This window comes from Macaca fascicularis, chromosome 20 (assembly GCF_037993035.2).
Source record: "Macaca fascicularis isolate 582-1 chromosome 20, T2T-MFA8v1.1".
Taxonomy (NCBI): Eukaryota; Metazoa; Chordata; class Mammalia; order Primates; family Cercopithecidae; genus Macaca; species Macaca fascicularis.
The window spans coordinates 29,367,567-29,596,998 of record NC_088394.1 but is presented as its reverse complement, the minus strand read 5'-3'; the positions used below and the strand labels follow the sequence as shown (position 1 = coordinate 29,596,998).

General features: G+C 47.1%; 6 protein-coding genes and 2 pseudogenes across 28 annotated transcripts; 3 read left to right on the top strand and 5 right to left on the bottom strand.

Annotated features, from left to right (window-relative positions):
- Window positions 1–5,737: 5,737 nt before the first annotated feature.
- Window positions 5,738–35,100, bottom strand: ITGAX (integrin subunit alpha X). Of its 12 annotated transcripts, none has more exons than XR_012428812.1 (31): window positions 34,981–35,100; window positions 34,302–34,407; window positions 33,569–33,672; window positions 33,198–33,268; window positions 32,941–33,052; window positions 30,444–30,574; window positions 30,208–30,353; window positions 29,810–29,963; window positions 29,055–29,205; window positions 28,379–28,452; window positions 28,083–28,212; window positions 27,634–27,776; window positions 27,313–27,453; window positions 27,013–27,222; window positions 19,972–20,102; window positions 19,678–19,841; window positions 19,387–19,541; window positions 18,648–18,779; window positions 18,485–18,558; window positions 17,780–17,921; window positions 14,093–14,209; window positions 13,929–14,008; window positions 13,735–13,826; window positions 9,049–9,127; window positions 8,831–8,938; window positions 8,631–8,714; window positions 8,317–8,430; window positions 8,072–8,173; window positions 7,690–7,800; window positions 6,746–6,839; window positions 5,738–6,400 (listed from the first exon to the last, which is right to left on the bottom strand). XR_012428812.1 is itself a non-coding variant. In XM_065537579.2 (31 exons), the coding sequence occupies exons 4-30, from the start codon at window positions 33,246–33,248 to the stop codon at window positions 6,762–6,764; spliced, it is 3,198 nt and encodes a 1,065-aa protein (XP_065393651.1). In that variant the 5' UTR covers window positions 33,249–33,268; window positions 33,569–33,672; window positions 34,063–34,407; window positions 34,981–35,100; the 3' UTR covers window positions 5,738–6,400; window positions 6,746–6,761. The 12 variants fall into 12 exon arrangements, 6 of the variants coding, with proteins under 6 accessions (XP_065393651.1, XP_015298151.3, XP_015298152.3 ...); XR_012428813.1 differs by having other exon boundaries at window positions 5,738–6,380; XM_065537579.2 differs by having other exon boundaries at window positions 13,743–13,826; window positions 34,063–34,407.
- Window positions 35,101–51,657: 16,557 nt separating this feature from the next.
- On the bottom strand, window positions 51,658–145,147 carry ITGAM (integrin subunit alpha M). 6 transcript variants are annotated; one of them, XM_045381518.3, is made up of 31 exons: window positions 144,966–145,147; window positions 130,350–130,455; window positions 126,609–126,712; window positions 126,225–126,295; window positions 125,959–126,076; window positions 120,766–120,890; window positions 119,858–120,003; window positions 118,366–118,519; window positions 116,173–116,323; window positions 115,139–115,212; window positions 114,831–114,960; window positions 113,801–113,943; window positions 82,849–82,989; window positions 82,549–82,761; window positions 67,369–67,389; window positions 65,595–65,725; window positions 65,339–65,502; window positions 59,931–60,085; window positions 59,702–59,833; window positions 59,452–59,525; window positions 59,081–59,222; window positions 58,863–58,985; window positions 57,245–57,324; window positions 55,957–56,040; window positions 54,900–54,975; window positions 54,303–54,410; window positions 54,040–54,126; window positions 53,783–53,896; window positions 53,599–53,700; window positions 52,961–53,071; window positions 51,658–52,543 (listed from the first exon to the last, which is right to left on the bottom strand). In XM_045381518.3, exons 2-31 carry the CDS (start codon window positions 130,409–130,411, stop codon window positions 52,472–52,474), a joined length of 3,408 nt encoding a protein of 1,135 aa, XP_045237453.2. In that variant the 5' UTR covers window positions 130,412–130,455; window positions 144,966–145,147; the 3' UTR covers window positions 51,658–52,471. The 6 variants fall into 6 exon arrangements, 5 of the variants coding, with proteins under 5 accessions (XP_045237453.2, XP_045237448.2, XP_045237449.2 ...); XM_045381513.3 differs by lacking the exon at window positions 144,966–145,147 and adding an exon at window positions 132,125–132,242; XM_045381514.3 differs by lacking the exon at window positions 144,966–145,147 and adding an exon at window positions 132,125–132,242 and having other exon boundaries at window positions 82,549–82,758.
- On the bottom strand, window positions 61,349–64,747 carry LOC102146287 (la-related protein 1B-like; annotated as a pseudogene).
- Window positions 124,601–124,658, top strand: LOC135969004 (U7 small nuclear RNA; annotated as a pseudogene).
- A 36,757-nt stretch (window positions 145,148–181,904) lies between the features above and the next one.
- On the bottom strand, window positions 181,905–193,233 carry TRIM72 (tripartite motif containing 72). 2 transcript variants are annotated; one of them, XM_005591737.5, is made up of 7 exons: window positions 193,030–193,233; window positions 192,212–192,608; window positions 187,835–187,930; window positions 187,505–187,735; window positions 186,399–186,421; window positions 184,003–184,121; window positions 181,905–182,770 (listed from the first exon to the last, which is right to left on the bottom strand). In XM_005591737.5, the coding sequence occupies exons 2-7, from the start codon at window positions 192,599–192,601 to the stop codon at window positions 182,196–182,198; spliced, it is 1,434 nt and encodes a 477-aa protein (XP_005591794.3). In that variant the 5' UTR covers window positions 192,602–192,608; window positions 193,030–193,233; the 3' UTR covers window positions 181,905–182,195. The 2 variants fall into 2 exon arrangements, with proteins under 2 accessions (XP_005591794.3, XP_073883089.1); XM_074026988.1 differs by lacking the exon at window positions 186,399–186,421.
- Window positions 189,678–190,646, top strand: PYDC1 (pyrin domain containing 1). The gene is made up of 3 exons (XM_065537666.1): window positions 189,678–189,711; window positions 189,864–189,965; window positions 190,429–190,646. The coding sequence occupies exons 1-3, from the start codon at window positions 189,678–189,680 to the stop codon at window positions 190,644–190,646; spliced, it is 354 nt and encodes a 117-aa protein (XP_065393738.1).
- An 11,562-nt stretch (window positions 193,234–204,795) lies between the features above and the next one.
- PYCARD (PYD and CARD domain containing) lies at window positions 204,796–206,062 on the top strand. Its single transcript, XM_015442582.3, has 3 exons — window positions 204,796–205,139; window positions 205,346–205,402; window positions 205,706–206,062. Exons 1-3 carry the CDS (start codon window positions 204,866–204,868, stop codon window positions 205,960–205,962), a joined length of 588 nt encoding a protein of 195 aa, XP_015298068.3. The 5' UTR covers window positions 204,796–204,865; the 3' UTR covers window positions 205,963–206,062.
- Window positions 206,063–217,086: 11,024 nt separating this feature from the next.
- FUS (FUS RNA binding protein) lies at window positions 217,087–228,496 on the bottom strand. Of its 6 annotated transcripts, none has more exons than XM_005591731.4 (15): window positions 228,408–228,496; window positions 226,220–226,244; window positions 225,960–226,129; window positions 224,680–224,821; window positions 224,297–224,475; window positions 223,834–224,104; window positions 222,181–222,215; window positions 220,659–220,691; window positions 219,790–219,893; window positions 218,894–219,023; window positions 218,551–218,652; window positions 218,295–218,418; window positions 217,854–217,954; window positions 217,586–217,733; window positions 217,087–217,293 (listed from the first exon to the last, which is right to left on the bottom strand). In XM_005591731.4, the coding sequence occupies exons 1-15, from the start codon at window positions 228,418–228,420 to the stop codon at window positions 217,254–217,256; spliced, it is 1,617 nt and encodes a 538-aa protein (XP_005591788.2). In that variant the 5' UTR covers window positions 228,421–228,496; the 3' UTR covers window positions 217,087–217,253. The 6 variants fall into 6 exon arrangements, with proteins under 6 accessions (XP_005591788.2, XP_045238361.1, XP_005591790.2 ...); XM_045382426.2 differs by having other exon boundaries at window positions 224,680–224,824; window positions 225,978–226,129; XM_005591733.4 differs by having other exon boundaries at window positions 225,978–226,129.
- Window positions 228,497–229,432: the final 936 nt, after the last annotated feature.

The following is a 229,432-nucleotide window of genomic DNA, read 5'->3' as shown; positions in this document are numbered from 1 at the left end:
CCACCAGCTCTCAGTAAATTTTTAATTAATTAATTAATTAATTAATTTTTATTTTGAGATGGAGTCCTGCTCTATCACCCAGGCTGGAGAGCAGTAGCGCAATCTCGTTTCACTGCAACCTCCGCCTCCCGGGTTCAAGCGATTCTCCTGTCTCAGCCTGTGGAGTAGCTGGGATTACAGGCACACACCACCACGCCCAGCTAATTTTTGTATTTTTAATAGAGACGGGGTTTTGCCATATTGGCCAGGCTGGTCTCGAACTCCTGACCATACGTGATCCACCTGCCTTGACCTCCCAAAGTACTGGATTACAGGAGTGAGACACCGTGCCCGTCTTCTCTCAGTACGTTTTTAAAAGTTACACTTAGATAAATAAGAAAACAACAAATTTATGTAATTGTTTTCAAATCAGTGTGAAGGAGAATATTTTTGCAGCCTTTCTCCAGAATGAACTGTGTCTGCTGGAGAGCACAACTCCATGTCCCCATGCCTTAGAGGCCACAGCCAGGGTTTGGCTTTGTTTCTCCTGGTCTTCCCCTCCTCCCGGGAAATTTGGCTTTATTCTTCACATGCATTCATAATTCTCTCTCTCCAAATCACTTTTTCCCCCCTGCATGAGAAAAATACATCCATAGTAATGTATTCAAGTTGCCTGCTTCCAATTCTCCCCTTTTCCGTTTGGGGTATGGATTAGATTCCCTGGAATATTTGCATTGAATTTTACCTATTCATCTACTTTCATCATCACAATGATCGCTGAGGGAAGCCAGGCTGTCAGTAGACACATCTAAAATACAAAGTTGATAAGAAGGGTAGAGTTTGCAAATGAAAGTAATTAAATGAATTAGTCTAAAGCAGAGAAAAAGAAAACCTAGCCAATAGTTCATCAGATAGAAAAGGTTTTTCTTGATGGAAAGATATCATGAAACTGACAGTTAAAGTAGAATTAATTTTTGTTGTTGTTGTTGTTGTTTCGAGACAGAGTCTCGCACTGTTGCCCAAGCTAGAGAGGGCAGTGACATGACCATAGCTCACTGCGGCCTCGAACTCCTGGCCTCAAGTGATCCTCCCACCTCTGGTTTTTTGTTGTTGTTTGTTTGTTTGTTTTCTACAGATGGAGTCTCACTATGTTGCTCAGGCTGATCTCGAATTCTTGGGTTCAAGCAATCCTCTGGCCTCCCAAAGTACTGGAATTACAGGTATGAACCACCACACCTGCAGCCACTGCATCTGGCCTCGAAATTATTATTATTATTATTTTTTGAGATGGCGTCTCACTCTGTCACCCAGGCTGGAGTGCAGTGGTGCAATCTCAGCTCACTGCAACCTCCAGGTTCAAGCAGTTCTCTTGCCTCAGCCTCCTGCGTAGCTGGGATTACAGGTGCATGCCACCCACGTCTGGCTAATTTTTTTTGTATTATTAGTTGATATAGGTTGGTCTGCAACTCCTGATGTCAGGTGATTCACCCTCCTCAGCCTCCCAAAGTGCTGGGATTACAGGCATGGGCCACCACGCCCGACCCGGAATTAATTTTTATATCATCAGGTATAAAACCCTTGTCCAGAGGGCACAAATACAGACGTTGACTTCAAATTCTTGGTCATGTCACACTATATACTATCCTGAAGATTTTCAGTAGATCCTTTTACTTATCTGTTCACACTTGTTTTGTGCATTTCTTCATCATGCTGAATTCCTGACAGGTTTGTATAAACCATGTTGTGTGGAGACAGCTTTTTCCCTCTGAGCTGATAAAGTTTATAAAATGTACACATTCACTCAGGCTAGAAACGAAATCATGACTAACTTGGATTCTGTATGTATGCCTCTCTTGAGAATCAGTTTGGCCACTTTGCCCCACTCACCCATGGGTGGGCTAACAGGCACAGATGAACAGGGGCCAGCAGAGAACACCCACGACCAGCAGGCACTAGGCATCCAATCTAGTTAATGTATTTCTTTCTTTTCACTCAGTTATCCTAAAACCACCAGCCCATGTTCCTTGCTGCAAAAATTGCCAGGTCATGAGTTAAGTCATAAAAAGTTGGATGCTCAACTTTTTTCTGGCTTTATAGATGTGCATTTTGCAGACATGCAACATTAAAGACAATTTAGCTAGGCCGGGCATGGTGGCTCATGCCTGTAATCCCAGCACTTGGGGAGGCAGAAGCAGGAGGATCACTTTAGGGCAGGAGTTCAAGACCAGCCTGGGCAACACAGCGAGACACTATCTCTACAATTTTTTTTTTTGAGACAGAGTCTCACTCTGTCACTCAGGCTGGAGTGCAGTGGTGCAATCTTGGCTCACTGCAGCCTCTGCCACCCGGGTTCCAGCAATTCTTCTGCCTGTAGCTGGAACTACAGGCACATGCCACCATGCCCAGTTAATTTTTATATTTTTAGTACAGACAGGACTTCACCATGTTGGCAAGGCTGGTTTCAAACTCCTGACCTCAGGTGATCCACCTGCCTCAACCTCCCAAAGTGCTAGGATTACAAGCATGAGCCACCGTGCTTGGCAAAATCTTTTAAAAATTAGCCAAGCATGGTGGCACACACCTTTAGTCCCAGAAGCTCGGAAGGCTGAAGCAAGAGGATCACTTGAGCCCAGAAAATCAAGGCTGCAGTGAGCTCTGATTGTGCCACTGCACTCCAGCCTGGCAACAGAGCAAGATTCTGTCTCAAAAAAAAATTACCACGTGATTTATCAATTCCACTTCTGGGTGTATACCCAAGAGAATTGAAAGCATGGTCTCGAAGAGATATTTGTGCACCCATGTTCACAGTGCATCATTCACAAGAGCCAAAAAAAGCAACCCAAATGCTCATTGATGGGCAAATGGATAAACAAAATGCGGTATACACACAATGGAATATTATTCAGCCTTCAAAAGGAGGGGAATTCTGACACATGCTACCACGTGGGTGAACCTTAAGGACATTATGCTAAGCGAAATATGCCCATCGCAAAAAGACAAACACTGTATGAGTCTATTTCTATGACATGCCAAAGCAGTCAGATTCACAGAGATAGAAAGAATTGTGGTTGCCAGGAGTTAGGGAGAGAGCAGAATTGGGAGTTGTTTAATGGGTATAGGGTTTCAGTTTTACAAGACAGAAAGAGCTCTTGAGATTGGCTACACTTAAAAATGGTTAAGATGGTAAATTTTATGTTATGTATATTTTATCACAATTAAATTTTAAGTTCCAAGTAACGATCTTTCTCTTTGACACTAATGTGAAAAGCAATCTCCTACTTGCCTATTTCTCCATACAACACTGAAAAGATGAATAGGCAATGGCCATGATTTGATCCTGTTCACCATTTTCTCTCCTTTCTTAAGCAGTGAGTCAAGGGCGAGAGGCATCCTGTGAACTGCCGTGTGCTCTGTGAATACCGCCCTGCAAGCATCAGCCTCTTTAGCCTGAGTGCACCATAAGTAGTTAGCCCATCCTACTGATGCAGGGCAGGCAAGCTCCAAAATTGGGGCTTAGCCAGGGAGGGTTCTTAGCTTTACTCAGGAAAGAACTGAAGAGTGAGCCTGTGGTGGAAGAAAGCATGTTTATTGAAGCAGCAGTGGCAGCAAGGTGGCTGTTCCTTGCAGAGCAGGATGACCCACAGGCAGTGAGCCCACAGTAGCAGCCAGTGGGCTGCTGGCTAACTGTACTTCTACTGACTTTTAATTACGTGCAAATTAAGGGGTGGGCTATTCAGAACTTTCTGAAAAAAGAGTGGGGAGTTTCCAGAACCACAGGAGGTAACTTGCTGACCGTTGCTATGGGGTGTTACAATGGCATTTGTAAACTGTCATGGCACCAGTGGGAGTGTCTTTATGCTAATGCAACACAATAGCCAACCCTGAAAATGCAAACGTAATAAATGTACACAATAACATACAAAGGAAGAATATCAGAAAATAACATCTCGTCGGCCAAGTGCAGTGGCTCCCACCTCTAATCCCAGAACTTTCAGAGGCCGAGGCGGGCGGATCATGAGATCAGGAGTTCGAGACCAGCCTGGCCAACATGGTGAAACTCATCTCTATTGAAAATACAAAAATCAGCTGGGCGTGGTGGTGCATGCCTGTAATCCCAGCTATTCCAGAGGCTGAGGCAGGAGAATCGCTTGAACTTGAACCTGGGAGGCGGAGGTTGCAGTGAGCCAAGATCATGCCACTATACTCCAGCCTGGGTGACAGAGCGAGACTTTGTCTCAAGAATAAATAAATAAATAAAAATGGGCATGGTGGTGCACCCCTGTACTCCCAGCTACTTGGGAGGCTGAGGCAGGGGGATCACTTGAACCCGGGAGACAGAAGTTGCAGTGAGCCGAGATCGTACCACTGCACTCCAGCCTGGGCGACAGAGTGAGACTGTCTCAAAAAATAATAATAATAAAATAAAATAGAAAACAACAACTTGTTGCCTGAACTTAGACAAGAGCCCACTGGAGTCCCTGGAGTCCATGTGCCACACAATTATTAAGGCTGCAACACTATTTCTGTGCAAATCACCAGTTTCAAATGTTTGAAATGTATGGGTTTCTTGCTCTTTTTATCTAAAACCTATCACTTAGAAGACCGTCACTGACCACCAGTGGTTCGTGGAACACATTTTGAGAAACACCACTCTAGGGTCAATTTTTTTTTTTTTTTTTTTTTTTTTTTTTTTTTTTTTGAGACACGATCTTGCTCTGTTGCCCGGGCTGGAGTGTGGTGGTCCAATCACAGCTCACTGTATCCTCAACCTCCCAGGCTCAAGTGATCCTCCTGCTTCAACCTACAAAGTAGCTGGGACTACAGGCACATGCCACCATGCCTGGGTAATTTTTAAATTTTTTTGTAGAGACAAGATTTCAATATGTTGCCCAGGGTGGTCTCAAATTTCTGAGCACAATCCTCCTGCCTCGGCCTCCCAAAGTGCTGGGATTACAGGCATGAACCGCTATGCCCAGCCACTAGGGCTGAATTCTTACAAAGTCTCATCATCTGACTCCCTATCTGGGGAAACTGCATAATAGTCGTCCTGCGGACTCAAAAGCTACAAAATCCACAGGGATTTTGGACCCTCTGCTGATGTACAGGAGAGAGATTTTTGGCTGGAGGTAAAGGGCCACTTTCCACCTTCCCTTCAAATCACTCAACCGCCTCCCTTCTGTTTTTCTAATTGAAATATCCACACAGCCCGGGTCCCTTGCTGGTGACAGGTGCAAGTGGCATCACTCCAAGGACAGGAATAGCTTGTCCTGTGTGCCCCCAGCTCAGTGCCAAGAACCATGATGAACTTTATGCCAGGATGGTGACATAATAGCCAGAATGACCTTACTGTGGGCAGCAGCTCTCAATGTGGGACCCCAAAGTGCTCTTCAACCACTCACAGACAGTGTGCCCTTCAACATATCCTAGGACTTGTAGGAAACGCTTGTGAGTATTGGTCACTCCAGAGACCTTTCCAGGTGGAAGAGTAGCCACTGGGGGGTTGTCCCTTCTCTATTCTATGCCCCTCCACCCGACAGCTCCACCAGCACCAGCCCTGAGAGTGGAATGAGCAGATTAAGAGGTCAGGTTACTCCCAAGAGGGATATTCACAACCCTACTCCGGTTAACTTCTTGTCCTGGCCCGCTGGTCAGGGTCCACCATGGTAAAGGGACCCCATAGGTCATCCTTCAGGACTCATATCCACAGAAGCCTTTTTTTTAGACCTTTGACATACATCCCAAGAGTGGTAGATGCGTCTTTTTGTGTATGTTTTAATTTATTAACACAAACATTTAAAGTACACTTAAAAAAAATCATGTCGTGGCATTTCTTCAGTTACTATATTCGTAACCTCAAAAAATAGAAGTGGTTGGGTCTCTTCTGCCCCTGGGGCTGGGTGAGCTGCAGCTGCACCGGGGCCATGTCCCTCCCTCGAGGGCGCTCCTCACTCCCAGCCAGCCATGCTGCCCCACGCGGGAGGCCAGCTCTGCAGAACCCAGCGTGCAGGCATCTCACTCCCAATTCAGTCTGGGAAATCGGAACTGAGAGCTCCACGATGAAGCCATGAGCTGATGCTGACATGACACTAATTCACTGGAAATTAGGGTGATAGGGGACGCAGAGCCTCTCATGCTGCGTGCCCTGAAGCCCACCCTCTGGGATGGAAGGGGACTTCTCCCACGAAGCTGGAGAGTTCAGACACTGTCCTGAGGGTAATGGGGAGCCGTTGAAGACAGGTGGGGATGAGCAGCGGGTTCAGAACTGTATTTTAGAAAGATGAGGCCGGGCGAGGTGGCGGGCGCCTGTAGTCCCAGCTACTCAGGAGGCTGAGACAACAGAATTACTTGAACCCGGGAGGCGGAGGTTGCAGTGAGCTGAGATCACGCCATTGCACTCCAGCCTGGGCGACAGAAAGAGACTCTGTCTCAAAAAAAAAAAAAAGAAAGAAAGAAAGAAAAGAAAAGAAAGATCATTCGTGCCAGGCCTGGGGTATTGTCCATGTATTTCTAGGTAGAAATTGCAAGTCAAACCCTTTGGGGAACACAGCAGGGACCCTGTCCAAAGGGTTTCCATTTGGAACCTTGACAAGACAAAGGCCCATTCCCAAGCAAGATGCTTTCTCCCAAACACAGGAAGCAGGCTGATCCCAGCCTCTCTCCGAGGTGGGATGGTTCTTCCCCCTCAGGCCTGACAGGTGAGAGTAAGCAAGTGGGGAAACCTCACAGGGGAGAGGAAGTCCAAGGCAAAGAGGAGATGATTTCTCACTGGGTGGGCTGGGGGTCTATGTCCCGTTTTCTGGAGCAATTTGTCCATTTGCCTCCTCCATCATTTGCTTGTACTGACGCCTGAAGAAGCCAACCTGGGGGGAGGACGGAGAAGAAACTCAGGAAGTCCATTCAGTGGAAGACAGGAAAATTGATGACTGAGGGAGAGGGGTCACTATTTCTGGAATCCTTGCTAGGTTCAAAGCACTGCACTAGGAACTTTACATGCATCGTGTCATCTAGATTTTGCCAAAATTCTTTTCTTTTTGAGGTGGAGTCTCACTCTGTTGCCCAGGCTGGAGTGCGGTGGCGTGATCTCGGTTCATTGCAACCTCCACCTCCTGGGTTCAAGCAATTCTCCTGCCTCAGCCTCCTCAGTACCTGGGATTACAGCCACCTGCCACCATGCCCAACTAATTTTTGTATTTTTAGTAGAGACGGGGTTTCACCAGATAGGCCAGGCTGGTCTCTAACTCCTGACCTCAAGTGATCCACCTGCCTCGGTCTCCCAAACTACTGTGATTACAGCCATGAACCACCACACCCGGCCTAGATGTAGCCCAAATTCTATGAGCTGGGTAGAATCACTTTCACACTGAGAAATCAAGGCCCAGAGTGGAGCAGACACTGGCCTATGGTCAAAGACAAAAAGAACCCGTGGTGATGTCGACATTCAAACCCAGGTCTGTGCTTTTATATGATAGTCTGCTGTCAAGGAAAACATGTAGAATGATGGAGAAGAGCGGGAAAGAAAGGGAGAAAGATTAGAGGAAACCTGGGAATCACAAAGTGGGGGGCCATTGGGGACAGGTGACATTGCAGGTGGGAGGCAGTTTCTCATATGAAGTGACCCAGTAAGAAAGTGCCTTCAGTGGACTCCTTCTCACTCTGCGAAAAGAGCGGGACCAGATGCTGGTGGTGTCAGGAGTGGCATAAAACACTCACTTTGTACAGTGCTGCTGTGATGAGCGCCAGCAGCAGCAGACCCCCAATGGAGCTGCCTACGATGAGGGGGGTGGGGTTGTGGACCTCGTACTTCTCCAGCACCGTTGTCGTCTGAAGTGGAGGTGACCCCGTCAGAGCACTCCCGTCCTCCTGCTATCCCAGACTCCTCCCATGCTCCCCAACTTTTAACTCCCTCTCCTCCTTCCCCAGGCCCTGCTCCAAGAGGTGAGATGCAGCAGCACCCGTGCCCTGAGGGACAGCTGTCTTGCCCAGAGACCTTCACCCTCCTCCCCCAAGGCTTGCAAACCCCCACCCAGCACCGCGGATGTAGCCCTAGGGGCCCTCTGTCCAGCCTGGTCGCTGCCCCCGACACGGTCTCTACCTGAGCTCTCATAAATGCCTCCTGTCCTGGAAGCTGGGAGTACACGGATGTGTCGAACGTAATTTCAGCCACACTCACAACCGACACCTTCTTCTGTGATGTCTGCAAAGGGGTTGGGGGAAACCTGTGGAACTGGCTCTGGGGGAGGCTCAGAGCTCCAGGGATGCCCTGGCTTGCAGATGGGCACAGACACGCCAGGTCCCGCCTGAGTCTGGGGCATGGGCTCTGTCGTTGCGCCCACACACCTGGCGGACCCAGCCAAAACTGAGGTTGCCCTTCAGGGTGAAATCCAGCTCCTCCTGGACGCTGAAGGAGGGGATGTCACAGCGGAACCGCAGGCAGCCAGCAATGGAGCAGTCCTGGGGGCAGATACATAGCATGGGGCTGAGAAAGATGAGTGTGAAGGTGGGAGGCAGCATTACACAGTGTGATTTGAGGGCAGTGGCCACATCCGAATGCAAGAGGGTACTTCAGCAGGATGGATGTGGAATATGAACGCCTGGGTCAAATTCCTCTGATGTGTGGCCTACAGTGAGGGCCGGCCCAGAGCCCTCCTCACCAGCACGGGATTCTTCTGAATGTGTGCCAGGAAGTCAGACGCTGGGGATGCAATTTTCTCTGAGGAGCACCGAAGGGATGGGTTCTGGGGAAAATGCAGAGAACAAGTATCTCAGCTTGGACATCAGAGACTCACATGGGGCACAAGGAATCCAGGTAGAAAGGGCATTCGTGGAGGAGCCACATGCAGTCCTTGGGTACCTGGGGGTGGGAGACCTCCACCTCCATCCACACAGCCTCCTGGTTCAGCTCCACAGGCACCCAGAAGTTGATGCTGACAGGCAGGTCCCTCTGTCCCAGGTTATTAACCTGCACAGAGGGCGCTGAGGGCAGAGCCCACGCCAAAGCCCACATCCCTCCCCAGTCTCCGGCTCCCAGCCTCCCACCCCAGCCCAGGCTCCTGCGTCTCCACCACCTGCCTGGTATCGGTGCACGGCCACATGGTTCTCCTTCTCCTCAGAGTCTGAGAAGTTGAGGTACTTGGTGGATTGTTCGTGGCTGGAGAGAGAAGAGGCATAGGTGGATGTGAACTACCACAGGGCATCTGCAGAAGGCGTTGGCTAGACCATGAGAGGACAGGTGGTCGGTGGGGCCTTGGCGTGTCCTGGAATGAGGGCTGTGGCTGAGTTCGGTTAAAAGAGAGTTTAGAGGCCAAGCGCGGTGGCTCATGCCTGTAATCCCAGCACTTGGAGATGCTGAAATGGGGGGGATCACCTGAGATCAGGAGTTCGAGATCACCCTGGCCAACATGGCGAAACCCTGTCTCTATTAAAAATACAAAAATTAGCCGGGCATGGTGGTGTGCGCCTGTATTCCCAGCTACTCGGGAGGCTGAGGCAAGAGAATTGTTTGAGCCCGGGAGACAGAGGTTGCAGTGAGCTGAGATCATGCCACTGCATGACACAGCAAGACTCTTTCTCAAAAAAAATAAAGAGAGAGAGAGAGAGTTTAGAGGCCAGGCACGGTGGCTCACGCCTATAATCCCAGCACTTTGACAGGCTGAGACAGGCGGATCACCTGAGGTCAGAAGTTCAAGATCAGCCTGGCCAACATGGAGAAACCCCATCTCTACTAAAAATACGAAAATTAGCCAGGTGTGGTGGCGGGTGCTTGTAATCCCAGCTACTTGGGAGACTGAGGCACAAGAATTGCTTGCAGCCAGGAGGCAGAGGTTACAGTGAGCAGAGATGGTGCCACTGCACTTCACACAAGTGCTAATTGGCTGAGTACAGTGGCTCACACCTGCAATCCCAGTACTTTGGGAGGTCGAGGTGGGAGGATCACTTGAGGCCAGGGTTCAGGATCAACCTGGGCAACATAGTGAGACCCTGTCTCTACAAAACAATTTTTTAAATTAGCCAGGCATGGTGGCACACATCTTTAGTTTCAACTACTTGGGAGGCTGAGGTGGGAGGCTCGCTTGAGCCCAAGAGCAGTTCAAGGCTGCTGTGAGCTGTGATCACATCACTGTGCTCCAGACTGGGCAACAGAGCAAGACCCTGGCTCTTAAAAAAAAATGAGTGCAAAGAGCTCATAGCTGCCTGCAGAAGAGGCTGCCAGTGGGGCTGGGTAGTCGGTGCAATGAATGGAGCAGACAGCTCTGCCACTGACCACAGGAGAGCAGGGGCCAGGGCCTGCCCCTCTGCTTTCCTTCTAGCCCTTTGTGGGGATGTAGGATCCCAGGGCTCTGTGGGACACAGCACAGGGTTGGGGTGACCCAGGCTGACACTGTTGACGAAATGCTACTGAGCATTGCCCCTTCCCACTCCCCCACATGCCTCCCTGGGGGCCCTTTTCTCCCATTTCCTTGGTTTTTCCAGGCCTGGGGCTCGGAGGTGAGGGAGGGGCCACAGCAGACTCTTTATGAAGTCTCAGTTTAACACCTCCTGAGCCCGTTTTGGGCACAAGCCTGGAGACCCAGTGGGCAGCTGGGACCCCCAACGGGTGGCCGGTCTCACCACTGCCTCACTGCTTCACTCTTCCGGCACCTGTATAGTCCAAATGCCAGCCCACTACGCCTACTCTGAAACCTCATTCCTCCTCTGCCAATTTTTTGTAGAGATGGGGTCTCACTATGTTGCTCAGGCTGATCCTGAACTCCCAGCCTCAAGCGATCCTCTCACCTCGGCCTCCCCGCAAAATGCCCCAACCTGGCACTCCCTGTGCCCCAACCCACAGAGTCACATCTGCTGTGTGTGGCCGAGCTGTGGACCACACATGCCTAGAGGAGGTGGGGCCTGCCTGTGGGTCCCCCGCTAAGGGGTATGAGAGCCTGGGGCACACCCCAGCACACCAGCTCAGAGCATGCACCTGGCTGGGAGCCTCCACGCGTGCAGGTGCAGGTGAGAGTGGGAAACACCAGGCACAGGAGAACATCCAGCAAGGCACACCCCACAAGGGCGAGGGTTCGTGTCTGGTTTTGATCACAGGTAATGGGGGCTCAGTAAATCATCGATGAATGTCAAATGAATGTGTGGAAAATAACCGCAGCACCATGCCTGGCACATAGCAAATTTGAGGAAGGCATTGGCTGAAGGAAGGTGTCTGCTGAAACACTTGACCTTTTAGTTTCAAACACCTTATCTCATCTTCTCTGGCAGCATTTCAAGGCCTTTTTTTTTTTTTTTTTTTTTTGAGATGGAGTTTCACTCTTGTCGCCCGGGCTGGAGTGCAATGGTGCAATCTCGGCTCACTGCAACTTCCACCTCCCAGGTTCAAGCGATTCTCATGCCTCAGCCTCCCAAGTAGCTGGGATTACAAGTGCCTGCCACCACTCCCGGCCAATTTTGTATTTTAGCAGAGATGGGGTTTCTCCATGTTGGCCATAGCCAGGCTAGTCTCAAACTCCTGACCTCAGATGATCCACCCGCCTCAGCCTCCCAAAGTGCTGGGATTACAGGTGTGAGCCACCACACCCAGCCAGCCCTATATTTTTATCCAGCTTCTCCCTGACATACAACCTCTGTGGCAGGCAGGTCATCTGTCCCTATCCTTCCCCAAGGGTACTGGGAAGAGGAAGAGGGGCTTCTAAAAGCCCTGCAGGATACAAGTGTATTCCCAGAACAAGAAGAAATGTCCAGTCCAGATGCCAAGGGCCCCTCGATGCTGTGGACGCTTCCGTGTTAACTGAGGCCTCTCCTTACAAGGGGTCCTAGCCCCATCTCGGAAACGCACATCCCCTGCGCCCCTGCAATACAGAACCACAGTGGCCCTAGATGGAATTCGGGCTTGGACCAGGATAACTTTGCTCCCCAGTGAGGCTTAGAAGAACATCAAAGGTAGGGACATGTCTCGTATCTCCTGGGGAAGCCAAGAGAATCTTGGTGCTTTTGAGAAAGGCTTCAGTAACCTCTATTAAAAATGGGATATAATGATAATAACATTACAATTATTATCATAACTAGCCCACAATAAACACTTGATATGTTAGCTCATGCCCATAATCCCAGCACCTTGGGAGGCCGGAGTGGATGGATCACTTGAGGTCAGGAGTTTGAAACCAGCCTGGCCAACATGATGAAACCCTGTCTCCACTAAAAATACAAAAATTAGCTGAGCGTGGTGGTGCATGCCTGTAATCCCAGCTACTCCAGAGGCTGAGGCAGAAGAATCACTTGAACTTGAACTTGGGAGGCAGAGGTTGCAGTGACCCAAGATCACGCCACTGCACTCCAGCCTGGGTAACAGAGCAAGACTCTGTCTCAAAAAAAAAAAAAAAAAAAAAAAAAATGGGCAAAGGATACCAATAGACACTTCTCAAAAGAATATATATGGTGTTTCAGTAATAAAACATTAACAAAAAAGTAAAAAAACAGAACATTATACATGGCCAAAAAATGTATGAAAAAATGCTCAGCATCACTAATCATCAGAGAAATGCAAATCAACCAAAATGAGAAACCATCTCACACCAGTCAGAGTGAATATTATTAAAAAGTCAAAAACAGCAGATGCTGATGAGGCTGCAGAGAAAAAGGAACCCTTACACACTGTTGGTGGGAAATTAGTTCAGCTACTGTGGAAAGTAGTTTGGACATTTCTCAACAAACTTAAACACAGAGCTACCATTTGACCGAGCAATCTCATTAGTGGATATATCCCCCCTTTCCCAAAATAAATCATTCTACCAAAAAGAGACATGCACTCATATGTTCACTGCTGTGCTATTCACAATAGCGAAGACATGGAATCAGCCTAGATGCCTATCCATGGGATAAGGAAAATGTACATATACATGGGGCATATACACCCACGGAATACTATGCAGCCACGAAGAGAATGAAATCATGTCCCCTGCAGTAACATGGATGGAGCTGGAGTCCATAATCCTAAGCAAATTAGCACAGGAACAGAAAAGTAAATACTGCATGTTCTCACTTACACGTGGGAGGTAAGCACTGAGCAAACATGGACACAAAGATGGAAACAATAGACACTGTGGACTGGAGGGTGCAGGGAGGGGCATGGGTTGAAAAACTACCTATCGGGTTCCATGTTCACTACCAGAGTGGTGGGATTTGTATCCCAAACCTCAGCATCATGCTATATTCCCATGTAACAAATCTGTACAGGTACCCCCCAATTTAACATCAAAGTTGAAATAAAAATTTAGAAAATAGGCTGGGTATAGTGGCTCATGCCTGTAATCCCATCACTTTGGGAGACCGAGGCAGGTGGATCACCTGAGGTCAGGTGTTGGAGACCATTCTAGCCAACATGGTGAAACCCCGTCTCTACTAAAAATTCAAAAATTAACTGGGTGTGGTGGCGTGCACCTGTAATCCCAGCTACTCAGGAGGCGGAGGCAGAAGAATCACTTGAACCCGGGAGGCAGAGTTTGCAGTGAGCCGAGATCGTGCCATTGCACTCCAGCCTGGGAAACAAGAGAAAACTCTGTCTCTAAAAACAATAATAATAATAAAAATTGAATCAAAGATAAAAGGAAACAAAAACCAAAACAAAACAAATGTGTTGACTGGTAAGTGCTGCTGGCAGTATTATCCACCACACAAAACCTACCACATCTCATGTTCAGTTGCTGCAGGGGGCAAGAATCACCCCCATCCGGGTCAGAGAGAAGAACCCTTTTTCCTGCGGTGGGGTACCTGCTGACCTGCTAGCCACAGTGTAGACAGCATACTTCAGCGGGAGCGCCAGCTGGAAGGTGGTCTTGTTCGTCCTGGGGGTGTTGTTCTCACTGGAGAAAGAGGAGAGACCCAGTTGCCAAAGGCCCCAGAGGAGGAGAATGGGGTGTGAGGCTGGAGATGAGGGGCACTGCCCCTGGCCTGGCCAGGCTCACCTGCTTACATTGGCTGTCAGAAGCAGCCGGTCTCCCAGGACAGCCTTGGGGGAGACGTCAAAGGTAGCCAAGAAGGTGATCTGAGGAAAAGGAACTGAGAGGTCACAGAGCAGTAAAGACAGGGTGGGGCAGGGGAGCGGCAAGGGGACAGAAGCCAGGCTGACCTGGGCGCCACCACGGAAGATGAGGTGGTTGATTCTGCAGCTGGTAGTCCAGGTGCCCTGGCTTCCAACTGGGGCGCTGTCACATGTCAGGCGCAGGGAACGCAGCTGCCCCTGTTTCTAGGCATGAGAAAAAGTAGGCGAATATTAGTTGAAACTGAAAGCAATGGCAAAAACCACAATTACTTTTGCACCAACCTAATATAACAACATTCCAAAGACACACCATGAAGTAGTGATGAAGCTTCCTGGAGCCCGCCTTAAGCTTATGTTTTTTTTTGTTTGTTTGTTTTTTGAGACCAGGTCTCACTGTGTCACCTAGGCTAGAGAGCAGTGATGCAATCACAGCTCACTGCAGCCTCAAACTCCTGACCTCAAGCCATCCTCTCGCCTCAGCCTCCTGAGTAGCTGAGTACAGGCACACACCACCATGCCTGGGTAATTTTTTTAACATTTTTTTTATAGATGGGATCTCACTACGTTGCCGAGGCTGGTCTTGAACTCCTGGCCTCAAGCCATTCTCCCACCTTGGCCCCCAAAACACTAGGATTACAGGTATGAGCCACCATGTCCAGCCAAGGTTATGTTTTTAAAAGCTCCCCCATAGCTATCTGGTCAAACTTTCTTCCAAAGTAGAAATCTCAACTGTATTAAAATGTTCACCTTTTTATTGTTATTTTAAAGGCCTCTTATTATGGAAATTTTGAAACACATTCAAAAATAGAGAGACTGGAAAATCAATTCCCATACAGGCATCACTAATTTTAAGTAACCAACATTTTTCTACTCTTGTTTCTAGTATGTTCTCTTTCTGAACACTTTAAAGCACATTCCGAACATCATATTGTTTCATCTGGAAATACTTCAGTGTATACCACCAACAGATGAGGGTATTTTAAACATAACCACAAGATCCAACAAATCACCAAATGCCAACAAAATTAACAATTACTCCTTAATATACCAATATTGGTTATGTTCTATTTTCTTAGATTGTCTCCAAAAATGTTATTTTACAGCTCATTTGTTAAAAGCAATATTCAACAAAGGTCCACACATTACATTTGGTTGATATGTCTAGGAGCACTTTCATTGACAGGGATCACCCCTCACATGCAAGAGATGGCCCTTCCTGGTGCGTTCTTTTATACATTAATCAAAATGCACTTCCGTTAGGAATATTAGACTAAGAGAGACAGCAGAAATAACAACCAAACATCATATGTGGACCTAGGTTGAATTTTGGTTCAAATAGACCAGAAGTAAAAAGATATTTTTGAGACAATTACAGAATTTTGACTATGATCTTAATACCAAGGAATCACTTATTTCACTGGGTGTGATAATGGTGTTGAGGTCATATAAGATGTCCTCATTGTTCAGAACTATAGAGTGTGTCTTTGTCTGTTCCCTGCTGCTGTAACAGATTACCACAAACTAGTTAGTGTATCAATAGAAGCTTTGTGGTTCTGGAGGCTGGGAAGTCCAAGAACATGGCACCAGTATCTGGTGAGGGTCTTTGTGTTGCATCGTCTCACAGCAGAAGGCAGAAGAGCAAGACAGTACATGTGAGAGTGAGAGGGAAAGGGGGCCAAACTTATCCTTTAATTAGAAACTCACTCCTGAGCCAGGCTCCACGGCTCACGCCTGTAATCCTAGTACTTTGGGAGGCCAAGGCAGGTGGATCACTTGAGGTCAGGAGTTCAAGACCAGACTGCCCAACATGGTGAAACCCCATCCCTAGTAAAAATGCAAAACTTAGCTGGGTGTGGGGGTGGGCACCTGTAATCCCAGCTACTCGGGAGGCTGAGACACAAGAATTGCTTGAACTCGGGAGGCAGAGGCTGCAGTGAGCCAAGATCATGCCATTGCACCCCAGCCTGGACAACAGAGCAAGACCCCATCAAAAAAAGAAAGAAGAAAGAAAGAAAAAGAAAGAAAGAAAGAAAGAAAGAAAGAAAGAAAGAAAGAAAGAAAGAAAGAAAGAAAGAAAGACCAACCCACTCCTGAAATGACTAATCTACTCTGGAGATAATAGTACTCATCCATTCATGAGGGCAAAGCCCTCATAACCTAATCACCTTTTAAAGGTTTCACCTTTCAACACTCTTGTATTGGGAATTAAGTGTCTAACACGTGAACTTTGGGTGATGCACACAAACCATAGCAGAGTGAATAAGGAGGAGTACAATGACCCCCATGTCTGAGATTTGTTTTAAAATACTTTAGCCTGTCAGGCACAGTGGCTCATGTCTGTAACTCCAACACTTTGGGAGGCTGAGATGGGAGGATTGCTTGAACCCAGGAGTTAAAGAGACCAGCTTGGACAGCATGGTAAGATCCCAACTCTACAAAAAATTAAAAAATTAGCTAGGTATGGTGTGTGTGCATGTGGTTGTAGCTACTCAGGAGGCTGAGATGGGATTTTTGCTTGAGCCCAGGACGTTGAGGCTACAGTGAGCTGAAATTGTGCCACTGCACTCCAGCCTGTGTGACAGAGCAAGACCCTATCTCAAAAAGAAAGAAGGAAGGAAGGAAGGAAGGAAGGAAGGAAGGAAGGAAGGAAGGAAGGAAGGAAGGAAGGAAGGAAGGAAGGAAGGAAGGAAGGAAAGAAAGAAAGAAAATACCTTAGCAAAGGGGAACAATTGATGAAACAAATGTGGCAAAATGTTGCTAATTATTGAATCTAGGTGACAAGTTTTGGGGAGGTTTGTTGAACTACTTTCTACTTTTGTAAATGTTTTAAATTATTCATAATAACATTTTTCTTTTCTTTTTCTTTTTTTTTTTTTTTTGAGACAGAGTCTTGCTTTGTCGCCCAGGCTGGAGTGCGGTGGCACAATCTCGGCGCACTGCAACCTCCACCTCCCGGGTTCAAGCAATTCTCCCGCCTGGGCCTCCCCAGTAGCTGGGATTACAGGCGCCCGCCACCACGCCCGGCTAATTTTTGTATTTTTCGTGGAGATGGAGTTTCACCATGTTGGCCAGGCTGGTCAAACTCCTGACCTCAGGTGATCTGCCTGCCTCAGCCTCCCAAAGTCCTGGGATTACCAGCGTGAGCCACCGTCCTGGCCATAATATTTTTGTTTAAAAAATCTGGTTCTCTTTGACTCCCTGTGGTCCCAGTTCTCCATTCTAAAACAGAGATTGGCCAACAACAGCCACTACTTATTTTTATACATAAAGTTTTACTGCATCGCAGGTATTTTCATTCATAAACTCATTCATGTCAATGGCTGCTTTCATTCCACAACAGCAGAGGTTAGCAGCTGTGACACAGACCACGTGGACCACAAAGTTGAAATATTTACTATCTAACCCTTTATAGAAAAAGGTTGCCAAGCCTTAATGTACAGCGACCAATAAATTCAACCCCTTGCTTCTACAGAACAGTGTTTTAAAATATTTGAAGGCTGAGATATGTTTTCCTTCAAAAGAGGAGTATTGATATAACAAGGAATAGAAAGACATTTGGGCAGGGTCCCCTCTGTCTCCACATTAGTGGCCTCTCAGGAAATCATTCCTGATAGTCAGTGTCCTTAAACTGCGATGCCCAAAGTTGAACACCACACGAGTGGAGGCGTGCCCCAGATGGCACTACCACCTCCAAGCCCAGCCCAGGCTCTGAACCGCACAGGAATCTACACTAGTGCCCAGCCCAACCTCCTCCTCCTTTCCCAGAGGGAGCACCTGGCCCTCTGCCACGTGGCGGTAGGACAGTCCTGCCGGGTGGGAGAAGGTGATGGTGGTTCCGTAGGAGTCTTCCCCGTCATTCCACACCATCACTTCTGCGTTCAACTCCAGGTTACTCCCCACCAGCAGGGTCTTCAGGCTGGGTATCAGGGGTGTGGAAGGAGAAGATAATTCTGTGACTGAGGCTAGAAATGGTCTGGGATAAAATGGGGTGGGTGGGGATGTGGGAGATAGACAGGGGACAGGACACCTGGGTTCTTCTTCTTCTCTTTTTTTTTTTTTTTAAAGAGACGCAGTCCTGATCTTTCACCCAGGCTAGAGTGCAGTGGTGTGATCATGGCTCACTATAACCTCCAACTCCAGAGTTCAAACAATCCTTAAGCTTCAGCCTTCTAAGTAACTGGGACTATAGACATGCTCTACTCAGCTGATCTTTTGTTGTTGCTGTTGTTTTGTTTTGTTTTTGTAGAAATGGGATCTCACTCTGTTGCCCAGGCTGATCCCTAACTCCTGGCCTCAAAAGATCTTCCCGCCTTGGCCTCCCAAAGTGCTGGGATTATAGGCGTGAACCACTGTGCCCAGCCAGGACACCTGGGTTTTGAGTATAGGATGACACAATGTTAGGGATAGCCAGAGACAGGAGTTCCAGATTCCAGGAAGGAGGCTGGGGCAGTAGGGCAGGTCTAAGGTGGGGGCGCTCACCCTGGGAAGCTGAAGGAGATGCCGAGATCGTCCTGGCAGATATGGTCGGCTCCACAGTTCTTCTCAAAGGGGAGCTGCGTGGGAAGGCAACGGGGGGGTTTTCTCCGAGATCCAGGCCCCACGCTGTGCGCCCTCTCTGGGAGACCCCAGCGCCAGGACTCACGGAGGCCATGAAGTATCTCTGAGCATCGGCGGCCAGCATAGGCCGCAGGTTTCTGAAGGCAGGGAGGGGCTCGCCCACCAGCGTGAAGTTCAGACGCAAGGTGATGGGGGTCACAGAGTCCTCCACGCAGGTCTGGGGGATGGGCGTGGGGAAGAGCGGAGGGTGAGGGGAGCGCTGTGCAGAGCTGCGCTCGGCCCCACCCGCAGTTCTCATCCTGTCCCTGCCCCTGCCCAGCTCCCACGCGGCTTCCGCTTCCTTCAGGGCCTGCTTAGCATCACCGCCTTCAGGAGGCCTCCCTGACACCCTCTCTGTTCTCTCCCCTGCTTTGTCTTTGTTTTTTTTTTCTCCTCCCCACAGACCTCCCGATCAGCAATGACTGTTTTGGCCACCGCTATGCGCCTGGCCCCCAGGGCAGGGCCTATCTCCCAGGAGCAGCTCGATAAATGCGTGTCCAGTGAGTGCCTGAAAAAAAGCCCAGCCGGAAGCCGCAGAGCTCTCTCAGGCTGCCGGATTCTCTTTCCTGAAATCCAACCGTGTGGCCCCTGGCAGTTGCAGCCGATCTCATCACTTGTTCGCTCGCTCACTCACTCACTGGCTATGCAGTAAGTAAGCACCTCCTTCATGCCTGGTCCTGCGCTGGGCTGAGCCACAGAGAGGCTGGAACGCAGCCTGTTCTCTCCCTGCCCTGCCTTCTGCCAGCCCCAGCGCGGCCGCCACCCATGTTCGTGCCCAGACGCACCGGGAGCAGCAGGGTGAAGGTTTCACAGTATGTCTCCAGCCCGAGGACTTGGACTCGGCTCAGACTCCGGTTCTTTGTTTCCTGGAAGGTGGCACGGGGACTCAGGCGGCCAGGGTCGAGAGCCAGGTCCACGGTCAGAGAGCTTTGGAGGTCATCTGTAGGCGGTCACAGAAACGGCGTTGAGAGAGACAGGAACTCCTTGGGTGGACAACGGGCAGGGTGGGAGAAAGGCGTCTGGGGCTGGGGGACCCCAGAGGTCAGGGTGTCCTGGGTTGGAGGGGAGGGACTCACGGCTCCCAAGCAGGTTCTTGGAACGTTTGTCAATGTAAAGGCAGATGCTGGACTGTCCCAGGATCTGGTCAGAGACCATCTGCTCGCGACACTCAAATGCAGACCTGGGGATCTCCGCAGGTTTGAACTGAATGCTCACCTGCACCCAGAGCACAGGTCTCGTCCTGCGGGCAGAGCACCGAGCTGAGGACAGGCCCTTGGCTCCTGGGAGCACCATGTGGGGTGGGGTGGGGGTGGGCACCCCCATCTGGACCTAGGACCACCCGGGGAGCGTCCGAGAAAGGCTGCTCTCACCTGAGCAGGAGCGCCTGGCCCCGGGCCCCCACAGCTAGGTCCACCAGTCCATCCTGGGTGAGGTCTTGACCCCCGCTGAGTGCCTGCCCAAAATACTGCAGCCTGGGGGAGAGCTGGGAGCCGGCGATCCGCTGGCCAGAAGAGAAAAGGGTGAATCAAGCTGGAAGGTGGGGGAAGAAGTTGGAAATAAGTAACAAGGGGAATATGGAGGTAGGACCGTGGGAAAGGGAGAGAAGGGGTGAGTTGTGAACAGATGTCACCAAGAAGAACCTGAAAAGAGGAGGTAGGAGTTGGGAGATGATTGCTAAGAAACAGATGTAGGAGTGGAGATCGGAAGGGTGTCCTGGTGACCCAAGTGTCATTCATTCAATCAGTCTCTAGTTCCAATTCTGACTCCTCCACCTATGAGCCATGAGGCTGTGGGCAAGGACTCAATCTTTATGTGCCTCTGTTTCCTCATCTTTCACATAATGATACTATTAGCTCAGAGTTTAGCCGTGCGCAGGAGAGGAATTCCTACAGTTCTTAGAACAGCACCCAGAATACGGCCAGCAGTCAATAATGTATCACAATGAGTATTAAGGCTGAAAGGGACCTTGGAGCTCATCCAGCCTCACCTCCCTGGTTGCAAAGATGCAGGAGAGAGGTTGGGGACCGTGCCAACTCCATGTAGCCTTTAAGAGGCCGACTCCAGACCTAACACCAGACGCTCCGACCCCAGGCCCAAGTCCCCTTTTTGTTTCTTGCTGTCACTCTGTCTCTTCAAAGGACAGAAAAAGCTGGGGTGGAGTAGGGAGTGGTCGCAGCCACACGCAGATCCACCCTCCCGGGCACTTCCTCCCCTGTAGAACCTATCACCTTCATTCCCAGTGCTCATGTTATGCCCGCTCCCTGGAAGAATCTGCCCTTTAAATCTCTGTGCACCAATGGAACTGGCAGGCATTAAAAGTAATAATAATGGGTGGACGCGGTGGCTCACGCCTGTAATCCCAACACTGGGAGGCCGAGGCGGGTGGATCACCTGAGGTCAGGAGTTCCAGACCAGCCTGGCCAGCATGATGATACCCCGTTTCTACTAAATATACAAAAATTAGCCAGACATGATGGCACACACCTGCAATCCAAGCTTCTCAGGAGGCTGAGGCAGGAGAATCACTTGAACCCGGGAGGAGGAGGTTGCAGTGAGTGGAGATGGTGCCACTGCACTCCAGCCTTGGTGACAGAGCAAGACTCTGTCTCGAAAAAAAAAAAAAAGTAATAATAATGAGCCCGGCACACTGGCTTGTGCCTGTGGTCCCAGCTACTCAGGAGGCTTTGGCAGGAGGATCTCTTGAGCCCAGGAGTTCGAGGCTGCAGTCAGCTGTGATTGCGCCACTGCACTCCAGCCTGAGGGACACGATGAGACTCTGTCTCTAAAAAATAAAAACTTAAAAAAGAAAAAGAAAAGAAAAAAGAATAATAACAAAATAAAAAGAGAAATTTACCAGTTACTGAGGGAGTCTAGAAAGGGTAGGTGTACCCCCTCTAAATCTAAAATAAAAGTTCAAAAATAAAAAATTAGATTGGTAAAAAATGCTAACGATCATTTAAGCCTTTAGCAAGGCATAATCTTTTTGCCTATGGAGGGTCTTGCTGATGGTGACACGGTGACACGGTTGACTGATCACAGTGGCAACTCCTGGAGGTTGGGGAGGTTATGGCAATTTCCTAAAATAAGAAAGTGAGGAAGTTTGCTGCCCGGATGGACTCTTCCTTTCATGAAATTTCTCTGGAGCATGGGTTGCTGGTTGATAACATTTTACCCACAGTAGAGCTTCTTTGAAAGTTGGAGTCAATCCTCTCAAATTCTGTGCTCATTTATCGACTACGTTTATATAATATTCTTTTTTTTTTTTTTTTTGAGACACACTTTCACTCTGTTGCTGGAGTGCAGTGGCGTGATCTCGGCTCACTGCAACCTTCGCCTCCCAGGTTCAAGTGATTCTCCTGCCTCAGCCTCCTGAGTAGCTGGGATTACAGACAACCGCCACCACACCCAGCTAATTTTTTTAGTAGAGATGAGGTTTCCCTATGTTGGCCAGGCTGGTCTCAAATTCCCGACCTCAGGTGATCTGCCCACCTCTGCTTCCCAAAGTGCTCGGATTACAGAGGTGAGCCACTGTGCCCGGCCTGTTTATGTAATATTCTTAATCTTGTGTTGTCATTTCAACAATTTTCATAGCATCTTCACCAGGAATAGATTCCATGTGAAAAAAAAAAAAAAAACTACTTTATTTCCTCATCCGTAAGAAGCAGGTCCTCATCTGTGCAAGTTTCATCATGAAACTGCAGCAATTTAGGCTCCATCTTCTAAGTCTGGTTCTCTATTTCCACCACATCCGCAGTCACTTCCTCCCCTGAAGTCTAGAACCACTCAAAGTCATCCACGAGAATCGGAATCAGCTTCTCCCAAACTCTTGTTAATGTTGATATTTTGACCCCCTCTCGTGAATCATGAATGTTCTTAATGGCATCTAAAGTGGTGAATTTTTTCCAGAAGGTTTTCAATTGACTTTGCCCAGATCCGTCAGAAGAATCACTATGTATGGCAGCTATAGCCTTATGAAATGTATTTCTGAAATAATGAGACTTGAAAGTCAAAATTACTCCTTGGTCCATGGACTGCAGAATGGATGTTGGGTTTGCAGGCATGGAAACAACACTAATCTCCATGAACATCTCCATCAGAGCTCTTGGGTGACCAGGTGTATTGTCAATAAGTAGCAAACTTTGGAAAGAAATCTATTTTTCTGAGCAGCAGGTCTCCAGAATGGGTTTAAAACACTTACTCAACCATGCTGTAAACAGATGTGCTGTCTCCCTGGCTTTGCTCCATTTCTAGAGCACAGAAGGGTGGATTTAGCATCATTCTTTGGGGCCCTGGAATTTTCCAAATGGTAAATGAGCACTGACTACAACTTGAAGTCCTACCAGCGGCATTAGCCTCTAACAAGAGTCAGCCTGTCCTTTGAAGCTTTGAAGCCAGACATTGACTTCTCTGAAAGTTCTAGATGGCATCTTCTTCCATCGAAGGTCGTCTCATCTACATTGAAAACCTGTTGTTGAGTGTAGCCACCTTCATCAGAGATCTTCTGGAGAACTTGTTGCACCTTCTCCATCTGTACTTGCTGCTTCACCTCGTACTTTTATGTTATGGAGATTGCTTCTTTCCTTAAACCTCATGAACCCTGCTGACTTCCACCTCTGCTGACTTCCAGCTTTTCTTCTGTAGCTTCCTCACCTCTCTCAGCCTTCATAGAACTGAAGAGCATTTGGACCTTGCTCCGGATTTGGCTTTGGCTTAAGGGAATATTGTGGCTGGTTTGATCTTCTATCCAGAGCACTCAAAACTTCCTTCGTAATAGCAATTAGGCTGTTTCACTTTCTTATCATTCCTATGTTCACTGGAGTAGCACTCTTAATTTCCTTCAATAACTTTTGTTTTGCATTCAGAATTTGGCTGTTTGGTGCAAAAGGCCTTCACTCCGTCTTGGCTTTTGACATGGCTTCTTCACCAAGCTTAATCATTTCTAGGTTTTGATCTAACATGTGAAATAGGTGGCCAGACATGGTGGCTCACGTCTGTGATCCCAGTGCTTTGGGAGGGCAAGGCAGGCAGATCACTTAAACTCAGGAGTTTGAGACTAGCCAGGCCAACATGGCGAAACCCCATCTCTACTAAAAATACAAAAATTAGCCAGGCAGGGTGGCACGCACCTGTAATGCCAGCTACTCAAGAGGCTGAGGCAGGAGAATCACTTGAACCCCAGAGGGGGAAGTTTCAGTGAGCCGAGATCACACCAGTGTACTCCAGCCTGGGTGACAGAGCGAGACCCTGCCTCAGTAAATAAATAGTGAGAGACATGTGACTCTTCCTTTCACTTGAACACTTAAAGACCATTGTCGAGTTATTATTTGGCTTAATTTCAATATTGTTGCACTGCAGGGAATGGGAATAGGGAGGCCAGAGGAGAGGGAGAGAGAGACAGGGGAGCTATCGGTGGTGGAGCAGTCAGAACACACACATTCATGAAGTTTGCCTTCGTATATGGACATGGTTCATGGTGCCCCAAAACAAGGACAATAGTAACATCGAAGATCACTGATCACAGCTCACCATCACGGACATGATCATTTCAAAAAGTTTGAGACATCGTGAGAATTACCAGACGTAACAGAGACACAAAGTGAGTGCGTGCAGCTGGGAAAACAGCACCGATAGACTTGCTCAGCGCAGGGTCGCTGCACACCTTCAACGTGTAACGAATGCAGTATCTGCAAAGCGCATAAAACAAGGTATGCCTGTGTGTGATGGGTCATGGGAGTTGGTATGAACTGTTCGTGGTTTCATGACAACATGTGGGCCCTTGTGATTCTCAACCGTCTTTCACCCTCTTCTTTAGATTCCCCTTCAGTTGTTAAACTATGTCTTTTTTGTTTATTTGTTTTGAGATGGAGTCTCACTCTGGCACCCAGCCTGGAGTGCAGTGGCGTAATCTCAGCTTACTGCAACCTCCGACTCCTGGGTTCGAGCCATTTTCTTGCCTCAGCCTCCCGAGTAGCTGGGATTACAGGCATGCGCCACCACGCACAGCTAATTTTTGTATTTTGGGTAGGGATGGGGTTTCCCCACATTGGCCAGGCTGGTCTGGAACTCCTGACCTCAAGTGATCTGCCTGCCTCGACCTCCCAAAGTGCTGGGATTACAGGTGGGAGCCACTGCGCCTGGCCAGTTGTTAAACTATCTTAATGATAATTAAAACAGATTATAAGAACATGACACCTATTGTGTGCCAGGCACTGTGATAAGCACTTCATGCATACTAACTCATTTAATCCTCACAGCAGCAGCCCAGTAAGGTTAGTTCTATTAGTATCACCATTTTACCAACGAGAAAACTGAGCACAAAGACAGTGTGTGAGCTCCTGTCAAAGATCACACAGCTGGTGTGTGACAGAACTGCAGGGACCTTCCCTGCCACTTTTTTCTTTTTGGTAACAACTTTTTTGAGCTATAGACCACATAGCACAAAACTCACCCCTTTAAAGTACATGACTTAGTGGTTTTTGGTATGTTTACAGAGTTGTGAAACCACTACCACAATCAATTTTAGAACATTTCCACTACCCCAAAAAGAGACTCCATACCCATTCGCAGTCACCCCCATGCCCCTGACTTCCCCCCACACCCAGCCCTGTGAAACTGCTCATCTACTTTCTGTTTCTACAGATTTGCCTGTTCTGGACATTTGGCCTGAATACATGTGGCCTTCTGTGTCTGGCTTCCCTCACTTAGCATGTTTTATAGGTGGAATTGCCAGATCACATGGCAACTCTACGTTTAACTTTTTGTTTGTTTGTTTGAGACGGAGTTTTGTTCTTGTTGCCCAGGCTGGAGTGCAGTGCCGCAATCTCGGCTCACCACAACCTCCACCTCCCAGCTTCAATCAAGTCTCCTGTCTCAGCCTCCCGAGTAGCTGGGATTACAGGCACCCACCACCATGCCCAGGTAATTTTTTTTTTTTTTGTATTTTTAATAGAGATGGGGTTTCACTGTGTTGGCCAGGCTGGTCTTGAACTCCTGGCCTCAGGCGATCCACCTGCCTCGGCCTCCCAAAGTGCTGGGATTACAGGTGTGAGCCACTGTGCCCAGCCTATGTTTAATGTTTTGAGGATCTGCTAGACTGATTTCCAAAGCAGCTGCGTGGATTTACATCATCCCTAGCAGTGCCGGAGGATGTTCGGTTCTCCCAATCCTCACCAACACCTGTCATTATCCGTCTTTGTTTCTAGTCATTCTAGTAGGTGAGAAGTGGCATTTCATTATAGTTTTGATTTCTGATGACCAATGATGTTGAGAATCATTTTATGCACTCATTGGCCCCTTGTACCTCTTCTTTGGAGAAATATCTATTCCTATTCAAATCTTTTTTTTTTTTTTTTTTTTTTTGACACAGGGTTTTGCTCTTTCATCTGGGCTAAAGTGAAGTGACACAATCATAGCTCACTGCAGCCTCAACCTCCTGGGCTCAAGTGATCATCCCACCTCAGCCTCCCGAGTAATTGGGACTACAGTTACTACAGCACCACGATGCCTGCCTAATTTTTAAAATATTTTCTAGAGATGAGATCTCCCTATGTTGCCCAGGCTGGCCTGAAACTCCTGGCCTCAAGTGATCCTCCTGCCTCAGCCTCCCAAAGTGTTGGAATTACAGATGTGAGCCACCTGGAGCGGCCCCTTTGCCTATTTTTTAACAGGGCTTTCTTGACTTTTGCCAAGGAAAGCAGCCCTTGTTCTCAGGGAACCCTGCTCCCTTGGGTGGAGGGCGGCTGCAGGGATGGGTATATGGTGGGACCTTGATGGCAGGAAGGGAATAAAATCATGTAGCATCCAGGGAGGCGAGGAGCGAGTGGAAGGGTAGGTTGAAATGACTGGACCTAAGTGGTGAGCAGCAAGGAGCCCGGAGACTGCACGCCGGGTTAGAGGTCAAGAGGCCGGAGCACCCTTCACCATCCCGGACCCACTCTGAACCTCTGGCAAACCAAGGCTCTTGTCTTCCCAGTGTCCCACATTCCATCTGTAAAATGGGTTTTCTGTGCCTCACCTGTGTGCCTTGTAAAACTGGCAAGGGGCTGGGCGTGGTGGCTCACGCCTATAATCCCAGCACTTTGGGAGGCTGAGACAGGTGGATCACCTGAGGTCAGGAGTTCAAGACCAGCCTAGCCAACATGACAAAAGCCTATCTCTACTAAAATACAAAAAATTCACCGGACATGGTGGTGCATGCCTATAATTCCAGCTACTCCGGAGGCTGAGGCAGAGAATCACTTGAACCTGGGAGGCGGAGGTTGCAGTGAGCTGAGACTGTACTACTGCTACAAGGTGCTCAGAGCTGGGCAAGGGAGGTAGGAAAAGGTAAAAAGGGACAGTTTTCCTGTATGACAGAGCGGGAGAGGCAAGGAGGAGGCTGCTCTAATGACAGAAGCGGGACACGGCCTCACCTGGCTGTGGGAGGGGCTGATGCTAGGTCCCAAGGCTCCATGAAACAGGTAGACAGCACCCTGGTTCTCTTCCTCTCCTGGGGCCCCGATGACCACGTCCGTCAGCTTGTCCCCATTCACATCCCCCAGCACTGTCAGAGCCGCCCCAAAGCGACCCCAGGGGTGGCCCTGCTCCCCGTGGAGAACAGCATCACACCACCACCTTCTCCACTGCAAAATGAAAGCAGTGCCAGGCCCAACCCAGGCAACCCCTCCACCCACACCGGACCCCACCCAGCCCAGGTCCCATCGGCCACTCACCCCCCTGGGCAAGGGACACACGGACACCTGGCCCCCTCGGGTCTGCTCATAGTAATGGGGGGCCCCGATGAGGATCAGGTCAGTGCTGCCATCGCCGTCCACATCCACAGAGCAGAGGGAGGCCCCGAAGTAGGAACCAATCTGGAGGGCAGAGCCTGGGTCATGCTGCCTGTCCCCGCCAGAGGCAGCCCTGTGGGCAGGTCCCACCTCTCCTCAGGTACCAGGACCTCCCCCAAGCCCCCCAAAGCCCCTCCATCCTCTCCCCGGCCCCGGCCACTGCCCCCACCCTCATCTTCCCCTCTGGCTCCTGTCACGCCCAACCTGCGTCCCCGTGACTTCGGCCTTCAGCCTCCACTGCCCGGACACCTGGGTGAAGATGGCAGCCTTCCCGGTGTGCTGGTAGCGGGGGGCCCCCAGGACCAGGTTCTGCACCCCTTTCCAGAGAGCCAGCTCGGTGGAGTAACCTGAGGGGCCCGGGTCTCAGCACAAAGGCCCCCATTCCCCCCCAGAACCCTGGACCCCCACCTCAGGCAGCGCAGCCCCCTTCTCCCCTCCCCAGAACCCTGGACCCCACCCCAGGCAGCGCAGCCCCCATCTCCCCTCCTCAGAACCCTGGACCCCACCCCAGGCAGCGCAGCCCCCATCTCCCCTCCTCAGAACCCTGGACCCCACCCCAGGCAGCGCAGCCCCCATCTCCCCTCCTCAGAACCCTGGACCCCACCCCAGGCAGCTCATCTCCCACCTGTCCCCAACCCCTGGTTGTTTCTCACCCAGGTAAGAATCCCTCATGTCCACATTCTCCTGAGACATGTTGATGAAGGTGGGGTTCATATTTGGGGGGTACAGGAAGGCACCTCCAGACCAGGTGAAGCTCCCCACAGCCCCCAGAATGGGGCCATCCTGGGAGGAAAGAATTCCAGGGCTGGGCAGAGGCCGGAGCAGGAAGACAGCGTGTACAAGAGACACGCCTGCCGCCCGCGCCCCTTACCCACCTGACACCCGCCCTGGCCTTCCGTGCTCCCGCCTCCCCTCACCGCACATCATCGGCCTAAGGGGCTCCACTCACAGGCGTGAACACAGCGCTGAAGCCCTCCTGCGCCATCTCCAATTCGAAGGAGCTGCTGCTTGTGGTCTCCGTACCTGGGGGAAGGTGTGACACTCGAGTGCCAGGGAGGGAGACAGGCTTTGCCAGGTCCAAGAACACTTCAGCCTTAGGAGAAGCTAAGACTGGAGGCCCAGGGAGGGCTGATGCCTATGACAGGGAACAGGCTCTGCCCTCCAGATCAGCTCCAACTTCAGGGCCCCCCCTCTGCTCCATGGATGTGAACAGCGATGGCAGCACAGATCTGGTCCTCATCAGGGCCCCCACGGGTCTACGAGCAGACCCGAGGGGGCCAGGAGTCCGCGTGCCCCTTGCCCAGGGGAGTGAGTGGCTGGTGGGACATGGGTTGGGTAGGTCCCAGTGTGGGTCGAAGGGTCTCCTGGGCTGGGCCTGCAGTGGAGCCGGTGGTGGTGTGAGATCATTTTCTGTGGGGGGCAGGGCCATCCCTGGGGCCACTTTGGGGCGGCTCTGACAGTGCTCGGGGACATCAATGGGGACAAGCTGACAGACGTGGCTATCGGGGTCCCGGGAAAGCAGGAGAACTGGGCTGCTGTCTACCTGTTTCGCGGAGCCTTGAGTTCTAAGTGGAAAGGTGTTACAACTGAGGAGTCCCCAAGCTAAGAGCTCCCTTCAGACTCACCTTCAATGGCAAAGATCTTCTCCTTCAGCTGGTTTTGAATATCTTTCAGAGCATCAAAGTCCTCCACTTTAAATATGTGTTCCTGGGAGGGCTTCGATGCAATGTCATTTAATTCTTTCCAAGAGTTTCTGTTTTGAAAAGCTGATCCAACCTGTCTCCAAAAAAGATCAACTCAGTAAAAATAATAAATCGAATGTTCCTGTGTGCACTGGGTGCAACATCCTCCAATAACCCCACAAGATCAACATGATCACACCCGTGGACACAGGAGAAACATGAGGCCCGGACGGCATCAGGGAGTTTAGGAGAAAGGATCATGGTCTCCAGTCTGGGGCAGAGTTTTCATCCTGAAGGCAGTAAGAGCCGAGAGAGCTGATGTTTCTATCCTTGAAAGGCATGTTGTTGGCAGTGGTTCATGCCTGTAATCCCTGAGCTTTGGGAAGCCAAGGTGGTAGAATTGCTTGAGGCCAGGAATTTGAGACCAGCCTGGGCAACATAGCAAGACCCCATCTCAACCAAAAAAATTAAAAAATAGCCAGGTTTGATGGCACACGCCAGTGGTCCCAGCTACTGGGGAGGCTGGGGTGGAAGGATCACTGGAGCCCAGGAGTCTGAGGCTGCAGTGAGCTAGGATTGCACCACTGCCTGAGGGATAGAGCAAGACCCTGTCTCAAAGAGAAAAGAAAATAAATAGAAAGGGAAGTTGCCCTGAGAGGAAGCCGTTGGGAGAAGGGGGAAGCCGTCCCATGCCCTACCCCAATTGCATAGCGGATGATGCCTGCTGCATCAGCCATGGGGATGACATCCTTATAATCCAGGCTGTCGCCTTCTTTCCTCCCATCAGTGATGACAATGAGAATTTTGGTGGCATCCCCACGGGCCCCATGTGAGGCCTGGAACAATTCGCGCCTATCAGGAAAGAAGAGACCTTGGAGGCCTGTGAACAAAACCACACTAGCCCCTGGTGCCCTTGTGAAAATGAGAAGATGCCTTTTCCTTTGGGAGGTCCTAGTCCCACCCAGAGGCCCAAGCTTGGCAAGGGTATCACGGGCTGGATTTCAGTCCCTGCCTGTCCCCTTCTCGTGGAGACAGATGAGGCCCAAGGGAAGACCTGGGTGCTTTGGGACTGTGCCTGGAAGAAGTCAGGACTCACACGACTTTTTGGATGGCAGTGGCCGTGTGTGTGAACCCTGTCAGCTGGTGAACAGAAGCCAACAGGTCGAGGGGGTTTGAGGTGCGCCTGAATTCCTCGAAAGTGAAGTGTATGTCGAATTTACTGGAGAACTGCATCAGGGAAAACTGGAAGAAGCACACAGGGCCGGGGCTGAGGCCATTTCACCAGGATCCAAGCACCTGCCCCCCAGCAGCCTCCCTGCCCCAAAGGCACACCTGGGTGCTGGGTCTCTGGAACTGGTTTATCACAGCTCTCACGAAGTTCATCATCATGGCAAAGTTGCCAGAGGAGATGCTGCCCGAGCCATCAATCAGGAACACAATGTCCAGCTCCTGTCTTGGGCACTCTGGGGAAGGAGGTGGCACCGATCCTCCAAGAGACACTCCCAAAGCCCAGGACTGTGGCCTCTTGGCCACAAGAGCTCACTCTCCCAAAACTCTTCCTCCCCTAAGCCCCTAGTCTGGCAATGGGAGTCAGACTCCATACCCTGGGTCCTTTCCTCATCGGGGGCAGGACTTCCCTAACCCCCTGCCTGGAACAAGGCCCTTCATTCCCTTAAAGTTGCATAAAGAGGCTGTGATATGCCGGGCGCAGTGGCTGACACCTGTAATCCCAGTACTTTGGGAGGCCGAGGTGGGCGGATCATGAGGTCAGGAGATCGAGACCATCCTGGCCAACATGGTGAAACCCCATCTCTACTAAAAATACAAAAATTAGCTGGGTGTGGTGGCATGCACCTGTGGTCCCAACTACATGGGTGGCTGAGGCAGAATTGCTTGAACCCGGGAGGTGGAGGCTGCAGTGAGCCAAGATCGTGCCACAGCACTCCAGCCTGGCAACAGAGTGAGGTTCCACCTCAAAAAAAAAAAAAAAAAAAAAAAAAGTCTGTGATGAAGCTGCTCACCCCTGCGCAGCCAGCCCTATCGATAAAAAAAAGTGAAGGTCAGACCGGGTGCAGTGGCTTACACCTGTAATCCAAGCACTTTGGGAGGCCTAGGCAGGAGAATTGCTTGAGCCCAGGATTTCAAGATCAGCCTGGACAACATAGCGAGATCTCACATCTACTAAACATTGTTAAAAATCAGCTGGGCTTGGTGGCTCTTCTCTGTGGTTCCAGCTACTCTGAAGGCTGAGGTGGGAGGATCACTTGAGCCCAGGAGTTGGAGGCTGCAGTGTGCTGTGATTGTACCACTACACTCCAGCCTCAGTGACAGAGTAAGACTCTCGAAAAAAAAAAGAAGAAAAAAAAAAAAAAACAGGAAGATTTCTCCAATTCAGATGGTAGGAAGCAGAGGGCTTCCCCCTCCACCCTGGATATCTGTGCCCCTCCCTAGACCCATTCCTCCTTCCTCCCTCAATGTCACTCCATCCAGCAATGATACAAACTGGCACCAGTTCCTGTCCAGTGTTTGTCCTCACTGTTCAGTGCTGAATGGTAGTTTTGTTAATTTTTTTTTTTTTAATTGAGACGGAATCTCACTGTCACCCAGGCTGGAGTGCAGTGGTGCGATCATAGCTCCCTACAGCCTCCAACTCCTGAGCTCAAGCGATTCTCCTGCCTCAGCCTCCCCAGTAGTTGGCACTATATGTATGTAACACCATGCCCAGCTACTTTGTATTTTATATTTCTTTCTTGTAGAGATGAAGTCTCACTATGTTGCCCAGGCTGGTCTCAAACTCCAGGCCTCAAACGACCCTCCTGCCTTGATTGTTAATATTTGAAACAAATCATCACAGGCAACAGCCACACACTGGACCTGTTCTGTTCTCAGCTTAAATACAGGCCCCCACGCCCCTCCTGTGTGAAGGCAGCGTCTGTCCTGAGAAGAGGACGCTCTTACAGCACCTGGAGAGGAGACCCCCTTCCATGTGACCTCTCAGCATCCCCTCTGCCCCAGAGGCCTCCACCAGAGAGACAGGTGTCCTGGGCATTCTGATGAGTGCCCAGGCCCCTGTGGATGGAGTCTGGACCCACGGAGGTGCTGGAAGCTGCACCCTATTTGCAACCAGATGTCAGTCTCACCAAGGGCTTGAGAGCAAATGTGAAACCAAGGGGTGGCCTCAGCCTGCCAGGTCTGAAAAGCCCGCTGTTCCGCTTCCTTGTCTTTCTTCCCCATCAGCACCAGGGAAGCCAGGCCCGGCGTCTCAACCTGCATGTGCACACGCACACACACACACACGTGCGCACACATGCATGTACATGTGTGCATGCACACATGTATACACATGCATATGTATACACACATGCGCGCACACACACACACGTTGCTCACACTGCACTTTCACTGACCTTTCCTAAACTACTGCACAAACCAATTGGTCATATCCTAGGACCCACTGGATGAAAATAGATCCTCTTCTCTAAAAATAACAGCAGCTGGCCTTCATGGGGCCGTCGCCTAGTGCTAGCTGCTGTGCTAGCCCCTGGCCATGAATCATCCTATGTTACTTCAGTGCTGGGTGTGTTATTCTCCCCACCCAACAGATGAAGAAACAGATGCTTGGAGAGGTTAAGGTCACAGGAAAGGTCCGGCGGCGTGCCAGGAACAGGCAGGGTGTGCGGGCAGCAGCGTCGGGAACCACTGCAACACGTGGTAACTCTTTTTCCAGATCCTTCTTTCTGATCCAGTCTGGCAAGACTGTCTCTAGCCCACCGCACCCCCAATTGGATGTGCGTGAGCTCCTCAAAGACTTGGTGGTCCCGACACTCACCCTGCCCGGACGCCGGGAGCCTCCGGGTGAGCTGGGTGGGGGCCAGGAGGAAGCAGAGTCCGGTCAGGTACATGTTCCTCCCACACCCGTGGTGCACAGTGGGGCCGCAGGCCTGGGGACACAGCAGGCTGCTGGGGGGCTGCTCCTGCTCCCTCCCACCCTCGCATTCCGGCACCTCCACCCTACAAGAGACTCCCAGCCCCTGTGGCCCCGGCTCCTCCCTCCCTCAGAGGCCTCCTGGGCCCAGGGCCACTCACCAGCAGCTGGGGGGGGCTGGTGGTAGCCGCCAGGGACAGGCCCAGGGACATGTTCACGGCCTCCGGGGGGACTGCGGGGACAGATATGTGCATGGTCACTTTCGGGGGTACAGAGAAGGCTGTGGAAGAGCTGGGCAGGGGTCACCTCCACCTGGGAGACAAGGTCTGATGGTGAAGGGAGCTGTCGGGTTTTGACAGAGCTGCAGGGGTGTGATGAGCAGGGAGGCCTTAAGAGGCCAGGAAGCATGTCTGAGGGTGAGGGTCTCAGACACAGCAAAAGCTGGAAGTGAAACTCCCGTGAGCCCCACGGGCCCCTGGAGCTGGGGAACCTGGTAGCCCTGCCCTGGGTCCCAGGAGGGGCGGCGACTCACCCTGCAGGCCAATGGGCTCACAGGCACCGGTGCTGTAGCCGCACTGGTAGAGGCCGCCCGTTTGGTTGGCAGCTGTTCTCTCTTGTGGGGCTCCAACCACCACCCTGCGAGGAGCCAAAGGACACTTCAGGTGAGAGTATGGACGCTGCGGCACACCTGCCGCTCCGGCGAGTTTGCGTTCCCTCTCTAAACCTCAGCTTCCTCATCTGCAAGATGGATTTTCATCATTTAAATTCCACGTGGAAGGGATTTCTGTCTGTTGGATTCTCTGGCGTATGGAGACAATAAATATTTGTTGAGTCTGGGTGTGGTGGCTCACACCTGGAATCCCAGCACTTTGGGAGGCTGGGGTGGGAGGATCGCTTGAGCCCAGGAGTTTGAGACCAACGCAGGCAACATAGTGAGACCCTGCCTCTCTATATTTTTAAATGTATAGAAAAAAAAAAGAAAGAAGAAACAAGTAAGTGTTTGTTGCACGACTGATTCCTACTCACAGGTTGTCGTGTGGACTCAGTCAGCGTCCACCTGTGATGAGCCTGGCACTGCACTTACTGCTCTGTAAATGTTAGCTGTGAGGCTGCGCCTGCTTTCAGGGCAAATCTTCATTAGCCAGGGCAGTCGCTACACCAGACAGAGAGGAGAGTTTGCAAATAACAGGGCAGGGCCAGGGGCACGCGGTCCTGAGCAGGGAGAGGATGAATGGAGCCGAAGGCCAGCGCCACCTGGGCCTCACCAGGAGTTGGCATACTGGACCACGCTGTCTCCAAACCCAGCGCTGTCCACATGGAAGGCTGTCAGCTCCTCTGTGTCCAAGTTGAAACCCAGAGAAGTTGCTAAGGCTGGGAAAGAGGTGGGAAGAGAGCTTTGGAGAAGGGTCTCCCTCCTGCCTGGCCACCCTCTACCCCTTGCCCCAGCACCCCAATCTCCCCTCTGAGCCTGATGCCCGGGGTGCCTGGGTCTCCTTCCCACGGTCCAGGGAGGCCGCTTGCCCACCATCCGCTATCGAGTTTCAGTTCTCCGTTTCTGCAGAGCAGTACCCAGGCTCTAAAAAGCATCTTTCCCCAACGTGCCCCTCAAGTGCTATGAGAGAGACTCCAGGAAAACCTGGGTACCAGAGCATTCTGTCCACAGAGCACAAGTTTGGCACGTTCTGTCTATTTTGAAAATCTCTGGAGTGTCGAGACAACTGGCGTCTCTTCCAGCATCTCTGGAACTCCCCCAAAATTGGTTCATCAATATCCTCTCCTCCACAAACTCCAAATCTCAAACCCTATGTGCCAGCCTCCCCCTCATGCTTGACTCAGTCTCTCTTCCTACCCAGATCCTAAGGCCCCAGCCTGAGCCCCCAGTTCAGGGCCCTGGCCCCCTTGGGCCTGGGTCCCCAACCCTACTTCACTGGGGCCCAGGCTCACCTGTGAACAGGAGGAGCGCTGCCCTGGTCCTGGTCATGACTAGAAGGTCAGACGAGGAGCTCTGAGCTCTTGGGCCGCTGCAGGAAGAGCTGGACCAGGGTACCGAGGAAGCAAGTGGGCAGAGAGGTGGCCAGGGGCAGGAAGAAAGTTGTCAGCATGAGTCAGAGGGGGCGGGCAGAGAACGCAGCTGATCCGAGGACGGGCCGGCCGCCCACACACCCCCCGCCCCACCGCAGTCTCTCATCAGATGACTTGGCTTGATGCCCTTTGCTTGGGTGGATGCAAATCCCTGCTCTGCCCCTCCCAGGCTCCCCCTTGACTGCCAGAAGGCACCCCTTGACCTTGACATTTCAGCCAGACTGGAGGGGGTTGGGGCAGATGCCAACCCCTCAGGACCCTAAAGGAAACCCTGGTGGGAGCCCTTCACTCTGGCCTGGAAAGTCTGGGCCAAGGAGTGGGGCATCCGAGTCCCTAAGAGGAGCACGGAGCGAGTATTTGTTCATTCATTCGTTCTCTCATTTATTCATCATTTATTCAAGATGCCTAATTTGACCCTGGAGACGCAAGCCCTTTCTAGGTGGGGAAGAAAATACAAACCACAAAGCCCCAGCCCTGGGAGTCAGTGGAGAGGCAAATGTATAAACAGCAAGTTCCCCCCGCTGTGAGGGGGAAGCGCAGAGCCCACAGGGTGCCTCACCCAGGCTGAGAAGGTGTGGCTTTCTGAGAAGGCTTCCTGGAAGAGGTGGCACTTGAGCTGAGCACTGAAAGCAAAAGAAGTCGGGAGATGATAGGTCAGCCAGACATGGATGAGGCAGGGGACAGGAGGGTCTGTGTGTGAAATCAGCAATGGGAACCAGTCAGGTGGGAAGTGGTAAGAGACAAGGTCAGGGTCACTGGGAGGAAAGGAAGGAGAAGCAGGCCCCAGGCCCTGGAAGCCCCCCTAATGTACATCAATTTTTTTTTTTTTTTTTTTTTAATTTCAGAAACAGGGTCTTGCTCTGCCACCCAGGCTGGAATGCAGTGGTGTGATCATAGTTCACTGCTGCTTCGAACTCCTGGGCCCAAGGGATCCTCCTGCCTCAGCCTCCCGAGTAGCCAGGACTATAGGATTGCACCATTGCACCTGAATATATATGTGTGTGCGTGTATACATACCTGTGTGTGTATATATATATGTGTGTGTGTGTGTGTGTATATATATTTTTTTTTAGTAGAGACAGAGTTTCCCCATGTTGGCCAGGCTGGTCTCAAACTCCTGGTCTCAATCAAGCCTCCTGCCTCAGCCTCCCAAAGTGTCGGGATCACAGGTGTGAGCCACCGCACCCGGTGAAGATACATTGCTTTTGTCCTGAGGGTAGAGGGGAGCACTGAAGGGAATTCATGAGGACTGAGATCTTCACATTTTCATTTTAGAAAGTGGGTTTTATGGGCGTGGTTTGTTTGGGAAGCAGCTGGAGACTGATTTGTCAGGAGAGAGATGTTGGGGGTCTGTGGGCTGGGTAGGCTGGTGACTGTGGGGATGGGCTGGAGGCTGATCGATCGCTGCAGGGAGGACAGAGGTGATGGAGGAGGAAGCGTGGGGGTTAGGCCAATCTCAGTTTTGAGGAAAACAGAGTGTAGTGTTTAAGAGCTTGGACTATTTCAACCTCTCTGTGCCTCAGTTTCCTCATCTGCAAAATGGGAGTGATCATGAAAGTCCACACCCCTTGTTGTTGCTGGGAGAGTTGAGTCGTGTGGAGGGCTCGGGAGAGCGGGTGGGAGCCTGGGCGGGCAGCTGTGATCATTGCTGTGCTGTGACAGCCGTCCTGGTGGGAAGAGGGCATCTGTGGAGCCTCCGAGAGAGAGGTCAGGGGTAGTTGGGTGTGTGGGTCTGGACCTCAGGAACAGCCTTGGATTCTGGGCCCATTAGCAGAAGTGCTGGGCGAGGTCCTCGTGAGAGTGTGATGAGGGAGGAGCATGCAGGCCACGGAAACAGCAGTGATGGCTTCGGAGCAGGAGATGCTGAAGACTGAGGCGGCCCCACAGAGAGGCAGGAGGAGGCTGGGAGAGAGACGGGCAGGCCGGACGGGGGACATGAACCATGGCGCAGCCTGCCAAACATCCACTGAGGCAGGAGAGGAGGAGGTCCCCGGCTCTGGTCGAAGAGGCCATCAGAGATCCCAGAGTGGGCCACGCCGGGACGGCAGGAAGGCCAGGCTGGCATGGGCAGAGGAGGGGCCGGCACAAGGAAGGCGGCAGCGCTGTCACCTGGAGTGAGAGCCTCGGACACGCTTCCAAGCAGCATGGCTGGGAGAGGGCCCTGGAGAAAGGGAAAAACAAGGAAAACTGCAGAGAGAGAAGATGGAGGGTTGAACACCAAGAAGGAAGCAGAGACAGAAAATCCCCAAAAAGAGGAAGAAGTAGTGCAGGTTCTGCAGAGGATAAAGGAGGAACTGGCAATTGGGGCTGTACAGGGCTGGGCTTGTGGGCAGGATGAGGGCCAGAGAGCCCTCACCTTTGAGGAGGCCATGATCCCAGCCTTCTCGACACCCCCTTTCCCTGGGTCGAGGTCCACCTCTGGAGGAGGAGGCAGGAGAGGAGGACCCCAGACACATGAAAGACTCGCTGTCCTCCCAAGCTGCCCACCGACTTCTACCATGCCCTGGGCTCAGCCAAGGTGAACTTGAATTGGAAGAAAGCCACGGTGAGATCACTCGCTTTTGGAACAGACAACTCAGGCTCAGCAAAGAGGAAGGCAGGACGTGTCCTTAACTCACCCCACCCCCTTCTTACAGGTGAGAGCCGTGCGGGCTGCAGTCAGGACCTCAGGGTGTCTAAAACTCATAGCCCCACTTCAGTGAATCATGACTGTGATGTTTCCAGAGAAAGGATGGCAGCTGGGGAAATGATATCAGCGAGGAAGGAGGGGGCTGCCCGTCACCCATCTCCTCAGCCCCGTGGGGCTCTGAGTCAGCAGAGCCCAGTTCCCCATCTAGCCTCCTGGGGTGCTCAGAGCCCAGACTGATCTCATGGCAAGAGGTCAACGGCAGAGGGAGGGTCTGGGGGAGTCTGGAGAGCAGCCAGCCTGTCTTGGGCTGATCCTCACCATCCCTGCTCCATCCCTGAACCCAGGGACGCTGGTTGAAAAAGGTTCCAGCAGGGCAGCAGGTCAGGGGGGTGTGGTTCTGACACAAACAGGGGAGGAGGTAGATATGGAGAAGCCAGATCGGATGCTGCTGCCTTAATTCGGATCTGATTTGCCTAAGTGGAACTGAAAAATTTGGGGTCTATCTCCTGTGTCCTTTGTTTTCTGTGGAAAGATGAGAACAGAAACCTGGTGGGCAGAAACCCTCGGATTTCTGGTCCGTTTTTGCCCCATGTTCACCCACGAGGCCCGCGTGGAGTTACCCTAAAGTTTCTGCCCTTCCTCTACCTGCCTGCAGTCGCTCTCACTTCTCTCTTTGAAGGACAATCCCTGCTGCACCCCCACATTTTCTTAAAATACAATTTATTTTAATTCTAAAGTGTAGAAATACACACATACAGAGGTACTCGGGAAGACGCTGTGCTCCAAAAACACCCTGAAGGCCTGGCGTTCTGGTGTGGTGACAGTTTGGAGCACCGTCTGGGAAGCTTGGGAAGCGGAAGGGAGAAGCAGGCATGGGATAACGATGGGGTAACGATATCAGGCGGCCGACACAGGAGCTGCCATGAAGACATTTACAGCACCACGCACTTTATTTATTTTCTTAGTAAAAACAATTTTTTTCTTCTCTCTTTTTTATGTATTAATTTTTTTAGTAGAGATGGGGTTTCTCCATGTTGGCCAGGCTGGTCTTGAACTCCTGGCCTCAGGCGATCCACCTGCCTCAGCCTCCCAAAGTTCTGTGATTACAGGCATAAGCCACCTCACTCAGCTTCTTTTATCAAATTTTAGATTCAGCGGGTACATGTGCAGGTCTATTACACAGGTATATTGCGGGGTGTTGAGGTTTGCACTTCTGTTGATCCTGACACCCAAATAGTGAGCAGAGTACCCGAAAAGTGGTTTTTCAACCCTTGCTCCCCTCCCTCCCTCTCCCCTTCTGGAGACCCCAGTGTCTGTTGTTCCCATCTTTATGTACATGTGTACCCAATGTTCAGCTCCCACTTATAAATGAGAATGTACAGTATTTGGTTTTCTGTTCCTGTGTTAATTCACTTAGGACTATGACCTCTAGCTGCATCCATGTTGCAGCAAAGGACATGATTTCATTCTTTTTCATGGCTGCATAGTATTCCATGGTGTGTGTAGCATGTTTTCTTTAACCAATCCACCATGGATGGGCACCCAGGTTGATTCTACGTCTTTGCTATTGCGCTTTATTTATACTAGCTAATCGAACCCTCACAGCAGTCCTGTGATGGGGACTGCTGTCACCCCTATTTAACAGATGCAAAACTGAGGCCCTGAGAAGTTGGGTCATCTGCCTCAGGTCACCCAGCTAGTGCGGGCTGAGGACAGGACTCAAGGTGCTGGAGTCTTGACTATTTTGCTAATGACTTTACTTCCTCCTCTCTGCCCTAAAGGCTGCTTGTGTCATATTTGTTCCCTCAACCACTCATCCCACACACATGGGCTGCCCACATGACCCAGGCTCTGTGCTGGCCACTGTGAGAAGCAAGACAAACAGGAAAGGGTCTCAGCCCTCACGGAGTCACACCCCAGAAGGAGATTACACCCCAGAAGTTTTACTAGACAGTAGAGTGACCCAAGGAAGGAAGTGATTAGCTCTGCTTGATGAATTGCAGAGGGAGAGGCTTGAGATGAATGAGGCAGTGCCTGATGCGCCAGGGGCTGGGCAGGGACTGCTGCCTTCCACACACTGGGGCTGTGTCCTTCTAACATTTCTTTTATTGTTTTGTTTTTCAGAAACAAAGTCTTACTCTGTCACCCAGGCTGGAGTGCAGTGGTGTGATCAGAGCTCACTGCAGCCTCAACCTCCTGGGCTCAAGTGATCCTCCCAATTCAGCTTCCTGAGTAGGTGGGACTACAGGTGTGCACCACCATGCCTAGATAATTTTTAAATGTTTTGTGAAGTTGGGGGTCTTGCTATGTTGCCCAGGCTGGTCTTGAACTCCTGGCCTTAGACAATCACCCCCACCACCTCAGCCTCCCAAAGTGTTGAGATTACAGGTGTGAGCCACCATGCCCTGCAGTTTTAACCCTTTTATCCCCAGTTCTTCACACAATGCCTGATACATGGGAGGCACACAATCCGTACTTGGCTCATGAATGAAGTGAAAGAATGGCAGAGTGTTATCCAGGCAACACAAGGATCTGATAGTTCCAGTCCCAGTCACTATTGCAGCTCAGTTATGTGCCTGGGAAACAGCATTTGCTGCAATTGTTCTAAGCTAAGGGTGGGGGATGGGAAGTTAATAATCAGTCTTTCTCAGTGAAGAATAAAAGGTGACACTCTCTAGATGAGAGTTCATTGAAGGGAGATACTGCATCTCACTTCTCCTTGTCTCTCCAACAATGGGCATTGGATACCGAGCAGATACAACCAGGGGTCAGTTCCTGTCTGTGGGTGTAGGATGGATGGGTGATGCGAGGGTGAATGGGTTTGTGTGTGGACAGGTGGATGGATGAAAGGATGAGGTGGAGGGTGGACGGGTAAATGGGTGGGTGGGTGGGTGAGTGAACAGGTGGATGGGGGGAAGGATGGGGTGGTGGGTGGATGGGTAGATGGGTGGGTGAACAGGTGGATGGGTGGAAGGGTAGATGGGTGGGTGTGTGGGTGGGTGAACAGGTGGATGGGTGGAAGGATGAGGTGGTGGATGGATGGGTAGATGGGTGGGTGGGTGAACAGGTGGATGGGTGGAGGGATGGGGTGGTGGGTGGATGGGTAGATGGGTAGGTGGGTGGGTGAACAAGTGGATGGATGGAAGGATGGGGTGCTAAGTGGATGGGTAGATGGGTGGGTGGATTAACAGGTAGATGGGTAGGTGAAGGAGAGACTGCACAGGTTTGAAGCGAATGGACAAAATGCTCAGCCCGCTCACCCACAGACCTGCTCAATAATTGCATGAATCAGAAGCCATCTGGAGCAAAGCAGGAGTCGCCTAAGAGGTAAACTAACTTGAATCGGTGCGAATTTAGAATAAAACAAGGATTTAACTTGAGTGACAGGCAACAGGAAACAAGTCAAGCAGGGAAAAGCAATGAGAAGTTGGGGAACGTGGCCAACGCATCCCTGGCGGACAGGGAAATGCTGGGTCACGAGCAAAGGGAAAAAGGAGGAGGGACCTCCTGCTGGCAAAACCCAGGAAGAAATGAGGGCTGTACCTGCTCAGACTCCCACGCTGGCAAGCAATTTCACCAGAATGAGAAGAATATGGATTTAATTTGTACTTAAATTCAGGGAAATAGACATACAGGAGAAAAGGGGAAGTGAAGACAAGTCACTGAGAAACCGAGGAAGAAGGGAGAGAAGAGGAAATATTATAGAAAAGAGGTGGTCACAGAAGGGGGCTTGGGTTTGCAATGTTGGTGACAACACCCATACCTTCCATTTGAAGGCTTCCGTTTGAAGGTGGAGGCTCCCCTACATCCACCCATCCACCTCTTCACCCATCCACCCACCCATCTGCCCATCCACCCACCACCCCATCCTTCCATCCATCCACCTGTCCAAACACAAATCCACCCTCCCGTCACCCATCCGTCCTACACCCACAGACAGGAACTGACGCCTGGTTGTATCTCCTCAGTGTCCAATGCCCATTGTTGGAGAGATGAGGAGAAGAAAGCAGGATGGAGTGGGGAAAGAGGCTAAGTACAGGGAGCTCTCCCCTGACCCTGACTCCAGCCTGGTTCCCGGAAGCTGTGAGCATGAACGGGTCCCTCCTTGAGGCTGAAGTGTGGCCCTTGGTTCTCCCTGGGTGGGTCAGTCATTGACCACCAGCCATTCTTCCCCGCTTCCTCCAGCTTATCCTACTGCCACCCAGGAGAAGTTGCGGCTCCCCTGCAGCCAAGACCATTCCCCAGAGACTGGGGACACTTGTGAACCTTGAGCACCAACACAGCAGCTGAGAAATTGGTGTTAACCCAATGTTAACCCTCCAAGCAAGAGTTTTTAAGGGCAAGGTACATTTCAGGAAAGCAGAAGTTATAGGCAAAATCATAAACCAATACCTGGAGGTTATACATTAGTTTGGCCTAAAAAGCTAGGATATCTTGAAGCAAGGCTTACAAGTCATACATGAGTTCAAAGATTCTTTGATTTGCAATTGGTTAAGGAAGCAAGGCTTTGACTAAAAACTTGGGATCAGCAGGAAGGAATGTTAAGGTCTGGCCTATGGGAGTGACTGTCTCTCCAGGGCCCTCAGGAAGAAATTTAGAGCAAAGAATAGTGATCAGAGTTCAGTCTTCAGTTCCATTATCAGTGGCCTACATACCAGCAGATGGCATTTTCCATTTGGGGGTGATATGGTTTGGATTTGTGTCCCCACTCAAATCTCATGTTGGATTGTAATCTGCAGTGTTGGAGGAGGGGCCTGGTGGGAGGTGATTGGACCATGGGGGCGGATTTCTCCCTTGCTGTTCTCATGATAGTGAGTTATCAAAAGTTCTGGTTGTTTAAAAGTGTGTAGCATCTCGCCCTGCTCTCTCTTCTTTCCTTCTCCAGCCTGTAAGACATGACTCCTTCCTCTTTGCCTTCACCATGACTGTAAGTTTCCTGAGGCCTCCCCAGCCACACTGCCTGTAATGCATGAGGAACCAACCATTAGCCAATTGAATCTCTTTTCTTTATAAATTACTTGCTACCCAGTCTCAGGTAGTTCTCCGTAGCAATGCAAGAACGGACTAATACAGTGGGGGTCCAGGTTTCTGAAAAACAACTCAGGGATGTATGTTAAAACCCTTGGTTTTCTGGGGAACCACACATCTTGTGGCTCTCACTTTCTTGTTTGAAGTGACTACTATCTTCCTGCTTACCAGGCTGCTCATATACTTCTCTGGATTAGCAAGGCATCTAGAATTCTCCTTGAAGAAACTCAAGATTTTTCTTTATTTCCATGTGTTGGGGAACCCAGCAGGCCTCTAAGAGGGGTCCCCGCTCTGTCTCAGGCACGACAACATCTAGTGACCACAGAATGATTTCATCTTAATCCCTTTTTAGGGTAAAAGAAGGTAGCAAGGGAATCCCTAGGAAGGTGGGGTGAGAGAATAGAACAGGGCAGACATCCAGGGTCTCTGCGAGAACTTGAGTCAGTGTGGCCGTGCCTGGGAGGGGCTGGGCTGGAGATGCCTGTGTGAATTAAGAGAGGGAGAATTCCAAAGAGGAGGAGTAAGGCGGGGTCATCCCACTCAGCTTCTCTTTCCTGGCCCTGGCATGGTAGCACGATTGGTCTCAACAGGCAAATGCGTATGTGGCAGAACTTGGCAACCAATGCATCCTGTTCACGTTCACTCAGCCCAGCCTGCAGAGGGATCTTATCCTTTAATGGCAGTGGGGGATGGGGGGCAGATAAAGGGAAGGATTCTAGCACTTGTTCAAGTCTGCGCCAAGATGGGAATGCCCACAGAGGAAGCAGAAAGGAAGTTGCTCTATTGATCTATTTATCACAGTAGCTGGACCAGATGATTGCAGAAAGACACAAAGATCAACCAAACGAGAACAGGCAAAGCCTATTCATTCAGAGCTGGCTCTAGCAAGGGAGTCAGTCGCCATCACTTGCGTTTTGGCAGAGACTCAAAAATGGGCAGCACAGTAGGAAAGCTTTGTAGTGGAAAATGGGAAGGTTTCAGGGATGCCCCAAGTAGAAGCTGCTGGCGTGGGAAGCTGTACGTCGCTCACTGGAAGCAGGCATCCTGTGCAATTGACTGGGGGACATATTTGGCTTTGTCTGGTTGGTCCTAAGTTAGAAGCAGGGACAAAAACTAGGGAAGCTATCAGTAATTGATTAAGTCCTGGACATGGGGCTGATAGTTAGTTATTGATAGGCCTTCTGGGCTGGTTGCGGCAGGCTTTGGGGCAGATGTCTATTTTTATGTCTGGTCTGGCCACTATCCCTTTGTATATTCGGTCTCTTGGGCTCTAGAAAATGTGAAGTGTGCCAGGTGCAGTGGCTCACTCCTGTAATCCCTGCACTTTGGGAGGCAGAAGCAGGAGGATCACTTGAGCTCAGGAGCTCGAGACTGTCCTGGGCAACACAGTGAGACCCTGACTTTAAAAAAATTTAAAAATCAGGCTAGTACTGGCCGGTTACAGTGGCTCACACCTGCAATCCCAGCACTTTGGGAGGCCAAGGTGGGCAAATCACGAGGTCAGGAGCTCGAGACCAGCCTGGCCAACATGGTGAAACCCTGTCTCTCCTAAAAATACAAAAACTAGCCAGGCGTGGTGGTGGGTGCCTGTAATCCCAGCTACTCAGGAACCTGAGGAAGAAGAATTGCTTGAACCCAGGAAGCGGAGGTTGCAGTGAGCTGAGATTGCACCATTACACTCCAGCCTGGATGACAGAGCGAGATTCTGTCTCAAAAAAATAAATAAAAAATTAGACTAGCACAGTAATGTGGGCCTGTAGTCCCAATCACTCAGGAGGCTGAGGCAGGAGGATCCCTTGAGCCTAGGAGATCAAGGGTGCAGTGAGCTGTGATCACACCACTGCACTCAGCCTGGGTGAAAGAGAGAGCTCCTGTCTCAAAAAAAAAAAGAAAGAAAGAAATGAAAATGTGAAATGGCCCCGTTGGGTGCTGTATGGTCGTAAAGACGTGTTAGAATGAAGGGAAACAGATGTCTGAGAGCTGTCTCTCCTCAAAGAGGGCACAGAGGATAGGCAGCTGGGGAAACCCAAGTCTGTTCATTCATTCATTCCCTTTCTCAGCAATTGTTTGTTACATGTTCCAGGTATTGTCCTAGGGTCTAGGGGTGCGATGGGGCTTCCTGTCCCCTCGGAATGTACAGTCTCCAGGGAAAGAAATGCAGGTTGCCATGGCAGCAAGCAAGAGGCAGAATTTCTCCCAGCTAGGGGATCAAGAGGATCTGGAGGAAGATCACTTCCGCTGAGGCAGGGGTCAGGTGAACGAGAAAAGGAAGTGAGTTCTGGGCAGAGGATACAGCATAGGCAAAGGTTGAGAGGTGAGAGGGAGTTAGGGGAACCAGACAGGTCCCGACCTTCCCAGATAGGCCATGCTGAAGCCGGGCTTCTCCGGTAATTACTAATCAGAATGCCTTTCACTTTCAGAAGGGTGTTGGTCACCCGAAGTGTGGCTCACCTCGGAAATGTGAGGTTCAAGATGGGGAGGTGGGCTGGAGCAGAAACTGAGCTACAGAGGAAGCCAGGGTCTCAAAAGTCACCTCAAAAACAACTGCCCAGGCTCAGGGGCCAGAGTGCTATGTGGAGTTGGGGGACCGGAGTGATTGGAGAGCCGTGTCCTGCCTCATAGGGCGGTTCTGTTGTAGCCTCATATTGCCAAACATTTCAGTTTTTCTTTTTCTTTCTTTCTTTTTTTTACCCCCGTTTGAGGCAGGGTATTGTTCTGTTGTCCACGCTGGAGTGCAGTGGTGCCATCATAGCTCACTGCAGCACTGACCTCCTGGGCTCAAGCAATCCTCCCACCTCAGCCTCCAGAGTAGCTGGGACCACAGGTGTGCACCAGCACACCTGGCTAATTTTTGTTTGTTTGTTTTTGAGATGGAGTTTCACTCTTGTTGCCCAGGCTGCAGTGCAATGGTCTGATCTTGGCTCGCTGCAGTCCCCACCTCCTGGGTTCGAGCGATTCTTCTGCTTCAGCCTCCTGAGTAGATGGGATTACAGGCACCTGCCACCACGCCCAGCTAATTTTTTGTGTTTTTAGTAGAGATGGGGTTTTGACATGTTGGCCAGACTGGTCTCAAACTCCTGACCTCAGGTGATCCACCAGCCTCAGCCTCCCAAAGTGCTGGGATTACAGGTGTGAGCCACTGAACCTTGCCCCTTTTTTTTGTTTTGTTTTGTTTTTTTAAGAGACGGATCTTGCTATGTTGCTCAGGCTGATCTGCTCTTGAACTCCTGGCTTAAGCAATGCACCCTCCTTGGCCTCCCAAATGCTGGGATTACAGAACTGCACCACCATGACTGGCCTCCACTTTTTCAAGAAAAGCTATAAATACAGATTCCTTTCAGAAATCCCTCAAGTTTAAAACGTCAACAACTAATCAAAAACCAACAAACAAGACTGTGTGGGTCAAATAAAACCTGAGAACTGGATTTGGCCCAGAGACTGCGAGTTTACAATCTCTTTTCTGAACTGGAAGTGATTACGAGTTAAGCATCTCCAAAAGCAAAGCCCAGGTGTTTTCCCTGGGAAAGGGAAATCCACACCATCCGGGCACACGTCTCTTGGGAATCACTGCAGAGAGGGAGGGAAGCACCTTTCTAGTAGCTTTCTCATGCATCTGCAGGGGGACAGATCATGGCCTATTTCTCTCTGAAGTCATCCTGCCACCAGGTGGGAAGGGATGAAGGTGGGGGACCTACCCCACAGTGCTCTCAGAGGTGGAGGGTAAATCCCTAGAGACCAAGCCACGTGGGCTCATCACAGAAGGTCCTACACAGGGAGAAAACATAACTGCACCTGTGACCATCTTGGGGACTCTCTATTTTGAGTGCTGGCCTTATCGTGAGAGGAAAGGTATTGAAATGCTAGGGGCTGGGGTAGCTGCACCATCAAGAGGCCTTCAGAGGCCGGGAGTGGCAGCTCATGCCTGTCATCGCAGTGCTTTGAGAGGCCAAGGAGGAAGGATCACCTGAGGCCAGGAATTCAAGACCAGTTTGGGCAACATAGCAAGATCCCGTCTCTACAAAAAAATAAAACAATCAGCCAGGCATGGTGGCACATGGAACTACAGAGTTCCACCTACTGCGGAGGCTGAAGTGGGAGATCACTTGAGCCCAGGAGCTCGAGGTTGCAGTGAGCTGTGATCATGCCACTGCACTCCAGCTTTGGCAACAGAGCGAGACACTGTCTAAAAAAAGAAAAAGAAGAACAAGAAGAAGACTTCAGGCTTTACCACAGATAGGAGAACAGAATCTTGGGGAAGGTGGTGATATCAGTTACAACACAGATAAACGCTGTATCAGAGGCTCTGAGTAATAGTGTTTTCAACAAGACCAGTGTTCTCGTCTCTTTCCTATAATGGCATGAGAATATGGAGTCCAGGGCTGACATGGTGCCTCCGCAGAGGCAGGACCCAGCCTCCTCTGTTCCACTCTTGCATTCTTCGATGTCAAACTCATCTTCGAGGTCCAAAATGGTGCACTGTGATGCCGACACTCCAGCCAGTGGGAAGATGGTGAAAAGAAAGGACACTTCTTTTCTCAAAGGACCTGGCTCCAAAGTTGCTCACTTCACTGCTGCTCACATCCCATCAGCCTGAACCTCGCCAGGCAGCCACGCTAGCTGCACAGGAGGCGGGGAGATGTACCCTGTAACTAAGGGGCTAAATGCAATATCCATTGCAGCATAACAAACCACCACGCAGGACCGAGACATCAGCAATCGATTATTTCTCACAATTGCATGAGGTGACAATCCATGCAGTTCTGTGGGACTGTCCAGTGGCTGCAGGTATTGGACAGCTGGATGGAAGGACCACAGTGGCCTCACGCATGCACAGTGGCAGTGGCCTCCGCTGTCTCCTCCATGAGGCCACTCATTCTCCAGTGGGCCATATGGATCACGGCGCGGTGGCCTCAGCATTCCGAGGGGTGCAGGGCAGGAGCTGCTGTGCTCCTAAAGGTCGAGGCTCCAGAACTCACACGATCACACTCCTACTGTATTCTATTAATCAAAGCAAACCACAGGACCAGCCCAGATTCAAGGAGGTAGACAGGCCACACCATGTGGTGTCAGGGGCAGCAATGTCACACTGCAAGGGTGTGGGGCCAGGAAGCACCACTCACTGGGAGTCAGAACTGTAACCATCTCCCATGGTGGCCCAGATTAAGATTCTACTTTAAGTAGGAAAAGGAGGGTGGATACTGAAGGGATTCATTTACTCTGAAGCGAGAAATCCCAAAAAATAAAAGCAGACAGACATTCCTGGACTTGGCCACTTATTACCAGATTTATGGTACTGTGTATTAGTCACTTTGTGGTCATGCTAGGGCAATTTGTCACTTGAAATGATTTACTTTTCTAACCCGTCATAAAGTTCCTATCTGGCTGAATTCAACACAAGCTTCTCATTCGAAGACACCGAGGTGAACTCTGAGCTCATGGGACTTTAACTACCCTGCAAGGACGGGCGGCTACAGGCATGGAGGCTGCAAGGACAGGTGGCTACAGGTATGGAGGCTGCAAGGACAGGCGACTACAGGTGCGGAGGCTGCAAGGACAGGCGACTAGATATGGAGGCTGCAAGGACAGGTGGCTGTAGACATGGAGGCTGCAAGGACAGGCAACTACAGATATGGAGGGTGAAAGGACAGGCGACTGGAGGTACGGAGCTCTCTCGTTCCTAGAGCAATTCAGGACTTCTGGAGATATTGAGGACTTTTATCTTTCAACATAAGGAAAGAGAGAAATTCGTAACAGATTTTATTTAAGTCAGGCGAGGAAATAGGAAAGAACCGTCTAAAGGTGACCATGTATTGTGTCACCCCCACAGATACAAAGGGCCATTGTCTCATCAGCCACCTTTTCAGGGCATCTCACTGCACTTTGAGTGAAATTGAGACTCCTCGCTCCAGCTTGTAAAGCACTTGTGCCCAAGCCCTGCCCACTCTCCCAGCCTCCCCTGCCCTCCCCTCTGCCTGGAGGACTTCTGTCCCTGCTTCAGTCAGGTGTCACCTGCCTTGGGGACCCTTCCTTCACCTCCCTAAGGAGTAAGCCCTCTCTCCTCCTGCCACATGTGGAACAAGTGTCCCTCTAAGTCGTGAGTTTCTTGTATTTCAATGAAGATCATGAAATTACCATTTTTTGGCCGGGCACAGCGACTCACACCTGTAATCCCAGCACTTCGGGAGGCCAAGGCAGGTGGATCACCTGAGGTCAGGAGTTCAAGACCAGTGTGGCCAACATGGCAGAACCCCATCTCTACCAAAAATACAAAAAAAAAAAAAATTAGCCGGGCATTGTGGTGCACACCTGTAATCCCAGCTACTGAGGAGGCTGAGGCAAGATAATCACTTGAACCCGGGAGGGAGAGGTTGCAGTGAGCTGAGATCACGCCACTGCACTCCAGTCTGGGTGAAAGAGTGAGACTCCACCGAAAAGAAAGAAAAGAAAAGAAAAGAAAGAAGGAAGGAAGGAAGGAAGGAAGGAAGGAAGGAAGGAAGGAAGGAAGGAAGGAAGGAAGGAAGGAAGGAAATAAATAAAGAGAAAGAAAGAAAGAGAGAAGAAAGAGAAAGAGAGGAAAGAAAAGAAAGAGAAAGAGAAAGAAAAAGAAAGAAAGAAAAAGAAAGGAAGAAAGAAAGAAAGAAGAAAGAAAAAGAAAGAAAGAACCATTTTAGTCCAAAAACATGTCATCAATTTCATATACTTTAACCTAATATCATAACAGTTAAATAACAGCCACCCTCTCCCCACACTCCCTCATGCCTGCTCTGGGGCCATTCCTCTGAGGCTGTCAGGACAGTAAAAGAGAAAAGCTTTAGAGCTAGGCAGAGCTGGGATCAATTCCTAGCTCCATTCCTTCTCAGCTGTATGAACTCAGGCAATCGGTATGATCTATCTAAGCCTTGGTTTCCTCATAAGTGAAATTCATATAAATACCAAGGACTGGTGTGAGGATTAGAGAGGATGTATGTTCAGCCAGGGTAGTGTTTACTGTGTTTGCAAAGTATGAGAGACAGGCACTGGGCGTCCTCCCTCCGAGGAAGCCGCCACCAAAACGTCACTTGCACACACCTTGGCAGCAAGTGCTGCTGGTGCCCTGACCTGAACCAAAAAGACCGTGCCAGGGGCTGTGTTCACCTGTCAGACATGGAGCCGGCAGCACTGGTATCGCTTTCTCTGGCCAGAAGAGCCTGCTCTGCTCACACTCAGGGCAGGCCAGAAGTGGTATGAAATTAACACTCCCCACCAAGAGCAGCCCTCATCCAATAGCTAAGTGGAATCGGTGTCTATGCACTCCAGTCTTCTCCCTTGGGTGTGGTGATACTGAGGCACGTGTTTGCACTGCCTCCCAGAACTGCCCAGTGGGATGAAGCTCCAGGAACTAACAGCAGCTTCTCTGTGGATGATACACCTGTTATTGGCAGCCTTCCCTTCCTTAGTATTTCCTGGAGCCATCTCTTTATTTTATTTTTATTTATTATTATTTTTTTAAAATGGAGTCCTGCTCTGTCACCCAGGCTGGAGTGCAGTGATGCAATCATATCTCACTGCAACATCTACCTTCCAGGTTCAGGCAATTCTCCTTCCTTGGCCTCCCAAGTAGCTGAGATTACAGGCGCCTGCCACCATGCCTGGCTAATTTTTTTGTATTTTTAGTAGAGATGGGGTTTCACCATGTTCGACAGGTTGGTCTCAAACTCCTGACCTTAGGTGATCCACCTGCCTCAGCCTCCCAAAGTGCTGGAATTACAGGGGCATAAGCCACCGTGCCCGGCCTTTATTTTATTATTTTGTTTATTTTTGAGAAAGGATCTCACTCTGTCACCCAAGCTGGAGTGCAGTGGTGCAATCATGGCTCACTGCAGTCTAGACCTCCTGGGCTCGAGTAATTCTCCTGCCTCAGCCTCCGAAGTAGCTGTGACTACAGGCACGTAACACCAGGCCTGGCTAATTTTTTTTTAATTTTTCAGGAGACAGGGTCTCAATATGTTGCCCAGGCTAGTCTCGAACTCCTGAGCTCAAGCCATCCTCACACCTTCACCTCCCAAAATGCTAGGATTTCAGGTGTGAGCCACCGTGCCTGGCCTGCCACCTCTTAAATATGCTTGTTTCACTCAAATTCTTGGGTTTGCTTCTGGGAGAACCCAAACTTCCAGGAACATATCCTATAAATTATCCTTACATATATGCAAAAATGACATATATTTGATTTATTAACTCAGCATTGATGCAATAACAAGAGATTGAAAATAATATATCAAAAGAAGACTGGTTAAATACACTATGGTACACTCACACAATGGAATACTATGCAGCAGTATAAAAGAATGAAAAAGTAATTTATGTCAATATGAACTGATGTTTGAGAAACATTAGTGAAAAAAGCAAGATACAGACCAATATAAAGTATGCTATCATTTGTATAAAAAAGCTTGTGTGTAGGCCGGGTGCGGTGGCTCACGCCTGTAATCCCAGCACTTTGGGAGGCCGAGACGGGCGGATCACGAGGTCAGGAGATCGAGACCATCCTGACTAACACGGTGAAACCCCGTCTCTACTAAAAATACAAAAATTAGCCGGGCGCGGTGGCGGGCGCCTGTAGTCCCAGCTACTCGGGAGGCTGAGGCAGGAGAATGGCGTAAACCCGGGAAGGCGGAGCTTGCAGTGAGTGGAGATCGCGCCACTGCACTCCAGTCTGGGCGACAGAGCGAGACTCCGTCTCAAAAAAAAAAAAAAAAAGCTTGTGTGTGTGTATGTGTGGTGTATGTGTGTGCACACGTGTGTACATTTGCACACCACCTGGAATCTGAGGGAAACCTCAAAACACAAGCGTGACTACCTTTAAGGAGGTGACTTGAATATCTGGAAAGGGAGAGTTTTCACTGTACGCTCTTGAATGCTTTTTGATTTTTGTACCATAGACAGGCTTATCCATTGAAAAAATGAAAGTCACATTGAAATAATAAATGAATCCATAAAGGGAGATTCATCATTCCTCAGTGGACATCTTTACTGGGCATCAGCGCTGGCGTGGAGTGGATTTGGTGAGGCTCCTGGTTCCACCCACGGCTTCTCACGGAATCTCCATCCAAGCTGCGCTGGCTCCCGTAGGCCGCACAGGCTCTCCGGCGACAGGAAGTCCCACTTCCTTCAGTGGAGAGGAGCTGCTGCGTTTCCCTCTGTGGTTCACCCACAGGATTGACCGTCCCCTCTCCGGGAGGAAAACCCAGCAGCGGCTTCACCCAGGCACAAGGGAGCCCAGGCAGTTCCCTTCTGCGGGAGAGGCTGCGCTGCCACCACCTACCCACACGCCAAGGACATCTGAGTCACACACGTGAGCCATACACCCCTGAGCACACACATGCACTCACACACACGCACACACATATGCATACGCTTACACACATTTGCACACACTTGGACACACGCACACACAGTTGGACACACTCACATACTTGACGCACACGTGGACATGTGAGTGCACATGCACGCACACGTGCACACGCTTGCACACAGACACTTGCACACACTCACACACATGCACATACACACTTGCACACACACAAATGTAAGCCCAAGCTGGTCCTGTCTTGGGGAGACTTCGCCGTCTGGTGTGTCCAGCAGCCTGGGGGCTATGTGTGGTCTGGGCAGAGTCCTGCTGGCCACGGAGAGGCAGCTCGGTTGGTCGGGAAGGAGCCACTACTGGGGTACGGCCCCCGGGGGACCCCCTTCACTCATCATGTCCTTGTACTGCCGCTTGAAGAAGCCGAGCTGTGGGGCAGAGGAGGGCAGTGAGGGTGACAACAGCCAGGGAGAGGGCGACTCCGCAGACCAGGGGGAGGGGGTGGGAGGGCCAGCACGGGTCCCAGAGCGCGTGGCAGAGACAGAAGGGACCCAGGAGGGCGGGGCGGGAGGAGAGTGACATCCGCTTCAGGGCCTGGAGAGAAACAGAAACTACAACAAGGAGGGCGACTCTGCATTTGGTGGAGTCTGCACCTGGGGCGTTCTCAGCGCGCCCTGCGCATGAACCTGGCCACCCTCCCTAAGAGACTGAGGCGCAGAGAGACTCCCGGACTCGCCCCAGTCACAGAGCTGGCAGCCCCGCCGGGGAAACTGAGGCATGGAGCTGCAGCGCGAGGCCCGAGAGGAGGAAGGGAATGGAGTGGGTGGCGGAATGGAGGGGAGCACCTTGTACAGCGCGGCGGTGATGAGGGCCAAGAGCAGCAGCCCCCCCAGAGAGCTGCCCACGATGAGCGGCAAGGGGTTGGGGACCTCGAACAGCTCCACTTTGGTCTCTGTCTGGGGGAGGAAGGAGGGACGTCAGGGGAGACGACTCCGGATATCTGGGGGTTCCCCATTCACACCGTGTGCACCCCTGAATCAAGTGGGGAACCCCTCCTCAAGTCCCCCAGAATCCCAGCCCTCAGTCCTCCTCCCCCACCTCTTCTCCCTCCTCTCCCTCCTCCCTCGGTTTCTCTGTCCTCTATCTTTCTCTCTTTCTGCCTCTCTCTGTCTCTCTATCTCCATCTCTCCCTGCCTCTGTCTCGCTCTGTATCTGTCTCTGTCTCCATCTCTATCTGTCTCTATCTCCATCTCTCACTGTCTCTGTCTCTCTCTCTCTCCTTTGTGTCTGTCTCTGTATCTGTTGCTCCCTCTGTCTCTATCTCTCTGTCTCTGTCTCTTTATGTCTGTCTCTCTCCTTATGTCTCTCTGTTGCTGTGTCTCTCTCTCCCTCTCTCTTTGTGTCTCTCTCTCCCCTCCCCCAGAGATCTCCACAAGCCCAGCCCCTCTCCCTCCAATAGTTCCTCAGCATCCAAGACAGGTACCTGGGCCCTCACAAACGCCCCCTGTCCCGGAAGCAGGGTGAACGTGGAATTGTTAAACATGATCTCAGCTGTGCTCACGACCAGGAGGTGGTTATGCGAGGTCTGTGGAAGAGAGCGGGTGTGCACTGCACCTGGGCCCTGAGCACCACGCCTGTGCCCGGCGAAGCATCAGGACCCCACACACCTTGATGTACCAGTCAAACGAGAGGTTGCCTTTGAGGGTGGCATTGAATTCTTCCTGGATGCCAAAGAACGGGATGTCACACTTGATTCTCTGGCAGACAGCAATGGAGCAGTTCTGGGGAACGCAGGAGGGGAGGGGACGGGTGAGGAAGCAGAAGGCAAAGAACACCCCTCCCCATGTGCTCAGAGACCATACAGGTTGCAGCAGGGAAGCGCGCTGGGTCTCCATATGGCCCTGGGACTGACTTAGCTTCTCACCACCACTGGGTCCTTCCGAAGCTTAGCCAGAAAGTCGATGTGAGGGGTGGGAAGTATTTCCTCGGTGTGGCACGTACTCGAGAGGCTCTGAGGAAAGAGACGCACTGAGAAGGGGCAGAGATGAAGGCGCCAGGGCCCACCTCTCAAGAGGTGAGATGGCTTGGGTCCAGGAGGGAGGGGGAGCAGCTCCAAAACCCAACAGTGGAGACAGAGGTGAGAGGAAGGCCCAGGGCGCTGCAGGAGTCAGGCCGAGCTCCGCTCACCTCGGAGAAAGTGACCTGGGGGCGGTCCCATATGATCGTCTGGTTCAGCCGGACGGGCACCAAGAATACCAGGCTGATGGGGAGGCTCCTCTGCCCCAGGTTTTTGACCTGCACCGGGGAGGGCGGGGTCAGGGCTCTGGCCGTCCTCCCCCACCAGCCTGGAAAATCAGCCTCCCCTCCCTATGGGGCAGGCCACAGGCCGGGGCGTCCTGCCCCTTCCTGTTTGAGAGAGTAGAGTGTACACCTAATATGCATTCCAGTGCCACATGGCCTGGTCTCCAGTCCTAGGTCTCCCACTTACTCGGTGGGAGACCTCGGGCGTGTTCTGTAAACCTCTCTGAGCCTCAGTTTCTTCATCTGTAAACTGGGGATCATGACAGTGCCCCACAGAGTCGTTACGAAGGTAACACAAGATAATTACGTGCGTGCATGTCACATACATACGTGCGTGCATGTGTGCATACTGACAGCAGCGTGGACCAAGTCCGGCACACCACAGGCGCCTTGCGCACATTTCCCATCCCTGTTTCTGCATTGTCTACCATCGATTTTCCTCCCCAGCCTCCTTCTCAGGACGAAGATGCCCCAGGTCCCCACCTGATATTGATGCTGCATGACCCGACTGGTGTTCTCTGAGGCCGTGAAGTTGATATATTTAGTGGAGACCTCATGGCTGAAGGGAGAAAGAAGGGACAGGAGGTGACAAAACATGATGGGTGCCCTGGGAGGGTGTCTCAGGCTAAGTGTGTAAGGAGCGAACAGGCACATGGGTAATGAAGGCCTGGGGGGTGGAGATGTGGTAGGGTGCAGGAGGATGGGGGAAGCAACGTATGCTGGACACACAGTGCGTGTCCATTTGGGCCACTTACACACACATGCACACATGCACACCCATGCACGCATACACGCATGTAGACTCTCAGACACACACACGTGCACAAATACACACCCATGCACACATACATGCACATAGACCCTCAGACACACACATGCACAAATACACACTCATTCACACATACATGCACACATAGATCCTCAGACACACATACATGCACAAATACATACCCATGGACACACACCTATGCACACATACGCAGATGAATCCTCTCACACACGCACAAATACACACCCATGCACACACACATATGCACATAGATCCTCACACACACATGCACAAATACACACCCATGCACACATACATGCACACAGATCCTCAGACACACATGCACAAATACACGCACAAGGATCCTCACACTCACACACATGCATAAATACACACCCATGTACACATACACATGCACATAGATTCTCACACAAATACACACCCATGCACACATACACACATGCACATAGATCCTCAGACACACAAATACACACCCTTGCACACATACACATGCACATAGATCACACTCACATGCACACACGCCCATGCACACATACACACATACAGATAGATCCTCAGACACACACATGCACAAATACACATCCATACACACAAACATGCATAGATCCTCACACTCACACACCCATGCACACATACACATGCACATAGATCCTCAGACTCACACACACACAGACATGCACAGACTCTTGCACACAGATCAGTCATGTCCAGCCCAGAAGGGAGGCTCAGCTAAAGTCCTGAAGCCAGCACCTGGTGACCACCATGTAGACGGCATATTTCACCGGCAGCTCCCGTTGGAATTCGGTTTTGTTGGTTCTGGACATGTTGTTCTCACTGGAGGGAAAGAGAGAGCTCCAGCAAGCTCTTGAGAATGGACAGTCTTTCCTCCTCCCTCTCCCTCACTCCCTGCCTCCAATCAGCCACCAAGTTCTGTTATCTCTGCGTCTGAAACCCCACTCTTCTCCAGCCCCTGCCCCTGCCTAGCCCAGGCCCATCCCTCCCCACCTGGATGTCTACAGCCACCTTCCTCTAACTGGTCCCTGAATTCACACCTGCTCCCACCCCAATCGTCAGCCCTCCTGAAGAGTGATCGTTCTAACATGCCAATATGATTATGTCACTCCCAGAGGCGGAACTGCAAATCCCTAGCAACACCCATCAGCCATTTTGGGACATGGCCTGTATCTAACCACCACCAGCTCCTTCAACCCTGCATTTCATGCTGAGGCCACTCTTAAACACACCCGGATCTTCCCATCCCTGATACCTGCTTCCTGCCTTCTGTCTTCATGCCCGCCCTCAGTTCATGCTTTTGCTTTGTCTAAATATATTTTCTTTTTTTCCCCCTTTCATTTTCTTTTTTTATTTTTATTTTATTTATTTTTTATTTTTTTGAGACTGGGTCTCACTCTGTTGCCCAGGCTGCAGTGCAGTGGCACAATCTCAGCTCACTGCAGCCTCCATCTTCCAGGCTCAAGCAATTCTTGTGCCTCAGCCTCCGGAGTAGCTGGGATTACAGGCATGCACCACCATGCCTGGCTAATTTTTGTATTTTTTGTAGAAACAGGGTATTGATATGTTGTCCAGGCTGATTTTGAACTCCTGGGTTTGAGCCATTGTTTTGCCTCAGTCTCCTAAAGTGCTGAGATTACAGGGCTGAGCCACCACATCCAGCTCCTAAATATATTTTCTTTAGGAATCTTCTCTGAACACCAGACTCCCAAGAACACTGGCCATCCGCCATCTAATCTTGCATCTCATACTGGATTTGAGATGCCAGATTAATGGCTAGTTTTCTTGCCTGTCTTTGCCACTCAATTATCATCTCTGAGAGGGCAGGAACCACCATCGTGTGATCCACCACCGTCCCACCAGCACTCAGCACAAGACCCAGCACATGGTGGGTGCTCAGTGAGTGTTTGCTAAGTGAACAAATGCATTGAAGGGAGAACCAGTGGGCAAAGGGCAAAGGCCCACCCTGGGCCAGGGGCTGGGGCCTCAGAAGGGCAACTGCATGCAGAAGCCTGGCAGAGAGCACCTGGTCACATTGGCCTTGAGGAGCAGTTTGTTTCCAAGGGAAGCCTTAGAGTCCACATCAAATGTGATATTAAAGGTGACCTGGAATGGGAGAAAGGAGAAGCAATGATAGAAATAGGAGAGAAGAAATAACCCAAATGCCCGTCATCTGATTAATGGAGACATGAAATATGGCCCATCCATACAACAGGATATTGTTCACCAAATAAAAAGCAATGAAGGCCGGGCGCGGTGGCTCACACCTGTAATCCTAGCACTTTGGGAAGCTGAGGCAGGTGGATCACCTGAGGTTGGGAGTTCGAGACCAGCCTGGCCAACATGGCGAAACCCTGTATCTACTAAAAATACAAAAATTAACTGGGCGTGGTGGCAGGCGCATGTAACCCCAGCTACTTGGGAGGGTGAGGCACAAGAATCGCTTCAACCTGGGAGGCAGAGGTTGCAGTGAGCCAAGATTGCATCACTGCACTCCAGCCTGGGTGACAAAGTGAGACTCCATCTCAAAAAATATACTAAAAAATTTTTTTAAATGTAAAGCAATGAAGTACTGACACATACAACGATGTGAATGATCCTTGCTAAGTCCTTGCTTAATATTATGCTAGCAAAAGGATCACATACGGTATTATTTCATTTATATGAAATGTCCAGAACAGGCAAATCTATAGACACAAAGTAGATTAGTGGTTGCCCAGAGCTGGGGGAGATGGGAGGGTTGGGGTTGAGGGCCAACAGGAACAGAGGCTTTTTGTGAGGTAATGAAGATGTTCTGAAATGGATCATGATGATGGATGCAAGACCCTGTGAATTCACTCAAAGCCACTGAACTGTATGCTCTATTTTATTTTATTTTATTTTATTTTATTTTTGAGACAGGGTCTCACTCTGTTGCCCAGGCTAGAGTGCAGTGGTGTTATCATAGCTCGCTGCAGCCTCAACCTCCCAGGCTTAGAAGATCCTCCCACCCCAGCCTCCCAAGTAGCTGGGACTACAGGTGTGCACCACCACCCCCAGCTAATTTTTACAGTTTTTGTAGAGACAGGGTCTTGCCATGTCACCTAGGCTGGTTTCAAACTCTTGGACTCAAGCAATCCTCCTGCCTCGACCTCCTAAAGTGCTAGGATTACAAACATGAGCCACTGTGCTGGGTTTGAAATGTATGCTTTAAATAGGTGAATTGGATGGTATGTGAATTATATCTCAATAAAGCTGTTTTGTACAAAAAGGAATCCCTACTAAAGAAGAGAAGAAGAGGCCGGGCGCGGTGGCTCAAGCCTGTAATCCCAGCACTATGGGAGGCCGAGACGGGCGGATCACGAGGTCAGGAGATCGAGACCATCCTGGCTAACACGGTGAAACCCCGTCTCTACTAAAAAATACAAAAAAGTAGCCGGGTGAGGTGGCGGGCGCCTGTAGTCCCAGCTACTCGGGAGGCTGAGGCAGGAGAATGGCGTAAACCTGGGAGGCGGAGCTTGCAGTGAGCTGAGATCCGGCCACTGCACCCCAGCCTGGGCGGCAGAGCAAGACTCCGTCTCAAAAAAAAAAAAGAAGAGAAGAAGAAGAAAAGACTCCCCAAAGAAATCAAAGAAAGAAGGAGGGGAGGAGCCAGGAGTTCTGACCTCTGAGTTTTCTGGGAAGATGGGGTGGTTTATGCTACAGCTGGTGCTCTTCAAGGCCCCAGGCACTTCGGTGGAGGAGGCAGACTCACAGGCCAGGCGCCAGGATCGCTGTGAGCGCTGGTTCTGGAAGGCAAGGGAGGCAAAGGTGGTGATATCCACCTCCAGCCATGAGGACGGTGAAGCAAAGGTCAGATGGAGCCTGAGAAGGATGTGGTTACCTGGAGCCTGGACACCTTCCGGTAGGACAGGCCAAGTGGGAAGAAGAAGGTGACCTGTGTCCTGTAGGAGTCCTCGCCGTCATTTCTCACAGTCACTGTCACGTTGAACTCCCGGGGCCCACCCACCACGAGGCAGTCCAGGCTGTGGGAAGAAGACAGGCCGGGGGTGGGGCGCTGGGGGATTCCCTGTGGCAAAGCCTGCTTCAGCGGAACGGAGACTCAGGCACTGGATGAGAGACAACAGTACAGGGGCAGCCACACGGGACCTCAGAGCCCAGGAACACCCGGCTCCCTTGGGGGCCAGGAGGAGAACACAGCGGGTCATGGTCCGGGTCCTCCTCTGGAGGAGGTGTGGAAGAAAGAAAACTCACCTCATGAAACTGAAGGTGATGCTGAGGTCATCCTGGCAAATGTTGTCATTGCCACAATTCTTCTCAAAGGGAAACTTTTAAAAAAATGAATATGATCAAATGAAAGGAAAGGAAATAACCAAATGTTGTGAAATTAAACAATAAAATAAAATGTTGAAGTAAAAATAGATGCAATCAAATAAAATGAGTTTCAACCACCTTGGCCTCTGGTCTCTTCCACACCCCTGCAGGATCCCAACTCCGGACTCACTAAGGCTATGAAGAGTCTCTGAGCATCCTCAGCCAGCACCGGCCGGAGGTTCCCGAAAGCAGACAAGGGAGTTCCCACCAGAGAGAAGTTCAGGCGCAGCACAATGGGGCTCACTGGGTCCTCGATGCAATCCTAAGAGATAGCCGGGATTTGGGGATCTGCCCTCCTTAGCTCCCCAAGCCCACCCCATGCTTGGAGAACACAGGGTTCTGGCCACTCTCCTGCTCACCGGCAACTGTAGCTTCAGGGTCTCACAAGTCTGGGTCAGCCCCAAGGTCTTCGTCTGCCTGCGCGTGCTGTTCTTTGTCTCACCGAAGACAGCGCGGGAATGTGGGCGGCCGGAGTCCAGAGCCAGGTCGTAAGTCACAACACTCTGGATCTGCCCTGAAGGGACAGGGTGGCACAGCGGGTGAGCGGCCTGCACCTCGGAGCCCGGCAGATGGGAGCTCAAGGCCCAGCTCCTCTGCTTCTCAGCTGTACGACTTGCGGTATGTTGTCTGAACTCTCTGAGTCTCCCTTGCTTGCTTGCTTGCTTCCTTCCTTCCTTCTTTCCTTCCTTCCTTCCTTCCTTTTTCCTTTCTTTCTTTTCTTTTCTTTCTTTCCTTCTTTCTTTCTTTCTCTTTCTTTCTTTTCCTTCCTCCCTTCCTTCCTTTCCTTCCTTCCTTCCTTTTTTCCTTCTTTCCTTTCTTTCCTTCCTTCCTTTTCTTCCTTTCCTTCCTTCCCTTCTTCCTTCCTTCCTTTCTTTTTAGTTTTCATTTTCTTTTTTGAGACAGAATCTTGCTCTGTTGCCCAGGCTGGAGTGCAGGGGTGCAATCTTAGCTCACTGCAACCTCTGCCTCCCAGGTTCAAGCGATTCTCCTGCCTCAGCCTCCCGAGTAGCTGGGATTACAGGCACATGCCACCACGTCCTGCTAATGTTTGTGTTTTTAATACAGATAGGGTTTCACCATGTTGGCCAGGCTGGTCTCGAACTAATCCACCTGCCTCAGCCTCCCAAAGCACTGGGATAAAAGGCGTGAGCCACTGCGCCTGGCCTCCATTCTTTATTTTTAAAGTGAGGATAATAATGATAATAATGACACCCAATGGTAAAAAGGAAGTGAAACAGTGCTTATCAAGCATTTAGCACAGTGCCTTTTATACAATAAGTGCTCAATAAATGGTAGCTATTCTGTTACTCAATAAAAAATATACTGTATTTTTCTGGCTTCTTTAAATTTTTTTTCTCTTTGTCTTTGGTCTTCAGCAGTTTGATTATAACATGCATTGATATAATGTCCTTTATATTTATCCTGCTTTGATTTTGTAAAGAATCTTGATGTCTTTCATCAGTTTGGGGAATTTTTTTTTTTTTAATGGACTTTCACTCTTGTCGCCCTGGCTGGAATGCAATGGGGGGAGCTCAGGTCACTGCAACCTCAGCCTCCCAGTTTCAAGCGATTCTGCTTCAGCCTCCTGAGTAGCTGGGATTACAGATGCGTGCCACCACACCTGCTAATTTTGTACTTTTTGTAGAGATGGGATTTCAGCATGTTGGCCAGGCTGGTCTCAAACTCCTGTCCTCAGGTGATCCACTTGCCTCGGCCTCCCAAAGTGCTGGGATTACAGGTGTGAGCCACCGCGCGACTGGCCAGTTTGGGGAAATTCTTTTTTTATTATTATTCTTATAATTTTATTAGTATGCATAAATGGTTAATGGATGGTTAATGGACAGATTAGTATGCATAAACGGTTACCAACTTGACTGACCTATCTTACCTACCCTGTAGAGAAAGTATATGTTATTTTAGCTAACTTACCCAGTGCCTGTTCACAAGCTGGCTAAAACTGTCATCTTGGACCCAAGTTGATACAATAGATAAATCTAACTTATATAATCACCCATTATATCTTAACAAAAAATAAATTAACAACCATTAGCTAAAATAATGTCACTTTTCTTCAGCTTTTAAAATGCCTGTCCAACTTGCTTACTGGGATTAGAAGCAGAAGCCTGACAAAGAAGCATAAGATAAAAATACTGTGAGACTGTCCATCATCGATGCTTTGTTGATGGGACGTTCTCTCATACTGATGTATCAAAAATACATTTTGAAGAGTAAAGGAAGAAATATCTTCATTCAGTTCTTAAATTCCTTACCCCTTAAGTGTCCACATTAATAAGTCTTATGTCCAAGTGAAACATCATGACAATATCTGAGTTTTGCAATGTACACTACACTGAAAGGCAAATCAAATAGCAAAGTACTTAAGAATCTGGGAAATGCTACTCAATCCCCTTTTTCTGCTTTATTCATCTGGACACAAGTACATAACCCTGGAAACAGAAAACATGCTCTTGTGGTATTTCCAGAATAGTAACAATTAACTTTTCCACCATGAATAAAAGCAGCCCATGCAGCCCAGGCCAATTACACAGAAATAGGCAGCTCCTATAAAAAGAGTAGCAGTCCTCTGGTCTGTCTCTCATTATCGCAAAGGTGGTTATCTCCACTGCAGTGTTGGCCCAACTTCCTCCACCAGGAGGTGGGAATAGACATTCTTGAACAGAAGACAGTCTGATCGCTTTCATTTTTACAGCAGGATTTGTTCCAGTATTTATAATGGCATTTCAATGAGTCACCTATTCCACTGCATATTCTGATCAAATGACATCCAAGAGCTTAAGAAGATCATCACCCTGACTGGATATGAGCAAAAGGCTTGGCCTGGTACAAACTCTGGACAATCAATCAGTTGAGAGAAGTCTGTTGGTGGCACATCGCGTGGAAGAGGGCCTGGAACTGGGCCTGGAACTGGCCACTTTTCTGGTTCTATCTTTTTTCTCATTTTCTCATCCACAATTTCTACTTCTGTGCTATCCTTCAGTGCTTCTAAGATGAGATTAAAGTTTGTAGTGAGAGCCTGAACACGCTGAAAACCAGCAATCAGGGAAATAGGCAAGAAACCTTGTTCATCCATCTTTCCCCGAAGAAAGAAGTCTCGTTCCCAATTTTCTACACTGAAGTAATATTCAATTTGATGCTTAATATACTCTTTAAGCAATGCTTCTTCCACAGGATACACCTGTACACCTGTACCATCATCATAGTAATACATCATGCTGGTATTAAGTCCTGTTTGAAATGGTCAATCAGTCCTTTCACCACGTTCTTGATAACCATATGAATAGTCAAAGTTCAGTCGAGGATTTCCTCTGCCTCGTCCTCTTCCCCATCCTCCGCCTCTTCCTCGACCTCTAAAGGAACCTCGGATATTACCACCCTCACTTCTCACACTGGAAACTTCATCTTGATCATCTCTTTTTTTCTCTGTCTCGCCTCCAATTTCGTGTATCATTTCTCCTATTGTTATGTGTTGGTTTCTTTGCTTCAGGTTGACATCTTCAGGTGTTCCGGGATCCAGGTCTTTCTTGACTCTCTGATCTTACATCATCTAAGTGGAGTGGTACCCACTTGCGCTTATTAGCTCTCTTTCGTTGATTACTTGACTGAGCCTCATCCTCACTGACATTTTCACCGGGACCATTTAACTTTGTTTTCCGATTTTCTTTGCTCTCATTGTTACTTCTCTTTTCAACCTTCTCTTCTTTTTCTTTTCTATTTTGTGGCTTTTTATTTCCTTGGCTGAGGACACTCTGAAATCCAGTGTTCGCTGATTCACTTGGCGTTGGCCAATTCTCCATATCGCTGAAATCACTAGCCTTGTTGGATTTCTTTGTCTTGAGTTTTCCTGCTTTTATCATTTTGAGGAAACCGAACTCGGCTCCTTCCCTCGCCGGGCCACCCGCGGGAGTTGAGGGATTCGACCGCCCGGGTGCCGTCAGGCCCGAAGGCCTGCCCCGCCCCAGCGGCCCTCCAAGTGCGAGGGATGACTAAGGGGACAACTCCCGGCTCACGGGCTGAGGCCGCTCCTACTGCGGGCTCAGGGGCGGGGCGCGCACTAGGCCTCTGTGGCTCGCGGCCTGTCCCCGCGGCGACGGTGGCCAAGGGCCTGAGCGGGCTGCGCACACGGCGCCGGGAGGACCGGGCGCTTGATTTGCCCTTAGGCCCTAAAGCTGGGTCGCGGCTAGGCTAAGGGAGGGGACGCTGTGTCGCCCCCTGGCCTGGGGCGGCTCCCAAGTGAAGTCGGAAATTCTTTAACATCTTTCCTATTCCATCCTATTCCATCTTTCCTATTCTGTCTTTCCTATTCCATCCTTCCTATTTTCTTTCTCTCACTCTCTCTCTCTGTCTCTCTCTCTCTCCTCCCCCACCACCACTTTCTGTAATTCCAATTACATGTTTGTTAGATCTTTCACCATATCCCACACATCTCTTATGATGTTTTTCTGTATTTTTCATTCTTTTTACCTGCATATTTATCCAGATACTTTCAAATGACTTGTCTTCTAGTTCACTAATTCTCTGTTCTGCTTCTAATCTGCTATAAATCTATTTACTGAATTCTTCATTTCAGTCATTGCATTTTTTGGTTCTAGAGTTTCCATTTGACTCTATTTTATGAATTCCAGGTTTTTGATGAAGTTCTCATCCTTTCTCTTTTTTCTTGAAGATATTAATTATAGTTACCTTTTTAAAATTCCTATCCAATCATTCTAATTTCTGAATCACCTGTGGGTCTGTTTCTATTGTATATTGTTTCTCTTGGTTGCTAGTCAGTTGTCTCAATGGAAAGACCAAGGCATTTACCAAGGCCTCTCAAATCTCTGTCTCCCCAGCAGTGGGGAGCTGCTGAATTCTCTGATCAGCTCTTTGGCTTTTCAGTTGCTGTTTTCTACTGGGTTTCTTGGAGTACTGACCTGGGCATTCATGTCTTAGGAGTCAGCCAAAGAGTAGAGGGGGATTTCTATGTAGGTTTGGGAGTAACTCTTCTTCAATTCCCTACTCTCTAACATTTTGCTCTTAATTTCTAGCCATGCTGGCTGCCCTCATATCTGGAATGCTATCTCCTCAGCCTAGGAAAACTGCTCCTAGAAAGGTAATCATTTTTTAGGGATGGGTCTTGCTATGTTGCCCAGGCTGGCCTCAACCTCCTGGGCTCAAATGATCCTCCCACCTCAGCCTCTCAAGTAGCTGAGACTACAAGAAATTGCCATCATGCCCAGCTAATAATTTTACCTTTAAAGAGGATACAATTCTTTCTAGTACTGTCATTACTAGAGACAGTTATTCCTACTACTGTCACTACTAAAGACAGTTATTCTTAGTACTGTCATTACTATTCTCCCACCCCAAACACAATTCTACTCTTTGAGAATAGGAACAAGGGAAGAAGTCACCAGTGATAAAATGTGTATGTGAGTGCTTTGTAAATTTCTGTTTAGCTTCATCAATTCAATCTCCCCAAATAGGTTTTCTCTCCATTCATTAAAAAACAAAAACATGGTTTGTTCACAGGCATGGGGACCTCAGTCCTCCGGAGAACTGAGGGAGTAAGGAAGTGCCACATGCCCACCTCTTTAGGGAGGTCCACTGGACTTCCCCACCCAGCAGGGCAATAGCCTGCTCACTCAGGTAAGTCTTGGAGAAGGTTGTCAGAGCCTGTGAGAACTCAGTTCAGGACAGCCAGAAGGCTGGGCAGAGTGGGTTGCAGCACCCATTCATGTCCTCGGTCATTTAACCTCTTGAGACTCACCTTCTCTTAGCCGATCCCGTGTGCTCTTCTGGACACGGAGGCAGACTCTGACCTCCCCAGCTTCCTTGCCTTTCACCATCTGATCATTACACTCAAATACATTCCTTGCCACTTCCCTGGGATTGAACTCCATAGTTGCCTCGACTCTCAGTACTGGCTGGGACCTGCAGGGACACCAGAAAACCATCAGGGACCTTCAAACAAGAAACATTCCTTCAAGGGAGAATGTCTGGTTGACTCCAAAAGGCATTCTCACCTGACCAACAGCACGTGCCCCTGGGCTCCTACAGTCAGGTCCACCAGTCCATCCATTGTGAGGTCCTGCCCCCCACTCAGTGACTGACCAAAATACTGGAGTCTGGAAGGGAGCTTGGAGCCTGCTATCCGCTGAGGGTAAAAAAGAGGTGGAGAGAGAGGGGGTAGGAAAGACAGGAGATATATAACTCAGTCATCCAGCATGACCCAGACAGAGGTTCTCTAAGCTCTACTCAAGTCTCATCTCTTGCAACTAACCAAGGAACTAGGGCAGCTTAGACCTTACCAAGGAATTATTCACCTTTAGACCACAACCTCAAGAGGATACCCATAATTTCTTTTTAAAAAAAACTTTAAAAATAAAAACGGGGGTCTCACTTTGTGGCCCAGGCCGGTCTTGAACTCCTGGGCTCAAGCAATTCTGCCCTATCAGCCTCTCAAGTGCTAGGATTACAGGTGTGAGCCACCACACCCAACCCCAAGTTTCTATTAATTACCTGCATTTCCCTGGGTACAGGGAAAAGTAAAACTATATTATTCAGCTCAGCTGAATTTCATTTATGTAGTCAGAATAATGCAAATACTGAATGTTGATCTAACCAAAATGATCACATAAACATGAGGAGTGAATGGGGGTAAAAGAGTGCTACTATGTGGCAAAAGGAAAACTGAAAAAGAGATCAATCTCCACCTTCCATGGTGGGAAGTCAGTGCTAAAACAAAAATCAAAAAGTAGCAAAATTATTATTATGTAATTTGAACAGATAGAGAATTGAAAGAGCTGAAAGTGGTTCTGTCAAGAGCAGGGGAAATGAAGCCAAAACCATAGTGTATGTGGAAATTGTTGTTTTTTTAACAGTGAGCTTTTTGGAACTATTTTGACTCTTTAAAGTATGTGCAAGAGTAATATTGAAAAACTGACAGCCAAATAATAAATTTTAAAGAAATTTTAAAAGTGATTTTGTCATGTCCTTAATGCCAGTGAATTGGACACTTTTAATTATGGTATAAAAGTTATAAGACAAAGATATTAAAAATAACTATAGCTAAAATTATGTTACTGGATACACAATATAAATAACTGTAAATTGTGAATCAATAACATAAAACATGTAGTGGGGAATAAAAGTATAGGGTGTATGTGATTTAAGTTCAGTTGTTATCAGCTTAAAATAGACCATGATAATTATAAGATGTTTTGTGGAAAACACAAAAAAATACCTTTAGAAGTTATATACACAAAAAGAAAACAGAATGAAAGCATATTAATACAAAAATTAACAACAATAAAACACAAAGGAAGACAGCAAGGAAGAAAAGAGGGACAAAAGACCTGCATGACAAACAGAAAACAATTAATAAAATTGCAGTAGTAAATCCTTCTCTAACAATAATTACTTTAAATGTAAACAGAAGTAAACTCTCAAAACAGAGTGGCAGAATTAATAAAAATACAAAATCCAATTATATGCTGTCTACAAGATACCCACTTTGTATTTACTGACAATTAGGCTAAAAGTAAAGGAGCAGAAAATGCTATTCCATGAAAATGGCAACCAAAAGAGAGCAGAATGACATGCTAATACAGACAAAATGACTTTAAGTCAAGAAACAAATTATGATATTATATAATGATGAAATGGCCATTTCACCAGGAGTTGTAACAATTAATTATATACACACCCATCAGACATCTAAATATATAAAGCAAATAATGACAGAACTGAAGGGAGAAATAAACAGCAATTCAATAGTAAGAAACTTCAAAATCCTACCTTCAATAGCAAGTAGAACAACTAGGCAAAAAAAAAGAGAGCAAGAGAAATAGTACATTTGAATTACACTATGGACCAAATGGCCTTAACAGACATATACAAAATACACAAGCTAACTACTGCAGAATATACATGCTTCTCAAGCACACATGGACCATTCCCCAGGACAGACCACATGTTAGGTCACAAAACAAGTCTTAACAAATTTAAAATGATTGAAATTATATCAAGAATCTTTTCCAACCACAATGGAACGAAACTAAAATTCAATACCAGAAGAAAAACTGGAAAAAACATACATATGTAAAAATTAAGCAACACACCCTTGAACAACCAATGGATAAAAAAAGAAATTAGAAAATAATTTTTTTATCCATTGAGATAAATGAAAACAAAAACGTAATATACCAAACTTACTGGGAGGCAGCAAAAGCAGTACTAAAGGGAATTTCAGAGTGATAAACACCTAACTTTAAAATAAAAAGAAAGATTTCAATTACAAAACCTAACTTTACACCTTGAGGAATGAGAAATAAAAGAACAAACTAAACCTAAAGTTAGTAGAAGGAAGAAAATAATAAAGATCACAGAAAAATAAATCAAATAGAGAATAGGAAAAAAATCAATGAAATTAAGTTGATTTTTCAACAAGATAGAATTGACAAGCTTTGGCCAGGCACGGTGGCTCATGCCTGCAATCCCAGCACTTTGGGATGTCGAGGCAGGTGGTTCACCTGAGGTGAGGAGTTCAAAACGAGCCTGACCAACATGGTGAAACCCTGTCTCTACTAAAAATATGAAAATCAGTCAGGTGTGGTGGCACATGCCTGTAATGCCAGCTACTCGGGAGCCTGAGGCGGGAGAATCACTTGAATTTGCGAGGTGGAGAATGAAATGAGCTGTGATCATGCCACTGCACTCCAGTCTGGGCAACAGAGCAAGACTCCGTCTCAGAAAAGAGAAAAAGAATTGACAAGCTTTTAGGTAGACCAAGGAAAAAGGGAGAAACAACAGAAACAAAAGATAAGTAAAATTATAAATGAAAGAACATACAACTGATGCCATACAATAAAAAGGATCATAAGAGACTACTGTGAACAATTATATGTTCACAAACTCGATAACCTTGAAGGAATGGATAAATTCCTAGAAATATACAACCTACCAAGCCTGAATCATAAGGCAATAGAAAGTTTAAACAGATCTATAATGAGTAAGGAGATTGAATCAGTAATCAAAGTCCTCCTAACAAAGAAAAGCCCAGGACCTGATGGCTTCTCAGGCAAATTCTACCAAACATTTAAAGAAGAATTAATATCAATTCTTCTCAAACTCATCCAAAAAATTGAAGAGAAGGGAATACTTCCAAACTTATTGTATGAGGCAAGCACTATCCTGACACTAAATCCCAACAAATACACCATGAGAAAAGATCACTACATGCCAATTTCCCTATTGAACATAGATCCAAAATCCTAAATAAAATACTAGCAAACTGAATTCAATAGCACAAAAGGATCATACACCATGACCATGTGGGCTTTATTCCTGGCACACAAGGATGGCTCAACATATGCAAATCAATAAATGTGATGTACCACATTAACAGAATAAGGAATAAAAATAACATGATCATATCAATAAAAAAAAAAGAAAGCATTTAATAAAATTAAACATCTGCCTTAGCTTATTTGGTATAACAAATAACATAGACTGGATGGGTTACAAGCAATAGATATTTATTTCTCAGGGTTCTGAAGACTTGTGACATCCAAAATCAAGGGGCAAGCAGATTCAGTATCTGGTGAAAGCCTATTTTCTGGTTCATAGGCAACCATCATTTTGCTTTGTCTAAGTGCACTAATCCTATTCATGAGGGCCACACTCTTATGACCTAAACACCTTCCAAAGGTCCCATCTACAAATACCATCACACAAGGAATTAGGCTTCAACATAGGAATTCAACTTATGGCTTCAACATATGAATAGCAAGACACAAACATTCAGGCCACAGGAATAGCCACTCATGATTAAAAACCCTCAACAAACTAGAAATACAGGGAAATTACATCAACGTGATGAAGAACATAAATAAAAAGTGTCTGGTTAACATCATACCCAGTGGTGAAAAATTGATTTTACCACTAAAATTAGGAACAAGGCAAGGATGCCCACACTCACCACTTCTATTCAACACAGTACTGAAAGTCCAAGTCAGAGCAATTGAGCAAGAAAAAGATAAGAAACGCATCCAAGTTAGAAATAAAGAAAAAATTGTCCCTGTTTGCAATTGACATGATCTTATACATAAGAAACTTGTTACAAACACTCTACAAAAAAGTTATCAAATTTAATAAACAAATTTAGTAAAGTTATGGAATACAAAATGAACATATAAAAATTAGTTGTATTTCTATACACTAATGACGAACTATCTGAAAAAGAAATTAATCCCATTTACAATGGCATCAAAAAATAAAATACTTACAAGTTAATATAACCAAGAAGGTGAAAAATATGCGCACTAAAACTATAAAACATTGATGAAAGAAAATGAAGATAAAAATCAAGGGAAAGATATCTCATATTATGGATTGAAAGAATATTTTTTAAAGGTCCATACTACTCAAAGTGATCTATAGAGTCAATGTAATTCCTACCAAAATCCCAATGGCATTTCTTACAGAAATAGGAAAAACAATACTAAAATTACGAAGTCACGAAAGACCTCAAATAGCCAAGACAATCTTGAGCATATACAATAAAGGTAGAGGTATCACACTACCTGACATCAAAATACGCTACAAAGGTATAGTCAGCAAAACAGCATGACACTGGCATAAAAACTGAGACATTGACCAATGGAACAGTATAGAGAGCTCAGAAATGACCCCATGCATTTACAATCAACGAATTTTCAACAAAGGTGCCAAGAGCATACAATGGGAAAAGGACAGTCTTTTTAACAAATGGTGTTAAGAACACTGGATATCCACAGGCAGAAGAATAAAACTGAGCCTTTATCTCAAACCAAATACAAAAATCAAAAGCGTTGGGCTGGGAGCAGTGGCTCATGCCTGTAATCCCAGCACTTTGGGAGACTGAGGCGGGTGGATTACCTTAGATCAGGAGTTCGAGACCAGCCTGACCATCATGGTGAAACCCTGTCTCTATTAAAAATACAAAAAATTAGCTGGACGTGGTGGCAGATGCCTGTAATTCCAGCTACTTGGGAAGCTGAGGCAGGAGAATCTCTTGAACCCGGGAGGCAGAGGTTGCAGTAAGCCAAAATTGCACCATTGCACTCCAGCCTGGGCAACAGAGCTAGACTCTGTCTAAAATATAATAAAATTTAAAAATTAAAAAAAATTAAAAAGTGAGTTAAAGGCTTAAATGTAAGATCCAACACTATAAACTATTAGAAGGAAACATAGAGGGAAAGCTTTGTGATATTGGTCTGGGCAATTATTTTTTTATATGATCCTGAAAGCACAAGCAACAAAAACAAAAACAGACAAGTGGAATTGCATCAAACTAAAAAGCTTCTGCACAATGAAGGAATAATTAGCAGAGTGAAGAGACAACCTACAGACTGGAAGAAAATATTTGCAAACCATATAACTGATAAATGGTTAATATCCATAACATATAAACAACTCAATAGCAAGATAATAAATAACCCAATTTAAAAATGGGCAAAGAGGGTCGGGTTGGGTGACTCACGCCTCTAATCCCAGGACTTTGGGAGGCTGAAGCAGGTGAATCACTTGAGGTCAGGAGTTTGAGACCAGCCTGGCCAACATCGTGAAATGCCATTGCTACTAAAATACAAAAATTAGCTGGGTGTGGTGGTGGGCACCTATAATCCTGGCTACTCAGGAGGCTGAGGCAGGAGAATCACCTGAACCCAGAGGCAGAGGTTGCAGTGAGCCGAGTTCACGCCACTGGACTCCAGCCTGGGTGACAGAGTGAGACTGTCTCAAAATAAAAGAAAAAAAACTGCCCCGTACTACCACAGGAGGACCAGCCTAACCATTTGCTGCAAAAGTTGGCTGTAATTGATCTTGTGAAAACTACTATAAATTTCATATGCAACCAAAAAAGAGCCCATATAGCCAAGACAATCCTAAGCAAAAGAACAAAGCTGAAGGCATCACACTATCTGACTTCAAACTATACTACAAGGCTACAGTAACCAAAACAGCATGGTGCTGATACCAAAACAGATATATAGACCAATGGAACAGAACAGAGGCCTCAGAAATAACACCACACATCTACAACCATCTGATCTTCAACAAACCTGACAAAAACAAGCAATGGGGAAACGATTCCCTATTTTATAAATGGTGCTGAGAAAACTGGCTAGCCATATGCAGAAAGCTGAAACTGGGTCCCTTCCTTACACCTTATACAAAAATTTACTCAAGATGGATTGAAGACTTAAATGTAAAACTTAAAACCATAAAAACCCTAGAAGAAAACCTAGGCAATACCATTCAGGACATAGACATCGGCAAGGACTTCATATCTAAAACACCAAAAGCAATGGCAGCAAAAGCCAAAATTGATAAATGGGATCTAATTAAACTAAAGAGCTTCTGCACAGCAAAAGAAACTATCATCAGAGTGAACAGGCAACCTACAGAATGAGAGAAAATTTTTGCAACCTATCCATCTGACAAAGGTCTAATATCCAGAATCTACAAGGAACTTAAATTTACAAGAAAAAAACAAGCAACCCCATCAAAAAGTGGACCAAGGTTATGAACAGACACTTCTCAAAAGAAGACATTTATGCAGCCAACAAACATAAAAAAAAAAAAAAAAAAAGCTCATCATCACTGGCCATTAGAGAAATGCAAATCAAAACCACAATGAGATACCATCTCATGCCAGTTAGAATGGTGATCATTAAAAAGTCAGAAAACAACAAATGCTGGAGAGGATGTGGAGAAATAGGAACGCTTTTACACTGTCAGTGGAAGTGTAAATCAGTTCAACCATAATGGAAGACAGTGTGGTGATTCCTCAAGGATCTAGAACCAGAAATACCATTTGACCCATCAATCCCATTACTGAATATATACCCAAAGGATTATAAATAATTCTGCTATAAAGACACATGCACACATATGTTTATTGAAGCACTATTTACAATAGCAAAGACTTGGAACCAACCCAAATGCCCATCAGTGATAGACTGTATAAAGAAAATGTGGCACATATACACCATGGAATGCTATGCAGTCATAAAAGAGAATGAGTTCATATCCTTTGCAGGGACATAGATGAAATTGGAAACCATCATTCTCAGCAAACTAACACAGGAACAGAAAACCAAACACCACATGCTTTCACTCATAAGTGGGAGCTGAACAATGAGAACACATGGACACAGGGAGGGGAACATCACTGGACCCTGTTGTGGAGTGGGGATCAAGGGGGAGGGAGAGCATTAGGACAAATACCTAATGCATGTGAGGCTTAAAACCTAGATGACGTGTTGATGGGTGCAGCAAACCACCATGGCACTTGTATACGTAGGTAACAAACCTGCACGTTCTGCACATGTATCACAGAGCTTAACGTATAATTTAATTTTTTTTTTTTTTTTTTGAGACAGAGTCTTGCTCTGTTGCCAGGCTGGAGTGCAGTGGCACAGTCTTGGCTCATGGCAACCTCCGCCTCCTGGTTCAAGCAATTCCCCTGCCTCAGCCTCCCAAGTAGCTGGTATTACAGGCACGTGCCACCAAGCCCAGCTAATTTTTGTATTTTTAGTAGAGATGGGGTTTCACCATGTTGGCCAGGCTGGTCTTGAACTCTTGACCTCGTGATCCGACTGCCTAGGCCTCCCAAAGTGCTGGGATTACAGGCATGAGCCACTGTGCCTGGTCCAATGTATAATTTTAAAAACAAATAATAAATAAGTAAAACATGAAGATTTAAAAAAAAAAAAAAAAAGACTGCCCCCTACTACCACAGGAAGACCAGCCTACCCATTCACTGCAAAAGATGGCTATAATCGATCTTGTGAAGGCATTACTGAGCAGATCAAGATCTCTGCAAATGAACACTAAAGATGTTCTGAATAAATTATAGTCCGGCGGAGTGCAGTGGCTCACACCTGGAATCCCAGCACTTTGGGAGGCCAAGGTGGGAAGATCACTTGAGCCCAGGAATTGGAGACCAGCCTGGGAAACATAGAGAGACCCTGTCACTGCAAAAGAAATTTAAAAATTAGCCAAGCATGGCAGCATACACCTGTAGTCACAGTCAGGAGGCTGAGGCAGGAGGATCACACGAGCCTGGGAGGTCAAGGCTGCAGTGAGCCATGATTGCACCACTTCACTCCAGCCTGCGTGACAGACCAAGACCTTGTCTCAAAAAAAATAATAATAATAAATACATTTTAATCCAGTGGCATTTTAGTGTCTTTTTTGAAAACAAAAATTACATGTAATGTTACATTCTTGCCTGTTCTGTTGACAGCATTAATTGATCCATTGAATTTCTTTTCTTTTTTTTTTTCTTTTTGTGACACAACTTTTAGTCTCACTTGCATTTATGTGTGTTTTTCAGACCACAATTAATAATTATATTGAAAATGTAGCAGCAATTGTCTTGAAGTATGTTCATATATTATTGGACACTAACACTACATTGGACTCACTTGTGTGAACTCACTGTTAAACATGATTTAAAAGCCATTAAGAGTACCTTGCAGCCAGGCATGGTGGCTTACACCTGTAATCCCAGCATTTGGGGATGCTGAGACACGCAGATCACAAAGTCAGTAGTTCAAGACCAGACTGGCCAATATGGTGAAACCCCATCTGCACCAAAAATACAAAAATTAGCTGGGCATGGTGGCACATGCCTGTAATCCCAGCTACTCAGGGGGCTGAGGCAAAAGAATCTCTTGCCCAGGAGGCAGAGGTTGCAGTAAGCCAATACCATGCCACTGTACTCCAGTGTGAGCAACAGGGCAAAATTCTCCATCTCAAAAAAAAAGAAAAAAGAGCGCTTACCTTGCATTAGCACTCTTAAAAATGCTAATAGACATCACTATTAGCTGTGAAGGTTTGAGTTTCATATGTCCGCACTGATATTCTTATCAAAAATTTCTACATTAGCTTCAAATATTCAGTTTAAAACTCAAACTTTGAGATTTTTGTAGTTTTTAGTTGGTTCATTTTGAAAATTTAATATGTTGATGGAAGTTTTAAATTATCATCATTATTTTACAAAATGATGGAGGAGGAGCTAAAAATCCTTGTTAGTTAAGGGAATTATGAAGGGTCAAAAAACTTCCTCATTAGGACACAAGGAAAAAGGATGGCCTGCTAAATCATGCAAAAATGCTTTTTGGTACCTTGGATTAGTCATATAATAGCTATAGCAAGAAATAGATACCATGAACAGACCAATAACAAGCAGAGAGATTGAATCAGAAAGAGCCCAGGACCAGAAGGTTTCACAGCTGCATTTTAACAGACATTCAAAGAATTGGTACCAATGCTATTGATGCTATTCCAAAAGACGGAGAAAGAGGGAATCTTCCCTAAATCATTCTATAAAGCCAGTGTCACACTAATACCAAAAACAGAAAAGGACATAACAAAAAAAAGAAAACTACAGAACAATATCCCTGATGAACATAGAAGCAAAAATCCTCAACAAAATACTAGCTAACCAAATCCAACAGTACATCAAAAAGATAATACATCACGATCAAGTCGGTTTCATCCCAAGGATGCAGGAATGGTTTAACATATGCAAGTCAATAAATGTGACATATCACATAAACAGAATTAAAGACAAAAACTATGTGATCATCTCAATAAATGCAGAACAAGCATTTGATAAAATCCCTTTATGATAAAAATAAAGCTTTCAGTAAATTAGACATAGAGGGGACTTATCCCAAAATAATAAAAGCCATATCTGACAAACGCACAGCCAATTTCAGATTGAAGGGGGAAAAGTTGAAAGCATTCCCCCTAAGAACTGGAACAAGACAAGGATGCCCACTTTCAGCACTTCTATTCGACACAGTACTGAAAGTCCCAGCCAAACCAATCAGGCAAGAGAAAGAAACAAAGGGTTCCAAACTGGAAAAGAGGAAGTCAAACTAGAGCTGTTTGTCAATTATATGATCATTTACCTAGAAAATCCTAAAGGCTCATCCAAAAGATTCCTAGATCTGATAAACAATTTCAGTAGTCTCAGGTTACAAAATCAATGTATGCAAATCAGTAGCACTGTTGTACACCAACAATAACAAAGCTGAGAATCAAATCAAGAACTCAATCTCTTTTGTAACAGCTACAAAAATAAAATAAAATACCTAGGAATATAGTTAACCAAGAAGATGAAGCTCCATACAAGGAAAACTACAAAACACAGCTGAAATAAATTATAGATGACACAAACAAATGGACACATGCTCATGGATAGGAAGAATCAATATTGTGAAAATGACCATACTGCCCAATCTACAGATTCAATGCAATTCCCATCAAAATACCAACATCATTTTTCACATAACTAGAATAGAACAATCCTAAAACTCATATGGAACAAAAAAAGAAACCAAATAGCTAAAGCAATACGAAGCAAAAAGAACAAATCTGGAGGCATCACAGTACCAGACTTCAAATTATACTACAAGGTTATAGTTACCAAAACAGCATAGTACTGGTATAAAACTAGGCACTTAGACCCATGGAACAAAATAAAGAACCCAGAAATAAAGCCAAATACTTTCAGCCAACTGATCTTTTACAAAGCATACAAAAACAAATTGGGAAAAGGACACCCTATTCAGTAAATGTTGCTGGGAAAACAGGCAAATCACATGTAGAAGAATGAAACTGGATCCCCTTCTCTCAACTTATACAAAAATCAACTCAACATGGATCAAAGACTGAAATCTAAGACTTGAAATCATAACAATTCTAGAAGATAACATTGGAAAAACTCTTCTGAACATTGGTCTAGGCAAATAATTCATGACTAAGACCCCAAAAGCAAATGCAACAAAACCAAAAATAAATAAATGGGACCTAATTAAACTAAAAAGCTTCTGCACAGCAAAGAAATAATCATCAGAGTAAACAGACAACTCACAGAATGCAAGAAAATATTTGCCAACTACGCATCTGATAAAGGACTACTATCCAGAATCTATAAGAAGCTCAAACAAATCAGCAAGGAAAAACAAATAATCCCATCAAAAAGTGGGCAAAGGATATGAATAGACAATTCTCAAAAGAAGATATACAAACGGCCAACAAACATATGAAAACAATGCTCAACATCACTAATCATCAGGGAAATGCAAATTAAAACTACAATGAAATACCACCTTACTCCTGCAAGAATGGCCACAACTAAAAAGTCAAAAAACAATAGATCTGGCATGGATGTGGTGAAAAGGGGACACTTTTACACTGCCAGTGGGAATGTAAATTAGCACAACCTCTATGGAAAACAGTAAGGAGATTCCTTAAAGAACTAATAGTAGATCTACCATTTGATTCAGTAATCCCACTACTGGGTATCTACCCAAAGGAAAAGAAGTCATTATATGAAAAAGATACATGAACATGCATGTTTATAGCAGCACAATTCACAACTGCAAAGATATGGAACCAACCAACCTGTGGTACCCATCGACCAATGAGTGGATAAAGAAAACATTTTGTATATATATACACACACACATACACACACACACACACACACACACACACACACACCATGGAGTACTACTCAGCCATAAAAAGGAATGAAATAATGTATTTTGCAGCAACTTGGATGGAACTGGAGGCTATTATTGAAGTAACTCAGGAATGGAAAACTAAATATATGTTTTCATTTAAAAATGGGAGCTAAGCTATAAGGATACAAAGACAAGAGTGATACAACGGACTTTGAGGACTTGGAGAAGGGGAGTCTGGGAGGAGGTAAGAGACAAAAGACTATATATTTGGTACAGTGTACACTGCTTTGATGGCAAGTGCACTAAAATCTCAGAGTTCACCACTATAGAATTCATCCATGTAACCAAAAAACACCTGTACTCCAAAAAGCTACTGATTTTTTTTTAAATCATATAATAACTATAGTTCACTCAGTACTTGCTTAAATTTTAGATAATAACTATAGTCCATTCAGTACTTGCTTAAATTTTAGAAAAGCTATATAAATTACTGGTATATAACTTGAAGATTGCTCTGGCTGGGCGCAGTGGCTCACATCTATAATCCTAACACTCTGAGAGGCCGAGGCAGGAGGATGGCTTAAGACCAGAAGACCAGGCTGGCCAACATAGTGAGACTTCATCTCTACAAAAAATTGAAAAATTAGCCAAGCGTGGGGGTGCACACCTATATTCTCAACTACTTGGGTGGCTGAGAAGGGAGAATTGCTTGAGCCCGGGTGTCAAGGCTGCAGTGAGCTGTGATCTCGTCACTGCACTCCAGCCTGGGCAACAGAGGGAGACCCTGTCTCAAAAAAATAAAAAGAAAGCGACAGAGACAGAGAGAAAGAGAGAGAGACAGAGAGAGAGAGAGAGAGAGAGAGAGAGAGAGAGAGAGAGAGAGAGAGACAGAAAGAAAGAAAGAAAGAAAGAAAGAAAGAAAGAAAGAAAGAAAGAAAGAAAGAAAGAAAGAAAGAAAGAAAGAAAGACAGACAGACAGAAAGAAAGAAAGAAAGAGAAAGAAAAAGAGGATTGTTCTTCCTTAAGAAAGAGAGAGAAAGAGAAAAAGAAAGAAAAGATTGTTCTTCCTTAAGAAAGAAAGAGAAAGAGAGAAAGAAAAGATTGTTCTTCCTTTAAGAAAGAAAGAAAAGAAGAAAGGAAAGGAGAAAAGAAAGAAAAGAAAAGAAAAGACTGTTCTTCCTTTGGCTAATTAAGTAATGCCCTCACAGCACTAGATTGCATGGTGCACTTACTGGATAAACTCAATAGTGCCTCTAGTTGGGTTGATTGAGGATGTCTGAAAAGTGCTCACAGAGCCCAATGCCTGCTATTGCACAACAGATGAACATTTTCCTTTCTACACTGAGAATTTTCTTCTGTTTTTAGTGTGGTTTATTTTTGGCTCAGAAATAGTTGCTATGATGAAAATATTCCTTTGTTAGAAAAGACAGTAGCTACAACATCGTTTTGAAAGAACCATGAGCATGAGCTATTTTTAAAAGCCATAAGAAGTGGTTTGTTTATTTGTGAGGGTTAATTCTTGATTATGTTAACACTGTTTTATGATAAGGTGACTTTTTTAGATTCAAGTCAAAGAGGTTCTCTATTTTTATCATTACAGATCACAGTCACAACATAGTGAGTTCTGCATACTGACTCATGTACTGAAACCTTAAATAAGTTAGCAAGAAAAGCAATAGTTTTCTGAAGCCATGATATGGGTGATACACAGTTCATACTCGGATTATAATAAAGCTCTTCATAATTGTGAATTATAGAACACTACTTTTTATAAAACCATATTTTTAGGGATATTTAGGAGTGATATAGAACTGGTAAATTAGTAAAATAAGTTTTACTGGATTTTTGTATATAATCATCTCTAGTACTCTGGAAATTGAGGATTCATTATGCTGTGATCAACTTCAAATACTTTTTAGTTCCAAATATATGAGTTAATAAAACTTGCTTTTACGAGTATGTGCCAAATTGGGCAACATCAATGGATTTTCTAAAACAAATGTAAGTGTCTTTCATTTAATGTTATTTGACTCTAATAAAATGCAGGATTTTGTATATATAAATGACAAAGTTATAGTACTTAAAATAGTATGGTACTAGCATAAAGATAGACATATAGACCAATGGAACAGAATAGAGAGCCCAGAAATAAACCCATCCATATGGGTCCAACTGATTCTCCAAAATAATACCAAGAATATACAATGGGTAAAAGATACTCTCTTAGACAAATGGTACTGGGAAACTGGATATACGAATGCAAGATAATGCAACTTGACTCTTATATCATACACAAAAATCAATTAAAAATGAATTAAAGACTTCAATGAAAATGTAAAACATCTAGAATAAAACTCAGAGGAGAAGCTGTAAAGATGGTGGTTTGAGCAATGAGTTTATGGCTATGATACCAAAAGTACAGGCAACAAAAATAACCAAATCTGACTGCATCAAACCAAGTGAGACTTCTACAGAGCAAAGGCAACAATAAGCAAGGTAAAATATAACCTCCAGAATGGGAGAGAGTATTTGCAAACTATGTATCTGATAAGGGGTTAATCTCCAAAATACATAGTGAACTCATACAACTCAATAGCAAAATATCTAATAACTTTTTTTTTGAGACACGATCTCCCTCTGTCTCCCAGGCTGCAGTGCAGTGGCACAATCTCGGCTCACTGCAACCTCCGCCTCCCGGGTTCAAGTGATTCTGCTGCCTCAGCCTTCCGAGTAGCTGGGATTACAGGCCACCACAGCCCAGCTAATTTTTGTATTTTTAGTGGAGATGAGGTTTCACCATGTTGGCCAGGCTGGTCTCAAACTCCTGACCTCAGGTGATCCGCCCGCCTCGGCTTCCCAAAGTGCTGGGATTACAGGCATAAGCCACCGCGCTTGGCCTTAATAACTTAATTTAAAAATAGGCTTAAGGGCTTGAAGACACATTTTCTTCAGACACAAAAATGCCCAATAGATACGTGAAAAGATGCTCAACATCACTAATCATCAGGGAAATGCAAATCAAAGCCACAGTGAAATATCACTTGCACACCTGCTAGCCTCACTATTGTCAAAAAAAAAAAGACAAGTGTTAGTAAATACATGGAAAAATCGGAACCTTTGCACACTGTTGGTGAGAATGCAAAATGGTGCAGCCCTTAGGGAAAACAGTATGTAAGTTCCTCAAAAAATTAGAAATAGAACTACCATATGATTTAACAATCTTCCTTCTGGTTATTTGTCCAAAGGAATTGGGATTATGATCTCAAAGAGATATGAACATGCCCATGTTCATTGCAGCACTATTCACAATAGCCAGGATGTGAAAACAACCTAAATGACTATCAACAGATGAGGGATTTTTTCTCCCCTCTCTACCAGGAAATGATGGATTTTTTTAATGTGGTATATACACACAGTAGGATACTATTCAGCGTTAAAAAAGAAAGACATCAGCCTGGACAACATAGGAAGACCCCATCTCTACAAAAAAAAATAAAAATAAATTAGACAGGCAGAGTGGCATGGCCCACAGTCCCAGCTACTCAGGAGACTGAGGTGGGAGGGTCGCTTGAGCCCAGGAGGTTGAGGCTTCAGGGAGCCGTGTTTGCACTGCTGCACTCCAACCTGCATGACAGAACAAGACTTTGTCTCAAAAAAAAAAAAAAAAAAAAAAAAAAAGGAGGAGGAGGAGAAGAAAAAGAAGAAAGATATTCTTTCATTTGTGACAACATGGATGAACCTGGAGGACATTATTCTAAGTGAAATAAGCCAGTCACAGAAGGATAAATATGGCATGGTTTCACTTATATGAGTTATCTAAAATAGGCAAACTGGCCGGGTGCAGTGGTTCATGCCTGTAATCCCAACACTTTGGGAGGCCAAGGCAGGTGGATCACTTGAGCCCAGGAGCTCAAGACCAGCCTGGACAACATGGCAAAACCCAGTCTCTACAAAATATACAAAAACTAGCCAGGCATGGTGGTGTATGCTTACAATCCCAGCTACTCGGAAGGCTGAGACAGAAGAATCACTTGAACCCAAGAGGTAGAGGTTGCAGTGAGCCGAGTTGGTGCCACTGCACTCCAACCTGGGCGACAGAGTGAAACTTCGTCTCAAAAAATAAAAAAATAAGATAACCAAACTCATTGAAGCAAAGAATATAATGGTGGCTGCCAGGGGCTGGAGAACAATGAGGAGTTGCTAATCAATGGGTATACATTTTCAGCATGCAAGATGAAGTTCAAGAGATCTGCTGTACAACATTGCACCAATAGATGACAGTATTACATTGTGCATTTTAAAATCTGTTAAGATTTTAAATAAAAAAAAATTTTAAACATAAAGAAAGAAAAACGTGAGGCTGGTAAAAACCCAGAGACCAGAGGCCAGAAGACTAGACGGTCTCAGGTGGCTGTGGTGGGAAAGAGGATGACACAGGGAAGATGGAACCAGACTGTAAGGGTCCCTCTAGACAGTGAGCTCCACCTGGCAGGAGACAGAAAGCCAACTTACAGAGGAAAACAGTTGTCAGGGCCAGAATATAGGGTGACAAGTCATCAGAATGGGCTCCATGCTTTGCAAGACTCAGTGCAAAAATTGTAGGACCCCTTGTTGAAAAATTATTAAGAATTGAAGATGGCAATAGCAGAGCATGAAGCCAAGCACAGGGCCCTTCTGAAAGAGCGGCACGTGTGACTGCACAACTCCACATCTGTGAAGTGTGCAATACTGTAAGGTGGCCAACCTCATAGGTTTCCCAGGATGTGGGATTTCAGTGCTAAATCTGGGACAGAGCTAGGCAAACTAGAGCTCTTGGTCACCTTACCAGGACCAAGATTCAGAAGAAAGGAATGCCTGCATCCCAATACTGCTAGCTTGCCATGTGCCATCGCTGGGCCTTGCTCTACTCATCTACAAAGTGGGAGTGATGAGGCTATCATGTACCTCCTATTGCTGTAGAAATAATCAATCCGGAACTAAGAGTCTTTGAGATTTTTGTGAAGTGTGTGTGTGTGTGTGTGTGCATGCACGTGCAAGTCTGACTCTGTCACTCCAGCTGCTGGAATACAGTGGTGTGACCAGGGCTCACTGCAGCCTCAACCTCCCAGGCTTAAGCAATCCTCCGGCCTCAGCCTCCAGAGTAGCTGAGACCATGGGTGTGTGCTACCACACCTGGCTAATTCTTTTTCTCTTTTTTTTGGAGAGATGGGTTCTCACTATATTGCCCTGACTGGTCTTGAACTCCTGGGCTTAAACAATCCTCCCAACTCAGCCTTCCAAAGTGCTGGGATTACAGGCATGAGCCACCAGGCCCAGTCACATGTTATTATTTTTGAAGGTTCTGAAAGGAGTACTGTGAGAACTTATCTAGCAGCTGTGGGCACACTGAATTAGAAGGAGAAAGATCAACAAAGAGGCTACTGTCATGACAAGGACAGTGATCAGGTCTCACCTGGCTATGAGAGGAGCTGATGCCAAATCCTGAGGTTCCATGAAACAGGTAAACAGCACCCTGGTTGTCCTCCTCTCCTGGGGCCCCAATGGCCACATCCGTCAGCTTGTCTCCATTCACGTCCCCCAGCACTGTTAGGGCTGCCCCAAAGCGGCCCCAGGGTTGGCCCTGCTCCCCGTAGAGAACAGCATCACACTGCCACCGACCCCTCTGCTAAACACAAACAGTATCAGGCCCAAACTCAGGCGACCCCGCCACCCACACCGGGCCCCACCCAGCCCAGGTCCCATCACCACTCACCGCCCTGGGCAAGGGGCACACAGACACCTGGCCCCCTCGGGTCTGCTCATAGTAATAGGGGGCGCCGATGAGGACAAGGTCAGTGCTGCCGTTGCTGTCCACATCCACGGAGCAGAGGGAGGCCCCGAAGTAGGCGCCGATCTGAAAGAGACAGGGCCATAATCACACACCTCTTCCCACCTAAAGCAGATGTGGGGGTTTTCTCTCTGTGAAGAAAAGTTATGTCTGCTGGAGAATCCCTCTGGAGAAGATGTGATCTTCTATATGGTTCATGATAAATTATCATTTGAATGTGCTACCAGCTAAAGGAACCTATATAATAAGCCTGGCAGAGTGGTTTCTGCCTGTAATCCCAGCTACTCAGGAGGCTGAAGTGGGAGGATCCCTTGAGCCAAGGAGTTTAAGGCTGTAGTGAGCTTTGTCACCATTGCACTCCAGCCTGGGCAACAGAGCAAGACCCCAACCTCTAAGTGTGTGTGTATATATATGTATACACATATATATATATATGTTTTTAATAATTTAAAAGATAAAGAATAATTTAAAAGATAAAAACATATATATATATATGTTTTTAATAATTTAAAAGATAAAGAATAAAGAAGCCTATAGTAGAGTCAATGAGCAGTGCGTGAGGATTTACCCCAGATGGTATTCCTGGGAGATTATTAAGGCAGCAAAGAAGGATTTGGGTTGGAAAATACAGATAGAAAATTCTAGAAGAGCAGACAGAATACCACCCTTTCAATATATTAGGAATCTTAGGGGGGGGTAAAAAGTCAAAGTTGGCACTCTAATAAGGCTAATAACTGGCTTAGATTAAAAATAACTATTGCTACCCAGGAATATTTGTTGTGATATTAAGAAATGCTGTTTACCTACAAGTAAAAAGATGTTTCGAATATCTTCAAGGTCGATATGTAGAATTCATCCATAAAATTCACCTATTTAATCACCCATTCATTCATTCATTCATTCATTCATTCACCAAACGTGTTATTGCTAAGCACACAGCTGGGTAATAGAGAAACAGCGCCTTCCAGGGCCTGAGCTCAGTGCAGCCAGGTGGAGGGGAGGAGAGTAATCGATGGATTAACAGGGAGATGTGTACAGCAATTTCAAACTGGGACAAGTTCTAGGAAGGGAATGTGCAGGGGACATCATGCCACGGCTCTGCAAAGTGATTTCTGCCTCATACACCATTGAGGGATGATTCATTGATAATTCAATACAGGCATTTAAGCTTTATCCTAAAGTCAACAGAATTTTTATTGTTTTTTAGGTCAGATTTATTGGGGAAGAGTTTACATACAATAAAATTCAGGCTTTTAGTACATAGTTTTATGAGTTTTGACAAACATACAAAGTCATATAACTGGCCGGATGCCTCCCAGCACTTTGAGAGGCCAGTGGGTGGATCACCTGAGGTCAGGAGTTTGAGACCAGCCTGGAAATCATGGTGAAACCCCATCTCTACTAAAAATACAAAAATTAGCTGGGCATGGTGACTGTAATCCAGCTACTTGGGAGGCTGAGGCAGGAGAATTGCTTGAACCCAGGAGGTGAAGGTTGCACTCCAGCCTGGGCAACAGAGCAAGACTCTGTCTCAAAAACAATAAAGTCATATAACCAACACCACAGTCAAAACAGAAAATAGCTTCTTCATCCCCAAAATATTCCCTTCTGCCCCATCATAGTCAATCTCTCCCCTCCAACTACCAACATCTGGCAACCACTCAACTGTTTTCTGCTCTTATTGGCTTTTCTGGAATGTCATATAAATAGAATTATATTGTATGCGGCCTTTTTAATTTGGCTTCTTTCACCTACAATAATGCATTTAAGATTCATCTGTGTTGTCGCATGTATTAGTAATTTGCTCTCTTTTATTGCTGATTAGTATTCCCATTGTATAGGCGTGCCACAGTTGGTTTATCCATTTCTTAGTTGAAGGACATGTTGGTTTTTTCTAAGGGATGATTATTAATAGAGCGACCAGAAACGTTTGCATACAGGTTTTCATGTGGACATCTGTTTTCATTTCTCTTAAGTAAAGGCTTAGGAGGCTGGGCGCAGTGGCTCACACCGGTAATCCCAGCACTTTGGGAGGCTGATCACGAGGTCAGGAGATCAAGACCATCCAGGCTAATACAGTGAAACTCTGTCTCTACCAAATATAGAAAAATTAGCCAGGCATGGTGGCGGGCGCCTGTAGTCCCAGCTACTTGGAAGGCTGAGGCAGGAGAATGGAGTGAACCCAGGAGGCAGAGCTTGCAGTGAGCCAAGATCATGCCACTGCACTCCAGCCTGGGCAACAGAGTGAGACTCTGTCTCAAAAAAAAAAAAAAAAAGGCCAGGCGCGGTGGCTCAAGCCTGTAATCCCAGCACTTTGGGAGGCCGAGACGGGCGGATCACGAGGTCAGGAGATCGAGACCATCCTGGCTAACACGGTGAAACCCCGTCTCTACTAAAAAATACAAAAAACTAGCCGGGCGAGGTGGCGGGCGCCTGTAGTCCCAGCTATTCGGGAGGCTGAGGCAGGAGAATGGTCTAAACCCGGGAGGCGGAGCTTGCAGTGAGCTGAGATCCGGCCACTGCACCCCAGCCTGGGCGACAGAGCAAGACTCTGTCTCAAAAAAAAAAAAAAAAAAAAAAAAATCCTTAGGAGGGAAGTTGCTGGTATGATAACCATATGTTAAACTTTTAAAGAAATTCCTGGCCGGGCGCGGTGGCTCAAGCCTGTAATCCCAGCACTTTGGGAGGCCGAGACGGGCAGATCACGAGGTTAGGAGATCGAGACCATCCTGGCGAACACGGTGAAACCCCGTCTCTACTAAAAAAAATACAAAAAACTAGCCGGGCATGGTGGCGGCGCCTGTAGTCCCAGCTACTCGGGAGGCTGAGGCAGGAGAATGGCGGGAACCCAGGGGGCGGAGCTTGCAGTGAGCTGAGATCTGGCCACTGCACTCCAGCCTGGGCGACAGAGCCAGACTCCGTCTCAAAAAAAAAAAAAAAAGAAATTCCTTATTTTGAATTAATTTTTATATGGCGTGAGGTATCAATAGAAGTTTATTTTTATTTTTTTACTATGAATGTCCAATTGTTCGAGAACCGTTTGGTGAAAAACTCTTAAACCATCTTTGCACCTTTATTGCAAATTAATTGATAAAGTGTGACATTAATGTAAAATGTGTGGGGAGGAGAAGTTAAAGGGTCGAGTTTTTGTATGTGGTCAAAGTTGTTATTAGCTTGGCATAGACTGTTATAACTAAAAGATGTTTTATGTAAGCCTCATGGTATCCACAAAGAAAAAAAAAAAAACTGTGGTAGATACACCAAACATAGAAAAAGGAATCAAAACATATTAACAACAAAAAAAATCAAATCACAAAGGAAGACAGCAAGAGAAGAAGGAAGAATGGAACAAAGGAACTACAAAGCAGACAGAAAACAATAAACAAAATAGCAATAATAGTCCCTTACCTGCCAATCATTAATTTATATGTAAATGGATTAGATTCTCCAGTCAAAAGACATAGAGTGGCTGAATGGATTTTGTAAAATCCAACTATAAGCTGCCTATAAGAAACTCAATTTAGATTTAAGATCACACATAGGCTGAAAGTGGAAGGATGGCAAAAGATATTCCATGCAAATGATAACCAAGGGAGATCAGGGAGAACTATGCTTATATCAGAAAAAATAGATCTTTCCTTAAAACTGCCACAAGAGACAAAGAAAGTCATCATATAATGATAAATAAGTCAATTAATCAAAAGAATATAACAATTGTGAAGATATATGTACTCAACATCACGGCACCTAAATACATAAAGCTAATATTACTAGAACTGAAGGGAGAAGTAGGCAGCAATACAATAATAGTATTATCATTATTATATTCTAATAATAGTAGGGAACTTCAATATCCCACTTGCAACAATAGTTCAGAGAGACAGAAAATCAATAAGGAAACAACAGACTTGGACAATACTATAGACCAGATAGATCTAACAGACATTTACAGAACATTCCATTCAGTAGCAGCAGAATACACAGTCTTTTCAAGCACATGTGGAACATTTTCTTTTTTTTTTTTTTTTTTTTTTTGAGACGGAGTCTCGCTCTGTCGCCCAGGCTGGAGTGCAGTGGCCGGATCTCGGCTCACTGCAAGCTCCACCTCCCGGGTTCACGCCATTCTCCTGCCTCAGCCTCCCGAGTAGCTGGGACTACAGGTGCCCGCCACCTCGCCCGGCTAGTTTTTTGTATTTTTTTAGTAGAGATGGGGTTTCACCGTGTTAGCCAGGATGGTCTCGATCTCCTGACCTTGTGATCCACCCATCTCGGCCTCCCAAAGTGCTGGGATTACAGGCTTGAGCCACCGCGCCCGGCCTGGAACATTTTCTAAGTAGATCATATGTTAGGCCACAAAACAAGTCTTAAGAAATTCAAGATTTAAATCATATCAAGTATTGGCCAGGCACAGTGGCTCACGCCTATAATCCTAGCACTCTGGGAGGCCAAGGTGGACAGATCACCTGAGGTCAGGCGGTCAAGACCAGCCTGACCAATATGGTGAAACCCCGTCTCTACTAAAAATACGAAAATTAGCCACGCTTGGTGGCGGCCACCTGTAATTCCAGCTATTCAGGAGGCTGAGGCAGGAGAATTGCTTGAACCTGGGAGGTGGAGGTTGCAGTGAGCCAAGATTTTGCCACTGCACCTGGGTGACAGAGCAAGACTCTATCAAAAATAAATTTTAAAAAAATAAATAGATAAACAAATCATATCAAGTATTTTTTCTGACCCAATGGTTATGACACTAGAAATCAACAAGAGGAAAATTTTAAAAGTCAAAAATAGGTGAAAATTAAACAACAAATTGCTGAACAACCAGTGGGTCAAAGAAGAAATCAAAAGAGAAATCAAGAAATATCTTAAGAAAAATGATGATGAAAACACAACATACCAAAACTTACTGGATGCAGAAGAAGCAGATTTAAGAGGGAAGTTCATAGAGTTAAACACCTACATTAAAAATCACCTAAATATTGATTGATCATGTCTGGTGGTATGGAAATTTTTTGTTTTATTCTTATAACATGTTTGTGTTTTCTGATTTCTACATGATGTTGCATTCCATTTATAATAAAAATAAAAAACACAATTTCACTTTAATTTTGATGGAAGGAAGGAAGGAAGGAAAGAAGGAAGGAAACAACTTAACTTTACACATCAAGGAAATAGAAAAAGAAAAAAAACTAAACTCAAAGTCAGCATAAGAAATAAATGATACAGATCAAACCAGAAATAAATCAAATAGCGGCTAGAAAAATAATAGAAAATGTCAATAAAATTGAGAGTTACTTTTTATTTATTTTTTATAAAGGTGGAGTCTCACTATGTTGCCCCAGCTGGTCTCAAACTCCTGGGTTCAAGCGATCCCCTCACCTCAGCCTCCAAAGTGCTGGGATTACAGCTGTCAGCCACCACACCTAGCCAGAGTTGCTTTTTTAAAAAGATAAATGAAATTGACAAACCTTTAGCTAAACTAAAGAAAAAAAAAAACAAAAAACTCAAGTAAGTAAAATCAGAAATGAAAGAGGAGGTGTTACAAAGGATCATGAGAGATAACTATGAACAATTTAATACCAAAAAATTAGATAAACTGGAATAAATGGATAAAATTCTAGAAAAATACAACCTACCAGGACTGAGTCAAGAAGAAATTTAAAAATCTGAAAAGACCAGTAATAAGTGAAGACATTGAACCAGTAATCAAAAACCTCCCAACAAAGAAAAGCCCAGGACCTGATGCTTCATAGGTGAATGCAAACATTTAAAGAATTAATGTTGCCAGGCGCAGTGGCTCATGCCTGTAATCCCAGCACTTTGGGAGGCCAGGGTGGGTGGATAACTTAAGGTCAGGAGTTCAAGATCAGCCTGGCCAACATGGTGAAACCTTGTCTCTACTAAAAATACAAAAATTAATCGGGCATGGTGGTGAGCACCTGTAATACCAGTTACTTGGGAGGCTGAGGCAGGAGAATCACTTGAACCCAGGAGGCAGAGGTTGCAGTAAGCCAAGATTGTGCCATTGCACTCCAGCCTGGGCTACAAGAGCAAAACTCCATCTCAAAAAAAAAAAAAAAAAAAAATGAATTAATGTCAATCCTTTTCAAACTCACGTAAAAAAAAATTGAAGAGCAAGGAACACTTCCAAATTTATTTTATGAGTCCAGCATTACCCTGATACCAAAGCCAGACAAAAATTCTACAAGACGTAATTATAGGTCAATATCCCTGATGAACATAAACGGACAAATCTTCAACAAAATACTAGCAAACTGAATTTGATAGCACATTAAAAAGATAATAACTGGCCAGGCGCGGTAGCTCACGCCTGTAATCCCAGCACTTTGGGAGGGTGAGACGAGCGGATCATGAGGTCAGGAGATCAAGACCATCCTGGCTAACACAGTGAAACCCCGTCTCTACTAAAAATACAAAAAAAAAAAAAAAAAAAAAAATTAGCCGGGCATGGTGGTGGGCGCCTGTAGTCCCAGTTACTCAAGAGGCTGAGGCAGGAGAATTGCGTGAACCCAGGAGGTGGAGCTTGCAGTGAGCCGAGATCACACCACTGCACTCCAGCCTGGGCGACAGAGCGAGACTCTGTTAAAAAAAGATAATAACCATGATCAAGTGTGATTGATCCCTGGGATGCAAGATGCAAGGATGATTCCACATATGCAAATCAATTAATGTGAAATGTCACATTAACAGAATGAAGGACTAAAACCACATGATAATCTCAATATACACACACCAAAAAAAAAAAAAGCATTTGACAAAATTCAACATTCTTTTGTGATACAAACTCTCAATAAGTTCGCTACAGAAGGAATGTACCTCAATATGATAAAGGCCATATATGACAAGCCCACAACAAACATCATACTCAATGGTGAAAAATTGAAAGTTTTACCACTAAAATGAGGAAAAAGGCAAGGATGCCTACTCTCACTACTTCTACGTAACACAGTACTGGAAGTCCTGGTCACAGCAATTAGGCAAGAAAAATAAATGAAAGAGACCCAAATCAAATATTAAAAAGGAAATTTATCTCTGTTTACACTTAAAATGATATACATATAAATATATATGTGTGTGTATATATATATATAAAAAAAACCCTAAAGACTCCACCAAAAAAGAACTACTAGAACTAATGAATAAATTCAGTAAAGTTACAGGTTACAAAATCAATGTCAAAAATCAATAGTGCTTCTATACACTAACAATGAACTGTCTGAAAAAGAAATCAAGAAACAATCTCATTTACAATAGCATCAAAAAAAATACCTAAGAGTAAATTTAACCAGAGAGGTGAAAAACATGTACACTGAAACTATAAAACATTGATGAAGGAAGTTAAACAAGACAAAAATAAATGGAAAGATATCTTATGTTCATGGATTGGAGTATTAATGCAATATTCTGATTCAGTACAATCCGTATCAAAATCCCAATGGCATTTTTTTACAAAAATAGAAAAAAAATTAAAATTTATATAGAACCACAAAAGACCCCAAATACCCAAAGCAATCCTCAGGAAAAAAATACTGGAGGCATCACAATTCCTGATCTCAAAACATACTGTGTCAAGAAAGCTCTAGTAATCATAACAGCAAGGTGGTGGCATAAAAACAGACACATCAACCAACGGAACAGAACAGGGAGGCTAGAAATAAAACTATGCATTTATGGTCAATTGATCCTCAATAATGATGCCAAGAATATGCAAAGGAGAAAGGACAGTCTCTTCAACAAATGGTGTGGGGAGAACTGGATATTCATATTCAAAAGGATTAAACTAGATCTTTATCCCAAACCATATACAAAATCAACTCAAAATGGATTAAAGACTTAAACACAAGACCTGAAACTATAAAACTACTAGAAGAAAACAAAGGGAAAAGCTTCTTGACCATCAAGCTTTTGAGCAATGATATTTTGGATATGACCCCAAAAGCACAGGCAACAAAAGCAAACCAGACAAATGGGGTAGCATCAAACTAAAAAGTGTCAGCTTAACAAAAAAAGAAAATTTCAGGCCAATATTCTTGATGAACACTAATGCAAAAATCCTCAACACAATACCTGCAAACCAAATCCAGCAGCACATCAAAAATCTAATCCACTGTGATCAGGTAGGCTTCATCCCCGGGGTGCAAAGTTGGTTCAACATATGCAAATCAATAAATATGATTCATCACATAAACAGAACTAAAGACAAAAACCACATGATTATCTCAATAGATGAAGAAAAGGCTTTAATAAAATTCAACACCCCTTTATGTTAAAAATTCTCAATAAACCAGGTGTTGAAGGAACATACCTCAAAATAATAAGAGCCATCTACAACAAACCCACAGCCAATATCATACTGGATGGACAAAAGCATTCCCCTTGAAAGCCATCACAAAACAAAGATGCCTTTGCTCACTAGTCCTATTCAACATAGTATTGGAAGTTCTAGCCAGAGCAATCAGGCAAGAGAAAGAAAAAAGGGCATACAAATAGGAAGAAAGGGAGTCAAACTATCCCTGTTTGCAGACAACATGATTCTATATTTAGAAAACCCCATAGTCTTGGCCCAGGAACTCCATCAGCTGACAAATAGCTTCAACAAAGTTTCAGGATACAAAATCGATGTACAACAATCACTAGCACTCCTATACACCAACAAGAGCTGAGAGCCAAATCAGGAAGGCAATTCTATTCACGGTTGCCCAAAAAAGAATAAAATAACTAGGAATACAGCTAACCAGGGAGGTGAAAGATCTGTACAGTGAGAGTTACAAAACACTGTTCAAAGAAATCAGAGATGACACCAAAAAAATGGTAAAACATCTCATGCTCATGGATAGGAAGAATCAATATCATTAAAATGGACACACTTCCCAAAGCAATTTATAGATTCAGTGCTATTACTATTAAGCTACCAATGACATTCTTCACAGAACCAGGAAAAACTATTTTAAAATTCATATGGAATCAAAAAAGAACCTGAATAACCAAGGCAATCCTAAGTAAAAAGAACACAGAAGGAGGCATAACATTACCTGACTTCAAACTATACTACAGGGCTACAGTAACCAAAACAGCATGGTACTGGTACAAAAACAGGCCCATAGACCAATGGAACAGAATAGAGAGCCCAGAAATAAGGCCATACACCTATGACCATCTGATCTTTGACAAAAATAAGCAATGGGGAAAACACTTCCTATTCAACAAATGGTGCTAGGATAACTGGCTAGCCATATGCAGAAGACTGAAGCTGGACCCCTTCCTTACACCATATACAAAAATAAACTCAAGATAGACTAAAGACTTAAATGTAAAACCCAAAACTATAAGAACCCTGGAAGACAACCTAGGCAATACCATCCTAGACACAGGAATAGGAAAAGATTTCCTGACAAAGACACCAAAAGCAATCTCAACAAAAGCAAAAATTGACAAATGGGATCTAATTAAATATAAGAGCTTCTGCACAGCAAAATAAACTATCAACAAAGTAAACAGACAACCTACAGAATGAGAGAAAATATTCACAAACTATGCATCCAACAAAGGTCTAAAATCCAGCATCTAGAGGGAACTTAAACAAATTTACAAGAGAAAAACAACTCCATTAAAACGTGGGAAAAGGAAACGAACAGACACTTTTCTTTTTTTTTTTTTTTTTTTTTTTGAGACGGAGTCTCGCTCTGTCGCCCAGGCTGGAGTGCAGTGGCACGATCTGGGCTCACTGCAACCTCTGTCCCCCGGGTTCATGCCATTCTCCTGCCTCAGCCTCCCGAGTAGCTGGGACTACAGGCGCCCACTGCCTCGCCCGGCTAGTTTTTTGTATTTTTTTAAGTAGAGACAGGGTTTCACCGTGTTAGCCAGGATGGTCTCGATCTCCTGACCCGCCTGTCTCGGCCTCCCAAAGTGCTGGGATTACAGGCTTGAGCCACCGCGCCCGGCAACACTTTTCAAAAGAAGACATACATGCAGCCAACAAGCATATATAAAAAAAGCTCAATATCATTATCATTAGAGAAATGTAAATCAAAACCACAAGGAGATACCATCTCACACCAGTTAGAATGGCTATTAGTAAAAGTAAAAAATTAGATGCTGGTGAGGTTGTGGAGAAAAGGGAACACTTATACTGTTAGTGGGAGTGGTAAATTAGCTCAACCACTTGGGGAAAGCAGTATGGCAACTCCTCAAAGAGCTAAAAGCAGAACTACCATTCTACCCAGCAATCCCATTACTAGGGATATACCCACAGGAATATAAATGATCCTACTATTAAACACACATGCACATGAATATTTATTGCAGTTCTAGTCACAACAGCAAAACATGGAATCAACCTAAATGCCCACCAATGACAAATAGGATTAAAAAATGTGGTACATATACACCATGGAATACTATGCAGCCATAAAGAAATAGCAAGATCATGTCTTTTGTGGGAACATGGATGAAGCTGGAGGCCATTATCCTTAGCAAATTAATACAGGAACAGAAAAACAAATACTGCATGTTCTCACTTATTAGTGGGAGCTAAACAATAAGAACTTATGAACACAAAGAAGGAAACAACAGACACTGGGGTCTACTTGAGGGTGGAAGTTGGGAGGAGGCAGGAGCAGAAAAAATAACCATTGGGTACTAGGCTTAATACCTGAGTGATGAAATACTCTGTACAACAAACTCCCATGACATGCGTTTACCTATATAACAAACTTTCACGTGTACCCTCAAACCTAAAGTAAAAGTTAAAAAATAATAAAATATCGATCTAATTTTTAAAAATTAAATAAATAAAAAGCGACAGCTACTTAATGGTTTGTATCAAGATTCTTTTCAAAATTCTTTTGGATACTCAATTTTTTTATTTTTATATGCATTTTAGAATTGGCTAAATTCTGCAAATTATACTTTCAGGATTTTTACTTTTTCATGTATACATAATAATTGCACATATTTATAGGGAACATGTGATATTTTGATACAAGCATACAGTGTGTGATGATCAAATCAGGGTAACTGGTATATCCATCACCTCAAGCATTTATCATTTCTTTTGCTGGGAACATTCCAATTCCACTCTTGTAGTTATTTTGAAATATACAATAAATTATTGTTAACTATAGTCACCCTACTGTGCTACCAAACACTAGGTCTTATTTTTCCTAACTGTATTTTTGTACCCATTAACCATCCCCTCTTTAACCCATCCTCCTCACTACCCTTCCCAGTCTTTAGTAACCATCATTCTACTCTCTACCTTCATGAGATCCATTTTTTTTTAGTTCCTACACATGAATGAGAACATGCAATATTTGTTTTTCTGTGCCCGGGTTGTTTTACTTAACATAATGTCCTCCAGTTCCAATCCTGTTATGGCAGATCACAAGACATCATTCGTCTTATGGCTGAATAATATTCCTTTGTGTACTAGAAAAATGCAAATGAAAACCACAATGAAATATCATCTCATTCCAGTTAAAAGGGCTTTTATCGAAAAGACAAATAATGATGGATGCTGGCAAAGATGCAGAGAAAGAGGAACCCTCATGCACTGTTGGTGGGAAAGTAAATTAGTAAAGCCACTACAGAGAACAGTATGGAGGCTCCTCAAGAAAACTAAAAATGGAACTACCATATGATCCAGCAATCCTAGTGCTGGGTATATTGCCAAAGGAAAGGAAATCAGCATACTGAAGAGATAAACTGCACTCCCATGTGCACAATGGAATATTATCCAGGATTTTTACTGCATTGAATCTGTAGATCAACACAGGAAGAACTGACACCTTAACAATATTGGAACTCCAATATTCGAATCCATGACCACAGTGTATCTCTCCATTTATTTAGATCTTTTATTTCTCTCATTAGTGTTTTGTAGTTTTCAGCATAAAGTTATCATACATGTTTCATTTGATTTATACCTAAATATTTCATGGTATTTGATGCTATTGTAAATGGTACTTTTTAATTTAAATTTCCAGTTGTTCAATTATATTATAGAAATACAACTGGTTTTTATATGTTGCTCTTATATCCTGAGAACTTACTGAAAAAACCTATTATCATAGCTTTTTTATAGATTCTTTGGCATTTTCCATGCAATTGTAACATCTTTAAATAGAGATGGTTTTATTTCTTCCTTTCCTCTCTGTATTTTTTTTCTTGCTTTATTGCATTGGCTAGGTCTTCCAGTACAATGTTGAATAGGAATTATAAAAGTAGATATTCTTGCCTTGTTTCCAATTTTAGGTGAAAAGCATTCTCTTTCACTTTAAGTATACTGCTTGCTAGAGAATTTTTGTAAATGCTCTTTTTTCAGGTTGAGGCAGTTCCCTTCAGTTCCTAGCTCACTGAGAGTATTTTTAATCATGAAAGGATGTTGTATGTTGTCAAATTCTAGTTCTATATCTGTTCAGGTGGTTACATGTTTTTTCTTCTTTAATCTGCTGTTATGGTGAATCACATTGTTTTCTTCAAAGTAGTTTTTATAATTTAGATTAAATGTACAGACCATAAACTTTACCATTTTAAAGTATAAGGTTCACTGGGTTTTAATACATTCACAATGTTGTGTAATCATCACCACTACCTCCAGAACATTTCCATCTTACCAGAAAGAAATTTTGTATCTGTTTGCAGTACTTCCAATCCCCAATCCAACCCCCAGCCCCTGGAAACCACTAATTTATTTTCTGGCTCTATGGCTTTGTAAGTTTTGAATTGTAAAGTGTGAACCCTCCAACTTTGTTCCCCTTTTCTAAGATTGTTTTCAATACAAGATCAATATGTAAGAATCAGTTGTATCTCTTCTTCTTTTTTTTTTTTTTTAGACGGAGTTTCGCACTTGTTGCCCAGGCTGGAGTGCAATGGCATGATCTCGGCTCACCATAACCTCTGCCTCCCGGGTTCAAGCAATTCTCCTGCCTCAGCCTCCCAAGTAACTGGGATTACAGGCACGTGTCACCACACCCGGCTAATTTTGTATTTTTAGTAGCAACAGGGCTTCTCCATGTTGATCAGGCTGGTCTCAAAATCCCGACCTCAGGTGATCCAGCTGCTTCAGCCTCCCAAAGTGCTGGGATTACAGGTGTGAGTCACTTGGCCCAGCCAGTTGTATTTCTATATCATTGAACAATTGAAAATTTAAATTTAAAAACCAGTACAATTTACAATAGTGGCAAAGGCCATGAAATATTTAGGTATAAGTCTAACATATGGGTCCCTTCTGTTTCCATATGAACTTCAGGATCAGCTTGTCCATTTCTGCAATATTGATATGTGGGATGTTGAACAAGCCCTGCATGTCTGGGATAAACCACACCTACTCTTCTTCCTGTTTTCTCCCACCACTCCTCCCACCTCCATACACCCATATTCTGACCCTCCGTTCCATTCTATCTCCCTCCTCTGGCCCCTTGCTTCCCCACACCCCTTTCACTTTTCTTGTGCTTCTGCCTCAGGCCTTGGCTTAGCTGCCACTTCCTCCAGGAAGACTTCCCTATCGCCTTTCTGTGGGTGCCCCTCCCACTTGTTCTCATAACTCCCAGACTGACCCAGTTTAAGCATCTATTACTCTTAACGGTAATGTGCGTGTACTTGTGTGGGGTGGGGGATTTGACCAGCCAGCCTTCCTCATGTGGTTCTGACCACACACCCAAAACAGAGAAGTGGCGTCCAATCCACACTTGACTTCCCGTAATTCCTCTACACTTTCTTCCCCACCCCATCCCTTATACATATCAGGCATTGACACCATCAATGGCCAATATGTGTTTAGAGAGACCACGTGAAGAATTTGACTATTGGCAAAGAATTATGACAAGCTGTTCAGGTATCAGGACAAACTGGTTTCATCTTCATATAATGCGTTAATTACAGGTCAAAGAGAACCATTGACAAAAATTTTAAAAACACACAGAACTACAGGCAGACACAAAAAATGAAGTACCTGGGAACACAGCTAACCAAGGAGGTGAAAGTTCTCTACAAAGAAAAACACAAAACACCATTGAAAGAAATCAGAGATGACACAAATAAATGGAAAAGTATTCCATGCTCATGGATTGGAAGAATCAATATTGTTAAAATGACCACACTGCTCAAAGCAATTTACAGATTCGATGCTATTTGTATCAAACTACCAATGCCATTGTTCACAGAATTAGAAAAAACTATTCTAAAATTAATATGGAACCAAAAAAAGAGCCTGAATAGCCAAAGCAATCCTAAGCAAAAATAATGAAGCTGGAGGCATCACACCACCCAAATATGAGGCTATAGTAACCAAAACTATAGGTATTTGTATCTATAGTATGAGGCTATAGGTACAAAGACAGACACATAGACCAATGGAATAGAACAGAGAGCCCAGAAATAAAGCCACCCACCTACAACCACCTGATCTTCAATAAAGGCTATGAAGCAAGCAATGAGGAAAGAACTCCCTATTCAATAAATACTGTGGAGATAACTGGTTATCCATATGCAGAAGAATGAAACTGAATCCCTTCCTTACACCTTACACAAAAATCAACTCAAGGTGTACTAAACATTTAAATGTGATTAAAGACTTAAATCACATGGATTAAAGATTTAAATGTGAGCCCTCAAACTATTAAAATCGTAGAAGAAAACCTAGGAAATACTTTCTCAACACCGGTCTTGGCAAAAAACTTTTGGCTAAGTCCTCAAAAGCAACTGCAACAAAAACAAAAGCAACAAGTGGGAACTAATTAAACTAAAGAGTTTCTGTAGAGCAAAAGAAACTATCAACAGAGTAAACAGAAAACTTACAGAATGGGAGAAAATATTTGCAAACCACATCTGATAAAGGTCTGAAATCCAGAATCTATAACGAACGTCAACAAATCAACAAGCAAAAAACAAATAACCCCATTAAAAAGTAGGTAAAGGACATAAACAGACACTTCTCAAAAGAAGACATATAAGTAGCCAAAAAAATTTGAAACAAAAGTTCATTATCACTAATCACCAGAGAAATACAAATCATAAACCACAATGAGATACCATCTCACACCAGTCAGAATGCTATTATTAAAAAGACAGTAACAGATGCCGGTGAGGCTATGCAGAAAAAGGAACGCTTATACACTGTTGGCTGGTGGGAATGTAAATTAGTCCAGCCACTGTGGAAAGCAGTTTGAAGATTTCTCAACGAATATAAAACAGGGCTACTATTCAACCCAGCAATCTCATTACTGGCCATATATCCAAAAGAATATAAGCTGTTCTACCAAAAAGATACATGCTCATATATTCATCACAGCACTATTCACAATAGAAAGACATGGAATCAACCTAGGTGTCCATCAATGGTGGATTGGATAAGAAAATGTGGTACATATACACCATGGAATACTACGCCACCATAAAAAAGAATGAATCACATCCTTTGAGACAACATGGATGCAGCTGGAGGCTATAATCCTAAGTGAATTGACACAGGAACAGAAAATCAAATACTGCATGTTCTCACTTATAAGTGGGAGCTAAACATTGGTTATACATAGACATAAAGATAGGAACGATAGATACTGCAGACTACCAGATGGGGGAGCAGGAGGTGGGTTGAAAAACCACCTATTGGTCCGGGCTCAGTGGCTCACGCCTGTAATCTCAGCATTTTGGGAGGCCAAGGCAGGAGGATTGCTTGAGCTCAGGAGTTCAAAACCAGCCTGGGCAACATTGCTTGAGCTCAGGAGTTCAAAACCAGCCTGGGCAACATAGTGAGACCCTGTCTCTAAAAAAAAAAAAAAAAAAAAAAAAAAAAAAACGAAAGAAAGAAAAGAGAAAGAAAAAAAAAAAACCACCACAGGTACTATGCTCACTACCTGGGTGATGGGATCTGCAGCCCAAACCTCAGCAACATGCAATGCTGCATGTAACAAGCCTGTACGTATACCCCTGAATCTAAACGTTGAAATTATTTTTTTTTAATTGAGACAAAGTCTTGCCCTGTCGCCCAGGCTGGAGTGCAGTGGCATGATCCCAGTTCACTGCAACCTCTGCCTCCTGGGTTCAAGCGATTCTCCTGCCTCAGCCTCCCGAATAGCTGGGATTACAGGCGCACACCACTACGCTTGGCTAATTTTTTTTATTTTTTATTTTTAGTAGAGACGGAGTTTCACCATATTGGCCAGGCTGGTCTCAAACTCCTGACCTCAGGTGATCCACCTGCCTCAGCCTTCCAAAGTGCTGGTAAGGGAGTAGACCACCCCTCATGTTGTCTTATGCCCAATTTCTGCCTCCAAAGAAAGAAGTAAAAACTAAAAGGCAGAAATGAAATCCACAGGCAGACAGCCCTGGACCACGCCCTGGGTCTGGTTAAAGATTGACCCCTGACCTAACTGGTTATGTTACCTATAGACTCCAGATATGGTATGGAAAAGCACTGTGAAAATCCCTGTCCTGTTCTGTTCTGTTCTCATTACCGGTGCATGCAACCCCCAGTCACGTACCCCCTGCTTGCTCAATTGATCATGACATCCTCAAGTGGACCCCCTTAGAGTTGTGAGCCCTTAAAAGGGACAGGAATTGCTCACTCTGGGAGCTCGGTTTTTGGAGACCTGAGTGTTGCTGAAGCCCCCGGCCGAATAAAGCCCTTCCTTCTTTGACTCAGTGTCTGAGGGGTTTTGTCTACGGCTTGTCCTGCTACATTTCTTGGTTCCCTGACCATGAAGTGAGGTGATTAGTGGACAGTCAAGGCAGCCCCTTAGGCCTGCCCTGTGGAGCATCCCTGCAGGGACTCTGGCCAGCTTGAGCAATGCAGATGCTGACAGCACTCCTGGGTAGGCAATTGCCCTGGTGGAATGCCTTGCCAGAGCAGTGTGTGGCAGGCCCCCACAGAGGATCAACGCAGTGGCTGAACACCAGGAAGGAACTGGCACTTGGAGTCCAGACATCTGAAACTTGGTAAGACTGGTCTTTGGAACTTGCCCACTCCGTTTGAGTGGAAGTGTGGCCTGATCACCCATGATGTGCCTGTACTGGCATTTTGGTTTTTGTTTTTGACTTGACTTGGATTGCTTGATACTTTGGTTTTGGTTTTGACCTGACTTGGATTCCTTGATACTCTGATTTTGATTTTGATTCTGGTTTGGTGTAAACTTTAAAAGTGTGTGTGTGCCCTTTTTACCCGTTCTTTGTTTTGTGGTGTGTGTGTGGTGTGAGCATGGTGTTTTGTCTCAAGGAAGCAAGGGTCAGGCACAAAGTAAGCCCACTCCACTAGGAACTATGTTGAAAAATTTCAAGAAAGGATTTAAGGGAGACTATGGAGTACTATGACACCAGGAAAACTTAAAACTTTGTGTGAGACAGACTGGCCAGCATTAGAGGTGGGTTGGCCATCAGAAGGAAGCCTGGACAGGTCCCTTGTTTCAAAGGTATGGCACAAGATAACCTGTAAACCAGGGCATCCAGACCAGTTCCCATACATAGACACTTGGTTACAGCTAGTTTTAGACCTCCCCCCATCTCCCACCACACTGGTTGAGAGAACAGCAGCATAAGCAGCTGAAAGAGGCAAGGAAAGACCAGCAGAGAACAGAAAGGAAAGAGACAGAGGAAAAGAGGCAAAGAGAGAGAGGAAGAGATAGAAAGGAAGAGACAGAGAGACAAAGAGGGAGTCAAGGGGAGAGAGAGAGAAAGACAGAGGCAGAGAGAGAAAGGAAGAGACAGAGGCAAAAGGAAAGTCAAAGAGAGAGAGACAGAAAGTCAAAGAGAGAAAGGAAGAGAGAAAGAGAGAGATATGCAAGTAGTTAAGAAAAAAACAGTGTACCCTATTCCTTTAAAAGCTAAGGTAAATTTAAAACCTATAATTGATAATTAAAGGTATTCTCCGTAACCCTATAACATGCCACACCACTTTGTTGTCAGTGTAAACAAGGGCATATCCTGAAAGCACTGAGGCCTTCATATCAAAAATCCTTAACCCAGTAACCCACGGATGGCCCACATGCATTCAATCTATAGCAGCAACTGCTTTGCTAACAGAAGAAAGTAAAAAAATAACTTTTAGAGGAAACCTCATTGTGAGCACAGCTCACAGGTTCAGAAGTATCCTAAGGAAAAAAAAAAAAAAAAAAAAAGATGATTTGACATTAACCACTGAAAATTCCCTTAACCCAGCAGGTTTCCTAACAGGGGATCTCAATCTTAATTACCATATAAAGTTCCAACCAGACCTAGGAGGAACTCCCTTCAGGACAGAACTGTAGATGGTTCCTCCCGGGTAACTGAAGGAAAAAAAAAAAAAAAGCCATCTATACCAATTCTAAGTTAATTTGAACTAAACAAGGTCTTATTAATAGCAAAGGATAATTGAAATCCCAAACTTACAAGGTTTTCAACAAAAGCAAAGTTTGCTAAAAGTTAAAGTTTAACGTGTATTATAGTAACTTCTAATCTTGTGGCCCTAGACAGTCTAGTCCACAGGCATAAAAGAAGTTCGCTTCGGAAAAGAATGGTTATCTTTGAAAAACAAAAGGGGGGGAACTGGGGGAGGGGGCAGAATTTATGTAAAAAGAATGTTATATGGTAAATTCTTGTCCTGAAATAAATTAACTGGTTGTTTAAAGAAAGAAATGTTTGTGATAAGTCTGAAAGTTGAAGCAGGTCGAAGAATTATCTGTGAAAGTCATGAAAGAGAAAAAAAAGTTATAAAAAAATTTATGCAAGAAATGTTGTATAATTTAAACAGTACTCCTGAGTACTATTTTAAAAACAGTTTACGTCCAAAGTGTATAAGGAAAGTAAAATATACCTTTGGTAAAAAGATTACAAGGAGGCATAAGAATGTAAATTTTTGCCTACATTAAAAGGTTAAAAAAAATTTTTGTTTTGAAGGTTTAAGCAAGTTTTAAAACGTTAATTGTAAAGAAAATGCTGTGTGTAAACGTATTAGCTAAAGTTAAAGGGGTATCATCCAGTTTTTCTGTGAACTGAATATTAAAATAAAAACACAATGGGTTTTTCTTAAAGCACTAACCTGCTCTGTAACAAAGATTATAAAAGGTTAAAAAAATGTCTACAAAAATCTTACCTTATGGTCTGACTTTAAAAATTGAATAAATACGTCTACAAAGTTTTATTAAAACTAAGTTTAACATTAAAAACATACTAATATGAAGGTGAAATTTAGCTTATCTAGTATAAAAATCATATAGGAAGCATTGTCAAATATAAAATGGTGTTTGGCTTCTTTGGTCTAAAAACTAATAAAAATAGGTGCTAAAGGAAATTTCTCAGTAGAAAGGCACTGAGGACTATGAAGTCCACTGCTGATGTCCCCATATTTAAAACAAAAGGTCAATTTCTTAAAAATTATATACTTGGTTTATCTTCCACTTTCCTTTCCCTCAAAACCGAAAAAGTCTTTTAGCACATGTAGCACCCCTAGAATTTCTGGTAAACCAGCACCAGCCTGAAGATCACGTTCTCATCAAAAGGTAAAAAAAAAGGAAACTCGAGCCACTCTAGGAAAGACTCTACCTTGTGCTGCTAACCACCAAGACTGCTGTTCGTACAGCGAAGAAAGGATGGACTCATCACACCCGAGTCAAGAAAGCGCCACCCTCTCCAGAGTTGGGGGCCATAGTCCCAGGGGAAAACCCTACCAAACTAAAGCTAAGAAAAATTTAACTCTTTCATCTATTCTATTACTCTTTCTTCTTTCCTTGCTCTATTGCTCACCCTCTAGTTGTTAACATAACCAAGCCAATTTTACCTCAAACTACTGCAATTAATGCTTGCCTTGTTATACCCTGTAGGGAGGTGCCAAGTCAAAGACAGCTCTCTACTTCAGAAAAGTACCTCTGTCGCTCCTGACTCTCCTCAGACTGGGCATTAGTAAATTAGGACCATTTAATCTGGGGAAATTTTGGTAAAGTCTCCAGTGTCAACCAGGAGTCTTGCCCCGCAATGTAGAGCTTTTATGCTGTAGTTGGTCCAAAGTTCTGTGGACCACGAAAGAGCAAGGATGGACTGCCCCAACTGGTTTTTGTAATTTCCTAAAATCATACATTCATTTTTACTAAAGAATCATAGAAATTAAAGACTTAAACTTTGGCAATTAAGACAGGATACCAAGATGCAAATGCCTGGTTGGAATCGATCAAATATTCCATTGGCACGTTAAACAAAAGCAACTGTTATGCTTGTGCACATGGCAGGCCAGAGGCCCAGATTGTCCTCTTTCCACTAAGGTGGTCCTCCAGTCGACCAGGTGTGGGCTGCATGGTAGCTCTTTTCCAGGATTCTACAACCTGGAGCAATAAGTTGTGTCAAGCTCTCTTGGCTATATCCCAAAGTCCAGCACACTGCGGGTCAGCCCCTGAGAGGCATCCAGCTTCCATCTCCCAACACTAAGTTCATTTCGTGTCTCTCACGACAGGGAGGAAACAGCATTCCTTGGAGACCTGAAGGGATGCAGTGAGCTTAAGTATTTTCAAGAGCTTATCAATTAGTCAGCCCTTGTTCATCCCTGAGCAGATGTGTGGTGGTATTGTGGTGGACCTTTACTGGGCACTCTGCCAAATAACTGGAGTGGCACTTGTACCTTAGTCCAATTGGCTATTCCTTTCACCCTGGCATTTCATCAACCAGAGGGAGGAAAAATAAGCCATCGTAAAGTGAGAGAAGCCCCTTATGGGTCTTTCGACTCTCACGTCCATTTAGACACAATTGGAGTCCCAAGGGGAACACCAGATCAATTTAAAGCTTGAAATCAAATAGTTGCAGGATTTGAGTCAATATTTTGGTGGGTGACAGTTAATAAAAATGTAGATTGGATAAATTACATCTATTACAACCAACAGCATCAAGCTTTTCATGAGTTAAAACAAAAACTCATGTCAGCCCCATCCCTGGGGCTACCTGATCTGACAAAACCCTTTACACTCTATGTGTCAGACAGAGAAAAAATGGTAGTTGGAGTTTTAACCCAGACTGTGGGGCCCTGGCCAAGGCTCGGGGCCTATCTCTCAAAACAACTAGACAGGGTTTCCAAAGGCTGGCCCCCAAGTCTAAGGGCCTTGGCAGCAATGGCCCTGTTAGCACAAGAAGCAGATAAAATAACCCTTGGGCAAAACCTGAATATAAAGGCCCCCCATGCTGTGGTAACTTTGATGAATGCCAAAGGACATCATTGGCTAACAAATGCTAGATTAACCAAGTACCAAAGCTTGTTATGTGAAAATTCCCACATAATCATTGAAGTTTGCAACATCCTAAACCCCACCACCTTGCTCCCAGTATCAGAGAGCCCAGTTGAACATAACTGTGTAGAGGTATTGGACTCAGTTTATTCCAGTGGGCCCAACCTCCGAGACCATCCTTGAACATCAGTAGACTGTGAGTTGTATGTGGACGGGAACAGCTTCACCAACTCCTGCAAAGTGATTCTGAAAAAGACGACAAGCCCTACTCCAGTCACACCCGAAAGCTGACTGGTCCACACACGGCCGAAGCATGAGGAAACTCATCACAGGACTCGTTTTCCTTAAAATTTGGACTTTTACAGTAAGGACTTCAACTGACCTTCCTCAGACTGAGCACTGTTCCCAGCATATACATCAAGTCACTGAGGTAGGACAAAAGTTGCTACGGTCCTATTATTTTATGGTTATTGTAAGTGTACCAGGACTCTAAAAAGAACTTGTTTGTATAATGCTATTCTATACAAGGTGTGTAGCCCAGGAAATGACCAACCTGATGTGTGTTATGACCCATCTGAACCTCCCATGACCACAATTTTTAAAATGAGATTAAGGACTGAGGACTGGTGGGGGCTCATAAATGACACGAGTAAAGTGTTAGCTAAAACAGAAGAAAAAGGGGTGCCCAAACAAGTGACCTTGAAATTTGATGCCTGCACTGTCATTAATAGTAATAAGTTGGGAATAGGATGTGGTTCTCTTAATTAAGAAAGAGGCTATATGGCAGGAAATAAGTATATTTGTCACAAATTAGGACGGTGTGGAAATAAATGTGGATACTGGTCTTGTGTCATTTAGGCTACTTGGATAAAAAAATAAAAAGAATCATGTCTACCTTCAGAAAGGGAAAAAGTGGCCCTTCCTGTACCAGTGATCAGTGTAACCCCTTATAACTAGTAATAACCAATCCCCTTGATCCTCACTGGAAAAAAGGGGAGCATGTAACCCTAGGAATCTATGGGGCTGGACTGAATCCTCGAGTAAGTATCGTGGTTTAAGGAGAAGTTTATAAACACTCTCCTGAGCCAGTATTTCAAACCTTCTATTATGAACTGAATGTGCCAGTACCAGAAATTCCAGGAAAAACAAGAAATTTGTTTTTGCAATTAGCTGAGCATGTAGCCAAGTCTCTCAATGTCACTTCATGTTATGTATGTAGAGGAACTGTAATGGGAGATCAATGGCCATGGGAAGCCCGAGAATTAGTACCTAAAGATCCAGTTCCTGACAAATTCCCAGCTCAAAAGAATCACCCTGATAACTTCTGGGTCCTAAAAGCCTCAGTCATTACACAATACTCTATAGCAAGAGTGGGGAAGGACTTCACCCTTCCTGTGGGAAGACTCAGCTGCCTTGGGCAAAAACCGTGTAATAGTATGACAAAAACAGCCACCTAGTGGAGTTCAAACCACACTAAGAAAAATCCATTTATTAAATTCCTAAAGTTGCAAACCATGTGGATCCACCCAGAGTCCCACTGGGACTGGACAGCCCCCACTGGATTATACAGGATATGTGGGCATAGAGTTTATACCAAATTACCTGACCAGTGGGCAGGTAATTGTTACTGGCACTATTAAACCATCTTTCTTTCTACTGCCCATAGGAGAACTCCTGGGCTTCCCTGTCTATGCTTCCCATGAAAAGAAAAGCATAGCTATAGGAAATTGGAAAAATAATGAATGGCCCCCCTAATCATACAATATTATGGGCCTGCTACTCAGGCACAAGACGGCTCATGGGGATACCAAACCCCCATTTACATGCTCAACCGAATCATACAGTTACAAGCTCTCTTAAAAATAATCACTAATAAGACTGGCAGAGCCTTGACTATTCTGGCCTGGCAAGAAACTCAGATGAGAAATGTTATCTATCAAAATAGATTGGCTCTCGACTACTTGCTAGCAGCTGAAGGAGGGGTCTGTAGGAAATTTAACCTTACTAATTGCTGTCTACACATAGATGATCGAGGGCAAGTAGTTGAAGACGTAGTTAGAAATATGACAAAACTGGCACATGTGCCCGCGCAAGTGTGGCATGGATTTGATCCTGGGGCCATGTTTAGAAAATTGCTCCCAGTGCTAAGAAGATTTAAAACTCTTATAATAGGAGTTATAATAGTAATAGAAACCTGCTTACTGCTCCCTTGTTTGCTACCTGTACTTCTTCAAATGATAAAAAGCTTCATCACTACCTTAGTTCACCAAAATGCTTCAGCACAAGTGTACTATATAAATCACTATCGATCTGTCTTGCAAGAAGACATGGGTAGTGAGAATAAAAGTGAGAACTCCCACTATTGAGTGAGAGTCTCAACGCAGGGGAATAAGGGAGGAGACCACCCCTCATATTGTCTTATGCCCAATTTCTGCCTCCAAAGAAAGAAGAAGTAAAAACTAAAAGGCAGAAATGAAATCCACAGGTGGACAGCCCAGCACTGGGTCCTGGGTCTGGTTAAAGTTCGACCCCTGACCTAACCAGTTATGTTATCTATAGATTCCAGACATGGTATGGAAAAGCATTGTGAAAATCCCTGTCCTGTTCTGTTCCATTTTGATTACTGGTACCTGCAGCCCCCAGTCACATACCCCCTGCTTGCTCAATTGATCACAACCCCCTCACGTGGACCCCCTTAGAGTTGTGAGCCCTTAAAAGAAACAGAAATTGCTCACTCAGGGAGCTCAGTTTTTGGAGACATGAGTCTTGATGAAGCTCCCAGCTGAATAAAGCCCTTCCTTCTTTAACTTGGTGTCTGAGGGGTTTTGTCTATGGCTTGTCCTGCTACACTAGGATTACAGGCATAAGCCACCATGCCCTGCCTGAAATTTTTTTTTTAAAGAACTACAGGCAGAGGAGTTTCCAAGATGGCTGAACAGGAACAGCTCCAGTCTACAGCTGACAGCATGAGTGACACAGAAGATGGGTGATTTCTGCATTTCCAACTGAGGTACTGGGTTCATCTCACTGGGGCTTGTCAGACAGTAGGTGCAACCCATGGAGCATAAGCCAAAGCAAGGCAGGGCATCACCTCACCCGGGAAGTGCAAAGGGTCAGGGAATTCCCTTTCCTAGCCAAGGGAAGCCGTGACAGATGGTATGCAGAAAATCAGGACACTCCCCCCTAATACTTCACTATTCCAATGGTCTTAGCAAAAGGCACACCAGGAGATTATATCCTGCACCTGGCTCGGAGGGTCCCATGCCCACAGAGCTTCACTCACAGCTAGCACAGCAGTCTGAGATTGAACTGCAAGGTGGCAGTGAGGCTGGGGAAGGGGCATCTGCCATTGCTGAGGCTTGAGTAGGTAGACAAAGCAGCCTGGGATATCAAACTGGGTGGAGCCCACCACAGCTCAAGGAGGCCTGCCTGCCTCTGTAGACTCTACCACTAAGGGCAGGGCATAGCTGAACAAAAGGCAGCAGAAACTTCTGCAGACTTAAAAGTCCCTGTCTGACAGCTTTGAAGAGAGTAGCGGTTCTCCCAGGATGTAGTTTGAGATCTGAGAACGGACAGACTGCCTCCTCAAGTGAGTCCCTGACCCCTGAGTAGCCTAACTGGGAGGCACCTCCCAGTAGGGGCCCACTTACACCTCATACGGCTGGGTGCCCCTCTAAGACACAGCTTCCAGAGGAAGGATCAGGCAGCAACATATGCCATTCTGCAATATTTGCTGTTCTGCAGCCTCTGCTGGTGAAACCCAGGAAAACAGGGTCTGGAGTGGACCTCCAAGAGACCTGCAGCTGAGGGTCCTGACTGTTAGAAGGAAAACTAACAAACAGAAAGGACATCCACACCAAAACCCCATTTGTATGTCACTATCATCAAAGACCAAAGGTAGATAAAACTACAAAGATGGGGAGAAACCAGAGCAGAAAATCTGAAAATTTTAAAAATCATAGTGCCTCTTCTCCTCCAAAGGAACGCAGCTCCTCACCAGCAATGGAACAAAGCTGGACAGAGAATGACTTTGACAAGTTGAGAGAAGAAGCCTTCAGACGATCGGTAATAACAAACTTCTCCGAGCGAAAGGAAGATGTTCAAACCCATTGCAAGGAAGCAAAAAACCTTGAAAAAAGATCAGACGAAAGGCTAACTAGAATAAACAGCATAGAGAAGACCCTACATGACCTGATGGAGCTGAAAACCTTGGCACAAGAACTACGTGATGCATGCACAAGCTTTAGTAGCTGATTCAATCAAGTGGAAGAAAGGGTATCAGTGATTCAAGATCAAATGAATGAAATGAGGTGAGAAGAGAAGTTTAGAGAAAAAAGAGTAAAAAGAAATGAACAAAGCCTCCAAGAAATATGGGACTATGTGAAAAGACCAAATCTACGTCTGATTGGTGTACTTGAAAGTGACGGAGAGAATGGAATCAAGTTGGAAAACACTCTTCAGGATATTACCCAGGAGAACTTCCCCAGCCTAGCAAGGCAGGCCAACATTCAAATTCAGGAAATACAGAGAATGCCACAAAGATACTCCTTGAGAAGAGCAACTCCAAGACACATAATTGTCAGATTCACCAAAGTTGAAATGAAGGAAAAAATGTTAAGGGCAGCCAGAGAGAAAGGTTGGGTTACCCACAAAAGGAAGTCCATCAGACTAACAGCGGATCTCTCGGCAGAAACTCTACAAGCCAGAAGAGAGAGGGTGCCAATATTCAGCATTCTTAAAGAAAAGAATTTTCAACCCAGAATTTCATATCCAGCCAAACTAAGCTTCATAAGTGAAGGAGAAATAAAATCCTTTACAGACAAGCAAATGCTGAGAGAGTTTGTCACCACCAGGCCTGCCTTACAAGAGCTCCTGAAGAAAGCACTAAACATGGAAAGGAAAAACCAGTACCAGCCACTGCAAAAACATACCAAATTGTAAAGACCATCGATGCTAGGAAGAAACTGCATCAACTAATGAGCAAAATAACCAGCTAACATCATAATGACAGGATCAAATTCACACATAATAATATTAACCTTAAATGTAAATGGGCTAAATGCTCCAATTAAAGGATACAGACTGGCAAATTGAATAAAGAATCAAGACCCATCAGTGTGCTGTATTCAGGAGACCTATCTCCCATGCAGAGACACACATAGGCTCAAAATAAAGGGATGGAGGAAGATCTACCAAGCAAACGGAAAACAAAAAAAAACAGGGGTTGCAATCCTAGTCTCTGATAAAACAGACTTTAAACCAAGGATCAAAAGAGACAAAGAAGACCATTACATAATGGTAAAGGGATCAATTCAACAAGAAGAGTTAGCTATCATATATATATATATGCACCCAATACAGGAGCACCCAGATTCATAAAGCAAGTCCTCAGAGACCTACAAAGAGACTTAGACTCCCACACAATAATAATGGGAGACTTTAACACCCCACTGTCAACATTAGACAGATCAATGAGACAGAAAGTTAACAAGGATATCCGGGAATTGAACTCAGCTCTGCACCAAGCAGACCTAATAGACATCTACAGAACTCTCCACCCCAAATCAACAGAATATACATTCTTCTCAGCACCACATCGCACTTATTCCAAAATTGACCATATAGTTGGAAGTAAAGCACTCCTCAGCAAATGTAAAAGAACAGAAATTATAACAAACTGTCTCTCAGACCACAGTGCAATCAAACTAGAACTCAGGATTAAGAAACTCACTCAAAACCGCTCAACTACATGGAAACTGAACAACCTGCTCCTGAATTACTACTAGATACATAACGAAATGAAGGCAGAAATAAACATGTTCTTTGAAACCAATGAGAACAAAGACACAACATACCAGAATCTCTGGGACACATTTAAAGCAGTGTGTAGAGGGAAATTTATAGCACTAAATGCCCACAAGAGAAAGCAGGAAAGATCTAAAATTGACATGCTAACATCACAATTAAAAGAACTAGAGAAGCAAGAGCAAACATATTCAAAAGCTAGCAGATGGCAAGAAATAACTAAGATCAGAACAGAACTGAAGGAGATAGAGACACAAAAAAACCTTCAAAACATCAATGAACCCAGGAGCTGGTTTTTTGAAAAGATCAACAAAATTGATAGACCACTAGCAAGACTAATAAAGAAGAAAAGAGAGAATAATCAAATAGATGCAATAAAAAATGATAAAGGGGATATTACCACCGACCCCACAGAAATGCAAGCTACCATCAGAGAATACAATAAACACCTCTATGCAAATAAACTAGAAAATCTGGAAGAAATTGATAAATTCCTGGACACATACACCCTCCCAAGACTAAACCAGAAAGAAGTTGAATCCCTGAATAGACCAATAACAGGCTCTGAAATTGGGGCAATAATTAATAGCCTACCAACCAAAAAAATTCCAGGACCAGATGGATTCATAGCTGAATTCTACCAGAGGTACAAAGAGGAACTAGTTCCATTCCTTCTGAAACTATTCCAATCAATAGAAAAAGAGGGAATCCTCCCTAACTCACTATTTTTTGAGGCCAGCATCATCCTGATACAAAAGCCTGGCAGAGACACACACACACAAAAGAGAATTTTAGACCAATATCCCTGAAGAACATCAATGCAAAATTCCTCAATAATTTACCGGCAAACTGAATCCAGCAGCACATCAAAAAGCTTATCCACTATGATCAAGTTGTCTTCATCCCTGGGATGCAAGGCTGGTTCAACATACGAAAATCAATAAACATAATCCACCATATAAACAGAACCAAAGACAAAAACCACATGATTATATCAATAGATGCAGAAAAGGCCTTTGACAAAATTCAACAGCCCTTCATGCTAAAAACTCTCAATAAACTAGGTATTAACGGGATGTATCTCAAAATAATAACAGCTATTTATGACAAATCTACAGCCAATATCATACTGAATGGGCAAAAACTGGAAGCATTCCCTTTGAAAACTGGCACAAGACAGAGACGCCCTCTCTCACCACTCCTATTCAACATAGTGTTGGAAGTTCTGGCCAGGGCAATCAGGCAGGAAAAAGAAATAAAGGGTATTCAATTAGGAAAAGAGGAAGTCAAATAGTCCCTGTTTGCAGATGACATGATTGTATATTTAGAAAACCCCATTATCTCAGCCCAAAATTTCCTTAAGCTGATAAACAACTTCAGCAAAGTCTCAGGATACAAAATCAATGTGCAAAAATCACAAGAATTCCTATACACCAATAACAGACAAACAGAGAGCCAAATCATGAGTGAACTCCCATTCACAATTGCTTCAAAGAGAATAAAATACCTAGGAATCCAACTTACAAGATATGTAAAGGACCTCTTCAAGGAGAACTACAAACCACAGCTCAACAAAATAAAAGAGAATACAAACAAATGGAAGAACATTCCATGCTCATGAATAGGAAGAATCAATATCATGAAAATGACCATACTGCCCAAGGTAATTTATAGATTCAATGCCATCCTCATTAAGCTACCAATGACTTTCTTCACAGAATTGGAAAAAACTACTTTAAAGTTCATATGGAACCAAAAAAGAACCTGCATTGCCAAGACAATCCTCAGCCAAAAGAACAAAGCTGGAGGCATCATACTACCTGACTTCAAACTATACTATAAGGCTACGATAATCAAAACAGCATGGTACTGGTACCAAAACAGAGATATAGACCATGAAACAGAACAGAGCCCTCAGAAATAATACCACACATCTACAACCATCTGATCTTTGACAAACCTGACAAAAACAAGCAATGGGGAAAGGATTCCCTATTTAATAAATGGTGCCGGGAAAACTCGCTAGCCATATGTGGAAAGCCAAAACTGGATCCCTTCCTTACACCTTATACAAAAATTAATTCAAGATGGATTAAAGACTTAAATGTTAGACCGAAAACCATAAAAACCCTAGAAGGAAACCTAGGCAATACCATTTAGGACACAGGCATGGGCAAGGACTTCATGACTAAAACACCAAAAGAAATGGCAACAAAAGCCAAAATTGACAAATGGGATCTAATTAAACTAAAGAGCTTCTGCACAGCAAAAGAAACTACCATCAGAGTGAACAGGCAACCTACAGAATGGGAGAAAACTTTTACAATCTACCCATCTGACAAAGGGCTAATATCCAGAATCTACAAAGAACTTCAACAAATTCACAAGAAAAAAATCAAACAACCCCACCAAAAAGTGGGCAAAGGATATGAACAGACACTTCTCAAAAGAAGACATTTATGCAGCCAACAGACACATGAAAAAATGCTCATCATCACTGGCCATCAGAGAAATGCAGATCAAAACCACAATGAGATACTGTCTCACACCAGTTAGAATGGCGATCATTAAAAAGTCAAGAAACAACAGATGCTGGAGAGGATGTGGAGAAATAGGAATGCTTTACACTGTTGGTGGGACTGTAAACTAGTTCAACCATTGTGGAAGACAGTGTGGCGATTCCTCAAGGATCTAGAACTAAAAATACCATTTCACCCAGCCATCCCATTACTGGGTATATACCCAAAGGATTATAAATCATGCTGCTATAAAGACACATGCACACATATGTTTATTGTGGTGCTATTCACAATAGCAAAGACTTGGAACCAACCCAAATGTCCATCAATGATAGACTGGATTGAGAAAACATGGCACATATAAACCATGGAATACTATGCAGCCATAAAAAAGGATGAGTTCATGTCTTTTGTAGGGACATGGATGAAGCTGGAAACCATCATTATGAGCAAACTATTGCAAGGACAGAAAACCAAACACCACATGTTCTCATTCACAGGTGGGAATTGAACAATGAGAACACTTGGATACAGGGTGGGGAACATCACACACCGGGGCCTGTCGTGGGGTGGGGAGACTGGGGAGGAATAGCATTAGGAGATATACCTAACATAAATGACAAGTTAATGGGTTCAGCACACCAACATGGCACATGTATATATATGTAACAAACCTGCACGTTGTGCACATGTACCCTAGAACTTAAAGTATAATTTAAAAAATAAAAATAAAATAAAAAACTATAGACACCATATCATGGGTGCAGTCCTATTTCAGGAATTTGCAAGAATGATTTTGACTACAGAGTTTTGCCTCACTCACTAGTTCCCACATAATATGTGACCATGCTGCTTTTGCAGGGGTGATATTCAAAACAATGAACATCTGGGGCTGCACAGGTACTGAGCAGGGGCATGGCTGGGGCAGATCCTAGAGGGTCTGTGAAGTGTCCTGCCTGACCTCATAGTTGCTGGATCACGGGGAAGCCCACAGAGACTGGGGAAGCACCACAGTGCATGGCTGAGGGAGAATCCACCATTTATCAATGAATACGGAATTAGTTCAATATTTTATTAACTAACAGGGCTATCCTGGTTATATATGGGTTGAATACCAGCTCTGAGTACAGGAAGACCCATGGAGAGCTCTGTACAGGCAAGCATTGTTATTTGTCGTTGTTAAAAAGCTGAGGACACAGCTTTCTCAAATGCTAAGCTGATCCCACAACTTCCCAGCTCACAGCCTCCAAAGGCTCCTTTATAAGAGGGCCATGCATGTCATCTGAATGCCCCTCCTGGAATCTCTAAGCCTCCACGGCACCTCTGTTTGCACATTCATGCTCCACAAACCACACTCACCTGCGTGCCCTTGACATTGGCGTTGGACTCCCACATGCCAGTGTTCTGCCTGAACATCGCCACCAGGCCGATGTGCTGATATCGAGGTGCCCCCAGAACCAGGTTTTGCACTCGGTTCCGCAAGATGACGGTGGCAGCATAACCTGAAGGTGGGGGTCTGAGAAGTGAAGTGCATTCCCTGACCCCTCCTCCACCATGCAGACCCACTCCTTGAGTAGGCACTGGGGCAGCCCCATGCTTGCTGTGTTGGGGTAACGGATCCCTACACTATATTTCTCTTTATGAACAAAATTACAATTCAATTTAGAAGTTTCTGGCCGGGTGAGGTGGCTTACACCTGTAATCCCAGCACTTTGGGAGTCTGAGGCAGGCGGATCACCTGAGGTCAGGAGTTCCAGACCAGCCTGGCCAACATGGTGAAACCCGGTCTCTACTAAAAATACAAAAAAAGGCCGGGCACGGTGGCTCACGCCTGTAACTCAAGCACTTTGGGAGGCCAAAGCAGGTGGATCACCTGAGGTTGGGAGTTCACGACCAGGCTGACTAACATGGAGAAATCCCGTCTCTACTAAAAATACAAAATTAGCCAGGCGTGGTGGCACATGCCTGTAATTCTAGCTACTCAGGAGGCTGAGGCAGGAGAATCACTTGAACCTGGGAGGCAGAGGTTGTGGTGAGCCAAGATCGCGCCATTGCACTCCAGCCTGGGCAACAAGAGCGAAACCCCATCTCAAAAAAAAAAATTAGCCAGCGGTGGTGGTGCATTCTTGTAACATCAGCTACTCGGGAGGCTGAAGTAGGAGAATCGCTTGAGCCCAGGAGGCAGAGGTTGTAGTGAGCCGAGATTGTGCCATTGCACTACAGCCTGGGAGACAAGAAAGAAACTCCACCTCAAAACAAACAAAAAAAAATTGAAGTTTCTGTCTTTAAAGCTATCCCAAGAACCTATGAAAGACCCAGACATCTATGCTAATTGACTTATGCCAAATCCTGACCCCTTCTTAGAGCAACCCTTGCCCTCCCCACTTACCCAAGTAAGCATCATTCATGTCTGAATCCACTCTGGTCATGTTGATGAAGGTGCTTTTCTCATTTGATGTATATAGAAAGGCTCCACCAGCCCAGTCATAGCTCCCCACAGTGCTCAGCAAGGGGCCATTCTGGGAAAGAGGTAGAACAGGGTTGATGAGGAAGGAAGAAGGGACCACCGCTGCCCCTCACAGAGCTACCTCCCAAGTACCTATCACAGAGAAGAGTCCCCAAACTCCTGCATCTCTCCTATCTCTTCTTTTTGCTACCCCCTGCCCCACCCCCGCAATTTAATGAAGGGCCACTTACAGACGTGATGGCAGCACTGAAGCCTTCCTGAGACATCTCATGCTCAAAGGAGCTGGCACTTCCTGTCTGAGTACCTGTGAAGAGGAGAACTTTCTACATTAAAGAAAGCAGAAGGCTGGGCACGGTGGCTCACGCCTATAATGGGAGGCTGAGATGGGCAGATCACTTGAGGTCAGGAGTTAGAGACCAGTCTGGCCAATATGTTGAAACCCCGTCTCTACTAAAAATACAAAAATTAACTGGGCGTGGTGGTATGCGCCCGTAATCCCAGCTATTCGGGAGGCAGAGGCAGGAGAATCACTTGAAGCTGGGAGGCAGAGGTTGCGGTGAGCCGAGATCGCACCACTCCACTGCAGCCTGGGCAATAGACCAAGACTCAGTCTCTAAAAAAAGAAAAAGAAAAGAAAAGAAAGCAGAAGAACCTAGAATAGGTACTGAAAACCCAAATGCTCTGGTGGCCAGACAAAAGGAGACTCCGACGGGATCTGTGTCAAGCTGGACAGCATATGTCCCTCTTAGAAGGGTGACAGCCATTCACCTCCAGCCACTTCCTGCCAAGTGGGAATGCTGTCTTCAAAGTGTCTAATCTTCCAGTTTTTCAAGATAAACCATAAACCCAGACTGTATATGAAATCCCCCAATTTCTAAATTCCTTTTATTCAACAAACATTTATTGAGCACCTTCTGAGTACCAGGCACTATTCTAGGCAATTGGGATATAACAGTGAACCAAACAGACGACTGCTGGCAACACATCCAAATTTCTGTTAAAATACTGGGTGGGATTTGACTCCCCCATACTCCAATTTACCAGCCTATAGCCAAGATTTGCAAAATTAGAGGTAAAAGTATGGATTCTTTGACTTCAAAGGAATTAACCAAGTGAGGCTGGGACTGAGAGCTGAAGGAAGTGGAGAGAGTTGATGCTGGGGGATACCAAGGGTTAGGAAGGTCTGGATTCTAGAGGGGACTATGTGTTCTGGGGTGGGAGGCTGCCTAAGGAGCTGCTCTGGGAACACAGATGCCTGACTCACCCTCGATCGCAAAGATCTTCTCCTGAAGCTGCTTCTGAATGGTCTTCAGAGCCTCAAAGTTATTCACCTGGAACACGTGATCACGAGGTGGCTTGGATGCGATGGTATTAAGCTCTTGGCGGGATTTCGAACTTCGGAAGGCATCTCCCACCTGTTACCAAGGAACAGAGGCCAAGCCATGATCTGAGGGTAGCAGTATCATCTGACAAAGACAATTCTGCAGGAAACTAGTCTGAACCATTATTCATCAAGTGAGGAAATGCATCAGAAGGTCCCTGAGACAGGGTTGCCAGGTATAGTTGGGCAGGTTGTACACTGCACAAGGCACTGTGCTAAGGAAGCAAGTTGGGGCAGAAACCCAGCTGCTGATCCATGTGCTGTGGCCACGTCTCCTGGTGTGGAGCTGACCTCTGCCTAGAGGAAGGTGAGGCTTTGTCTTTATATGAAGGTATTTCCTACATGCCAAGGCACGTATCCATGGTTATATCGCTTTCTGTGTCACACACGTGCTGTCGTAGTTTGATTACACTGATGATCCTGACTCCTTGCCTCTTCCTGTACCCAGGCCTTTTTCCCTAGCGCTCTGCTGTGCCCTCCTGCTCTTGGTGGAGTCATCTGCCCACTTCATTACCTCTGGGCTCAGGCATGAGTCTTGCTTTAGCCCATTGTATATAGAGCACCCTTGACATAACTAACTCCATCTTAGAAAAAAGGCTGCATTGCATATTTCACAGGGCACTTTGCCAACAAGGATAAGGTTGTTTTAAACAAATTTTTTAAATAGGCCAAGTACGGTGGCTTATTCCTATAATCACACACTTTGGAAGGCCGAGGCGGTCGGATCACTTGAGGTCAGAAGTTCAAGATCAACCTGGTCAACGTAGTGAAACCCCATCTCTACCAAGAATACAAAAAAAAAAAAAAAATTTGCTAGGCATGGTGGTGCATGTCTGTAGTCCCAGCTACTCAGGAGGCTGAGGCACAAGAATTGCTTGAACTCGGGAGGTGGAGGTTGCAGTGAACCAAGATCATGCCACTGCACCCCAGCCTGAGCGATAGAGCGAGACTCAGTCTCAAAATAAATAAATAAACAAACAGATAAATAAATACATAAAATAAACAAATAAAGACTACATCCAACCAGATAAGGACACAAACAAGCACATTCTTCCCTGTCTGTTCTCACCAGAGGGCTCTGTGACTAGAAGAAATCTAGCCTTCAGCAGTTCAAAGCAGCCGTTGGAACTCACACCTCGCAGTCGCTTGTGATGAGAGCCTGGCATTTGCCGCCGAGGACTCTGCCGCATCAAAGATTCTGCCTTGCAAGATTAATGTGACTAGGACCCTTGGGCCCAGACCAGGAGTCCTTTTCATTCATCCTTTCTCCTCTTTCTTTTTCTTCTAATGTCAAACGTTACTTTGTTTGCTGTGGAATGTTCAACCTATAACTTTTATATATTGATTAAGTATACTATTATATACAGTTTGCAGTATTGACTGATTCGTGGGTGGCTTGAGCCAGAGTGTCCGAGTGAACAGGATGCACTAAGGAGAACTGCTTCCTTGGGAATTCCATGCAGCTCGTGGCATTTGTGATTGAAATAGGATCAACGAAAGCCTGATGTTGCAGAAAGACACCAACCTGCATGGACCTAGTTATCTCTAACCTTGCACCACTCATGACACCCATGGATGTTATCAAACATGATGCAGAGGCATGAAAAAGCACTTGCAACATCTCCACTGTTCTCTTGCTCCCGTTTTCACCATGAGGACATGCCCAGGCTAGCCCTGGAGAATGAGAGCCAGGTTGCCAAAGGGCCAAGTCACCCTAGTGGTTCCACCCAAGGCCATCAGGTCCAGCAGATGACATAGCTGGCAACCCTCAGAAGCAGAGAGAGCCTGGCCAAGATCAGCAGAGCAGCCTGCCAACCTGCAGCTAATGGCTGAGGAAGGCTATTGAAACCAGAACTCTTGGCCAGCTGACCCACAGGCTTACTTATTATTTTAAGCTGCTGAATTTTGGGATAGTTTATTACACAGCATTGATGTGGCAACAGATAGCTGATATGGTGTATATGAGCTAGCAAGAGCTCTCATGTCACTTTGATTTTATTAATATTTGCAAATTGGAGGATGGACCCACATAGAAACCCTCCACGGAAGCATCACCCTGAGAGCGGCATTCCATACCCCAATGACGTAGCGAATGACTCCCTCTCTGTCTGCCTCAGGAATCACGTCCTCATATCCCAATGGATCGCCAAACTTTTCTCCATCTGTGATGACAACTAGGATCTTACGGGCATTCTTTCGGGCTCCCTGGTTGACGTTAAACAGTTCTCGTCTGTGCAGGAAAGAGGAGGGACAAAGTCAAATGCAAGCAGATGACATGCTAATTTTTTTTTTTTTTTTTTTTTTAAGAAATAGACACTCACTCTGTTGTCCAGGCTGGAGTGCAGAGACACAATCATAGCTCACTGCAGACTTGGACTCCTGGGTTCAAGCGATTCTCCTGCCTCAGCCTCCTGAGTAGCTGGGACTACAGGCATGTACCACCACACCTGGTTTATTTTTTTATCTTTTTAGAGATAGAGTCTCACTATGTTGCCAATTGGTCTCGAACTCTTGGACTCGTGTGATCCTCCCACCTCAGCCTCCCAAAGTGCTGACATTACAGGTGTGAGCCCCCGCACCTAGCCAGAGATGCTATTAACGTCAGAAAGGAAATGTCAGCAGAGTCCCAGACACAGATACAGCTGGGTGAGGCCTCGGAGGGGCTCCGTCTCCCCTGAGACTTAGCACTGAGATGCAACTGCCCCAGGACCTGGAAAAGCAGCAGGGAAGGGAAAGGAAGCCTTCACGGTTTTTGTTTTTATACTTTCGCATAATTTGGGGTTTTCAACTGGGTATTATTACTTTTGAATTTTAAAAAATATATATATTTATGGCTGACGCCTGTAATCCCAGCACTATGGGAGGCCAAGTCAGGTGAATCACCTGAGGTCAGGAGTTCAAGACCAGCCTCGTCAACATGGAGAAACCCCGTCTCTACTAAAAATACAAAAATTAGCTGATGGTGGTGGTGAGCGCCTGTAATCCCAGCTACTCGGGAGGCTGAGGCAGGAGAATTGCTTGAACCCAGGAGGTAGAAGTTGCACTGAGCGGAGATCAGGCCACTGCACTCCAGCCTGCTCTGTCTCAATAAATAAATAAATAAATAAATAAATAAATATATGTATATATACACTTAATTGGCCTTCAGGAAACCTCTCCCAGAGCACTGCACCAGCTCCCCAGCCCCTCTAGGACGCTACAGTGCTTCTTATACTTCTGTCCCAACCCCATCCTTGCCTCTACACACACCCCAGAATCAGAGCGAACTTCCCAAAATGAGACATGGTGATGTCTCACCACGGGTTGTAAAGCCGCCTTTGGTTCCCTGGCCTGAGCCGATCTTTCTAGCCTCCCTCCAGACACTTTTTCTCACTTCCCCACTCCACTCCCACTTTTCACTCAACGACTTGTCCTTTGATGAATACACCACGCACAGCCCCTCCTCCCCACCTCTGCCCGTGGGGGAGCATCCTCTACTACCCTTGTCTGAACGGCTCCCTTCATCCATCAAAGCCCAACTAAAAGTGTCTCCTCCTCCCTCCATCCTAAGCGAAAAGGGGAAGCTTACACCACTTTGCGGATGGCCGTGGCCGTGTGTGTCCGCCCATACAGCTGCGTTATTGAGTTCACCAGTGATCTCGGGTTAGGGTTGCGCTGGAACTCTTCGAAGGTAAAGTGAGTCCAGAATTCTTCGGAGTACTGCATCAAAGAGAACTGCAGAGGGGGTGGCTGGTGTGATGCTGGAGAAGGTGCCCCCACCTCTCAGACATCTCCCAGCAAGCTCCACAAAGATCTTAAACACTCCAGTCTCCAAATTCCTCCTCTGCACTGCCCCTAATCCCCTGCCTCACCAGGACAGAGAGCTGCCAGCAGCTCCCATCTCTCCTCAATACTAGAAGACGGCCAGCGGTCAGGAGCAGTGGCTCACACCTGTAATCCCAGCACTTTGGGAGGCCGAGGCAGGTGGATCACCTGGGGTCAGGAGGTCAAGACCAGCCTGGCCAAAATGGTGAAACCTCATCTCTACTAAAAATACAAAAACTAGCCAGGCATGGTGGCACGCGCCTGTAATCCCCGCTACTCGGGAGGCTGAGGCAAGAGAATTGCTTGAACCCGGGAGGCGGAGGTTGCAGTGAGCCAAGATTGCGCCGCTGCACTCTAGCCTGAGAGACAGAGCAAGACTCTGTCTCAAAAAAATAAGAAATAAAAATGAAAATAGAACTCAGCCAGCAATGACATGTGGGCTCCATCTGCCATGCCAACCCTTAACAATTAGAGCTGCCCGCTTTATAAAAGGCGAAAGAATGCTGAGACTGCATCCAACGGAGTAGAAAAGAGACTCAGGAAGGCAAACCACAATCGACTGTCAATTTGGCAATGTCTGCAGTTGAACTGGGAGGAGAACGTGGTGGCCCGGTTGCCATGTATCTTCCAGCCCTGTGTGAGCTCTTCCCTAACCTACCCATGGGCCCTCACCAAGGTTTTGGACTTTTTTAATTGCTCCATCATGATCGAGACAAAATCCTTCATCTGCTGAAATTCACGTGGGTTGATGCTACCAGAGCCGTCAATCAAGAAGGCGATGTCCTGTTCAGGACACCCTGAGGAAGGGGAAAAAGAGTATGAATCAAGTAATTTGACACTTGGTGTTTTGGGCTTTTTTGTATGTCAGTTCTCTGCTGAACAATGAGGATATGGGACCCCGTCTCTATAAAATATATGTTATATAATATATATAAACATATATATTATAGAGATGGGGTCTCTATAAAATATATATGTATTTTATAACATATATACATATATGTTAAAAATTAGCCGGGCACAGTGGCACATGCCTGTAGTCCCAGTTCCTCAGGAGGCTGAGGGTGGGGGATCATTTCAGCCCAAAAGGTTGAGGCTGCAGTGAGCTCTGATCACGCCATTGCACTCCAGCCTGGGCCACAGAGAAAGACCTTGTCTCTAAAAAATAAATAAGTAAACAAACAAGGGCAAAGTAGTATGGAAAATTTTCATTAATTCTGCCCAAGGGAATCAGGGAATGTGGTGATGTTTGACTGGATCTTGAAGAACAGGAAATAACTTGCCAGCTGGGCACAGTGGCTCGCACCTGTAATCCCAGCACTTTGGGAGGCTGAGGTAGGTGAATCACTTGAGATCAGGAATTCGAGACCAGCCTGGCTGACATGGTGAAACCCCATCTCTATTAAAAATACAAAAAGTTGCTGAGATCGCACCACTGCACTCCAGCCTGGGTCACAGAGCAAGACAAGAAAGAAAGAAAAGAAAGAAGAAAGAAAAGAAAAAAGAAAGGAAGAGCCGGGCGCGGTGGCTCAAGCCTGTAATCCCAGCACTTTGGGAGGCCGAGGCGGGCGGATCACAAGGTCAGGAGATCGAGACCACAGTGAAACCCCGTCTCTACTAAAAATACAAAAAATTAGCCGGGCGCAGTGGCGGGCGCCTGTAGTCCCAGCTACTCAGGAGGCTGAGGCAGGAGAATGGCGGGAACCCAGGAGGCGGAGCTTGCAGTGAGCCGAGATCGCGCCACTGCACTCCAGCCTGGGCGACAGAGCGAGACTCCGTCTCAAAAAAAAAAAAAAAAAAAAAAAAGAAAAAAGAAAGGAAGAAAGGAAGAAGGAAGGAAGGAAGGAAGGAAGGAAGGAAGGAAGGAAGGAAGGAAGGAAGGAAGGATTGATTTGCCAGATATATAAAAGGAATAGATTCTAGAAAAGAGAATGGCACACACACATAAAGCGATGTGGAATGTGCTCCTCTGCCTTCTGCCCCATCCCCAAATCCACTTTCTACCCATTGCCACTCAGCTCTGTGGCCTGGGAGGTCAACCTGCAGGGACCCCATCACCAGGACTCTGTTGCCCTCTGGATTCCCATTGGATTTGGTGGATGAGGGGGCTCAACAGAAGACTGGAGGGAGGAGGACAGTGAGGTCCGGGTGTTCTCCCATTGAGGTTGCTTGGGCACAGCTATGTCCTTCACAAAAGACCAACTGTTCCTCAGAAGGAGGCCAGCCCCACATGACTCTCTCCAGACCCTGGTGAGCTCTCCCTCCCCTCAACCCTATAAGCCCAGGGGTGAAAATAGACCTGCTTGCCCAAGGCTTGCAAAGTCCCTGATGGCTCCCTTAGATCTCTCACAGTTTTATAATTATTCCCTTTATAAATAAACCCCCCTCTTTGTACATAAATCTTACTGAAACTGCCTTTGCAAAATTATGGCGGAGACAGTGAAAGAGATCTAACCTAACCGACTCCATCTTGCTTCTAACCTCCAAGCTGTCCTTGTTCATTCCTGGGTGTAGGCTGAACTAACTTTGGGAGAAACTTAGTTTATAGTTTATAGTTTAAACAAAGATCGTAACAGCTCTTTTCCAAAGCAGACCTCCTTCTTGCCTGGGGACTAGATTGCCTTTGTAGGACTAACATTAGTCACAAGATTAGAAATTATGGTTTAGGAGTCATGCAGCTGGAGGGTACAAGATTCTGACCCTCCCTAAACTGCTCCTAAAATCAGCACTTGAGATATTTTGCAGACCTTGCACTTGACGGATCAGCTGGCACTGCCCAGATCAATAAACTGGCTCATCTGATCTTGTGGCCCCCACCCAGGAACCGACTGAACCCAAGAAGACAGCTCCGACTCCTGATGATTTCATCCCCGACCAATCAGTACTCCCGGCTTGCTGGGTCCCCCCACCCACCAAGTTATCCTTAAAAACTCTGCTCCCCAAATGTCAGGGAGATTGATTTGAGTTGATAATAAAACTCTGGTCCCCTGCACAGCCGGCTCTGTGTGAATTACTCTTTCTCTATTGCAATTCTGCTGTCTTGATGAATCGGCTCTGTCTAGGCAACAGGCAAGGAGAACCCCTTGGGCAGTTACATTACTGGAATGTGCTTTTGGTCCCAGCTGAGACTCCTACTGATACATGGGACAAGGGCCTCAAAAGGATTCTGGCAGAATCCAGGAATGCCGTTCGATGGAAACGGCACTACAGGGGCAAACGTATGTGACGGCAATGGAAACCCAGTGGTGGCATCAAGCAAAGAACAGCGGGCAAGGGCCTCTCTACTCCAATAAGGAGTTTGACTTTATCTGTAGGCAATGGGGAGCCACGGAAGGTTCTTAGAAAAGGAAGTGAGATTATTTGTTTTGTATTTCAGAAAGACTGGCAGGGCACAGTGGCTCATGCCTGTAACCCCAGCACTTTGGGAGGCCTCCTGAATAATTAAGACCACAAGCACACGCCACCATATCTGGCTAATTTTTTTTTTTTTTTTTTTTGTAGAGATGGTGTCTCATTATGTTGTCTAGGCTGGTATCAAACTCCCGGCCTCAAACAATGCTCCTAACCTGACCTCCCAAAGTGCTGGGATTACAGGTGTGAGCTACCACACCCTTTCGAATTTTGAACCAAGTGTATGTGTTATATATTTTTTAATAAATGAAAACATTTTTAAAGAAGTAGTCTTGAACCCTGAGAGTGAGGTCTAAAGAGGCAGAGGTGTTAGCTGAAGCCACAGAACTGGGTGACTTCAGGAAAGAAGAACACGTGGGTGAAAAGAGAACCCGGAACCCAGTGCCCCTAGGTGGAGAGGGAGGTGGAGGCCAGCCAGGGGTGAAGAGAATGCACTCAGGAAGTTTGGGTGGTGAGGGTGGGGAGAGATGGCAGGAGATGAGGAGGAGATTAGAAGACAGAAGATCATTTTCATGGCTATCAATTGTGGTGGTTGATCGTTACTCAGATACAGGTAGAATGAGAATGTTTACAGCCAGAGGAAGGGAGAAGTTAAATGTCCTAGAGAGAAAACAAGTGATTCAAGAGATGCTGGGCCAGGCACAGTGGCTCACACCTGTGATCTCAGCACTGTGGGAGGCTGAGATGGGAAGATCTCTTGAGACCAGGAATTTGAGACCAGCCTGGGCAACAAGGTGAAACCCCATCTCTACAAAAAATACAAAAATCAGTATATGCACACCTGTGATCCCAGATACTCCGGAGGCTGAGGCACAAGAATTTCTTGAGCCTGAGAGGCAGAGGCTGCAGTGAGCTGAGATTGTGCCACTGCACTCCAGCTTGGGTGACAGAGCGAGACCCTGTCTCAAAAAGAAAAAGGAAAGAAAAAGAAAAAAGGAAGACAGGTGATCACCTTAGTTGGTACATGAGAGACTCTCAAAAGTCCAGATGGAAGAATTTAGTCATGAAACGGAGGAGAGACAGGTCTTCCTCTAAAACCAGTGAGTCACTGCCAGGAGTGCTGTCATTATGGAAATTTGAGAAAAAGGAGAAAGTGCAATGTTACAGCTCTTTCCGAATTTGTCTAACAAATTCCAGTGAAGACTGGAAAACCGTTTATTAAGATAAAATAAGAGAAGGGGAAAGTGGAGGGAGTCCATGCCTGAAGCTTTTGTTTTCTCTGTGGAGGAAGGAGGATTATCTGTGGAGGGTGAAGTATAGAGGAACAGGACTTGAGAAAGAAAAAAAAGAAAAACATGCAAGGGAGAAACATTCGCCTATGGTGCCAGAATCAACATGAAGACAAGCAAAAAGATGGCAGAGCCATTGAACAAAGCAGTGGGAAAAAGCAACTGGAAAGATCCATGCACCCTGACCAGGCACAGTGGCTCATGCCCACCACTCATTCCCTGGCTCATTCCCAGCACTTTGGGAAGCCGAGGTGGGCAGATCACCAGAGCTCAGGAGTTCAAGACCAGCCTGGCCAACATGGTGAAATCCCATCTCTGCTAAAAATACAAAAATTAGGCGGGCGTGGTGGCAGGCACCTGTAATCCCAGCTACTTGGGAAGATGGAGCAGGAGAATCGCTTGAACCCTGGAGGCAGAGGTTGCAGTGAGCTGAGATAGTGCCACTGCACTCCAACCTGGGTGACAGAGCGAGATTCTGCTTCAAAAAAAAAAAAAAAAAGGTCCATACAGTCGTTCAGAATCTCAATCAATGGAGGTTTGGGGAACAGGGGTCTGGAAGGCAGCCCCTCAAGATGGTTCCCAAGATTCCCACCTCCTGCCAATGACACCTTGCGCCATTCCCTCCTCTGCAGTGTGACCTGGACTTATTTTTTAAAGACAGGGTCTTGCTCTGTCAGCCAGGTTGGAGTACAATGGTGCAATCATAGCTTACTGCAGCTTCAACTTCCCAGGCTCGAGTGATCCTCCTGAGTAGCTGGAACTGCAGGTGTGTGCCACCACATCTAGCTATTTTTTTTTTTTTTTTTTTTTTTTTTTGTAGAGACAGGAGTCTCCCTATGTTGTCCAGGCTTGTCTTGAACTCCTGGCCTCAAGCAATCTTCCCACGTTGGCCTCCAAATAGCTAAGACTACAGGTGGTCATCACCACACTCAGCTAATTTTTTTTCTTTTTTTTTAGAGACAGGGTCTCGCTACATTGCCCGGGCTGATCTCAAACTCCTGGGCTCCCAAAGTGTTGGGATTGCAGGTGTGAGCCACTGTGCCTAGCCAAGGAGTTTTCCTAAAGTACAAGACCCTAGCACCTCCTTAGCCTCCCTCTCCAATGGGACCCACTTCCCCTACCCTTCTGCACCCAGAGCCCAGACCTTGAGCAGATGTCACCTCAGTCCTGCCCCCTCCCCTGGTCTTTTGCCGCCCATCTGTTCCCTCTGCCAAATGCAACGCACCTCGGAGGGTCCCCGGGAACTTCTGGGGCTGCTGCCGTAGGTTGGATCCAAACAGGAAGCAGAGCCCTTTCACATACGTGTTCTCACTGCAAGTCTGGTGCATGGTGGGGCCACAGGCCTAGGGGGCAGGAGCCAGTGGAAGGGGCTGCCCCTGCTTCCTGTCCTTGTACCCCAGCACCTCCACCCTCCACAAGACCCCCTGCCCCACCATGCATGGGCCCCCAAACACCCCCATTAGGATGCTCCTCTGATCCAGGGCCACTCACCAGCAGCTGGGGGGGGCTGGTGGTGGCTGCCAGGGACAGGCCCAGGGACATGTTCACAGCCTCCTCGGGGACTGCGGGGACAGATATGGGCAAGGTCACCCTCGGGGGGGACAGAGAAGCCTGTGGAAGAGCTGGGCAGGGATCACCTCCATGCGGGAGACAAGGAGGTCTGACAGTGAAGGGGGATCCTAGATCTTGGGAAAGAAAGGAACATGGAGGGATTGCCTGGGGATGTCTAGGGGAGAGACTGCAGGCAGAGGAGAGGGTAGGGGGGCACACACCTGTGCCCCCACCACAGATCCTCCAGCACACAGGAGTGCCTGGCAAGTCCCTTTGTGTTCACAGGGGGAATCCCAGTCCTGGCCCGGCGGGGCGGTGACTCACTCTGCAGGCGGATGGGCTCGCATGAGCCTATGCTGTAATCACACTGGTAGAGGCTGCCCGTTTGGTTGGCAGCCACTATCTCCTGGGGGGCTCCAACCACCACCCTGTGGGGAGAAGTGGAAATAGAGAAAACTCCGACATGTGGGGAGAGAAGGAGACCACAGAAGAAGTTCTGCCACCCAGAGGAAGGTGGGGGCCCATACCCAGATTCCTGAATTCCCATGACTAGGAGGAAGAATTAGTAAAGAAAAAAACTGGGAAAATGTTAAGACTCAGAATGAGAAAAGGTCTTCCTAAGAATGACACAAAAACCAGAAGTCATGTAAAAATAGGGCCAGGCGCAGTGGCTCATGCTTGTAATCCCAGCACGAGGGGAGCGGACGGCCTGAGCTCAGGAGTTCAAGATCAGCCTGGGCAACATGGTGAAACTCCGTCTCTACTAAAAATACAAAAAATTAGCCAGGTGTGGTGGTGCGTACCTGTAATCCCAGCTAAACGGGAGGCTGAGGCAAGAGAATTGCTTGAACCCAGGAGGCAGAGGTTGCAGTGAGCCGAAATAGCACCACTGCACTCCAGCCTGGGCGACAGGGCAAGACTCTGTCCCAAAAAATAAATGAATAAATTTTAAAAGTAAAAATAGGTCAATTCAAGCTGGGCACCATGGCTCATGCCTGTAATCCCAGCAACTTGGGTGGTTGAGGTGGGAGTATCACTTGAGGCCAGGAGTTTGAAACTAGCCTGAGTAACATAGCGAGACCCCATCTCTACAAAAAGGTTTTTAAAAATTAGCTAGGTGTGGTGGTACACACCTGCAGTCCCAGGACAACTTTTTTTTTTTCTTTTTTTTCTTTTTTGAGACAGGGTCTCAGCCTGTTGCCCAAGATGGAGTCCAGTGGCATAATCATAGCTCACTGCAGCCTCTGCCTCCTGGGCTCAAGTAATCCTCCCACCTCAGTCTCCCAAAGTGCTGGAATTACAGGCATGAGCCACTGGACCCGGCCCACACAGTCATTTCATTTATTTTTATTTTTATTTATTTTCTTTCTTTGAGACAGATTTTCACTCCATCACCCAGGCTGGAGTACAGTGATGTGATCTCGGCTCACTGCTGCAACCTCCGCCTCCCGGGTTCAAGCGTTTCTCCTGTCTCAGCATCCTGAGTAGCTGGGATTACAGGTGTGTGCCACCATGGTTGGCTAATTTGTGTATTTTTAGTAGATATAAGGTTTCGCTATGTTGGCCAGGCTGGTCTTGAACTCCTGGCTTCAAGCGACCAGCCCAGCTCGGCCTCCCAAAATGCTGGGATTACAGGCGTGAGCCACTGCGCCCGGCCTCCACACAGTCATTTTAAATAAATTTCTGGACCGGGCACGGTGGCTCATACATGTAATCCCTGCACTTCGGGAGGCCAAGGCGGGTGGATCATGAGGTCAGGAGATTGAGACCATACTGGCCAACATGGTGAAACCCCGTCTCTACTAAAAATACAAAAAATTAGTCAGGTGTGATGGCACGTGCCTGTAGTCCCAGCTACTCGGGAGGCTGAGGCAGGAGAATCGCTTGAACCCAGGAGGCGGAGGTTGCAGTGAGCTGAGATCACTCCACTGCACTCCAGCCTGGGCGACAGAGCGAGACTCTGTCTCAATAAATAAATAAATAAATAAATAAATAAATAAATAAATAAATTTCTGTATGTGATAAACTACCATAAGCATATTCAAAAGAAAAATACTTCACAAAGGAGAGAGATTCACAACTCATACCCCAGACTACTTTCTTCAGTGTACTCAAAGCTTGTACAAACTAGTAAAAAAAAAAAAAAAATTGAAAAATGGCCAACAGATAAGAAAAACATGTTCATAGAAAATACCTCTCTCATAAAAAAAAAAAGAAGCAATTTAAAGCTAAATTAAGATACCACTTCTCACCTACTCAATTTGCAGAGATCCGTAAGTTTGCTAGCACACTGAGTTGACAAATGAGTGAGGGAGTATGAGGAAGTAGGTATTTTCATGAATTTCTGGTGTGAGTGTAAATTGTTGCCACTTCTGTAGAGGGTGATCTGGAAAAATCTATCAAAATTGCACGTGCTCATGCACCCCTGGATACCACAATCCCAGTCCTAGCCTTTACTTCCAAATAGGCTTGCACATGTGCAGAATGACAGCATTGTTCATAGAGCAAAACTTTGGAAACAATCTAAATGTTCATTAACAAGAGATCTAATGTAATGTAAAAGGGGATTACAAGCCAAGTGCAGTGGCTCACGCCTGTAATCCCAGCACTTTGGGAGGCCAAGGCAGGTGGATCACCTGAGCTCAGGAGTTCAAGATCAACCTGGCCAACATGGTGAAACCCCATCTCTACAAAAATACAAAAATTAGCTGGGCGTGGTGGCAGGAAGCTGTAATCCCAGCTACTCAGGAGGCTAAGGCAGGAGAATTGCTTGAACCCAGGAGGCAGAAGTTGCAGTGAGCCAAGATCGTGCCACTGCACTCCAGCCTGGGCGACAGAGCGAGTCTCTAAAAAAAAAAAAAAAGTAAATTATAGTACCTCCAAATTTATGGCATGCAATGCAAGCATAACATGGAATTAATGGACTTATCTGGTCAAATCACCAGGCTGTATTATGGGAGATAAAGCAAAGAGCAGAGACCAGCCCCCTTCTTCTGGAAAGGTACTATCGCCTCCACAAATACTATTTCTGTAAAGGTAAATGTTTTAGGCTTTGGGTTGCATACAGTCTCTATCACAGCTCCTGGATTCTGCTATTACAGCTCAAAAGTGGCCATAGCCAGGCACAGTGGTTTACGCCTATCATCCCAGCAAGTTGGGAGGCCCAAGCAAGAGGATGACTTGAGGCCAGGAGTTTGAGACCAGATTGGGCAAGAGTGAGACCTCGTCTATACAAAAAAATCAAAAAATTAGCTAGGTGTGGTGGCACATGCCTGTAGTCCCAGCTACTCGGGAGGGTAAGGTGGGAGGATTGCTTGAGCCCAGGAGTTTGAGTCTACAGTGAGCTATGATTGCACCAGTGCACTCCAGGCTGAGTGACAGAGCAAGACCATGTCAGAAAGGGAAGAAATAAAGAAACGGAAGGAAGGAAGGAAGGAAGGAAGGAAGGAAGGAAGGAAGGAAGGAAGGAAGGAAGGAAGGAAGGAAGGAAGGAAGGAAGGAAGGAAGGAAAGGAGGGAGGGAGGGAAGGGAGAGAAGGGCAAGAGGGAAGGGAGGGAAGGAGGGAAAGAGGGAAGCAGGGAATGAGAGAGGGCGGGAGGAAGATAGGAAGGAAGGGAGGGAGGGAGGCGGGGGGTGCAATAAACAGTAAGTGACAAGTGAACGGGGTTGTTTTCAATAAAATTTATTCACAAAAATAGGCAGCAGCCTGCAGGCAGGCCTTAATTGCAGTACAATGTGTGCTACACATGGTGTGTTGGCTGAGGGAGGGACGTGTATGTGTTATGTACACACAGAGTCTCCCCAAAGCAACACACAAGAAACCATTCGTCAGGTCCCTCCTGGGAAGGGAACTGGGGGAAGGGAGTGAGGAAGAGAGTTTTACTCTTATACCCTTTTGCATCTTTTGAATTTAGAACACTGTAAATTCAAAAGATAAATTTATTGTATCTTTTGAATTGATTTATCTATTCAAAAATATCACTCAATGAAATCGCTGATTTTTTTCAGGTATGTAAGTCTTGGAGAGAAAGCACTGAGAAAGGGGGCTCCATCTGAGGGTCTCACCTGGATCCCTGAAGCTGGACCACGCTCTGCCCGAAGCCCTTTGCGTTCTCTTGGAAGGTCATTACGTTTTCAGTGTCCAGGTTGAACCCATGACATAAGGTCAAGGCTAAAGGGAGAATGGGGGACGAGTGAAACAGAGGAAAGTAGCATGCCAGCCAGGGGCAGGGGCACACGTCTGTAGTCCTAGCACTTTAGAAGGCTGAGGCAGGAGGATCACTTGAGCCCAGGAAGTTGAGGCTGCAGTGAGCCCTGATTGTGCCACTGCACTCCAGCCTGGGCAACAGAGAGATACCCTATCTCAAAATAAAACACATACACACACACACACACAAAATGATAATAATAATAATTTAAAAGAAAGCAATGGCTGGCCGTGGTGGCTCACGCTTGTTATCCCAATAATTTAAGAGGCTGATGTGGAAGCATCACCTGGGCTCAGGAGTTTAACACCAGCCTAGGCAATACAGTGAGACCCCCATCTCTACAAAAACTAAAAAATTAGCCAGGTGTAGTGGTACGTGCGTGTAGTCCCAGCTACTTAGGAGGCTGAGGTGGGAGGATTGCTTGAACCCAGGAGGTCAAGGCTGCAGTGAACCATGATCATGCCACTGCACTCCAGCCTGGGCAACAGAGCAAAACCCTGTATCAAAAAAAAAAAAAAAAAAAAGAGATAGCAGCATATCTTCCTGCTCCATTCCCCTTCCCGTCCATTCGGTCACCCTAACTAACCCAGCATCCAGATGTCTGCCTCCCAGGTACAGCTCTGATAGCCTGGGGCAGGGATTAGCACACTTTTTCTATAACAGCCAGATAGTAAATTTTAGGTTTTGCAGGCCAAGAGGCTGATAGAATATGTTGCACAAGTACTCATACAACAAGACAGAAAATACTTGTCCACAAATTTGTCATTAGGGAAATTCCAAACGTAATGATTAAGTACAATTTGTTCGTAATACAGGTTTATGAATGGGACAAATAGAATTCTTTGGGGGTGGTGCTCCCTATGATCAAATCGATTGTCAGTGTTCATCTTCAACCTCTGGCTGGCAGGTTGTGCAAAAACAGGTGGTGGGCCATATCGGGCCCCCAGGCCACTGTTCGCTGACTCCTGACCTAAGAACCATCATCATGGGGTACGTCCAGTCCCGCTCTGAATTCCAGCCTCCCTTCTGAGCACCCAAATGGTCTCTTCCCCCAGTGTCACCACAATGATGATTTGCCCAACAGTGAAGTTTCTATGCATTCTCAATTAGATAATTTCCTTCCTATGCAGCTCTCAAGCATTTCCTTCCCTTTTGTGGAGAATTTCATTTTCCACAACATACAAGCATAAAAGGAAACAAACTCAAATCGTTTTGATTCATCAGTCATTCAACAAACATTTGCACCCGGGTCCTTGGAAAACGGAACCGGAGGCAAAGTGGAGATGGTGAGAGGGGATCCAGGAGGAAGTACTCAGGAAGGGGGTCTCACACTTGCTGTGCACCCTGGGCCATGTCACTTCTCCTCTCTGGGCCTCCGTCTCCTCATCTGTGAAGCAAGGACCAACCAAGCAGCCTTGCACAGTCCATGAATGTGGTCATTCATCCAGGCTTCCCTGGCCAGCCTGTCTGGGTCTAGCTGTTCTCCCTGCTTCTTCTTGAACCCTTTCTCCTTCCCCAATCCCCTTTGCCTCTCCCCAGACTGAATCCTACATACTCTGGGCCCTCTCTTTATGACAGACCCAAAAGTTCCCCTCCTCCTCACCCAGAGTCCCCCACCCCACCCCCATGCACCTGTTAACAGAAGGACTCTGAGAGCCATGGCTGGAAGGAGCCAGAACCTGGAAGGAGGTGAACCGGGGGTTGCAGGCGCCACTGAGGAACCCCAAGGAAGCTGCCAAAGCAAGGAAGGGCAGAAAAGGAGAAGTAGGAGGCAGAAGTCTATCAGAGATTCAAAGGAAGAGGGCGGAGGCTCAGTGACCACACAGCCCTGCCTGGTCTTCCTCCCAATCCTCCCAGCACTGCCCACAGCCTGCCCACCCTTCCTCCCCAGCTTCCTGGCTCAAACCATCAAAGTCACTACCACTATCCAAAAGGTGCCATTTGTCACATACTCGTTTCTTGGGTTGGCCAAAGCATATGAACAAGCTGAACAGACTTAGCCTGACTCCTGGAATTCATGTTCTAAACATTAATACGGGCCAGGCGCAGTGGCTCATGCCTGTTAATGCCAGCACTTTGGGAGGCCAAGGCAAGAGGATTGCTTGAGCCTGGGAGTTTGAAACCAGCCTGGGCAACACAGAGAGACCCTGTCTCTACAAAAAAATATTTTTAATTAGCTGGGCACAGTGGTGCGCACCTGTATCCTCTGCTACTCGAGAGGCTGAGGCGGGAGAATTACTTGAGCCTGAGGTCCAGGCTGCAGTGAGCTATGATCACACCACTGCACTCCAGCCTGGGCAACAGAGCGAGACCCCGTCTCTACCAAAAAAATACATTTAAAAAATTAGCCAGGCATGGTGGCACATGCCTGTAGTCCTAGCTACTCAGGAGGCTCAGGCAGGAGGATTGTTTGAGCCCAGGAGTTTGAGACTGCAGTGAGCCCCAATAATGCCACTGCACTCCAGCCCAGGTGGCACAGTGAGACCCTGTCTCAAAATAAATAAATAAATAAGCAAACATTAATACCGATCAAACAAGTGTAGGAGGTCAAACTCTGTGTCTTCCTGGAAACACACTTTGCAAAATGTCTCTCGTTCAGCCCATGGAAATGGGAGCGCCCTTCAGCCAGAGCAGTCCTCATTTGTAGCCATACAAGGACAACTCAAGTACAGGCACACCTTGTGCTTTTTAAGTATTATTTTGTGCTTTTTTCAGAGACAGAGTGTAGCTCTGCTGCCCAGGCTGGAGTGCAGTGGTATAATCACAGCTCACTGCAGCTTCAATTAACCTCCTGGGCTCAAGTGATCCTCCTACCTCAGCCTTCTGAGTAGCTGGAACTACAGGCACATGCCATGGCCAGCTAATTTTTTTTTTTAATTTTTTGTAGAGACAAGATCTTGCTATGTTGTTCAGGCTGTTCTCAACCTCCTGGACTCAAGTGATTCTCCTTCCTCAGCCTCTCAAAGTGCTGAGATTACAGGTGTGAGCCACTGCATCCAGCTTATTTTGTGTGTGTGTGTGTGTGTTTTGTTTTGTTTTTTTTTTAAAGGCCTCAAGCTCTTCACCCAAGAATTTTCACTACTAGTAATTTATCCTAAGAAATAGTTAAGAAGTATAGTCAAAAGTATATGTACAAGCTTGGCTGGGCTCGGTGGCTCATGCCTGTAATCCTAGCATTTTGGGAGGCCAAGGCGGGTGGATTACTTGAGGTCAGCAATTGAAACCAGCCTGCCCAACGTGGTGAAACCTCATCTCTACTAAAAGGACAAAAGAATTAGCCAGGCGTGGTGGCAGGCACGTACAATCCCACCTGGGAGGCTGAGGCAGGAGAATCGCTTGAACCCTGGAGGTAGAGGTTGCAGTAAGCAGAGATTGTGCCACTGCACTCCAGCCTAGGTGACAGAGCAAGACTCTATCTCCAAAAAAAAAAAAAAGAAATATATATATATATATGCAAGCTTGTTCGTTGCGGCATTATTGTTAATAGTGAAAGGCTAAAAAAAAAAGACCTGAATATTCAACAACAGAGGAATGGTTCAATGATACTTCACTCTGTCATCTATCCTTACCCTCCCCTGTGTCTGTCACTTTTAATTCTGTTTTCAAAGGCACAAGAAAATAGGTATCCTTCCACACACACATGGAACACAAACCTCACCTTTATGTGACCGCCAATGTGAATCTCAAGCCAACGATTTTTTTCACTCTTTCTCAACACCTTTTTTTTTTTTCTGAGACAGAGTCTTCCTCTGTCACCCAGGCTGGAGTGCAGTGGTGTGATCTCGGCTCACTGCAACCTCTGCCTCCCGGGTTCAAGTGATTCTCCTGCCTCAGCCTCCGGAGTAGCTGGGATTACAGGCATGTGCCACCACGCCCAGCTAATTTTTTGTATTTTCAGTAGAGACAGGGTTTCACCATTCAACACATTTTCTTTTGCCTCTAATTCTACTTTCCTGATAACTAGATGGAAAAAAATGCTTGCTGGCTGGGGAAAAAAAAAAGCAATTAAAATTATGTACATTTGGTTTAAAATTATCTGTTTATAATTTTTATATCTAGCCAGGTATGATGACTCCTGCTTGTAAGCTCAGCACTTTGGGAGGCCAAGGCAGGGGGATCATTTGAGCTCAGGAAGTCAAGACCAGCCTGGGCAACACAGCAAGACCCTGACTTTACAAAAAAATTTTAAAAATTAGCTGGGCGAGGCCGGGCGCGGTGGCTCAAGCCTATAATCCCAGCACTTTGGGAGGCCGAGACGGGCGGATCACGAGGTCAGGAGATTGAGACCATCCTGGCTAACACGATGAAGCCCCGTCTCTACTAAAAACAAAAATAAAAAAACTAGCCGGGCGAGGTGGCGGGCGCCTATAGTTCCAGCTACTCGGGAGGCTGAGGCAGGAGAACGGCTTAAACCCGGGAGGCGGAGCTTGCAGTGAGCTGAGATCCGGCCACTGTACTCCAGCCTGGGTGGCAGAGCGAGACTCCGTTTCAAAAAAAAATTAGCTGGGCGTAATGGTGCAACCTGTGGTCCCAGCTACTCAAGAGGCTGAGGTGGGAGGATCACTTGAGCCAAGGAGGTCAAGGCTGCAGTGAGCTATGATTGCACCACTGCACTCCAGCCTGGAAAACAGAACCAGACCGTGTCTCTAAATATATATAGGCAGGGCGTGGTGGCTCACGCCTGTAATACCAGCACTTTGGGAGGCCGAGGTGGGAGGATCACCGGAGGTCAGGAGTTCAAGACCAGCCTGCCCAACATGGTGAAACCCCATCTCTACTAAAAATACAAAAATTAGCCAGGTGTGGTGGCGGGCACCCGTAATCCTAGTTACTTGGGAGGCTGAGGCAGGAGAATCTCTTGAACCTGGGAGGCGGAGGTTGCAGTGAGCTGAGATTGCACCATTGCACTCCAGCCTGGGCAATACAGCTTGACTCAATTTCAAAAAATAAAAAATTAAAATTAAATAAATAAGTACATACATACAAAAATAAATCATATATATATGCAGGAGAACCAAATGTTAATAGTCGTTATCTCCAAGATGGAAGGATTACAGGTATGTTCCAGTATCTATTGCTGCAGAGTGAGTTACTCCAAAACTTAGTAGTTAAAAACAGCAGCGTATCATAATCTCTCGCGAATCTGTGAATCGCCTGGCCTCAGCAGTTCTCAGCAGGGTCTCACATGATTGCAGTCGGATCATGACCAGGGCTAGAGTAATCCAAAGCTCAATTGGGCTGGGCTCCCAAAATGAGTCACTCCCACAGCTGGCAGTTGGCTGTGGGCTAGGAACTCAGTTGGGGCTATCACCTGGGCACCCCCATGTGCCCTCTCCATGTGGCTTGGGCTTCTCGCAGCATGGTGGCTGGGTTTCAAGAGCAAGTGTTTCAACAGACAGGAAGCAGAAATTTCCAGACTACTAAGGTCTTGATCTGGAAACTGGCACCAAGTCATCTGTACCACATTCCATTCATCAGGCAGTCACAGAGCTCATCCACTTTCAAGCAAAGGGGACACAGATCCCACCTCCCAATGGGAGGAATCTGTGGTTGTATTCAATCTTCTATAAGATGACTTTAATTTTCTTTTCTATATTATTTGTACTTAAAACATTTATACAGGCCAGGTGCAGTGGCTCATGCCTGTGATCCCAGTGCTTTAGGAGGCCAAGACAAGAGGATCACCTGAGCCCAGGAGTTTGAGGCTGCAGTGAGCTATGACCTCAACACTGCACTCCAGCCTGGGCAACAGAGCAAGACCCTGTCTCAAAGAGAAAAACAAAAAAAGATCTTTATACAAAAAAAAAAAAAAAAGACTTTCATAATCATTAAAAAAACCAATAGATAATTTAAAACAACAGGTTACCTGTATTTGTTAGCAGGTAAAGAGGCCAAGGAAAGGAAGAACTAAGTCATGAGCCCAAGATGAAAAGATACCAACCAGGGTGCTGGGGGAGGAGTTTAGTGGATCAGCTGGGTTTGCTTTGGGAAAAGTTTTCACACTCTGGCCATGATGGGGGCTGCTCGAACTCAGACAGGGAGGCCCCTCCTTGCCCTGAACAGTGGCCAAGGGTCCACTCTCTGTAAAAATATAGGCGAGATCTCAGACTGGCTGTCCAACCTGCAGAGGCTTTCTCAATGAGCCAACACCGAGTGTGCACCTGACCTGGTGACTGTGGGTGGGGACATATCTATAGGCTGTTGGCTGTTCCCTCCCACCTCTCCCCCATCCCCACTCTTGATAAAATCTTAGCTTGGTTTCCGCTATAAGTGGATGCTGAGACAAGGCTTCACGCGTAAGTAATTTGTCTGGAAGGTGATCCCGGAAACACTGGCAGGAAAGTGAGGAAAAGGAGCGAATGCCAGGCATAATGGTTCATTGCCTGTAATCCCAGCACTTTGGGAGTCCACGGTGGGAGGCTTGAGCCCAGGAGTTCAAGACCAACCTAGGCAACATAGGAAGATTCCGTCTCTTAAAAAAATTTTTTTAATTAGCTAGTGTGATACTGTGCACCTGTAGACCCAGCTACTCAGGAAGCTGAAGCAGGAGGTTCACTTGCACCCAAGGGGTCGAGGTTGCAGTGAGTTACAATCATGCCACTATACACTGTACTCTAGCCTGGGCAACATAATAAGACCCCATCTCTTAAATTTTTTTAATTAATTAATTAATTAAACATTAATATGTATCAAACAGGTGTAGGAGATCAAACTATCTCCCTGAAAACACTCTTTGCAAAATGTCCCTTGGACATTTTGAGCCCAAGTGTTGGAGGCTGCAGTGAGCCATGATCATACTACTGCACTCCAGTGAGATATTGTCTCAAAAAAAAAAAAAAAAACCGAAAGAAAGAAAGAGCTTATAAAAGACATGTAATTAAACAAACTACTGGCCGGGCATGGTGGCTCATGTTTGTAATCCCAGCACTTTGGGAGACTGAGACAGGTGGATCACCTGAGGTCAGGAGTTCGAGACCAGTCTGGCCAACATGGCAAAACCTGTCTCTGCTAAAAATGCAAAAATTAGCCGGGCGTGGTGGCACACCCCTGTAGCCCCAGTTACTCGGGAGGCTGAGGCAGGAGAACTGCTCGAACCCAGGAGGTGGAGGTTGCAGTGAGCTGAGATTGCACTACTGTACTCCAGCTCCATCAAAAAAATAAATAAATTACCACTGTAGATAACTGGCACTCAAGACACTGAGGAACTCCGGAAGCCGGTGCAGAATGTGCCTCAGAGCTACCTGCCTGCGGAGGAAGGAAACGAGATTCTTATCCACAACTCATATCAGTATGTGTTATTTCAGCTCTCTAGGGCTGTCTCAATTCTCTCTGATGCTGCCAGCTTGTCCTGCACCCAGGAGTCTGACTGCACATCCTGGCTCCTGAAAGCCACACGAGCAGGTCCTGGAACGCATGTACAGCTGCCTGCCAAGGGCTGGGGGCTGGGGGCTGGGGGCTGAGTAACAGTGCTGAGAGCTGAGATTGACCAAAATTAACCACAATTTACCATCCAGGTCTTCCTCAGGAAGTTGTGAGCTTTTGAATAGACTCCAGAAATCCAAAATAGTTACATTAGACAGTTTCTGCCAATTGCGGTCTAGGTGGGGAGATGAAATCCTGGTGCCTCCTATTCTGCCATCCTTATCTCTGAGAAGCGAGAGAGAGCCCTCAGGTGAGTAGTTGCAGGTGCTGCCAGCAGGAACCAAGCCAGCTCACATGAGAGTGTTAAATGCTGACAGGACACGGATGGAACAACTGCAGTGTCTGCTACAGATACTCGAATATTTTTTTATAGCACTTATCATTACATGAAATTATATTATCTATTTTAGTTGTCTATTTTTTTGAGGCAGGGATCTCACTATGTTGGCCAGGCTGGTCTTGAACTCCTGTCCTTAAGCAGATCTCCTACCTTCGCCTCCCAAAGCGTGAGGATTACAGGTGTGAGCCACCTTGCCCAGCCTTAGTTGTCTGTTATCTGACTCCCCAAAATAAGATCTGTGAGAGAAGAGATTCTTGTCTGTCTTGCTCATAAATCTATCCCCAGGGGACAGATAGTACCTGGTTCATAGTAGACAGTCAATACAAATTAATTGGATGAGAGAGAGAATTCTGGGAAGATGGCAGAGTAGGAGGCACCAGGATTCCATCTCCTCACCTAGACTGCAATTACAGTGACAGAATCTGTCCAAAGTAACTATTTTGGATTTCTGGAGTCTATTCAAGGCTCACAACTTCCTGAAGAAGACTCGAACGGTAAATTGTGGCTGCTCCCAGCACAGTAACTGTTACCCATCCCCCAGCCCCCAGCCCTTGGCAGGCAGCTGTGCATGCGTTCCAGGAGCAGCTTATATGGCTTGCAGGAGCCAGGATGTGCAATCAGATGCCATCCTCCAAATATCAGAGACGGGTGCCCTGATTGTTGATTGCTGCCTCTGATATCAGAAGTGCAGATACGGAGGCGCCAGCCATTGCTGGACCAGCCCCTCCCCATCATTGCAAGCCCTTCCTCCTCTGGCTGAAGCAACGTCCAGGGAACTTAAAGGGCCAGAGCCTTTTTCTCCCTTCATTTTTCTCTTTTTCCCCATTTGGTAGCCAAATATTTAAAGACTAGGACATTCAAAAGCAACTGAATTTACAGAGAAACTTAGAAAGTCACCACACAAGCCCAGGGAAAGGCACAGAAAAGACCTGAGAAGACCTCAAGTTTATACCTAGGCTGATTCCTGGCACAGAGACAGTTTACCACAACCAAGAAATACAATAATACCAGAAAATAACAGAAAACTCTCAGGAAGGGGTCCAGAGTTACCACATTCTTAGATTCAAGTGCCTAGTTTTCAACAACAACAAAATCGTAAGGCATACAGTTAAAAGAAAACTGTGTCCCATTCAAAGGAAAACAATAAACTGATAGGAACCACCCAGGAAAAATACCAGATAGTAGACCTACTCAACAAAGACTTTAAAATGACTGTACTAAAGATACCCAAAGAACTAAAGGAAGACATACAGAAAGTCAATAAAACAATGTGTGAACAAAATAGAAATTGCAATAAAGAGGTATCAAACCTAAAAGGAAGCCAAAAGACATTTCTGGAGCTAAAAAGTACAACTGAAATGAAAAACTCACTAAAGAGATTCAAAGGTAGATTTGAGTAGGCAGAAGAACAAATCAGCAAACTTGAAGATAAGACCATGGAAATTATTACATCTGAAGAACAAAAAGAGAAAAAGATTAGAAAAAAGTGAACAGAACCTAACGTGTGTCCGGAATTTATTCTTTCCGGTGGGTTCTTGGTCTCACTGACTTCAAGAATGAAACTGCGGACCTTCGTTGTGAGTGTTACAGCTCTTAAAGGTGGTGTGTCCGGAGTTTGTTCCTTCACATGTTCACATGTGTCCAGAGTTTCTTCCTTCTGATGAGTTTGTAGTCTCGCTGACTTCAGGAGTGAAGCCACAGACCCTTGCAGTGAGTATTACAGCTCATAAAGGCAGTGTGGACCCAAAGAGTGAGCAGAAGCAAGATTTATTGTGAAGAGCAAAAGAACTAAGCTTCCACAGGGTGGAAGGGGACCTGAGCAGGTTGCTGCTGCTGGCTGGGGTGACCAGCTTTTATTCCCTTATCTGGCCCTGCCCACATCCTCCTGATTGATCCATTTTACAGAGCACTGATTGGTCCATTTTGCAGAGTGCTGATTGGTCCCTTTTACAGAGTGCTGATTGGTGCGTTTACAATTTTTTAGCTAGACACAGAGTGCTCATTGGTACATTTTTACAGAGTGCTGATTGGTGCATTTACAATCCTTTAGCTAGACACAGAGCACCGATTGGTGCATTTACAATCTTCTAGCTAGACAGAAAAGTTCTCCAAGTCCCCACCTGACCCAGAAGTCCAACTGGCTTCACCTCTTAAAAGGACCTGTGGGACACCATTGGAGAGACCGGCATATGCACTATGAGTGTCTCAGAGGAGGAGAGAAAGGGGCAAAGAAGATTTTGAAATAATAATGGCCGAAAAACCCAAATTTGGTAAAGTCATGAAGGTAAACATCCAAGAAACTCAACGTACCCACAAGTAAGATGAATTCAAAGAGACCCTCACTGAGATACATTATAATCAAACTGTTGAAAGACAGAGAATCTTGAAAGAAGCAAGAGAGAGGCAACTTGTCACCTACTAGAGAGACTCTATAAGATTATCAGAAACTTTGAAGACTAGAAGACAGTAGGCTGATATATTCAAAGTGCTAAAAAAAAACTGTCAACCAAGAATCCTGTATCTGGCAAGATTGCCCTTCAAAAGTGAAGGAGAAATTAAGACATTACACATAAGCAAAAGCTAAGATAATCCATTACCACTAGACCTACTCTGCAAGAAATGGTAAAGGGAGTCCGGCAGATTTAAATGAAAGGACGCTAGACAGCGTCAAAGTCATTTGAAGTAAAAAGATTGCAATAAAGGTAAATATAAGGGCAATTATAAAAGCTATTACTATTGCAATAATGGTGTATAACTCCGCCTTTTTTAATACATGATTTAAGAGAAAAACACTTTTTAAAATTATTAGTTTATGTTTTTGGACACACATATATAAAGGAACACCTGTAATTTCAGCTACTGAGGAGGGTGAATTGGGAGGATCACTTGAGCCTAGGAGTTCAAGGCAGGAGTGAAGTATGATCACACCACTGCACTCCAGCCTGGGTGACAGAACAAAAACATGTCTCTAAAAAAAAAAAAAGAAAAGAAAGTAAATGAAAACAATTTCACTTACAAGAATATCAAAAAGGATAAAATACTTAGGAGTTAACCTCCACCAGAGTGTTAAAGTCTTATATAATTAAAACTACAAAAACATTTCTGAAAGACATTAAAGAAGGCATGAGTGAACATTATGCTAAGTGAAGCCATTTACCAACAGACAAATAGCCATATGATTCCATTTAATGAGGTACCTAGCGTAGTTATAGTCATGGAGACCAAAAGTAGAATGGTGTTTGCCAGGGGCTAGAAGGAGGAGAGAATGCAAAATTATGGTTTAATGGGTATCAAGTTTTAGTTTTGCAAAATAAAAACAGTTCTGGAGATAGATGATAGTGATTGTTACACAATAATATTAATGTACTTAATTCCACTAAATATACTTAAACTTAATTCCACTAACTATACACTTGCAAATACTTAAGACAAGACAGGGCATGGTGGCTTATGCCTGTAATCTCAGCATTTTGGGAGGCTGAAGCAGGAGGACCACTTGAGCCCTGGAGTTTGAGGTCATCATGAGCAACATAGTGAGACTCCATCTCTACAAAAACTTTAAAAATTAGCTAAGCATGGTGGTGCACACCTGTAGTCCCAGTTACTTGGGAGGCTAAGGCAGGAGAATTGCTTGAGCCTGGGAGGTTAAGGCTGCAGTGAGCCATGCTTGCACCACTGCACTCCAGCCTGAGTGACCGAACAAGACCTTGTCTCAATATAAAAGTGGTTGAGACCGGACACGGTGGCTCATGCCTGTAATCCCAGCCCTTTGGGAGGCCGAGGCAGGTGGATCATGAGGTCAAGAGATCAAGACCATCCTGGCCAACATGGTGACACTCCATCTCTACTAAAAATACAAAAATCAGCTGGGCGTGGTGGTGTGTGCCTGTAGTCCCAGCTACTCAGGAGGCTGAGGCAGGAGAATCACTTGAACCCAGGAAGTGGAGGTTGCAGTGAGCCAAGATCATGCCATTGCACTCCAGCCTGGAGGCAGAGAGAAACTCCTCTAAAAAAAAAAAAAAAAAAAAAAAAAAAAAGGTTGAAATGGGTCAGACGCGCTGGCTCACACCTGTAATCCCAGCACTTCGGGAGGCTGAGGCAGGCCGATCATTTGAGGTCAGGAGTTCATGACCAGCCTGGCCAACATGGTGAAACCTCGTCTCTACTAAAAATACAAAAATTAGCTGGGCATGGTGGTGTGCACCTGTAATCCCAGTTACTTGGGAGGCTGAGGCAGGAGAATCACTTGAACCTGGGTGGCTGAAGTTGCAGTGAGCCATGCCACTGCACTCCAGCCTGGATGACACAGCAAGACTCTGTCTCAAAAACAGAAGAAAAAAAAATGGTTGAAATGGTAAATTGTATGTTATATATATATTGCTACAATAAAATTTGGAAAAAAATAGTAATTGAATGAAGGAATGAGGTGACATGGAATGAAAAAGATAAACTGGACCCATTCAGGTTTCCTCCTTTAAGAATCTGGACTAAAAACCAAGACTGAAAGGAAGACACCCAGTTAGCAGTGGGAACTGAGGCTGAAATCTTGGGATGCGGATTTACGGCTGGAGAGGATTTGTATAAACTAAAATTATAAGCAGGAGAAGCTAGTTATTAGTGAGAAAAGATCAGACTCAACTTGCAGAGATGAAGACACTCTGCGTGAGAGACAGTATAATCCCCAGAAGAGAGACGCACAAAGGTGACCTGCAGCTGCCTCTGATTCACATGAGTTTTCAGTCTGGATTGTGGATTTCTGTATCAGTAAGGATAGGCTAGGTTATACTGCAGTAACAAGCAATACCAAAGTCTCAGTACCTAATACAAAAGTTCACTTCTCCTTTGTCCAAAATTCACTGCAGGTCTGAGAAATTTCTAGGCAGCTATCCTCCATGTGTTATCTCAGAATTCCAGTCTTTTTTTTTTTTTTTTTTTTTTTTAATTTTAGAGACGGAGTCTCACTTTGTTGCCCAGGCTGCTCTCAAAATGAGGCTCTAGTGATCCTCCTGCCTTGGCCTCCCAAAGTCTAGGATTACAAGTGTGAGCCTCTGTGCTGGCGTCCAATCTTCTGGAAGAACAATGACACAGAAAGCCATGCAATGAGGCTCTTAAATGTTTCTTTTTTTTTTTTTTTTTTTTTTTGAGAGAGAGTTTTCACTCTTGTTGCCCAGGCTGTAGTTCAACGGCACAATCTCACTTCACTGCAACCTCTGCTTCCCAGGTTCAAGAGATTCTCCTGCCTCTGCTTTCCAAGTAGCGGGGGTTACAGGCTCACCCCACCACACCCAGCTAGTTTTTTTGCATTTTTAGTAGAGATGGAGTTTCAACATATTGGCCAGGCTGGTCTTGAACTCCTGACCTCAAGTGATCCTCCCACCTCAGCCTCCCAAAGTGCTGGGATTACAAGCGTGAGCGACCGCACTCAGCCTCTTAAATGTCTCTACCTGACTGTGACACATACCATTCTGCTCACATTTAATCAGCCAAACAAGTCACCAGTCCACATCTAACTTTAGGGGGCAGAAAGTACAATCATGAAGTGGTGAAGCCTATCATCAAATCCTAACAGCAAAATATCCCTAACTTGAAATGATTTTAAGTGAACCAGTGTTTCTAACATCAAATCAACCTAAATAGAACATAATGCAACTTGTAGGGTATTCAAGGGTAAAAGCAACACCATTTACCTAGTGCTTTAGAACTCACTGTAATAGATATGATCTCTTCTGATACCCACACTTAAGCCATGAGTTAGTTGGTATTATTAATGATAATTGGCCAGCTGGGCGTGGTGGCTGTCACCTGTAATCCTAGCACTTTGGGAGGCCGAGGCAGGTGGATCACCTAAGGCCAGGAGTTTAAGACCAGACTGACCAATATGGTGAAACCCTGTCTCTGCTAAACAATACAAAACATGGCCAGGCATGGTGGCGTGCACCTATAGTCCTAGCTACTCGGGTGGCTGAGACAGGAGAATTGCTTGAACCCAGGAGGTAGAGGTTGCAGTGAGCTGAGATCATGCCACTGCACTCCAGTCTGGGCAACAGAGCAAGATTTCGTCCAAAAAAAAAAAAAAAGATAATTGACCAGGTGCAGTGACTCACGCCTGTAATCCCAGCATTTTGGGAGTCCGAAGTGGGTGGATCACTTGAGGCCAGGAGTTTGAGACCAGCCTGGTCAACATGGTGAAATGCCATCTCTACAAAAAATACAAAAATTAGCTGGGCTTCATGGTGCATGCCTATAATCTCAGCTACTCGGGAGGCTGAGGCATGAGAATTGCTTGTACCCGGGAGGCAGAGGTTTCGGTGAACTGAGATTATGCCACTGCACTCCAGCCTGGGCAACAGAGCAACACTCCATCTCAAAAAAAAAAAAAAAAAAAGAGAGAGAGATGTCATCTTCATGAATAACTGGATAACAAGACCACAGATGTCAGTACAGATGTCGGTACTCCATTTAATTACTCAAATTCATTGTAATCTCACCCAGTAGAATTTTTCTAGAATTTGACGTGCTGATTCAAAAATTGACTGGACTAGAAAACACACAGCAACAGCCTATAAAGCAAAGGGACATACCTTATGATGTCATGTTATTCCATAACCAGTGCCCTATCAAAGCAATATTCTAAAGCCACAGTAGGTAAAAGTACAGCATTGGCTCTGGAATAAGTATATAAGACCCTCGGAAAGAATACAAAATACATACATAGAAATCTGGTGTTCCCGAGGTCAGGAGATCGAGACCATCCTGGCTAATGCGGTGAAACCCCGTCTCTACTAAAAAATACAAAAAAACTAGCCGGGCGAGGTGGCGGGCGCCTGTAGTCCCAGCTACTCGGGAAGCTGAGGCAGGAGAATGGCATGAACCCGGGAGGCGGAGCTTGCAGTGAGCTGAGATCTGGCCACTGCACTCCAGCCTGGGTGACAGAGCGAGACTCCGTCTCAAAAGAAAAAAAAAAAAAAAAAAACAAGAAATCTGGTGTTCCCATCAGAAACAATACATTTCTCCTACTGAAAAAGCAAACAAGCCTTTCTTTGATTCCACTCCCCTCATCAACCACCACCCATTTTTTACTTCCCTTTTGCAAAACTTCTCCAAAATAGTTGTCTGTGTTGGCTGCACCCTATTCTACTACTCATATCCTCCCTTAACCCCATTTCAACCAAGCCTGGGCCCCAGCCCGGCACCTACTCCACCTAAGCTATTTTTATCACGGTCACCAAGGCTGCCTGTGTGCCTCCAGTGATCAGTTCTGTCTTCATGTTGAGTGACTCAGCAGCAGCTTCTGACACTCAGCCCTCGCTTCCTGTAACCGATTTCTACATCTGTCCTCTGACCCCACACGCTCCTGGTTCCCGCCTACTGCCCTGGACCCTCCCTCCCAGTTTCTCTTGCTGATTCTCCTCTTCTCCCAACCTCTTCAGAAGGATCTCAGAGCTCAGTCCTTTGACTGCCTTTTTTTCCCAACTCCTGGGTTCAAACGATCCTACCACCTCAGCCTCCTAAACAGCTGGTACCACAGGCACACACTACCATGTCCAGCTAATAAAGTTTTCAATCTTTTTGTAGAGATGGGGTCTCACCAAGCTGCCCAGCCTGATCTCAAACTCCTAGCCTCAAGCTGTCCTCCCACCTCAGCTTCTCAAAGTGCTGGGATTGCAGGCATGAGCCACCGCGCCCAGCCAAAGTCAATTTTCAGTACAGCAGCCAGAGGCAAGACATATCATGCCACTCCTCTGCTCAAAGCCTTGCGAAGGCTTCCATGTTACTGATAGTAAAAGTCAGTCCTTTCTACAACCTACAAGGACCTGCATGACCTGTCATCCCAGCCCCAACCCTTAACTCTCTGAGCTTATCTCATTTTCTGAGACGGCAGTCACCCTGGCCTCCTTGTCGTTCCTGAAACCTGCCAGGCATGCCACCACCTGAAGGCCATGGCACTGGCTGTTCCCTCTGATGGGATCACTCTTCCCTCAGGGACCTGCAGGCTCACTGCCCCAGCTCCTTCAAACAAGTGGGTTTTGCATCACATGATTCTGTATACTCAACTTCGCAAACCTTCTTTGCCACGTTCCTCAACATTTTCCAGCTTTGCTCTCAAGGGAATGAAGGTATCAGGTCTTCATCTTCCCCTTTCCTGCACAGCACCCAGGGTCACAGTTTCTTTCTTCCCAACAAAATCTCCCGGTCCCACCTCTCCAAATTGCTTTCCTTGTCTACACAGACAACTTATCTCTGTCTGAGCTCCTCCAATTTGCTTCGCTCATCACACTCAAAGAAACTTACTACAGGATCCGCCCTCCTGAGAAAGTTGTGGGAACAACAAGAACAAAATATTGTTTTTCCATGCCACTGGACTGTCAAGAAAAGTTCCTGTGATCCTGTCAGGCCTCTGAGCCCAAGCTAAGCTATCATATCCCCTGTGACCTGCCCATATACATCCAGATGACCTGAAGCAACTGAAGATCCACAAAAGAAGTGAAAATAGCCTTAACTGATGACGTTCCACCATTGTGATTTGTTTCTGCCCCACCCTAACTGATCAATGTACTTTGTAATCTCCTCCACTCTTAAGAAGGTTCTTTGTAATTCTTCCCACCCTTGAGAATGTATTTTGTGAGATCCACCCCCTGCCCACAAAACATTGTTCCTAACTCCACCGCCTGTCCCAAAACCTGTAAGAACTAATGATAATCCACCACCCTTTGCTGACTCTCTTTTCGGACTCAGCCCGTTTGCACCCAGGTGAAATAAACAGCCTTGTTGCTCACACAAAGCCTGTTTGGTAGTCTCTTCACATGGACACGTGAGATAATCCCAGCTACCCAGGAGGCTGAGCGGGGAGAATCACTTGAGCCCAGGAGACTGAGGCTGCAGTGAGCTATGATTGCACCACTGCACGCCAGCATGGGCAACCCCCAGGGAGATACTGTCTTAAAAAAAAAAAAAAGGAAGGAAAGTTCCACCTGAATGTCATCCTCAGCCGTCTGGTTAAGCCTTTGGGTCTGGAGTCAGACTAAGGGCACTAAAATCCTAGATCTATGCCGGGCACAGTGGCTCACACCTGTAATCCCAGCACTTTGGGAGGCCAAGGCAGGTGGATCACCTGAAGTCAGAAGTTTGAAACCAGCCTGGACAATATAGCGAAACCCTTTCTCTACTAAAAATACAAAAATTAGCTGGGCATCGTGGACATGCCTGTAATCCCAGCTACTCAGGAGGCTGAGGCAAGAGAATCACTTGAACCCAGGAGGCGGAGATTGCAATGAGCCAAGATCATGCCACTGTCCTCCAGCCTGGGCAACAGAGCAAGGTCTCGTCTCAAAAAATAAATAAATAAATAAAAAATAAAAATATCCTAAGTCTGTAAGTATGCCCTCGAACAACTTACTCTCTGAACCTCATTGTCCTCATCTGGAAAATGGGGCAATAATTGTACTAACATCTTGGGGTGATTGTGATAGTTAAATGAGATAATAGTAGATGTCAAAGTGCATGTAGTCAACATTCTCTGGAATCATTCTACCAGCCGCGCTGGGTTGATGGATGGCCTGGCTAGCGCACCCTCGATGACACACAGAGGTTGGTGGCTGAAAGCTGCCTGTGGCTCAGTGGGAAGCATTCTGGATGCTTCCCCTGCCACCTCAGTTGCACACGCAGTGGGCCAAATGTCTGGCAGGCCAAGGAAATTGTTCTGCCACAGGCTTTTTGAGTACCAGGTGTTTCCACCGAGGTCACACAAAGAGCACGGTTGGCCAGAGGTGACTTGCAGGGCAGGGACAGCCATTTCACCTTCTCTAAAATAGTTGCTCTTGCCTCCAAACTTTGAAAGCAGAAGTTGCTCTGGGCCTGACCCGAGCAGGGCAGGAAACAAAACCGCTAATTCCTGGATTAGGCTACTTGGTACTCAGTAAATCTCATGTTCTACTTGTTCTGTTGTTTTACCCCAAAAGGCCCTAACTGATGTGTGACTTAACAGAGTTTTTGTAAGGGTTAAATTAAATAACGCATGTGAAAAGCTTAGCACAGTGCCAGGCATGTAAGATGTGTCCCCCTCCCCACAAAGATGATTATTCGTATTGGTGGAGAATAAGGTTCAACTGCTGTAATAAGACCCAAAATCACAGAGGCTTAGCCTAGACTGTCCTGTGACAGCCCCAGCATCAGCATTTGGAGGTTACAGAGGCTCCATGGTGTTGGAGATCCAGGCTCCCTCCAGCAGGTTGCTCTGTCATCCTGATGGTTTTGTCCTCATCTGCCTGGTCAAAGACAGCCCACCGCCAAGTCTACCCTCGGGCTGACAGGAAGGATAAAAAGAAGTGGTGCCTGGCAGGGAGTGGTGGCTCACACCTGTAATCCCAGCACTTTGGGAGGCCAAGGCAGGCGGATTACCTGAGGTCAGGAGTTCAAGACCAGCCTGACCAACATGGTGAAACCCTGTCTCTACTAAAAATACAAAAATTTGCTGGGTGTGGTGGCACATGCCTGCAATCCCAGCTAGTTGGGAGGCTGAGGCAGGAGAATCACTTGAACCCAGGAGGCAGAGGTTGCAGTGAGCCGAGATCAAGCCACTGTACTCAAAAAAAGAAAGAAAGAATTGAGGCCAGGCACGGTGGCTTATATCTGTAATCCCAGCACTTTAGAAGGCCGAGGCAGGCAGATCACTTGAGCCCAGGAGTTCAAGACCAGCCCAGCAACATGGCAAAACCTTGTCTGTATAAAAATTACAAAAAAAAAATTAGCTGGGCATGATGGTGTGAGCCTGTGGTCCCTGCTACTTGGGAGGCTGAGGTGGGAGGATCACCTGAGCCTGGGAAGTCAAGGCTGCAGTGAACCATGATTGCACCACTTCACTCCAGCCTGGATGACAGAGCAAGAATCTGTATCAGAAAAAAAAAAAAAAAAAAAGCAGGGCACAGTGGCTCACATCTGTAATCCCAGCATTTTGGGAGGCCAAGGTGGGTGGATCACATGAGGTCAGGAGTTCGAGACCAGCCTGGCCAACATGGTGAAACCCCGCCTCTACTAAAAATACAAAAATTAGCCAGCCATTGTGGAGGGCACTTGTAGTCCCAGCTACTCAGGAGGCTGAGACAGGAGAATCACTTGAACCAGGGAGGCAGAGGTTGCAGTGAGCCAAGAGCATGCCACTGCACTCCAGCCTGGGTGACAGAGTGAGACTCTGTCTCATAACAAAGAAAAAAAATGGTGGGAAGGCCCCTTTCCTTTAAAGGTGAGACCAAATGTTACACACATCATTTCCTCTCACATCTCACAGGAATTAGTCACATGGCCACACACAACTGCAATGGCAACTGGGAAATGTAGTGTTATCCTAAGTATCTATGTGCTAATTAATCGGGTTGCATTACTAAAGGAAGAAGAGAAAAGCACATGGGGGCAACCAGCTCTCTCTGCCACAATATCATTATCATTTCTCTAAACATGCTCTGGATGAAACATCTTGTACAATTTGACAAAGTAACCATGGCCCTTAGGCATCCTTGACCTGATAGAAGTATCATTACCGTCACACTCAGCTCAGGGTCTCTCTATTCAGAGCTTTACAGGCCTCGGGATTTGGGGAGAGGCTGCAGATTCAACAAGAGCTTTCCTCCAGAAAAGTTTTATGTGCCTTAAATAAGGTGGCGAAATTGAGGGAGACAGGAGCTTCCTGGTTCCACAGGAAGGAACACAGAGGTTGGAGAAAGGGCGAAGGCAAAGCCCTGAGGGGAGGCAGGCATCCCTCACTCCAAGTGGCCCTCAGCAGAGGGGAGAGCCATGGTAAAGCTAAGTAGCACCCCCAGGAACACCTCAGCTGTACTTCAGCTGCTGGGGACCACAAGCAAAAGATGTACCCAGCTTGGAGTCTAGGGAGAGTCGGGGCATTTCCAACCACAAATGGGCACCAGGCATGTGGAACCCCTGCCATCCCTCCAATTATTTCCTCTCAATCTCTCACAGTGGGGGAGCCACAACCAGAGGAAAGAGGAGAAGGAGGAGAAGTAAAAGGGTGGATCGCACCCCCGGCCCCTCAAAGTCCCTAGAGCTAGCATTAAACTGTATATGGTGTGATGACTTGGAGATTATGCCCATCTTTCCACTAGACTCTTCATTCAACAGGTAATAGCTATGTGCCAGGTGCTGCTCCAGGCTTGGGGAAATGGATGTGAACAAGAGAGGAAACCTCCCTACCTTTAAGGAGCTGCCTCAAGAACAGTAACTACGTCCTGCTCATGGCTTTATCCCAGGACCCAACACCTTCTCTGGCTGGGGCTCGCTGAATGTTGCTTAGATGAACCACATCACAATTGATTTTGCGTTGGACACTTGTGGTTATCTCCAGCTTCCCCCTTCCCAGCGACTCTCAATTTCCACTTGGAGGACTACGTGTTGGGGGAAGAACTGGCTTTGCCCCCAGGTCTGAGGGTGGAGCATGTGAACTACACTAAGACAATGCGAGTATTCTATCGCCCTGACATAAGTGGTTGGTTCAAGTGTGGGCATGCAACTAATCAAAGTGAATCTCAGGACAAATATTCTTTTTCTCTTCCCAGTGTGATGTAAAACCTGGAACCACTGCAGTTATTTTTACTACTGTGGTGCTGGGATTACAGATGTGAGCCACTGCACCCGGCCAAACATTTTTTAAAATTTAAGAAAAGAAATCATGGGAGATAAGAAATGATTACTGTTGTTTTGAACTTCTAAGCTTAGGGTCATTTGTCACGCAGTTTCAGATAAGTATTGGGTTGGTGCAAATGTAATTAAAGTAATGGCCAAAACTACAGATGTTTGCATCAAACTAATAGTACAGTTTACTACTGGGCATGTCTGGAATACCATCCTTCTGCTTCTTTTTGTTTTCCTTAGAAACTCCTACTTGCTCTCCAAGGGCCAACTCAAGTTGTCACCTCTTCTGAGAAGCATGCCCTAATTTTCCTGCTTAGCCCCAAGCTCTGTTACACATAGCTCTACTAGCAGTCCTCACACTGTGATCTTATTGTTTATGAGGTAATTTCTCTCACTACAGCTTTTTGAAGGCAACAATTTTGAATGATCCAAATGCATACTCCCAAGATTGAGCATGGTATGTGCTACATTAAAAGGAGTTTAATGAAGGTTGGTTGAATAAATAATGGAAACTTCAGCTGTGGACAAGACAAAGAATGCTGCCGGGCGTGGTGGCTCATGCCTGTAATTCCAACATTTTGGGATGCCGAGGTGGGCGGATCACAAGGTCAAGAGATCGAGACCATCCTGGCCAATATGGTGAAACCCTGTCTCTACTAAAACATACAAAAATTAGCCGGGCGTGGTGGCGGGCACCTGTAATCCCAGCTACTCAGGAGGCTGAGGCAGGAGAATTGTTTGAACCCGGGAGGCGGAGGTTGCAGTGAGCCAAGATTGTGCCATTGCACTCCAGCCTGGCGATAGAGCAAGACTCCATCTCAAAAAAAAAAAAAAGACAAAAGACAAAGAATGCCTTCCACTGGTTTTGGGAGTAAAGCAGAGGTAATAAAGAAAAAAAGAAAGAATGGAGAGAAGGGCTGAAGATATTATTGATCTAGCTCCTAGCTCTTTAGCCCACATTGAAAATCCCTTTCCCTGGTCATAAAAATGCCAAGTAAGCCTACATAAGCTATAGTGGGTGGTTCCATAGTATCTTTTGCCCTCAAAAACTTAGTCTAAGGATAGGAAAAGATGAGAACCATTGCAAAATAGAACTGGAGCCAATGGCCGGGCACGATGACTCACGCCTGTAATCCCAGCACATTGGGAGGCCGAGGCACACAGATCACTTGAGGTCAGGAGTTTGAGATAAGCCTGGCCAACATGGTGAAACCTCATCTCTACTAAAAATACAAAAATTAACCGGGCGTGGTAGCGCACACTTGTAGTCCTAGCTACTTGGGAGGCTGAGGTGGGAGGCGTCATGGGTATCCCTGTGAAGAGACCACCAAACAGGCTTTGTGCAAGCGATAAAGCTGTTTATTTCACCTAGGTGCAGGCAGACTGAGTCTGAAAAGAGAGTCAGCAAAGGGTGGTGGGATTATCATTAGTTCTTATAGGTTTGGGATAGGCGACAAAGTACATTCTTAAGGGTAAGGAAGAATATTACAAAGTACCTTCTTAAGGGTGGAGGAGAATATATATATCAGTTAGGGTGGGGCAGGAACAAATCACAATGATGTAATGTCATCAGTTAAGGCTATTTTCACTTCTTTTGTGGATCTTCAATTGCTTCAGGCCATCTGGATGTATAAGTGCAAGTCACAGGAGATATGATGGCTTAGCTTGGGCTCAGAGGCCTGACGTTCCTGTCTTCTTATATTAATAAGAAGAAAACAAAATAGTGGTGAAGTGTTAGGGCAGCGAAAATTTTGGGGAGTGGTATGGAGAGATAATGAGCAATGTTTCTCAGAGCTGCTTCTAATGGGATTAGGGACGGTGTGGGAACCTAGAGTGGGAGAGATTAAACTAAAGGAAGATTTTGTGGTAAGGGGTGATATTATGGGGTTGTTAGAAGGAGCATTTGTTGTATAGAATGATTGGTGATGGCCTGGATACAGTTTTGGATGAACTGAGAAACCAAACAGAAGACACAAGGTCTGAATAAGAGAAGGAGAAAAATAGGTATTAAAAGACTAAGAATTGGGAGGACCCAGGACATCCAATTAGAGAGTGCCCAAGGAGGTCTGACAAAATTACTTGCTTGGTTGGAGAGTTTTTGGGCTCTATCCTTGAGTTTTTTTATGTTGTCATACACCAGGCCAGATTGATTTAGGTAAAAACAACACTCTTCATTTAAAAATATACAGAGTCCTCCATTTTCAGCAATGAGTAAGTAAAGGCCTCAGCAGTTTTGGAGGACAACTGCAGCTAAAGAGTCAACTTGGGCCTAAAGGACTGATAAAGTTTGTGATATGTCTGTGATGCTAGCAGAGAAGTCATTAGAGAGGCTACGGAAAGTCATGACAGATATTGAAATGCCTGCTATTCCAGTACCGAGAGCAATAATGGAGGCAGAAAGTCCTAAACTGATCAGCAAGGGAATTAGTGGAATAACTCTTTTTTGTCATGTCAGTGTCATGAGGGGAACAGGAAGCTCTTTGGTCCCACTTGCAAATTGAATTTGGGGAGTAAGGAAAACTAGTGTGCATGTGCCTGTCCAATTAGGTAGACACATGTAGGCAGAGGATCCACAGAGGAAGAAGAGAACTTATGTGAGGCAAAACTGGAAATGCAAAGTAAAAAGATGAGAAAGAGTACTAAAAGAGGTGTCTTGTTCCCAGACTCCTAGGGATCCAGCCAGGGCGGCAGACATCAGAGCCTGTAATGGGGAGTGATGGGGTAACTGCGTAAAGGAGGAGGTTCGATTTTCATGGTGTATGAGAAAACGTTGAGTGTCTACGAGCAACCTTTCACTGTTATTTATGGCTCTGGGTATAAATAAACAAGAAGAGGGCCTGGGAGGAGAGTCTGATGAGCAAGGGGAAGGTAGCCAAGGATGGAGTGAAATACAGGGTAAGTGTCTTCCTAAGCAATAATTACTGTTAATGTTTTTAAGTTTGCCTGTATTGATAGAGGGCTTATCTGTAATACAGAGCTGGAAGGCTCCAATTATTTCAGTGGCGTGTGTAGTTGGGCTTTGGAGATGAAGAGTGAAGGAACATCGAGAAGGTGAAAGGTTACCCAAGGGAATTTCAGTGGGTCTTTGCCTAGAGATACATAAAGGAGCGGCCACAGGAATAGTAGTTTGTGTTGTGCGGGGTCCAAATGTGGGGGGAGTAGAGTTGATGTAAGGAGAAAGGTTTTTTAAGTAAGTGCGGAGGAGGGCAGCAGCTTGCTGATGTGAAATGTCTGGAGAGGTCTTGCTGGACCTGTCTAGAAAGTAAAGAAGTTCTTCAGGAGGGTAAAGGTGAGGGCTATTAAAAGAAGTTTGGAGGTGTAGGGAGACAGGAGATGTTGCCCAGTCTGTATGTAAGGCGGGACAGCTGTGTAGGTGCAGGAAGAAAGGGAAATGCGAAGCCAGCAATTGTTCACTAAGGAGGGATTAGAAACGGCTCGGAGAGAGTGAGTAAGATCGATAGTGTGGTGGAGATAGCTGGGGAGAGGTAGAGGGTGGCATAAAAATGGGAATGAGAAAAAGAGTGAGTATAAAAGTAAAGAATAGAACTTCATCAGGGTGAAAGTATTGGAGGGTGCCCTGCCAGCAAAGATCGTCTGTCCACTCTAAGACGGAGTTAAGAGTGGCGGTTTGGGGATAGCACCAGGAGATATCAGCTTGAGGGCTTGGAGAAACAATGTAAACCGGCAGTGTAAACAAGAGCAGGGCATTTACGAGTAGTTGAGAATGGTGAATAGGAGTATGACCAGACAGAAGTTAGTAGAGATGACAAGTTTTTGGGGCACAGTTCAAGTAGTGGGGGTGACTGTGTAAAGCCCTGTTGCAAAAAGTAGGGTAAGCATGAATAGACTTAATAGAATGAAGGGATGTATTAGACTCATGAGGGTTATTACCGTTCTTCAGAAATGTGAGTGAGTTTAAGGGAAGTAGGGGAGAGTACTTGCAACTTCCAGGAGGAAGAAGAGAGATTAGGCTGGCTGTCCAATGCACACAGCTTCATTCTGGAACGGCGAACGCAGTGGGGAGGATCCTGCAGGTGGATGGTAGTTGGGGTACTATAGATGACTAAGTAGGGTCCGGTCCTTTGAGGTTGTAGAGTCTGAGGGGTCAGGTTCTTAACAAAAACTGATCGTCCAGCTAAGGGGTCTTCATATGGCTGGGAATCTGCAGTAGGCAAGAGAAGATTAGCAGCCTGGTGAATTTCCTGTCTAGCTTGCTGGAGGACTGGAAGATAGTCACCTAGAGGGCTGGTGTCTAGGACAAGGTTGGGGCAGAGCAAGAAAGTGTGTCCGTATAAAAGTTCAAATGGACTGTACCCTGTAGCATCTCGAGGACAGGCTCTAATTATGAGAAGGGCAAGAGGTAAAAGTACTGTCCACTCCTTTTTAAGTTGGAGGCTGATCTTGGTGAGGTGTGTCTTTAAAAGACCATTAGTCCATTCTACATTTCCTGAAGATTGAGGATGGTAAAGGGTATGAAGGTTCCACTGAATACCAAGAGCCTGAGAAACTGTTTGGGAGATTTGACTAGTAAAGGCTGGTCCGTTATAGAACTGTATAGAGCTGGGAAGGCCAAACCGAGGAATTATGTCTGACAGAAGGGAAGAAATGACCGTGGTGGCTTTCTCAGACCCTGTGGAAAAGGTCTCTACCCATCCAGTGAAAGTGTCTACCCAGACCAAGAGATATTTTAGTTTCCTGACTTGGGGCAAGTGACTAAAGTCAATTTGCCAGTCCTGGGCAGGGGCAAATCCCTGAGCTTGATGTGTAGGGAAGGGAGGGGGCCTGAACAATCCCTGAGGAGTAGTAGAATAGCAGATGGAACACTGAGAAGTGATTTTTCTTGAGGATAGAGTTCCACAATGGAAAGGAAATGAGAGGTTCTAAGAGGCAGGCTAGTGGCTTGTAATCTACATGGAAGAGGTTATGAAATGACTACAGAATAGAATGGGCCTGTGAGGCTGGAAGGAGATATTTTCCTTGATATAAGAAACATTTGCCTTGTGTAGGAAGAGATTGATAGGTGGGCGTTTTAGTGGTGGAGTAGGTAAGAGTGACCAATGAGAAGGAGAAAAACTGGCCATGAGGGACGGAAATTGGAAGCTAGCTGCTTCTTTAGCTACCTTATCAGCATAAGCATTGCCCTAAGCAGTAGGACCTGATGCCTTTTGATGGCCCTTGCAGTGAATGACTCCAGCTTCCTTTGGAAGTAAAGCGTCCCTGAGAAGAGTTTTTATTAAAGGGGCATTAACGATGGAGAACCCTTGCGTAGTGAAGAAACCTCTTTCAGCCCATATAACAGCATGGTGGTGCAGGATATGAAAGGCATATTTAGAGTCAGTATAAATATTGACACATAGTCCCTTTGCAAGAGTGAGGGCTCGAGTTAAGGCAATGAGTTCGGCTTGCTAAGAGGTAGTGGAGAGGGGCAGAGTGGTAGCCTCAATGATAGATGTGGAAGATACTATAGCATAGCCTGCCTTTGCTGGTGAGTGACGATTAGACCTGGTGGAACTGCCATCAATAAACCGAGTATGATCAGGGTGAGGAACAGAAAAGAAGGAAATATGGGGAAATGGAGTGAATGTTAGGTGGGTCAGAGAGATACAGTCTTGGGGGGTCAGGTTTGGTATCAGGAATAATGTGGAAGGCTGGATTGAAGTCCGGGCCAGGAACAATGGTAATTGTTGGAGACTTAACAAAGAGTGATTACAGCTGAAAGAGCCAGGGAGCAGAAAGTATATGCATCAGATGTGAGGAAGAAAATAGATTTTGGAAGTTATGAGAACTGTAGAGAGTGAGTTGAGTATAGCTGGTGATTTTGAGGGTCTCTAAAAGCATTAAAGCAGCAGCAGCCACTGCATGGAGACTTGATGGCCAGCCTAAAACAGGAAGGTCAAGTTGTTTGGACAGAAAGGCTACAGGGCACAGTTCGGCTCTTGTGTAAGAATTTTGACATGTGTAATGAAAAAGGGTTGAGATGAGTTAGGGAGAGCTAGTGTGGGAGCAGCTTTAGGGCTGTTTTTTAAGGAATGGAAAGGGGAGTGGGGAAAGGATTTAGGATTTATGGGGGTCAGCTAGGTTTCTTTTGTGAGTTTATATAATGGTTTAGTCAGGATGGTAAAACGAGGTATCCAAAGGCAGAGTAGCTAACCATGCTCAGGAAGGAAAGGAGTTGTTGTTTTGTTGAAGGAGTTGGGGTTTGGGAGATTAGCCAGACATGATCAGCAGGGAGAGTTCGTGTGTTTTTATGAAGAATTATGCCAAGATACATATAGAATAAGGAAGAAATTTGGGCTTGACTGAAGTAATGAAGGCTGTCCATGAAGCCTTGCAGCAGTACAGCCCAGGTAATTTCCTGAGCCTGATGGGTGTCAGGATCAGTCCAAGTGAAAGCGAAGACAGGCTTGGATGAAGAGTGCAAAGGAATAGTAAAGGAAGCAAGTCTGAGATCCAGAACAGAATAATGGGTTGTGGAGGGGTTGTGGAGGGAGGTATCGAGGATAGGAGAGTATATGGGTTTGGCACCATGGGATGGATAAGCAAAATAATTTGGTTGATAAGGTGCAGATCCTGAACTAACTTGTAATACTTGTCCAGTTTTTGGACAGGTACAACGGGAGAATTGCAAGGAGAGTTTATAACCTTTAAAAGGCCATGCTGTAACAAGTGAGTGATAACAGGCTTTAATCCTTTTAAAGCATGCTGTGGGATGGGATATTGGCATTGAGGAGCAGGGTAAGGGTGATTAGGATTTAATGGGATGGTAAGGGATGCATGATCTGTTGCCAAGGAGGGAGTAGAGGTGTCCCGTACTTTTGGATTATGGTGGGGAGATACAAGGGAAGGATGCCAAGGAGGCTTTGAACTGGGGAAAAGGGTGGCAATGAGGTGTGGCTGTAGCATAGGAATAGTCAGGGAAGCAGATAATTTAGTTAAAATGCCTAGACCTAATCAGGGAACTGGGCAGGTGGGGATAACTAAAAAGCAGTGCATAAAAGAATATTGTCCAAGTTGGCACCAGAGTTGGGGAGTTTAGAAGCCTGGCCATCAATACGCACAACAGTTATGGAGACAAAGGAAACAGGCCTTTGAAAGGAAGGTAATGTGGAGTTGCTAGCCTCTGTGTTGATTAAGAAGGGGACGGACTTGCCTCTACCGTAAGAGTTACCGAAAGCGTCTGTGATGGTCCAGGAGGCTTCCAAGGCAATCGGGCAGCGTCAGTCTTCAGCCGCTAAGCCGAGAATATCTGGAAAGGATTTAGTCAGAAAGTCTTGGGCCAGAGTTCCAGTGGCTCTGGGAGTGGCAGCCGGGTGAGTTGGACAGTCCGATTTCCAGTGGGGTCCCACACAGATGGGACATGGCTTAGGAGGAATCCCAGGCTGCGGGCATTCCTTGGCCCAGTGGCCAGATTTCTGGCACTCGAAGTAAGATCTTGGGGGAGGAAGTCCTGAAGGAATGCCTGACTGCTGTGGCTTAGGCATTTTGAAGTTCTTGTGTGCTGGAGATGTGGCTGGGGTTTCTCTCACAGTGGAGGCAAGCAATTGCAACTCAGAAATATGTTGCTACTAGGTTGCCTCTACTGTATTATTGTACACCTTGAAGGTGAGGTTAATTAAGTCCTGTTGTGGGGTTTGAGGGCTGGAATTTAATTTTTGGAACTTTATTTAATGTTGGGAGTGGACTGGGTAATAAAATGCATGCTGAGAATAAGACGGCCTTCTGACCCTTCAGGGTCTAGGGCTGTAAAGCGTCTAAGGGTTGTTGCCAAACGGGCCATGAACTGGGCTAGGTTTTTGTCTTTACCTTGGATAGTTTCTTTAAGTTTGTCATAATTAACAGTTTTGTAAGCTGCCTTTTTAAGCCCTTCAACTAGGCAGGAAATCATGTAATCTTGCCTAGCTATACCTGGGGAATCTGCCTGATAGTTCCATTGGGGAGCCTCTTGGGGAAGGCTGAATCTTGGGGAACTGCTCTAATGCCTTCCTGGAGGTCTGGCTCGTGGAGCCGGCGGTTGTCAGCATGAGATTGGGCCAGAGAAAAAACTTTTTCCCGTTCATCTGGGGAGACGGTAGAAGTCAGCATGACATTTAAATCACTCCAGGTTAAATTGTAGGACAGAGTTAGATATCGGAATTCCTGTATATATTTAGTGGGGTCTGATGAGAAAGAGCCTAAACACTGACTCATCTGAGAGAGGTCTGATAGAGAAAGAGGAACATGTACCCTGACTATGCCTTCAGCTCCAGCCACCTCTCTAAGAGGAAATTGTTGGGTAGATGGGGAAGAGCTAGTCACGGAATGAAACTGTAAGCCGGACTGGGTGTGAGGAGGGGAGGTGATAGAAGGATTATAAGGTGGAGGAGCGGAGGCTGAGGAAGAATTGGGACCTGGCTCAGCCTGGCGAGGAGCAGCCTGGGGAGCAGGGGAGAGGTCAGATGGGTCTGTAGAAAATGAAGATTGTAAAGACTCAGTGACGCTTGGGGTTGGGACTGGGGACAGGCGGGAGGAGAAGAAGGAGGACTTGGGAGGAATTGCATTGCGAACAGAGACTAGGGAGGGAACAAAGTGTGAAAAATGCCTGGATGTAATGCACCTCAGACCATTTGCCCATTTTTCGACAACCATTATCTAGGTCTTGTAGGATGGAGAAATCAAAAGTGCCCTTTTCTGGCCATTTAGAGCCATTATCAAGTTTGTATTGGGACCAAGTGGTGTTGCAGAAGAAAATAAGGTGTTTAGATTTTAGGTCAGGTGTGAGTTGAAGAGGTTTTAGGTTTTTGAGAACACAGGCTAAAGGAGAAGAGGGAGAAATGGAGGGTGGAAGGTTGCCCATAGTGAAGGAGGCAAGCCCAGAAAAAATAAAGGGTGGAGACATGAAGAGAAAGCGTGGGGGGTGCTTGCCCCCCAGGTAAGTGGTGCTTGCCACTAAGGGTGAAGGATCAAGGCAGGCATCCCCGCAGTGATCAGACACCTCTGAAACGTGGGTGAATAATCAAGCAGGCGTCCCCACAGTGATTAAACACCAAGGGAAGACTGTCTTCCGGAGTCCGTGACCGGCGCCGGAGTCTTGGGTTCATGGATAAAACACATCTCCTCTGTCTCTACCAGAAAAGGAAAGAAAGTGAAATTAAAAGAAGGGAGAGATTGAAGGGTGGTGCCAAGATAGAAAGGAGAAAGAGATTGAGGGATAGTGAGAGAGGTTGGAGAAGAGAGTAAAAAGTGGCCACTTACCTGATTTATAATTGGTGAGATGTTCCTTGGGCTGGTTGGTCTGAGGACCCGAGGTCGTAGGTGGATCTTTCTGATGGAGCAAAGAGCAGGAGGACGGGGTATTGATCTCCCAAGGGAGGTCCCCTGATCCGAGTCACAGCACCAAATGTCACGGGCATCCGTGTGAAGAGACCACCAAACAGGCTTTGTGTGAGCAATAAAGCTGTTTATTTCACCTGGGTGCAGGCGGGCTGAGTCTGGGCTGAGTCTGAAAAGAGAGTCAGTGAAGGGAGATAGGGGTGGGGCCGTTTCATAGGATTTGGGTGGGTAGTGGAAAATTACAGTCAAAGGGGGTTTTTCTCTTGCAGGCAGGTGTGAGGGTCACAAGGTGCTCACTGGGGGAGCTTCTGAGCCAGGAGAAGGAATTTCACAAGGTTAATCACTCAGTTAAGATGGGGCAGGAACAAATCACAATGGTGGAATGTCATCAATTAAGGCAGAAACTGGCCATTTTCACTTCTTCTGTGATTCTTCACTTGCTTCAGTCCATCTGGATGTATACGTGCAGGTCACAGGGGATATGATGGCTTAGCTTGGGCTCAGAGGCCTGACAGGAGGATCACCCACACTCTGGAAGATCAAGGCTGCAGTGAGCTATGATCACACCACTGCACTCCAGCCTGGGTGACAGAGCAAGACCCTGTCTTTAAAAAAAAGAAAAAAGAAAAAAGAAAGAAAAGCAATGTTGTCCAAAGGGACAGGGAAAGGTGAGGAGGCTGAATCTTGACCATGTCTAGAAAGAACATCCGGTTTCAGGCACTTCCTGCTCACAGACAGAACAAGGGGAAGTGTGGCTTGATACGGGGCTCACCAGGGGGCTAGCAGAGCCACGGGTTGAATATCTTTTTCCAGAATCTTGATGATGAAAATGATTTAGAGGGTAGAGTGGGAAGATCTCAGAGGTAAGGCACTAAGCCTAAAAACAAACAGGAATTTGAGAAGAGGTTGGAATAATAAATACCCAATTCAAACACAGAAAGGAGAAGTAGATATTGCAAAGATTTAGAAAGTAGAAAAGAGAGGACAGGCTGGGTGCGGCGGCTCACGCCTATAATCTTAGCACTTTGGGAGGCCATGGTGGGCAGATCACTTGTGGTCAGGACCAGCCTGGCCAACGTGGTGAAACCCTGTCTCTACTAAAAATACAAAAATTAACTGGGTGTGGTGGCATGCATCTATAGTCCTAGCTACTTGGGAGGCTGAGGCGGGAGAATCGCTTGAACCCGGGAGGCAGAGGTTGCAGTGAACTGAGATCACGTCACTGCACTCCAGCCTGGTGAACAAAGCAAGACTCAGTCTCAAAAAAAAAAAAAGAGAGAGAGCACAAATTCAGATGTAGTTATAGATATGCAAATTAACTGGTTGATCTGAACGACACAGTTAATAAGGTAGCATTAATAGATGTATGTCATGCCTGTAGTGCCAGCTACTTAGAGGGTCGAGGGCAGGAGGATGGCTTGAGCCCAGGAGTTCAAGGCTGCAGTGAGCTATGATGTACTGCACTCCTGCACTCCAGCCTGGGCAACAGAGCAAGATCCTGTCTTTAAAAAAAAAAAAAAGATGAATAGGCTGTGTGCGGTGGCTCACGCCTGTAATCCCAGCACTTTGGGAGGTCAAGGCGGATGGATCACTTGAGGCTAGGAGTTTGAGACCAGCTCAACACGGCGAAACCCCGTCTCCACTAAAAATACAAAAGTTAGCCAGGCGTGGTGGCACATGCCTGTAAGTAATCACAGCTACTTGGGAGGCTGAGGCACTAGAATGGCTTGAGCTTGGGAGGCAGAGGTTTCAGTGAGCCGAGATTGCACCACTGCACTCCAGCCTGGGCAAAGAGCGACACTCTGTCTCAAAAAAAAAAAAAAGAATAAAACATAGCTTTTTAAGCACTAAAACACATTTCACAAATACCATTCCAGTTTCATGCCACAGAAAGGCAGAAATGATACATACCACATCCCTGATTAAGGTAAAATCAGAAATGATAGATTAAGGTAAAATCAGAAAATACTGAAAATATAACTAAAAGTGCCTAATTCTTGAAAATTGAAAATGTAGAACAAATAGTCAATACATAGTATAATGACATACTGTATTTTACAGTAATAATAATAATACATAACAAAAACTGACACTGATTGAGAATTTACTCTGGGCTAGACATGGTTCTAAGTGATTAGCATGTGTTCACTCACTGACTCTTCATAGAAATCCTATGAAGAAGGTATTCTAGCCCCATTTTGCAGATGAAGAAACTGAAGCACATGGAAGTTATGTAACCAGGCTGGGTGCAGTGGCTCATGTCTATAATCCCAGCACTTTGTGGGGCTGAGGTGGGAGGATCACTTGAAGCTAGGAGTTCAAGACCAGCAATATAGCAAGACCTCATCTCTACAAAAAAATTTAAAATTCATACCACTGCACTCCAGCCGGGGCAACAAAACAAGACTCTGTCTTTAAAAAAAAAAAAAAAAAAAAAAAAAAAAAAAAAAAAAAAAAAAAAAGGCCGGCGCGGTGTCTCACGCCTGTAATCCCAGCGCTTTGGGAGGCCGAGGCGAGCAGATCACCTGAGATCGGGAGTTCGAGACCAGCCTGACCAACATGGAGAAACCCCATCTCTACTAAAAATACTTTTTAGCCCGGCATAGTGGCACATGCCTGTAATCCCAGCTACTCAGGAGGCTGAGGCTGAGGCGGGAGAATAGCTTGAACCTGGGAGGTGGAGGTTGTGGTGAGCTGAGATCGTGCCATTGCACTCCAGCCTGGGCAACAAGAGCTGAACTCCGTCTCAAAAAAAAAAAAAAACGGAGGAAGAGAAGAGAATATAGCTTTTTAAACACTAAAATACATTCCACAAAAACCATTAAGCATTTTTAGTTGTCTAGGGTGGAACACACCTGTACTTTCAGCTACTCAGGAGGCTAAGGCAGGGGGATCACTTGAGCCCAGGAGGTCGAGGCTGCAGTTATGCCACTGCACTCCAGCCTGGGCAGCAGAGCGAGACCCTGTCCCAAAAAAAAAAAAAAAGTTATGTGATCATACACCCATAGACATGCAAATTAACTGGTTGATCTGAACGACACAGCTAATAAGGTAGCATTAATAGATGTATGTCATGCCTGTAGTGCCAGCTACTTAGAGGGTCGAGGGTATTTACAACAGAGACTATGTCTGTTGGGATGCTTTGAGCTACAAATAATAGAGATCACAACTTCAGGGCAGGGTAATCAGAAGGTCAGCCGCATGGTTAAAGACCGAGTGATTTTGTCTCATATCACTGGATTCCCGCAAGGCTGAACTGAACTGTTGTCAGGTTCCTCTTTGCTGCTCTGAAGCTTCTCCTCACTTCCCCTTTTCCCAGTGAGGAGTGAGGCTCCCTTGCCTAATGTGTTTCGCTTCCCTGGTATCTACAGCTACAATTTGTTGGACTTCCTGCTGGACTCTTACAATTGAAGCAATAAATTCCTCACTTATTCATTTACTCATTAAAATATATAAACTCCAGATAAACTTGAGAGGCTGAGGCAAGAGGATCTCTTGCGCCCAGGAGGTCAATGCCTCCTGAGCTACGATCACACTACTGCACTGCACTCTGGTAACAGGGTAAGACCCTGTCTCTTTAAAGAAAAAAAAAGTATCTCTCTGTCTTTTTTTTTTTTTTTTTTTTCCTCTCTTCTTGAGATGGAATTTCACTCTTGTTGCCCAGGCTGGAGTGCAATGGCGAGGTCTCAGCTCACTGCACCGCTGCCCACCAGGTTCAAGCGATTCTCCTGCCTCAGTCTCCCAAGTAGCTGGGATTACAGGCGCCTGTCACCATGCCTGACTAATTTTTGTATTTTTAGTAGAGACAGGATTTCACCATGTTGGCCAAGCTGGTCTTGAACTCCTGACCTCAAGTGATCTGCCCACCTCGGCCTCCCAAAATGCTGGGATTACAGGCATGAGCCACCACGCCCAGCTTGCTCTATCTCTCTTTCTTTCTCTCTCTCCATATAAGTATATCTATATATGTATAGATATAGAGAGAGAGAAAATGTGTGTGTGTATATATATCTATATATATAAAATGTGTATGTATATATAATGTGTATGTGTGTATATACATAGAAAGAGAGAGAGAAACAAGTATGTACCAGGCATCAGGGACCTACAAATAAGCAAAACACACAAGGTCCCTTCCCTCACAGAGCTGATTTTCTTTCTTTCTTTCTTTCTCTCTTTCTTTCTTTTACTTTTTAGTAGAGGTGGGTCTCACTAGGTTGCCCAGGCTAGTCTTGAACTCCTGGGCTTAAGTGCCTCAGCCTCTGAGAGTGCTGGGATTACAGGCATAAGCCACAGTGACGGGCCCAAACACAAATCTTTCTTTCTTTCTTTCTTCCTTTCTTTCTCTTTCTTTCTTTCTTTTCTTCCTTTTCTCTCTTTCTTTCTTCTTTTTTTTTTCCGAGGCAGAGTCTCGCTCTGTCACCCAAGCTGGAGTGCTGTGGCGCAATCTCGGCTCACTGCAACCTCCACCTCCTGGGCTCAAATGATTCTCATGCCTCAGACTCCCAAGTAGCTGGGATTACAGGCACACACCACTATGCCTGCTTAATTTTTTTTTATTTCTCATAGAAACGGGGCCTCACTGTGTTGCCCAGCTGGTCTCAAACTCCTGGCCTCAAGCATTCCTCCCTCCTCAGCCTCCCAAAGTTCTGGGATTACAGGCATGAGCCATCACACCCGGCCTCGCTTGTCTTTTTTTCTTTCAGAGAATTTGTTTCTCATAATTGCAACCATAGTGGATTTATCGTTTGATGTGATTGTTGTCTGAGTATTGCCTATTTCATTAAAAAACTCTTTGATATTAGATCTCACACTATTTGATTCGCAAAGTTGCATGATGGTTTAAGGGAGAAGGAAAAGCGTTCATTCGCACAGCGAAAGTCATTTCTACCCATTCGTCCAGGCCCTGGGCAACTGAACAGTGAGCATTTCCTAGCTCTTGAGTCCTTTCCTGAAACACCCAGCTCCACCCCAGCCTTGCTAAATTATCTGCTCTGTCTCAACTCTGGGACAAAAGCCAGAAAAACGGTAGCAGCAGTTTAGATTGGCCATGACGACTTTCAGCTTTACTAATACAAGCCTCCCTTGTGAGGATCTTAGAGTCACATTCTACCCCCATCCGCACCCCCTGGCAAATGCTTCAGACTTCTTTCAAGATGGGGATTAACTAATAACCGCATGGGGAAGAGAAGCCAAGACTGAGAGACAGATCAGGCTCCTGGCCCAACACCATTACTGTTGCCACTGGGAACTGCTGAGAGACTGTTTTCTCCAATAAACTGGAGACCTGATTCCAATCCTCCCTTCATTCCCTAAGACGGTCAATTAAGATCAAGGATATAAAAGTACTTTGTAAAATCTGAACGTGCAACCCATGTGATTGCATCTGAATTTGTATGTTTCGAGTTACAGTTCAGGTTTCAAGCACCAGTTAGAAATCTTTTAGGGACTGAGGCTGGGCATGATGGCTCACGCCTATAATCCCAGCAGTTTGGGAGGCCGAGGCAGGCAGATCACCTGAGGTCAGCAGTTCAAGACCAGCCTGGCCAACATGCGTGAAACCCCATCTCTACTAAAAATACAAAAATAGCCAGGAGTGGTGGCGTGAGCCTGTAATCCCAGCTACTTGGGAGGCTGAGACAGGAGAATCGCTTGAACCCAAGAGGCGGAGGTTGCAGTGAGCAAGATTGCACCACTGTACTCCAGCCTGGGTGACAGAGCGAGACTCCATTTCAAAAAAAAACAAATAAAATAAATCTTTTAGGAACAAGAGATTTTCCTACCAGGTAGAGCAGCAGGGATGTTGACCCCAAGAGCCCATGCTCAGGACCCAGGTCCCACCCTGCTGGAAGGAGCTTGCAGTGCCAAGAGAAGTGCGTGTTGCCATCACTCAGGCACTGTGAAGGCACAAAAAAATGCCTTGTGCAGATGCCACTTAAGCCAAAGCTGTCCAAACATTTCCTCTGTACCACAAGGGGAAGACCTCCATAAACAGAGTTAAGGGACAAGCTGTCCGATTAGGAGAAAACACATGTATGTAGCAGAAAAAAAAAGTATGCAGATATATAAAGAAGCACAAATAACTCATGAAGGAAAATAAGCAGCCGGGCGCACAGTGGCTCACGACTGCAATCCCAGCACTTAGGGAGGCCGAGGCAAGTGGGTCACTTGAGGTCAGGAATTCGTAACCAGCTTGGCCAACATAGTGAAACTCCTTCTCTACTAAAAATACAAAAAGCCGGGTGTGGTGGCATGCGCCTGTAGTCCCAGCTACTCAAGAGGCTGAGGTAGGAGAATCGTTTGATCCCAGGAGGCAGAGGTTGCAGTGAGCTGAGATCGTGCCACTGCACTCCAGCCTGGGCGACAGAGCGAGACTCCATCTCAAAAAAAAAAAAAAAAAAAAAGGCAAGGCATAGGAGCAGATCATTTTTAGAAGATGAATTATAACTAGTCAATAAATACATACAATGATAAAAATATAAATTAAAATTTTAAAAAGCCATGTAATACCATTTATTTATTTCCCATCATGTTGGCAAAAAGAAATAAGAATTTGAGCTTGATAATATTGAGTGCTCCAGTGCAGCCAACATGGTGAAACCCCATCTCTACTAAAACTACAAAAACTACCCAGGCGTGATTGTGCACAGCTGAAATCCCAACCCAGGAGTCGGAGGTTGCAAGATTGCGACCAAGATTACGCCACTGCACTCCAGCCTGGCAGCCTGGGCAACAGAATGAGATTCTGTCTCAAAAAAAAAATTTTTAAAAAGATTGCTGGAGAAGATTTGGAGAAACTATATTCTCATACAGTGCTGTATGGAGTGCAAATTCATGGAACTTTTGTTTACAGCCCCAAAGCTGAGGACAAAACTGATTAATACAAAGCCCTACATTCTAAAGCGAGTCGCAGACACACCCTTTAGGATTCCTAGTGAGAGAACAGGTCCATCCTGCTAATTTCCACCCTCCTCACCCACCTCAATGAAACAGAAAACTGTGGTGGTTCCTCACCTACTCCCACGGAGGTGCCCCACATCTCAAAGCAAGTGAGGACGTTGCTTCAAAAGAAGCCCTGACCAGCCTGGGCAACATACTGAGACCCCATTTCTACTAAAATTTAAAAGTGAAAATTAGCCAGGCGTGGTGGCACACACCTATAATCCCAGCTACTTGGAAGGCTGAGGCGGGAGGACCGCTTGAGCCCAGGAGTTCGAGGCTGCAGTGAGCTGCGATTGCGCCTCTGAACTCCAGCCTGAGTGACAAAGACCTTGTCTCAAAAACAAACAAATAATACAACAACAACAATTAAAAGAAGAAGAAGCCCTTGTGGAGACTGGAGGCAGCTCTCCTGGGCTGCAGGAACTGGAAGGCTCAGATGAAGGCTGGCAAGAGGTTCTTAGGAGAACCCAATGCAGGCCCCTGAGTGTGGCACCCACCAGTGCTGTCATCCAACCCAGAGGATTCCGGAAGAGGGAAGAGAAGGTCCAGAGCAGCCCAAAGGGGCCAGACAGGGAGAGAGAGGAGGGTATGTCCTTTTGGATAGGTGAGAAAAATGAGACCCCTAGGCCTAGTGAATGCCAACAAAATGAGCAGGCTCTAGTGTTGTGGCAGCCCCTGCCCTAAACACCTGCCTACCTTGGCAAAGGGATGGGCAGTGAGAGGCTGCCGAGAGTGGAACCCCCTGGGGCAGGGGTGGGGAGGAAGGACTGAGGGGTTTTCATAAGAGGCCAGCCAGAAAGCATCTGCCTACACCACCTCAGAAGAAGCCAGCACCTCCCAGGAGAGCACATGACAGGTGTCACAGATCGTAGACACACCAATCATGTGTCACCCTTTTCCTCTGATTAACCTTGACCTTGAAGGAGCCAGCAGAGAGGAGTAGGGAGGGTTCCTTCACCACTTTAGGTCACTTTTTTTTTTTTTTTTTGAGACGGAGTCTCGCTCTGTCGCCCAGGCTAGAGTGCAGTGGCCGAATCTCAGCTCACTGCAAGCTCCACCTCCCGGGTTTACGCCATTCTCCTGCCTCAGCCTCCCGAGTAACTGGGACTACAGGCGCCCACCACCTCGCCTGGCTAGTTTTTTGTATTTTTTTAGTAGAGACGGGGTTTCACCATGTTAGCCAGGATGGTCTTGATCTCCGGACCTCGTGATCCGCCCGTCTCGGCCTCCCAAAGTGCTGGGATTACAGGCTTGAGCCACCGCGCCCAGCCATTTTGTTTTTATTTACTTTTTTTTTTTAATACTGGGTCTCCTTCTGTTGCCCAGGCTGGCGTGTAGTGGCACGATCATAGCTCACTGCAGCCTCCAACTACTGGACTCAAGCAATCCTCCTGCCTCAGCCTCCTGAGTAGCTGGGATCCCAGGCATGCACCACCACATCCAGCTATTTTTTTTTTTTTCCTGGTGAGATGGGGGTCTCACTATGACTGGTCACAAACCCCTGGGCTCAAATGCTCCTCCCATCTCGGCCTCCCAAAGTGCTGGGATTGCAGGCGTGAGCCACCGTGCTCCACCAGGTCTCTTTAAATTGGATGTGATATTAACTTTGGAACCATGCTGGGCTTCATATCTGAAAATGAGACTCTCAAAGTACAAAGCTATCCTCCCACCTCAGCCTCCCAAGTAGCTGGGACTACAGGCATGAACCACCATGCCTGGCTAATTTTTTTTTTGAGATGGAGTCTTGCTCTGTCACCCAGGCTGGAGTGCAGTGACACAATCTCTGCTCACTGCAGCTTCTGCCTCCTGGTTCAAGTGATTCTCCTGCCTCAGCCTCCTGAGGAGCTGGGATTACAGGTGCCCACCACCACGCCCAGGTAATTGTTGTACTTTTAGTAGAGATGGGGTTTCACCATGTTGACTAGGCTGGTCTCGACCTCCTGACCTTGGGTGATCCGCCTGCCTCGGCCTCCCAAAGTGCTGAGATTACAGGCATGACTCATCGTGCCTGGCCAAAAAAATTTTTTTAATTAAATTTTTAAAATAAAAATAAAATAAGTTCATATCCTTTGCAGGGACATGGATGAAGCTGGAAACCATCATTCTCAGCAAACACAAAAACAGAAAATCAAACACTGCATGTTCTCACTTATGAGTGGGAGTTGAACAATGAGAACACACGGACACAGGGAGGGGAACATCACACACCAGGGCCTGTTGTGGGGTGTGGGGCATAGGGGAGGGATAGCATTAGGAAACATACCTAATGTAAATGACGGGTTGATGGGTGCAGCAAACCACCATGGCACATGTATACCTATGTAACAAACCTGCACATTCTGCACATGTACCCCAACTTAAAGTATAATTAAAAAAAAGAATTATATCTCAATAAAGCTGTTATTTTTTAAAAATAAAAATAAAGGACAAGATACACTCTGTGTACTAACATGCAGGGCTCTCCTGACTGCACAGCTGAGTGAAAAAGCATGTTGCAATCTGGGATAGCATGTGATACTTATGCAGAGTATGACATCATTTGTACAAAAAAAAAAATTATATATTTTCTGTGGGATATATCTATATACAGGAAGCCTTGGAAAACTACTCACGGCAGGGTGTGGTGGCTCACACCTGTAATCCCAGCACTTTGGCAAGTCGAGGTGGGCGAATCACCTGAAGTCAGGAGTTCGAGACTAGTCTGGCCAACATGGCGAAATTCCGTCTATACTAAAAGTACAAAAATGAGCCAAGTGTGGTGGCACGTGCCTATAATCCCAGCTACTCAGCAGGCTGAGGCAGGAGAATCACTTGAACCTGGGAGGCAGAGGTTGCAGTGAGCTGAGATTATACCACTGCACTCCAGCCTGGATGACAGAGCAAGACTGTCTCAAAAAAAAAAAAAAAAAAAAAAAAAAAAAAAAAAAACTACTCACTAAACTGACAATATTACTTCTGATGAGGAAGAAAAAGAAATAATCAGCATTGGGTGTGGGGTCAAAGGAAACCTTCCCCTTATCTGTAAGATATGATTAAGTACAGATGTGCCTTGTTTTATTACAGTTCACTTTATTGCTTTTCAAAGATACTGCATTTTCTACAAATTGAAGGTCTGTGGCAACCCTCCGTCAAGCGAATCTATCGGTGCCATTTTTTCAACAGCACATGCTCACTGTACTTCTCTTTGTCAGATTTTGCTAATTCTCACGATATTTCAAGCTTTTCATCATTCTTCTGTCTGTGATGGTGATCTGTGATCAGTGATCTTTGAAGTTACTATTTTAATTGTTTTGGGGTACCAAACCTCAACCATAAAAGATGGCGAACATAATGGATAAGTGTGTGTGTTCTGACTGCTCCACTAATCGGTGGTTCCTGTTCTCTCTCCCAATCCTTGTGCCTCTTTATTCTCTTAATATTGAAATTAGTACAATGAGTAACTCTACAATGTCCTCTAAGTGTTCAAGTGAAAGGAAGAGTCATGTTAAATCAAAGGCTACAAATTATTAAGCTTAGTGAGGAAGGTGTGTCAAAAGCTGAGATAGAGGCTGGGCGTGGTGGCTCACACCTGTAATCCCAGCACTTTGGGAGGCCAAGTCGGGTGGATCACCTGAGGTCAGAAGTTTAAGACCATCCTGGCCAACATGGTGAAACCCTGTCTTTACTAAAAATATGAAAATTAGCAGGATGTGGTGGTGGGTGCCTGTAATCCCAGCTACTCAGGAGGCTGAGGCAGGAGTATCGCTTGAACCCAGGAGGCGGAGGTTGCAGTGAGCCAAGATCGTACCACTGCACTCCAGCCTGGGTGACAGAGCGAGACTCCGTCTCAAAAAAAAAAAAAAAAGGCTGACAGATAGACTGAAGGCTAGGCCTTTTGCACCAGTTAGCCAAATTGTGAATGCAAAGGAAAAGTTATTGAAGGAAGTTTAAAGTGCTACTCCAAGGCTTGGCTCAGCCAATAATTTCAGTACTTTGGGAGGCCAAGGTGGGAGTATCACTTGAGTCCAGGAGTTTGAGACCAGCCTAAACAACATAGCGAGACCCTGTCTCTAAAAAATGTATTAAAAATTTAAAAATTAGCTGGCATGGTGGTGCACACCTGCAGTCCAGTACTCAGGTGGCTGAGGTAGGAGGATCATTTGAGCCCAGGATGTCCAGGCTGCAATGAGCCATGATCGCACCACTACACTCCAGCCTGGACAACAGAATGAAATCTTGTCTCAAAAAAAAAAAAAAAAAAAAAAGGTGTTACTCTAGTGAACATGAATAATAAGAAAGTGAAACAGCCTAACTGCTATTATGAAGGAAGTTTTGAGTGCTCTGGATAGATCAAACCAGCTACAACATTCCCTTAAGCCATAAGCCTAATCTAGAGCAAGGTCCGAATGCTCTTCAGTTCTATGAAGGCTGAGAGAGGTGAGGAAGCTACAGAAGAAAAGCTGGAAGTCAGCAGAGGTGGAAGTCAGCAGGATTCATGAGGTTTAAGGAAAGAAGCAATCTCCACCACATAAAAGTACAAAGTGAAGCAGCAAGTACAGATGGAGAAGGCACAACAAGTTCTCCAGAAGATCTCTGATGAAGGTGGCTACATTCAACAACAGGTTTTCAATGTAGATGAGACGGCCTTCGATGGAAGAAGATGCCATCTAGGACTTTCAGAGAAGTCAATGCCTGGCTTCAAAGCTTCAAAGGACAGGCTGACTCTCTTGTTAGAGGCTAATGCCGCTGGTAGGACTTCAAGTTGTAGTCAGTGCTCATTTACCATCCAGAAAATCCCAGGGCCCTGAAGAATGATGCTAAATCCACCCTTCTGTGCTCTAGAAATGGAGCAAAGCTGGGGAGACAGCACGTCTGTTTACAGCATGGTTGACTAAGTGGATTTTTTGTTTGTTTGTTTTTTGAGATGGAATCTCGCTCTGTTCCACTCTGGAGTACAGTGGCGCAATCTTGGTTCATTGCAACCTCTGCCTCCCATATACAAGTGATCCTCCTGCCTCAGCCTCCCAAGTAGCTGGAATTACAGGCGCCCACCACTACACTTGGCTAATTTTTTTTGTATTTTTAATAGAGATGGGGTTTCAACATGTTGGCCAGGTTGGTCTCGAACTCCTGACCTCAGGTGATCCACCCGCCTCGGCCTCCCAAAGTGCTGGGATTACAGGAGTGAGCCACCACGCCCGGCCAAAGACTGAGTGTTTTAAGCCCACTCTGGAGACCTACTGCTCAGAAAAATAGATTTATTTAAAGTTTGCTGCTCATTAACAATCCACCTGGTTACCCAAGAAATCTCCGATGGAGATGTTCACGGAGATTAGTGTTGCTTCCACGCCTGCAAACACAACATCCATTCTGCAGTCCATGGACCAAGGAGTAATTTCAACTTTCAAGTCTTATTATTTCAGAAATACATTTCATGGCCGGGCGTGGTGGCTCACGCCTGTAATCCCAGCACTTTGGGAGGCCGAGGTGGGTGGATCACCTGAGGTAAGGATTTCAAGATCAACCTGGCCAACATGGTGAAACCCCATCTCTATTAAAAATACAAAAAATTAGCCAAGCGTGGTGGTGGACGCCTGTAATCCCAGCTACTTGGGAGACTGAGGCAGGAGAATTGCTTGAACCTGAGAAGTCAACGTTGCAGTGAGCTGAGATCACACCACTGCACTCCAGTCTGGGTGACAGAGCAAGACTCTGTCTCAAAAAAAAGAAAGAAAGAAAGAAATGCATTTCATAAGGCTATAGCTGCCATAGATAGTAATTCCTCTGATGGATCTAGGCAAAGTCAATTAAAAACCTTTTCTGGATAACTTGCAAGTTATTCAGAAAATCTAGCTAAGATCATTGATGAAGGTGGCTACACCTTACAACAGATTTCCCATGTAGACAAAACAGCCTTCTATTGGAAGAAGATGCCATCTAGGACTTTCATAGCTAGAGAGAAGTCAATGCCTGGCTTCAAAGCTTTAAAGGGCAGGCTGACTCTCTTGTTAGGGACTCATGCTGCTGGTGACTTTTAAGTTGTAGCTAATGCTCATTTACCATTCCAAAAATCCTAGATCCCTTAAGAATTATGCTAAATGTACTATGCCTGTCTTTATAAATGGAACAACAAAGCCTGGATGACAACATATCTGTTTATAACATAGTTGACTGAATATTTTAAGCCCACTGTTGAGAACTACTGTTCAAAAGGAAATTTCTTTCTTTTTTCTTTCTTTCTTTCTCCATTGCCCAGGCAGAGTGCAGTGGCATGATCATAGCTCACTGAAGCCTCAACCTCCTAGGCTCAAGCAATCCTCCTGCTTCAGCTTCCCGAGTAACTGGAACTACAGGTTTGTGCCACCATGCCTGACTAATTTTTTTTTATTTTTGTAGAGACAGGGTCTTGCTATGTTACCCAGGCTGCTCTCAAACTCCTGGGCTCAAGTGATCCTCCCTCCTCAGCCTCCTGAAGTGCTGAGATTACAGATGCAAGCCACCACATCTGGTCAAAAAGATTCCTTTCAAAATATTACTGCTAATTGACAAGGCACCTGGTTATCCAAGAACTCTGATGGAGATGTACCAAGAGATGAATGTTGTTTTAATGCCTGCTGATATGGGTTGGCTCTGTGTTCCTACCCAAATCTCATGTCAGGTTGTGACCCTCAGTGTTGGAGGAGGGGCCTGGTGGGAGGTGATTGGATCATGGGGGCAGTTTCTAATGGTTTAGCATCATCCCCCTTGTTTAAAAATGTGTAGCACCTCTCCCACCTCCCGCCAGCCATGTGAAGATGTGCCTGCTTCCCCTTCACGTTCCACCATGATTGTAAGTTTCCTGAGGCCTTCCCAGAAGCAGAAGCCTGTACAGTCCACTATTAAATCTCTTCTCTTTATAAATTATCCAGTCTCAAGTATGTCTTCACAGTAGTGTGAGAATGGACTAATAACACAACATCTATTCTGCAGCCCATGGATCTAGGAGTCATTTTGCCTTTCAAGTCTTTTTTTTTTTTTTTTTTGAGACGGACTTTTGTTCTTGTCACCCAGGCTGGCATGCAATGGTGCAGTCTCGGCTCACTGAACCACCTCCTGGGTTCAAGCAATTATTTTCCCTCAGCCTCCTGAGTAGCCAGGATTAGAGGCACCAGCCACCATGCCCAGCTCATTTTTGTATCTTTAGTAGAGACGGAGTTTCACCGTGTTGGCCAGGCTGGTCTCGAACTCCTGAGCTTAGATGATCCATCTGCCTCGGCCTCCCAGTGTGCTGGGATTATAGGCATGAGCCTCCGTGCCCAGCCTCCTTGTTGTCTTCTTTTAATAAATTATTTATTTATTTATTTATTTATTTGAGATAGAGTCTCATTCTGTCACCCAGGCTGGAGTGCAATGGCATGATCTCAGCTCACTGCAACCTCCGCCTCCTGGTTTCAAGTGATTCTCCTGCCTCAGCCTCCCAAGTAGCTGGGATTAGAGATGCCCACCACCATGCCCAGTTAATTTTTGTACTTTTAGTAGACATGGAGTTTTGCCATGTTGGCCAGGCTTGTCTTGAACTCCTGACCTCAGGTGATCCACATACCTTGGCCTCCCAAAGTGCGGGGATTACAGACGTGAACCACAGTACCTGGCCTAAGAAATTCTTTTAAGAAATTGCCACTGCCACCCCGACCTTCAGCAGCCACCATCCTCATCAGTCAGTAGCCATCAACATTGAGGCAAGACCCTCCACCAGCAAAAATACTATGACTCATTGAAGGCTCAGATGATCCTTAGCATTTTTAGCAATAAAGTATTTTTAGACTGGGCACAGTGGCTCACACCTGTAATCTCAACACTTTGAGAGGCTGAGGCAGGTGAATCACTTTCACCCAGGCATTTGATACCAGACTGGGCAATATGGTGAAATCCAATCTCTGCTAAACTTACAAAAAATTAGCCCGGCGTGGTGGCGTGTGCCTGTAATTCCAGCTACTTGGGAGGCTGAGGTGGGAGGATCACTTGAAACTGGGAGGTCGAGGCTGCAGAAATCACACCACTGTACTCTAGCCTGGGTGATGCAGTGAAACACTGTCTCAAAAATAAATAATAATAATTTGAAGAACTCACATTTTTGAGGGTCTGAAGGCCTATACAAATGGCCAGCACCAATGCAAAACTTTGTGGACATCTCTTATTTCAGCTTGAAAATTCATGCAGATTCTGTACTCTATGTTTGTTTTAACAGGAACATGACATCTTGATTTTTTTTTTTTTTTTTTCTTTTGAGATGGAGTCTTGCTCTGTCGCCCAGGCTGGAGTGCAGTGGCCGGATCTCAGCTCACTGCAAGCTCCGCCTCCCGGGTTTACGCCATTCTCCTGCCTCAGCCTCCCGAGTAGCTGGGACTACAGGCGCCCGCCACCTTGCCCGGCTAGTTTTTTGTATTTTTTAGTAGAGACGGGGTTTCACTGTGTCAGCCAGGATGGTCTCGATCTCCTGACCTCGTGATCCGCCTGTCTCGGCCTCCCAAAGTGCTGGGATTACAGGCTTGAGCCACCGCGCCCGGCCGACATCTTGATTTTTACTTTTGGTTAAATTACACAACTTTCTCACCACCACCAGTATCAAAAAGAAGAATCTTGGCATAAAGTTGATACTCCAAGATGCATCATGCTCCTGTGGACCGGGGTCCTTTGTAGTCAGACTGTCATGCAGCCAGGTGATGCGTGAACCCAGTATAAGAGGCAACCTAGTGGGGCTCTCATTGTTGTGAGATCTAGGGTTGTGAAGATCAGTGAGATTCTGAATAGAGAGCTATTGATACATAATAAGGTCTCAATAAATTTTCTTTTTTTTTTCCTTTGAGACAGGGTCTTATTCTGCAGCAGGATAATTTAGGAATCCGAGAGACTGAGGGGTTGAAGAGGATACTTATGATTTATTACTTAGTGCACCAGCCCAGTCAGATTAACATCCAAAAAGACTGAGCCCTGAACAAAGAGTCCGATTACCTTTTAAGCATTTTGTGGGGCAGGGGGAGATCTGTGCAGGGGGAAGCATATTACAGAAGCAAGAAACAAAGACAGTTATTCAATTGAGACATGCATTACATCATTTCGTACTTTTCAAGGAAAAACATGTTTTACGACTTGAGTTTATCTGCGTAGTGACCTTGCAGCTGCACAGCTAGAGAAACAGGGTCTTCACAATGCTGGGGAAAGGGAGAGTTAAGGCTCACCAGCCACAGAAAAACAGGCAGTTAATTTTTAAAGGACTCCAGCTCTTTCTCTTCCTCAGGGGGAATTGGGTTTTCTTACATACAACTGAGTTTTTGCTCGCACATTCTTTAATTTCTTTTAATTCCTGTTACAACTCTGTCACCCAGACTGAAATGCAGTGGCCCGATCTCAGCTCATCACGACCTTCACCCCCCGGGTTCAAGTGATTCTCCTACCTCAGCCTCCTGAGTAACTGGGATTACAGGCATGTGCCACCATGCCTGGCTAATTTTTGAATTTTTAGTAGAGACGGGGTTTCACCATGTTGGCCAGACTGGTCTCGAACTCCTGACCTCAGGTGATCCACCTGCCTCAACCTTCTGAAGTGCTGGGATTACAGGCATGAGCCACTGCGCCCGGCAACAATAAATGTTCTTGCTTGCAGTTTTATCATGGCCTTGGCAGGTTCAAGTTTGCTATTATGCTGCCTAAAGATGTCAGGAAGCACAGGAAACGTCTTGGCAGTCAGTTACTGGGGGTTTCCAGCATTCCCATGGAGAGGAGGGACTCGCAGACGGGATGCTGGTGCTTTAGAACACATGTGCTGCAGAAACTCCCTTCTCTGTTCACATTTCACCATCCTGCATCCCCAGGGAGACCCTGCCTGGGTCAGGCAGCCCCACCTGACAAGGACCACCTGGATTAGGCAACGTTTCCCACAAGGCCCACCTCACACCGTCAGCCATGGCCATTTCCTTCCATGCACGCAGCTCAAGCTGGGGCAACTATATGCAGAAACAACCTGTGGCAGCTTCGAAAGAAAGTCTCCTGATATAATTCCAACAAAAGGGAGCATACAGTACTCAGCTCTGCAGGGGTCCCGGAAAGCACAGGAGTGTTTGGAATGGTGGCTTTGGCCGCAGGAGAAGCCACAACAGCCTTCCCTCCGTCCCTCCCACACACAACAGCAGCCTTGCAACACAGTCTGATGACGTTCCCCATCTTCCCTCACATGGGCATCTTCCCTCCTAAAATCTCTGCCCATTTAATCCTATCTTGGCATCTGCTTCTCAGAGTACCTATTTCCTCAGAAGGAGGCTTTGGGGTCTCAGATACCACCATCCCTCCCCAGACACCCATGGCCTGTGTGTAGACGATTCAATGCCATGGGCCACACATGCTGGAGAAGCTGCTGGGAGATCCAGAGAAGAGAGTAACTCATTCTTCCTGGAGGCCTAGAAGGTCAAGAGAGGACAGGAAATGGCGGTGTTGCAGGAGAGCCATGAAGGATAAGTGGGATGGAACCGACATTCCTAAAAAAGAAGTGCAGGGGCCAGGCCCGGCAGCTCACGCCTGTAATCCCAGCACTTTGGGAGGCTGAGGCGGGCAGATCATTTGAGGTCAGGAGTTTGAGACCAGCCTGGCCAACATGGTAAAACCCTGCCTCTACTAAAAATGAAAATAAAAGTGAAAAAAGTAACCTGGCGTGGTGCTGGGTGCCTGTAACCCTAGCTACTGGAGAGTCTGAGGCAGGGGAATCACTTGAACCTGGGGGGCAGAGGGTGCAGTGAGCTGAGATCGTGCCATTGCACTCCACCCTGGGCAACAGAGCAAGACTCCATCTCAAAAAAAAAAAAAAAAAAAGGAGGTACAGAGACCCCAGCAGTTCAGCATGGCCAGAGTGTAGACATGCACGGGTGGTGGTCCAAGGTGAGGCTGGACACAGCCCACAGCCCAGTCCACAGTGTGAGGAGCAACATGGGAGACCACAGGTCCCTCCCTCACAGTCCTTAGCCTGGGCAGTGACATAGAGTTCAGTGACAGTCAATGGACAGCCTTTCCCCAACACTAGGATCCCAAAGGGCTTTTGTTATGTGGGGTTTATCTTTCAATATTTGCCCTGTTAGATATTAAAACAGAGAGTTTTTCTTTTTAAGATGAAGCTGGGGCCAGGCGCGGCAGTTCACACCTGTAATCTTAGTACTTTGGGAGGCCAAGGCGGGCGGATCACCTGAGGTCAGGATTTCGAAACCAGGCTGGCCAACATAGTGAAACCCCCATCCCTACCAGAAATTCAAAAATCAGCCAGGCATAGTGGCACCCACCTATAGTCCCAGCTACTCGGGAGGCTGAGGCAGGAGAATCACTTGAACCTGGGAGGCAGAAGTTGCGGTGAGCCGAGATCACGCCACTGCACACTCCAGCCTGGGTGACACAGCGAGACTCCGTCTCAAAAAATAATAATAAAATAAAAGATGAAGCTGGGCTGGGCTCAGTGGCTCACACCTGTAATCCCAACACTTTGGGAAGCTGAGATGGGAGGATCGCTTGAGGCCAGGAGCTCGAGACCAGCATGGACAATACAGTGAGACCTCATCTCTACCAAAATACAAAAAATAGTCAGGCATGGTGGTGGGTGCCTGCCGTCCTAGCTACTCAGGAGGCTGGAGTGGGAGGATCATGTGAGTCCAGGAGATCAAGGCTGCAGTGAGCCACGATCACACCATTGCACTCCAGCCTGTGCGACAGAGCAAGACCTTATCTCAAAAAAAAAAAAAAAATTGTTTTTTAATTAAAAACAGATGAGGCTGGAAGGCCAGCCTGTAATCCTAGCACTTTGGGAGGCCAAGATGGGTGGATCACCTGAGGTCAGGAGTTCGAGACCAGCCTGGCCAACATGGTGGAACCCCCCCATCTCTACTAAAAATACAAAAATTAGCTGGGCATGGTGGCAGGTGCCTTTAATCCCAGCTACTCCGGAGGCTGAGGCAGGAGAATCCCTTGAACCTAGAAGACGGAGGTTGCAGTGATCACACCACTGTACTCCAGCCTGGGCAACAGAACAAGACTCTGTCTCAAACAAAACAAACAAACAAACAAACAAAAACATGGTGGCTGGGCACGGTGGTTCACGCCTGTAATCTCAGCACTTTGGGAGGCCGAGGCGGGCGGATCATGAGGTCAAGAGATTGAGACCATCCTGACCAACATGGTGAAACCCCGTCTCTATTAAAAATATAAAAATTAGCTGGGCATGGTGGCAGGCGCCTGTAGTCCCAGCTATTCGAGAGGCTGAGGCAGGAGAATCGCCTGAACCCAGGAGGCAGAGGTTGCAGTGAGCCGAGATCACGCCACTGCACTCCAGCCTGTCTTTTTGAGACTCCGTCTCAAAAAATAATAATAAAATAAAAGATGAAGCTGGGCTGGGCTCAGAGCAAGACGCCGTCTCAAAAAACAAAACAAACAAACAAAAAAAACATGGCAGAACAGCTCAAATGCTAAGCCAAAGACTGGGGGCTTTATCCTACAGGCAAGAGGGAGCTGTTGAAAGTTTTGAGCAACTGAGTCTGTGACCACATTTGCATTTTTAGAAACATTACCAAGTCAAGATTGAAGGCTAGAGGGCAATTAGGAGGCCTTGCAGTAAGTCATTTGTCTTTTCACGCAGATTTAATGAGGAAGGAGTCAGAATATAATAGTTTTATTAATGGTATTGAATTTTACAACCAAATAATCCCTTTACTATATTGTTTTATTTTCTAACATAAAAGAGCTTCTACCATTAATCCTCTCTTCTGTCTCCTGAAGCCAGGGCTCCACAGGCCTTCCTCTGGGAGACACACCCAGGTGTGCCGCCTTCCCCTGCCAGATCCTCAGGCCTTTCTTACCCAACTCACAACCTCCCTTTCACCCTTAGTCCCATACCCACCATCTCCTGAGAAAACCCCCGCAATGGGCTGCCCGGGCCCCAGGCCCTTCCACCTATCCCACCAGCACACCCTCCCCGTGAGAATGAGTGACCCCAGGCCAGCGTCTTCCCTCAGGAGAGAAGACTGTCTGGATCCCCAAAGGCCTCTCCCTCCAGGGAAGAGGGACTCTCACTCTGGCCTCAGTGGTTACTCCAGAGCCCAAGAAATGCCTGCGCGCTAAAACCAAAGAAGGTGTGAACCAGCAAGTAAGTGGGGAGTGGCCAGTTCTGGGACATCTAGTGGGGGCCCTTCTCTTCCCCATGAGCAGCAGGGACCAGTGTGACCTTGGCATGGGGCTCTTTCTCTTAACTGGCTTCCTCAACGTTCAAGACGCTCGATAAACATATCCCAGAGTCAAAGCAAGTTAAGTCGAAGGTTGTTTATTTGCCTAGAAACGGCTCTGGCAGTTTTCCAATGTCTTCTTTTTGTTGTTTTTCTGGTTTTTGTTGCGATAAGGTCTCGCTGTGTTGCCCAGGCTGGTCTCAAACTCCAGGCCTCAAATGATCCTCTTGCCTCAATCTCCCAAAGTGTTGGGATTACAGGCATGAGTGCCCAGCCCTTAAATGTCTCTGCGTTGGTTTATGTTTATTTGTTTCCTTCCACTCCTGGTGCAAACCTTACATGTTTTTGACAGGGGAAACATATTTTTGGACCTATGCCTCTCCTCGATCTACACTGAGAGTGAAGAGCCCAGTGGGATGTGCACTAGGTCAGGGCTTCCCCCAGCGTCAGCCCCTGTGGCCAGCAGCGTCACCTGGGAACCTGCCAGAAATGCACATTTTTGGCAGGGCATGGTGGCTCACACCTGTAATCCCAGCACTTGGAAGGCCAAGGCAGGAGAATCACTTGAGGCCAAGAGTTCAAGATCAGCCTGGGCAACATAATGAGACACCATTTCTACAAAAACTAAATTAAAAAAAAAAAAATGGGCATTTTCGGCCAGGCGAAGTGGCTCATGCCTGTAATTCCAGCACTTTGGCAGGCCAAGGCGGGTGAATCCTTGAGGTCAGAAGTTCGAAATCAGCTTGGCCAACATGGTGAACCCCTACTAAAAATAAAAAATAAAAATAAATAGCCAGGTGTGGTGGCAGGCGTCTGTAGTCCCAGCTACTTGAGAGACTGAGGCATGAGAATTGCTTGAACCCTGGAGGCAGAGGTTACAGTGAGCCGAGATGGCACCACTGCACTCTAGCTTTGGGTGAAAGAGCAAGACTCCGTCTCAAAAAAAAAAAAAGAAAGAAAGAAAGGAGCATTTTTTGACCTGTCTGACCTACTAAATCAGAAACTTAGCACCCTATGCTTTAACAAGTCATGGTTAAGGGCTTTAAAAAGGTGATTTGAATGCATGCCTAAGGTGGAGAACTAAGGGGAAGGCCTTTGGGTAAGGTGAGTCTGAAGTGGGGGACCCAAGGCCTAAGGAGGAGGGGAGTGTGAGGCTGAAGGAGCCCCTTACTCTACAGGTTCTCAAGCTCCTCCTGTCAATCCCCCTACCTGGCCCTGGCCCTCCCTCGCTCAACCTTAGTTTCTGCCTGGAATTCTCAGGGCTCCTGGTTCCCAAATTCTGATTTCCCCACTGACCTGACTCCAGATCTCCCTACCCCACTGGGTCTTGTCCCCAGCATCACCCCAACCCCTCACCAGCAGTCCCGAGGCCATGCCAACCCCCATGCTTCTTTTTTTTTTTTTCCTTTTTTGAGACAAAGTCTCACTCTTGTCGCCCAGGCTAGAGTGCAGTGGCGCAATGTCTGCTCACTGCAACCTCCACCTCCTGGGTTCAAGCAATTCTCTTGCCTCGGCCTTCCAAGTAGCTAGGATTACAGGCTACACCACCGCGCCCAGCTAATTTTTGTATTTTTAGTAGAGACGGGTTTCACCATGTTGCCCAGACTGGTCTTGAACTCCTTACCTCAGGTGATCCACCCGACTCCGTCTCCCAAAGTGCTGGGATTACAGGTATGAGCCACCAAGCCAGTCCTACCCCCACGTCAGTATTCTGGGAGACTCCCCAGTTCCCAGCCCCCTGGGCCCTGGCAACCCGCACCCCACCCTTCTCCCTTCAGACCCGACCAAGGAGACCTAAGCTCCAACCCAGGTCCCTGCGCCCCTCCCGGACCCGTCCGGCGGCTCAGGCTTCGGCGCCTTCGGACCCCACGAGCAGCAGCGGCTGGGAGTTCTTGCCCTTGTCGTGCCAGCACACGTCGAAGAAGGGGTACACGGGCCCAGGCAGGCGCTCGTGGAAGGCAAAAAGCGGCACGAGCGCGTCGGCGTCGCTGGCATCGTAGAAGGAGAGGACGCCGTCGCCGAAGCTCAGGTAGAGGCCGATGCGCGTGGGCCGCCGCTCGGGGCTGCGCAGAGCGCGCGGCTCCTTGGCCTCCACGTGAGCCTCCAGGATCTTGCCCTCACGCAGCCCCAGCAGCCACAGGCCCTGCGAGGGCACCGCGTGCAGGCGCCCGCGGCGGGGCCCCTCGGCCGCGATCACGCCCAGCGCCCAGCGCGGCTTGTCGCCCACCTCCACCTCCCAGTAGTGTTCGCCCTCGGAGAGCTGCTGGTGCGCCACCACCGCCACCGCCTTGTCGAACTGGCGCGGGTCCTCCCCAGCCGGCGGCGCCTTCTGCTCCGAGCACTCCACGCGGCGGCCGGAGGAAGACACCACCAGGCTGGGGTGCGCAGAGCTCGGGTCAAAGGTCAGCTCCTCCAGCGCTGCCAGAGAGACCACGATCAGAAAACCCTAGGTTTCTGCCTCGCTGGGGCCTTCTCCCAACCAATTACAGGCCAGCTTTGTCTCCCCTAATCCTCTTGGCATCTCTGTTCACCGGCTTGGGCCACAAGACCACACCTGGCTCAACTTCAGTTTGCTCAGCTGTGAGATGAGGCCATGATTGCTTTTGCTTCCCTCTAGGGTGGCAGGCAGGCCTGCATTTTCTTTCTTTCTCTCTTTTTTTTTTTTTTTTTTTTTTTTTTTTTTTTTTTTTTTTTTTTGAGGCAGGGTCTCACTCTGTGGCCCAGGCTGGAGCACAGTGGTGCAACCTTGGCTCACTGCAACCTCCAACTCCCAGGCTCAAGCAATCCTCCCATCTGCCAAGTAGCTGGTACTACAAGCATGTGCCACTACACCTGGCTAATTTTTTTAAGTTTTTGTAGAGACAAGGGGTCTCACTATGTTGCCCAGGCTGGTCTCGAACTCCTGGGCTCAAGTGATCCTCCCACCTCGGCCTCCCGAAGTTTTGGAATTACAAGCGTAAGCCACCGAACCCGGCCAACAGAACTAAATTGGTACAAGGCATCACCATCTGAGGCCCAGAACAAGGCCCAAGGCCCAAGGTCAAGGAGCCCGATCTTTACATCAGCCTAGACCCAGTCTCTGAGCCTTAGTTTTCTCTCGAATAAAATGAGGCTGTCTGCATTCCCACCTCCACTGAGGCAAGGAAGGGCTGCCCCAGCAATGTGTATGCCCCAGAGCTCTGTAACCTGCATCATCCAGCTCTTGCAGGGAGGAACTGAGCCCTTGGGCCTCCCCAGCCACAGGACACCAGAGTCACTCTCTAACCCAGGCCAGTCCCCAGGGTTCCAGGAGCTCTGCAGAGCCTCAGTCCCCAATTGGCAGGATTTATCATCTCCACTGTCCAGAGAGCGGCAGAGACTGACCAAGGATCACAAGGCAAGTCAGTGGCTCAGACCTAGGCCCCAGCGTTCCATGCCACCAACAACAGCAGCATCTTCGTGTCAGTCACCCACTGCAAACCCCATGCTCTCAAAGGCCCTCCTCCCAACACAGGTTAGAGGACTGCAGGGGGGAACCCCAGAGGCAAAGGGGCATTGGGTACTTCCTTCAGTGGCCTCCCCAGTTGGGACTGGGAGGCCTCTCCAGGGTGGGTAGGGCCTCCCATCAACTGCCCAGTCACACACAAACCTGAGCCAGTCCCTCCCGGTACCTGGCATCAGAGCCCGGAACATCTTCCTCCACACCTGGAATTTGAAGTCATCTGAGATGATTGGCAGCTGGATGTCCAGACGGGCGGGTGGGGGAGACTCTGCCAGGATCTTCTGCAGCCTGGGGGTGGGGAGGGTAAGGGGAGGCATCTGTGAGCAGGGAGGACAAGGGCTGGGGGGATTCCAGGATCTCTCCACATCGCACCCCTGCTTAAAACTCTTCCTTTGGAGTTTTGATTTGGGAAGATGAGAAAATTCTGGAGGTAAGCACTGGTGATGGTTGTACAATGTGAATGTACTTAGCACCACTGAACTTTAAATGCACACTTAAAAATGCTTAAAATGAGCCAGGTAGAGTGTAGTCCCAGCTGCCCAGGGAGGCTGACTCAGGAGGCTCACTGGAGCTCAGAAATTTGAGTCCAGTCTGGGCAACATAGCAAGATCCTGTCTTTAAAAAAAAAAAAAAAGAAGCTTAAAATTGTCAATTTTATGTTACATATATTTTACCACTGTTTATTGGTCTTTTTTTAATTTTGTTTTGTTTTTTGAGATTGAGTCTGACTCTATCACCCAGGCTGGGGTGTAGTGGCATAATCTTGGCTCACTGCAGCCTCTGCCTCCCGAGTTCAAGCAATTCTCCTGCCTCAGCCACCCAAGTAGCTGGGATTATAGGTGTCTGCCACCATGTCTGGCTAATTTTTGTGTTTTTAGTAGAGAGGAGGTTTTGCCCCGTTGGCCAGGCTGGTCTCGAACTCCTGACCTCAGATGATCCACCCACCTCAGCCTCCCAAAGTGCTTGGATGACAGGCGTGAGCCACCATACCCAGCCCAACTACATTTTTTTTCATCCTTCTTTTGGGATAAGGTCCAAGCTTCTCAGCTTTGCCAGTATACACACACCTACTACCCCAGTTCCTCTTCCCTCCCACTCGCCAGCCCTCTAGCTGGCTGTCCCCTCTCCCAGCAATGCCCTTCTCCCAGCAACGCCCTTCTCCCCACAATGCCCTTCTCCCTGCAATGCCCTTCTTCTTCCAGCAATACCATTCTCCCCACAATGTCCTTCTCCCAGCAATGCCCTTCTCCCAGCAATGCCCTTCTCCCCGCAATGCCCTTCTCCCTGCAATGCCCTTCTCCCAGCAATGCCCTTCTCCCAGCAATGCCCTTCTCCCCACAATGCCCTTCTCCCAGCAATGCTCTTCTCCCAGCAACACCCTTCTCCCCATAATGGCCTTTTCCCTGCAATGCCCTTCTTCTTCCAGCAATACCCTTCTCCCCTCAATGCCCTTCTCCCAGCAATGCCCTTCTCCCCACAATGCCCTTATCCCAGCAATGCCCTTCTCCCAGCAATGCCCTTCTCCCCACAATGCATTTCTCCTCCCAGCAATGCCCTTCTCCCCACAATGCCCTTCTCCCAGCAATGCTCTTCTCCTCACAATGCCCCTCTTCTCCCAGCAGTGTTCTTCTTCGAGCAATACCCTTCTCCCCACGATGCCCTTCTCCCAGCAATGCCCTTCTCCCAGCAATACCCTTCTCCCCGCAATGCCCTTCTCCCCATAATGCCCTTCTCCCAGCAATGCCCTTCTCCTCACAATGCCCTTCTTCTTCCAGTAATGTTCTTCTTCCAGCAATACCCTTCTCCCTGCAATGCCCTTCTCCCAGCAATGCCCTTCTCCCAGCAACGCCCTTCTCCCAGCAACGCCCTTCCCCCCGCAATGCCCTTCTTCTTCCAACGCCCTTCTCCCCGCAATGCCCTTCTCCCTGCAATGCCCTTCTTCTTCCAGCAATACCATTCTCCCCACAATGTCCTTCTCCCAGCAATGCCCTTCTTCTCCCAGTAATGCCCTTCTCCCAGCAAAGCCCTTCTCCCAGCAATGCCCTTCTCCTCTCAATGCCCTTCTCCCCATAATGCCCTCCTCCCAGCAATGCCCTTCTCCCAGCAATGCCCTTCTCCTCACAATGCCCTTCTTCTTCCAGCAATGTCCTTCTCCCAGCAATGCCCTTCTTCTCCCAGCAATGCCCTTCTCCCCGCAATGCCCTTCTCCTCGCAATGCCCTTCTTCTCCCAGCACTTTGCCTAGCCAACTCCTGTTCATCCCTCCAGGGCCCATCTCAAACATTCACTCCATGCCTGGCCACCCCTTTCCCTCCACAGCCCCACTGAGCACACAGTGATGCCTTTGTCCCCACCCACATGTGTCTCATGGCACCAGTCTAGGAGGTCCCTGAGCAAAAGGATCCGTCCAGATCATTTCTGTCTATAACCATGTGTTCAGGCAGGGGTGGGGCAGCAGACTGAATTGCAGGTGTGCAGGCACAGTAGTGAGTGGAGAGTGAGCCAGCTGGTGTCCCTAGAAGACTGGGACAAGTCGGGCAAAGGGGCAGGGCCAGGTTGCTCTCACCTGCTGGTCACCAGGCAGTATTTCTGGAGAGAGAGAAAAAGAGAATGGTGGTGAAGCCGATGTTGGGGACACTGGAGACTTTTGAGGATGAGGTAGACAACTAGAAATGCTAAGTGCAAGGTCAGGAAGAATCAGAAAAGCTCAAAGAGGCCAGATGAGGTGGCTCATGCCTGCAATCTCAACATTTTGGGAGGCCAAGGCAGATGGATTGCTTGAGGCCAGGAGTTCAAGACCAGCCTGGCCAACATGGTGAAACCCATCTCTACCAAAATTACAAAAAAATTAGCTGGGCCTGGTGGCAGGCACCTGTAATCCCAGCTACTTGGGAGGCTGAGCCAGGAAAATCACTTGAACCTGGGAGGAGGAGGTTGCAGTGAGCCGAGATCACACCACTGCACTCCAGCCTGGGCAACAGAGCAAAGTCCTGTCTCAAAAAAAAAAACAAAAAAGCCAAAAGAGACCTAGAACTCAAGGCCACCCCTAACCCTTCACTTTTATGTGGATTACAAAAAGGTATCTTCGCCTCCAAGCAACTCTGATTCCACCTGATAGAAAACTGTCCTAATAGGCCGGGTGCAGTGGCTCGCACCTGTAATCCCAGCACTTTTGGAGGCCAAGGCAGGCAGATTGCTTGAGTCCAGGCATTTGAGACCAGTCTGGGCAACATAGTGAGACCCTATCTCTACTAAAAATACAAAAATTAGCCAGGCATGGTGGTAAGTGCCTATAGTCCCAGCTATGGGAGGCTGAGATTGGAGGACTGCCTGAGCCTACAAAGTCAAGGCTTCAGTGAGCTATGGTCATGCCACTGCACTCCAGTCTGGATGACAGAGTGAGACCCTGCCTTAAAAAAAAAAAAAAAAAGTGTCCTAATAAATATATAAACCGACAAGGTCTGTGATATGAATAGTACTCACTTAATACAATGTCCTTATGCAGTGCTCAGCCTAAACAACCATACAGCAGCCCTGAGGCCTCCCGGACATGTGACGCTGGCTCATCCCTGCCCCTCTCTGGGCCTATCTGACAATGGGATGAGGTCTCTGGGGCCTGAGCAGTGAGGGGGCTGAGGCAGGGAGGGGACGGGGGGGTCACCCAGTGCTCACCATTAGGAACTCAGTCTGCGGCTTGTCGGCCACCTCCTCCAGCACCTTCTCCATCTGCCGCAGCTGCTCCAGGTAAGAGTTCAGGCTCCCCAGCTCCCGGCGCAAGGCGACCCCTGCCTCACCCCGCACACGCTCTGCCTCACGGTCCAAGGAGCCCTCCAGTGCAGCCAGGAACACCCGCATCTTGCCCAGCTGCTCCCCCACGGCCCCCCGGAACTGACGCACTGTCTCCTGCGGGAATGGGGCAGTGATTGACGGAATAAAGGCTCTTGGCTGGAGACCCCTAGCCTGGCCCCCAGCCCCCGAGACATGGCCCTATGAAGTCCTTACCTCCACCTCCACCAGCTGATGCTCCAGCACAGCTACACTCTTCTCCTTGCGCATGCATGCCTCCTGCAGCTGCAGTTTCTGCTGTGGCAGCTGCGTCTGGGGGGCCAGGCATGGAGAAGTGATGGGGATGCCACTCACCCCAAACCCACACCTCCCAACCTAAACCTGTCCTCTGTGGCTCAACCTCAATGCCACTTCCTCCTCCAGCCATCTTCCCATCCCCAAACCCACTTACATGCCTACCAGCCCCAGCTGTTGCTACTCCTGAGGTCCGAATGCTTCCCCTGCCCCTTGCCTATTTTGGTGCGGTTTTTTTATTTATTTATTTTGATGTTTTGTTTTGAGACAGGGTCTCGCTCTGGAGTGATCCTGGAGTGCAGTGTCACGATCACAGCTAACTACAGCCCCAACCTCCCAGGCTTAATTGACCCTATCACCTCAGTCTCCCAAGTCCCAAGTAGCTGGAACTATAAGCACACACCACCATGCCCAGCAAATTTTTTGATTTTTTTTTTTTTTTTTTTTTGAGATGGGGTCTCACTCTGTCGCCCAGGCTGCAATGCAGTGGCACAATCTCAGCTCACTGCAACCTCTGCCTCCTGGGTTCAAGTGATTCTCCTACCTCAGCCTCCCAAGTAGCTGGTACTAATTTTGGTGCACCACCAGGCCTGGCTTAATTGTGATATCTTTAATAGAGACAGGATTTCACCATGTTGGCCAGGCTGCTCTCAAACTTCTGACCTCAGGTGATCCACCCACCTCAGCCTCCCAAAGTGCTGGAATTATAGACATGAGCCACCACGCCTGGCCATGATTTTTTAAAATGTTTTTGTAGAGACAATCTCACTATATTGCCCAGGCTAGTCTCCAACTCCTGGCCTCAAGCAATCCTCCCACCTCAGCCTCCCAGCATGCTGGGATTACAGGTGTGAACCACCACACCCCCAGCCCCTTGTCTGTTTTGTTGACCCCTCCCTGGCCTTGCCTTCCCTGATCCCCTCTGCTCAGCAGTCGGCCCCATAGCACAGGTCTTTGTGAGGATGGCAAACGCCAAAGTGGTTTGGTCTCTCCCACCAGACAGGCAGGCACAGAGCTTGGCACACAACAGACCTCAGGGGGTACGTGAAGGATATATGAAAGAAGAAAGGCAAACTCCCCCTACGCCTGGGCTTCCTCTCTTACCTAAAAGCAGAACATCAGCCTCAGTCAGACTGTCAGCCTAACCCCCACGTCAGCCAGCCTGTACATGCATGGGCTTGGAGTGGGGGGCACGGAATTTAATTAAAATGTCCCCTGCTGGCCGGGTGTGGTGGCTCACGCCTGTAATCCCAGCACTTTGGGAGGCCGAGGTGGGTGGATCACAAGGTCATGAGTTCGAGGTCAGCCAGGCCAAGATGGTGAAACCCCATCTCTACTAAAAATACAAAAATTAGCCGGGTGCAGTGGCAGGTGCCTGTAATCCCAGCTACTCGGAAGGCTGAGGCAGGAGAATGGTTTGAACTAGGGAGGCAGAGGTTGCAGTGAGCCAAGAATGTGCCACTGCACTCCAGCCTGGGAGACAGAGCAAGACTCCGTTTAAAAAAAAAAAAAAATCCCCTGCATAGACGAACCAAACACTCCGTGGTCTAGATCTCACCCAAGACCTCAAATACAAATATGCAAATATAGGAGAGCTCCCAATACTCCTGCCAAAGAAAATTTTTTTTTTTTTTTTTTTTGAGACAGGATTGCCTAGGCTGGAGTGCAGTGGCACAATCACAGCTCTGCATCCTCGAACTCCTAGGCTCAAGCAATCCTTTTGCTTCAGCCTCCTGAATAGTTGGCACTACAAGCATGAGCAACCATGCCAGGCTACAAAGCCACTTCTTTGCTGGAAGGTGCCTGGCCATGGAATGAGTTCCACTCCTGCCTCCATGACTTCCAACCTGTTTCCTCCTCTGCAGATTGGGAACAGCAATCCCCACCTCAACAATTTGGTGCCCCCACTTTCCCAGGGGAAACTAGGGGACCCTCTAGGTGGTGTTTGCAGAGTCCCCTTCCGGCACGAGCCACAGGGTTGAATATGAGCTGCCAGATCAGTCTCCTCCCCGGTTCATCCCCGGGGGCGGCGGCTCCACCTGCTGCAGGAAAGGTAGGACCTGATGGCTCCAGGCCCTCCCAGGCTCAGAGGCTCAGGGCTGAGCCATAGGAAGGAAGCGAGAGGCCATCCTGAAGGTGCTGGAGAACCTGACCCCGGAGGAGCTCAAGAAGTTCAAGATGGGCTGGGCGGGGTGGCTCATGCCTGTAATTCCAGCACTTTGGGAGGCGAGGCGAAGGCGGGCGGATCACGAGGTCAGGAGATCGAGACCATCCTAGCTAACACGGTGAAACCCCCTCTCTACTAAAAATACAAAAAAAAATTAGCCGGGCGTGGTGGCGGGCGCCTGTAGTCCCAGCTACTCGGGAGGATGAGGCAGGAGAATGGCGTGAACACCGGAGGCGGCGGAGCTTGCAGTGAGCGGAGATCGCACCACTGCACTCCAGCCTGGGCTACAGAGCAAGAGTCAGTCTCAAAAAAAAAAAAAAGAAAAAAGAAAGAAAATAAAAGAAAGAAAAATTCAAGATGAAACTGGGGACTGTGCCACTGCGCGAGGGCTTTGAGCGTATCCCGCGGGGCGCACTCAGGCAGCTAGACATCGTGGACCTCACCGACCAGCTGGTCGCCTCCTACTACGAGGACTACGCAGTCGAGTTCGTCGTGGCCGTGCTGCTCGACATGGGCATGCTGGAGGAGGCGGCACAGCTGCCGCGGGCCGCGCGAGGGCCACTCTGAGCTGGTACGTGATCTAGGGACCCAACCCCGCTTCCTCGCCAAGGACCCAGGCGTCGGGTCCCGCCCAGAGCCTTCCTGTTCCCCTCCTCCTTCAGGGTCCCTCCTGGGGTCTTCCCTCAGACCTCCGGCCAGCCCCTCCCGGCGGCGAAGGGCTGGGCTGCAGCGAACCCCGGTGGGCTGCATCTCGCCCCACTGCCCCCTTCCAGGCTCCTGGGCTGCCTGGGCCCTGTTCCGTTTCATGGGTTCCGTGCTCTCTTCGCAGATAAAGACGGGCAAGGTTGGGCGAGGTTGGAATGCGCTCAAAGCCCTCGCGCAGTCGCACAGTCCCCAGCTTCATCTTGAATTTCTTTCTTTTCTTTCTTAAGCACAGGTGTGCTGGGATGGGAGGGCTCCCGGGAGGAGGCTCCTGCCCTGAGCTAGGAGACCACCAGCTAGGCCTGGGCTGAACTGGGCCAGGCAGGAGCTGGCGGGACTGAGAGGCTGGGTCCTTGGGAAGCCCGGGGGCCTCGAATACCAACGAAAGGACGGTAGTCTACCCCCTCTAGGAGGCAGGCCAAGGGAAGGAGTAGTGCAACGCCTGTGAAGCCAGCCCCGCGCGCGCACCAGTAGCGTAAGACGACGGCAGTGTCTCCACCTCGGGGACCAAGGACGCCTCCGTGCCTCCAGACCCCGCCTCCTCCAGCCCCTGCACCTGTCATTTCTTCTTCCACTGCCCAATAAATATTCATGACAGATTTTCCTGGGGCTGCGCGCACACGTGCCCGCCGGTAGCTACACGCGTGTGCTTTTGCCACACGTATAGCACGCACTAGCCAGTGTGCGTGGGTCTCTATTTGCCTCTGTCTGGGTGTCTGCTGAGTACCTCGGGACGCACACAACCACGTGTGGGCTCCCAAGGCGTTCGGGACTTCCAGCTCCACCCAGAAAAACATCCTGGACGGGGCTCTCGGTGCCACCCTGGGTCCGCGCACGCAAGTGCAGATCCCGGTTGCCTGGCCCTTCCAGTCTCCCTTTTGGTGAGGCCCCGCCTGGGGACCGTGAGGCCAGCCAAAGTTCCGAAGTTTCAGGGGTGCGTGGGCCTCCGCTGAGCACCACAGGACAGCCCTGGCCCGGCCGCCTGGCTCGGCCCGGAACGCCGCGCCTCCATTCCAAAGTGGGCCAGCGCCGCGCAGGGAGCCTGCCCGACCGGCCCACCTGGTGAAGGAATGAGCGCGTGGGCCGTAGGGGCTGGTCAGTCGCTGCTCCGCCTGGTTCCGGCCCGCCCATCAGACCAGCCCTGGGGCTCCGCCCTCCCATCTCCAGGTCCCTCTAGAGGCTAAGGCCGGGAACCTAGGTTTGCTCAGCCCCCTTCTCGCCAGTCTCCGTCCCTGCGCGGCTTTCCTCTGTCAGCCCCGCCTTCAGCTCCTCAGACACTCTTTCCTGGCTGCTTCGCCCCGCCCCCGACCCCGGCAACTCCAGGTCCTCTTTAGAGACTCAGAATCCAAATCAGTACAGCGACCTCCCCAGCGGCCAGCCCCCGCGCCGCCGAACAACCCCTCCGACCCCGATGCGCTCGGATCCCGCACCTTGAGGCGTGCGTGGGCCTCGGCGGCGGGCAGCAGGCGATGACCGCGGTGCGAGCCGAGTGAGGCGCACACTCCGCACACCAGCGCGCGGTCCTGCTCACAGTAGATGCTCAGCGGGTCCAGGTGCTCCTCGCAGTGGCCCTGCGGCACCTGGGCCAGCCCCTCCACCAGGCGCGCCAGCTGCAGGTTGGTGCTGAGTGCCTGCGGCCGCGTGGGGGCCTGACAGCAGGGGCAGAGAACGGTGCCATCCGCCGCCGGTTCCCCGGCCACGCGGCCCAGGCAGGCGCGACAGAAACTGTGGCCGCACTCGGCTGTCACGGGCGCGTCGAACAGCTGCAGGCACAGCGGGCAGGACAGCTCCTGGTGCAGGAGGCCGGGCGCAGCCGACATGGCGGGCCTGGGTGGAGGAGGAGTCGGTTAGGGGGACCCACGGCGCCGTGCTCCCGGCCCAGCCCTGGCCCAGGCCGGGCCCGCCGCGCCGCAGGGAGAAGCCGCAGCCTGTAAAGACCTCCCATCCTACACTGGATGGGGCTCTGACCGCCAAAGGGGAAGAGGAACTCGGTCTCAGGTCCAAAAGTAGCCTCCACTGCAATTCTCAGCTCCAGCTCCAAAAATATGCTCTATTGGTCAACCCCAGTTCCTGAACACAAGCCCAGGTCCTAGCCCACTGTCCTTGCCCTCGCCTTAGCCCCAGGCTTCAGCCTCTGACCTCAGCCCTGGCCCCAAATTCTCCAGAGCCCCCACTTCGAGACTCCCCTCCCCCACTTTACCAAGATCTCCAGCCCTCCCCTCCCCCCCTTCCAGCCCACGGGACTCACAGGTCTGGTTGGAGATCTTAGGCTGAAAGACACTGGAAGGAGGACCGGTAAGGGTCGAGCCGAGCTGGACTGGGGTCAGGGCTGTGTCCAAAGATCTGAGACAAGCAGCAGGCTCCAAGCAAGGACAGGGACTCACAGGGGAAGCTGGCAGTGGACACCACGCGTGATGGGCACACAGTGCTCAGTGGAAGACCCTCCCAGACTGAGCCATGGCTCCAGGACTATATTTAGCTGCCCTGCCCAATCCCTCCCATCACTTCCGGAAACCGTTCTAAAAGTGAGAGCTGAGTAGTCCCCGTGCACGCATCACATGCCAGGGCCACCTGTCTTGGCCCATCCACTGTTCCCTCCCCAGCCAGCCTGTAGCCAGAGCTCAGAGCCAGCGGGGAGACAGGACCTTTCTCACCACAGAAAAGACAGAAAATTGAGGGGGGATCTCCCCTTTCTCCCCCAACTCCCACCTCCACACTCTCCAGCTCCTTCCTCCTTGCTGGCAGCCGCTCCCCAGCCTGTTGCCCATTCATTCCCCAAGTTTATGGCTGACCAAGGTCACCCTGGCAGGATTATCCCACCTGCAGGAGGGCAGGACCTCACCCCACTCTGAAATGTTTTCTTCCTCCAGAGCTGAGGGGAGGGTCTTCTCCAAGTTGGTCTCTCTAGTACACCCAGGACAAGCCTTGGGGCAAAGTAGGCCTCTCTAAATGCTTGGAGAATTAATGACAGAGAGAGATTGAATAAATGAATGAACTGAATCCAGAGCCTGCAGCCCAGAACTCAATTCTGCCCTGGTTCCTGTATGTGTATCTTTCAAATCTCAGCTGAAATTTCATTTAAGTGGCACTGGGATAACTGGCTAGACATATGCAAGAGAATGAAAGTGGACCCCTGCCTTTCACCATATAAAAAAATTAACTCAAGATGGGTTAAAGACTTAAATGTAAGACTTCAAACCATAAAAATTGTAGAAGAAACCCCAGGAGAAATACCATTCTGGATATCAGCCTTGGTAAACTATTCGTGACTAAGTCCTCAAAAGCAACAAAAACAAAAATTGTTAAGTGGGGCCTCATTAAACTAAAGAGCTTCTTCACAGCAAAAGCAAAAGCAACTATCAACAGACAGACAACTGAAGAATGGAAGAAAATATTCACAAACTATGCATCCAACAAAGATCTACCATCCAGATTATATAAGGAAACTAAACATTTCAACAAGCAGAAAACAACTCCATTAAAAAGTTGGCAAGGGCCAGGTGCGGTGGCTCACACCTGTAATCCCAGCATTTTGGGAGGTCCAGGCGGGTGGAACACTTGAGGTCAGGAGTTTGAGACCAGTCTGGCCAACGTGGTGAAACCTCGTCTCAGAAAAATACAAAACTGGCCGGGCGCGGTGGCTCAAGCCTGTAATCCCAGCACTTTGGGAGGCCGAGATGGGTGGATCACGAGGTCAGGAGATCGAGACCATCCTGGCTAACACAGTGAAATCCCTTCTCTACTAAAAAATACAAAAAACTAGCCGGGTGTAGTGGCGGGTGCCTGCAGTCCCAGCTACTCGGGAGGCTGAGGCAGGAGAATGGCATAAACCCGGGAGGCGGAACTTGCAGTGAGCCGAGATCGCGTCACTGCACTCCAGCCTGGGCGACAGAGCGAGACTCCGCCTCAAAAAAAAAAAAAAAGAAAGAAAGAAAAGAAATTTCATCTAGAATAAAAACCAAAGTGCTAACTGTGGCCCACAAAGCCCTATCTGCTATGACTGCATTAATCACTCTGACCCTTTTATCACCCCTTTCCCCGTTGATCACTCGCATCAGGGACTTTCCAATTAAGGTCCCCTCTGCCTGGAACACTCTCCAACCCAAGTACTGCATGGCTTCCTCTGTTTCCTCCCTCAGACTTTGCTCAATATCACCTTTCCAGCAAGGCCTCTCCCAACTCCCTGATTTTAAATCTCCTATCTCCTCAACATCTCACTGCCTGGCTTTCTTTTTCTCCGTAACATTTATCACCATTCTACTTGTTTGCTGGTTTCTTCTCTGTCTCTTCCTACAGAATAGAAATTGTGTTTACTGCTTGTCTCCAGCTTAGACTAAAGTGTGTGACACACATTAGGCGCTCTACAGACACTACGTGAATGAACAAACATGCAAACTCAGTCCCTCGCATTTGGTCTCTCCATCTTTCTCTTAGCTTCCCTCAAACCTTTCCCTGGTTTTACTCTTTCTTATCTCAACTGCTATCTCTCTCAGAATGAAGTTTTGTTTCTGTTTCAGTCTCTTAATCTCCCCTTTGGACTCTCCCTTTGCCTTCTCTCTTAGGTTCTTAATTTTTTCTTTTCCTTTTTCTTTTTTTTTTTTTTTTTTTTTTTTTGAGATGGAGTCTCACTCTGTCACCCAGGCTGGAGTGCAGCGGCATGATCTCAACTCACTGCAACCTCCACTTCCCAGATTCAAGCGATTCTCCTGCCTCAGCCTCCCAAGTAGCTGGGATTATAGGCACGCTCCACCACGCCCAGCTAATTTTTGTATTTTTAGTAGAGACGGGGTTTCACCATTTTGCCCAGGCTGGTCTCGAACTTCTGACCTCAGGTGATCCACCCGCCTCAGCCTCCCACAGTGCTGGGATTCCAGGCGTGAGCCACTGCACCCAGCTGCTCGTTCCTTCTTGCATGTTGCATGGTGACAGCACAAACTTCTGCTGGTCTGCTTAGGAAGGTAGCTACTTCAGGCTGCCTGACACCTTGTTTAACCTAGGCCCTCATTCAGGCTGTAACCATTTGGTTCTTTTAGGAGGAGAAAAGTTCTATTATTCTTCCGGATAAGAGCAATTACCTGTGTAAATGACTGCAGATTCTCGGGGTATGTGAAAAGTCTCAGGAAGTTGGCCCTTTTTTTTTTTTTTTTTTTTTTTTTTTTGAGATGGAGTCTCGCTTTGTGGCCCAGGCTGGAGTGCAGTGGCAAGATCTCGGCTCACTGCAAGCTTCACCTCCTGGATTCACACCATTCTCCCACCTCTGCCTCCCAAGTAGCTGGGACTACAGGCGCCCGCCACCACACCCAGCTAATTTTTTGTATTTTTAATAGAGACGGGGTTTCACCATGTTGGCCAGGATGGTCTCAATCTCCTGACTTCGTGATCCGCCTGCCTCGGCTTCCCAAAGTGCTGGGATTACAGGCGTGAGCCACCGTGCCCAGCCAAAGCTGGCGCTCTTTACCGGCACACTGAGAAATCCAGGGGAGTTTTGTGTCCCCACCTTCTTTGTCCTTAAGTCTCTGAGGTCTCACGGTGTCACCCAGGCTGGAGTGCAATGGCGCAATCATGGCTCACTACAGCCTCGATCTCCCAGGCTCAAGTGATCCTCCCACCTCAGCCTCCCAAGTAACAGGGACCACAGGCGTTCGCTGCCATGCCTGGCTAAAAGCCCCTGATTTCTTCCATTCTTGATGGCTCAGACTCAGCCTTGTATTAGCAACACAAGAGGGTTTGAAAGAGGGTATATCTGGAGCTGGTCTCTGAAACCACAAGCTGCTCAGGCTCAAAAACTCAACTTCCAGAACTTAAATCTCATCCAGAGTTTCCATCATGGCCAAGTTGGGGCTGAAGGTCCTGCTGTCAGGTGTCCAAGACAGGTGGGTGATAGTCAACTCAATCCCTCCCTGCAGATGGGCAAGGACTGGCCTCTGATCCATGGAAAGAACATTGATTGTCCTAAGCAGACTGAGAACAAGAAGAGGCAAGAAGCCACGTGCAACAAAGGAGGGAGTGGTGAACCAGTGTGGCTGGCCCTACGAGGTCACTCAGACCTAAAGAGCTCACTAGGGACAGATTTCAGCTTGTGCTAAGGGAAAGCTTCCCAACAGTTCAAGCAATGAGTGCCTTGAAAGGTGAGAGCTCCTGGTTATTGGATACATGCAGAGAGAGGCCAGAAAGCCCCAGTCAGGGCTGCTACAGAAGCAAGTCCTGAATGCTGACTTCACGAGCTCATGCTGGGCACTCCCAGGGAAAACCACCTGTCTCTCTGGGCCTCAGCACCTTCAGTTACAATATAAGGATAAATAACACCATTCTGGCCGGGTGTGGTGGCTCACACCTGTAATCCCAGCACTTTGGGAGGCCAAGGTGGGAGGATCACTTGAGTCCAGAAATTCGAGACCAACCTGGGCAACACAGCGAGACCCCCGTCTCTACCAAAAACAAACAAACAAACAAAACAGTATGGTGGCTCATGCCTGTAGTCCCATAATCCCAGCTACTCCAAAGGCTGAGCCAGGAGAATTCCTTGAATCCTGTCTCAAAAAGAAAAGAAAAGGAAAAAAACCAACCCGTAGAGTTGTCATGAGGATTAAACTAAAAAATATGCCACATAGGCTGGGTGCAGTGGCTCACACCTGTAATCCCAGCTCTTTGGGAGGCCAAGGTGGGTGGATCACTTGAGGTCAGGAGTTCAAGACCAGCCTGACCAACATGGTCTACTTCTTTCTTTAGTAGAGACAGAAACCCTGTCTCTACTAAAATTACAAAATTAGCTGGACATGGTGGCTGGTGCCTGTAATCCCAGCTACTTGGGAGGCTGAGGCAGGAGAATTGCTTGAACTCAGGAGGCGGAGGTTGCAGTGAGCTGAGATCGAGCCATTGCACTCCAGCCTGGGCAACAAGAACGAAACGTGGTCTCAAAACAACAACAACAAAAACCAGAAGAAAGAAAGAAAAAGAAAAAATGTATATGCCACATAAACAGGGACAGTGTGCTGGCACCCAAGGGTGCAGTGACTGCCACTACCAGGTTCCAATCCTGACTAGAATTTCCTTGTTGTGTGACCTTGGGCAAGTCGCTTAACCTGATTTTCTCACCTATAAAATGAGAATCGTGTAAGGATTAGTATCAAGACTATGGATTTCTGTAAAGATGCAACAAGTAAATTGTTTTGTTTCTTGTTTGTTTGTTTTTTGAGATGGAGTCACTCTGTCACCTCAACTCACTGCAATCTCTGCCTCCCAAGTTCAAGCGATTATTCCACCTCAGCCTCCCAAAGTGCTAGGATCACAGGCACACAACACCACACCCAGCTAATTTTTGTGTTTTAGTAGAGATGGGGTGTCGCCATATTGCCCAGGCTGGTCTCAAAATCCCAAGCTCAGGCAATCCACCCACCTTGGCCTCCCAAAGTGCTAGGATTGCAGGTGTGAGCCACCACACTCAGCTATTTTATTTTGTTTTGAAACAGAGTCTCACTCTTGTCTCACAGGCTGGAGTACAGTGCTTGAACCAACTCCTGGGTTCAAGCAATTCTCCTGCCTCAGCCTCCCAAGTAGTTGGCACCCGCCAACACACCCAGCTAATTTTTGTGTTTTTAGTAGATACAAGGTTTCACCCTATTGGCCAGGCTGGTCTCAGACTCCTGACCTCAGGTGATCCACCCGCCTCAGCCTCCCAAAGTGCGTTGGGATTGCAGGCATGAGCCACTGCACAATCTCTTCACAATTCTGAACTCATTGCAGCCTCATAACAATGCTTTCACTATCCTACAGGGAGGCCATGGGGCACAGGGGCTAAGTGACTTGCCCAATGTCCTGGCAGTCTGTGGTCCTTCTTTCCCCAGGAGAAGCAATCTGACTCCAGCAATCAAGGAATTACTTTGTTGTGGGGGTGGGGGTCACACCCAGGAAGCAGGCATCCTAATTCCATCAACTGCTCTGGCTCCTGTCCAGGGGGGCAAGGGTGAGCCTGGGCTGAGAACTGGAGGCTCTTTCCTGCCGGGGGGGAGGGTCAGACCGGGCACGGTGGTTCACGCATGTAATCCCGGCACTTTCGGAGGCTGAGGCGGGAAGATTGCTTGAGCCCAGGAGTTCGAGACCAGCCTGGGCAACATGGTGAAATCCCATCTCTAAAAAAACATACAAAAATTAGCCAGGCATGGTGGCACATGCCTATGGTCCCAGCTGCTTGGGAGGCAGAAATGGGAGGATCGCTTGGGCTTGGGACGTTGAGGCTACAGTGAGCCGAGAGGGTGCCATTACACTCCAGGCTGGGCAACAGAGCCTGACCCTGTCTCAAAAACAAAAGCAACAAAAGAATTTGCAGTCAGCTCACAGAGCACATGCACCTGCCAAAAGATGCCACTTGTTCTCACCGAGCTCCGACCTGAAACTGTTGCAGGAGGGACGCTTCCAGTTATCCGAGAGAAACGGCTGCATTTCCCCAGTGCCTTGTCCCTTGCCTCCCTGTGACATCTCACCGAAGTGCTAACACTTGCCCTGAGGTGATGTCAGGTGATGGTCACAGCCAGGAGCTTCCCCGTCTCCATCTGAATGTGTGTGTCAGTAGGACATAACAGGGGTCAGATCCCAGGGCCAAGCTGGGCCCCAGAGGAAGGACCCTGGGTGGTGATGCTCAGAAACAGGGGGAGCTTCACCCCACGGGGACTCACATGCTCACCTCCCTCTCTACCAAGAAGCTGGGTGTGAGGAGGAGCCAGGCATCACTCACACACGCGCACACACACACACACACTCCTGTAGGTGCATTTTCCTGCAGCCCCAAAGGTTCCATTGAAAGGCATCACATTTGTTTTACCCCATCCAAACAAGGGCTCCAGAGATGCAGGCAGGAGGCCACATGGCAAAGGGGCCCCCTGCTCTGCGTTGTAGGGATTGAATCAGGCAATCATTTTTCAATGTATCAAACACCCAAAGCTCTTCCAATTCTACCGAAGTGAAAAGAGCAGTTTTCGATGATTCTAGACTCTAGGATTCTTGTGTCATTCTACAACGGCTTATCAAGGTTGGGTCTGTGCCAAGCTCTGTGCTGGAATGTGACCTTGGACAAGCCCTTCCACCTCTCTGAACCTATCTTCTCATTTACAAAGTGGGGCCACAATTCCCCATCTCAGAGGGATTGCTATAAGGCTTAGAAATAATGCACGTGGGCTGGGCATGGTGGCTCACGCCGGTAATTCCAGTACCTGGGGGGGGCCAAGGCAGGCAAGATTACTTGAGCCAAGGGGTTCGAGACCAGTCTGGGCAACATGCCAAAACCCCATCTCTACTAAAAATACAAAAGGTAGCTGGGCATGATGGCTCACGCCTGTCATCCCAGTTACTCAGGAGGCTGAAGCACAAGAATCGCTTGAACCCATGAGGCAGAGGTTACAGTAAGGGGACATTGCACTACTGCACTCCAGCCTGGGTGACAGAGCAAGATTCTGTCTAAATATATATATATTACAAAAATTGGCTGGGCATCATGGCATGCACCTGTAGTATCAGCTATTTGGGAGGCTGAGATGGGAGGATCATTTAAGCCCAGGAGGTCAAGGCTGTAGTGAGCTATGATCATGCCATTGCATTCCAGCCTGGGCAACAGACTGAGACCCTGTCTCAAAAAAAAAAAAAAACAAGAAAAAGAAAAAAAGAAAAGGAAGGAAGGAGGAAGGAAGTAAGGGAGAGGGGGAGGGAGTGAGAGAAGGAAGGAAGGAAAGAAAGAAAGAAGGAAGGAAGGAAGGAAGGAAGGAAGGAAGGAAGGAAGGAAGGAAGGAAGGAAGGAAGGAAGGAAGAGAGGGAGGGAGGGAGGGAAGGAGGGAGGAAGGGCGGGAGGAAAAGATGGAAAGGAAAGAAAGAAAAAGAAAGAGAAAGAAAGAAAGAGAGAGAGAGAGGAAGAAAGAAAGAGAGAGAAAGAAAGAGAGAGAAAGGAAGGAAGGAAGGAAGGAAGGAAGGAAGGAAGGAAGGAAGGAAGGAAGGAAGGAAGGAAGGAAGGAAGGAAGGAAGGAAGGAGTGAAAGAGGCTGGGCGCGGTGGCTCATGCCTGTAATCCCACCACTTTGGGAGGCAGAAGCAGGAGGATCACAAGGTCAAGAGATCAAGACCATCCTGGCCAGCATGGCGAAACCTCGTCTCTAATAAAAATACAAAAATTAGCTAGGCATGGTAGCGCACGCCTGTAGCAGGAGAATTGCTTGAACCTGGGAGGTGGAGGTTACAGTGAGCCGAGATCACGCTACTGCACTCCAGCCTGGCAACAGAGCGAGACTCTGTCTCAAAAAAAAAAGAGAGAGGGAGAGAGAAAGGGAAAAAAAAAGAAGGAAAGAAGGAAGGGAGGGAAGGAAGGAGGCATGTGAAAGACTGCAGACTAAAGGCTTATTTCTATTATTTATTAGAAGAGGTGACTCCTAGGTTGGGTGTGTTGGCTCACACCTGTAATCCCAGTGCTTTGGGAGGCCTAGGCAGGAGGATCGCTGAGCCCAGGTGTTGGAGATCAGCCTGGGCAACATAGAAAGACCTCATCTCTACAAAAAAATTTAAAAATTAGCTGAGCGTGGTGGCATGCGCCTGTAGTTCCAGCTACACAGGAAGCTGAGGTGGGAGGATCGCTTGAACCCAGGAGTTCGAGGCTACAGTGAGCTATGATTGCACACTGCACTCCAGCCTGGGCAACAGAGTGAGATCTCATCTCTGAAAAAGAAAAGCAGAAAAGAAAAAAGTGATGCCTGATGAATGTCAGAAGACAGGTGGGAACTCACCAAGTAGACCAGAAGGAAAAAGAGGCCAAGCAGAGAGCAGCCCCCACAGGGGGAGAGGTTCACAGATCACAGGGTGGAAGGGGCAGCTGAAGAGGTTAGCGAGGACCTTGAAGGCCAAGCCAAGGTCTTGGGACTTGACTCTGAGGGCACTGGGGAGTCATGGGGGGGTTTCTGAGCCAGGCAGGAGCAGGAGCATATGTGTGGGTTAGGAAGATGTATCCTTCTGGCCACAGTGCACAAAAGAAGATGGAGATTCTGGAAGAATAAAGGCCAGTGAGAAGGCATGATAAACATCCATGAGCCAAGGGACACTGGCTGTTGGACCACAAGTGCCACCCATGGTGAGGATGTTGGCACACAGCTTACCCCAGCCTACACGGTACAAGGATGGGGAGCAAGGTCGAACATGGTGGCTCACACCTGTAATCCTAGCATGTTGGGAAGCCAAGGCAGGGGGATTGCTGAGCCCAGGAGTTCGAGACCAGCCTGAACAACATAGGGAGACCCATTCTCTATAAAAATTTAAAAAACTAGCTAGACATGGTGGCACACCTGTAGTCCCAGGTACTCGGGAGGCCGAGATGAGAGAATTGCTTGAGCCCAGGAGTTCGAGGTTGCAGTGAGCCACAATCCCTCCAGTGTACTCCAGCCTGGGCAACAGAGTGAGGCCCTGTCTTCAAAAGAAAAAACAACAACAACAAAAAGGCTTTCAGCAGGGTAGCAGAGCACTGCTCCCCATCCTGGTTTTTTGTTTTTGTTTTTTTGTTGTTGTTTGTTTTGAGATGGAGTTTCGCTCTTGTTGCCTGGGCTGGAGTGCAATGGTGTGATCTTGGCTCACTGCAACCTCCACCTCCTGGGTTCAGGCGATTCTCTTGCCTCAGCCTCCCCAGTAGCTGGGATTACAGGCACCTGCCACCACGCCCGGCTAATTTTTGTATTTTTAGTAGAGATGGGGTTTCACCCTGTTGGCCAGGCTGGTCTCGAACTCCTGACCTCCACCCACCTCGCCCTCCCAAAATGCTGGGATTACAGGTATAAGTCACTGTGCCCGGCCCATCCTGGTTTTTTGTTTGTCTTGTTTCTTTTTGAGACAAGGTCTCTGTTGCCGAGTGGCACAATCATAGCTCACTGCACCCTCAACCTCCTGGGCTCAAGTGACTCTCCAGCCTCAGCCTCCCAAACCACTGAGATTACAGGCATGATGAGTCACTGCACCCAGCCATGCTGGAAGCTTTTGAATACAACATGCTGCAAGTATCACAGCCTCATTCATTCCTTCACTCAGCAAATCTTTACTCAGTACCTACTGTGTTCTAGATACATTTTTTTTTTTTTTTAGATGGGATCTAGCTCTGTCACCCAGGCTGGAGTGCAGTGGTGCAATCTCGGCTCACTGTAGCCTCTGCCTCCCGGGTTCAAGAGATTCTCATGCCCCAGCCTCCCTATTAGCTGTGATTACAGGCGCCCTCCACCACACCCAGCTATTTCCAGGTACATTCTTGACGCTAGGGATTCAGCAAAGAACAAGACAGTTAAGGTCTCTGATGCTCACAGGGCTCACATTTTAGAGAGGGATTAATGTCCAATAAGTAAATAAATGTATAATATGTCAGGGTCGTATGACTATAAGGAACAGTGATTGTTACAACCCAGATGAGAAGGAAAAATAAAGGATTCCAAATACCCCACCCTGGGAAGTAGAGTCAGGATTCAAACAAAGAACTGTAGGGCTTCAAGTTCATGGTCTTTAGTCTTCTGGAGGCTGCCTCTCTTTGAAGAGCTTGTGCATAAGGCATAACTTGCAGTTACTGGTATCCTCCCTTGAGCCACAAGGTCCATTCATTCATTATTCATTCTGGAGCCATTTATTGAGCACCTACTATTTGTCAAGCCCTGTTCTGGATGCTGAGGACATAACAATGATCTGGACAGGCATGATTTACAGACTGGCAGGGAGAAGTGGTTTTAAACAAGTGCACAGGATTCGTTACACTTGCCATGAGAGCTACAGATACGTAGCACATGTTATGAACTAGCCTGGGAAAAGCTCTAAGCCTGGTCTCCCAGAAGAAGTGACATTTAACTTGAGGCCTAAAGTTTCTCAGGCAAAGAGGGAAGTGATTTCAAGGCTGAGGGAACAGCACGTGCAAAGGCTTGGAGAGGTAAAAGGAGGCTGGCACGCTTGAGAAACTGAGAGACCAGCATGGCCACAGCTCGGAGATGGAGGGAAAGCAGGGCGTGGCATAAGACAAGGCCAGGGAGGCTCACAGAGGTCAGACCAGCAGACCTCCCCAGCCATGTTAGGAACAAATTGAGGGCGAGCCACGGTGCCTGGTGCCCATAATCTCAGTATTTTGGGAGGTGAAGCAGGAGGATCGCTTGAGCCCAGGAGTTCAAAGCTGCAGGGAGCAATGGTCGCGCCACTGCATTCCAGCCTGGGCAACACAGTGAGACCCTGTCTCTAAAAGAAAAGAGAAAAAAAAAGGAAGAATTTTTGGCACAGCACAGGTTCCAATGCTATCCCAAGCCCCTGGGCCCAGAGTGGCTGACTCCCTACCCAGGATGCTCCCTCCAGTTGAGAATGTTCTCAACCAATAGCTGTTGTCATCACTTCCCAAGAAATTCAGCTCTTGGGATCAAATTCTGGCTCCCCTAGGAAGCATCTGGCAGGGTTTCAGGAGCCATCGGGTCTGCCATGTTATGCTGGAATATTTATAAGCACCTGAGGGTTATCATCCCCATGTGGTAGAAAATGAAACTGAAGCTCAAGAGAGCTTTGCACTCCCTACCCTTTTTTACACCTCATTTTTCTCCAGCATGTGGAATTGAGGGAGCTTCATGCATCTAGCTGTCATGATTCCAAGATTCTATGACATGTGGGAGAGAATCCTAAGGTTCGGGGAGCCGCAGAGGTTTCGGGGGTTCTAGAAATACGAGATCCTAAGCCTAGGTGCTCCAATAAACCCAGTGAGAGCAAGCCCAGGTTTCTGGTCTGTACCCGCTGGTGCAAGCCCAGAGACAAGCAGGCGCCACCAATGAGCCCCTCTGCGGGTCTCCTCCCAGGTCCCACCTCACAGGCCAGCTGGAGGGCGCGATCCTGGCGTCCCCCGACGGCCTGGGGCCCCAATCCAGAGGCCTGGGTGGGCAGGGACCAAGGGCGTAGTCAGGGAGTGCCTTTTGCTGGAGGGCAACGGACCGGGGCGGGGAGTCGGGAGACCAGAGTGGGAGGAAGGCGGGGAGTCCAGGTTCCGCCCCGGAGCTGACTTCCTCCTGGTCGCCTGCAGCAGCCGGGTGAGCGGCGGCAGCGGCCGGGGATCCCGGAGCCATGGGGCGCGCGCGCGATGCCATCCTGGATGCGCTGGAGAACCTGACAGCCGAGGAGCTCAAGAAGTTCAAGCTGAAGCTGCTGTCGGTGCCGCTGCGCGAGGGCTACGGGCGCATCCCAAGGGGCGCGCTGCTGTCCATGGACGCCTTGGACCTCACCGACAAGCTGGTCAGCTTCTACCTGGAGGCCTACGGCGCCGAGCTCACCGCTAACGTGCTGCGCGACATGGGTCTGCATGAGACGGCCGGACAGCTGCAGGCGGCCACGCACCAGGGTAAGCCGCCCCCGTTCCCCTCCACCCGGTCTTCCCCTCCACCCACACCAGCACTTACCCCTCGGGCTCTTCCGCTTTCTGTTCCTTCTACCCCTAAACAAAGCTACTCTACCGGAAAGGAGGCTCCCCGTGCTCGGCCTCCCAAATGAGAGGACCCCGCCACACGGCGGGAAGGGAAGGGGACCACTTGGCTCATATCCTTTCAGGCTCTGGAGCTGCACCAGCTGGGATCCAGGCCCCTCCCCGGTCAGCAGCCAAGCCAGGTGAGGCCTCCACACCCAGCCCAGCCCCACTACACTCCCGCACAGCCTGCATCTGTGCTCCCGCAACCAGGGCAGGGCAGGGCAGGGCACAGCTTGGCAACCCTGCGCACCCCACCCACCAGCCCACACCCTGCCGGGGAAGGGAGACAATATTACCCACATCCCACTGCATGTGGGGTCCTCTTGGGCCGCCCCGTAAAGCCCCCGCTCCTAGGCTTGCAGAGGAATTCCTGAAGAACTCAAGTTCAGCAGGGACAGGCCCCACACCCTGGCTGCTGGCTCATGTTCTCCTCCCACCCCCAGGCCTGCACTTTGTAGACCAGCACCGGGCTGCGCTTATCGCGAGGGTCACAGACGTTGAGGGGCTGCTGGATGCCTTGTACGGGACGGTCCTGAAGGATCAGCAGTACCAGGAAGTGCAGGCCGAGTCCACCAACCCAAGCAAGATGCGGAAGCTCTTCAGCTTCATGCCAGCCTGGAACTGGACCTGCAAGGACTTGTTCCTCCAGGCCCTAAGGGAGACCCAGTCCTACCTGGTGGAGGACCTGGAGCGGAGCTGAGGCTCTTTCCCAGCAACACTCCAGTCAGCCCCTGGCAATCCCAACAAACTCATCCTGCATCTGATGTTTTTGTACACAATACATGAAAAGCCAGCTTGAACTTGTGTGTTTTCCTGCTTCTAGCCTGCTGGCATGTGCAGAGCTCAGCTATGCTTCAGAGGCCGCCCAGCCTCCAGCTCCATGTCCCTTATGCCTCCTGCACCCCAAATGCTTCCTCCATCCTTCCTGGTACGGCCATGGACTATCCCTCCTCATTCACCAGGTGGTGCTCCTTGAGTGCTCCCCTAAAGGGTCTAACCTTGCCATTATAGACAACAGCCTGTGGCCCAGTTCCAAAGGTTAAAAGAGGCATGTACGAAAGGGCACGAACTGTGGTGGGCAGCTCTGTCCGAGGCATTTAGAAACACACTAGTCTTCATAGCTCCCCTACATTCCACATTCTCCACAGGAGAAAAATGCAAAATTAGAGACATTTTCAGGGGCAGACACATTAGAGCATTATCTAAACATAGGACAGAAGAGCACAAGTCACCAAATTACTCGAGGGCTCCTTCTGGCCCTGGCTCTAACAGGCTTAAATGCCCCCTCTGCCCCACCCCATTCCATGGGGGTAAGGCTCATAGGTTACACTTTGCTCAAAAAACATGCCAACCACCAAAGCAAATTTTCAGGAAATGAGTTGTGGTAGCTGCCTCTTTTCTTGATGCAATTTTTTTGGAGGGTTATTATTTATTCATTCATTTGAAAGGAACATTTAAAAAAATTTTTTTTGAGATGGAATCTCGCTGTGTTACCCAGATTGGAGTACAGTGGTGCGACCTCAGCTCACTGTAACCTCCACCTCTCAGGTTCAAGCTATTCTCATGCCTCAGCCAGTCAAGTAACTGGGATTACAGGTGCTTGCCACCACACCCGGTTAATTTTTGCATTTTTACTAGAAACGGGATTTTGCCACGTTGCCCAGGCTGGTCTCAAACGCCTGGCCTCCCTCAAGTGATCCATCCACCTCAGCCACCCAAAGTGCTGGGATTACATGTGCGAGCCACCGCGCCCGCCTTCTTGATGGAATTTTTGCCTACAAAGGGAAATATGAGTCTCTCACTCCAGGAAATTTGGTCTTTCCAGAGGCTGTTTGGGAAAGCAGGAATCTAGGGCTACTTCTGAGTATACTTTACAAGCAATCCTTTCTGGCCTTGAAGAGGGAAGATTTGCAAAGCAATGGGCAGATACCAAGGAGGCCCTGGATCCTATTCTTAGGAATCACCAGACAACCACTTTCCAACCTCACTGCCGCACCAGCCTTTTCTCTAATTACATCTTATCTGCAACACTTCCTACCTTGTCCTCCCTGCCTCTAGCTCCAAGAGCCTGAGAAATCCAAACTGATCATGGGAACAGACTCTCACTTTCTTTGAGATAGGATCTCATCTGTTGCTCTGGCTGGAGTGCAGTGGTGTGATCATGGTTCACTGCAGCCTCAAATCCCTGGGCTCAAGCAATCCTCCAGCCTCAGCCTCCTGAATAGCTGGGACTACAGGTGCACACCACCATGCCCAGCTGACTGTCATTTTTAACAGGACACCTAAACTCTCCTCCTAACCTGGCGCTTAACCCCATGCAACGTCTCCTCTCCTCACATACCCACGATCCCACCACTATCTGCTCACACCCAGTGCCCTAGCACATGCTGACCCCTTTATCTCTGGACACATTGACATCTTCTACGTGCCCCAGACTGCCTATACGCATGCACTCCTCTGGATTTTAGAGGCTTTTCCCAGTGTCTCTGTGGCAATGCAAACCATGTGCTGGTCTACCTTCACAGAAGACTCCACCACTCCCCCGCTTAAATGGACGCTTAAATGGAGACATCTTTTCGACCTCTGTGCAAGTGCCTTGCATGTAGAAAGTAATCAATATATGGCAGTTACTGTGTATCTCTAGTATCTAACAGGAATTTTTTTTTTTTTTTTTTTTTTTTTTTTTTTTTTTTTTGAGATGGAGTCTCGCTCCGTCACCCAGGCTGGAGTGCAGTGGCCGGATCTCAGCTCACTGCAAGCTCCGCCTCCCGGGTTCACGCCATTCTCTGGCCTCAGCCTCCCGAGTAGCTGGGACTACAGGCGCCCGCCACCTCGCCCGGCTAGTTTTTTGTATTTCTTAATAGAGACGGGGTTTCACCGTGTTAGCCAGGATGGTCTCGATCTCCTGACCTCGTGATCCGCCCGTCTCGGCCTCCCAAAGTGCTGGGATTACAGGCTTGAGCCACCGCGCCCGGCCACAGGATTTTTTTAAACTTCACAGGAACCTAATCATTCTCATGGCATGGGGCCATATAGGTAACACATCCTTGCATGACAGACATCCTTAGAGTCACTACAAAAACCAGGGCAGGCCTGAGGGAAGGAAGTGGTTCCAGTAAGGTTTCCCTAAGATAAAACATTTCTTGGGGCTTCCTTTTTCCTTTGGGCTGCAGAAGAAAGAATCCTACCAGAAATCTCCTCAGATTTTAGGCATAGCATAGTGGTTAATGACAGTTCTATACCTAAAGAATAGAGGTTCAAGTGCCAGCCCCACCTCTCACTAGCTGTGTCAGCATCCCCTCTGTAAAGTGGGAGTGACAGGACATAGCTCATCCTCTAACAGCAGCTGGCTCATGTTAAGTACACCTCAGAGTTAGCAATCACCTCCACTAGGACGGTTCTGCTCCTAGCCCCTCAGTGGCTGAGAACTGCAGGTGGGCACCTGTGCTATCCCAAAAACAATCTAGAGTGCCTCTCTGGCAGCACCCCCAGACTCATTCTGTTGCTCCCAGTCCTAGTAGTGGCTCCATGGATGTGGAAAGCCCAGCCCCAGTCCCGATGGCCCCAGCCAACTCCAGCATCTTGGGACACATCCCAGACAAGCTGAAGGGCAACCACTGCTAATGGCAACATTCCTGCCAAGCCCCAGAACTGGACTTCAGAGACATTCAACAAAGTGAAGGAGCAACTCAAAATCATCTTCCCCTAACACCTGAAGGGCTCTCCCATGCTTCTCTGAGGCCCTGCAGGAACCAAATCCCATCCCTGTGCTGAGGACTCCCTCCATGATGGTCCAGATCTCTGCATACCAGCAAAAATCCCACAAAGAGGACAGCATCCTCTTTTTTGCTCAAACCTCCCATCTAAGCTTCACAAGACTTAAAAAAAAAATTAACAGAAGCCAGTGTTGGCTGGGCTTTTGCTAATTACAAAAACCCACATGCAGGACCCTGTCTTCCTTTTCCTTAGCTCCCAGCCAGCAGTTTATATAGAAATATAATCCTAGCACTTAGGGAGGCCGAGCAGAGAGGATTGCTTGAGCTCAAGAGTTCAAGACCAGCCTGAACAACCCAGGGAGACCTCATTTCCACAAAATAATTTAAATTAGCTGGACATGGTGGTTCATGCCTGTAGTCCAAGCCACTCGTGTGACTGAGGCGGGAGAATTACTTGAGCCCAGCAGTTGGAGGTTGCAGTGAGCTGTGATCATGCTACTGCACTCCAGCTTGGGCCACAGAGCAAGACCTGTCTCAAAAAAATAAAGCAGTGGGGTGGGGGAGGGAGAAAGATGAAAGTTTTGTACAAAGTCAAGTTCCCTTTCAGAAACAATTTGACTCTGCCAAACTCTAGAACGTTACTCTAAGAGAAGCGTTGAACCAACAGCAGCATTATCACCAGAAAGCCTGTCATAAATGCTTTCTTTGGGGGGAGGGCAGAGGGACAGTCTTGTTCTGTCACCCAGGCCTGCAGGCTGGAGTGCAGTGGTGGGAACACAGCTCATTGCAGCTTCAACCTCCCCGGCTGGGACCACAGGTACATGCCACACATTTTTTTTTTTTTTTTTTTTTTGAGATGGAGTCTCATTTCTATCACCCAGGCTTGAGTGCAGTGGCATGATCTCGGCTCACTGCAACCTCCACCTCCCAGGCTCACGCGATTTTCATGCCTAAGCCTCCCAAGTAGCTGGGATTACAGGTGCATGCCACCACACCTAGCTAAATTTTGTACTTCTAGTAGAGGTAGGGTTTCACCATGTTGGCTAAGCCGCCCACCTTGGCCTCCCAAAGTGCTGGGATTACAGGTGTGAGCCACTGCACCCAGTCAATGTTTTAAAATTTTGGTAGAGACAAAATGTCGTTGCTACCCAGGCTAGTCTCAACTCCTGGGCTCAAGTGACCCTCCCACTTCAGCCTCCCAAAGTGCTGGGATTACAGGAATAAGCCACCGCACCTGGCCTGAAATGCACATCTAGGGCCCCACCTGGACCTACTGAGCTAGAATCCATATGCTGACCAATGATAAAGTTCAATTTATAAATTAAGCACACGAGATTATTATACTGTACTGAAACTGTATAAGGCAAAACCATAGATAAGGGAGGATTCCTGTGTGTGTGTGTATATATATTTTTATCTTTTTAATCTGTATGTGTGTGTACATATATATTCCCCCCCCCCCCAAGTTATAGAGGATGTGGTTCTAGCCATCTCAGACTGACAGGTTTGCGCACCCCTGCTCACAAGGATGGGGATTTGCCTTGTTTCCTCCTCAAGGGCACAATGAACAGGATGGGTCAACTTTCCCTCAAAGTCTGGAAAATCAAAACCAAAAAACAAGCACAACAAGCCTAGGTTCCCCCCCCAACCTATTTTTTTTCTTTTTTTTTTAGATAGAGTCTTGCACTGTCACCCAGGCCAGAGAATAATGGCACAATCTTGGCTCACTGCAACCTCCACCTCCTGGTTTCAACCGATTCTCCTGCCTCAGCCTCTCAAGTAGCTGGGATTACAGATGCCTGCCACCACACCTGGCTAATTTTTTGTATTTTTAGTAGAGACAGGGTTCACCATGTTGGCCAGGCTGGTCTCGAACTCCTGACCTCACGATCTGCCTACTGCAGCCTCTCAAAGTGTTGGGATTACAGGCATGAGCCATCGTGCCTGGCCGCCAGGTCCGTTCTTAAGAACACTGCACTCAACAGTGACAAGGAATCTGTGTGATTGTGCAACACTGCCACCCCTCGGCGTGATGAGCACAGGCAGGATGTCACCTGGGAAACGGTTCCTGCCCACTTCATCCGGCCCTCTACTGCCCTTGCTTGGACCCTGCTCGCTGAAACGCTTCGTGGTTGGCTCCAGGGTCCAGCACCAGCACTCTCACAGGGACAGCACATCCACCATCTTCAACCCAAGCACCCAAGCTTTTCTCTGCCTCTTGCCCCTACACCGGTGGCCCTCAATTGTTTTCCAGTTAAGAGTCTCTACTGCCCCAGTATTTAGAGCTAAAGCCACAATCCAAGGAGCTGACAGCATTAACCACCAACAGAAAGCAGTATTTCTTCCAGCTCCAAACTCCTGCTCATAAACTACATTCTCCAAGTCTGTTACTGCCTCAAGGATACTGGGAATTTTAGACTCAATGGTCTCCAAAAGCTCTTAGAACACCTTGAGATTGAGGATCTAATACTTCTTTTTGTTTTTTGAGACAGAGTCTCACTCCATCGCCCAGGCTAGAGTGCAGTGGCGCGATCTCCACTCACTGCAACCTCCACCTCCTGGGTTCAACAAGCGATTGTCCTGCCTCAACCTCCCGAGTAGCTGGGACTGCAGGCGCCTGCCACTACGCCAGGCTAATTTTTGTATTTTTAGTAGAGTCGGAGTTTCACCATGTTGGCCAGGCTGATCTCGAACTCCTGGCCTCAGGTGAGGATCCAATATTTCTACAACAAAAAATCCTGGTCAGATGTGCTGGCACAACCCACTTGACAATACTTTTTCAGCTTATATATGCCAGCGCCATTGAAGACATTTGCATTAAGAAAGTGAACACCGCAATTGTAGACCTATTCTTCGAAGTCAAATTATTCCAAAATAGCCAGGTGCAGTACCACACCTGTAGTCCCAGTCATTCAGGAGCCTAAGGTGGAAGGATATCGCTAGGGCCTACTGAGACTAGCCAGGCCAAAAGTGAGACCCCGTGTCTTTAAAATTTCAAAATATAGTTAGAGATGAAAAAAGAGAGGGTTGGTCAGAACTGAGGATCCAAAGGTAAAAATGGAGTCAGAGTACTAGGGAGGAATGACTGCAGATAGGACCTCACATTCCATACTAAGTTTAGCCTCTCTTGCAGGCTACGATAGAAAGTGAGACCTGGTTACAGACTCCATGGTGGACGGTTAAAAGGGACAAGAAATGTCACCTCACACCTGTTAGAATGGCTGTATCAAAAAGATGAAAGATAACTAGCAAAGACGTGGAGGAAGGGAACCCCTGTACGCTGTTGGTGGAAATGTGGACTAATACAGCCATTATGGAAAATAGTAGGAAGTCTCCTCAAATAGCTAATAGAAGTATCCTATGACCTAGCAATACCACTTCTGGGTGTACATTGAAGGGAACTGAAATCTCCGTCGGCTGGGCACGGTGGCTCACGCCTCTAATCCCAGCACTTTGGAAGATGGAGGCAGGCGGAGCACCTGAGGTCAGGAGTTTGAGACCAGCCTGGCCAACATGGAGAAACCCCATCTCTACTAAAAACACAAAAGTTAGCTGGGCGTGGTGGTGCACACCTGTAATCCCAGCCACTTGGGAGGCTGAGGCAGGAGAATCGCTTGAACCTGGGAGGCAGAGGTTGCAGTGAGCTAAGACTGTACCACTGCACCCCAGCCTCGGTGACAGACCAAGACTGATCTGTCTGATCAAAAAAAAAAAATCCGTACGTCAGAGACATCCGCACTCCCACCCGATGCAGTGTTATTCACACTAGCCAAGATATGCAAGCAACCCAAGTGCCCAATTAACGGATGGATTTTTAAATGTGGTATGTTGACACAACAGAACACTATTCAGCTTTTTAAAAGGAAACTTATTTGTAACATGGGTGAATCAATGAATCTAGAAGACATTATGCTAAATGAAGTAAGCCACAGAAAGACCACCTGAATTCATACACATGGAATCTAGAAAGTCAAACTCGGAAGCTGAAAGTAGAATGGGGGTTACCAGAGGCTTGGAGGTATGGGTAAGCAGGGAGACAAAGGGTACAACACTTCAGGTACAAGAAATGAGTTCTGGTAAGCCACTGCACAGCATGGTGACTATAGTTCATAAATATGCCAGACACAGTGGCATGCAGCCATAGTCCCAGCTAAGAGGCTGAGAGCAATAAGATCACTTAAGCCCAGGAGTTCGAGTTCAGCCTGAGCAACATAAGGAGACCCGTCTCCACCCATTTATGCCATGCTGAGTGTTCCATTACAGGTGTGACCCACCACGCTTACCCAGAATACACCATTCCTGAATGATTGAAGTCTGTCTTCAATCATTTTTTGTTTTTATTTTTGGTCTGGTAATTCACACACACAAAATTTGCAACCTCCAGCATAAAAGGGCTGAAGTAACATAAATTTCAAAATTTGCTAAGAGTGGTTTTATATGTTCTCATTCATGCTAATGATATAAAGTTACAGATACGTTACTTAGCCCAATTTGATTCCACAATATGTACGTGTACAGAAATAGGACATTGTACCCCATAAATATATGCAAGTCAACTGAAAATAAAATTTTCATAGCCAGACGCAGTGTCTCATATCTCTAATCCCAACACTCTGGGAGGCCAAAGTAGGAGAATCACTTGAGCCCAGAGCAGTTTTGAGACAACCCTGAGCAACATGGCAAGATCCCATCTCTACAGAAAATACAAAAAAAGTTAGCCAGTCATGGTGGCAGGTGCCTGTAGTCCCGTCCCAGCTACTCTGGAGGCTGAGGTGGGCGGATTGCTTGGGGGTGGAAGGCAGAGGTTGCAGTTGGTCAAGATCACACCACTGCAATTCAGTCTAGGCGACAGAGTGACACACTGTCTCAAAAAAAAAATTTTTTTTTTCTTTAAAAAGGATGAGACTGGAAGTAGGAAGACTGGAAGTAGGAAGACATGCCTAAAGGTGATCAATGAGTCAAGTCTCACACGAGCTTAACTCCTGGTCAATCTACCCACCACTGACTTAACTGCAGCCCAGCATCCAAGTACTGAAACCCAGGAAGGCCTGGCACGAGATGGGGAAAAAAAGCTGATAGGGCTAACCGAAGACTACATCAAGGAAGGGGCAAACAGACCTACAGCACACCTCTCCCCACCCTCCTCACTTCCTAGTTAGCCTGTCCCAATTCCAACTCACAAAAATGGGGCACCTAATGCTTCAAGACAGATTTCAATCATTCAGTTAAGAGTATTCTGGGCTGGGCACGGTGGCTCACGCCTGTAATCCCAGCACTCTGGGAGGCCGAGGTAGGTGGATCACAAGGTCAGAAGATCGAGACCACGGTGAAACCCTGTCTCTACTTTAAAAAAAAAAAAAAATTTGCCAGGCACGATGGTGGGTGTCTGTAGTCCCAGCTACTCAGGAGGCTGAGCTTGCAGTGAGCTGAGATTGTGCCACTGCACTCCAGCCTGGGCAACAGAGCGAGACTCCATCTCACAAAACAAAAGAGTATTCTGGCCAAGCACGGTGGGTCATACCTGTAATCCCAGCACTTTGGGAGGCTGGGGCAGGCAGGTCACTTGAGCCCAGTTCAAGACCAGCCTGGGCAACCCAGCGAAACCCTCCTAATTAAGAAAAAAAAAAAAAAATTACCCAGGTATGGTAGCGAGGGAGCACCTGTAGTCCCAGCTACTCGGGAGGCTGAGGTGGGAGGTTGGCTTCAGAGGCACCAATGTTCTCTCGGCTGCTAGGTGTCTCTATCCGTTCTCCTGGAAAATGCCCCCAAACTGGACCTACCCACTGAACAGTCACTTGGGACCCTATTTCCTTTTAAGGCCAAGGCCAATCACATAAGCCATTTGAAGGGCACAGGAACTTGACACTAACAGTCCCAGTAATCAGGTCTTACAAGGAGCTTCAACCTCCTCCACTCCTGGAAGAAAGAGATCAGGGGACCACAACCAAAGCTAGACTCCTGATAGGCAAAGCACCAACAGTGAACTACTCAGAAATATCCTATCTGGCCATTTCAACTAAACATTTAACAAAGAAACCAACAGCAGCAGGGACAGGGACAGAACTGCCACATCCTTGTTCTCAGAGGACTTCTCTACATGTACCAAGTCAAAGCAATGCCTGGGAAGGCCCACTTGACAATCCTACAACATGCCAGACTACTCTTAGCCTACTGTTGCTTAGAGAGCACTCCAATGCTGGCAGGGAAGGTAAACCTGCTATTCCTTTTAAAAGTCAGTTTCTTGGGAGGCCGAGGTGGGCGCATCACCTCGGGTGAGGAGTTCAAGACCAGCCTGACCATCATGGAGAAACCCTGTCTCTACTACAAATAGAAATAAACTAGCTGGGCATAGTGGCACATGCCTGTAATCCCAGCTATCACTTGAACCCAGGAGGCAAAGGTTGCAGTGAGCCGAGAATGCGCCACTGCACTCCAGCCTGGGGACGAAGAGCAAAACTCCATCTCAAAAAATAAAGTCCTAGCTTCTGTGCCTCAAATCACCAAGATTTAAGGTTGCAGCAACTCTTCTGTAAAGAACATACTTAAGGAACACACTTGAAAATTTGAGGACGGCCGCGTGCAGCGGCTCATGCCTGTAATCCCAGCACTTTGGGAGGCCAAGGCAGGTGGATCACCTGAGGTCAGGAATTGAGACCAGCCTGGTCAACATGGTGAAACCACATCTCTACAACACAAAAATTAGGTGGGCCTGCAGACCCAGCTACTCGGAAGGCTGAGGCAGGAGACTCGCTTGAACTCGCGAGGCGAAGGTTAGTGAGCCAAGAGTGCACTCTAGCCTGCATGACAGAGCAAGTCTCCAAAAATAAAAATTTGAGATGAAAGCACATCCCAATTGGGGGTCCCCAGCACATTTATAAGCTATGTTTGTGATGGCAGCTGTCTTATAAACCAAGTTTGAAAACCCCGTTAACTAAAACCTTTTTGCTCTTGGGTTAATTTTACGCTCTGTGTAATTAAAATAAAAAGCATGCTTTAAAGTAACTGCTTGCCAGGTATGTGCAAGTTTTCAGCCACATGGTAAGAGGCTGAAGGGCACTGCTCCAAGGTTTTAACTCACTGGCTGCAACCCCTTCTCCGCTCTATCACTCATTCCCTCAGGAGGGCCTTCCACCCTCCAATCAAAAACGATCAAGCCTAAAATCTCAAAATGTCAATGACCTCAAGCCCTCCGAGTACAGGCAGGATGTGAAAGTGACCCAGCCAGACCAGTCTCCTTACAGCAAGTATCTACCCAAACCCCATTCACCAGGGTAGCTACGAAGGGAGTCACTCGCCTCCTTTAAATACAAGCAACTACCTCTACCTTCCTTTCGCAGAAAACCTTCCCCCTCTTCACCATCTCCGTTTCCCAAGTCTCTTATTGTAGCATCCTCTTAAGACCTAAGTAAACCAGTGTGGGATAGGAATTTGGCCTCTTCAGGATCTCCTGCATGATGGTTTCAAGTCAAAATGCCATAAAACGGAAATGGAGTCAAGAAATCTTGAGTAGGACTCACTTCCAGCTTTCCCATTTTCTGGTTCTGAGAGCCATGTAATTCAGGTACTTCCTTCTCAGCCGTTAACTGTCTGGTCTCCCAGGGTTGACGATTAGATCCTGACTCCACAAACTCTGCAGCACTCAGCAGGCACTAAGTTACTCTCCCTGTGAAAGACCCAGAGTGGCTAAGCACTCTCCACCATGGTCAGATGTGAATACTGCCCCATTTAAATCTAATTTGTTTGAGCCTCACCATTAAATGTGCCAAAAGATGCAAGAGTTCTTAAAAAGTTCTTAAACTGCTGCAAATAAACTAAGACCAATATGCAAATAAATGTGGTAAAGGAAAAATTCCCCATAGCTGGGCAAATTTAGGCCAACACTCATGACATCCCATGTTCTACATTTCTCATTTATACATCCAACTTTGCCCATGACAGGAAAGTTTCATATCTGCTCTCAAGGGGTATCATTTGGCCTTCTCCCCTGGATTAAACACTGTATTCCAGTTCCTGCTGGGCAGGGTAATCTGAACAGGAAAACTCCCCACCTTCCTGATTGGGACATCATCAATCTTCCAGGAAACTGAAGAGGGGGAAGAGGAACAAAATTTAACTAAAATGGTCATTTTTAATGGGAACCAGAGGTATAGTTACAATTACATAGTCCGACACAAAAAAACCCTTGGGTGATCAGGAATTGGAAGGTTACAAAATAACGAGGGTAACACTGGGTACAGGACAAAAAGCTGTTCCAGAATCTGGGAAGCCAGGCTAATTAATACGGCCTCTCCCTGCGATCCTGTCTGTGCTCACCCCTGCAAAAAAAAAAAAAAAAAAAAATTAAGTATCCATTGTATTTGAGTTACCAGTCTCTCCAAGCCTAGATATCCTATCTGCCCCTCCTACCTAAATCAGCGAGTATCTTATCTCAAGTGGGTCTACAGATTCATTCCTCCTGAGTTAATTTTCCTTCCCTCTCCACTACTGGTTACAATCTCAGGTCCTTCCATCTAGCCCTCAAAATGAAACCACTTTCTCAACAAAACCCTGTTATCCTATGGCCTCTGTTCACCTGCTCTACTTTTTTATTCTGATTTAAAGTCTCACCTGGAATCCATCTTGCCAGGGCCAAAGCCGCCTCTGTCCCCACCACCCCGGCCCCCTCGGAAGCCTCCACGGTCCCCTCCACGGCCCCGGTAGCCGCCTCGATCATAGCCTCCTCTGCCACCACGACGATCATCCCCGTAGTTTCCCCCTAGGACAAAAGAAGTAAGATCTATCATATTCCCATTCCCCTACCTTCCCCGAGCCTCCCTGCTGAAAAATTAAGGATTCTTTGGTCCCAGCTCCTTAGCAACAGGTCTGCCTTTCTTACCCATGTGAGAGCCACCTGGTCCCCCTCCTGGGCCATCTGGTTTAGGGGCCTTACACTGGTTGCATTCATTCCTCCAAGAGAAGTTCATATTCTCACAGGTGCTAAGGAGAAGGAAGACAATTAGTCTAGAGGAATGGGGAATAGACGAGACCTAGAAGTAGGAAAAAACTACCATGACTTTAGAGATACAGTGAGGAAACTGAGGCTTCAGAAAGACAAAAAGGCTTGCTTCTCAAAGCCAGGAACAAAAATCATTACTGAACCCAATCCATTACCTTTCCCATTACATCAACCTTACCTAGGTAAGCTTTTGGCTAAATCTGACCCCAACAGTGTGGCCTTGACATTTACTTCTTTGGAAAACACGCACACACCTCATTACCATAATATCAAAGAGCAGGCATGTGAGAGAACTAAGAAAAAAAATTAAGTTTCACTCACGGATTAGGACACTTCCAGTCACCAGCTCGCTGCTGTCCTCCACCGCCACCACCTCCGCTGGGAAATCCTCCCCGGCCACCACCACCACTGCCACCACCTCCATAGCCTCCACGGCCCATGGGTCCTAATGCAGATAAAACAAGTATGGGTCTGCTCCCCCTCCAAGTTTGGTAAACCTAACCCATTCCATGCAAGCCTTTACCATCTTCTCTACTCTCATCACCCCCCTTTGCACCAACAGCAGGTAGCGCCTCACCTCCTCGCCCTCGGCCTCCACGACCATTGCCACCACCCCGATTAAAGTCTGCCCGGCGAGTAGCAAATGAGACCTTGATAGGATTTCCGGAGAATTCTTTACCTAGAGAAATAAAAAAGTATCAAGAGACTTTAAATGCAAGATACATTAATCCAAAAATACAAGATAAGCGTGCCTTTCTCAAATGGTTTATAATCTACTGACTCATAAGCAAAAATGAGACTATTTGAAACCGCAGCTAAAGTGCCGGAAGACTCAAATGAACCCTCAAACTATGACTTGCTTCCTATGACTTGCTGCCCTATATCCTCAGCCCCACCTCTGCCAGCCTTCTCATACATACCATCAAACCAGTCAATAGCTGCTTTAGCGGAAGGTGGGTCATCAAAAGAGACCGTTGCCTCTCCCTTCAGCTTGCCAGTCTCCCTGTCTGTGTACAAATTAATCATGGGCTGTCCCGTTTTCTTGTTTGTCTGAAGAAAGCAAAATGAGGTAACATCAATTTTATTTTCTTTTTTTTTTTTCTTTTTTTTTTTTTTGAGACAGAGTCTCGCTCTGCCGCCCAGGCTGGAGTGCAGTGGCGTGATCTTGGCTCACTGCAAGCTCCGCCTCCCAGGTTCACGCCATTCTCCTGCCTCAGCCTCCCGAGTAGCTGGGACTACAGGCGCCCGCCACCTCGCCCGGCTAGTTTTTTTGTATTTTTTAGTAGAGACGGGGTTTCACTGTGTCAGCCAGGATGGTCTCGATCTCCTGACCTCTTGATCCGCCCGTCTCGGCCTCCCAAAGTGCTGGGATTACAGGCTTGAGCCACCGCGCCCGGCCGGTAACATCAATTTTAAAGGCTACAGTACTCCCTTTCCATATTCTTCCTCTAGAACATGAGGTTTATCATTCCCAAACTTCAGCTCCCCTCTTCCTAGTTACTTCGTCCTACCTCACATGTAAACCTCCATTGAGGAAAACTGTCTTTCCCTCCAATATTGAAGGATAAAACTAAAAGTTACTATAAAGTACAAATTTCAGAGTTCAGGGCATTCTTATCAGTTATACTTTTCGTGTTAAGATAGAACTTCTTTTAGAAAACAGTAACTAAGGCTCTTTCCTCAACAAATTAAGCTGGCAACAACCATTAAGATTTGTTTTTACTGCTGGCAACCATTAAAGACTTGCTTTTACTAATGTGTGAAATCCAAAAGCCTGCAACACTGACAGAAGGCACCCACTCCGCTCCACAAGTACCTTAATAATACCAATCTGCTTGAAGTAATCAGCCACAGACTCAATTGTAACATTCTCACCCAGGCCTTGCACAAAGATGGTGTTGTTGTCTGAATTATCCTGTTCTGCTTGTTGAACAGAGAAGAAAATGCGAATGTGAAAAGGTAAAATAAATGACATAGGAAAAAACCTAAAGCACCTAGTATCCATCAAGCAACTCGTATTATTTGGTTTATGAAGACAACTGAAAAATCCACATCCCTTTTGAGTCCCTATATGCCACCCACGCTGATAAATTTCAAATTTAGTTTGAAAATTATCCTTTGAAACATGTTAACACACAGTATACAGTATGGAAACACGGGCTCAGGAGTGAAATGCCCAAGACCACACAAAAAAGCCCATCAGTATTTATCAACTTCCAGTTGAAGGTCCCGAATTAAGAGACCCATTTTACATTCAAATCTAGTACACAAACATCAATACAATCTAAACAAGAATTCAATGCTTTACTTCATGTGGTCTGGTCTTTCATTCACTAGTTTTTATTTACCAGCTTGGACATGATCCACATTTTTAAAAAACCACTGCTGTAAAAACCATCTGAGTGTGGTGCAGACACATCGACATCACTAGGGACTTCTTAGAAAGGTAGGTTTTCAGGGTCATCTCAGACCTTCTAAATCGCTGGGGGTGGAACCCGCAAGCCAGGTATTTCTGAGAAATACTTAATAATGAATACTTCTCACTGCTAGCTAAGGATACACCTAACTCCCTTCCTTCTCTATCCCCTTTTTTTCAGTTTCCTTTTTATAATAGTTTCAAAGAATATCCAGGCAAAGTCTTGATACCACTTTAGCCACTCTTCATGCCACCACCTGTGAACTCACCGGAGTCATGACGTGATCCTTGGTCCCGAGGGCCTTAAGTGACATGGAAAAAAAGAACAAAAAAAAAAACAAAAACAAGGAAGAGGAGCTGTTAGTCAACAGGAAAAAATGGACAAGGAAAAAAATCAACACCAAATCCAAACTTGTAAAGTATCATGTAAGTGCTCACAGCCTCACTCCAAACCCTTTCCTGGGTCGCCTGCCCGGAGAAAATTCTAGGCAGGCCCCTTAAGATCTGTAACTTGAGTCTCCACAGAGACAACTCCACACTTCAGAAAATGCTGCCTCCCCCAGCTCAAGCTGGGAAATGTCCTCAGCACAGATGGCAGGGGAAAGGGAGACCCATTAAAGTGAACAAACCAACTCAGCTTGGCCCAGTTCTCTCACCCGAGAGAAGAGAGATGGGCTCGCCACCAGCCATGAGATGTGCATCCATCCAGTTTCTCCCAACTTTACCAAAGACACTTATCCCTTGTGGAACAATTTTTAATTTCATCTTTAGAAACCATCCTTAAAACCGTGTTATGTTTCCCCAAAACCACATGAAAATAAAAACCATACATAATAGCTATTGTATTTTTTAAGCATGTCCCAGGGAACAGACCAGAAATCTTACTTTCGTAATGCAGCCTCTATTTTGTTTTTCCAGAGACCATCTTTGACCAATGTTTATCTGAATTCGCCATATATAAATATTGTACCCACACGCAATGACACCTAAGTTATGAACCCAAGCCTTTGGCTTTAAATGTTGAGACAAATCAAGAAACCTTTTGTTAGTTAACCAAACCAGAAAAGTTCCAGCTTACTGGGAGACTTCTCAAATTTGTCATTTTTCCATGAATTCAGTTTGTGCTGTTTAAGACCTTCCTGGTCCATGAATTCAGTTTGTGCTGTTTAAGACCTGGTTATTTCCCATGAGCCACACATGCTTCCAATCTTTCTTGAAGTAGTGCACATGTTCCTTCCCAGAGCTAGTTTCTATTTGCCCATCTGAGTTAAGTCCATATACATAGAATTGCATTCATTGACACCATTCCGTACTTTATAAAGGTATACCAACTTCACCATTCTTAGGGCAATGTTACATCCCTCTTCCAGAATTAAAACATTTGGAGGTTGTCTCCCACTCTCACACACACACAAGCCTTGGACACAATGATCAAAAGGATCCTAAAGTCAAGATGGCACCACGTGTTCCAGCACGCACTCTCCAGTTTCTCATGATGATGGTCACTAAGTGCCAGGTGTGGCAACAGCCCTGTCCAAGGCCTACTAAACCCCTCTTATTAACCTGGGGCAAACCCATTTGGTAAAAGACGACTACTGAATCTTACCCCTGCCTGCTCCAGGTTAGCACACACCAGGCAACAGGTGGCATTCTACCCTACCCCTTTATGGAGGTGGTTCTGGACACTTCAAAACCTTTGACATTTAAATTAACACGCTAAGACATCTGCAAATGAACAATCAGACAAAGCATTGCTGGGAGTTGGGAATTTTGGAAACTCTGTTCACTTACCACCAAATTTATTGAAGCCACCACGGTCACTTCCGCTGGAGAAGACAAGTTAGAAGAAAGGACATGAAGCTTCCAACGGCTACAAAAGGGTGTTTTTTGATTTTGTTTAACATTTCCCAAACACGGGTAGGTGTTTTTGGAAAAAGATACAAGTGGCTACTAAAATACATCCCTTCCTGACCACCCCTTGTCTGACCTTTGAGCATGTCACACACACGTGTGCAATTTCTCAGACACAGTTTATAAAGATTTTGCTTTAAAAGGTTATGTATCTATTTCCTCTGGAAAAAAATGACCCATTTTCCTTGGTCGTTCTTCCGATGGAGCAGATGTTTTTTTTTCCTCTTGTCGCAAGTGGTTGACAACCAAGTAGTTGGTTTAAAAACCCTACCCCAATTTACCCAGAAGACATTTCACACCAGGCTGGGGTAGCCTTGAACACACTTTTGTGGTTTTTGCTTTGAAAGCAGCAAGCAGACCCAACCCCATTCCATAAAAAGTCAAAACCAAAGGCAACTTCCCCTTAAAGCAAGACAAACTTAGCTAAGCTCTGTCCTAACTACTGAGCTGTTTTTAATCTCCCCCAACCCCCGGGGTCACCCCTTCTACACTGCGAGAAGAGCGGAGTATTTTGCAATGTCACCTTTCATACCTGTGGCACATAAAATGCAGAGCAAGTTAACAGTCACATAACAGTTGTTTTTCTTTTTAAAGTTTTGCATTAAACACACGCACACAACAGAGTTTTCCTCATTTTTGTACGTTTTTGAGATTGCCCCCACCCACCTCTGCATACTTACCATATCCAAACTCAGTTTAAAAATCTACTTTTTCCAAAAACAGTTACACTGACATTCCTGCCCTTTTTCAAGGGAGACAGAGTGGGGTCCTTCAAATCGTATTTACCGACAGATTTGACAACTGTTTTAACATCAAATCTAAGGTTTTACTTCAAATCAACTTCAGCAGGAAGGAAAGAAGGTCCAGTTGGACAAGCTGATGAATTTTAAGTAACCAGGGTAAGGCAGACAGTGGAACAACTAGGTGGGAGACCACTGTCAAGCATATTTTTGCCCAAAAGGTCTGCACACTTCAGTCAGTTGGTCCCATAAACCAAGTCACACCCAAAATCAATGTCGGTCAAATTGGTGCAAATCAAGCTCGTGGATTCAAATGACTACAGAAAACGGGAAGAGTAACCAATTCCTGGAAGCTGAAGTCAGGTTAACCATTACCAACTCCCTAGAGGACACACGGGAACACACATACCAAGTTTCCCTACTATTTCCCAGGAGTGGGTTCATCGGTTTCCCTTGCAGAGAAAGAAGTCTTCACTTCCATGTTTCTTGCCTAGGATATCAATGACTCCAATCCATACGTATTGGAAATCTATGTATGATTTCTTTTTTTTGGAAACAAGTATCAATACTCAAAATCTCTATTCGGTGGTATGGATGGGAGTTCAGGCTCCCAAATTCTCACAAAAATAAAATGGGGATGTAAAAAGAAAATCACTGCCCCCAAATCAAAGCCCTCACAAATCCCCCAGACAACAAGAATACTAAACCATGCATTAGGGACTGGCTTCAGGGAGATTCATGCAATCCTCCACACTCCCCACCAAAGATACTCCCTGGCTCATGAGACACCTACCCCATGCCACCTCTGCCTCCACGGCCACCTCCACGACCTCTGGGTTCATAGCCACCACTGCTGCGGTTGTAACCACCACCACCGCCGCCGCCACCACTGCTGCCGCCCCTGCCACGGCCTCCACGGTCCTGCTGTCCGTAGCCACCGCCGCCTCCACCACTCTGGTCTTGATTGCCATAACCACCACCACCACCACCACTGCCGCCGCCGCCACCGCCGCCGCCGCCACCACTACCACCACTCATGGAGGATTGATCTTGGCCATAGCTACCTGTGAGAAAAAAAAGGATGGTTTAAAAAAAAAATTGTAAAGTAGCACAAAAAGGTATGACAAGTGCCAGGCAATGAAGTACAAAAGAAATTAAAAAGACAGCTAGGAAATAAAACAGGAACCCTTTTAGGCTAAAACAGAATACAAATCCTTATAGAAAATGGGCTGCAGACAAAGCTGAGGACATCTCACCTCCACCTCCACTACCACTGCTGCTGCTGTTGTACTGGTTCTGCTGTCCATAGCCCTGAGGGGGATTATAGCTTTGCTGCTGTCCATAGCTTTGCTGCTGTCCACCATAGCTAGGCTGCTGGCCGTAGCCCCCACTCGGGGGCTGCCCATAGCTGCTGGTCTGAGAACTGCTACCGTAACTAAGGAAAACAAACAAAAAACACAATCACAATCCCAGCATAGCCCCCCAATTTCCTTTTAGTGGATTCCATTCTCTGTACTCAACACAGGCTCCCCTACCCCAATTATACCTCTAAACTGCTCCTACTGCTGCTGGTCCCTTTATCATTCCTCATCAATTCACCCCTCTTTTCAAGCCTTCCCCGACATCGACACCACCGTACCTTCCCGAGGTGCTGCTGGGAGTTGGCTGCTGGCCATAGCCAGGGTAGGAGGACTGCTGCCCATAAGAAGATTGGGAGCTCTGGCTACTGCCATAGCCGCCAGTCGAGCCATATCCCTGGGGAGCTGACTGAGTTCCATAGCCTGCTACAAGAAAAAAGAAGTCACAAAAGCCACCAGGAAAAAGAAAATGTAAGAAATGTGTTAAAACATATACAACCTAATACCTATACTCAAAAAGTCAGCCTTTCAGAAGCTGTTCATAATCTTGCAACTCATAGTTACCCTCCTTTCAAAGCCCAAAGTTAATGCTCCAACTTCTATCCTCTCTAAGACAGTTCCAATTTAACCCCGCCAACCCCAACACCCTCTAATCCCAAGCCCAAGGATTCCTGTTAACAGCACTGTGATATGCAGCTGTGCATGCAGTTACGTACAGGACAACCACCTTTCTTAGTTACACTTCAGGACCTTGGGGCAATCCCACCTCCTTATGTATCACATGATTTCATACATTTGTTTCAAGCATAACCATTTTCTCCATTTAAGAATTGGCCTAAAACTGGTTCTCCCGTTAGAAAATATGCTCTTTCATGCTGAGATGGGAAATGAGAGTCATAAAAATTAAAAGCCAAAGAAAACAAATGTAAACAGAATCACAAACCAAAAAACATTTTTGTTTTTTGAGATGGGGCCGCAATACACTGCCCAGGCTGGAATGCAGTCGCTGTTCAGTCACTATCATAGCTCACTGCAGCCCCAAACTCCTGAACTCAAGGAATCCTCCTGCCTCAGACTCCTCAGTAGCTGGGACTACAGGTGTGCCACAATGCCCTGTAAAGGACTCAGATCCCAAAGAGTTTTAAGAATTATACACTCATTTAGGGAAAAGAAATATGGAAGAGTTTCAACACTTCAGTCCTGCTCAGGTTTAAGAAAAGGGACATTCAGGGCGTGATGGCTCACAACTGTAATCCCAGCACTTTGGGAGACTGACGCAGGTGGATCACAAGGTCAGGAGTTCTAGACCAGCCTATCGAACATGGTGAAACCCCATCTCTACTAAAAATACAAAAATCAGTAGGGCGTGGTAGCAGGTGCCTGTAATCGCAGCTACTCAGGAGGCTGAGGCAGGGGAATTGTTTGAACCCGGGAGGCGGATGTTGCAGTGAGCTGAGATAGCACCATTGCACTCCAGCCTGGGCAACAGGATGAGACTCCGTCTCCCAAAGAAAAAGAAAAAAAAGAAAAGCAATATTCAGAAAGAGCAGGAAGAGGTGACCTGCTGAGAAAGACTCACTGCTCTGGCTCTGGCCGTAAGAAGAATAGCTGCTCTGGCCATAGCCTGAAGTGTCCGTGGACTGGCTGTAACCGCTGTAACTCTGCTGTCCGTAGGGCTGACTGCTCTGCTGGGAATAGCCCTGCCCAGGCTGGGTGGGGTAGGCCCCATAGCTAGATGAAAGGAAAACCAGCGTGATCAGAAAACACAGCTTGACCACCCTTCCCCTCTACAAACTCTGGAAGCCCAAAAACAGCACTCACCTTTGGGTTGCTTGTTGGGTATAATCTGCAAAAAAAAAAAAATACAATCACATTATCTTCAGCCGCCACTCTGAAACAGTTGAATTAAAGCTAAATTCCTTAACTCAAGCACTGATGAATAAATAGGACCACACAGGCCAGGTGCGGTGGCCCACGCCTATAATCCCAGCACTTTGGGAGGCCGAGGTGGATGGATCACTTGGGGTCAGGAATTCCAACCAACATGAAGCCCCATCGCTAATAAAAATACAAAAAATTAGCCGGGTATGGTGGCGCACGCCTGTAATCCCAGCTATTTGGGAGGCTGAAGCAGAAGAATCGCTTGAACCCGTGAGACAGAGGTTGCAGATCGCGCCACTGCACTCCAGCGTGGGCGACAGAGCGAGACTCCGTCTCAAAAAAAAAAAAAAAAAAAAAAGCATCACGTTTCAATAAAGGGCATAAAATTCCCCCATTGAGACACTGGTTGAGAAGAGTAGCAAACTGGCCTATCAGCCAAGTGTTCTTACAAAAAAGAAAAAGTGAAGAAAATGCAAGTTTCTACAGAGTCCCAGAAGCCTTAACCGTTGGAAAAACCAAGGTCTTGGTGGACAGCCACAACTTTCTGCAAGACCAATTCATGTCAGTGATTGCTCTAAAACATCGCGCATTCGCTTCTTCCACTCTATAACAAAGCCATTATTGCCAGGAGTCAAAACAGACTAACTCGCCCAAAGTCGTAGAGCTACCAAGTAGCACAGGTCTGAATTCGAGCAGTGTTCAGATTGTGGCCTCTACTCTCTCAGCCCAGACCCACAGAAGAATGTCTCAAAAAAGGCCATTCTGCACTCTTTGACCAATTCCGGAGAAGAAGTGGCCTTTTTAGTGCAAAGCCAGAGAATCAAGAGCCCTTGGACCCCAAATGACAGAGATCATCCAAGTGCTCGCCTTAAGAGGCCAAAGTCAACAGGTACTCGAGTCCCCAGCCGTGGGGCTCCAGATGGTTCTGTTTTCTCATCTACCCTGCCTTCCCCTGGGCGAACCAAAAGCAACGAAAGCCCTTTTGAAACGCCCCACTTTAAATACACGAACAAGATCAACTCATCCTCCCAGCGCAGGAAACGCGGCGCTTCCCCCGCAGGAAAAGGGAAAGGACCAGGAGAGGGTGTGGCCTCGACGGCTGTTATTCTCCGTCCCAATCTCAGAAAAAAGAAATTTAGACCAGGCGTGGAAGCTCACGCCTGTAATCCCGACACTTTGGGAGGCCGAGGAGGGCGGATCACCTGAGGCCAGCAATTCGAGACGGGCCTGACCAACATGGTGAAACCCCGTCTCTACTAAAAAACACAAAGATTAGCCGGGCTGTGGTGGCAGGCGCCTGTAATCCCAACTACTAAGGAGGCTGAGGCAGGAGAATCACTTGAACCCAGGAGGCGGACATTGCAGCAAGCTGAGATCGCACCACTGCACTCCAGCCTGGGCGACAGAGGGAGATCTTGACTCAAAAAAAAAAAAAAATTGGGGCGGGAAAAACTCTCGGGCCAGGTCCCCGAGTCCGTTGGTGGAACCACGACCACCTCCTCCAAACCGTTAAGCCGGAGCGCGGCCCAGATACCGAGCCTCCGCCCCCAGCCGCGTGGCAACCGAGGCGGGAATGGAGCGGTCCCGCCCCTTCGCGAAAGACCACAGAGGAACAAGGCTCACACCGGACGCGCGCCGCCAAGTCTTCCGCGAAGGGTCTCGCGACAAAAAGCTGAACCGACACGAGGCGGGGAAGGGGTACCCGCGCCGCGAAGGGGGAGGGGCCCGCAGAGCGCGTGCGCGCCGCGAGTGCCCGGATGCAGCACTGCGACAAAGCGGGCCTGAGCGCGGGGCCGGGAGTTGGGGGAGGCGAGGCCACGGAAACCGGGCATTTTCCACCCTCACCTGATGCTTCAAACCCCTAAGAAGCGTCCCTCCCAACGACCACCCCAAGCAAACGGACTGCGAAGAGAAGACTTGCCGCCCCGCGCGCGAGGGCCAGAGGAGCGAAACAAAATGGCGACACCAGCCTCCTCCAGTTACCCCTCTCCGCGGTTTCCCGCCACAGGGGCACGAAAGAATCCCACACAGGATCGCCACCCCGGTCCCACCTAAAATGAAAAGCCTAGGTGGGAGGCCTCGGCCCGGTGCGCCGCCGCCGCCGCCGCCGCCTCGCGCCCTTACCTACCGTTTGAGGCCATGTCGGCGCACGCGCGCACAGCCAAGCAAGCAACAAGATTCCAACAACGCAGAGCACCGACGCCTGGAGGACTGAGCAGCCCCGCCTCCTGCGTCGAAGCTTAAGTACGTCCCGCCGCCTACGCACCGCGCAGGCGCGCACCAAACGCGGAAGAGCAGGGGGAGGAAGGAAAGCGCTCCGCCCCCTTCCTAGCGCAGGTAGAGGTTCCGAGCATGCAGATGGGAAACGAGCTAACTAGAATCATGCAAATACTATACATAATGATATTTTTTGGGGAAGAACCCCTCTCTCCTCGGCAGGACTAGCCCACGATCTAACTCCACCCCCATGAAGGCACAGTGGTACGGCCTGAGTGCCCGCTGGGGGCGGGGCGGGGCGGGGCCGGGCGGCTGGGGACAAAACTGGAGTCACCGCCGGGAGTCGCGGGGTGGAACCGACATTCCTGTGGCCGGGCCTCTTCGCTGGGCCCCGCTTTCACCCAGGACGGCGAGCTCCTGCCCTCCGCCCTCTTGCCGCTGTATGGGGCGCCTTGTCCCCGCGGCTCCAGCCTCCCTCGTCGTCAGCACACTGGCCCTGCGCCCTGGTGTTGACTTCGTCGTCTTTCGGGGTTGCCTTGCTTTTCGGCCTTTCTGAGGTTCGGGAATTATGACGTTTGACCTGAAAGACAGCAGGGATTTCGGCCGGAACCCCTGAGCGCCGAGCTGGTCCAGCACTGGGCTCTCACCCGGACCCTCGCGGCTTTGCCCCTGGGGAGCCGCGGGGCGGAGCAGTCCAGGCCATCCTTGGGACAAGAGAGGGTTGGCCTCAGATGAAGGGCCCCCCAGCCTTTGCTCAGGGACCTCCTTTTTATTTTTCTGAAGCCCTACCAGGGAACCAGTGGCGATCCCAGAAATAAAACGTGTACAAGGCTTAAGTGGTTTCAAAATGCACAGATAATTTCCTTCTCATCAGTCTTACGAAGGAGGTAAACATATCTCCGTTCTGTACATAAGAAAAGTGAGACTCAGAGACCC

Bases quoted from the DNA above. Each gene is read 5' to 3' on its own strand.
- ITGAX (XM_015442665.4), bottom strand. From the start codon at position 35,017: ATGACCAGGACCAGGGCAGCGCTCCTCCTGTTCACAG. The intron at 9,128-13,742 runs GTCAGCAGGTAC...TTCTCTCTCCAG, and splicing joins GTCTACACTGTGGCTAGCAG to CCACGAACAATCCACCAAGT. The intron at 8,939-9,048 runs GCAGGTGGTGGA...CCCTCTGTGCAG, and splicing joins TGGCCGTGCACCGATACCAG to GTTAATAACCTGGGACAGAG.
- ITGAM (XM_045381513.3), bottom strand. From the start codon at position 132,152: ATGGCTCTCAGAGTCCTTCTGTTAACAG. The intron at 120,004-120,765 runs GTGAGGGCCCAT...CCCCCTCTGCAG, and splicing joins TAAAAAAGTCCAAAACCTTG to TTCTCTTTGATGCAGTACTC. The intron at 60,086-65,338 runs GTGAGTCTCAAG...CTGTCCCTTCAG, and splicing joins ACGGGATCGGCTAAGAGAAG to GGCAGATCCAGAGTGTTGTG.
- PYDC1 (XM_065537666.1), top strand. From the start codon at position 189,678: ATGCCAGGCTACAAAGCCACTTCTTTGCTGGAAG. The intron at 189,712-189,863 runs GTGCCTGGCCAT...TGGTGTTTGCAG, and splicing joins AGCCACTTCTTTGCTGGAAG to AGTCCCCTTCCGGCACGAGC. The intron at 189,966-190,428 runs GTAGGACCTGAT...AAAAGAAAGAAA, and splicing joins CTCCACCTGCTGCAGGAAAG to AATTCAAGATGAAACTGGGG.
- TRIM72 (XM_005591737.5), bottom strand. From the start codon at position 192,601: ATGTCGGCTGCGCCCGGCCTCCTGCACCAGGAGCTGTCCTGCCCGCTG. The intron at 186,422-187,504 runs GTGAGCACTGGG...CTCTCTCTCCAG, and splicing joins CGCAGACTGAGTTCCTAATG to AAATACTGCCTGGTGACCAG. The intron at 182,771-184,002 runs GTACCGGGAGGG...TCTCTCTGGCAG, and splicing joins GTTCCGGGCTCTGATGCCAG to CGCTGGAGGAGCTGACCTTT.
- PYCARD (XM_015442582.3), top strand. From the start codon at position 204,866: ATGGGGCGCGCGCGCGATGCCATCCTGGATGCGCTGGAGAACCTGACA. The intron at 205,140-205,345 runs GTAAGCCGCCCC...ATATCCTTTCAG, and splicing joins GCAGGCGGCCACGCACCAGG to GCTCTGGAGCTGCACCAGCT. The intron at 205,403-205,705 runs GTGAGGCCTCCA...TCCCACCCCCAG, and splicing joins CCGGTCAGCAGCCAAGCCAG to GCCTGCACTTTGTAGACCAG.
- FUS (XM_005591731.4), bottom strand. The intron at 224,476-224,679 runs GTACGGTGGTGT...TGTTTTCCTTAG, and splicing joins CCCAGCAGCACCTCGGGAAG to TTACGGTAGCAGTTCTCAGA. The intron at 219,024-219,789 runs GTACTTGTGGAG...TGCTTTCTTCAG, and splicing joins AGCAGATTGGTATTATTAAG to ACAAACAAGAAAACGGGACA.